The sequence below is a fragment of the Falco rusticolus genome, chromosome 7 (assembly GCF_015220075.1).
Source record: "Falco rusticolus isolate bFalRus1 chromosome 7, bFalRus1.pri, whole genome shotgun sequence".
Lineage (NCBI taxonomy): Eukaryota > Metazoa > Chordata > Aves > Falconiformes > Falconidae > Falco > Falco rusticolus.
In genome coordinates, this window is record NC_051193.1 from 66,763,131 (window position 1) to 66,980,241 (window position 217,111).

The 217,111-nt window shown below is 38.1% G+C and overlaps 1 protein-coding gene across 1 annotated transcript; it reads right to left on the minus strand.

Moving 5' to 3' along the window:
• Positions 1–61,172: 61,172 nt before the first annotated feature.
• Positions 61,173–185,791, minus strand: CEP128 (centrosomal protein 128). Its single transcript, XM_037395231.1, has 24 exons — positions 185,676–185,791; positions 180,705–180,865; positions 179,179–179,265; positions 175,993–176,119; positions 174,928–175,049; positions 172,388–172,479; positions 171,582–171,654; positions 164,008–164,124; positions 154,601–154,687; positions 153,056–153,130; positions 151,712–151,844; positions 149,809–149,969; positions 139,925–140,275; positions 136,786–137,436; positions 132,509–132,673; positions 128,398–128,574; positions 125,179–125,238; positions 123,384–123,576; positions 93,464–93,513; positions 87,244–87,267; positions 72,946–73,023; positions 70,827–70,940; positions 67,100–67,208; positions 61,173–62,221 (listed from the first exon to the last, which is right to left on the minus strand). Exons 2-24 carry the CDS (start codon positions 180,849–180,851, stop codon positions 62,115–62,117), a joined length of 3,300 nt encoding a protein of 1,099 aa, XP_037251128.1. The 5' UTR covers positions 180,852–180,865; positions 185,676–185,791; the 3' UTR covers positions 61,173–62,114.
• Between the last annotated feature and the right edge of the window lie 31,320 nt (positions 185,792–217,111).

Sequence of the window (217,111 nt, forward strand, 5' to 3'; positions counted from 1 at the left end):
AAGACTTTAAGGCACATTTTGAGATGAAGAGGGTTGTTGCAGTGATTTAGCCAATGAATCTGGAACTGGTTTTCTATTAAGATACAGTTCATACCTCTCAGGGCTGTTTGTTTTTTTCAAACACTGCTTCCTCAGTTACACAGTAGCTGTAGTTTTAAAGTCTTGCCCCTCCCCCCCCGAACAAAAGACAGAAGATCGAATTCTGTGATAATCACAGGACTCTAGCAGCTGGGGCCCTTGACCCCGATGTTTGTGGCTTAATCCACCTCTGCATGGTGAGTTTTATGGGAACTGTCTTCACGGCTAGCACCCCATCTTCAGTAAAATGGACAGAACATTTTCTCATTAAAGCACATTCCTTCAGAGAAATCGTGGGAGGAAAGACATTAACAGAAGATTGTGTAACCGGAGCCAATTAAAGGCAATATCCTAAATTATTTAAAACATAGGGCTTTTTGCCATTAACGTGAATGGGGCTGGGCTACCAGTCCAACTTCCCATTGTATTTTTCCTCTTCCATCCCCTTAGAGCAAGCATCTCCATCTGAATATCCTTCTAGAGGTGCACTGGACTTTTTATGTTGAAACTGATCCAAAGAGCTATGCAGGCCATGTAAGTTGTGGGCTTGACACAGTTCTGAGTGTCTTTGCTTCCATATTGCAGTTTATACGTATATATATATACGCACATATAATTGACGTGTATCTCGTTGGTAAGCACCTAAAAAATTTGCAACGTCAGTCCCTGCTTTACTCACCATGAAGCTGGAACTTTGCAGCTGTTTACATGCACAAAGCACAAGCTAAGGGTTTCTGGTCCATGAGCACATTGTACAGGACTGAAAGAGCACTGAGGCTTTTCAGGTCAGCAGAACGTGCTGACACCCCCCCCCCCCCCCAACACCAACCCGCTGGTGCCAACACTCCTACTCACACAAGAAGTGCCGTGAAAACATCGGTAACCACAAGCGGTCAGGGCTCTAGTTTTGGATTTCATTCCAAGCTCACCAGAATCTCAGAGCTTCCTACATAGCAACTTTTTCTGTGGGTGGCGAAAGTAGAAATTGTGGTGTTTGCCCCACCTGCTGATTGTTTATATGGTTATAAAAAGTTGGCAGATAGAAAAATGTCAGCAGGCGTGTCTGCCATTCAGACCTCATCATCCATGACTGTTTTGGTCCATTTGAGCTGTTCTTCCTATGCTGGGAGTACTTTTGAAGTTAGGACCACTCCCAAATGACCCCATTTGTGTTCTACACTAGAACTGTGTTGTCTCAGGTAATTTGTGCTCTTCCATTCTGTCATGACAACTGTGCCTTTCTTCAGTTATAAGCTCTGTAAATAGTTTTGATTTATTCTTCATAAAAATATTTTCCTACCACGGACACGCTTTAGCAAGGAATTAGTATTTTCCCCTTCAGGCTCAGTAATGGCATACATCACTTTCTCAGCATCTACTTGCCTGTTCTGCTACTGAGCCACACACCAGAATTTGCATTAGGGCCCTTATGATAAAATTGTATTCTGTATTGGTTTATGTAATCACTTAATATTTTTTTAACATATGCACTGCTTTTTAACAACACAAAGCCCCTAAAACTATAGGGGTTTATAAATACAGACTTCATAATTGGTTTCTTCTGATTTTTCTATTACCTGTTTTATTAGCGAGTTACCTAACATCTGGGGATTAAGTGATCTGCAGATATGAGCGGCAATATTTGGATGTTCCTCAAAAGACATATTTACATTGGCTTAGGTTATTATGGGGTGGCAAGGCAACTTTTCCAAAATAATGTGTCCTTTCAAGATGTCTCAAGATAAAAGATCCACACATGCGATAAATAATGACAACACTGTGAAAACTGGTGCTTCATTCAACACCTGAACTACATGCAGAAGAACAGGAAAGCTCTGGCAAAGACAGACAAACCTACCTCTGCTACTGCCATGCCATAGCTTTTTAGCTGCAGTGAATTTCTGTTCAGGAGAAATCAAATTTGGGCTGGTAAGTACCGCAGAATTCACTGTGAGAGGCGTTAGTAGAATAAAACACCTTGAAAAGGAAACAAGATTTACCCTGAGGTCTGTTATATTCTCTTCATAGTCCTGTTGTTGCTTCCCTTTGTATTGATTTAATCACATTTCTTCAAGGTTACCCAAGGAACCTGATACATGGCACAAAAACCAGACTTCAGCTGGTACGATGTAACTGTTATTTCTGACATTGCAATGGAATATCTTCCATTTGATTAATCTATTCATAGTAAAGCCTTGTTCAGAAATCACAGTAGTTTTCAGCATCAGAACAGTTAAGGAATGTCAAAACAACATTTCTTCTCCTTTTAGGTGGGCCAAAAGCATACTTGATGAGTTTTCTGCCTTTAGATTTAAAAAATAAAATCTTGGATGTTACATTTTACCCATGTTTGCATTTTGTTAGACGTAAAACAACAGCAAAATAGAAACAAACCCTCTAACTTTCCATCTGCAATCTCAAAATAAACACAAGAAACCCAAAATACTATGTCTTCTTTGGCTGCCATAAGGTAGTAAATAATGGGTCAGCCTTGCTCTCACACAGAGTAGCGGTGGTGTTTCCCTTTACTCCAGTGGGAGCAGACCAGGGCTAATATACTCCAGGAATTCTGAGAAATTACTTGGAATAAGACCTCCCATGTCAGGAGCTCATTAACTGTTCTTAGTCTTAAACGAGTTAGGCATTTCAGTAACATCCCTGCCTTCCACCCTTGGTAAATCTAGTAACAGTGTTGAGAATATTTCTTTCAGAGCTGATGAACCCCATTTAAAATGGCTTACTAAATCATGTGCCACCTTCGAGGCTAAGAAGATAACGTTTGTTGTTTTCCAGTGGTTGGAAAACTGGCTTTCCATCAAAGACGTTTCCTAAAATGTATGTGTATTTTTAAAACTTGTCCCTGGATTGTCATTATACATTTCATTAAGGAAGTGTTTGATTGGCTCCAGATGCATGGGATAAAACTCCATGTGTGTATATAAACATTTTTATTTAACTTCTGAGAGGTTTAAAAGCTTGACTCCAAGAGAATGTATTTGACATAGTTGAATCTAGTTACTTTAGATGAGCGCTGCTTTAATTGCCTTTCACAGGCTACGGGGTGGCATCGGACCCCCTCACTTCCCCAGCAGAGTAACTTTTTTCAGTTTTAGGAGAAGAACGGTCTAACAGATGAAGCCACTACATTTAGGGCCCCACTGAAGTTTAATGCCAGGTCAGCCATGTGTTCCATGCACTGCAGTTGTTGTTCTTTTTACATTTATCTGTACTCCAGCAGTATAAATGATAAGAGAATACTGCTGAACCTGCCGCCAAGAAGAAAGCACAAGGGCTGCACAAGACAGGGGCTGAACTAATCACATGATCCTGTTTTTATCAGCATCAGCCTGCAGTTACAAAACGGGTCCAAGAGGGAAGGCAAAGCTCACGCGTCCTGAGGGTCTGGGACACCATTCCAGGGAGCTTGGTTTCCATCCAGGGGTGGGCTCCCCTTCATGTTCTCTGCTTGGAGATTGCTTAGAAGTGGTCCAGGCTAAACTAACAAAGTGCTGCTGAGCAGACAGCACCCAATTGATTTAAAATTGAACCTAAGAGAACTGGGGTGGCCGAGACCTGATTTCACCATGCCCAACCACAGGATGAAAGCACAGAGCTAAACTTCATAGTCAGTGGGACGCCAGACTCTGGAGCTCCTCATCCAATGATGTCTGTCTGCAGGGCTTGGGAAGAGTCGTGTAGGCAATCGCACCCCTGTGGCCATCACTTTTTTTAAACCTGTCCGGACTTACAGGTGGATTTTGAGAGGTTCAGAGTTACTCTGACAGCTTTCAGCTTCATTTCAGATAGCTGCAGCTGGGAACACTGAAGCTGGCCAAATTTCCAGTGCAATCATTTGCTAGTTTTGAGTTTATTGCACAGATGATATATGTGGTTATCATGTTTCTTGCGGGGTTTTCTGTTCCTTCCCACTCCATAAAAATATTTTATCATTTCATGTTCTAAAAGATGCCTGAATGTTTGCCAGTTGAGAAGAGTAATTTTCAAAACGTGACATAAGAACTTATACTTTTATTTCTTTGACTCAGAAAAAAAGAATATAGCTCTGGCTCGTGCTCAAACCATAAAAGTTTCTTTTAAGAAAGGATTTATAGGACTTGAACCCAATGCTTTTTGCCGCTGCGAACACCTACAGAAGCCTACACGCAGCTCTTGCAGGACACATTATTTAACAGTGTTTTATGATTTCTGACTTGGCATGCTGTCTTTTGTATATTTTACTTTTTAAATAAATGAAAGCATAGGGATTACAGGAAGCGGCACTAGGGATGTGAATAGAACCCAGAACCTTCATGAACAGGGGAACAGAAATACCAGGGTCCCAGCCTAGGTGGGCAGTATGACAGATGAGGTCTCACCTGCCCAGAGACTGTAAGAGGTGATAGGGCATGTGGGAAATGTAGCAGGAAGCAGAATGCCAAACTGGTCCTGGGATACAGAGCAGCAAAAGGTAAAGAAAAGGCTACGCTCAAGTCTGGGTTGTAATACAGGCTTTGGGAACTGGCTGCAATCTAAACGGTCAGTTCAAGAGAATCAAGCTGAACTGGTTCAAGCACAGATCACAGAGCACAAAGCCACAAAGAAACAGTGCTTGGTGCTTTGCAAAGACACAACTAACCTGCCAACAGAGAAATTAAGACAGAAAACAATGTTCAGGCCTATCTGGCAGATGATGATAATTTCAACTATAAATAAATGAAGTAGAGCTCGTAGAGAAAATGTTTCAGAAAAGAACTAGGAAAAAATAACACTGCAGTTGTATACATTATTTACACATATGAAGCTTTTGGGCTGGTCTTATCACAGTTGTAACCCATGTCAGAGGAGCACATGCATTATGACTATTTGCATTCGCATTCCTAGTAAATTCCAAATTCCTGTTCAGATCGAGGGTGATCTGGACATGGGAGAAACACAGGACTGGATCAATGTTTGCAAAATATACACTTAACAGCAACATAGCCCTGCATTAATTCACCAAATGGTGAGAGAGTAAATAATGCAGAGCATAGAGTTGAATCATCTTTCTTTGTTCCCTTCAAAATCAAGTTTGCTCTAATTTGGATACCTTTCTGCAATGTACAGCAATAAAGGAGACCTCTGAGCCATTTCACACCAATGTATTTCTCCTTCTCAGCTAAATCAGCCGTTATGAGCATCTGTCTGTAGGATAGGTAATGATGTAGAAAGAGTCAAAAGTAATATCAAAAGAAGGGGAAAAACTGTCAGCTGTAGCATGGCTGATAAAGTTACATTCAGGAAACCTTTTCAGGAGCTTAGAAGAGCCAAGGATGTGCTCTGATGCATTTTAACACATAGCAGAGACTTATTTTATAACCTAATCAAATTTAATGGAGTTATTCAGCTTAGTTTGGGCCAGGGACAATAGCATATCTCATGGAAAGCAGCATCTGGCTCAATATGATAGAACTCCCACCATAACAAATAACCTAACGAATGCCCACCACTCCCAGAGGTGCTTAAATTACATAAGCGGATTAAAGCACATTTAAATCTGTTAGCGTGCCAGTCCTGAAAGACTGTTACCAACAGGCTGGAAATTCTGCAAAAGTACAGCTTCTCAGATGCTAGACTTCTGATTGTGGTGCTTTTTCATGATTTCCGCATCCCATTTGCTGCTTGGAGCACTGGGTACTTCTAGCAGGAAGAGCTTGTGCTGAAAGGACTGAGCAATGGCCAGCAATAAGAGGACAGCCAGAGGCAGACGTCTTGTATGTTACTTTTTCATCCATTTGTGAAATGCTCTTCAAAAAGAGTGGGCCAGACTCTCAGCTGATGCACAGATCAGCACAGATCCACTGACATCAGCTGGAGCCTTTCCAGGTCACGCCACGTGAGAACATGATGCTCCGTTTCTTCACATACTTTGAAAATACTTTGTTCTCTGCCGCAGTTCAATGAATCTCTAGCAATTTTTGCCTCACCGCTGTAAATTTCGAAGCATTTTTAAGTAAAAAAAAAGTAAATAAAAAAACCCCATAAACTGCCACCTCCTTCATGGAAAAGTAGCCTGAGGCATAGGTAGATCAGGTGGCTTGATCTAACAGACGTCACCCTCACATCTGAGGACAGACCTCACAATAAAATTGTAGTGACAATGTAACTAGACTTTCACTATGCTAGATTGCTGTCTCTGGCTAGATCTATGCTGGTTTTTGAGCGTACCCCTCACAAGGGCTATAAGCTACATACATCCAAGTTTCCTTTGCCACATCTGGCAGCTGTTGCATACTTCACTCTTGCCCTAAACATGACTGGATTTAGGAGCACATAAATGCTTTCCTAGGCTTCCTCTTTAGACTTCGGTGACCAACTTCCCAATGATCCTTTCTGCCTTGCTGACTTTTATTGCTTGTTTACATCACATAAATACTGCACTTCTTCCCAGCCCCAGCTTTAGCTCTAAAAGTACATTACAACCCGTGGAGGCTAATCCTATCTCACTTCTGGCTGGACACATAAAGGAGATGCCAATAGAGAATGTCTGATATGAACAGCTTACCTAAATACATTTAACAAAAGGACTCGAAGAGAGAAACAAAACACACCTTCCTGCAAAAGAAGTGTTTCCTTCTGGGATAGGACAACATGAAGAAAAGTATAAATGTGCCATAGGAAGAAGATGAGGAAGGTGAACAGTTTCATAGAACACACTATTGCCATTGCTCCTGCTATGAAATAGCTACCACTTTCTCACTGGCTTTGCTTTCTCCCGTAGCACTTTCCTGCAATCAACAGGAAATCAGGAGTCACAGAAAGCACTCGGAATGCTGATTCAGCTTGGGCTACCCCTGCACATTTCTAAAAGTGTATTAACACCATTTATCTGGAGTTCAAGTTAACAACTCTTGCTGAGTCATATGGCCAAATAAAAAGTCAAAAGGAAAAGTGTATTGTCTCCAATCACTCCTTTTATGTTGCGGCTGGGTTTGGCAAACTGGCCGAGGCAGAAAATATCTGAGGGACAGAAATTTTCAAGAAACCTTTCAAACATGTAATTCTAGTACCCTTAAGATCACTAAGGGTAAAGGTAAATTGTATAGATTCTCATTCCTGCGCTGCTTTGCATCAAAAATAGTTACATTAAGGGAACAGAAATCAAGAAATTTAACGCAAAGTAAAGAAGATATTTCCCTCCTCAGTATGTCCCTGGAGCGTGCGATTTCATGTCTCATACAGGGTAGGAAAAGAATTTTGTGACAAGTTGTCTCAACTTAAATAACGTCTATGGAGCTCAGGCTATAACAGATCACGAGATCTGTAGAATTTAGAACTGTGTGAAAGGCACACGTGACTAAGGAGGACATCCTGATCTACATAAAAAAAAATATTAGAGCAGGAGCATAAAACTGGAACATCCCTTATATGAAAGAGGGTTAAAAGTTCTGTTGGACCCCTGTAGGCCATCTCAGTAGGTCACATATTTGGCCCTCGGATTGCATCCCTGATGGAACAAGTCTCCAAAGCAGGTGTTCAGATGGAGAGAATCGAAGGTCATTTTGTAACGTCCTGTCTCCCACCCACACCTCTGCCCAGGCACTGCAACCACTGGTGTTCACAAAGCCTTATTATGGCCCATCTATGCCTCCTCCTACCCAAACTCTGAGGCACATGGGGATGAATTGGACAGGAGCAGTAGTATTGCATTAGGAATGTGAGTTTTGCAAGTTGTCTATTAAGAAATCTAAATGGGAATGACTCTCACCACATAGCATCTCTTACTCCTGGCTCTCTGTAAAACTGTTAGCTTATAGCCTTCCTTGCTGAAAAGCATATGTGAAATACTGAGGGGGATGCAGAGAAACATTTCCCAATAGATAACACACCCAATTGCTCAATATGTTGTTTCAGACACATATTGGAAAGTACCTGAGATATATTACTGTGAGGACTGGGAAGAAAACACTCATGTCACGAGCTTCTATAGTTCTACACTTTAAGAGAGGGTTAATAACATCTCACATATTGTTGCTTAAGCAAATCACCAAAGATCAGGGATGAAATCCAGTTCTGTGTTCCTAAGAAGCCACTGTACTGAACCATGGACCAAAGGCACGCAGATGTGACACGCATGCTGCCTTTCTCTGAAGCCTCAGGCATTCAGAATGAACTTGATGGGTCATTGTTTGAAATTTCACAATCATTGGTATTGAGTAAGGTGCAAAACTACTGAGTGGGATGGGAAAAGAGAGATGGCATTAATTCTTTATTTGTACCTTTGTCACAAACAAGCAGACATATGGAAAGAAAACATGGAAAGATGATACTGAGCTAATGAGAGGTAAACAGATATCATATAAATCTCTGAATCGCTGGTCACTCCAAGGAGAAAGGATTAAGTCAGAACAGTTCATTTTTCTGAGTCCACTATAAGAAGCCAGACTAACAACTACCAAATATAGCCACCAGCAGGAGTTCAGTGCCTTGAACTTTGGGTATTTCATCACCCTAACAACTCATCATGAACTCTGATATAATCTTGTAATAGGGAGACTAAAAAGTGAAGACATTTACTTCCTAATCCTTCTAGACACTCAATTTTCAGGCTTTCACCCAAGGCCTAATTTAAAAAGATGAGAAGAAAACTACAATTTTTCCCAGTTCTTTCTTGGATGTGAGTTTTCTTTTCATTCTGATGTACCTTTGCTTGCTTGCTAGATGGAAATCCCTCTATACGTTCCCCAACACTAGGCCAGTTAAGCCAGAATTTTTCTAGATCTTCAGCAGACTGAGGATGGACCTTTTGTGAATCCTTTCCAGCATGAAATCTGCAGCATAATTCAAGTCTTTGCTGCCGTTTCAAAATAGCCACCCAGACGGGCAGGTTTAGATCCCCCGAAAAGCATCTGCAAGCAGTTTTTAGATGCAGCGTAGTCTCTGCCAAAAGTAGGTGCACATAGGTTAATAAAAGCACAGCGAAGGTTGCTGCATTGCCACTTCTACATTAAGCAGTTTTCCTTTTACAGCCTTTTGAATAGCAAGACTCAGCATTTCTGCCCCGTGAGAATAAAGCTGTGTCATGCTGAGACTGCTACCTCTTTGCAGCTGCTCAACCACGGGTACTTAAGCTGTGGGTAAGAGCATTTCCTGGGGAGAAAAAAAAAAGGGCGGGGGGGGGGGGGGAAAGTATCTTAAGAAACATTAACATTTCTGCTCATATGGATAGACACAGTCTTAGAAATGGGTGTGAAAATGGGCAAAATGGGTCCCCTTATTTGGGCTTCCTGATGACGATGTATCTTGAAACAAATGTGTGCTGTGTTAGAGCTCTGGGCTCAGCTCTCCCCACTGCACATGAATGTGTTCCTGAGGTACAAGGAAGATGTAAGAGGATGAAACCAGTCTGTGTCATGTTTCTCCTCTACTGTTAACATGCTGTTGCAGAGGGAGGGGGCTTACCCCTTACACCCGCTTGTGTTACCTGCTGCAGAACACTGGAAGCAAGCAAATATTTCCATAGGCTGCTTTTCTACACCTTTGCTTTTAAAATGGGTTATAACCAATTCTTACAGCACCGGGAAGAACAACCTAAAGGCTGCCAGAAGCCCCTAGTTACGGCGGTTCACCTTGCATTTGCAGTGTACTTGTGGTGGCAGTTCTGCAGAGCGCTCTAGGTTTTTCCAGCCGGCACCTGCAGTGGGATCCCATTTCCCATATGCTTGTTTTCTGTAAATCTCATCATCACATGTAGTATTGCACATGCTCTTGGCTGTCATCAGACATACAGAGGACCCTTACTAGACCCAAATTTCCCAACTCAAGGAATCATAAAAGCATTTTCTTTTTTACTGTTACCTTATCTGTAAGTTACATCTGTCCATATAACTCAGGGCTTCACAGGATTCTTTCTGACCCTTAGGAAGTCATTTTTCTAGATACTAACTTCAGTTCCACATGACTTGCTTGTGATTCATGAATCTTTTGATCTGGTGAAATGTTCTTGCTTGGATGTCATTCTTCAGGGCTGAATTCAGCTTAGAATCTGCAGTATATATAAACCTGAGACCGAAAAGACGCATTTTGTCCCATCTGCTTATCTTACTACTGAGGCTGAGTCACACTCCATGGGAGATTTACTATTAACCACTCATCTCGTATTAGTGCCAAAGAGTCTCTCTTGGAACTGGGGTTTTACTGTGCTGTGCACCTACGCAAGCAGACAGGCAGCCCTTGTCCAGCAAGGATAACAAAGCAACAACCAGTGAGCTCCAGTGCTGTCCTTGTCTTTATCTGTCAATACTAATGAAAAGCACTGCTGGTTCAGCTCAGGAATCTCTCTCCCCTGCCTTCCCAGAAACCAGTTCAGAAATTTGTCATGGCTAGAGGGCAGATTCTAGAACAACAGGCTGTTGTTGCAAAAGCAGAGGCTATACAGGCCTCCACATGACAAGCACGAAAGGGCCTCATCTGCAAGAAAAAGGTATCAAAAGGACAATTAAGAAAAAAAAGTCATGTGCACATAGAATAGTTTGTACCTAAAGAAGAGCCACAGTGCAGTAAAGGTCCTTACAATCTTAAGATCCCTCTTAAAGGTGTAGCTTTGAGAACATCACAAATGGTAAGTAACAATGCTATTGCCATTGAGCATCAGTTCCAGTATTTTCCATGAGCTGCATCTTTAAGACTTGGTTTCAAATCATACACGCTGTGCTTGTATCCTGCACGGTATGTTTAACTTTGAGGATTTTATATCCTAGTCAGCTATCAGAGAAATACTAGCTGAAGTCAGAGCTCTTTACACAAAGAGAGCTTTTGCAAGCACGCTGTTTTCCAAGGGAAACAGCTACTGGAAAGAAGAACTAACTAAAGAACCAGATTAAGAGAGAGAATGCAGGGAAAAGATCAAATTTCTGACTTGAATTTGGCATGCTACTTCATACTAAAAGTTTATTCATTCTCATTTTCCTAGCCAATGTTCTTACCAGCTACATCTAAAAAGTCCTTCCCTGACCCATTCCTATCAGGAACACATGTAAAGCTGTGCTTTCTACGCCAGTGTTGAAAGGCAGTTAATTTGGAGCCTGTTATAAGCCCTGCAGTCTGGCAAAGCCATTGCCGAGGTCCCTTCCAGCAGAGGTAACTAGTTAAACTGCAAAAGATGACTGTGAAGCTGGGGAAAAAGCAAAAGCAAGTGTCTTCATTCCCCTCTTGTGCATACAGCTTCCTTCTCACTGTCACACTACTGGGTGAGAGAAGGACAGATGAGGTGTAATTATTTTTTTTTTTTTAAGGATTAAGAAGGAGCAAAAACATGAGAGAAAAATAAAGAGAGGAAAAGTTTGTAACATGGGAAGACACACATGGGAAAGGGACACAGTAGAAACAGATGTTGATATATAACATGGTCTCATCGTGATGCAACTGACTAAACCTCACCAGAGGTCATGCAGCGTAGGAAGAGTTTTCATTTTCATTTGGAGAAAGATAAAGGTCACCACTCAAACAAACTAGCTGCAGGAAACTTCCCTGTCTGTGTTTCTTTTGCCAAATAATCTTTAAAATGAGGCCTGGCTCTGCTAGTGAGGCCTGGATCTTGTTTAAGGGTGGGACCTGAAACTCTCGTCTTCTTTTTTGTAGAGACTTAAAAGAAGCAAACGGCTGTTTGAGATTCCCCACCCACCCCCACCCCTACCCCCCCACATTTTCATGCTAAGCCTTTCCCTGAGTTTGCTAGAGCTTTTCAGGCATATGGCACTGCTGAGGTAACCAAGTAGACCCTCCGCATGCAGGAAGATCAAAAAGGCTGAACTGAGGGACAGATGAGAGGCAGCGGGTATCACAGCCGCATCCAGGAGTAGTGGGAGATGTACCCATGGGGCAGCTCTCCCTGGGGGTAGACAGAAAACCAGGTGCCTTAACAAGTGAGGCACTTCTTTAACAAGGGAAAAATTTCCCAGCTTTAACTGGCTCCAGAGATTTTCACTGATGGTTATAAGCAAACCTTCCTGCCACGTAATCCTCACTGCTGCAGATTTGTCCGCCTCCTTAAGGTGTGCCCTGCAGAGATAACAGCAACTCTTTTTGCTATAGGATGCCTTTTGGCACTGGCGCCTACAACATCTCCATAACGTAACTGACGGGGGGAGGATCATGCTGTGTGTCTTTTGAAAAGGGGTCTGAACAGTAGAATTTTACTTCATGGTAAAAAGTTTCAAAATCAACTTATTTTAATTACAAAAAAGTGAAATTATGCAACAATTCTGCACTGTGACCTTAGACAAATACTAAATTTAAAAGTATCAGACTGCACTAAAAAGCCAGTGATTGTGAACTGCAGCACTTATGCTAGTCTGAGGAAGGCTAAGTAAAACAAACTACAAAAATATCATATTTGCTGTTTATTTTCACCTTTTGGTCTTCTGTAAGTACTTTAGGACAAGTTTTATTTCCTTTATCACACTGCAAAAACATATTAGGTGCAAACATGATGACCCAGGCCCAGAGACTATAATGTGAGCGATGATGTTGTTTCACCATTAAAATAATTTACTCTTTACTGCTACTGTTTGAGGGGCACGGTAGATAAGTGATATTATAGACCTACTCTCAGAATATTTCCAAATGATAACAACCCAGCTTTCCCCTTAAGTCCCTTCTTAGAAGTCCAGTGCAATTGGCTTCAGCTTAGTTATATGGAGTATGTGCTGGAAAACTGAACTTGCCTTCACATGTTCAGTGCCACGGCTCAAGTCTGGAAGCATTTCCAAGGAATTCTAGGGACACGTAATTGAGGTACACTCTTCTCCCCCTCAGCGTACCTAGTACAAAGACATACATCCCCTAAATAGGTGCACATTTCTGACCCAGCATTTACAAACCAAACAAAGTCCTGAGCAGAGACGGAGTTCATGACACAGTAACACAGCACCTGCGTGCCCGGCAGTGTCAGCAGGCTGACCTCTTGTCTGCCCTCGTCAGCCTGTGGCAACACATCGAGTGCAGCCCACTTATTGAGCTGCAGTTAGTGGTACTCATTTAGCATTGAGAGAGAATCCAAAGGAGACATCAGAAGACTTCAGAGGGTATTACTTAAAAATTGTCCATTCCTCGTTCAGCTTTATACATCCTCCAAGCACCTTTCCAGATAAAGTGTTAATTCAGATTCTGTTATGAACCGTTCATAACTTCTGTTATGAAGTACTGCAAGGGCATCGAACAACACACAGGCATTCCTTGCCTACCCCAAGTTACATCACATCTTTAAAGACCTTTCTTTCCAACAGTAGCATGCACCATTGCAAAATGAAAGCAAAGACAAGGAGAAAATACTATGCAACTGCAGGGCTATTAACACCTGCATGATTAGGAGCAGATGCAGGTAATCAGTCTCTGCTAGTTGATTAGAGAAAGTGTTCTACCTTGGGAGGAAGGTTGAGGCCATAAAAATACGTTTAGACCATGCTGTTTCAGAGGTTATTGGTATCTCAGGAGGAAGACTTTGCTCTCCTGTACAAGTTATTTTTGCGCCACAGATGTCCCTGCTCAGTGGCGAGTATATATTACAAAATATAAAAAAGGAAGTTAAAAATATGTGTGAGACAAATTTCAAGGAAAAACTCTAATGTTGAAGGATGTGCTGTGTATTTGCTGAGGATGTGGGGATTGGAAGTTACACAGAAATGGACTAAGGAAGAAGTATCAAAAAGAACACAAGATGCTGGTTTTTCTGAGCTGTTAAGTTTCCCATTCATACTCAATGTAAGAAAAATAATAATTATTTTATTTGTTGTTAAATCAGGTCAATGACAAAAGAAAATAGTTTCTGTGAGAATGTACAGTGTGTGTCAGTTCTGCAGCCATTAGCAGCAAAATGGGAAACAAAATGACATAATTCCTTGGAATTTCCAAGTGTATTCCATGAAAAATAGAAGTAACACTATTAGATTAGACAATGTGAAAGACAGTCCAGTGGGATGATAAAATGGTTTCTGTAATTTTTTTCTTCAGAAGAGGGTCCTTGTCCCAAATTAAAAAGCAAAAAGACACAAACAGAGTGCCATCCATGTTTGTGAGGAAAAGTCATTTAGACAACAGATGGCAATGACTGAGGAAAGCAGAGCATCGTCAGGATGACTTTCAAGAAGTCATTTGTTTCTTCCTTGGTAGTTTCATCTGTCAGAAGATTTTCTTTAAAAGAAAGGAATTACCTTGCTGGAATCTGAGAAATAAGGGTGCTAATCCCCTACAATTCTTTTTCTTGCTTTCTTACTTTCAGATTAAATATTAATAGATTACTACACAGAACAGAAATCCTAAACAGAATACTCATATTGTGGTAGCTATTTGTTGTTCAGCTATTGGCAATTAAAGTATTAATATTAAATATAAAAATGAGGAAGCTCTGCATGGCTAAGAAGAAACATGAATAAAGTTAACAAGCCCCAACAAGAGCCACAAGTCAAAATTAAAGCCAGATTTCTTACTGAGCTTTCTAAATGAAAAAGTATCTAGGGTTATATAACTACAGAATTTGTTTTTTTACTTGGTTCTGAACTCAATTTTGATATTGTCTGCAATTTTTTTTTAATTATTTCACAGCATTACGAGCATGTATGAGTTAATATCTAAAAGATCTAGTGACAAAAGTCACTGTAACATACCAAGTACATTTTTTTCTGAATTAAACCCATGAAAATCAGAAACAAAAGCAGTTCTGAGAGGGTAATTTGAGCTGAATTATAACAATAGAATAATAAAGCAGAATGTGTCCAAGAACAAAGCCCAACCAGAAAAAAAAATGTAGAGGAAGAAACCAGATTAAAAAATCCATACAATAATTGCCTATAGCATGATGAGCCAAATTAACCTCTGGAGTTTCACGAGCATTGAACTTGGCCTTAAGCGAGATTCTTATGTACAAGGAATTCAGACAATGGGGAAAAAAACCTATAACACAGTACCATTTTCAATGAAAGCCAACATAATTAAAAAATCAGAGTGGGAGTTCAGAATGTTATCATCTGAATCATACAAGTTGTCCTCATCCAAATGTTCATTTTTGTTGGATTCAAGCAGCAGAAGAATCTACTACTTTTCATAATGATGAACATGTACATGAACATGACTACTGGACTGTTTGTTCATGTAAAAGCACAAACAAGTCACCTGGAGGAGATTTCTATACGCCAGGTATTCACGTGCCTCCTAGATACAGTACTGCATGGGGCACAGAGGTGTTTTCTAGGTTATTTGGTGCCGTTACACTGTTATACTTCCAAAGTACTGGTCTATCAAGGTACATGAATATTTATCCCTATATGTGTATGGATGTGCACATGTGTTTTTCTGTCTCTCTTTCACCCCTCACAAAAGAGACCAATGCTCTTTTGTTGGTTGATGCTTCTATTTTAATACAAAGCTACTTCTTGATCTGAGACAGAATACAAAGTTACTATAAACATATAAATAGCTACAAGGCTTGTAAATATCTAAGCACTCGGATCCTCTCTTTTGTGTTGGCACAGTACCTCAGCCAACAAGACCTGGCACTACTAGGTGACACCAGAAGTAGAGAGACATGTCACACACACTCATTTACCTGAAAATCTACAAGGAAAGTTTACAGCCTTTGCATAGTTCGCATTTTCACCTGTAGGGGGACAAAAACAGTGCTAGAAATCCAGACATTACAGCGTAACCACTGTTGGTTATAGAGAACGTACAGTGGATGAAGGTGAAGACCAGAGACTTACACATTTAACAATGTTTTATTAAGTTTCATGGCAACTTTTAAGTCACTCTAACCTTCTAGGCAAAGGAACTTCACCCAGCACTTAGGCAAGGGCAGCTTTTACGCTGAGGAAGGTGGGATCCATCCACACCAGGACATAACTCTTGGTAAAACTCTGTGTTTAAGCTCCCCCCCGCTAAGGGCAGGCGGCACACACGCCAGCAGCCAGCCCCGTGTCACGGGGGAAGGAAGGACACGGCGCCCAGCCGCAGGAGCTTTCAGTGGGCATCCCCACCACCTCACAAGGATTAGAGCCACCATCACATCTAAGTAGGTCCACATTTTGCTCACTTAATCAACGAGTTGGAAGAGCAGCAATGGGAAAACACAATGGGAAAGAAACCCTCTTTCTCTTAGAGAAGATTCCCTGTTTGGATGTGCAGAAGATGACTGCAGACAGGCCCTTTCAGCAGCCGCTTGTGTGTCCTGACCCAAACTTCCAATAAGCTGGCCCCTCATCCCTTGCCTGGAAGCATTCCCAGCCCAGAGACAGACATCCCCATATCACATGGTCACTTTTATTCCCACTAGGAAGTATGCTTCAGTCTTGGTGGAGTCAGTTTTTCCTCAGAATTTCCACTCAGATGAGAGAGAGCAAACTCAGAGCCACCACAATACTCACAGCCGTTAGTCCTGGCCAGCTGCAGTAAATCCTGCCCTATTCAGTCAACTTATTACTGGAATTTTTTATTTAAAAAAAAACAAAACAAAACTCAGCTTCACTCTCTTTGCTTCTCAAGTGTGTAATTACAAGTCAACCGTGGGTCACATCGTTACCATAACGTCAAAGAGCAGAGAGCCTGATAAGAGCCAGCAGAACGGCTCAAGCCGATTTTAATGGGATTTGCCTCAAACTTTCAACGACTCTCACAACAGAAAAGCAGATGCAGGCCACAAGGTTAAATCACAGGGGAAGAAGACGGGACAGTGTCTGCATCTCAGGCATCCTCTAGGAAGCCATTTGCTCCCCAGTGTTTCAGCCTTCATCAGAAATGTGGAGGTAACTGTACTGCGTGCTTCATGGAGCTGTTGAAAGTCTTTATTAATTTATACTGAAGATGCATTTTGTGGGGCTCAGAGGGATGGCACTGATGAGTATTAAGAACAGCAAGAGAAGAATAAAGCTTCCTGAGGGCCTTCTTTAGCTTTTCACTCAGGTATGATATTAACTGCTAACACAGCCATGCAGTCACACTTAATCTTTATTAAAGGCCTCGGTATGGACATCAGGACATCTTTTTGGTGACCAGCAACTTTAAAACAGCTCTAATACAATCATAAGCAAGGGAGAGGCTGCCATCCCTGTCCCATCATATAAAAACATCTGAGAAGGACGCCTCAGTCACCCAACAACAGTTAGGTAACTAGCATGTCAGCAACAGAACACCTTACAGCACGTGCGATTTATTTGAGGCTAGGGGTTGGTATGGGATAAATTTTTACCACATGTATAAGAATTTTAAGCCACAGTGGTGATTGCTTTTGCCCAGCAACAGATTTAAGACTAGATAACAGCAAACTGCAGCAGTAGTAAATTAGGGTCTAAAATGAGTCGCTTCATTGAAGTTCATGCTTTCTGTTAGTGCCTATGGACATATCTACAAATGAACCAGGTAATCGTTTTTAATTATCTGGTACTCCCTCGTGGCTCCTGAAACCAGTATTTCATGTACACATTGTGTTCCTGGTATCCAGTATGGTTTTCAAGTTCTTGAGAAAAAGTTCTCTACTTCAGTTCTCCACATTACATCACCTTCCAAACATTTTAAAATAATAATTTTAAAACAGGAAGTTGAAGGTGCAATCTTTCTGCTGGCCTGACCACAAATAAAAAGGAGAAAGTATTGGAAAAATCATGCTTTTCACCAAGCCATGGAAAACAGATGAAGGTCAAATCACAGCTATCATAGCTGGAAATTCTTTCAGACATCCTGCAAAGGCATTACATTAATAAATGTTGTGGTTTCTGGCTGTTTTTTCACTCTGGAAAGAGATGTGACCAGACCTGGATATACACGGACAGGAAAAGGGATACAGCTCTGCACTGGCATTCGGTTGCCTGAGATGTGTTCACATGCTCTTACTTGAGCTTTCAATAGCTATTTCAGCAGCTCTGATGGAGCACTGATGCTGAAAGAAGCGATCCCACCTTTTACTCCCCCCTGCCACCTGCACGGTGCCACCCACCTCTCTTTGCCTCTTCTCTGGAGCTTGTCTGCCATTTTGCAGAGGTGTTCCATTCTGTGGACTTAAAAAATGAATGTGTGTGTGTGTAATCACTTTCCCGCCCCCCTCTTTTGCTCAGGGTCCTTCTCATGAAGCCTCACACTTTTTGCATCCATCTTTTTTTCAGACACATCCATCCTGTGATTTTCTTTAACGATTTCTGCTCCATAACCCTACTGCTGGTTATGGACAGGTTGCATAAAACCCACGTGTGCCAGTTTGACAGAGGGAAAACTATAACATATAAAGCTGAAGAGCCTTTAAGCAAAGCTGAGAGCCAACCCCATAGATCCTTATGCTTAACCTCTCTACACATTTTATACCCAAATCTCTGTTTTCCTCTTTTCCTCCTCTTATTTACTAATGGCATTTTATTTGACTAGAGTAGCATTCATGACTACAAAAGACAGAGTTATGTTTGGCACTATTCACATTTAGTAAATACTCAACACACTGTATTTGTTCTTTTGTGAATGTGCTCTGGAGACATGTATTTTCTCACTCCTAGAAGTGGGGGCATGCAATTCTATACTATACACACTAAAGGAAATACTACATTTGTATTGCCAGACCAGCTGGCAAAGTAATTCTAAACAGAGAAAATTAAGGGATGAACACCAAATGAAATTATCATAGATTCTTGCTAATACAAAAAAAAAAAAAAAAACCACACCAAAAAAACCAACCAAAAAACCCTCCATAAACAAACAAAACCAAAACAACAACAACAAAAACCCACTTGCTATGCCTGAACAAGGTGTAATAATCAAGTTATACCATTTGTCAGTGTCACTTCAATATTGCACAACTGGCCTATCCAGCTCAGAAAAACTGCGGGAAACATGCTGAGCAATTGCAGTTATTGTGGGCAATCTGTGGTACACAGCTGGTAACCTCCTGAAGACGGAATCCATGAAGCACTAAGCTCTGATGGTCAAATTCCTATTAATCCAACAAAAATAAAATAATGTAAAACAAATACAAAAAAAATCTCATCTTCAATGTATGTTTTTATTCCTGATAGCCGACACTTGACTGGAAGCACCACACCTGAACAGGCTCAGATACCATCAGGGTATCTGTTACACGGCCCTCTAGAAGGGAGCGATGCCTCTGGGATACCACCAAGCAGGGGAATCAAATTCATTTCACCGTGTCAGAAACATTCCAGCTGCAAGACTAGGTTTGTTTGTTTATTTTCACAACTCTCACAAAGAGAATCCATGAAATTCTGTATTGGAGGGAAATCTTTCCCAAGGTCTAGTTACGAAAAGCAACTCTGCAGACTGTGTGTGGCCTCATTCTCAGCTGTGCCATTGTTCATTAGAGGGAATGAAGGAGGAGGCTGAGATGAGGTCCATAAAAAGCCAGTGCAGTTCTCTTATCCTGAGGCCAGTTTCTTGCCAGCCCAGCCCTTCCAGAGATGAAAGCAATCCAAGAACTGCTCTAATCTAGACCAGCTGCTTTGCCAAAGCCCGATGTTGGTTGGGAATTGCTGCAGCACAACGCAGGCAGGTTCCCTTCTCTCTCTTCCCTGCCATAACCTCCATGCATACGGCTGTGAGAGCACGTGATGTGGGACGATGACACATAACAGGGAGCTGTTGATGGAAAGGATCACTCTGCCGGGGAAACCCGGTCGCCTCCCACCCTCCGCTTAATGCATCAGTGAAAAGGGAATGAAAGGGAGACCAGTCCCAAGTCTCTGTGCATATCAGAGGGATTTATTGCTGCCCATGGCTCCAGCTCACGGCCTCCTTCCTCAGAAGACTGCAGAAATGGCCTCCTCAAGGTTAACGAGAGCATGTCCCATGGAAAGTTAGCATAAATCTTAGGGCACCACTGTCCTCCAGGGATTCTAGTCGCTAAGGACATCAGGATTTATGAGTGTCGTGAGTTCACAACGCGAGTTAAAATTTTTAAAATCCATGTGCTAGCTTAGCACAACTTAACAAACGTAAGTGGTTGAACACATTTCGAAGCTGGTTTTGGAATGTGACGATGAGGTACTCCAACTCAGCAAACCAAAGATCACCTTGGAAGGGGAGGACAGGGAGGGACGGCACAGCCCGGCTCTGCTAGCCAGGTTTTGCAAGCCCACTGACAGCAAAGCCGTCGTCGCCTGCTTCCAGATCAGCGCCTGCAAAACCACATAGCATCCAGCACTTCCATCTCACTGTCCCTGCAACCTACAACATCAATTCAGCAGCATACTTGTTAAAAGAAATAAAAAGAAAAAAAAAAAAAAAAAAGGAAAATGCCACCAAGGTTGCTGAATTTCCAGTCAGAAAGAAATATTTCTGTGCAGAAAGTTTCTGAAGATGAAAGACACCATGAGTGGGAGCAAAACACACTGGCTCCTTGCATGCCAGTAAGTGATTTATCATCAAATGGTCACAACTGTTTCTTCTAAGTAGTAATCAAAAGCTGTGAACATTACAAGGGCATAAAAAAAAAGGCTGCAGTTCATTGTGAGATCTTCTTTAGAACTCAACCATATAAACTCCAACTCCAACAGAAAAGTTGGCATTCATGGTAGATGGGCAAAGAAAGGGAAGAAAAAAAAAAAAAAAAAAAAAAGGTAGGAGAAGGTTAAGATTAAGGTCATTCAACAACTGTGATTTTACTGCTTTTTTTTGCTGTCTGCTCCTGCACTGGATATGCTGTTAGTCTCTAGTACAGCCTGATATTCTTCTATTGCATAGTTCAGTAAAAGAATGTTGTTGTTTTTTAAAAAAGCAGGAAAGTCCCAAACACTATATGGTAGAAGAAAACAGCTTGCTTTTATTTGATATTTTATATCTAGGGGGGAAAAACCATCCAAAAGTAGTAAATTTATGCTTACAGCAAACCCCAATTAAAAGAGAAACAGCAACATTCTTAATGAAAAATTATTTTTGCCACTGAAACTAAATTTTCACAAGAAGTAGTCTTTTGTGTCAGCATTTTCTATGTGTTGCTCAAAAAAAAAAATATTAAAAAACCTCAAAACACAGTGACTTAAAAATTTCCATAAAACTTTCTGGTGAAAAATTGTCCATTATCTAACCTTTAAAAAATTATCAAGATGATCTTAAAACTCAAGGTTTACTTTTTCAATTTCTTTAGTTTTGTTGTTAAAAACCCATGGTCATAGAAAATTAAAAAGTAACATGTTTTTAAAATTATTATGAAATTGCAGTTTATAAACTTCCTTAAGTGCAAATCGCCTCCCCTTCCCTTTACAGGGTGAGAAATGGAAACTGGGAAATGCAGCAACTTCCAGCATTTCCATGTGTTAAAGCTGTAGCAGAGTCCGGACAGGAACCCCTATGCCCGGTATTGCTTCCCACATCAGCCCTTCCCACTTGGGGTGATGTATAGGGCAGGAACTATTTGGTACTTAAATAAATATCAGTTCTGCACATCACCTATGTGCATCCGTGGGTACCTTACAGTCCTGCCTCTTCAGCTCAATTTTTCTTCTGTGACGCTTACTCTACGTTAGGAGTGGCATTGAAGTGAACTACCTGTTTTAAAATATATTCACAACCTGCTCCGCTGTTTTCCCTAGCCAAACAGTGCATCGATGGGCTTTGTGTGCTTGGCCACATTGGGAAACACGCTGGCAAACGTGGGAACAGTGGGAGAACCTCCCCGTGCCCGTTCCCAGGGCAAAGCCCTGCACCAGGAGCACAAGCAGCACCCCACGGCATTGGTATTACCACATTTCTGGCACGTTTGATATATAGCATTAAGATGTGTTTTGCTCTGTTATTACAGCATCGCCAGCGTAAGCTCACCTAAATACTCATCAGCAGTATTTTATTGCCAGTGCCTTGCCTACAAAGTGCAGCAGCATTCCTGGAATTACGTCTGCGGACTCTCCGCCAGATGGGTTTGAATCACACAGAAGCACTTTAAGTTCCATTACACACAGGACAAATGTGAGGCAGGAGCTGAAAAACTTACTACTCAGCTTTCTCTAAACACCCTGAGAAAACCTGTACAGAACTTGAAAACCCTCTGACTAGGTTTAATACATGGCTTTAGATTTTAAGGTTAGAAACGTAATGCACTGTCACCGGGCAACTATTTTAGGGCGTTTTCTGAGTTTGGTCACAAAGGGAATGCATCCGCTGCTACTCCGTGTATGCAGTAGCTCCTTAGAGCAGCAGCAGATTGTTATCAGATTCCTAGGCTGATATTTAGAAATCTTACAGGGTAAGAGTATCCAGCACTGGCTGTCTCATGGCCCACCTCAAAGGTTAGGCTCCACAGTGACAGTTCTTCTAGAAGGTTCATCTCAGAGGTAGAAGAGGCAAGCCCAGACTTTCATGTTTAAAATTGATCATTCTGTCAGAAGACCTAATGCCAGAGCCCAGAAATAAGTCAAACGACAATCACTGTAGGATGGAGTGTAAGAGACATCCCTTGGTACCTCTATGAGAAAGCAAAAAATGCTGGATGGCCAAATACAGGTACTAAATTCTGATTATCTAAGGGCAGACAGCGGAATCAAGTAGGAAGGTACCGAAAGTATGATGAAATATACCAAAATTTGGATGAATTATTTTTTAAATAGCTGCGTACTAACTACCAAGGCAACGACAGTGAGTGAAAAATAAGTCACAACTTTGAAAGAGTGCCCCAGCAAGTCCCATTTCACCCAAATTATGCTGAAAAGGCACAAATACAGATTGATTATAGAAGTATGAGGGTGGCTTTATTTTTTTAATAGCCTTAAAGAAACTTAATTAAAAGAGAAAAATAAACCATTCCTTGTTCATTATTGGCAATACCCTGAAGCAAACGTACACCATGACTCCTGGCCGAGATCCCTAACTGGTAACACAAACTCCATTCATACATTTGAAAAAATCAGTGCAAGGGGAAAGCACGATAAAGCCTGACATGCGGAACATCAAACTTCCTGCTTTAATTATTCAGATCTGGCTCTTGGGCTGTGGCCAAGCAGCATTTTGTACTGCTGGGCACGGGGGACCGGAGCGAATGCACACATATGGCTTTAGAACCCCAGCTTGTCCCTAGAGAGCATCAGAGCAGCCAAGAGATTGTTCCAATTAACACCTGCTACTAATGGCTCCAAAGGGTCATTCTGAACACCTGAGGATCCCAGAGCAAGGAACAAGGTGGTTTTTCTTGCTTCAGCAGTAAGTTGTAAGGGAAGGGGACTGGATTTTCCTATGCTGCTCACGCTGTGAGGGGAAAAGAGATCTTCCAAGGCATGGACAAACTTGGTTAAAGGAAGTTTTGAGACAAGGGAGTGTCAAAAGATACATTTTGCAGTACTGGAAAAGTTGGACCTGTGATACACTTTGCTACACATAATGAAAATAACTGTAAAACATTTCAGTTCTAGTCAGCTTCTTCAAATGATCCCATCTTTGCCAGAGGGATTTCTTTGTGGAGGCAGGAGAGGGACTAACTTTTCCCCAAAGCTTATTCTTAGCCAAAAAGATAAAAGGGTTTACTTGATTTTTAATTTAAATGAACTTGATAAGCCCATTTGAGAAAAGCTACTTGAATTTTGCTGTCCTCAGAAGAGGAGCAAAGAGTATCCCTTTCCCAAGCAATCCAGGTCTCCCAGTTACGCTAGAACGAGCTTTTCGTCTTCCCGTGCTACACTAAATCTTTCCATGCTGTACAGCCACCAAGGCATGGACAAACATATTTTCTTTTAACACTTTAAATGCCTCAGGTCCTTCTCTCCCCTTACAACATTCTTTCTGTGGGCTCTTAGTCTCCCACGTCCCGCTACTCAGTGCCTGGCCAGAAATCCTGGGTGAGGGGCAAGGGAAGAGCAGGACAGTCAGATGCCATCATTCCATGGCATTTTTGGGGCTCCTAATGATTAATGGGTCTCAGGGAAGCTCCCACCTACTGATCTCCCTCACCCTTGGCAATAGTACTTGGAGTATTTTTATGAGAACTTTCAAACACTTCTTAAGAAAAAAAAAAAGGAATCTTGAAAATTAAATGAAAAAATAAAGTGAACACGCTGTTATGTTCCTGCAGACATTTATCTAATGACTAATGTTATCCATGTATATACAAAGTTATACAGAGGCATAAATGTTTCAAAATCTGATCCAAGTCTGGTAAACCACTTTCAAAATCAGGAAATTCCAATGGAAAGGTTAGTTACATTTGCATCTGTATTATTTTCTGCTCTTGCTTCCATTTTTGGTGAAAATTTTAATATAATCCTGGTCACTTAGCTGACAGTAAAAAATAAATAAAGGGTTTAAGCTTTCATTGAGTCTAAAGCTGATTATGCCACTCAAGCAAGTAAGAGACCATGGAGAGGAATTTCATTTGTTCACATTCAGAGTCTCTCAAAAAAGCCAAAGGGATACAAAAAATGTTTCATTGTACAAGGAAATCAGACCCAAGTTTTGCAGAATGGCTGTGGTAAAGACCTCAGATCTGGGAAATTTCTGACTAAAAGCCTTTCATCTCAAAAGCCCGTTTTTTAGCATTGGACAAGTCTGCCTCTTTGAGCCAACATCAGCATAGATGAGTTTGAGCACAATAAAAAAAACAAACAAAAAACCCTGAGGAAAATCAGAATGCAATGAGCTATTCTGCAAAAATAACTAGTCCTTAGAGTACATCCAGAAACCTGTCAGAACTGAACACCACTGGCTTACACGTTGTACGAGCAAGACACGTTTACAGACATAATTATTAACATATTATCAATGCTGAGATTTATCGGAGTACTTACTGAAATTTGGATTTGGCTTAAATACTACGCAACATATGAGAAGGGGAAAGAAGAAAAGGACAAAGGTGAACGAGAAGGAAGAAATACCGTGAAGCAGTTTGCACTTCGCTATACCTACTCCACGCTTATTGTTCAAAGCCAGTTCCCTGCTACAGATGCACGTGTGCCTGCACGCAGGAGGGACTTTTCTGGTAGGCACGGGTGCACCAGACTGGTTCCTCCTGCTGCTACACATGTAGCAACAGCCAAACCATAAACAAGACCGAGATAAATTAAAATTGTACCACATTCAGTATTCTTAAACCACCAGTAATTTGAGTTAGCCCCTAGTATTTTTTAAAGGGTTATTAAGGAAGAAATAATATCTATATATTCAAGAAGTTTCTTGCATTTCATACCTCAGCTGGTACGTGAATCAGTGTCATCACAACTCGATGTTTTTCCCCAGGATCAATTTTCTCAGCTGATAAAAGAAAACCACCCTTTCCTTCCACTAGCAATGTACTCCATTTTCTATCAAAGCATATGCAGAGCTAAAGAATGAGAGTGATAAAATAAAGACAACTTGAAAGATTAACAGCATTCAGCTGTACTGCCAGAGGGGGGATTATCTGCTTAGTGCCACACCCCAGCTGTGCTAATTGAAGTGAGGATAAGGTGGGAAGGACCAACCCTCACAAGATGAGTTCAGATTCCGTTTCATAATGCTTCCCTCCAACATCATCTGCTATACAGATTTGGGGGGCGGGGGGGAACAAACAAACAAACCAATAACCCCAGACACTAGGAGTAGTTTCAAATAAATTCAGCCAGTGAAAGTTGTCTGCCTAAAGGAGTGGATTCTTATTTACAGAACAGGTACGGCATGGGAAGCTGAACTGAAAGCTTCCTCTGCAGCCTCTTGCCTGCTCCCTGCCCTGGAAGAGTGCTGGGTATTTTGAGAAATAAAAACAATGACAATTAGAAACATAAGGAAAATATAGGCATTCAGCATGTATCTTCACCACCAACTTTCAAAACTGAGCAAGAATCATCAACATGTGGCCTGGAGTGGTTGCATATTTTTTTTTTGCAGCGCTGGTATTGTTTCCTCTCTTTAAGGCAAGACAGGTGGAACAGGGGTCTGGGCCTTCTGCCTTTTGACTCTGCTGACCCAGCAGTAATTGTACTGTGATCTGGAAAGATGGATTGCTACCAACCAGGAATCCACTATAGTCACCATTCGGTTTCCCACCATCTTCAGATGATGGTTGAACTTGTGGCCACTCACAGCCAATGCACAGAAGAGAATGACTGTCAACAAGTTCACAGTCACTCAGATGGTATGTAGCTCCAAGCTACTCTTTCACTTGGAATTACTTCTCTGATGGATTAACCATACAGCGCCCTGATAAAGTTTACCAGAATCTGACCACAAAACTATCCATTCTGTTGTGCTTTTATCTCTAATTATCACATTCGTTTTGCCTTCTTCCAAATTCTAAAGTCTTTAGAGAAGGGACCACTGTTTACATGTCTGTAGAGCATCTGTAGTTTTTCTTATTTAGAACGCATATTTTTATAATTTGAATTTTCCGGCATTTAATCAAACTGTCTCTTTTGTATAATAAATTAAAAAAAATATTACTGATTAAGTGAAATTGGAAAGGAAATAAAAACACTCTTTTAGTGTGGGAGAAGAATAAAAACTGAAAGTAATGGAATAAAATCAAACACAAACTATTCACAGACATGCACAGCTTTTCTAAAGTTGTCATAGTGTGTCCTTTTGCTGTCAAAATTTTCTAGGCTATGAACTTCAGTGCATGTGAGACATTGGTGCCTATATCCCCTCTGGGGTCTTTCAACAGTGTAATAGCTTTATCTAACCAGCAATCAGGTGGACTGGAATAAAATTTTCCATTTAGAAATAACGAAGCTTGAGATATTCTCATTTCCAACACTCATTTCTAGACAGTGGTGTAGTATCCCTTCACCGCTGTTGGCCCAGCTATTTGTGGTATCATATTTTAAACTGAATTAAGGAAATGACCCAGCTTCAAAATAACCCAGCAGAAAAGGAGGGTGTTTTTCAGCCCTTGATCCAGTTTACTTTGTGGTCCCACAAAGACTTGTGCCAGCAAAACTGAGAGGGAAGTGCCAGTGACAGTGACACAGTTGGGCAGTGGGTGCCTTGGTTCTTGTCCCACAGGGCATGGCCTTCTAGAATGAACCGAGCTTTTTAGAGACTTATTTTAACATTTGGACAGCACTCAAGTTTCAGTGGGAACAACCACTGAGCTTTTTTAAGCACCTGGAAGCAGCAGGCAAATGATGCAACACATTTTCCTGATAGATAGCCATAGACAAGACTAAATATTAGGTTTTTTTCTGTCGGGAGCTCATCCAAAATGCCAGCAGCAGCACCCCTTTCAACTCATGGTCATTATATTAGATGTTTTATTCTACATCTTCATTTTTTTCAGCAGCATCACTATTCCTCCATTTAAGAGTTTCTCTATTACAGTAGGTCCACTGTCTCTTTAATCTGAGAGACTTGACTTGTGTCAGAAGCTTTGGAAAAAAAACACCACCCTCGTGTGTTCTGCCTGGCAGAAGCAGTAGGTACTGTCCCAGAGTTTTAAGGCCACACAACTGTCTCTCCGCTGCCTCCAACCCCCGCATTATCAGCAGTCTTCAGCATGTGGAACAGCACCGTCCCTAGTGTGGCAGGTGAAAGGAGAATAGGGAAAGGGATCTACTCCATTCCATTCAGAACATTATATCAGTTCCTGCTAATCTTTTCACTGGAAATTCACGACACAGGAAAGCCTTTACAAGGGTGGAAAGATTTCACACAGAGGAAGCTTATCTTATCTCCACTGCTCTTCCAAACTTTGTACTATATTCCAGGAAGCATTGATTTTTTATTTATTTTTACATTACTGGAATAGATTCAAGAGACTCTCATTCTAAACACTGAAAGAGGTGAAGGTCTTATATTTTAACTGGGAAAAGCTGGAACGTCCCAACATTTCACAGTACTCGCTTATCACTTTCACGAGGCCAGGGACGTTATTTAACAAATGTGGGGCCTGGCATGAAATCGCCACACACCAAGCAGGGGAGAAAAACACTGGCAAGGTTTAGGGCAAGGAAATGATGGAAACTAAACCAAATATATAATCTTATGTTGCTGGGTACTGTAAAATTATTTTCTGTGCTTCCGATGGCTTGAAGATGGGTAACTTTGAAAGGGTATTACAAATACAAATTCATAATACTCAAGTTGGTAGCGCATAAAATGGTGTAATCAGTCTACAAACTCAGGAACAAACTAATAACAAGACAAGAAAGAGCTTCTGAAATCTGTATTCAAAGTTGCAAACAGAAAACCAGAACCAGCTCAGCTGGCCTCATTACAAAATAAACCACATTTCACAACTGAACCGATCATTGTAAAGTTACTGTATCAATTAAAAAGCAATATTCAGAAGGGTAGTTCAGAAGTGCCATATACTTTAGGTCTAAAACTGGAAAAAAGAAATAAATCTTCAATATCCTCCACTCTACCTGAAGTACCTTCTTTTTCTCTCTTCCATCTTCCTTTCTCCACTACAGAGTCCTGTGCAGAGGCACAGATGGCACAGCAGCAAGGGTTTGAAGATAATTCTGTATATCAGAGTTGTATCAAAGTTTTGTATTCATTCCTATACTGAAGTCTGCTCCGAGGAGATCCAAAACTGAACAATGGATCCAAGGCATTTTTAAATGTTCTGTACTAAACCTAAAAGTTTAATGTCTTTAACTTCACAACATTTATATTAGCACACAACTCTAAATCTCTTTATTTATTTTTATTGAAATATTTTAAAAAGCAGACACACATCCCATTTATGCCAGAATGAACAGAAATGTACATAAACCCCCCCACTGTGAATCTAAAACAATAATTGGTGGTTTCCACTTCCCGGAGGAATAGACCATGGAAGTCAAAGTGGGTCCAGATAGTTTTTTCTCATATAAAGAATAACTTCTGAAAAGGCAGGAACTAAAAATAAAAAGAAACAACATATACTGAAAGCTGAATATGTTGAGGACTTATAACACCAACAATCTAAAGGTCAGCTTGTTACAAGCACTTACTGTAAAAATATTTCAGGTTGTATTATAACTTCCAATTATTTCTACGGCTGGGACATGCGAAGTGACATGCAAAGGTTACAAACAAATCAGTGCCAGAACTAAGAACAGAAGCAAAGTATTCAGTTGTGTCCCTCTTTTTAATCAGTAGGTAGCGTAGCCATATTTAAGAATCAGGTCTGTACAAATACTTCTCTCAATAAACATTTTTCATTGGTTGACTTTGTATAAGGTACCATAATTTAATATATAAAAGTAGTGTTTTTCAGTTCCATTACAAAAAAAAAAAAAAAAAAGTCATTCATGAGGTGAGCATATTGATATTTTCTTCCCTTCATTCTACACCTGTCTTTCTACTATCTCCATCTAGCAAAATTAAATCCTCAGAATAAAGAAAAATATTGACATGGGTCTTTTAACACCTTAAGCTAACAGAACAAAGTACTGTTTCTTCCCCATAGACTTCCACACTTTACTGTTTTCTTTCTCAAGAGAAGCCATACACACCCCAGTTGCATCTCCTGTATTTCCCATATTTAATCCTCTTTTCCCACAACTGCCTCTTGAAGCAACCAGTCAACTGTTTGAGAAGGAAGCATGCTCCTTGAAAGCTTTTGGCACTGGTCTCCCTGGTTTTACTTTCCCTTCTTTATAGTTCATTTGTAATATTATTTAAGCCACTGTGCTAGTGAAAATGCTGACTTGCTAATGGGATTAAGATCACCCTAGCAATGGCACTTTGTAAGAGTAAGACAGATCCATCTGGTGCTTTGGCTGTGTGACAGTCCCCAACTCTAAAGATCTGAGTTCAATTTTCTGCTCTACAGTAAACATCCTGTATGCCTTTTAGCGAAATCCCATGACCGTTAGTCCATCCCAACTGCACTGGTGAAGTGTAGGTAACATGCTCTTGCTCTCCTATAGAGCCACATCAAGTGGCCTGGTCACTAGAAGCACACTCCCGTCCTCTGCACCCCTTTTTAATTTTTACCTCGTTCTGCTTCACAGCCACCCTCCCTATCAGCAGCTTCCTCCTCCAGCTTGGAATGGCCACCATTTCTTGGATCCTCAGGACAAAGTAGTACCACACATAAAGAAAGACTTAAGAAGGAGCAGAAGAAAGACAGCACGACTAAAAAGCAAGATAAAGTCAGCTTCTAAAGTGAGAAAGCACCCTTCAGAAAACTCAAGTGCTGGCATGTTAAGTGAAAAAAGCATAGGAAGGCAAGCCAAAAAGAAAAGGGGAAGGGAAGAAAAAAAAAAAAAAAAAAGGCATGGGAAGAAACTTGCAAAAGACATAAGAAACTAATAATAAGCCATCAGCAACTTCTGTTCACCCCAAAGCTCTAAGGGAACTCAAGATGAAATAGGGAAGCACTAATTGTGGTGCACTACTTCTTGCACAAAAATTGCTTTGGTACTAGAAGATGGACAATATGCCAATTTTTTTTCAGAAGTTCCAGAGAGACTCAAGGAAGACATAACCAATGAGCTGCACAACCCTCTGGGCAAGTTAGTGGAAGTTATTCTACATAATAAAGTTAATGGACATATGGATAAATATGAATAGGGAACAATCAACATGGTTTGTTTCTTGGGTTTTTTTTTAAAGAAAAATTGTGCCTCAAAAATTGATTTAATTTCTCTGAAGTTGCAATTAAGAATGTGGACAAGGAGTATCCCTTTGATATGGTCTACTTGTATTTCCAGAAGGCATTCAGTAATGTTCCTCACCCAAAGACTCTTAAATAATCTAAACAACATGGCAAAACGTCCTTGGATGGATAAAGAGCTGTTTAGAAGATCAGAAACAGAGCCTAAGAATAAAAAGCCACTGGAGTCCAATAGGGTTCTGTGCTGGGACCTGAGGTCCTCAGTGTATTCATAAATTAATTAAAGGGGAGAGAATACTGAGGTGACAAAGAATGGTGATGACACTAAACTATTCAAAGAAGTGAGACAGTTTCAGAGAAGCCCCATAATAATGAGTGACTTGGCAAAGAAATGGCAGCTGAAATTCAGCTTAGATATAAATGCATATGGGGAAAACCAACCTGTGCTTTACAGGTAAACTCTTGCTCTGGGCTGACTATTACCGGGCAGGATGAAAAACCTGAGGTTTTAGTAAATGATGAAAACAATCTCAATACTTTGTAACAGTCAAAAAAAAAAAAGACCATAGAATATTAGGAATCATGAGGACAGGATTGTTCCACTGTATAACCCCCCTGACACATTGGGATCATGAGAATTGTAAGTGGGTTTGATTCCTCTTTCCCAAAAGAAATAAGGTAGAATTGGAAAAGATACCAAAACAGGACAAGTAGTATTACTGGAGGTAGAGAAAGCAAACCAGAAGAACGAAGATTCTTCAATCTGGAACAGAGACCATTTATTCTGAAATATACTAGTGGTTTAAAAGATAAAGAGTGGAATGCGATTGTTCAGTGTCTTTTCTGATATAACAATGAGCAAACAGCCAGCAAGATGATCAGGGCTAGGATTCAAAGTAACAGAAGGAAACACTTCTTGACCGCTGTGCTGTTTAAGCTACGGAACTCCTGGCGACGGGAAGTTGTGGACATAAATTTCATGCAGACTCAAAAAGGGAATGAACAAACCCAAGGAGGAAAATCCATCCAAGTCTTCAAGGCATGTGGAGATTCCTGACTGCTGGGAGAAGAGACCATTCTGGGGAAATATTCCTATGCACTTGCCACCTGCTACAGGTCACTATTTCTGGTTTGGTTTGGAGACATCCACTGGTGCAGCCATGCTACAAATGTAGAACTGCAGATTCTGGAAGAACTGCTTCTTCTTACCATCCTCAAATTTTACCTCAGCTTCATACTCGGCTTTGCATATTAGTACTTGATGCCCGAATGCACCCTTACTGACAGCAGCTTGGTACAAGGGAATGTCAACAGAATAGCTGTGGGCATCAGGTAGTTGTAGTTATAAATCTTCACTGAATACTTGATCTGGAACCTTCTCTACCTTCTCCTGCCCATTGCAGCTGCTTGCTTCCATGGGTAGCAATCAATACGTGTCACCTTGGTGTCTATGTTCTTCGCTACTGTGGTCCTATGGAGGGAGCAGCTGGTTCGATGATCATCCCTTCCTCAGAGATCCTGGTGTAATAAGGCTCAGGCCATGTGAGGCCACCACTGCCCCACTGCCCATTTACCCTGTGACTCCACTACATAACTTCTGCTTCTTTTCCTGATACGAGTCCTGCTGCTGTGAGGACACCGGGTTAGATGGATCTTTGGTCTGGCTTGGCATGACTTTTTTTACATTTATCACTATCTGCATCCCTAACTCCAGCCTCCTGCTCACCTTCTTCCCCTATGCTCTACTTATCACTGCCTCCTCGAGCTGATGCTGTGCTTGCCACTAATAGCCAATGCTTCTGCAAGTAGGAGTAGCTAAAAGTAGCTGAAGAAGGTTGTGAGTAGAAGTGGGAGGACACTGTGCACTTTTCTCAGCTTACTGTCTGGGCAGCAGCAGCAGTAATGGTGACTTTCCATCTCTTTCCAAAGAGACAGAAAGGACCAAACTCCTGGTTTTTCCTTATTCCACCTTGACAGCTTCTTCTGTTTAAACTATCAATTCTTTGCATCATACTGTCTCTCAGAAGTCTGTACCACTACTAGCACAAAAGGGCCTTGACATTTGCAAGTGTTGTTGCAATAAAAATGAAGTCTGGTAGTCATGGCCATTCTTAGCCTTGACCTTCTGTTCTTCTACTAACTGGATCTGGGTAGGATTCTTCAGTTCCTGTTCTTCACAGCATTCCAGGCTGGGGAAGTAAAACTTGTGATCTGGCAGCAGGTTTAAGGCAAAAACAAGAAAGAATTTTTCACTCAACGCACTATTAACATGGGGAATTCATTGCTACATCATGTGAGCACTAAATAAACAACAAGTGTTCAGGAAACAGGCTAATGGGAAGTAGCTCTATTATCGTGGCTAAAAGCGCTCTGGGTGCTATTTCTAAACCACCACTTAAGGGAAACTGAACACCGAGTTCACTCGATCCATTCCTCTCTAAGATTCCCCTGCTGGGCAGTATCACAGCAGGCTGGTAGGCTACATGGATCACTGGTCAGACAAGGAATGGCTGTTCACATGTCCTGACACCAGCATTTCTGTAACTGATTGATGTCTTTAACTCCTTGTCAATGGGAAAAGGAGATGAAGGATGGATTGGCTAGTAAAGTAACCTTTGGTAGAACACAGTTTGAAATTCTTGGATGCCATCATAAATGTCGCTCATTAATGTTTTATTGGACTGGGCACTCCTTGCACACAGAGCAGTTAAGCTCACAGATTCATACTGAACCTACTAACAGGTAAAGGTGAAAGCAGGGAAGCTAAGGTTACTTTAGCAACCCACCTTACTACATTAGTAAGTAAAGCTGCTTCCTAGTTAAAAGACCAAAAAGTTCCAAATGGGGACACGTTATCTATACTTTTCCTTCTAATGTTAAAAAACACACTAACCTTCCCCCCTCCCCCTCCCCACTTTGGCTAAATATGAGGAAAAATAATGAATAGCTATTAATACATTAGCATATGGACTGCAATATCCTCCTGAGGTCTCTGCCAGTACCAGGACTCACTGTATTCACAACAAGACACAGGTCTTTGCAAGGACAGCAACGCACTGCAGTTACAGCCTAGGAAGGCACGTAGTGTACGGAAGATGAGAAGACAGAGCAGCAGCCAGACAAAATATTTTTGTGAACTTCATATTTAAACAGTCAAATTACTCCCACTGGGGCAGCTGTGCACTATTGCTCCCTGTGAATACTGAGGAAGAAATGAACAGCGATAGTCAAGAATGGATGATGAGCAGCCCTGTCAAGGTCTGGATAAAAATCAAGAGCATTTTAGGCAACCGATATTAAAGGCATGTGCTAAATCTGAGATGTTCAGCACATGCTCTTCTTCAGAATGGACCCTGATCACTCCTGTCAAGGTCTGGATAAACACCAAGAGCACCTTAGGTAACTGATATTAAAGGCATGTACTAAGCCTGAGATATTCAGCATAGGTTCTTTCTTCCCTCAACAGGAGCGTATCAGTGAGCACATAGTCGTATATGTGAAACTCGCATGTTACCGGAGAGATCCTACACCATGTCTTAAATGAGAGTGAAAATTTCAAACAGGGGCAATTTGAAGATTTTTGTCAGCATCAGAAGATGGTTCTCCATTAAGGAAAGCCAAAGGAAACCCAGAAAAAGGACCCAGAGGAAACTGGCGCCTTGCCTTTTTAGATGGAAGGCATTAAAAAATAAACTTCAGACAATGGCTCTAACACCTCCCTAGTGATTTTTACCAGCCAAATAACAATTTGCAGTCACAGCTCAAAACGGTGCCTGCAGCTCTAAAATGTCATTAGGAGCACTGGCTAATACTAAAGCAAAGATGACAGCTGCGTTTGCCTCTGCAGGACAGAGTTCTGCAACAATGGAAGCAAACACTGTGGTCCAGATTCCAGGATCTTATGGACTCCTTTCCATTACAGGGTGTAAAACAATGCAAATTAAACACAATGCTCATAAGCAGGATGTGTCCTACCAGCTACGCAGTAAAAGCTATTTTCAGATTCAGGGTTTCATTTCAACTATTGTTTCAGTTGTGAGCTTAGGTAGTACATAAGGTAACGGAGGTTGGCCTACAAGTTACAGAAACCAAGCTTTTATTTTATTTATTTCGTTTAAAATGGTAAAGCTTCTCCACACAAAGCAAGCAAAGAGGAAAGACTGGGCTCCAGACTCTTGCAGCTTAAAAAGAATATAGCTGGAGACCAAAAACTGTAAAATCGGTTTCTTCTGTAGAATGCAAACAAACGTACCCAGATTCTGCCACACTGGTGTTAGTCTCCTTAAATCTCTGATTTTTCAGTGTTGCTGTTACAAAGTTATGTAGTAATCTTTTTCCTACTTTAGAGTGTACTGTTGTAATACCACCTGAAGTACATAGGGCAAGTCCTCTACAGAATATGAAACAACAAGTACCTTTGCACCCTACCAATAACTCTCCACCATTTTTTTCAGGTCTCAGCTATGATTTTTCATGCTATGAATAAAAGTTTTATTTCACTGTCCTATTCAGCCTACAGTCTTGATTGTGGAAGAGTCAGCAAAATCTCAGATTTGTTAGTAGCTATACTGATAGCAAACTTGGGGTCCTTGAGTATAACTTGCTCAGGCACGGCCACTGGCCACAACGGCAGCTCCAGTTCCCAAATTTGTTCTGAAAGGTACATACGAACAGTGGAAACCAGAGCTGGTGAGAAGTTCTAACAGTTCCATAAACTTTTGGTAGACTCCTGCTAAAGAAAGAAAATGCAATTAAGAAAAAAGGTACACATACTATGAGTGACATGTACCTTATTTGCATATATTAACCAATAAAAGAATTACAATCATGGGAAAGGAATGCTTGCTTCTTAACTTAAAACCTTTTCATATTCAGCATTGTCTTGGTAATTTTTAGAAGGTAGCCTGATTTCAACAGCAATCCATAGGAATAATTTTAATAGCAAAGCTGGTAGAGTACTAGAGCTTCCAAAGGTGGGCTGGGAATAGAAACTATAAGTGCTCACCAAAATCTAAAGTGTTTTAATCTTTTTTCTCAACTACAAGTTGTTGAATTCCACTTAAAAATCTCCAACTCGTGACAGCGCTGTCAAGTGCTTTCTCTCCCTGGAAGCAGGGCTAACTCACTGAAGAACTAAAGAAAAAGTTTCCTTTATCTTTTTCCAGTTTTCATAAACTACATATTGCGCAAAGTATTCAAAAGCATTACAAACCAATTCATGTTTGATATTAGACATCAGCAGTAAAGTTAGAATGGATTTTTAATTCATGTTGAATGAAGAAATTGTTCAAGATTAAAGAAATATTGGAAGTCTATCTTTTCTGTAGCTATAGCTACAAAGCAAAGCTTTTTATGTTTTCTATGAACTTGAAGTGGCATCACTATGAACTGTAAGTGACAGTAAGCCATTACACTGAAAGAAGTAAAAGTGTCAGCTGCTCCCCCACCAGTAACCACTGATGGTGTGTGCAAGGGCCAGCCATAGCCTTCAGCACTCTCCATGTTCATAGAATGGGTACCACACTGGGTTCTGACACTGGTCCTACATTTTGACATACAGTCAACAAATGGTTAACGGGGTGGGTGATTAGGGATCCCATGACAGAAGCAGTCCTTGGGCTGTTGCTCGGTAGTGCTCAGGACCAGGTTTAAAATCTTTACCATTAAAGAATTGCATCATCAGCCTTAACATGCTTAGATTCAGTATCCATAAATGAGAAGAAAAAAAGACTACACATCTGTGTTCACCTTCGAAAAAGAGAAACAGATAAGACCAAGAATGTTTTTTTTTTAAACACAGCTAAAGGGAACATCTAAGAGAGTTAAATCCTTTCAAGGATCATGGTGTCCATCTAAAGGTGCCCTACTAGATGCACACGGTAAGTGCATACTACCTGTTAGGAAATCTTATGAAGAAGCAAAATTATACCAACACAGCTAAGTAGGAAGATGACAAACATAATTAGTTAATGCAGAAAACTAAAATGTTATCCAAACCAAACCACCACCAACAGCAAAATAATTAACTCTTATGAATTAACTTCAAAAATACCAGGCTGCAGACATAAACTTTGGAAACAACTTTTAAACAACTAAAAAAATTTGGAGTAAAATAGCTACACGCTCTTGTGCATCCTCTGGCTTAATATGATCTAGGTACCTAAGAATGGGAAGGTGATGCCAATTCTTAACTGGTATTCCAGTGGATAACTGGGCGGTTAGAGATCAGTAAAGGACAAGTTGATAGGGTCTGTCATGGAGAATAGAACTGATAAACACATGGATATATCTTATACCCTGGGGAAATATTAGGATGACTTTGGTAAAGGAAGTCACGGCTCACAACCATGCTGGAGTTCTTTGGGGAAATCAGGAAGCATGTAGGTGGAAGAGATCTGACTGGAGTCCATTTGGATTTCCAAAAGACTTTCAGGAAGGTTCTGCACCAAAGGCTCTCAAGGAAAATGAGTAGTCAGTGGTTTTTTTGAGTAATAAAATGTTTGGAATATAGGAAGCAGAGGTATGAGTAAATACAAAGTTTTCATTACAAACAAAGACCATTTACCAAGCTATACAGAGATCTGTACTGGTCAACATATTAATAAATTACCCAGGAAAGTAAAATAATTAATTTACAAAGTTTGTTCATTAAATTAGTCAGGTGCTGAAGAGGACTTGCAGAAGGACTTCATAACTTACATGTATTAAAGAAACAGAAGACGATACACAATCTATATAAATGTAAAGTGCCACAGGTGGAAAAAAAGATTAATTCCAACTTCACAAATAAAGTGATGTGACCTGAGCTAGCTATTGCCATCCAGGAAAGATCTTGTAATCTGCCAATACTGCTGAGAGACTGTCTTAAAATTCACTTGTGGCTAAAGAGCAGTTGATATACAAAGAATTATTAGAGAAGTGTCTTTACACTATTATGTGAATCAGTGATGTGGTTCTGGTTTCCCCATCTCCAAAAGGATGCACTAACAGTGTTGCCAGAGAAGGACAATAGTACTGATCCACAAAGCATCCATACGAGTAGGGTCCTCTTGACTCTTCAGTTTGGAAGATGACAACTGGGATGGTGGAGGAAGGAGGATAGGAGCAATTTGTCGAATCACTGGTATTAAAGACAGGTTGGAGAGAGACTGGTTGCTCACTGAAATCCCAGGTGTACATATGTACAAACAGGGACAGTGAGAACACATGTGGGATTTCTCCATTGAGGCTCTACCCTAAATCATCAGTATGGGGTAGGTGAGCTTTGTTTGACAGATTCAACTTGGACTACCTGGCCATGTCCTGCTACTGTTGCTGCTTTCCCTGGGCCATCTAGGCAGTTCTCCAGCCTCTATCAGTAGAAATTCCTTGAGACAGTTTCTCAGTTGCCACACTTTAACCCTGTATTTTATCATATGTAGACATTAAGTTTGGACTTAGATTCCATTCTCTTCACCAGATCTTGACTCACAAAGGCAAAGTATGTCAGATATTTCCATGGCAATAAATGCAAAACTCCTATTCCTGATTCACATACATTCAGAAGTTCCAGGATTCCTCCCTCTCAGATGGCACGTGGAATGACAAAAAAACATATCAAGTGTTGCCTGCCCCAAGGAAGCTCTGGTTTGCTCTTCACAAGGAATAGGACTGGCAGAATCCGCCATTAAAAATCTGTCTGGGAAAGAGTTAATATCTCATTAACACACAGTTTCTAACCCAGGATCATTTAAGGAAGACTAAGGATCCGAAAACAATCCAGCTTCACAGAGAGAGGCTTTCAATTTTCACTCTGAAGGCTCTGGTGTTCTGTTCTAATACCAAAACCATAGTTCTGTTTCTCATCAAAACCAGTAAAACTACATTTACCAGACACTGTATTCATCTGGATGGTCTCAGACTTAAGATGATTGAAAAGTTTTTTGCATTCAAGTGCAATTCTGACCATTAAAGACCAGGTATCCTCAGTTGGCATGGTCTGAGCACAGGCAGGATGCTCTCACCATCTGTCAGGCTTTGAATGCCATACTCATTTCCCAGATGCTTTGGGGCACTGGGAGGGCACTTCTGTGCCAAAGACTTAGCAGGAATTGTATTCTGTTGTTTAGCTGGCTGGCTGATTTGCTTATTACTTCTCCCTTCAGATGGCTGTTTCTGATTTAAACCATATGTAGCCATTTTTTCAGCCACCTTCAAGTTCCTCCTCAAAGCTTACTACTTCATAATGCAAGAATATCCTGCCATTTATACTACAGTACAAATGTGAAAAACAATTGATAACAATATTCAGAATATCTCAAGCTATAAATAACAAAATTTTGCCACTTTTACATGAAGGCATCTAAAGTCAACTACACCAATTCTGCTGAGTCACTCATCCTAATGAATTATCCACTCCACTATAGATATTAGCTCCTTAGAGCTATGATTTTTTTTACAGGGCTTTATTTTATAAAAAAGTAAGCCAAATATGTATATTGATATTATAAAACAACTTGCAAGAATTGAAACTGTGATATGTCTGAATTGAAGAAGATTTCAAGTTCAAGCATTATGAAGTTTTTAAGATGGCCAGAATTTGAAAAGAGCTTAAAGTCCCGTAATTTGACTACACCTTGACTATACCTCAACTTCATCTGTTTCTCACAAAGCTTTCCATGAACAGCTGGCAAACTGTTTTGACCCGTTACTCATAAACCTGCATTATCACTTACCTGTTTGCCAGTAAACAAAATTATGTTTGCAGTGTTTCTTTATATCTTAACCTATTTGTCCTTTTACCCTTTTTAGGAAGGCAAATAAGAAACTAATTGTTCTTTTCCTCTTCCTAATAAAACCAGTATTTCTTCCTTAGGTCATCTCAGTGTTTTCAGGATGCTCTGTTTGGTCTTTGAGACATGTTGTCTTGGATCATATATTATAGGTTGAACCTCCTGCTTCTCTTTGCATCTTATTTGACTTCAGTTTTCACTGATATTTTTCTTAGCTCTGATACTCCCTCCTCGCATCACTGATAATGTGAAATTTTTCCTACCTGTTGTTTCACATCTTTGTTCTTGGCATTAGCCAAGACTTCTTACTATGATATCATTCTTTCCATCTCTAAATTTCTCTCCTAGAACTGCCAGCTGGCTATTATTTCCTTAGCAAGCAGCACAGCTACTAGAACTGCTGCACACGCAAAATGTACGTATACAGAGCAGACACTGCTCTTAGGTGACCAAGGTGAATTTCTGCAATGGCAACTCTATCCTCCCACATTCTCCGTCTTCTCCCACTTAGCACCATTTTCTCACTCTGCCTTTGATGAATTCTGATTTCATGTCTCCTCAACCAGTCCTTTTGCTGCCATCTCTCTTACAGTTCTGCTACAAACAAGCCTCTGACTTGTTGTTTCTGTTCTGTTTCATACAGGTTCCTATATGCATCCCTCAGTATTTGATAGTTTTATCTTGTTTGCTGGACTTCCATCCACCACCCACCCACCCATCCATCCTTCCTGTTGTCAGTTTTTGCTCACACTTTACCAGCAATGGCTCGAGGATGGCAGCTGCCCTTGGTTTTGGCAGCAGTCCTCTAGCCTCTCCGTACAGAGACAGAAAAGCAGATGAGAACGACTGCATTAAGGCAGGACGAGAACACATTTCAGCCAAAACCAGTGACACTGTGCTTAAAAAGCTGTCTCTTGAACTTATTTTAGGGTCAACTAAACTACAAGGCAGAAATCTCAGAAATATGTGGTACTGATCTTTTTTCTTCTGTATATTGTTTGATTTGTTATAAGATTCAAATGATCTTATGCTGTAAAACAATCTGAAACTTTAATGGGAAGTACTGGGCTCAATGCTAGCTGTGATAATGGAAACTGAACGTGAATCTCTGATGCAAGACAAGAAGTATGATCACGGAATTGCAACAAGCAGATCAGGAATATAGGAACTGGTTTGTATTATGGTCTTTACACACTCGGCATCAAATTTCTGATGCTCACTATTTTCATTCAGATAGTTTGCAATCAAACAGTACCACATTATCTGTGAAGGTGAAAAGTGGTGTTCAAGGAAAAGGCAAATATTGCCAACTACTTCAAATGAAGAACTGCTCACAGACAGAGTAGCTGAAACTTCCCAAAGTCACAAAGGCTGTGTCTACGTTAGCAAGCGATGCAAGAGGATCTGTAGGCAAAGCAGTTGGTTCTGAGACTTGGCATCTCAGCTGTCTGCTTTTCAGGGGGTTTTATGCCAGACTAGGTTAATTTTGGTCACCTGGAATGAAAGTGGCCATGAACAGGGTTTGAAGCTGTCTGAAGGCCCAGCTCTTGGTGCTGGGGTCTCTTAGGGAATGCTGTGCATTTGGCATGCTGGAGCGAAACTTCCAAAATTTAATTTCCACTGAATGCAGCCTTGTTCTTATGCACCAAAACTGCTAACTGAATTAATATTTCATAAAATTTAATCTCTAGTAAATTGTGCTCACTTTACCTTGAGCAATGGAGTTTTGATATAAGTTGTGGTCACATACAACTATCTTAATGTCCACCTGTCAAGGTCAGTATCTAGCTCCTCAAACAAGAACACCTGGAACAAAATACTAAAAGAATCATTTGCAATTCTGATAACTATGCTGAAATTCTGGGTTTTTTATTTTTAAAGACCAGTGCAAATCAGCTGGCCATGCATCTAAGAGGTATTTAAGGTGTCTAAAACTTATTTTACTTTAATGACCCTCAGAAAACCAAGGCAGGTCATAATGCTCGCTAGCATCTTGCTAAATCCTCACCTCTTAGCTCTGATGCTGTTTGTCTTTCATACACTGCAAAGCCTTGTGTTTCTGAGTAGCGTGGAGTATTTATCCTCATTCATTCACAGGTGATAGTCCACTCTGAGGCACACGAGGCAACCCATAGATGAAGGCAGAAAAAGTCAAAGTGACACTTAACAGCAATAGCTCCACTCACACAGTCCCTGTGGAAACAAAGTTCAGTTGGAAGCAGTGTGGAAAAGGCAATGCAATCATCATGGTATTTTAAATTACTCACAATATTGTGTAACCCAATTAGGTTACACTGTATTGGAAAAGAAATGTCTTTACAAGGCACTGTTTTAGACAAAGGTGGATAGAAAGGTTTTATGCAAGATAAAGATCATAACTGGAACTATCAGTGAGTCTCTGCTTTTGTGGTTTTGAACCAGCATAAATTGTATTCCTCCTTGCAGCTTTTTTTTTTTTTTTTTTTTTTTTTTTTTTGCCAGGATACGTGCCAATGGAAAGTCTGATCAACTCTAAAAAACAAATAGCTTTGTGTGGCTGTTAGTGATATTCACTGGCCAATTTTTAGGAAAGGTTTTTGAAATTTTGGGAGCCGAAAGGTAATCATTATTTTTTAAAAGTTCTAATTAAGATGTCAGACTGGGCAGTGGAATGTATTTAGAATCCCATGTAATTTGATTGTGTTGGCCTATTTAGATAAATTGCTTTGGAAAGACAAATAAACCAGCTACTTAAAATGTCCAAGAGGCTCAGGCTTCATTCCAGTGTTTCAAGCAATGACTGAAACAACAGCCATTTGCAACCAGCAGCCAACCCAACCGTAGACATCCAAGTGTCAAAGTCTGATACGAAGAATGATACAAGTGCCTGGATAACCATCACTAATAGAATAAACAGACACAGCCTTTTTCAAGCACAAATGCTCAGCCTTTTTTCCCCCTTTGAACTGCAGACCTTTGGAGACTAGCATTAAAGGAAATAAACACCCAACGTTCGAAACAGCTGAAGCTGAGAGAACGTCCTACCTAAACCCCCGGGGTTATGTGAGTTTGTTTAGCCACCGCGACTTCTGTTCAGTAAATGTACTAAATCTCCATGGCAAACCCAGTATTTGGAGCATATTAATATTGTGCTGTCAGTAACCTGAGACTCTAAAATCCATAGTACTATTCGTGAAAATTCATATATATATATATATATTTAATATATGTATATAGCTAGTTTATCAGTTTGCACTGCAATAAACTTTACACTCCTGCCTTTCCCTTTTATCAGCAGGGAGCGTCAAGAGTGGAAAGGGTTGGAAAGCATGTTTGATTTCCAGAGGAAGTAGTCTAGTACTTTCTTGTCCTTGCATGCACGGTCACAGGGTAAATTTAGGCACAGACAGCTCTCCCAAGAGGGGGCAGGTGACCTTCTTAGCCATCTATCCCAATGGCACTCTTTTGATGCTCCCGGAACACCTTTTCTTCCCTGATCACTGATTTTCTCTCCCACTCCTATGCCAAGGGCAGCATTTACGTGCTCAATAGTGCTTTAGCTTCACTTGTGTTTTGAGATTTTCATGCCGTTGATTCCAAGCCAGTTTTTCTCCCACCACGCATGCCACGTGACACAACCACGGCTCCATTTCAGGGGCTTAGAACGGGAATTGTGAGGTTGCCAGAACAGATGAAGCCAAACTTTCTCCTTGAGCCAGGGGCACGGCAAACACAGAGGGGCTCTGTGGTGCTTTGGCAGAGCAGCAGAAGGGTGTCCTGCGCCCCCAGGTCCCCATCCTGTGCCCAGGTTGTACCGTGGGTGATACTCTGAGCTCCCCCCAGGGCAGTGGGACACCAGGCAGCACCAGAGAAGGTAAGAAAGGTATTTGCTCTTACTCGGGCAGACCTTGGCCATTCCCCTGATTTTGTTTGTTTGTTTTGTTGTCACTGCTGTTAAGGGGAGAGAGAACATCCTCCTAGCCAGAAGGTGAACAAAACTTAGAAGCAATTTTGCATGTCTCTGCAGCTAATGTACCTGCTCTCACACCACCTGCAGACTTCACTGGGAGGGAGGGCTTACACCCAGCTCCCAACCCCCTCACGTGCATCTAAGTTTCCGCAGTTTAATGACACAAAGTTATATTGACATTTAGCCTACTGTTCTTCTCCACATTTCTTCAAAGATAACAGGGAGAACAAGGCAATAGGATCTGAAAAAGTTATTACAACCATTAATTTTATGCTGGTACCCCAAGTGCTAAATCAATCCAGCTTCCGATTCATTAAACAGGTTTAAAGCAATGGGAACAGAGTGTTATGGCACAAAACCAGAATAATCCCAAAGCCTTGGGGAACTGCCGTTCACATGACAGGCATGTATAGAAACTCCCAGCCAGGGCAGCAGGCAAATTATGTGAAACATTAGATACAGGGTAGGCCCTGGCATGTTCAACTTCCCCAGCGTGTTATTATATGTAATTAAAATTAAATTCTTCAAATTTCTTTTCTTTCCTTAAATAGCAAAGAAGATTGGGAGCAGGACTGATGTTTCCTGACAGCTGTAACCAGTCACAGACTCTTGCCTTTTGAAGTATTTTTTTTTTCCTTCCATGACTTGTGCATTTTCTTTCAAGGTCTTCCCATGTTGATTTGCTCCCAATTCCCCTAACTGATACCTAATTCTTCTCTGTGCTTGGCATGGCCATGCCCCCCAGTTGCTCACTTACGTGGACTTAAAATTAGCAATGCAAAATCTACAGAAGTAACTCAAGTCTCTTGCCAGTTCTCTTTCAAAAATTTCAGAATTGGACAGCAGAAAAATATCTTACATTTTCTGATGAAAAAAGTGCCACTGCGCTCTTGCTTTCTGCTTAGCCTCCTAACAAAGGCAACTTGTTAGACTGTTTAATGTCACTTTTAGTGCAGATAAAGAACTTTACCCATAAAGACCTTAAGTAGATTACTGCAGAGTCTTACAGTTAAAGCAAGGAGATGTGGGACCAGGACTCTTCCTGGTTTAGCCCCAGGCTTGCAGCTCTGCTTTGGCTAAGGCACTGCACATACCTGGAAATTAAGACAGCAGTTAAAAGTGTCTCTCTCTCTCCTTACCTGCCATGAGAAACAAGAGGGCAGATCTAATTACAGGTTTGGCATGTGAGAAGAAAAGCTACAGAAACAATGTGAATAGCAAAACATTTTGCAGAAGTACCAGCTCACTGAGGTTACTCGCTAAGCGAGAGGCCGATTTTTACAAAATTATTCTCGTGCATAATACTGATTATTTTATTTATTGGCCATCTTCTTTGCACCCACAGTATTTGGCATGCAGCATTAAAAATATAATAAATAAAAATTAAAACTTCATGAAATACACAATGGAGAAGGCAAGCAAACACTAAACAGGGTAATGGAGCATTGAAAAGCAGTCTTTTACATCTCATCCCCCGTATAGCTTCCAGCATCCTGCTGGGGCATTGTTTCGGTACTGCAACAGATGGAAGAACAATCCCTTTCGAGTCACCCACATGGGTCCTTCTGACACAGCGGCGGACACTGCTGTCAGCACGGACTGTGGCGAAGAACAGCCCCTCCCTGCAATACCCCCTCCCCTGCCTGTGGCACAGACACTGTTAGCAGTCGGCCAAGACTCCAGTGGCCACAGAATTGTTAAGGAAAAACACTCCTATATTCCACAAAACAATGGACTTCCCCCCAAACTGCTAAGTTTGAAAAAACTGGGACCCTTCAGGATCAGACCAGGAGGAAAATGCTTCCAGAGAGAGATGAGTGCCGGTTTAAGAGCCCAGTTGTGTGCAGCAGTGGCTGGTGTTCTGCAGATTCCACTTTGTGTATGCCTGAACAAAACGATGGGTGCATTGTAGGCTCACCTGCACGCTGGGGTATCTCACAAAGGGTAACGCCTTCCACGTTAGGGCAGTCCATTGAGATCCAGCAAAGATTACATGGGCTTCGAATTCCAGTATAAAACAACAATCCACTATGAAATAGCAATCTCCCACTGTTCCGTAAAAAGGTCACAGTTGCAGTGACGTACTTGATTAGCCTGGGCTGCTGGAGGGAACGTCATTCGTCCCCAACCTCATTCAGACACTCCACCTTGAAGAAAGCAGTTTTGCCAGGCCCCGGGTGTCTCCTGTCCGTTCCTTCCCTTTGAGCATCTAAATGAGCTAGTCACACTATTTTATTCGCTGATCTTATCTGCCCAGCAGAACAGTCCTGGTTCCTCAGGAAAAAAAATGGTGTTCTCCTGAGACTAGGATGTGTCTAAGGGACAGATCCTCCTTGATGAGGGTGATGGGGTCTCTGGTTCACAAATTGTCTTCCAAGAGCCTCAGAATAAAGCCAGAAGGGTCCAACCTCTCTCCAGTAACTAACAACTCCCACACATCTTTCTTCCTTGTTAAAAAATTCCCATCTAGATGGGCACCTTGCTGTTGAAGCACTTGCAGCCTATCAGGCAGCCACAGCAGAGACTGACCAGGAAAGAAACAACTTGGACCTTTTATTTTCTGCATTCATTTTGGAAAAGCACATTTTAATGATAACAGAAATGTCTTCAGGTGACAAATTTGCTTTTACTATAGTAAAAATAAGGTCACTTGAATTAGAAATTTACAGGAGGCATATTCAAAAGGGTGACTACACCCACACTGCATGGTTAAGTAGCAGAACTCTTTGCTGAAGGATCTTATGGATGCTCTAAGTTCATACAGATTCAGAAAGTGTTAGCACACTTCATGGAAGCAAAAAGAAACCTTAAAGCTATTATCGAATACAAGGCTTTCACCACAGGTTCAGGAACTCCGTGAAACAAAAACTGTTAGAAGCTAGGAGAACACCCCTAAAACTACATGATATATTTGCAAAGATCTCAATACTGTTCCTTGACACAGGGAGGCAGGAGTCTAGATTAGATGAAGTTTTTGTTTGAAATGGTGCCGCTGTTCTTGGGGTTTACGTTCCCCAAAGAATATTGCTTTACTTTGCACCCAGGTACTTTTTCTCTATAACAGAGCACTTAAACCTTGGGTGGTTTGCTCTGAGCTCAGTTCTTGCCAATAAATGTATAATGAAAGTTGGCTAAATCAGGGGTTACTGCCAGTCAGTGCCAGCTGACATGGCCATGGCATGAAGATACTTCAAGCTAGCAGTGGTGGAACATGTGGAACAGCTGGAATTGAGCAAGAAAGGTTTCCTTTGTGAACCTAACCAGAAAGATTCCAAAGGAGCTGGAGTATATAACTTTCTCTGGATTATCAAGAAGCTTCCTTACTAGAGGGATTATGTGCATGTTAAGTAATGATGTGATATCCAGAAGAAAAAAAAAATCTCTAACGAACTTGTGACTAGTTAATTGTCTTGTGGTGAAAGAGGCAGCTGGCTTCTCCAAGGACAGAGGCTAAGAACAGGACGCTGGAAGGAGAATTAGGGGACAGATGAGAATGGCTGGGAGAGAACAAACAGGAACAAGTAAAGGAATTAAGATGGACAGGTGCATGTACATAATCCTGCTGGGCAGGAGGCTTCTGTACTGCTCCAGGATTTGGCCTGCCCTGAAAAAAGATGGAATTCTGAAAAAAAAAAAGAGCTTGAAAACACAGAAATATGAGGCCTTGAATCAACCAGGGATGGAAAGCGGATCACCAGAAACAACCAACCTAGAGCAAATTCCCCCTCCAAGTTTACAAAGATTTTAAGCAGGAAAAAGGAGGCATTGTCAGAACACAGGTTAGAATAATTATCTTTTCTAAAAAAAGAGAAATCTTCAAATGTTTAAGTAAAACAGAGTAAGATTAAAAGATCTCTAAATAAATTTCCTCCTGCCCACAAATAAGTCCTTTCTTCCAGGCTTGGTCTCAGACCAGCGACATGGTGGTTTTCTGAGATGCAGCAAACGATGCACAGTCCCTCCTAAGTCCCCAGGAATGTTTATTTCCATCACCTCTCAGGCTTGGCTCGGTGTCTTGTTCCCTCCTTCTCTCAGCAATGTCCTATTTTCGCCTCTTGCTGAGCTCCCCGAGAGCCCCACCCCACATACTGAAAACTTCTCTGCCCAGGCTCGTTCAGTTACTCCTTCGGGAGTCATCTTCCTGCCTTTCCCCAAAGGTCCCTGACCCCACTGATCTCTCTTTGTTAAGAAAAACCCATGTTATATTAACTCAAACAAATAAAGCAAATGCGACCCACTGCATGACTATTACAAGACAAAAGGATTTGGGAAATGGAAAGTTACATGTGCCCTGAGGGTAAGATCAGCAGATGAGATGCCAAGACAGCAACTCTCAGGAACTCTGAAAAAGTGACCAAAAACCTGGCCACAAAATCTGAAAACCTATTCTAACTTTGACTTATGCTGGTAAATTTTATGTCTGTATTCAGTGAGTGCCTCGAAGGTTGAGACATTTCTATCTCTTTTTATTCTATTTCTACCACAAAACAGAGTTTACAATAAATTAAGAGAAACAGCACTGCTTTTCTAGAGAGGGTAGGTGTGGGGAGAATTTTTGGAACCGTCCCTTCACAAAGTCATAGAAGAGTTTGGTCCAAGGGAGTGTAAGGAAATCACAAGCAGCATGCACCTCAGTCACTGCTGCTGCTTGCGTCAGCCTATGCCAGATTCAGTGTTACACAGATCATCGCCTGTTTGCAAGTTATGACAAAATTTGCTGTAGACAGACTTTCAGAATTCTCAGCTCCTGGGATAGAATCCAAATTTCAGTTTTCAGCATTCCCTATCATTATTATTCCACAGTTCTCAGAAGTCTTCCATAGACACCATCTTGTACTCCGGGTTAGTTCCTATCTGAGTTCGAGGTACCCGGGGCCAGGCCAAGCAGAAACACCACTTCATAGTTCAGTGGGTCCCTGGCTTATAAAACCAGCTTAAGGTGGGGCCCACACCACTGACCTAGGGCCAGCTGGAGCTTCTGTCTGAGGACACAACAAATGTGCTGTCCTGAGACCACCACCAAAATCCTCGTTAAACCAATTTGCCCACTCATTATACAACAACCTACCTTCCTCACTCATTGAAAAATGCTGTTTGAGCAGTAAGCCATATAGCTGAATGCATCAAAGATGTCAATTAACTTGTCCTCATAGTCATCCTGTCTTCTGGAGAACCATTAGTGCTTCCAGTCATTTTCAAGCAGCCTTTTCCAGACAGTATCTGCTGATTTTCCAATGTTACTTAAGGATCACATATTCTTAAGGTAGCCATAAGGAGACTGGAATAAACTTCTTGTTTTCACTTGTAAAGGCGCCTGTAGGGTATTTGTCTGCCATCACGAGAGCTCTGCTGTCGGGGGATGCTGAAGTCTCCATCAGCAGCTGTAGACTGGTACCTCCTTCAGAAGCAATGACGAGATGCCCCATTATTATAGCCCAGAACACCAATGACCAATGACCAGCTGAAGCCACCGGTCCATGACTGCCCCAATTAACACTGATTCCCATCCCAAATCTCCCGGAGTATTGAAATACCTTTCTTCCATATCTATTGACTCCTGGGAGAATTCTAGAACCTGTTCTTTAGGAAAGATGAGTTGAACCATACTAATACAAAATTTGCGCATACATTTCTACTTTTAAAAGATTTTAAAGGCACCTGTAGTAAGATTGCTTCTTTTTGTGGTATTTCATGCAGTGGGATCCCAGTTCTTGAGTGGTTGAGTAATGCAAACCCCATATACTAGGATGCTCCCAGCAATTTTTTTTCATTACAGATTCTTAAGACTATTTATTATTCTTTTTTCTTTCTTTTTATAAAGTGCCAGCAAAATGCCATCGTGTTGTCTCTAGCAGTACCTGCGACTTCAACTAAGCACTAACCTTAAAAAACATTTTAAAATGTAATGTAACTGCCTTGCTTTCACCGTGTCCATTGCAAGCTGCAGATGGAAATAAGAAGCATGGGAACTAAATATCACTAAGAAATCGATAAAAGCAAGGTAAATGTACAGTATTTTAGAAGTTACAGTGCATTCAGGGGACTCCTATATTTTTTTAAAAAAATCTTTACTTCTTTAAAAAAATCTGGCAAAACCGAGTATCTTAGAATTGAAGCTGTTCTTTATTCCACTGCAAGGTAAAAATACCAGCCAACATACATTACATCAAACAAAAAAAATTCCAAACCAAAACAAAATGGATTTGTACTTGAAATTTGACCTTCAGAAGCAGTGGGAAGACTTTGCAAATAATAGCTTGTTTGGATAGTGGTTTTCCCCCCTCTCTTTCGAACCACTTGAAAACATATTCATATTCACACATTACCAACTACAAATTAATCTTAGGGCAAATGGTGTAAGAAATCCAAGCGGTTCTGGAATTAATGCAGCCAGGTTTCCTATGGCTCTGTGCCTTACAGCGGAACTGCAATACTGTGTGGCTGACGTCACCGCCAGAATTTGGGGTTTTTTTTCGGTAACGGGATGGTCTACACAGCACCAGGCCTGCTGGAGTCAGATGGGATTTGTCGTTCCCAAAGCGGGAAGGAGGTCTTTGCTCACAAGCTAGCAGGGCTGATCGACAGAGCTTTAAACTTGACCTGAAGGTGGAAAGGGGGATAATACCAGGCTCGCCCGTCACAAGCCATGGGACAACACGCCAAGGTCTGACGGCAGATTCAGGCTAGATATAAGGAAGACAATTTTTACAGTGAGGGTGGTGGGACACTAGCAGAGGTTGCCCAGAGAGGTGACAGATGCCCTGTCCCTGGTCATATCCAAGGTCAGGCTGGACGGGGCTCTGAGCAACCTGAGCAGTGGAAGATGTCCCTGCCTGTTGCAGGGGGTTGGACTAGATGGCCTTTAAAGGTCCCTTCCAACCCAAACTGTTCTATGATTCTGAGAAGCTCCTTCTCTACATTGTTTACGACTGATAAGACCATATAACTCATATATAAGCAATGTGACTTAAAACCATGGATCAACGGATATAATTATAGATTTTATTTTAGATTGGGTATATTATATAGTTATATTAAAATTACAGATTTATAGCCACATCAGTGGCCCTACGCTTCAGAAATCAGGTCCAAAAGAGATGGGACAGTTACATACCTACGTCAGGTGTGGAGAGCAGGACAGTTCATATCGCTCGGGTTCTCCGTCGCATTTCCCTGGCCTGATCTATCCTTCCTCTCACAGAGAACAGCAGTGCAAAACAGGCCACACGGATATGAAGAAAGCATTCCATATTGCCACAGAATGCCAGAGGGTAGAAAAAGTGTATGTAACAAATTAAATTGGAATTTGGCCAGAACTTCCAGTTTAAATCACAGAAGCTGGCAAAAACTGTCGAGAAGTCTATCAAGAAAAATGATGGTTAAAATCCTTATGTATTTTTTTAAATAATAACTGCTGAGAGCTATTACAACTTAGTATGTTTTAGGCCAACTTACCCCTAAACCTCCAGAAAATGGGATTAGCAGTGGGCTAGCAGCAGCTGGAGCCAAAGAACACTTTTTTTACATGCAATGAAAAGATGCAATTAGTGACTAAATGTTCCTTTCAACTTTTTTTTTTTAATGCAAGAATACATTCAAAATATACTTCCGTGAAATATCCGCTCCAATCAAATATAAAACATTCACAGTAAAACCTGCCCTCGATGCTGATTCTGTGGCATCAGTGACTACTCCTATTCACGTACTGCTCGTGTGTATGAAAACTTTTAAGTTCATGATTTCTTTTGACTTCGCTACAGGGTGCTGTCAAGCATCAGCTGCTTGTTCAACCTTACTGAACTTAGCTTTACAGGTAAAATTAGAGCCAACATACTAATGTGCATTGGGTTTGCTGGGCCAGGTGTTGGTAGCAGGGGGCTACGGGGGAGGCTTCTGCGAGGAGCTGCCAGAAGCCGCCCCCGTGCCTGATGGAGCCCAGGCCAGTGGCTCCCAGATGGACCCACCACTGGCCACGGCCCAGCCCGGCAGCAATAGCAGTAGTGCCTCTGGGATAACATATTTAAGGAGAAAAAACTGTTGTGCAGCAACAGCAGCTGGAGAGAGGAGTGAGAATATGTGAAAGGAACAACTCTGCAGGCACCAAGGTCAGTGAAAAAAATGGTAAAAAGATGTTTGCCATAACACAACTGCAGATCACAAAACTATGCAAAAGACATGCAAAACCCCTTAACTCCAAAAGGCAAGAGAATATATAATTGAGAACTGAATTAGCAAAATAGTTACAGGCTTTCAATGAGCGATTTCTCAGGATATAAGCTCTAGTTTGGCCATCTCATCGTGAGAAAACAGAATAAGAAAACTTCTTTATATGGAATGATGCAACACATATTTTATTTTGGGGTTTACTTTGTGTTTTGAAATATAACACAAGGCTTTGCTTTTCCATTAAACGCTTCCATAGAAATTTAGCTCTGTGGAACTTTCCAGCAACAAGGATTTTTGTTCCATTAAATACTGCAATGGCTCAATCCCTTTTGCATGTTTAACTGCATCCTGTTCAACTGACTCCAGTGTTGTCTTTTATTTAAGGTAATAAAGCCCTTACCTGGGAATCCAGATGAAGCACACATGGACAGACCCCACCCTGCAGGTGGACGTGGTGAATCCCACCTGACTCGTGCCCATAATGCCAGGTAGCTGCCTGCCTTCCCTTTTTCCTAAACAGAGACCTAGTCAATATAGTTAGAGCAGTTCGCCACAATTCATTTGATCTTAGCCTGGGTGTTTACTTTGGGATGAGATGAACGATGCCAAAGATCCCAGGTACTCTGCTGACTACAACAGCAGGTTCATTGAGACGGACGCATGTGTTCTGTCCCACCCCAAGCTCAGTCAAACGAATCTCGATCCCACTCCGTAATGTCACAGGCACAGCAGCCTTGGCCCATGCAAGGATATCTCTGGAAGCACCCAGTGACTCATGGCCGATGTAAAGACCCAGCCCTACTGTAACGCTATGATACGTTGCCAGGTTTATTTTTTTGGTCCATAATGGTAAACAAATGTTTTACCTAAACAAGTGTTTTAAACACACACTTTTGTAGAAAACTAGTGATTCTCACTGTGAAACTACCATCTTAAGTTTGGAAACAAATATTATAGTAGGAGAAAGAAAATAAAGAAAAAATCTGAAAGCATATTGTTGTGTTAAAAAGGAAAAGAAAAAAGATTTTAAAAAAAGGGGGAAATTATAGAGGAGGAAAGACCAGAAGACAGCAGAGGGACTGGCACAAAGAGTATGTTGGTATGAGATGGTAAAAGACCTTATTGCAGCCGGTAGTTTGGAGAGTGCTGCGACATTGTTGTTCTTAGAGGCAAGTTAAAAAGCAAAATCAGACAACATAAATTCACATCACACAACTATATTTCAGACAAAAAACATCAATTACATAAAACAGGTCTTTACAAAAGCTTGGCAGTGTTAGGCAAATGATTACAGATGCTGTGCACTGCTTGGAAAAATAATTTATTTTGTTAGCTTACAAAAATGATAACAATTCATGTTATAATTTAAATTACGACTACAACTAGCAACTTTGATCCTGCAAAGGTACTATCTCCTAAGATGCAATAAAGACTTGAAACCTTGCTTTCAGGAATAGCTTGGAGTAAGTCCCAAGTCAGCAAAAAGTAATTAAGTTTGATGGTTTTATTAGTGCCTTGTTGGCTAACATTTTATATTCTGACTGCAGAAAGTAGGTACCAATATTGACATTAAATTAACCTAAGAACTTTCCAGGTAGAGCCTTAACCAAATTTAAGCATACCTGCAGACTCTGTGGCAAGCTATCAGGTTGATGAGGGCTGCGTTTTGGAATAACATGGTAACAAGCTTCTCATTTTACACTTGTACAATGCTTTATTCCTAAACCTGCAAGAGGTGTTCTGAAAAATGCAAATCGTAGATGTAGCGTTATGTGCATCCATGTGATTCACGCAAAATAATAGTCAAGCAGTAGTTTGGTTGGACTTGATGCTCTATAGGGGTCTTCTCCAACCTAAATGATTCCATGATTAAATATTTTTTTAATTCATTACATACATTTTAGTAAGTTCCATTTTATCCTCCCTGAAGATGGCAGATAATGGAAACACTAGAATGCAAACACATTGGGAAGCTATCTTGGAACAAAAATATCATAGGACAAAAAAACCCCAACATTAGAGAATGTCCAACAAACAGTTAAACTTGGTTTCATTTTGTGAGTCTTTTGTTAAAATGTCTATCAATAGTGCTGGTATTTAAATTTATTATATAATTAGCTTCTCCCTACACATGAAAATTCCCATTTTAGGTACTCAACAAATTACTGGATTTTGTTGAAAAACTGATGTGTAACAACACATTTAGCAGTGAACGTGAAATACAGTCGACACACCTTAACAGATGAACTGGGTCTCCTTTAAGAGGTTTCATTACATTGAAAAAGCTGTATTAGCCCACATCAGAGTGGAATAAAGAGCTGCAACATTTCCAAATTTTGCATATTTCATAAGCTTGTATTGTCAGCATTTAGAAGTACAGTGGTTTTCATTATATAACTAAGTTTGGTTTAGTCTTCTTGAAAAAAACAAAAGTACTTATACAAGAGCCCAAATGAACTCAAAACCCCATTTCTCAGATTCTGAAAAAATAACTAAAATAGAAAAATGAGATAGTGCCAAATTATTCCAAATGTTTACAGTTTTCTATGAAATTATTTTTATAAGATCATGGATTGTTCAGTAAATATTTGTTGCTCACCAGACCACCGCATATTGTAGACTTGCCAACCTCCAAATTGCAATAAAAAAGTAGGCTGAGAAAATACTTCACCCCTTTTTGTCAAATCCAGCCTGAAATCATCACTCCACTGGTACTAGAGATGAGGTCTCTGCCAGCTTCCACCTAGACAGGATTCCCAAGTACAAAGGACTAATTTTCTCTTTGACCGGTAAAGATTTACAGTGTATGAACATGGGTACGCGTGTCCGTAAGGAAGATACGTAAATATATGAACGGAACTAGAGATGATGTCTACATGGCTAGAAGAAGGCTGAACACACCTGTACACGTCAGCAACCAAGTCTGAAGGAAACGGCACTAGTCCTGGGTACTACAGTGACGTCTGCTTCAGCGTGCTGCCTTCTCTGGTGTGTTTTACAGGAATGAAAAGCAGCAGCACGTTTATACAACCACACAAAATCAAACTGCTAAGATCAAAATTTAAGGAAGATAAATAAGATGAAAATTTAACAAAGACAAGACAGATACTTGTTTTTCCACACAGACGTCCCTATGGATGTCCCCTAAGTTGAGCTTCCATGGGAACGTGGTCAGGCAGCCTGTTGTATTACATCAGGAGCAGGATTCCCTGCTTAAACTACTGGCAAAGGTCTTTCAAGGACTTTATGTCAAGAAATAATTGCATGTTGAGGAATTCCATTCCAGTATGTCTATCTCCATTACATTAACAGGTAAAACAACAAGGTTTAGAGGAATTAAACTGACCTTTCTGACTTCACACCAGTATAGAGACATCCTCATCTATGTAAGTCACTGAAATTGTGTAGATTCTTTAAGGTCACTTGACAGCGTATTGCACTGGCAATAGGTGACCAGGAAAAGTTCAGTGTCACGTGTGTAAGATGCCTGGGCAATCTGAATTTTAGAATTTCCCAACCTAAATGCTAGATTACAAGAGTAATTTTGCAGCAGTTTTAGAATACTTAATGCAAGAAACACTGTATTTTTATTCAAATTAAATGAAAACAAAAGATCTGGAGAAAAAATTACTCTTGCATCAACTGACTTAATTAGAAGTGCTTGTAATGAGGTATCAGAATTAGCTGCTTTTTTAGTTATCCCCAAATTAAATAGAAACTGGCAACACAAAATGACAAAATGCGTTCCAGAACTCAAAAGTGATTACCATTTTTTTTTCTACACTCTCCAAGGAAAAGTAAAAATTAAAAAATCAGAATTTGTGAATAAGCCCATGCAGAAATTCCCGCTTCAAAAGCAATTAACCTTCAAAACCACAGTAATACATGGCATGGATACTCTTATCTACAGTCTAAATATTTATTTATTTGTCATTTTCTTCTGGTAATGTAATACCAAGGCTGAAATTCGAACATCTGATCTATTTGTTAAAACACATCACCCCATCCAGCACTCCATATGTAGCACATCAGCCACCTCCAATGGAATTATTTCAAGCCTGGCATTCAGTGCATAGCGCACATAAGAGAATTTCCCAAAGTGTGGGACATAATTAAGTCTAAATCAAACCGAGCAAGTCTCTCATAATAAGAGATGACATGAAGTGGGACTGATGTCTGTCGATTAATATATTCAAGAGTTTCAAAGACAGTCTATCAAAGGCTGTCACTCTAAGGGGTTTTTTTAAGAAAAATATTCTTTTAAGTTTTTGGCTGGGTTTTTTTGTTTATTTTTTTGGTGGGGTTTGGTTTGGGTTTTTTGTTTGTTTGGGTTTTTTTTAGTTTAAGAAATTACTCACATTCCGGAAAAATGAAGCATTTCTTGACTTTGACACTTGATTTTTCTGCTTTCACAAAGCATTTTTAGCTACCAAATAAGAATAATTTGTCCCACTGTTTTTTAAACTTTGTTGATCTGTCTATTGTTAATTTACGGACCTCTAATCAACCAATGGACAACATGCTACCAGATTCACATTCTGTGGCTAGTGAGCCTCACTGCTGATGTACCTCACACTAAGGTTTCTGCATTTTCTAGCTTTCAGACTGCACTGGAGACGTCTCCAGCAGAAACAAAACAGGTCCGTGGTTTCTGATGGACTCATTGACGTTCTGTTAGTATAAACATGTACCAATTTTTTTTTCCAGCTACACTATGTCTTCATGGTCGCAGCTGTTTGGATAAAAATGGGCATTCCCCGAGCTCCACGCACCAACTAGCTTATGCCACAGATGCAAACTGTTCTCTTGGCCAGCGGTAAAACGCAGCTCATCTTCATCGTTCTCCACACTAAGTACAAAACTGGGTCACTGGTGGTTTCTGTGAAAAGCCTAGTGCCAAAACATACATTGGGCTGACTTCCCAGTTCAATGCTTGTTCAACAACGAGAATGGCACAGAAATCCACATTTGTAGAATGATACTGTGTGATCATCTTTAGAAAATTTCAGCATCGCTTCTCAGCAATATTTTAGATGCCAGCAACTGTTTCTACTAAGGGCAATTTGATATTGACACACTGAAGAAATATACTTTGTAATATGAGGGATCTGAGGTTCCAAACTAAGCTCTCAGGCAGATCTCCTAAATTACTTGTAGCCTCTTCTTCTGCCTGGAATCAGTAATGTTTCAGGGTTATTGCAGCAAAGTCTATCCTTTGCTATTTTCCTCTACAAACTGATAGTAGAATGAATGGTAGCATTTAGAAAACGTAGACAAACATAGTAAGACACATTTACTTTTGCCTGTGAGATAATCTTTAAAAACAGGCAGCATGTGATCGGATGCTAGTCAGTTTACCAAGTACGTTTTATTTTCGTAAACAAGTAAAAGTGGCAGAATTCATATGGAAGGAGCTTGTTTTATAAGAAATAACTGCCTTCAAAATTAATGACATTCCCTGGGCATATCAACTACCAGAATTATTAATGTGGAGTGTAAGTGAAGAAATGATGGTGTGCCTTCTGACATACTAGTGCATAGATGGCAAATGGGAAAAGCAGTTTAAGATCAAATAAATTCTGGTCTAAATTGAGATGAAAATAATGGACAACTCAGGAACAATTGCTGTACTTATTCAAGCAAAACACCTACTAAGAAGCCAAGTCCCTAAATAAAGAGAGAATTATCCTAAAAGAGAGTTCTTTATGCAGCTCTTGTATTTAAATGTGTTACTTTAATGAAAACATGTTCACAATTGGGTTCCAAAAATATTTAGTTCAAAATAGCACCAAGTAGGTACCTAAATTAAATGACTGGAAATTTTAAAAATATCACTGCTGCATACAAGGCTCATGACATTGCAGATTTTGCCACTATGAAGGCAAGAGAAAACAAAATCTCATTCTTGCAGCCTAAAAAATGGCAGATGTGCAACTTTAGCTTTAGAAACATGAGAGCTATTGTAGTTAGCACAAATTATAAATGCTGGATGTTGTTGTACTTTAACCACAGCAATCTCTTTCATTTTTGTTGTCAACATTCCCGGAGGCATTAGTTTACAGACTTTTTGAGACCAAAGCTATCAGATTCTGCTCTGCTGTGCTTCTGTATACAGCACTAAAATGTTCTTCAGATTTAAATCTAATTTAGTCCTTTACATAGAAAAGCAAAACAGCCTAGACATGCTCACAGTAAAGCGTTGAGATGAGTTGTGCTAGAGTAGAAAGTATTTCAGTATGTAAAAACAAAAATATATCCAAGATGGAATCTTATTTAGGGATCACTTATTTAGATGTAAATACCAGCCTTAAAGCAGTTTTTAAATTAAGGCACCAAGAATAAAAGTGTTCTGAAATTTTAGCTTAATCATGAGCTTTTTCCCACTCCTTCTACAACTAGTTTTCCTCTACATCTGCTTCTAAATTTTACAATTATATCAAAAACACAGGAATTTGTGTGACGTTCTCATGCACATCCATTTCTGACAAGGCTGCATCCCCCGATATTGGCTTGCAGCTCACATTAACTTCGCTATCAGTTACGTCTGCGAGTTGAAGACAGGGCTTACAGAGATAAATATATTACTAACCCACTTTGAACATGAAGAGTTTAACAGAGGCAGAGTAAAATTTGACTGTAACTAGCAGCTCCACACAAATTCATGAATAAATTCCGCATGTTGTAGATAGGAGAACGTTATTCACTACTCATTTTTAGCCTTAAAAGTGCTATCAGTGTTACAAAAATACCTACTTGCTCCCTTTCAGGGTAATATTGGCATTTTCATTCATGAAAAATCCATTCAGTGTTACACACTGCAGAGATTATGTTTTGTAAGCCAGGGATGAACTGACATGCAGATTCCTTAGCTCAAAAGTGGATTTTAGAATAGTATTTTCTTTGTTTTAAGGAATTTTAATATATCTTCTTTATTTACTTTGGTGGGACAGCTAGTAAAAATGTGGCAGAGGTTTGAATATTCAAGGAATACTTTAACCAATCACCAAAGACTAGCTTCCATCAAATAACTGAGAAGTGTAAGAAAATGGCTTTGTTTTCACACTGTAAAATTTTATTTTTATCCTAAACTAAGATTTATTTTTGACATTTCTTCTCAGGATGACATTATTACATAATAAAAATAAATTATTTCAAATACTTAGTAAATACCAGCTCAAAAGTAATTAAAAATAAGTACTCTTAAGTCTACTGTAAAACATTAGGGAACTGAAGGGCACAATATTTAAAGGTTATTCAAGTGACAGATATTTGATGCTGAAATACAGGGGCAGTGCGGATCAGAACATGCAATATAGAACCACTGTATTTCAGGACAGAATTAAAAGAAACGGACACCTGATATTAGCTTGTTAAATCTGTATGTACTTAGTACATACATATAAAGTTGCCTGATTTACCAAATGCTGAACAGAATAAAGAAATTAACTACCATTTTTAGTGTGATATCACATTTTTTGATTATTTAAAACTACTGCTTTGGACAAAAAATAAGGAACACATCATCAAAGGGTTAAAGTATTAAAAAAAATAAATATCTGATTACCAGAAGGAACAGCAGTTTTAAAGAACTGAAATACACAAAATGTTTTACTAAAAAATTATCTGGTTTTCTACTTTAAAAACTGAAACTGGTCAGAAGAACAATATTTCAGACCAATATGGAAAAAATATTATTTCTTAAACCACAAAGGGACAGTTTCACATAATGTCATGAACGGAACTTTAGCCTTCAGTAAAAAGGAAACAAAATTCACTTTGTAATATGAACCTCTATCAAAGGTGGAAGCGAGACAAATATTACATGCTATCTGGACTACCATGCCAAGAGGGTAAATTTAAGAAAGAATTTCCTGACTTTGGAGTCCAGAAGTCTACGTATTAAAATTTTTTTTTTCCTTTTTTTTTTTTGTTTGTTTGTTTTGTTGTTTGACTTCTTCCCTTCTGTTCCCCCAGCCCTTGTATAAAATTTCAAAAAAGGATATAAAACTCTGCTGAAAACCCAGTCACATGGCCAAAGCCAAATATACTAAGCACTGAGCATATTTAAAGTCCTAAAGCCAAATTATTCATCTAGTAGGCATTTCTGTCCTGCAAATGGATTCAGTATTTGATGTTATAATAACAAAGGAGTTCAGGCTGCTTATCCTTAGTTTTCTAACACCGTAAAGCAGCAGTGATACTGTTCTAAGGAAACATACTTCAGATTTGTGATTTACAAGTGAGGAAAAAACATATAAATACATAAAATGGTAAAAGCAATCCACAACCAGATTTTTACAAATTCCTTAGGAGGAAGAGGGGACGTTATTTTTCTGTGTTATTTTTCTCGGCTGAGACTCTTAAAGCCCCATTCATTTACCAAGAGGTGCTTCACCTCAAAAATAATTTCAGCTTCAGTAAAGTGGGTTGGGCAGACATGAATCCATCAGCAATCCATGCATCAGACCTCATTACAACATGAGGTGTTTTGGGAACATGATTTAATGGTTCATAATCTATTTTAAAATGACCTTTCTATATTTTTAGCCATAATTTGTAGGTACCATAAAGTCTGCAAGCTGGTGACATTTTATTTTGCAATTTTTTAATGTTTCAACTCGACAAACCAGCTAAAATGTTTTAAACGCCATATTTCCAGCTGTGCTCTGATCTAATTAAAAAAATAAATTACAAGTGTTGGATATACTTAAAGTAAGTTTAGTTTATGGGAACTGGGGCTGGAGCTAAACACTGCTTTATGACATCCACACTCTTTGCCGACCAGGCCACAAGCAGGTTTCTATTTGTCCTGCCTTCTCCAGCATGGAAGTTTATTTGTTGGTGTTTTTGCCTTGGCCCTGCCATTGCCGTTGAGGTCGGCAGCGATGGATGGCACTGTTTTGCTTTCTTGACCTTCTGAACGAGCAGATGTGCCAGATGTCTGTGAAAAGCCAATGCCAGCCCTACAACGCATAGCATTATACACATAAAAAAGGTAAAGAAAATGGGCCAGCCATATCCTGGGGTGCATCAAGCACAACTGTGCGCGGCTCAGGGAGCCCCAATGTAAGGAGGACACCAAGCTGTTAGCGGGTGTCCAGAGGAGGGTGACCAAGCTGGTGAAAGGTCTCAAGGGAAGGATGCATGAGGAGCAGCTGAGGTCATTGGTTTGTTCAGCTGGGAGAAGAAAAGACTGAGGGGTGACCTCAGGGCACTCTGCAACCTCCTCAAGGGGGGCAGCAGCAAGGGAGCGGCTGGTCTCCTCTCTCTGGTGACCAGCGATAGGGCATGTGGAAATGGCATGAAGCCACGTCAAGGGAAGATCAGATTGGACATCAGGAAAAGGTTCTTCACCGAACAACGGGTGGTCGTTGACTGGAACAGGCTCCCCAGGGAAGCTGCCATGGCACCAACCTGGCAGAGTTCAAGGAGCGTCCAGACAACACTCTCAATCACACGGTTTAGCTTTAGGCAGTCCTGCAAGGACCAGGGGGCTCGACTCGATGATCCTTGTGGGTCCCTTCCAACCTGAGATACTCTTATGATTCTATGTCTGAGACACCTACAGTGCTAAAAAAAGATAATATTTCAGAGAAGATGTAAGCTTCCTAAGTATGAAAGAAGTCTACAAACCAAAATGTTTTCCATGGTGTTCGTGTTGCTACAGTGCTCTGACAGATTTGGCAAAATTTAAGGCACTTTGGTAGTGATCGAACAGAAGCACTAGAGAAGAGAGCAAAACAAGGACTATCTGAAACGTTTGCATTTCTTTTGACAACAGAAAATTCTCCTGTGATGTGCACTTTGCAACCACAGTAACGCAGCACTGTATCCAATTTGTTTTGAATTAAGATATCTGAACAAATACAACTGTGCAATATTGTATTTCCATAACATTTTAAAATCAGTGTGACACATCTCTTCTAATAGAGATGAAACAGAATAAGTAAGTGGTCATTAAACCCTGTTATTAAAAGTTTTCACAGCCATACAGCAGTGTCCTTCAACATGCTTAATACAGAGCATGGGTGAGATTCAGGTGCTGTTAAACACCTTAACCAGATGTCACCCGATAAAACTGTTTAGAAGAATAATTCTAAACAGCTTATAACAGATATATGCTGAACCTGAAGTCATCATACAAATTTCCACTAATCTTGAGGAAATTTGGGTTTGTTTAATATTTTTCACAGCTTAAATGATTGCTGCAAACCGAAGATCACAAACGCGTAGGCACAACACTGTATAATAAATTTCATAATAAATATTAGGACCAAGGTAGTTTCTGAATATTTTTTCATTGGTAATAGTATTATTAAATTTTATAAAAAAACAAATGTAAGAACAATTCCTGTACAGTGGTAAATAAGCTCATAGCAAAGATTAATGTCATGGGTCTTTCATTTCATAATATTTCAGGAATAAAATAAATTTAGTTTAGGACAACTGCAGAAACAAATACAAGAGAACAGCATAATCCCAGAAAACCTTTGGTGTACAAGATGCATAAATTATCTCAAGAGTTCATTAGACTCACTCTTGGTGCTCTTTCATTCAAGTGTTTGGCAATAGCTGAATCATTCAGGGTGCATCACTCCCGTATCAGATGGAATTACTGCTGTTCAAAACCAAAAAAAGAGCAGAATGGAATTTACCACAGAGAAAGCTGGCATGTTTTTTGAAAAATGTTCTACTGCTTCCCTCTTTCTGCTTGCAGCTTAATTTCACTGACAGCAACGTTAATGGAATCGTCCTTGGTGGCACTCGTATCAAAAGGAGCCATTCTTTTCATAACTGCTAGAAAAAAACAAAACAAGTAATTACACATCTGCAGAGAAACACCTATCCTTTGCTGACTGACCATCAATGTTTATACAAAGTGTGTATTTCATTATACAATATAATTTAAACAAGTAAAATTATATTCATAAACATTCAATATTGCTAATGCTATGAATTGAAAAACTTATTTTTCTAGAAAAATAGATTTTAATACTATATAATACAGGCATGGCCAAGAGCTTTCTTATACAGAATAAATGTAAGCTGCATTTTTTTTAAAGTTGATAATTTCACTAACTTTTAGTTTCCATTTAATTTTCCAGCATTTTTGTTTAATTAAGACTAAAGAAACCACTCGGAAAATTCCCAAAGGAATTTCTTTCTCAATAGCATGGACTAAAGCCAACAAGTGTCACTGAACAGGGAGGTGTTCTCAGGATGCCATACTGCGTATACACCTTCACAGCAGGCGGCATACATAATGCTTATTTCTAAATACATCTTATCGCATCAAAATCTAGACAATATTAATTGACATAATCTTATGATAAAGTGCAGGAGGAAAAAAATCCAAATATCCAGACATCTAGCAATTATCTAACATGAGGCAGAAATTAAGGGGAAGAAAGTGGGTATCGGCTTATAAAACAGACCGTTCTTCTAATGGCCGTCCTTATATCATAAGCATGTAAGAAAGGCAGTTGTTCCTGATTGTTTGTAATAAGTACTCAGAGTGCAATTTTTTAATAGTCTATTAAAACTGTAGCAGTATATAACTGAAAGTTATTTAATAGGGAGCAAGTCATCACAGTTTGATTAGGAGGAGTGAGGTGTTTTCACTTTTAGAAGGAGAATGACATCACTGTGTTTGGGACATTTTACAGCATAAAATTTTCAGTATTGGTCCAAAACTATGCTACTGGATGCTACTTCAACAGTACCTCCTGTAGTCAGTATTCAAAGAAAAGTGAAAAATCATAAAAGAAAATTCATTGCTGAATTAATCCATTTGCATTTTTCAAAGTGATGCTGTCAAGTTTCCAATCATTCCACGTTTTTATCCTTGGGCAGCATTGGAAGGTTCCGTTCTAGAATGGTGTCCCACAGCATCATGATGTTACAATATCATTTTAATTAATTTACTTACTTCTAAATGTCAATACAAATTGTCTTAAGAACTTATGAAAAAGTATACATGGAGGGATAAAATCAGATACATCGCAAAAGTTAATTCTTACACCAATAAAACCAACATTCAGGACAATTTGGTTTTCTTCAACCATGACATCAATCATACTATATACCACGTATAGTATGTATATGTGACATATGTATATGTGACACAAGAGTGCTGTGTGTCACCAAAGCCAAAGGGTCAGAAAAGACTGTGATCTACATAAGTTGGGAAAACTGGTGGCTTTTTTCTTCTCCGTAAAGTCACAGCTTATGAAGCCCTGGAACATAAATTCCCAACAACAATAGAAAGCCTGAAAGCCATATAGCTTCTGGGAAACCATCCAGGTTAAAACCTTGAAGTGATGAACTGTACAAAGAGAAAGACGGGACGCAATTCACACAGCTAATGCAGAGCATGTGTAACTCTAGGGACTTTTGTAATATAACATTTAAGAAAAATACAGTGGCCATGAAAAACAATTTCTGAGGATTATTCTTTAGATAGCAATTAGTAGTGACTTTTCATACCATGCATTTGGGTCTGATAATAATACAGACTGCAAACCATGTCTAATGAACCCTCCTTTGTATAAATTATTTTTTCAGTTAAACTTCTTCCTTTCTAAGAAAATGGGTATAGAAATAAAAGCTTGTTCCCACAGCAACTTTAAAATAGTTTGTTATGGAAAAGCTGTTACAATTGTAGAAATTATACCAGAAACATGAAGGCCAGACATAAAACAGAATGTTAATGTTCATTACTTTTCCTTTTAACGGCCTGCTGCATTGGTAATTTTTTACCGAATATGTGTATGGAAGCAGATTGTTGTTCCCGTATTTATTTTTTCATACTTTTTGTCCCTCTTTCTTCAACCAATTTTAAACTTAAATCCCAGGATCCGCCTTGACAGATAAATTATATCAAACTCATCCACTCTCCTCCCTGGTGCTTTCTATGAGTCCTAAGAGACCCACAGGGGGAAGGGAGCTTCTAGTACTACTTACTGACTACAACCTGTAAGGTTTCATGAATTTAAGAGGGATGCAGTGGGAAATGTTACTGTCACAAAGGCTTGCAAACTGCTCCAAAAGGTAACTGGGGGGTGGGGGGGGTGGGGGGGTGGTGGGGGGGGAGGGGAGGGAAGTCCATTCTTCTGTTTCTGGAGAAGTAAGGAGATAAATTAATCACAGAAACTAGTTGATGACATTTATTGGTAGATTTATTAAAAGCTACAGAGGTTTGGGAGCAAAAGACCTCAAATTATACTTCACTGTCAAAGTCTCAAATTATAACTAATTAATATCATTACTGAAATTAAAAGTTCATGGCGTTTATGTGACTAACATGACTGAAGTAGCTGCTTGTATCATTTGCCAGTTACTGGCAATTACAAGAAAAGCTCCTTAACATTAATAGTTACCACTGCAGAATTGTCACTATCCTCAAGAGCTATAGACACACCTTCAAACTACACATTCGACTGGTGGAGACCAGGTGCAGCGCAAAGGTAAAACATTTACTCGCTCACCAAGGTCTGTGGAGTAATTCACATATCTTAGTGCTCTAAGCTACCACAGATATCCACAAAGGGCTGCACAAGATTTGATGGGAATTCCGGGAAACCTATGACTTCCCGGGATGACAGCTAGAAACATACTCTAGGACATCTGAAATGACATCAGGCATCTTCACCGGGGACCTGACTTGCTCTCATCCTTACTTACTAAGCATAAAGAACATATAATAGCATTAACTCTTCGGAGAAAAGAATCAGCAAAGTGAGAAATTAAGAATGCCACCTTCACTCTATCACAGTCAAATTAAATCAGGGATAGGAAAAATATTCTATGCCTGCTTCTCTTTTTAGCCTTTAGAAAATTTGACTAATAGATTTTTATAGAATACAAGTAAGAAACTAAAACTCGAAAGAGTTCAGTTCCTTTCCCTTAAAAACAAATAGGAAAAAGCGAAACACAATCACTGTCTTTATTTTTTTTTTTTTTACAAAAGCAAAAAAATACAAATCATTATTTTTAAAAATAGTTCTGTAGCATCTGGGCAAAACAACAAAACTGAAAACACTCTCAGCACCATTCTGGGATTTGGAAAATATGAAATATGAAGATCATGGAAAATATCTTCCTAAAAGTTTTAGGCAAGGAAAAAAAAAAAAAAAAAAAAAAAAGTCCTTCAGCCATGCCTGAACACAGTTTCAAAAGGAGTCTTCCTCAAATGCTGAAGATTCTGCAGCTATTTCATAACAATCAACACTGAATCACTAGAGTAGTCTTTCATTTATCACTTACTTATTTACCTCCAGAAAGCTTGGTGCTGATAAAAAACAGCTGAATTGGAGAATAAATACCCAGAACTGGTTCATCAGATTGATATTCAGATTGTATGGATCCTATTTCTCTGACAACTGTCTAAAATTGATTAAAACACACTGAAGTAACAATAAAAAGCAATATAAAGATACTGTAATATTTTAGAAGTATGCTGCACCCTTTACATTTCAGCAGGTTTTTGCAGCAGAATGCTGAGCTGTTGAGGCTGACAGGGCTGCTGGGGCCACCTATGCAACATGCCTGCGAGGTGCGCGGGATTCCCTTTCTGTGCCCCAACCAAGCTGAGCTGTACTTGGACTTGCAAGACTGACGGGGCTGAAGTTAGGGAAAATAACAACTCTGAGTCAGGGGAAACTGTTCCTGAAGTACAGAGGAGGTGGAGGCATTTCCACATATGCTTTATTCCCACTAGTGCTGTTCAGTATGGTCTGCAAAGAGATATTCATCACAACTCACAGATTCTGAAAGGAAAAGAAACCAATTATCTTTAACCTCTCAGATCAACTCAGGACTATTTACTGAGGAGTGGTAACGTACTGCAGCACTCACTGTGAGATGCAAAGGTTTGAACGTGCGCTGAAGCCTGAAATAGGACTTTCCATTACATAAAATGCAACTTACTGAATAGGTTCCGGGTACACAAACTGGTTATATTGAAGAGAAATGGAAGGTGATATCCTTTCTGATATCCATATGCTGATATGCTCAAAAAACCACCAAACCTTAAACCCTCCCCCCGCCCCCCCCCTTTTTTTTTTTTTACACTCATGCAAACGTGTGCCTGTACCTGCTAAAGATCTAACACATCCTATCCTGTGCTGAGCATTCCTAGCTGCGTCAGAGATCCTGTGGCCTTGCATGACACCACGCGTATACACACTAGGGGACAGAAAGGATAGCTGAAAACAACTACTGAATACAAGCAGAATTACCGATTCAACTTTCAGTGTTAAATGGCTACACAAGCACGAGACTAAATGGTACAAATGAAAGATCTGGGAAAGAATCCTTGGCTGAGGATGTCTCTTGTGCCTGAAAAAGATGCACAGCTTACACAGGTATGACTCTTCATGCAGAGATTCAGAATCCAAGTGCACCCCTTTTTTTTGGGCATAGATTTGGATAGCAAACAGAATATATTGCATGCTCCAATTTAAAAACCCAAAAGTATCAGTGGGATGTAACAAAGTACTTCCTAGACAAAGGCATCCATCCACTATCTACAGCTAAAACACAGGAGGACTCAAGATGGTTCTAGCACTTTTTTGTCAAAAAGTAGAGTGTAGTAGTACTCTCTCAAGTAAAACAGCTTAAAAAGAGGAATATATATTACTTTTTTTTTTTTTTTTTCTGTGAAACAATACTTACAACCTGAATCTGAGAGCACTGAGCTGGACAAAAAGCTGGTTTGCGTTCGCCAACTAGAAGCAGGAGCAGCCATTTCTAAATCAGAAATTTCAGCATCCATTTTCATATCCTGTGGCAGCCAAATAAAATAATTTTTATCTGTTAATATCAAGCAGCTTTAAACTTTAACAAAAGCCATACAATAGGACACATACAGGTATGTGCTGTGAATTCACACATGATTGATTCTTAGAACTCTCAATATTGTTAGGTTCAAATTAATTTGCTTCTGAATTTCCTGTCCATTTCATCACCACAAAATCTCTGCAATAAACTGCTTTGCCTTGAGAAAAGCGTTGAGAGCATTGCAAGTTTTTGTCACTACAAAAAACTGTAAAAAATCTCCCTTTCCTACTGACATCACATTCAGAGTCCAGGACTAAGCCCAGCAGCAGGGCAGACATCAGTGAATGATGAATTCCTCATCAATGAATGGTCCACGTTAACTCACTGAAGTTCCACAAGTAATAATAAAAATTGAATCAATTTTCCCTGCCACTGAGGAAACTCAAACTTCATTGATTTCTCATATCAAAATACCTGAAGTTGCTTTCCCATTATTTTTTTTTTTTGTTAAACCGTTTAATAAAGCCTGAAGTACAGTGTTACTATTTATGGATAGACCCATACAGCATAGCTTTTTGGTGAGTAAAGTCATTTGATCTATAAGCTAAAAAAAGAAGATAATTTTGAAAAGGCCATTTAAACAAAAACCTCCCTAAATCTTTACCAGCACTGCAGCAAGTAGTCCCCAGTTGCAATACCCTCCAAAATAAGATTAAAAGCTTGGCTTGGTATCCAAATTACTCAGTTTCTTGAAATGAGAAGAGATAATAATGCACAAATGCATCAGTTCATAAAACACTCAATTTTGCTACTGAATTCTTATCATAAACAGCCTCAGGGAATTTTGTTAAAACATCTTGCAATTTATCTTTCACGCTGATACTAAGATTTGAAAACTAAACAGAAAACAAAATGAAATTCAACATTAATTTAGAGATACAATGGGCTTTTGTCCCATCACTGAAGAGGGATTTAGTCCTATTAAGACTAATGGGAATTATACATATTAATCCCCTTATGTGCTGATGAGACTTAATACCTAAAGTGTACACAGCACAATAACAGCTTTTAAAGAATAAAAGATGGTTTTGTTTTTTCATTCTGCTTTGAGAAACGCTATCTCTAGAACAGCACTTTTAAACAAGCAAGGTGTTCCTACCAGCATCTGCAATACAGGATGGCTCTCCTTCATAGCCATTGTACCCTGCAGAACGTGCCTTTTCTCACGTGCTTCATTTACAATTACATCCATGTGCTGGGATGACTAGATGGTCAGTTGTTCATGGCAGGGAAACTGTCCTAAAATATTTGCATCTATCCATCATAACATTTATCTTTAGTTTTACTCTAGCTTTTTTGCTTCAGTTGGTATTCCCTATTATTTATTCTTATAAGTTATATTTACCTTCTTCCCCCCCCTTCCCCAGCTTCTTCTTTATCTACTATCACTCAGCGCTTTCTTAGTTGAAAAATCACGATTGTTGTACTGGAAGGTATTCTGCCAGCCTCTGGCCTCCATTATGACTGGAAATCTTACATTTTAACACATACAAAACGGCAATTATGATTTTCCTGGGCTCCTAAGCAACAGGTATTTTGCAGCCATCTGACAAGACTACAGAGGAGTAGGAAGACTGAGTAGGGAAGAACGAAATCATAAGAAAGGATGGAAAATAACCGCTTTTAGGGGAACATTTAACTTCAGTTTCATTTTAGCTCCTTAAAATGAAGAGGCTGGGGGACAGGATTAGATAATGCCTGTCTGAGATAAATGTTGGCAAGCAAGCTGAAAGAAAGGTATTACGAGAAAGGCTAGAAAGAATATCATAACAGAGAAGAAAAATTAATTGCCTAAGTAGTTTTATCTAAAATAGTCAATGTAAAAATTTTACAAGAACCCTTTTTTTTAAAACACGTGTTTTCTTATCAACTACCAGATATCAGCAGAAGCACCACACTGCGTACAGAGCATGAATCAAAACTATCAGAAAGAACGAAACTTGGTGTCCTCAAGCCTACACTCTTCCACCGATCAGTTTTAGAGACTCCCAAATGACAAATAGTAAAATAAAAAAAAATTAAACAACGCATTTGACTTAGTTCCAAAGGCAGGTAAGAAAGGCGAGCATTAAAAAGGTTTTTTTAAACTAAGCTAGCCTGATAACCAAAATCAGATTAGAACCCGTCTGTTACTTGGGTTTGAACATTCTATTCTATTTGTAACAACCGTGACAGCAGACAGTACCATATGTCAAGCAAAAACCCAATTAGGCCTGACTAAATGGAAGCTGTTAAATGCTCTCTGTTGTCTAAAGAAAGAGGAAATATTGTTTTGGAATCAGCTTTATATTGGATTCTGAATATAGAGTTCAAATCCTGTGAGCTCAGTAAGTTCAGTCAGCTTAGTGCGATTTTCTATTCTACCGTCAGCTGATCACATTCCACTTGGCTTTTCAATGTTATCCAAGTTTCAACAGCTACTGAATTAGTAACTCTTGTGTGAAGGCAAGAGAAATTTAAGAACCGAAGATTACCATTAGGAATAGACTGAAAGTGAATCTACCCCGTTTCTTCCTTTCAGTTCTTTCTTACCGAAGAGCAAGACGGCTTTTTCAAGTAGTTTAGTACCTTCTTCTTACAACAGCAACTTACTAAGATAAAATACTCTATTTATTTCACCTTTTCCACTTTTTAAAAGACCTACTGGCAAGTATGCCCTCATTTTACAGAAGAAAGACCACTATGGAGGAGGTGGGGAACACAAACAGCTGAAAGTTTTTTTAATACATGCTGTGTGATCCCAGATGTTGGGCTCAGCTGCTTAGAGCCACTGGGGAGACTGACTGCCAAAGAACCTCGACTGGGTTGTGATAAGAAGCAGAAATACCAGCACTATTCTTCAGCTCCGATCACTTATTTCAATGACGTCTATCGGAACCTGCAGCTCTGCCAAAGCAAGCTGCTATCGCACCAGCATGCGGTGGGAAGCCACAGGACCACAAACAAGCTTAATACGAAGAGAAAGGAAGCGTGATAACAGCTGGAAAGGTGAACTCATTACAGGCAATATTTCTAAACAAGAGCACTGGATTTGTGTTGCAGGGAGTTAGGAAATTATGCTCAGCCCCGCTATCAGTCCACTGAGTGACCTTTAGCAAATCGCTTCCCCTCTGCCTGGATTTCATTTATGCATGAGATAGCCATCATACAGTATCTTTTGTAAATAATGCAAAGATCAGCTACTGAAAAAATCACTATACCCAATCTACTAATTAATCATCCTCTTAACTGAGGAAACAGGTTTCTATATTTATCTTTTACATGAAAAGACAAGAGGGAATTGAACAAACCAATAAAACCGCTGCAGCCAGCAATTTGCCAGAGCAGTAATAAGACACTTTCCTGTGAAATTTTGAAGATTTTTGGAAAGTATCCATGGCACTTCACAATGAAGGCAAGATTTCTGTCATCGAATTTTACATCAGCCATGACAGCTACATAAAACAGAAACATTCATGTGTGATTTTAGTCTGTGTTTTCACTAGGAATTAACATACATCAAATAAGCTTACATTGCTAATAGAAAGCAATCAAGAAACAAAAGTGGAGTACACACACATACCTTGAATTGTTGGACTCTTTGTTTTGAATCTTCCAGCTGTTGCTGTAGAGAACTCACTATTTCTTTATACTTTGTATACCTTTCTTCAATCATCTCCCTTCGGCAATGGGCCTCCTAGAAATGCATCGAAAAATCTGAATTATTTTTTTAATATGAAAAGCAGTTAACAGATGTTGGCTGGCTATTGTAAACACAGGTATCACCAAGGAATTTCAATATAGCAAGAATGAATTAATTGCTAACTTTCAGAGGTTGAAATACAGGGGCCATATGAATGCACAATGTTCTGTAAAGAAAAGTAATGTTAAAACAAAAATAAGTTAAAACATGAACAGCCTCATCCTCAGCTGGTGAACAATTTATTCTAGCTCATTCCAAAATTCAGTAATATCATATCTTCTAACAAATAAATTCTGTAATGGTGAAAAATTAATGACAATACTGTAGAAACAAGCACTTGACAAAAAGAAAAAATTGTTCTAAGGATATGGACGAAACAGTATTTTTAAATAGGAAAACATAACGCTTCTCACTGAACCAGCTAATGATTCACTTGAATGACTACAACTACCAGACAGCTTGTGAAGCATTATCAAAGATTTACCTCCTCTTTCCTTCTCCCTTCCTATGAAAACATTGAGGAAAGAACTTGTTAGCAGTGGAAAGCAATGAATGGCTTTGAAATACTTCATTCATGCATACCACTTGAGATTAAAGTATGCTATTGTACAAAAACCCCAAATGTATTATTTTCAGATAGAAGAATAAATGAAACTCCAAACTGACATCATTCTCACAGCTAAGGTATAAAACTCAGGTTTCCTGAATAATAAATTTATTATTAAACAATACACAGCTATTGGTAGGGACTCATCTTAAGAAGTCAGTCTTTTAACAACTAAGCATCAGAGAGGAGGGCAGAGTTCAAATTAAACTGAAGAATTCGGGTTCCAATCTCATGAATGCTGACTAAGTGATAATTACAGCAAACCAGAAGATGACAATGTCATTTCCTGGGAAGCAAGAGGGTGCAAGCATGAAGCAGATTGTAGAAACCCTGCATTCAAGCTTCTGCTTTGCCTAGCTGAGAACAGAATCTTTCCCTTCAGCAGTGCCGAACCATTGGAAGCAGAAGGCAAATGTTAACCTCTGTCAGAGCAAAAAGGTTTTTTGGGGATACCTAAAAGGTGAGGTTAAAACTATACATCCCAACAATGTTTATCTTAAAACAACCCAAACATTTCAATCAGCATCTGTTTTCCTCTGTTGATGATGACCACAGTAAAATAGGGTACAATTATTAACACAAGACCTCGTGCAAGAACACTTAGAATGAACAATCTTCCAAACAAGTATATTTTGAAATGTTCATGACTGCCTTAGGATGAAAAATTCTATATAGCAAATAAAGCTGCAAATCTTTATGCATTTATTGATCTGTAATTTAATACCGATTTAAAATTTATATGGTGCAATGAAGTCCCAAATTCTTTTTTGGTAAGCCACAAACGTCATGTAGGGAAAGTAAAAACAATACAGTGGTTTAGCCATTTAGCCGTGACGATCTAATTTCAGACATTACTCTTGATAGTACTCCACAACTACTGTCAGTATGTCCCACTCTGTCCAAAGAAACACACCTTGATTTGACAGTGATACTGGGAAAATAAGTGACAAGGACTAGCGTTATGTCAAAGCAACAACAACAAAAAGGCTGTAAAGTTCACCTATTTTCACTCATTACTTTAAATACTTAAATAACTAGCATAATTTGATTACAAGATTATCATTTTTTAACAAGTAATATCAGAATTCATCGCTCAATACAAATATTCTGAACCAGTCGTTAGGATATAATAAATTATATAACCCATTATATCCAGTTATCAATGTTTGCTTACATTATAGAGCACTTCAGTAGCGTTACTGATTAGGACTAATTTTATAACCTCAAAAAATCTGTATAAACAGGAAAATAAATTTCTGTATGGTTTTGTCTATATAATATGTACATCATTTAAAATACATTATTAACTGATTTATCTACCTATATGGAGAGGACATTAATTAACTAAAGCAGTTTAAAACTACTGAAAGAGTCAAATGAAAACTTTCTCACTCCAGTATCTTTCAAATCTTCTAACAGGCTCAGTTTCTCAGGAACAGACTCCAGATGGTCTAGAGCTACTCGAGTACTCTAAAGAACAGAACACAAGAAAAAACATAAAAAACTGATCAATTTTTTCAGCCATCTCAACCATTAAAAACCTATTACACCTATGGAAACAGGTTTACAGGTATGTATGCGCCTGTAAATTAAACAGGTCAACAGTAAACAGGCTGTTAAGGGAAAAGGACAAAATAAAACACACAGTACAGTTTCTTTCATTTGAATCTCCAAGAACAGTTACCAGTTTGTTGAGCAAAACAATACTTTTTTACACTTTTGGAGTTCATGTAGTCTTCAAAATGAAATTTTCTTTTATTGCACTTCAGGGAGTAAAGTATGTTTACCATAAATATGGATCTATACTCATGTTTATCTATTTGTACTTGAACACATAGTAGAGACATCCTTTTTTTTTCTAAATACAAATATGTGCAGTTAGCAGTCAGCTAAATATAGAAAAATCAAATTTCATATTTTTTGGTTTAGGCATACAGTAAGTACTGCTGCAAATGAGCTGCCATTCTAGTGAGAGTTGAGGTTGGATTCAATAACAAGATTTCACATCCACACCCGTGATACAAAAACACTGGTCTATAGCCAGATGCAAAGAACCAAAGAAAATGAAGATCATGTTTTGGGGTTTCTGCACAGGAGAAAGATGGTTGGTCACGCATAAAGAGTAAACATCAGCCAGATGCCTCTGGAGCTTCTCTCAAAGGCTGCCCCTTCTACTGTTTGCTGAAGAGCAAGCAGAAACCCCACTGTTTGTACGTTCTGACCAACCATTGGTACTTCCTCCACAATTCTATAAATCACGCTTCTTGGGATAAAGTTCTGTTACCCTGGTATGCAATCTACCAATACCAGATTTCATTAGCCATATTACTGCCCTGGCAATTTAAAGCAAAAATCCATAAAAGAAATAAAACTAATCAGTCCTGAAGTAAAATATCATTGTGCTGTAAATTCTGTGCAAACTGAATAAACATGCCCTTAACTAGAAAAGCTCTGTGTCTTTTCAGTCCCAGCGTACTTAGTTGTTCCTCACCTGGAAGAAGTTTCATACCTTTGATCATTCTTATGTCTTGTGTGGCCTCTCTAGTTCTATTCTAGTTCGATTTAGACCACCAATTTTAACACCATCAATTTAGAAGCAATGATCTCTGTCTTATCTGCTTCTTTCCTAACAGTTCCAAACATTCAGTTTTTAAAATCCTAAGAAATATAGTTTCCATAACAAATGAAGGTCTAGTTTCATAAACAATGAGACACACTTGCATCTCACAGGACTGAACTTGTAACCAATATTCAGTCCCAATAAACTAAATTAGGTAGTGGATGTGAGACTGGTTTTTCTGTTTCTGTAATTACATGTAAGCCAAAATATGTATGTAAAAGTATTTCTCTGATTTTTTGTAATTAGGAAAAATTTGTACTGGCAGTTAATATGCTGATGATATTAGGACCTATTTCTATAAAACAACCACCTGGTAAAATAATTTCTCCAGATGTTTGGATTCTTTTTCCTTCTGAGGCCAACGAGGTTCAAACAATACAACCCACCTTCCAGGAATAAACTTCTACCCTTAGACTGTGTGCTTAGCTAAGAAAGGGCTCTCATCCCACTGCTACATTCTGCAGTAGCAATGCAAGATGCAGTAGGAGAAAAATGTTCAGGAATTCCCAAATCTGGCCCTTCTTTCACGGGTAATTTCTACTCTTCACACAGCACAGAAGAGAACAAGAATACAAAGCAGTCAAAGGTGCTAGAACAGTAACACCACCATCAGGGCAGGTAAGGGGAAAGAATTTTACAAGAGGGTTGGATGAATTATTGCTTCAAGAACAATAGGAAGAGTGAGATGCCTACAAAACGGTGAAAGGATTGACCAGTAAGGAAGGATATTTTAGATTTCAAGAAGTACTGGAAGAACTGTCAAAAGGGAAACAGAGTAAAAACTAAGATTCTTCAGTCATTTAGTGAGAACAAGAAAACAGAAATGAGACAGGAAAAAAAGGTGGAGAAAACTTAGGTATGAATCCAAAAGAAAATAAGGCTTTTTTGCTTTTATTTTATACAAAACCACACTAATTTTTTAGATTTAAAAAAAAATGTACAGGACTTAGAGAAGATTAAATATAGGAAGTTATGCCTGAAAGATAGATAAATCACTTCCTGAACTGGGCAGCACTGAGAACACTCAGTACGAAAAGGTCCTTAATTGCAATGTTGACCACTGACCATGGCAAATGCTGGAAAAAGCCTGGAAGGACAGAAAAGCGCATACTTGTGCTGACTTCCACTGAACAAAGTAAGGCAAATCACTTGCAAAACTCAGTCAGAATTAATAAAAGGTTATTTCTTCTAACAAAGAAAACAGTACTTTCTTCTTTCGCACCTGCTGCATGAGAAAGGAAGGAGATTTCACGTTCCACTAGCTGTGTTTAGAGCAAAACTAATTTATTGTGTTATCTTCATAAGAATTCTTGTATTTTAATGTGTAATTTAATTTGCAATCACATTTTTTTTACTTGCAAAAATCCCCCAGGAAGATTTTTTATAAGGAGGAAAAAAAAAAAATATTACTTTTCCTGTAACTTATCTGGTTCTTTACCAGAAAGAATTACAGAACTTACAGTTACATATTAATAATGTGTAAAATGGGTTCTTCTTCATACTTTTAGGATGCAATTAGGCCGGAGGCCTAGATATTGCATTTAAAGTGTTTTTCACAGATTATAGGGTAGAAATGATTTTATAGCTATAATATACTTCTTTTTTTTTTTTTTTAAATGCTACTATACATCTCTCCTTGGAAGCAAAATTGCCTAGAGGTATCTATCAATCTCTAATGTTTTCCTCTCATAAGTATCAGCCTTTTCACTTTTACCACAGTAAAGAGGTATTCATTCATATTTCATGCTTCATTTCCAATGGCCTTATGTTCATCAAAGCATTGATTTTCCACTCCATTAATTTATGGTGAGATGCAATGTTTGCTGCTGCTTTCAGAGTAGCCCCTGGTACTGGTCTGCACGTGTGTTTCTAAGGCTGGGAAAGAGAGACAACAGACCAAAGCAATCCAGTCTTAACTATATGTGAAACAAAATCCCAAATCCTAATGTTCGGCAGTCATCCTAGGATCACACAGATCTGGTGGACACATGCCCACAATGTTTCTTTTACTTTGAACACCAACAACTCCCCTATCCCTTCAGAAATAAAATCCTTTCTTCCAGGAAAGAACACCAAAATCAAAACACCCCTCAATCGCTCTTCTTGGTCCAGCAATAAATTAAACCATAAACATTTTAAGCTTATGGTATATATGACCTAACAGATATTGCTGAAGTATTTTACTTACAAACTGCAGAAAAACACACATTTGAGATGTCACACAGAGTTGAAATGAAATTGCCTGGGACACAGGACACATTTAATGGTGTGGCTCCCCAGCATCCTATAAAGCATATTCAATTTACAGCAAACTTTTTTCCCAACTACAAAGATTTTTGCTTCCCCCCTGCCCCGTTTTAATAAAAATGACCTGTGATCTGTTTTCAGCACAAAAGGAACTCAGGCCCCAAGTGTAAGCCCATGCCTTAAGCCATCCCATTTTTCAATTCTTTCTCTAAATTCTAATGCCAAGACCTCATGTCAACACTGTCTGTAAATGGAGTTAAGATGCTCATCATCTGTTGTCCCCAAGTATTTCCTACATATATATACACACACCCTCTCTATATACATATACATACACACCTCCTACATATAATATACTCTTCTTTTTGGTGTTTTTTTTGGGGGGTGGGGGGGTGGGGTGGCAATATCAGCTGTGCCTCAGTTTGCCCTCATTAGTCACATTATTAAATGTAATCTTGAAAGCAGACGACCAGCCTTTGGGCTATATGCATACTCAGCCCTTGGTTTTTTGGTTTCATCAAGAATCCAGTGGATAAAGGATGATACAGGTTACTTGAATTTCTGAAAGGTTTTTCTAGATTCCTAAATTTAAACTTAAATTCATACACAAAATGATGGGCTCTAAGTTAACCGTTACTGCTCAGGAAGTAGATCATGGGGTAATGATAGGTATTTCCAAGAACTTGCTAACTCAAGTGCTCAACATCCACGAGAAAAGCAAAATAAACACTGGATATAATTTGGAAAGGAAAAAAAAAAGCCAAACAGCATAATTATTCCTGAACATGAATCTACAGTGTGCTTACATCTTGAGTACTGAGTGCAGCTGTGGACCTCTATTTCAGAATAGGAACAAGGAAAGGTCAGAGAAGAGCAATAGGAACGATCAAAGCCATGGAGCACTGTTTCCATCTAAGAAATTATTAAATACAATGATTCAAAACACCAGGACTCTTCAGCCAGGAAGACAGATGCCTGAGGGGAAAAATGACCAATTTGCCTAAAACCAGAAGTCACAGAACGATAGAAAATTTTATATGGGTTTAAGCAGAAAACTGGGTGAGTTCATGAATGATAAAGACCATGGAAGGGTTCCAAATTCACAGAAACTACATCTAAATTTGGAAGTCTCTGAGCTTGGAATGGTTGGAATCAGAATGAATGAGTGGGAAACAATATATACATCAGTCCTGTTCATACACCCTTCCCCAAGCATTTCATTTTGGCCATTGTTGCAATGACTATAGCTGGGCTAGATTGACCTTTGGTCTTAACCCAGAACGGTTCCTTTTATATTCTAAAATTCTCCCAGTCTTCTGAGCAGTTTGTGAAGATCTGAATAAGATAACTCACATACTAACATTTTCAGGGACAGAAATGTGTGCCTTCTCATAAAGCCAATGAAAAGAATGGTACTGATGTGAAAATAAAAACAGAAAAATAAAAAAAAAAACCAAGTTCATTAGAGGAAATTCAATAAAGAAGACTGCAACAAAAGAATATGTTGAAGAATGGGAGGGAAAGGTGATGAAAGAGCTTTTAGTTGGCCCACAGAATTAGTCTGGTAATTTAATGAAATGCACAGCAACCTTCTCAATGTGGATCAAATGCCATACTTGTATCATTAATGACTACACTCCATTATATTAAAAGAGGTGGATTTAGCTGCACAGATAAAATGCGAAAAAGGATGCTAGAAGCACCTGACATCGAGGGCAATTAAGTACTGTTAATTTCTTTCCCAGAAATTGGAAAGCTGTGTGCCATAATGCATACAAATAATCCTAAAGAGAGCAATCACATCTGCCTGCTCATTGTTTAACAGGGAACAGGAGGTACTGACACAGGGCACTGATGGTACCGATAAGAGGACGAAACCCCGACTGCACTGACTGGAGCAGTATTAATGGTATTTTACTTAACAGAAGTCTCTTCCATAGAGTGAGTGCTATTAACCTTTCTGTTTTTAAAATAAAGGTTATTTACTTTGAAAAGGGGTGTTTCTGTTTTCACAGAGCACGATAAAACAAATTACTCATTTTCCATGACTTCACACGAACACTTTGATGTTTAAACTGCCTGTGAGCAGTTAATCCTCCTATACTGATGTTTTCTTGGTGATAGACAGTTTCACGCTGTCTCAAGAGACAGATCCAAATCAAAATCAGACACACATTTTATTTTTAGTCTCAAAGCTGCAATGCTAAATGCAAATAAATCAAAGCAGGTTTGTATATAGTTCTCCTAAAGTTTGCCTTTATAGAGGATATACTGAAAACATATAAACCAGAAAACAAACTCCATTGACTTTCAAGTACAGTGCTTTTCTGAGGCAGGTGAAATCAAATGGCTATCTGTGTTACACAGATATTCTTGAAAATCGGAGCTGACTTAAGTACCAGTTAGCTAATCCCCAAAGAATAACCCTGAAAAGATTAAATGCAACTGTAATTTTAACTGACTGCAATGCATGTCAGCAGGCAGTTACTCACAATTCAGATGAAGGATGTAATGTTAAAGGTGACCTACCACGACTTCTGTTTTAAATGGCCTTAGCATGTAGAAACACTTAAACAGCAAGAATGGGATGCACCCAGCATGTCTAAAGGTATCCCCCTTGCTTTCCCTGTCAACATCTGTAAATCTAGGCATCGTCAGCTTCCGTCTCCAGCACTAGGCTCACAGAGCATACGCTCTTCATTTACACACGGTGTAGTTCTACTTCAGAGCCCTGAGGTTCTCTGCTGACTTTCACATGCCAGGCAAATTCCATGATAGCTGGGACATTCTGTGGCATACATCACATGTACGGAAGGAAAAGAAAACAAAATTATATTTTGGATCTTTAGGTTCCGTGTATACTGGTACTTCAATTAAACCTGTGTTTTGATGATTTCAGCATATCAAGAAATCAATTTACCCTTACAAAGACAGGAAACACATAGGAACTTACCAAGTTACACAACATGCAGGTCAATTGGCATTTTCTCCTATACTACCTTGTTTCAAAGTTTTAACCAGTACAATTTTTGGTTTTAAGCAAAACCTACACTTACACTAATGAAAACGAAAGACCTTTGTTAAGCATTGCAAACGTCAAACTAACTGAACTTTAACTTTAACAGACCCCAGCTGTTTTTGCGTGGGGCGGACCACACTTTCATTAAGAGAGCTTCATGGATGCTTCCTTCCCAGTTTGCAATGACATGGGCCATCTCTTCTCTCAGTCATGAGCACATAACATCCCTGTAGTGGTAACTACAGGAATTGTTTACATGGGAAAATATTAGGGAAATGTCTCATGAATTTTTAGTTGTTTGATGCATACTAGCAGCTGGAAATGTGGAGGAGGCAGTGCTGTCTTTTGGCAAGCCAGCTCTCCGTGAATCACCAGCTAGTAGTGCTCTGAATACTACTGGGGGTCCACAGGACCAGTTTTTGAAAATCTATTCTTCATCGTCTACTAAGCTTTGGATCAAAGACATCCAGACATAATTACAGGAAACTAAAAGAAATATAACACAAGAGGCAGAGTCTGTAAAGTAAAGCAATGTTAGTGGACACACATTCTTAAATTAAAGGTATAAAGACTTCCTTGTCATTATTCATGAATGACATCTTCAACTTTATGAAGCTTTGCAGGCTAAAAATCTTTACATATACTTTTTGCTAATGGTTGGTATGCTAGTAGTTCCTTGACCCTTCCAGAAAGCATTACAAAAATACAATTGATGCAGCCTTCATGGGAAAATGGAAATATCTTTCAGTTTTACAACTGACAAAAATAGAAATACAAAGAGAAGTGATTGAACCAAGGATTCACAGCAAACCAGCCTCAGAGTAGGAAAAAAATTTTCATAATTTGTCTTATAAATTTCCCCATTTTAATCAAAAGATGCACAACAATGACAGAAAAAAATCAATAGCATCAATAGGTGCAATTGATGCCTGTGTTCCTAAGGTTATAATTTGATCAAATATAAACCACTTAAATGTAAAATGAAGGACCTGGCAGGACATTAGGAACATTCTGGCCAATAGTCCACTGTCAAACAAATTTTTAACTTGTTTTGTGATATATAAAACAAAAAAGCATGCTTTATCACATATATCTATGTCTTATTTGTCAAGTTCTAAGCATCCTGTATTCTGCGGAAGAATTCATAGACACACATGCCACAGATGAAAGATGAGAATCCTACAGATGGAACACATAGGATCACTCCTTAAATATATTTACATACATATACATACTATGCTGAAAAAAATGAATGTGAAGACCGCTGTATATTACTACTCCTAGTCAAACTAAGAGAAATAACTTCAGATATATAAAGAACTAGTTTTTGTAATAAAGATTTATCCTGAGTTTTTAACTTTCTCTAATGGATAACTGAGAGGATTTTGGTTTATTAAAATCTGGAAAAAATGTTCAGTATTTGCAACATGTGGAACACATCTTCACATGTTGAAAGGAGCTTTCTACTTAAGAGAACGTAAGGGCAGCCTTAGGAGGAGCGTTGCCAGCAGGTCAAGGGAGGTGATCCTTCTCCTCTAGTCAGCCGTGGTGAGACACATCTGGAGCGCTGGGTCCAGTTTTGGGTTCTCCACGATGAGACACATATACTAGAGACAGCCCAGCAAAGGGCAGCGAACATTCCTTAAGGGACTGGAGCATCTCTCCCATGAGGAAAGGCTGAGACAGGTGGGGATTGTTTAGCCAGGGGAAGAGAAGGCTCAGGGAGATCTCACCCACATGTACAAATATCTTAAGGGAGGGGTGTGAAGAGGAAGCGAGGCTCTTCTCAGCGGTGCCCAGTGCCAGGACAAGAGGCAATGCACAAACTAAAACACCGGAGGTTCCATCTGAACATAGGAAAAACCTTTTCACTGTGAGGGTGAACAAGCACTGGCACAGGCTGCCCAGGAAGGTTGTGGAATCTCTGACCTTGGAAATATCCAAAACCCACTTGGGCACAGTCCTGGGCAACTGGCCCTGGGCAACCCTGCTTGAGCCTGGGGGGGGGGGGCTTCCAACCTCAACCACTTTGTGATTCTGTAATGTATTATATTACTGATATCACTGTTGGAGAAACTATAAAGTTATTAGACCAAGTTGTTAGACATGCACCGTTTTATGTATAAAACGGCCATCCTGACAGCCAAGCAACAAGCAGTTTAACACAATTTACAGAGTAACCTACATCTTGTAACCTGCCTCTTACAAGCAATTTAGCAATAAATTCTTAGGCCAATATTTTAAATATTCTTTAATAAATACACAGTGAGATATTATTGATTAAGCTTATCTGTAAATTTAGTATTCAAAGCCTCAACGCAATATATATATATTTGTAACAATATGTTACTACTTACATTAATTCAGTAATTCGTTTTTGCAAAATAGTGAAAAAAATTTTTAATAGAGAGTAATTTAAACATAATGCTATAAATCAGGGTTTGATGGAAGGGGAATTAGAGTGGCGACATTAGAAATATACATAGATATGTTTAGTTTGTGGACCTTGTGCAAGTACGCAGCCTTAAATGAAATCCATGAATCAGAACAGTTGTGCAGAATATTATAAAGCTATTTTAGCATTTTTGTTTCCCACTCTAAATCTCAGGATTAGCCAGAAAGTGAGAAATAAGCATGAATGGGAAAGAAACGCAATTATTACAGATCCATACTCTTAAGAGCTAAATAAATCCTTTCACAGCAAAAAAATACCATAATGTTGGTGGAAGAAAACTAGAGGTGGCTGTATTAGCAAAAAGCTAAAAGAACAAGTAAAGCACTAAACAGCTGGGGGCAGAGGATGGATAAGCGGCGGAGTGTATTCAGCAAGAGCCAGAGGTATGTGGGGGAGAAGGCAACATCAAGGAGGAAGGGAAGGCGAAGGTGAGCATCGGGAGAAAGGAAACAGCTGGCTGCAAGCACCAGGCAGCAGAAGTCGCTGGGTGGGAGTGAGCGAAGGAAGGACTCTGGGAACCTTGGGAAAGTTCTCCACCCCCAGCGAAGGGAAGGGACACACTGGCTCGCTGATGAAAGGAAAGGAAAGGGCGAGGCAGGCAGGACAGAGGATCTCAGGCTGCTGCTCCTCTCCCGGTCATTTTTATAAGATCAAAGAATGGCTGTGTTCTAGGAGCACCAGAAGGCCTTTGATGTAATGGTAGTTTTGGCAAGACACTACAGAAGCAAACCAAGGGGAGAAGAAAGCATTAACCCCTAGATTCAAGATTTCCTAAACATTCATACATACAAAGTATCACAAAGGGATCTCAAGAGCTACCAGCAAGATTTCCTTATTGATGGAAGGCACACCGAGCACCGCGGGCGAGCACCCTAGGATGTATGGTGTCAGGCAGTCGCGTAATCTTTCTGTGAAATGTGCTGGGCATTGCCACCCTTCCAATTCTTTTAAATTGGGTGATAAATCAGAAAAGCAATGCAAATTTGAGCCTGCTACCGGAGTAGAAGAATCTCATCGATTTTATATTGCTGAGTATGTGCAGACAGAAATTTGTTTGACTGGTATTCATAACCTTACTTTCATGAATATAAAATATGAGTTACAATAAAATACAGAAGTGTTCATAGTGAAAAGGAAATTCATATTAAATAACAATTTTGCAGAATACTTACAGCTTTACTGGAGTTAACCTAGATTTATGACATTGTAACAAAAAGTTGAATCATGTCCAGATAAGTCTGATCCAAGTATTCTAAGGAAGTGGTAACTTCACTCCTGGGTTCTCTACTGAAAGCAGCAAGCTGTCTCATTGATCAAAGGATGCAGAATGCATGCATTCACTGGAATAGCTTCAGGACATGGTTATTTCAAGTTAAATTTCCCAGTCTTTTATGTCAGACTAATACTACTAAGGCAGAGGAATCCAACTGGCAGCTTATGCTCACAAACACAATGTAGTTTACAGAAACCCACAAAAGTCACAGGCATGGCACAGCAGCAGCTTGCACCTACACAACGCACCCTGAGCTCTTCATGAGAACTAGATACACTTCCCTTTGCAGCTGCAGCTGAGAGTACGATACAGACTTTGTCCCAAGAAAACCATACAACTTTGTCGACAAATAACATAGAGCCAAATCATTTATGTAAGAATTAAGCCACACTCAAGAATACAATGAATCACCTAATTTAAAGATCAATCATATTCATTCTGGCAAAATATCAGACTACATAATTGATTACTATGTAATCAGGAAAATTACTTGTTAGCAGCTATGTAGTAATTAAATTCAATTTATTAAACAGCATTAAACCAAAAAGAGCCAAACAAAACACGTAATCTCTACGTACTCAAAACCTCAGATTTGCCTGTACTTGTTACTCCCCTGGCACTTCTCACAAGTTGAAGGATTATTCTAGAACACACTTTGGTTCTTCAGATCCTTTTATACCCACTAGTGAGTCTAAGTTTTCCTGTTCTTCCTTCTTACCTTCCAGCTTCTACTCCTGTCCTTTCAGGAGCAAGAAGTGGCGTACCTATCTACTGACTCATACTGCAGAACTGATCCAACTGAAGATGAGCCAAAAATTACAAAAGCTTCATGTGACAGGTACACTACTTGTTCTTGGGTTCCTTAAGGGAGTGACCAGACCAGGTGCCACGTCCTAAGGGAGGATGGTAACACAGCACTTTCCTTGGGAATCAAGCGAGTTGGGTAAGGAAAAAGAAGATCCAAGAAACTGTCGGGTATAGCAGACAGGATGAGTCATGGGCAGGAGATGGAGCTTCCAGCTCAGGCTGCTGGGAGGAGAAGGAGCTGGCAGTGCTCAGAGATGATGCAAGGGAACCCCCTAGTTTGTGCAACTCACAAAACCACTGAGATTAAGTTAGGCCTGGAAAGTTTATTCACCCAGAGCTCTGAAAAGAATCTGCTGGGTTCCTTTGCATTTCTTTCCCAATTTTTTTTCTTTTCTGAAGTTGCCAAGTTCATCATGTGGCTACTACAACAATTTTACTGGCAAGTGCAGGAAGCAGAAATGAGTAGATTGTAGAGAACGGGAGGAGAGTGGGCTGCCAAATATACCTCTCAAAATCCCTACATGTACACAGTTTTCAGGTCACTGCCTAAACCAGTTTGTTTAGGTTAAAATCTTAATCTAAAGGTTTTTAAAAAAATGCACTTATTCTTAGATGTATGTCTTTTCTGTTGCATAAAAAGGCGTGTGCAAGGTAGAAACAATTTGAAAAGTGGCTGCAAGAGGCTTCACACTTGTGGCAAATCTCAGAGTTCTGCACTGAACATCTATTCCTGTGCAGAGCAAGTTCCTCCCAGTATTAGGCAGGATAAGAATACCGTAGAGGAAAATGCAGATGAGATTCCTAATCCAGCCATCCTGTGGTCTCAGTTTAAAAACAGCTCTGGAGAGTTGATGCTTTCTTATGCAATTTTTACAGCCTCTGTGTGTGTGTGTTCCAGCTTTTCCCCTCTTGCCCCTTTTTGTATTTTAATTTAGTGAATCTCACAAACTGCCACCTTTCTGTCAAAACTCCCCTAAGAAAATGCTTTTTCCACACAACAAACTTTTTTTTTTCACTAAGTATTCTGTTTGAATTTAATATTTTATGTTTTTATTACATTTCCATCCTCTATAGCCTGAATCAAGTCACAAAATGTGTGACCGGTTGTACTTTTTTGATGTTGCACTCTGAGCACTCAAATAAGACATAAGAAAATTATACAAATATATGAGTAGCATAACTGTTACATACTCATTGTTATAAATGCTGCAGAAATATACAGCCATGTTGACATACACACTATAAATGTAAGGATTCTTAGGGATCCTTTAAATGGCAAGCCTCATTAATTCTTTTGCTTAAGGGCTTTTCTGTCATAGCTCATCCTGACACATTCAGACTGTGCATTACTCTGTGTATTTTCTTTTTAAGATCAGTGAAGGGGGGAAGGGAGGAGAGAGAGAGAGAGAACGTTATTATTTTCAGAACTGAAACAGAGATATAAAGGTCAGAATCACTAAAAGTATTCGCTGTCAAGTATCTAACATCCAACTTTTGAGTTTACTTAGTAATACACACAGCTGGAGCTCCCACTGAATACAGCTATTACTAAAACTCCGCATTTCTGAAAATCAGGCCTCAAAAGTCACAAAGTCAGATACCCAGAAAATGAGGAACACAAAGCGATTAACAGTCTGTGAATAATTTAAGTGACTTGCCTGATATCAGAGAGGAACTTTATGGCAAAAGTAAAACTAGTGCCTTGGGAGCATTCAACAGCCTCAGCGATGACCATACTTTTCTTGCCTGCAATCTCAGGGCTTAACATTACACCTTCTCCAACGGCAGCAATAACAAAAGCAGTGATTGATTTCAAGCTCTAGGATTTAGCACCACAGATTCATTCAGGTGTTACCTCTCAACTTGCATTAAGAAAGAAAATCATATTTTACTGATGAAGATGATCCGCTTCCTCTTCTATCTGAACAATAACTTACAAATCTTCTTTCTTCAAGTAGGAGACATTAAAAGTAGAAAAAGTGGAAAGGCTCCAGAAAAAATAGAGGCAAACATCGCCACAAAATATGGATTGAATTTGCATGATGTTGTGCTGTTTGCAAGCAATTACCCTCTGCCTGTGTCAAAACGACTCTGGGAGCAGAACGGACAGGGCATTTGCAGGGAGTTTAACTCATGGTTCGTGAGAAACAGAAGGCAGTGGATGCATGCCTGACTGGTTGTCATGTAAGCAAACCATGAATAAGAGATGTTCCTGAAGAGAACCAATGTCCTGGCAACACTTTACACCCACAGAGCACTCTGTGAAGTGCCAGGACACTGAATTTCAGCATTAGCTCCCTACTCCCACAGGGCAGGACTTCCAGCACTGCGCTCTGATTTACAAAGGGCCTTTTATGTGTGAATGCAAGCATTTTTTTAACATATTGAATGTATTTTAAATATATTTTTGAAATTGGAAGCTGTTTTCAGAGATGCACAGACAACCAGGAAGGATAAAATAATAATTTGCACAAGCACATTTAAAAAGCTTATATTTGCAGCCTTCGTACTGTCTCGGTACTGTTTTCTTTAGATGAAATTTTCTGGACTTCCAATAAAAAGAAACAATGGACCTGATACATATTACCATGTGATGTCTTACTGAACATTCCTACATAAGAGGAAAGAAGCATGGTACAGAAATGCTACGGCAAGCTCATACCCATCCCAGCTATTCCACCCGACAGGCTTACTAGCTTGGGACATCTGGATAATCCAGCTGCGTTCATGGCATGTATATGCACAAAGGCTTTTGTCCTTCCAAATTAATATCTCATTAAATTATAGCAATTAATCATCAAAATGGTATTCCTTCATGCTTTTATTTGCGGTGTTGACGTGGGCAGATTGTGTCTCTACATCCCAGCACAAATATGTAAAAAGCACACTTAACAGTCACTGAAATGATTAGACCTATTACACAAACCCCAACCATCAGAGGTGTTCGCAGTAGGAAAATAGCATCCTTTGTATGGCTCAAATCTACAACATTTCTCTTCCCAGGGATGGGATGAGGATTAAACTGTATAGAAAACCTGCCACATTACACTGTATTTCATTTAATTGGTGCTCAAATACTGTAGTAAAAACCTACACAGAAAGGTGCAGCGTAAAATTATAACATCTTCTCTTAGAAGTAAAATGACAGTTAAAACCCCATAACCGCAATCTTTCTTTTTAAAGTACATAAAAATAATATTTTCCATCATTTAGAACAATAATCAGCAATGTCATTGTGATTGGTTTGGAAATTAATTTAAGAAACTTACCACTTCTAAGGCCATAATACGTTCCTAAAAATAAAGTACAAGATCCCATTAGAAAGTAAATAATATAAATGCAACTGAAGTTGAACAATGATGAAAAGGATTAATTTTGGTTTTTTGCTGGTCAGATGCATGGTATTTTGCAAAAAAACTCACTGAATAGGAACTGCTGTACTTAATCAGACCTTTGACTCATTTATCATACTATCTTACTTAGAAATTTGTTCCAAAGAAAAGTCCCAGAAACAAGAAAAGAAAGAATTTGAAAAAAAATATTCCATGATATTTTTTTTTATTTGAATTGATTTTTTTTCAAATAGTACCTTTAGATTTTCAGTATCATTGATTTTACTCTCATGTATCCCAAAGTTTGATTTCTTTTTTTTATCATCCGTGACTGTAATTCTAGCATGTTTTGGAGTTCATGTCATGTTAGCATCTGGTTTAGTTTTCTTTTAGGCATTTCCTTAGAAAACTAAAAAGTAAATTCCATATCATTATTCTGTTATCCAGAAATAGCTCTGAAGAATGTTTTATTAATAACAAGATGACGTTAGTCAAAGCCTAATGTCAGGCAAAAATAAAATGCAGATAAAATAAACTTGTGCAGTTTTAATCCAGCACAAAATCCAAAGCACCCAGAATTTATGTTTACTGTGTATACTTTAACATTCTGTTTCCATCTAGAGTATCTTCGAGGAAAATATTAAGCTAGTAAAAATCCAGATCATGTACTCTGGCACTAGGTCCTAACGAGTTATGATATTTTAAGTAATCTGCAAAAACACACATTCAACTGTTTAGGTGAGCCCACATTTAGAGTGTTGACCATTAAGACATTACAGGGACTCTTACCTTGCTCAAATATTATCTTTTTGAAAGTATGGGAGAGTATTTTTATTTTTTTCCTTTCTGTTTGATTAGGCTAAGAACCCTTACAGGTTTTCCTGTTCTATCCTTCCCTAACAGGTAAAAATGATTGCAGTAATCTGGATTTATTCCTGCAGCATCCAAAGACCATCAGACAAGTCTGAACTGACTTCACTATTTTGGTAGCAACAGGTACATTAAAAATTTCTTACACTAGAAAAGAGTTCTTGCCATTTGCAAGAATGTGAAAGTCTTTTTCAACTTTTTTTAAGACTAGGTGGAAATGAGTTACAGACACTTGTAGAATTATTACTTCTTAGAAAAACTTTAAAATAATGGTTATGTTTACTAACTGAATGAATGTACGTATTTGTGTAAAAAACAGTATTTACATATTGTGTACTTAAATATTTTTGTGAACCCATTGTCTTTTGTATTACTAGAGTGCTAACTTTTACTCATATAATTTGAAGAGGACACAGTTTAGCTGAGTGAAATACTTAAAGCCTATTCTCCCAAAGGTGTTTGGGGTACAAATGAGGTTAGTTTTCATCAGCTGCCTGCAATACTTGCAACTGACTAAAATTCTAAACCATAGGCAGAAGTGAGACAATATACTCTAAGAAAAATAACTGCATCAAGTGAGGCTGAAAAAAGATAAAGAAATAAAATAGTGGCTGGAAAAGACTGATTGATTCTGAAGACGTACAAAAAGCAAGCAGACCATTCAGGAAAGTATGCACAAGGAAATATCTAAAGGGAAAACAGGAATGTACACAAAATAAGTTGAACAGAAATCTAATACACTACCAAAATACAACTGTTGAAAGAAAAAAAGCTAACATTTTGCCTGTAGTGGATGCAACTAAACTGGTTGATGTTAGAACTGCATACACAGTGGTTCGAAACTCCCTGTGCATAAACCAATGATAAATAATAAAACAAATGTACAGAGAGGGGAAAAAAATGTACCCCTCTAATCACATTCAGTTATAGGACTCTGAATCAAAGTAGAGAGTTTTTCAAAAAATAAGACAAAATTTAAACTTGCAATTTTTAAAGTTTTTTTTTTAAAAAAAAAAAACAACAAAATGGGGAATCATAGAATAGATTCATAGAATCATTTAGGTTGGAAAAGATCTTTAAGATCGTCAAGTCCAACTGTTAGATGATCATACTGTTAATGGTAGGAATCAAAAAACCCAGATATATGTCTCAGATTTCCTATAGACTTATTTCACGTATGTTTTAGTTTTTTATTAGTAAACCCAGGATAATATGAAGCTCTAGAATACTAAACTTTGACATGTCTGCAAAAAAAAAAAAGTTTGCTTAGTACTCGTCACAATGCATGGTAGTTGGGGATTCCAACTACAGTGTTGCATAGGCAAAAGCTTTCTGACAAAAAAATGTTTGTGAAATTCAGTAAAGGTAGTGTATTAAATATTAAAGATTTTATTCTTTCTTGGAAGCAGGTCTGAGATACAAACTGAGTATTTCAGCACATTAGAACAAACTTATGGTAGAAAAAAAACCGTGAAAAACTCAAAAATATTTATTTTGAGATGCTCGGTCCTCCATAAAATTGCAGTGGCTGTTACACAACCTCTTGTTTATTTAAAGATTCTGCAACAAACCCCAAACTCATGACTATAAAAAATGGTGTGTACAGATCCCATAAATATGTGGCGATGGTGAACAGCAGTTCAGATATAAATTTCTTCAGTTAAAAATAAATACTTTGCAAACAAATGTCGTAGAGTGAATGTATTAGTAGGATGAATGGTAGAATAAGTGTTTTCAACATGACTCATTAAAATAAAGGCACATGATCTAGCAGCCAAATTCTAAAAACTGAATAAACTCTTACAATCTCAGCAGATAACTTTCTGAAGACCAGCATGTGACCAATTAGGAAATTTACCATGGATAATTTATACATTATCAATATATTTTCAAAATAAGATTCAGTATTTTAATATTTTTTAATTTACATTAGCATGCCACTAATTCCAAAGCAAATGAAAATGGCTTCTAAACGTTTTCCCAGAGAACATCCATACAGTTGAATATTGCAATTATCTATACATATTGTTTTCACGAATGCATTTTTTTGTACCATGGAACAGTTTTCACAAAAAAGAAAGATTAAAACCTTCTAATTAGAGCCTTTTTTCTTCCAACTAAGTAAGAAGTGAGGTTATATTCTTGAAGTGCCTATCAAAGGGAATGTAGAAAGTGATCTAGGCTCTTCACAAGCTAAAAATTGTATTATGATGAGTGCACGTGTTAACAGCAGAGAACAAGCATATGTTCTATGTCCTTATAAACAATATTTAGAACATATATGAACTCTCATATATAACCGCATAAACTCATATAAATTTAGGTATAACATAGAAACTTTAGTCAAAAGTATGCAAAAAGTTCAAAATGAAAAACAAGAATACAGTGATGTCACCCAAAGCGTCAGCCTCCTAGCTCTCAAAATACCCTGTCCTGTATCAACCAACCACGTATACTACATATAGTTTTCATCTTGACACATAATATAAGATGAGTCAGGCTCACATAAAAAGATGTGGCTATTAAGATTCTTACCCTCTACCTAATGAAGTATTATTTTATCTTCATCATGCCAGTTGCAGTCCAACATATTCCCTGACTAGAGGAAGACGTGAAAATTACTAGCCCAATATTTCCAGAAGTAATCGTCATAAAACATTTTTTGTCTGTCATTTGTGGTTTTCAACTGATGGCGTTGTAGAAGCACTAGTTGTACTTGATTCCAATGATTACTAACAAGAGGTGCTCTTTGTGGCCCCTCAAAAACCGAACAAACTACAAAGCATAAAAAACCATACACCCTTAGCACTGGGGAATGTTATTCTTACTTGCTTCAAAGACATGGCAAAGAAACTCTGGGATCCCCAGTCATCATTTCCCCACTAATCTCCAACAGATTTCCTCATGTGTCTGGCTTTTCTAAGACTACGGTCAGCATTCACGGCTCCAGTAACGAGTCCTACAGCCACGATAACCTGACTGCTTACAACTGTCTGTCCATCATCCAAACCGCACAGCCCTTCTGTCTGCCTGTTCCCTGAACATGGTTTACACATGGGGTTTGCTTAGACTGCAAACAAAATGCATCAAGTATTAGCTTACTACATATAATACTACATATAATACTCTGTGTACATTAAGATAGATACCAAAACATGTAGACAAAAAAACCAACAACAATCAACATAGTCCTTGGTTCAGCAGAAACCAGGTCGTCTGGGTAGGACTAACGCCACAGGAAACCTATCCAAGGACTGTAGGCCTTGGGGGCAAAGAATACTATTTTATTTGCTACTGGTCCTTAATTTGACAATCACCTTCTAGCAATCTGCTTCAATGAAAGCATTAATACGCTATAACCAACTATACACATGCTTTGCTGAACTGGGGCTCAGAAGAAACAAATATTCCATACCACCTGGTTAACAAAAGGGTCAGTGTGCCAGGAAATTCCATATTCAAAGAAACTCACTTTCCTCTTGCTTCCTGTGCTTTATATATCGAGATGCAACAGGTTGGGGAGATTCAGTCAGGAGGACACGCAGTTGGTTTTCACAACTATTTGCTAGCAAAGCTGTACATATTCAGCCACCGCACTTTAGAACACAGCATCACAAGGACAGAGGATCCCAGACCCGGGTACATTTTGAGACATATTGGCTAAGCAGGACATAATACTATCTAGAAAAATAATAGATGGTTTTGCCGAATACTTTGACGGTGAAAGCACTGGCATCTGAAGGAGCAAAAAACTGCTACCAAGCGTTTGAATACAAAAATAGCAGCCAGAGCAGTACGAGTCACACACTGAAACCAGAACTGCCAGTTAGGGAAGGGCATAAAGCAACTTGATCAGGAACTTGACAGACCATCACTAATACAGGCAAGCACATATATGCCCACAACACACTCTTATGATGCAACTTTCTGCAATATAAAATTACTCCTCATTCAATCAGAAGTAACATCATTAGAACAATTTGTCAACTACAGAGCTTCACATGAAAGCAGATGCAGAATTGCTTCACATGAAAGGAGATCTTTTTACACTGATGTAACTAGATATGCACCTGTGTAAACTGCTTGCGCAGACGAGCGCTCAGCCTTGTTGAACTCGAGCTGCCAGAAAGCCAGGCCAAGATTTTTGTTTGAACAGGAAACAGCTGGATTGGTGTGTTGTGTAACTTGTGGGACTTGCAACTTGTCTCTTCTTACTGGATCAAACTGTTTCTACACTAACTCTTTTGATACCTCTAGCCTGCAAAATGCCTTCTATTTATTATAACAGAAGGGAAGGCTTATCTTCAAACAAACTGCACCAGTCAAAACATAATTTGATTTTCCTTAACAGCTTTATCTTTATTAATTTCCACATAAATGTCCTGCTTCCAGCACACTTCCAGAATGCTGCTTCATTGATACACTCTTCATACTGTACCTAAACTTTGTTTATATTCATGTTGGGTATTGTTTGCTGTAATTTCTTGTTAAAAATTTCTTTTTTGCTTTCTGCGTTCTGAAGAATACATACACTATTCTCCCTAAAAATCTCCCAAGCCTCATAATTTAAACATTCCAGCTTGGTTTTGCTTTCCTAGCCATTTTCATTTCAAAAGAGTATGTTTTCTTTGACTGTAATGCTTAAATAATATTCCAAAGCTAATTCTTACTTTCTAAGTGCAAATTTAAAGCGCTTAGCACAAGCAGCTTTAGTGCTAGATGACATACAATGAGGATTTACCATATTGTATCAAGTCCTATCATATATCAGCTGGTCCCTTCTTCCTCAGGAAGGTGATTATGGACATTTAATGTTTCAGAAATTTAAAATACTTAAAGTCTTTTACCTTCAGTTTTATTCAGATATACAGAATAAAGCAACACACCCAGAAAATCTCTATTTTACTTCATTGGTTGAGTTAAAGCATTTTTGCAGGTCTGAATGCAGATTTGCACTGCTCTTACTCGCATACAGTTTCAGTGAAGCCGGCAGCATAACACAACAGAATACCTTCGATATACAGTGTGACTTTAAAAGCAGCATTCTTTTCATTGATGGACTAGATTTAATGACTCATAGGAGAAGGCTGACTAATCTTCTCTAATGTGCAGCTTAATTGGCGGGCAGAAACTCAGCAGTGAGTACTAGCTATCAGGGCTGTATTTCGCTGATTATATTTCCAAAGCTGAATTTACGATACAAGGGAGAAATCATAGTGTTGTAATGCAACTTAGTAATTTTAAGGGTGACAAAAAGCGTAGCAAGTTAATTAAATAGAAAGTATACCTGGAGAGCTCCCATTTCTTCCTCTCTTCTGAGGGTCTTCTCTAGTAGCTCTGTAAAATGAAAAATGGAACTTGTAAATTCAACTTTCTGTCAGGCCACAAGATAGCAAAAGTACTGTGTAAAACAGCCAGTGAGTTTTTTGGTTTACAGCTTTCACAACATTCCTTTATAGCTGATTAATTGATGAAGCATGTTAGTAATAGGATTTTTTCAAATCATGGGCTGTTGAGATGACTAAAACCCAGCCATAAGACGACAGTCTGACTTGGGGGGCGGGGGAGGGGGAAGCGTTCGAGTGCATTCAAATTCACAGAAAAATTGCCTATGCTTAAATCAATTCTTTTGGTGTATTTTTAGAATTGAATGAGGAAAAAAAAAAAGAAGAGAGATTCACTCTGAAAATAGATTAAAACAGAAGTATATAATCAAAACTATGCAATTATATATGAGAAATTACTCCAGGTTACTTTTTTATCAGCCAAGTAACATTCCCCTATGGAAATGAGTGTAGACAATTTTGACTATTATCACAATAATTACCTTCCCTCACTAAACCAGAACGATTTCAATAACAGAAATAGCCAGTTCACTGTAATAAAAATATTAGAAAATTTTCTTATGGTCTTTACACCATGAAAAGCTAATATCTTGCATTCACTTGTGTGACAATTATATGCATTGGCACATACATGCACTTATGCAACATTTCATGTTAGAAATGAATTTCTGTTAGAGTTCCGTGGGATATATCACATGAGTTGCTTTTCTATTTTATTTCAATCACATATTTTTATGATTAAAATTATGGTTTTGATCAACTGCATCATATTTAGAATTCTGGGAAACCTTTAAAGTTATAACCTCACGGAGAGCAGGGAAAACAAAAAACATGCTGCAGGCTTAGTATTATTTTAACTATCAGAAGCTCACTCGTGAGTTTTGCATGAGAAGAACTAAGCCAGAGACCAACTCTGAATCAAGATATGCTCCAGTTTGCTAGCAATTAGGAAAATTATGAAATTGCCTTGACAAGCTCACAGGACTGAATTCTGACTGTTAATTCCCTCAGCATCCAAGTACAGAACAGCTAACTGAAAGTACCTGTGTATAGTTCCTTAAGAAATAAAGATTACTGATAAATGCAGTTTGGTTATTAAAGAGTAGCTTCAATGATTTACAACAGAAACCACTTAAAATATTCCACTGACATGAATTTCCCTTCTTGCTGTAATTTCTCTCACCTTTTCTTTCTCCTTTCTCTCATTATGAAGCCTCCTTGTGAGCACCTTAAGCTGTTACCTCTTTTATCATAGTTCATTATCCATTTCTGACAGCACACAGATTATTTGAGACTTATTTTCAGGCACCAGTCCTTTAAAAAGTGACGTAGAGAACACGTACAAAAACTTCAGTTATTTCTCTCACAAGCAGAGAGATTGACTTGCTGTTCTTTCTCCCTAGCGCCTATGCAGTATTTTCAAATCCTTTTTAAAAATTAATAAAATGACTGTTTCTTCACTTTCTTTTGGCACATCCATATTTTTCTGGATTATTCTTTGGTATGCTTTTCAGTACAGTCATTCAACTGCCACAAATTACTGGAGTTAAATATGCTGCCATCAACACTAGTTAGTGCAAGAATTTGGGTTTGGAAAGTGGCTGCTCTATATGTTTTCTTTGGTTATATTCCAGTATTGTAACTGAGTCGGTAAAAATGTGTATTGTAATATTAGCTTTTAACAAAAATGAGAAGGGAGGAATAAGTCTATGAGAAAGGGATGGAAAAGAAAGACTCTTCCTCAATCTCCATCTGACGAAAAAAAGATTCTTATGCTTCATTTTGCTTTCCATTCTAAAGCAGTATTTGAGATTCTGTAGTACAGACATGATTGTTCTAAGTGAAAAGAATGTTATTACAAGGTTCTTTTCAAAGACCTTTTATAAATGTAAGGTAAATTGAGCTTATTTCTGCTAATGGCCTCACATTTGAAAGTTCTGCATCTGAAATTAGGGATAGCTAGAATCCATTTACTTTATATCGTACCACTGCCTAAACTGACTGTCCTGCAGGATGTTCATAAAAACGTCCCCAGAAGGGCAGGTAGGTATTGAAGTGGTGTTATTGAACTGGCAGTATATACCTGCTTTACCGAGCCACCCTTTACAACCATATATTTAAGAACCAAGTTCTGCACTTGAACTGATGATTCCACTTAGTACCCCATCTAAAAAAATAGCATGTTTTCTCCAAAGCTAAAGCGAAAAAAAATAAAAAAATTAAAGCAACATGTATTAAACAGCTATACAAGAAGTCCCAATAAAACCCAGTATATTGTATCATTCTTTTAAACATTGCTAAGGTCAGAATATCTTTGCTTTTAAACAGAACTGAAAAGTTCTGTTTAATGGGTTTATAATTTGTAAAATACTTCCCATATTTAAGTTCTTGTGTAAACATGTTTTACATATTCAGTGCCGGAAAACAATGTTTCAATAAATTTCAGAGAGAGAATGCCTTGTGTCTGTAATATAGCAATGATGGTCACTAGCTCTAGTGGAGGCTCCATTCATTCATCCTGTGAACAGCCCGAGTTTCTCAAATTATAACATTCTTTCCTAAAGGAAGTTGCACAACGGCATGAGTTTTTGCATTTGTGAACAATCCTGCTACAATCATCTTTCAAAGCTTAATGTAACCACAGGGTTCTTGGGTTTTTTTCAAAGCAACGTATCATTATTCTCATGGGGCGCAGAACACATCAATTTATAGATTGTCTAGAAGAATCAGCATTAATCAAAAAGCATTACAAAGCCACCTTCAGGCATCGATGGATCCTCCCAAAAGAAAAATACATGGAAAAAGACAACATGAGACATTACTTTTAGAAATCAACAACTTCCTCTTTTATTTTTACCTCAATATGAAGCTCACAATGGTACAATGAGCTATAAGCTGAAACTATTAAAAAACCCCACAAGTACGTTTCAGTTGTTTAATAATGCTCAAAATCAACAGGAAGTTCAGCATATAGTCTGCAAAATTAGGGTCATACTTCTGTGTAGGTTTTTTTCAAAAAAATTATTTACTGTGGTTAAACTCCAAATCATCTAAGGTTTTATCTCATTTAGCTATGCATCAGTGAACACCAACTCAGTGTCCTTGCCGTTATACAACAGTGGCTTAGATTTATCTGATCAAACTTCCAGGAATAGAGCGGTTATGATTTAAAACATTCCATAAGAGTCATTATCTTTTGCAGTTTGCCTGATACTGAAACAACATAGCACGTTGCAAAATAGCGCAAATATTAACCTGGAGATGAAGATATTATATTCCATCATAACTTTCACATAAGTCAGGGGGGGAAAAAATATGCAGTTATTCAGGCAGAATTATCGCGCACACACACATCAGTTGTAATTTTCACTGCCAGTGAAAAATATCAGAAAATAGATTTAGAAGCAGATATGACTTGATTAGAATGAGTAAAATACAGCTGTACTATCTTATTTATCTTAGCTAATCCATTAATCTGCCAATAACCAACTAAAATGTTAAAAAAGCAGTTCAACTCCTCCTTTACCTCTGTGCTGGGAGTAACAAAGCTGGGAAGCAGGACATTGATGTTGTATTACTAGGAGCAAGCAACTTCCCGAGAACTTAAATTAAAAATCACAGATTTGAGAAAGAACACTGAATAGCCTTCATTCATTAATAAGTAGGAACTGGATTTTAAATACTGCTTGACCTCCCATTTTAAAAAACAAAAGATAGTGATAGACCACACTCTGCTCCACATTCTGTGAAGACTGATGTGCCAGCAAAAATTCAACACATTGGATCAATACCAGATTTGTATGTTCACCACTAAGAATTTAAATTTGGTACCTGCTAATTCACAAAATTTTCTAGCAAAGGGGAACACACAAATACAGAACTGTACACAAAAGCAGTTGTTATGGTTACAGATATCTAGTCATACAGCCAAAAACCCTAAAAGGTGATTCAGATGACTCTGAAGTTGGCATTTGGAGTTCAATCCAGTTCTGTGTACATAGCTAATGCACTGCAAATATATCCAAGATATCTGCAACCTGCTGGCAGATCTGACTTAAGACTCTGACCCTTCTGAAGCAGCGGCAGATGACACAGGAAACTATATAGCAACTCAAACAGCACACAAAATACTGCTACTGTGTGGCATTAAAACAAGAAATCCAGGTTATTGTCAGAAAAGAATGGATGTTTGGAGAAAATTGCCAATGTTTTTTTGCATCGAGCTAAGAACAGTTCTCCAAAACACGAGCCAGAGCTTTCAGTTATACAGTAGCAAAACTATTTCAGATTTCCCAAAGTTTGCGCCCTAGAAATATAGGTTTTGTGTTACACAAGCATATGGCAAACTCTTAAGAAATCACGTAGACATCCTGATCATATTATCTTTACAGTTGTTTTGATCAAAAGTTGCAGCGTATTTATTTCAAGCCTTTCCTATCGTTCTCACTTCAAATACTCATCCCATGGTTTTCAGTCATCGTTTGGGTAAGTTTCCCACGAAGCTGCTGAACAGATACTGCAGCATTCCTGTAGATGCACAAGGCAGCCAAGCAGGTTTCCTTCAAGTCTGAAGGAATTTTTGAGCAGCTGAGTAAACCAGTTTCTCTCAGCTAGAAATCACTTGCACCGCACTTGCATAGCAAAGTTGAATTACATATTATACCACTTACAATTTTCCCTTCATACAATGAATTGGACATTTTTGAGCAGTGAATTAAGCTGTTTCTAACTGAACCAGTTTAAGGAAAACATTTTAGAATAAATATATTCATGGCTAGTAGTGACAGAACACCCACAAGTTCACGCTGTACCTGTGTTGGTAGGATTCTGGTGGCTGGCCTCACAGTACCATGCCAACAGTCATGGTCCAGAAACACTCAATACTACAAGATGTTTCAATGAGGCTGGACCTTTGTACCATCAGGCCAGACACCACAAATCACCCTGGCACTAGAACAACTGAGATACAGCAGTCCCAGGACTTGCTTCAAACTAATTGAAACAATACTTGCCATGCGTGCAAGCCGTTGAAGGCAATTTCTACATAAACACATTATTACCCTAAAAGACCTCTAGAAAAACAGGTGTTTCTTAGAACCTTAATTTTTTGCTAGTGTAGAACAAGGCCCATAAATAAGGAGCATTTCAGAATGTGTTTATGTAATCCCAAGCAAGATTTAACAAAATAAATAAATCTCTGAAGTCAAAGGTGATACTGTTTGGATTAAATACCACATACGGAATCTGTAAGATATAGAATACTTCTATCCTGCTCATTTATCCCCACTGCATTCATAGGTTTAGTGAATGAAGATAAAGCATGCGAAATTTCAAAAGTTGGGGGGGGTGTCCTAGAATTATGTTCAAGTTTTTTAAAGTTTTTAATAGTTTTTACCTCCAGACTCTACAGTCACTGCATTTTTATTTTATTTGTAGCTTCTGCTAAACATAAGAAGCCTTAAGTGATTTTTAAAGCTGATTAGTTTTCCAATCCATTAGTAAACTGTTATATTAAAATTGAACACATTCCACTATCTTTAAAGATTATAATTCAGTTACCACCACTGCAATCAATGCAAGTGCACATCATCACCACAACTAAAACAGCTGTTTATCTAAATCAATAATTTTCTCATCCACCTGTAAAAAGACCTTCAAACTCAAAGGAACAAGGGATTCCCTTTTCCCATACTCTTTGCCTTCATAAGTTCTAGCAATTTACTAGCTACTGTAGTCTTTAGTAACATGGTCAATATTTCAAAAGAATATACTTTACACAAAACCTTGAAGTTCTTTTTAATGAATTCATTCTTTCAACACCCTTTAGGTATACACTTATTTTTGCTGTGGAACTTCAAAGCAGATTTTTAAATCTACAGTGGTGCATTTGTTTGCAGTAAGCTGAAGCAGTACCCACAATTGTAACAGAGAACGGAAAAAAGGCATCTGAAGCTAAGGGAGAAGGAAACAGTTCACTGCTCAGATCCCCAAAGACTTACCACTACGCAGGAAACATAACATACCGTATTTTCTTACTATCCCCAGAGGCTTAAGCAAGTTTGGTATTTTGTAGCACAACTTTCAAATGTTCACATCTCCAGTGCTGGCCTGGTCTAGCTAATTGCTTTTGGGAAAAGGATAACATATAGAAGGGAAATGTAATCATTTGGGGGGGGGGGGGGGGGGGGCGGGCGGGCGGGTTAGGGACAACAGAGAAGTGCAGCTTAAGAGTCTCCGATAATTTTCTTTTAAAGTCATACTCATGCTTGTGACTTTTACGACACTTTTAGGAATTAGTGGTATCTTACTGGATCAGGCCTAAAATCATGCAGCCTAGGTCCCACTTCAGACAGTAAGCACAAGTGGATATTAAGAGGCAGGACAGGAAAAAGGTAATATTATTTACTTTAATGGCAACTTCCTGCAATGAGCAGCTGAGAGAATTCTTAAGAAAAAGGGCTGCATCTGGACCATCCACAACCTAGCTGACCTCCATGAACTACACTATTTCTTCATTGAACCTATTTCTTATTTTGGATGCCAGAACATTTTGCAACTAGTTCTATAATTAAAGCACGTACTGTGTAAAAACCCCATGCTTCCTTTGTTTTAAACATGATGCCTGGACTATCAAAGACTTCTTTACATGTATAAATCTTTCTTCTAATTTACTTCCTTAGTTTCACAATGTTATTTCTCTTTGTTTCCTTTTCATCTTGTTTCGTATTTGATGTAGGTAGTTTAATTTTGAGTATCTCCCACATTTTATTTAGAAAACCTCTTCCAACTTTTCATTTTGTCCCAAGATGTTCTAAATTCTCCTCATTAGTTCTACACTCTCTCTGTACCTACCATTAGCCGAACTACTAATGATGCACTTCCGAATTCAGTGTAAGGAAGACAAGAGTGGATATACGTATATTTTTCACATAAAATGTTTAAGTATACAAGAAACTATGCCCAGCTGCTATAACCCCTTCTCCTGTCTAAATATGCTTGTGTTAGAATAGTTTGTCTGAATACGAGATTCAATACATTCAGAAAACTATATTACAATATTATCAAACAAAAAATTATAGGTTCCACTGTGCTGCTTAAGCATTTTTCTGCTTAAGCGTTTTTAAGAGGCCTTTACCAAAACAATGAGGTTTTGGGGTTTTTTTTAATGCTTACACAAGACTTTTTAGTTCTATTTCTGGCTTTACCACTCATGTTAGTACCTTCCTGGGAAATGTTCTGTGCTTCATTTAAAAATGCTAAAGACAGTACTTTCCTATCTTCACAGAGCTGATGCAAGGTTTAAAAAGTGCACAGAAATCCACACAAAAGACATTCTTATGAACGCAAAAGGGTGATAGCACAAAATTTCATTAAGTCTTAAAAACTGCCTGACTTACTCGCTGGGAGAGAGATGATGTTAGACTATGCTTACCATATTTATTTTGGACTACATTGATTCTCACTTGAAAGCTACTGCAGGAAGAGTAGAGAGAGGGTTGTGAATATATGTATAGTTAACGTATCTTGAAGAACAACTGCAAGTAATCAACCCATTGTCTTCCTTTGAATGACTCCTGCGCACCAGCAGACATGCTGCAGCAGATTCCAAACAGCTCCTGAGGGACCTTAGGGTTAACCTCTAGTTAATTAATGACCAAAGAACAACATCTAGGAAGTGATGCTTCCTTTGGGATACTTTAGCAAGTTCTAGTAAGTTTCAGTAAGAAACACTTAGTGACACGGACATACCAGAAGACTAACATTGAAGTAATAAAATGTCTTATTCTGAATCAAAGATGATCACATTTTCATAATGGAACCAAGTCTCAGAATAACAGTCATCTAGCTCAGTGGTGTTACACTGTCAAAGGTGTGTACATTTCTTTATTACCAATATATATGTATATTTATTATATGTGTATTCATTATCAATAAATATACATATATTAGTGGTGTGTGCTTAAAAACATTTTACTGATAGGGGTATGCAATCAAAAAGGTTTGGAGACCAGTGCTCTGTACTGCAGAACAATCTCACTCCTGGAGTGAGCAGACCTATGGCTGACAGTCAGCATTCAGTATTTGAATTTTTTCAATACAGGCCTTCAATTTTCCTAAATCTGGAATGTTTTCTTGGCCTCTTACTCCAAAATTCTTTCTTGTTTTATGTCAAGCTGCATACGTCATGTAACATGAATTAAGTGGAAAAAACCCAAAGTTCAAGCAAAAGCAAGGTCTAATGAGAATGTCTATAAGAAGAGAAAAGGGTGGGAAGAACGGGGAAGAGAGAGAGGAAAAAATGAATTTACAGTAGAGGGACCAAACAAGTATGTGTGGCATATTATTCAAAGAGCAGCTCTCCTACAAGCAGTGGATCATACCTAGAGACCTTACTATGGCTCTTGAGTCATTAGTGATGTGTACCAACTAATCTTTATGAGGAACGCCAAACACATCTTTCTATCTGGAAGAGAAACTGTCCGTATGGCAATGTAATTCTTTATAGAGATTTGCCATCTAGAGCTATGAATATCTTCTCTAAACAGCTGCCACTATTATAAATTCAGAGGTGCTGTCCCAAGTAATGTTTGTTTTCTGAAGTAGTGTCCAAATAAGCAAGTTCAATTCCAGCCACAATAGAATGCAGGGTCTCCTCTAGAATCTAGCGAGATGGTACACCAAAATCAACACAGCTGGGGCAGCAGCACGGAGCAGTTAACTCTCCGAAGCACTGAGAAATCAGCAAGCCACATCCGCAGAGCTATAGAAAACCTGTTTGCAGTAGAGCTATAGAAAATCTGTTTGCAAAACATTAGGGAAGATTTGAGTAAATACAAAGATGTAAAAACATATAAAGTCAGACCACCTGTATTTCAGTTTTTGGCAGCCCCAGTAATCAACCAACTCCTCTTAATCCTAAGCAGCCACTTTTCTGCGGCAGAAAGTATTAGATCTGCAGTGTGATTTGTGCTATGGACTTTAATCTGGTTCCTCTGCTGCAGGATAACACCACCATCTTATTTGGTAACTTTAATTGAAGCCTTTACTATACCATAATTCTACTGACAGAGAAAACCACTAAGGGCTAAATTTCTCTTTATGCCTCTATCTAATGATTTCTTAGACTTTTATTTTATATATATATTTCACAATAAAGTAATAATGTAAACAGAACTTTCTTGCCTGAAAACAAGAACTACAGATGTCAAAAATGGTACAGTAAAATAAAAAAAAACTGAACAAAAACATGGAAAATTGATCCAGTAAAGCAAAAGTTTATCTGAAAGGCATGGTTTCTGCCACAAAAATTAAAATGGAACACATCAGATACCAAGAATGTACTTGCCAAAATTTTATTTTTCCAGTTCTTTTTAATTAATATCTTGGTTGGCTGTACAAGAACAGTTTGGAGTTTCAGGATGCTGCCATTTCCTGATTACACATTAAATATCTGCTTAAAAAACCTATATCCATAAATCTGCAGGAACCAGAAGGCAATGTTTAAGATGAAAATCTATCCTCAAATCAATATGAAAACACCCCTAATAATTGTGATCCACTCTCGTAACATTCTTTATGTCCTGGGTAAAAATTTACCTGTCAACATTCATCATAAAAATCTTAATAAAGATACCAGTGATTAAACAAACCAGAAGGCTAAAGTGTCAATATCACATTTTTTTCCATTCAATACACTCAAGGATGAAAACCCAACAGAATATAGCAGGAGAACCCAGCATTGCTACTGCCTGCGCCCTTCTCTTATGTGAGCTAAGGAACATTGTCCTGTTAACTGCACTTCAACACTTCCAATCAACGTGAAATCCAAACCTCGAACTGTAACAACCGTGGAATTCTTCTGGTCATTGTAGCTTCAGGGTTATGTCTTCTACTCAGAGGTAACAAGACAGAAATTTTAAGTGCAAGATGAACTTCCTTCATGGCAAACAAAATGCTTAATACCATTAAATGTAATAATTAAAACATATAAGTTAAGAGAAAGCAGTTTCAAACTTCATCTTACTAAAAGATACATATCCCAAAGAAAACTCATTAACACACACACACACACTTAGTATTTGTCTTGAGGAAAAAATAAGATGAAAAACCCTACAAATAAAGATAATATAGATCATTGAGATCCACTGAATTTAGGCATTAACCTGACACTCAAGAAACTCAAAGATAACACAAGTCACAATGAAAATGTTAATGTGAATGAGAAACAACCTACTTCATTGGCCTTTTGCAACCGTCTACTCAGTTAGTTGCAGTTACCAACAGACTGAACTCCACCAGTCATTGGCTCGAGTAATTGAACAAAAAGCCAAACCAAACACGTTGTGCTAAAAGAGAGCCCTCTGACACCAGTCCACCACGCTTACTGTATAGGAGAGAAGAACAGTAGCTTGCAACAGTAACCACCAGTTACTGCTTACTTTTGCGTTCTGTGACTTTTTCAGGATTTTTTTAAAGATAACATTCTTTGGGTCAGTACGCGTTTGCTTCATGTAAGTCTGTTCTCACAATTTCTGTTCCTGCAGAGGTTTAAAATGGGTATTTTCATTGTTTCAAAAGTGTGCTAGCTGAAGACACTGTAAATCCAGTCAGTAAATACTTGTTAGAAACCATATCGACATCATCTCTAAAATAGTCTGATAAGTAACTACTTTTTCTTCAACAAATTTGCATGAATGTGAATTTGACAGTATGTGAGAAGCAGAATCTCCTCTAGATGAAAAAGTCTTACAGTCAAGATAAACAACAGCACTTCAAAGAAAGTCTGTATCTTGTGCTTGGTACTATCTTGAAGAGCATCAGTCACAATAATTTCAAGCTTCGCCTTGAGTAGGTGTAGCCACTCTTCTTTTAAATAGATTTAAACACAGCTTGTACAGAATTAAGGATTTTGTGACTATTATTAGTGCTCCTAAGGCCTAAAATGCCATTTCAATAATGACTTGATCTACTATGAGATGCAACTGTTACCATGCATGTAGGTGTCGATTACTCATGCAGCAGTACCACTGCCAACTAGTACTGGAATGGAGGCAAAAGCGTTTCAATTATAAATAGATCTTGAGAAGAGATTTTATTATTATTTTTAGAAAATATAACCTACAATGCTAGTGAATAAACACTTCATATTTTACAAAAGGCTGCTGAGAAGCCAGCAAATGTTTACCCTAGCAGTCTAATACTACATTTATACTACAGTGAAGTTCTTTACTTACAGGAGTTAGCTTTAAATAAGCTACTAAGGGTACTAACGACCACGTGATTACTCCTACTTCATATCCAACAGAAGCTAGCGCAACCCCAGCTGAAATGGTGCTGGCACTAAGTGCTCCAGTTCCACCAGATGTGGTCAGTTCACCTCAGAGATGGCATTTGCAAAAAAGGCATGGAAGTCTCTTTGCTTCCTGCCTTTGGATGTGCATTGCTCTTGCTTACTGTGTCCTGAGAAAAATGTGGGACCTGGACCTTCACAAGGGTCAATTTTGGTCATTACAATGAGAACAGAGCATACTGGCAAAACCCACAGATAGTCCTAGGTGGCTAACAGTGAGTAAAATATGGTTATAGAGGGGTCCAATGAGGAGCAGGCGTGAAACATGGGAAGGAACAGCTAGCACAGATGGGAGTGAGAGAAATGAAGCAAGAATTTTGTCTCCAGTGACATTAAATGGCTCCGTTGAATGGGAAACTACAGTCTGACCCACTAACTCATGATTATTTTGGATTTGTGTGAGCTGTAATCACACCTCTGTCCATAGCACAGATCTACCCAAGCTAACTGACCAATGGCTTTTTCTCCCATCGTTTCGATTAGACACCCTATTAAATAACCCGGAAGGAGGGAGGAATCAGCAATATGTAAAAAAAAATATAGTAAGAAATCTTCTCAAAGTGAGGTCTTCAGAATAGTTGACACTTTAAGCAGAAAATACAGTTGATGATTCTGTTTTGTCACTGCATACAATATTTAATTGTTACAATTCACTCCCGAATGGAGAAACATTTCCCTTCTGACTATGAATAAAATCTTCCAGCAATACACAGAAAGAAATTGCAACTTAATTTGTTTTCATTCACCAAGTGCAAGCTTGAGAAGATAATTTGTCATTTCTTGTTTTAGAAAATTATGTTGATATGTTTATGGGCAGAGCAGCTACATTAAAATTATGGTATGGCATATAGAAATGACAAACCAGGAAATTGAATGCCACTTTCTTCAGTGAGTTCTCTGTCTTAATATCCTAGGCTTTTCTGGTTTTGATGTTTATCATCCTAACCGTATTTATGCATATCAGCAAATTTCCTTTTGGCTGCATCTGGAAGGCAGCTGCAAATCTTAATGCAAAAGTACACAGAACTGATCTTGGACCTAACAGCTAAGGAAGGGTCAAAGATTGAGGGTATCAAGGTTTTTGAAGCAGCTAGTACAAGTCAGTTAAAGGGAATTAACTGGGCACACCAAAGGAGGCTGGCAGCTGCAAAACAGAAAGCTTTTCTAGCCAAGGACACTTGTTACTTGAGATGAGTAATTCTTTGGAGCTTAGAAGCGTATTTCCTAATTGGGTTGTTTGAAGTTCAGAGCTAAACAGTCTATTTGCAACATTCGCAGCAAAGGACAGCAGATAACATAGGAAGTTGTAAGATACTGGTCCTGAAACTGAGTTTCCCTACCAGTCTCAGAAAAAAACAAAAGGAAAAAAAAAAAAAAAAAGAGATCTTTTAGCAGCTTAGGCATTTTAATAAACTGTCAGAAGAGTAAAGCACACAAAAGTTATAGCTCTGTGGGATTCAGTCCTTGATAAGTGCTGCAAGAAAGCTTTTAATTCTACCAGGTGGCCCTAAGACCCAAACAGCTTCTAAGAAAACATTTCCTTCAGTCCAGCACACACACACACACACACACACACAGAGGTCGGCGTGTCTTGCTGCAAAACAGAGTACCTCCCCAAATGTACGGAAGGTCCTCCTTTGTAATTAGGCAGGTGTTAGAAACCACAATATAATGCAACTAGCAGTTATAGAACACCCCAGCTCCCCACAGGTGCTTTAGAGGGAGATACAAGAAACCGTATTCTGGCAATTACGAAGAAAGCCGTAATGGTAACTCGTTACTGATTTTCTCCGCTATAGACTCCAAGCTTCTTCCTTGGTGGGACAATCCTGTGTATTGGCCCCTGGTAACTGATGATAGACAAATGAGAATTACCAACTCATGCTGGTAAACATTTTAACTCTCAGTGACTGGAAACATTTCACTTAATATCTAAAACCCTATTTTGAAAATTCTAGTATCTAAATGCAATAAATTATTATTCCCTCCATGTAGCCATGTGCAGGAAATATAACAATTCCAGTAAATTTTTCAGGGAAAAACGTTTAATACATAGATTTGGAGGGAAAAAATCTCCTATACTTTAAAAGAGAAAAGAATATTAAGAAAATAATTAAACATTTAAGTTAGCCATTGCTTCTCATGCGCAAGGCATATAAACATAAATTTTGTTTCCCGGTTTAACAAACTGAATAGCAACACCAGAGCTTTGTTTTTCTTGTGTGCATTGGAGTATATGCCATTTTCAACTGACACTTGACTTTTTATTTCTGATCAATCTCATTTCTAGAGACTGATCACAACAAAACTTAATTTACAAGGCTGTTTTCACTGAGTAAAAAGGTAAGCAGCTATTAGTCTCAGAACAGAGATTACATGGAGAAATGAATATCCAGTACGAGCAGTATAATAAACATTATAAACTTGTTACACAGACATTGTAAACACTATTATGACGTTGACAAGAGCTGCACATGAGTTATGTTTCTTATAGAATTGCTTATCCCACTCTCTTAACACTACATAATTCTGCAGGTAGAGACATTCAATTAACATTTAGCAAAGTAGAGGCAAAATGACTGTCAGAATCCCACAAAAATGCCACTATAAATGGGAGCACACATTGCATATCCTACACTTAATTCTTGTATCTATTTACATCATAGTTGCATGTCTGTTTAGTCTCAACAAAATGCTAGGAACAAACAGAAGTTTATAAAGCTTATAAAATGTTTTATATGATTTATGATAAATGTCTCTTGTAGCATAATTTATAAAAAATACATTGACAAGCAGAAACCTCAAAAGTGCTTTTGATAGCTGGGGCATCGTCTCCTAGGTTAGGAATAAATTCTCAACAGAGTCAGGAATGGAGAGGTACCAAGCAAACAGCAAACCGGATATGCCTCTGAAGGGTGTAACTGTCGTGAGACATAGCTTAAAGTGTGCATTGATCTGCTCACGCCCTTTAGGAAGTCTGTACAGAAAACTGGTGTCTCGGAATGTATGCTCAGTGTTGAAAATTCAGACTACTTACGTAAGATTTTATATCCTTTAGCAATCTTGCCTAAAATATGGCTCTATTTCTCTACCCTTGTGTTTTTCATGTTGCATAAGTCAAAACACAGTGACAGCAAATTAAAGCTCCTGAGCCTGAAAGTAAAGGTTTAAGCCCTAGCTCTAAAATAGTACTTTGCACTGTGAAAATATGGTTCCTTACCTTTTTCAGAAAGCCAGAAAGTAAGCAAAACCAACTTTTCAATCTGGTTTCCAGAAACTGTTTTATTTCTTTTAGCCAAAAGTCTGTATCCTTTTCTGTGGATTCTATTTTTTTCCCCTTTGTCCAGCATAATTTCATTTTGCTGCAATATTACATTTTTACTACCAGTATATTTATTTCAAAAGGTCTTTTAGTCAACATAAGGACCAGATATTTTTTTCCTGCATGACAATCTACAGAATAATGAAAATAAAATACAAATCACAGGGAACTTTTAGTTTCAAAATATTCTTTGAAATTAACCACGCTAAGTTTCTCCGAGTATATCAAGCTTTCTGACAGCATCTTTTCCAGCCCTATTCTTTACCCAAAGCATGTTACAATGTAACACACAACTCTGCTTCTATACACATTTGATCCTCAAAGTTCATTTCTCCCAAAGGACTAACTTTATCAGTATTGAGATTTTTTCCCCATTGCATAAGAACTTTTATTGTGCCTTGAAATGTCTGTCCTGCTGCTGTCATGATACATATTTTACATACTAGCAAACTGGTATACTTCGACTGAAGGACAATGGTATTAGAACTACTTCTGGAATAAATTCGGTTCCTGTTGGATCCTGTTTGCTCTGCTGAAACAGTGCAAACAAAGTCTTTAAAACAATGTCCTTAAGAAAACAGAACTGTCTCTTGCAGGCCCCAGATTATTCCTTTTCCTAAGCCTTGCTCTTAAAGTCCCATGTGCAACCTGCAGCCAGTCTACACATGCACTACATCAGAACAGAACGGACCATACACAACAAAGTTTAAGGTACTAGAGAGCTGACACTGCTTTGCCTTGACCTGGAGACACAACTGTGCAGTCATAGTGATGATTCAGATGGAGGAAGCAGCTACACAGCTTCTGATGACCACACACTACTTACACAGCTCTGTCAAGATGCCCTGGTTACAGCTGGTACCGCTGTCAATGAACGGACACTGGTTACCAACATCTCTTCCAAACCCAGATACAGGATGGTTCCTGCATCTGTCCAATACTGTAACGGCACTACTCATACAGTTAGATTATTACAAGCTAGCAAATCATGATCAACTTTGAGTATTTAACTCCCAAGCAACAAAAAGAGAAATTAAGAAAACCTTTAAAAGATGAGTAGCAACAAATAAAATGCTTAAATTAAATCATACTTATTCTGCACAGCACCATTTAAGGAAATAAGAAATTCTACTCTGTCAACTAAAAGTGTTTTACATTAACTCACATCCTTTTGATAATAACAGGTTGGCACATGAAAAAATGCATAATCTATAGCTGAATGACCTGTAGAGTCATACCATTGATTCTCAATCACAGTAAGGATGAAAATTTTCATCATTTAGTAGTAATAATAGCAGTTTCATTGTGAATAATTATTTTGAAACCAAAATTTCCTTCCATATAAAAAGCATAATCCATTGATTACATTAGACTGCAAAATAATTATTTTTGTTTAATCAAGCTCTTTTAGAAATCAGAAACTGAAGTGTTTCAAGTCCAGATCAAAACAGGAGTTCCAGTTGTATGGTAAACATCAGATTTTAAAATACAGTCATTTTTAAAACAGCCAAAAAAGAAAAATCTTAGGAGACTTCCAGTTTTTATTCACTCACACAATGAAATCTTCCACAATATCAGGAGTCAGCCAGGAGGTGTTACGCTACACACATACTACACGTACAATACATATATCGGGAAGAATAGAAAACTGATTTTTTTTCAAATTTGAAATATTTTTACAATGAGTTAGAAACATTCCAACCTTAAAGGTCAGATCTTAATCCCACTCTATTGCTTGATTCCTAGCAGCATGTGTTTCACAGTAATACATGAAAAGTCCATGGTACAACATCATTAAACTCAGCTGTGTACATAAGTCTTATGGTCCAAGAATGAAGTATTAATATTTCTCCAGCTTTTAAGAAAAATGAGCATGCATATAGTAGAATTCTTACATTCTATTCTTACTTAAGAAGCCATTTTAATAATAAAACATAGCTCCTCCTTCCCTGAACACAAGGCTGACATGAAGCTATGCAATGCAAACTTCCTCCAACTCCCATCACACATCTCATGCCTTGACAGAAGCAAGGCATCTGAAAAACTAAGTTTTCAGTTTAAATTTATCAATTTAAATATGTTCCTGGTAAAAACAGCAATTTATAATGTTCATTAAGGATTTGATAGGGAAACTGTGGATCAGCAAACAGCTATAAGATCATGACAGAACCCACTTTCTCCCTTAGTCCTATCTGGGCATGTATTCAAGGACTTGAAAGGCAAAAGACTTCTGCAGCCTCTGACAGTCTCAGTTACATAGACTTTTACCATTTCTCCTCTTGATAAGTTTTAAAACTGGTAACTATGATAAAGCTTCTTTCTTTAAAGCCATGAGATTAACTTTTGAAAGGAATGTCATTTTTTCCTACTTATCTCAAAATATCCCAGATCTCCTCTTAACTAATACTATTGCTGTCGCCACTATTCCTCTCTTTGGATTCTATATATGCAATTGCTAATGTACCCTTAGTTGTGTTCAACAACTCAAAATAGGACTCAGTTTAACAGTACTTCATGCAATTAAATGCTTGTGTTGATTGACAGCAGGCTGATATAGACTCCATTACTGAATTTGTATAAATTCTGAAGTATTACCTACATTTTTTCCTGTAAACTGAGTATTAAGCTTGCTTCGCTGCTCTGTAAGCAAAAAAAATATTTAGATTTTTTTCCTTCAAAATTTCTTGAATTTTAAGATTACTCTTTTTAGATTATTACCAGTCCTTTAGAATCTCTTAATAGAAGAAGTTAATATGTAATGAGATTGTAAAGGGGTGATAAAGCCAGGCACAAAATCTTTACGTTTATATTCTCACTTTTCAGCATGGATTACATCTTTGAACGCCTCAAAAGAAAAAGAATAATCAGCTTAAGAGAAAAAGATAGATGGGCAAAATTCAGAATAATTATTCTTTTCCATTGAATTCTATTCAGACTAAGCAGTACAGTCTTTGGATCTTAAGGTTTCGCTTATTTGATACTACTTCAGACATCTCACCACTAAGTATTAGCTAAAAATTAGAAAGCATACTTTTACTGACAGCATCATAGGAGTGGAGTTCTTTGTGGGAGGGTGGTTCCACTCAAGATCTCAGGAAACTATCATTGCTTGAGCTCAAAGCCACCACAGTGCCCTCCTTGAGATGTGAACCAAAATTCAGCTTTTATGTTATTTGCAGACTACATGCTTGACTGTCCACGATCCTGCCTCCTTGGCATCATACCTCCTCAAGATAAAAGAAACATTCTAAACTCAGCTCCCTTGAAAGTCACAGCATTTGTTAATAAGGTAACGGGAGCCAAAGTACTGTGCTGAAGAATACGTGTCATAGGCATAACTACAACAACTGTACAAAAAGCGCTACAGCTCTTCGTAGCAAACATTACTACTACTGAGGGACAAAAAGGTTCTATTATATCTCTTAAAACCGTAACTTCTTCAGTTTCCAATTCTGAAATTATAAAACAATATTTTGGCAATTTTATAATCTTTGCATTATACTCAAGATTGTGCTCAGTTAATTCTGTCCTTCGAACTCTTCCTTTATAAAAATATGTGCCGTGGAATCTAAGCTCATTGCATTAGAATAAAATGCTTTCATTGGGATTTTTCATTTGATATAGCTTCTTGCAAGAAACAGCACACTGTCTGGTCATCTCACTTTGCCAATTAAAGTTTTTCCATACTTAGAACATTCAAACATTCTTTTCAGAAAATGCTGTTCCTAGAGCTTCAAACTAAGCAAGAAAGTAACGTTTTAGGGCCAAGTTGTCAACTGTAATTAAAATCAGGACAAACTTTTTGTCTAGGCAGCTGAAGTACGTACAACATACACTGATGCAGTATGACTGTATGCATGAAGTACATATATATTTCTAATAAATGCATTTCCTAATGTTTTGAACTTTGTTTCTTTCTCTAGGGGTAGGCATCTCAATTTACAAGATATACTAAAAACAAACAAAAAACCCCACAACAAAATTATACTTAGAAGTGTTAGAATGATGAAACAAGAATTAACATAATACATTTTACATTTAAATATTTCTGCTCAACAGATTTATATATGTATATAATGTTGAACAAAGGTGTTTGTCAAATACTGGAAAATAAATACTGCAATATGAATGTCTAGTGTTCAAAAAAATTTTTCTCAGAGTAGAAAGGTGGTCTAGAATTAGAAAATTACACTGAGAAATAGGAAACCAAATCCAGCTTTATCCTCAATGCACTCTTATTTTTGTTTTAAATAACCAGGAGGAAGCACATTATCTCTATAACTCAACTATTGTTTCTGTCTAGCAATAAACCAATATTTTACATCAGCAATGTTTAATAACAGTGCTTAATAACCTGCAACTGGATTCCTTTATAAAATAGTCTTGGGCATGATTTGCATACTTTTGCCTATTTTATGACCTTATCCTAAAGAAATAAAAGATCCAGACAAGAAAAATACTGTGACCCTTTTTGCCCACAATAAAGAAGATTGAAATGTGTGTCCATTATTACAAGTGGGTTTTTAATAAATTACAGACAGAGACTTGTTATTTGGAAAAAAACACTTTACAGCTTATTGTTCTAATCACTGATACTGTATGAACTATACAGTTAATTTGCTTGCCTTGCTTGACTCAAAAGGCAAAAATCCTTTAAAAATGTTTTCAATTACAAAAGCCATCAAGCATTTAATAATACCAGAGTTCCCATTCTGTAAAACCAAAACCAAGAGACCACGTCAAAAAGTAATGAAAAGCTGAATTTCAGATACAGCCAGTTGTTACCTTGAAGATGCTAATCAGAGTAATAAGTTCATTAAATTGATTAGAACCTAGCAGTTTGTCATACTTAAACCACTACAAGGAAAAAATGCACAGATTAATTAACCACCTAATTTAATCCGCTGATTTAATCTTTATATAAGATAAAAAACAGCTTGTTTTCCTTTTTTCAAGGATTCATTTGTAATGCCTATTCTGTAATTAAAACTATTTTGTTGTATACAGTCAAGATTAAGAGTTGATTTTACTGGAGACTGAAGTTTTTCTCAAGTGAGAAACTTTTTGGTAGTGAAACAGAACTTTACTTCAAATCCTCCAAATACACAATATTCAATAGCTCTCACTTTTGGGGGGGTGGGGGGTGGGAAAAGGTTTTAAAATCACCTGTCAGCTGAAAAGATATAAAAAGCTGTTAACATACCAATGAACTACACTGAAATGCATATTCTAATACAGTCTGACAAACCCGAGGCAAAAACATAACGTTAGCTCTAATTTTAAAAGATGCTGAATACATAATATAGCAATGTGCAAGATTTCAAATACTTCTTAAAATTTCAACAGCTTTGTTATATCAAAAAATCTTAGATAGTAATTTTCTATTCATTTCTGCTCAAACTTCCAACATGATTCATTAGTATTTTAGACTAAAGTGACTTTGACTATGGCAATAGGTGGGAGGACCATAAAGCCCTTTGCTCAGTTTCATTTCCTGTAAGACAGAATATTATTTAATTAAACAGGCATCTCTAACAGATATTAAAAGAGTTTCCTGGGAATGCTATTTATGCCTAATGAAGACTGAGTGACAGACAGCATGTTTCTGTTATGCACTTCTCAGGAAAGCATTACATTCAAGACACAAGCTTGAAAGTGCCTGCGTTGGTTGGGTTCTTTTGTTTGGTTTTTTTCAAAAACAGTTGTAAATCAGTGATGCTGATTTAGTATGGAAACACTATATAACCTGAAAGCATGACAATGCCTTCCATGCTGAGTCAAGGAGTTCTGATAAAGTTGTACAAATGCTTAAAAGGTTCTCTTTTATTATGTAGTGTTAAAGCACTGTCCAGGTATAACTGTGATTATATACACTCCTGTGCCATCATTTCAACAGCTGTAAAGAAAACCGAAAACCCAATAGTTCTTAGAACATCAGCTCTTTAGCTTGGTTTAAAGAAAAGAAATTCATAATTCACAACAGCAAGAAAACACTAAATAATATATTCAAACTATTTAATATATATTAAATCCCCATCCTCCAGGTTACTTCTGTAATTCTGATTTTTGTTTCCAGTAAGTGTAGGTAAACCAAGACGTAAAACTAATAAATTTAGTCTCTTACTGTTAGTGTGCATTACAAACTCTGCAGTTTAATGTTTAAAGGACACATCATGCTTACTAAACTATACATCTGTACATAAGTTTCAGATAAGCATTTAAAGTAGGTGATTCAGAAAGAAAAACTAATAATCAAAGGTAGTCTTACAAACATCTTAGCTACAATTTGATCCTGTCTCTTACCTTCATTTTTTCCACAATGGCAGCCATATTTTTATAAGTGCATAAAAAGATAATGGCAAATGAAAACAGATGCATAAAATACTAGATAATTAGAGCAGTGCATGTCCAGACTGATATTTCCAGTTTTCCAATAAAAAAACAAACTCCACAAGGTAAGATTTCCAAATGATTTGGGCTTATTTCCATTCCTCTAAGACTCTGAATGCAGGTTCATTTTGGCAAAGTTTAAAATAACTCAGAAGTCCTCCCTCCTCCTTCCCCCATCACATTAAAAAAACCAAACATTATTTAAAGGGCAAGAACACTATTAAGAAGAAATTAATTATCTGAATAGTAATTCTATTTCAACTTCATGCATTTTGAAACTTGTCATCAAAAACAAGTATTATGGAGAAGTTTCTCTCAAACCCTTCAGATTCCTTCCTTTACGTAAGAAAAATCTTCTCTACTTGACGTTCCAATTCACTGCTCAATAAGAGATGACCTTAAAATACCTTGTGATGTTTCTTGCTGTCTGGAAAGGACTGTGTTGTCATACAAGGACAGTATGAGGTAATATATGAAAAAAGAAAACAAACAGGAAGATAACAAACAAAGCTGAAAGGGCAGAACAAGGCTTAAAGTTATATTCACAACAGTACATGCACTTCACTATTAAACTAAACATAAGAGTTTATAATAGAAAGATATTGCAATATTTTGATTTTCACTGGTTCCTACTTTTCTTTTTCTCAGTTTAAGCAACAAAGATTTCTCAATTTCAGTGCAGTACATGGAGTGCAAATACACTGTCTATGTATTTTGAACTTTTACACTTTCTGTTTTAGTGTTACTGGCTCAAACAAAAATTGGACTTAGTTGCTTTAACAAAAAAAAAAAAGTAATTTGGAAGATAAGGTTTTGTCAAAACAAAGTCTTTCATTTCAAATTACATTTCAAATCTACTTTAATGTAACAGATCTTTGAATCTACATTTTCCACAGCAGTCAAATAAACAATCCTGACTGAATGAGGAAAAAAAATTAAATCTCCCAAAATTAAAATAAATTGATGTCTGGCTTCAGAGATCACTTACCAAATATCTGTAAAATATACTTTCTTTACCTTCACAAGTGATGAAACTAGTAGCCAGCTGTATGATTAACAGATGACAATATCACTGAAAACAGCTAAACATGTAAGGCTTCTAAAATTCGATTTTCTATCCTCAAATCTAAGACAGTGCACAAAAAATATTTTTTCTTCCGATGCTTGATGACAATGAATGTAATTAGAATGAGAACAGAATGAATGATAAATATAATGCATAAAGCATACCACCACAGACTTGCCTGGTAGATTTGTGCTTGTGACAACAGCATTTAACATAAGTCTACTGTAGCTCAGGACTAGAATAACTACCTTCTTAAGCCTTACTTAGCAGTATAATATGTATTATATATATATATAATCTACAAATCTAAAAATTTAGTAATTTAAATATGATTACAGAGGATGGTTGCTGAGAAGTGGTACAGAATATAGCTTGCATCACCTGGGACTTTATCTAAAATAGTGTTTGCAGTTATATCTGAGGTAAAATCAGTGTAAGGTCTGTATATCAGAGCAACGCACCTGCTCTTCTTACATCACTATATAAAAACTTACTAACATTACTTTACTAAAAAAAAAGAATGTGGCCTTGCAAAATACGTCAGGTCTTATTTGGCTAGCCAATATTTCTTTGCTGACTCTCCATGTCTTCTCTGAAGTAGAAGTATATTATCCTGAAATAAAAGAACTGTGCAGACTCCACCTCCCACTGCTATATGACACCATGTCTAGCTTCTATACATTTCAATATTACAAGAAAGATTTTCTTGGAAGAGTTATGTTCCAGAATCTATTTATACTAAGTTTCCTCTCTGTACTCATTCAAGGGTATAAGTGAGCCTTAATGTAACAGAAAAATATGTACTTTTACATATAAGGTAAATATTAAAGCATTTAATATCTGTTACATAAAACCACATACTCTTAACACTTTCAATTAAAAAATGATGACAAAATTACAATGCCTGTAATATTTTAGATGGATTTAAGCAATAACAAACAAAGATTGCTACAGCTTAATGTTGCTTTTTATTTTAATCAGTTACCCTAACTACACTATATATACACAGAATTAGCTGTTTTCAGAACTAAATTCAAGATTATAAATATTCTGACACACGGACAGAGGTGGTCAAAGCTAATGAAATCTTACAAACACAAAGATGGAAAGATCAAGAAAGGATCCACACATTTTTACCACGTATTGGTAAATAAGGTCAGGGCCTAAGCGCAATAGTCAATGCTATTCACTTAGTCAACATACGTTTTTGAAATTAACATGGTATGTTCCAACAGCTCCCAAGCGGTTGACTCTATCCTGCTGAGCTAAGGCTGGTAAAACAAAATGCTAAAATCATTCTTGATCAGAAATGAAGAATTCAGACATACAGCAAAGAGAAAATAACTATACACAAGACAGTTTGATTACAAAATTCAGAGGGAGTGGATATAGCAAAAAAAAATTAAGGGGTTTTACTACTAATGATTTTTTTTTCCTTATGGAAAATAAAATTGTAGCAAAACTCTTGACTATGTTTTCTAAAAATTATGTTCTGCTCTTGATGAAGAGACAGAGCTGAAACTTTCTTTTGACTAAACCAATCAGCATCTAGAGCAAATCTAAGTCTGTGAGACCAATGGATGCTTCCAGGATCACGTATAGAATTCCACCGACTTGTGTAAGTTTTTCAGACTACTCAATCTGGCTAGACCACACAAAATTGGATAAATGAAAGAACTTTGACCAGGTGTTGAGCACAAATCAGGAAGACAGTATTTTTCCTACCTTCAAACATTTCTTTATCATCATATCATTCTAGTGATCTGAACTAATTTTGAAACAGATTTGTAAGAACACTTCAGCATGCTCAGTGATTCCAGAATACAAATGAAACTTGGTTAAGAAATTGGACTATACCTCTTATTCCCTCAGACCTTTGTCTACTTTGTTAAAATATTGAATGCTTAGTGCAGTGCTATTAAAATGAGTTTGATTATGAGATCAAAATCACCTCAGGAGAAGAAATCTAAGAAATCTTTATTTTTACGTAAGTTCGTACTTAACTGAAACATCCCATTGGGTGGTGTGCTAGATAAATAATTTGTTTAGCAGTAAACTGTACCCAAAGTACAGATCTGCAAACCTGAAATCAGAACCCTTCAGTTCTTAGGTATTTATAAATATTGCTAGACTGCTGGATTTCTTAAAGTCTCCAGGATGGCATGCTTATCAAGACAGAGAACATTACTGTGTGTTCCTTCATTCACTATTCTCAAATTCCTAAATCTCTATGTTAGCTTACTTGTAATTCTGACAAATACACCTTGTAGACAGCCCGTCTACCACCCACAGGTAGGACTGTGATCATATTAACACTTCTACAGAAATTCCTAAGGAGGATTCAAAAGCCTAGATATTTACAAATGCTTCATTGAAGAAGGGAAAAGAAACAAAATTCCTGAAACATCCATCAATAGAGCAGTTTGAATATTCATCCTACCTACTTTTGGTATGTCCACCATAAATCTCTATTTTTATCCTTTCCCCCACAAAAACCATCAATAAACTATAATAACCAATCTGTTGAAGGCAAATCAACAAATTAATTTCTTGGGAACATGGTTTCTCTGTCTTGCTTTTATAATTTCTGATTTACGTAAACTTAAATTAATGAAGTATTTTTAGACTATATTAATTACTCAGGCAAGTGGTTTGTATTGGTGGGAACAGTCAAACATATGCATGGGTATTCACAGAATCAGTCTTCTGATCAAATGTTCCATCTAAAATCTGCATCATTCCAAATGCAGCAGAAAAGTATTTTCATCCATTTGACCAAATTTGACTGAAAATCCATTTTATTAAATACCATCATCAAGTATACTTTGGTGTTAAAAAAAATAAGTAAAGGGTCTTTTTATCAACCAGAGTAAATCCACTCTGCCTACATTTGCTTTATTCCTGCACCTGGGTTTTCCCCATTTCATTATTGAGTGTCTTAGCATTCTGTAAGTACTTCTTCCATTTTCCATGTTTAAGCAACAAAAGCCAACCATCATTCTGTCTTCTTAATTTAAATTTTCTATCATTTTGATACATTACTTTCTCCTTTCAGCTTAACTTTTTTTTTTTTAATGCTATTAGCAATAGTTTTTTTTTTCCCCTTTTGGAAAGCAGCTTTTCCAATTTTCATGTTCAAGTCATTTATACATTAAACACTTCCCATGTTTACATTATACTAGTTGCATCATAATTAAATCTGGGGTTTTCATTCAGCACATAAGAGTATTTGCCCAATAAATTTAAATGGCCATATTTTTTCCAGCAAATTCCTTTTTTAAATAAAACAATATATCTTTATAAACATTTTCATGTATCAATTCATGAATAACAGTACTCAAAACTCACATTAACGTCTGTTATGCATTCTAATATTCCTCTACCTTCCACCAACTTACGAAACAGAACCGATTTGGTGTAATGAAGGCCAGAGTTTTCAAATTAAAAAGACCATCTATGTTGACATGACTGAAAAAAGTAATTGAAATCACATGTAGATTGTAAGTCTGTTATTGCACACTGTCATATGCACTATCATTTAATACAGTGGCACGAGAAAATGGTATTGAATACCAAGTCAACCTGCCTATTTCTTACTGCATTAATAAAAAAGATCTCAAACCTTTGTTCAATCTTTGTGAACAATATTATGAATTTCTTCATAATTTTTATAAAGCAATGTTAGTTAGTTTTTATATAGTGATGTAAAAAAAGCAGGTGCATTGGTCAGCTCCCCCCAGTTTATATACTGGGCATGAGGCTTTATGGTATGGAATGCCCCTCTGGCCAGTTGGGGTCAGCTGTCCCAGCTGTGCCCCCTTCCCAGTTCCTTGTGCCCCTCCAGCCTTCGCTGGCAGGGCCCGAGAAGCTGGAAAGTCCTTAACTTAGTAACACTGCTCAACAACAACTGAAGACATCACTGTTATCAGCATTATTCTCATCCTAAACCCAAAACAGAGCATTGCACCAGCTACCAGGAAGAATATTGACTCTGTCCCAGCTGAAACCAGGACAAACCTCAGGATGCACATGTATCCTGGCCCCAGGCCTTAAACCTAACACTGTCCTGTGCTGTCAGCATCCTCTCATCTTTTTATTAGTCTTATCTCTCATCCTCAGTTTGGTGGAATTTTAAAGCATGTTTATTATTTTGTGTTGCATAGAAAACTTTAACAACTATGTAATTTATTTTCTTTTCCTTACCTACTTTTAACCAGCATTCACCGCTAGAAGTAGACAGAAGAGAGCAATTTACTTAGAATTGCAGAAATTGTATTATGTCAAGTAACAAATGGAACTGAGCATATTTGTAGGGAACAAAGGAATGGCTCTTATAAAAAGAAGGTATAAGATTACATACTATTATTTCTGCTCAGTGAATAGCACTACTTCTTCCCACTCTTTTCAGTTTAATAATTCCCATGATAACTTTGCCTATAGCTTGAAATTCAAATGCAGGCTGCGAATTTTTCCACAAAGCCTAAACCAAATTAGCTACAATGACATTAAAAACTGAATAAGGTTTGCTTTATTTCCTATGCACTTAAATTAAAAAAGGCATCTCTCAGGGAGATCATCTTAGTAGATAATTATTCAAATATAAGAGCACTAATACATTATTAATATTATACCAGGGTCTTGGCAGTATCATTTTAAACAAATGAAGGCTAACAATAGAAACATTCAAATTTGAAACTTCAGAGCATGTTCTCTTTCGAAGTTCTTTGTAAGTGGAAGAAGAAAATCTTGACAGGATCTTACTATTCTTGTAAACCAAATAACCTGCATTGTTCTACAAAATACAAAAATGCTTTTGTTATGGCTGTTGTTGTTCTGCTATTGTTTTGGTTTTGTTACTATATTTCACAAAATATTTTCAACAATAATTGTCAGCTACCAGAAGCTATAACTACACTTAAGTTTACTCTCATCTGAGTCTACATCAATCTAAATACAAAATAACTACTAAACAAAATTATTGAAGAGTACTCATTCTGTCTGACAAAAAAAAATAATTATGAGCACCAAGTCCTGAATAAAGACAAGAAAAGAGTTTTTTAAAAACAACACAAGAAAAGAAAACCTGAGAGGTGACACCTTCCTTTGGAAATTGAGGTAACAGAATACAAAAAAAGATCATACCACGACACAGTGCGATATGTAAAGAGTAGTCCAGCATACTACATAAAAAGATACAGACCAGATGACAGTCAGCCCTATTTATAGACTGTATCAACCCATAAGGCATATTAATAGTTGTCAAGGTTTAGCTACATGCAAACTTTCAGTACAAGTACTTTATTCTCCTCCATAGCTCTTATAGATATCAGTATACAATTTCCTCACCATGCAGCCTTCCATTTTTTCAGGCTTAACTAGATCCTCCAACAAAATTTTATGTGAAAGAAGTGAAACCAAAGACACTATTTCAAATGGAAATTCTGATCCCTGGACCCTGTGTCAATTAGCTTGCTTTCTCAGTGATCATTTTCATGCATTCACTTATCTCTTTTTCCTTTGATGTCATATTCCTTCTAGCTCTACCTAAGATTCCCAGCTATCCACACTTTCCTGAAGTATTAAAAAATTTGCTCTTCTGCTGAGACAGTAACTTCAAGGAACAGTATGAGCAAGCATACACATGGCGTGCACGCACTAGAGAATTAAAATTCCCAAAAACGCTTAGTGCAGGTCTTGAGATAACATTGAGCCTTAAAATCAAGAATTAACCTCATACAACATTTCCTCCCTCCTCTGTTCTCGTATAAAAACTTCCGACTCTATTTCCTTTGGTTACTTAATTCTTGACACTAGCTGTGTTATCCTTTTTATTCGACCTCTTTTTGACACTAGCTATGTTATCCTTTTTATTCGACCTATATTCTAAAAGCTATATTATCCTTTTAAACAATAATAACTAGAAAGTTACCACTAATTATTACTGTTATGGGAATATTGTAGAATCATGGAATGGTTCGGGTTGGAAGGGACCTTTAAAGGTCACCTAGTCCAAGGCCCCTGCAATGAGCAGGGACACCTTCAGCTCAGAATCCTGTCTCACCTGGCCTTCAACACTTCCAGGGATGGGGCATCCACAGCTTCTCTGGGCAACCTGTTCCAGTGTCTCACCACCCTCACAGTCAAGAATTTCTTCCTAATATATAATCTAAAACTGCTCTCTTTCAGATTAAAGCCATTACCCCTTGTCCTATTGCTACAGCTCTACTAAAGTCTGTCCCCATCTTTCTTACAAGCCCCCTTTAAGTATCGAAGGGCTGCTGTAAGGTCTCCCGGAGCCTTCCCTTCTCCAGGCTGAGCAACCCCAACTCTCTCAGCCCGTCTGCATAGATGAGGCTCTTCAGCCCTCTGAGCATTTCTGTGGCCCTCCTCTTGGAAACTAAAGAAAGCTTCTAAACATCAGAAAGGTAAAGGTGCAGAGTTGTCTTCCGCAAGTAGTAATGACAGTAAATAAGATACACCTTTGAAGATAACACTTCACAAATAAATTATGAACATACTGTAAATGCTAGTGACTCGACTCAAACAACATGCACAGATTCTGCCTGACCAGTATCAAGTCTCCAAGCCAACACTTCAAAATTTTACACTTCACCTAAGTTTGGATTTAACAAGATCCACTCCAACATTGTTTATAGCAACAAAAGTATTGATTTCAGACAGCAGAAAAAAATATATCTGGTTTTAAGGGTGAAAATAAAGATGCACTGTAAATTGTTTATGTTCCAAGTTTGCTGTAATGCTCTGGGTTTACTATATACTCTCAATTGAAATAATGTGTTAATTTAAGCTACAAGTAACAATATAAATGAGCTTGTACACAGGCAAAAAGCAGAATAATGAAAGACTAAGATCTTCCTTTCTTCCTGAGACTCCAGAATAATAAGCTTATGATGAAAGCATGTTTCTCTACTCCTAAAAGCACTCTGCTCAAAGCTGATCTTCAAGAAACTATGAAATACTAAACTACAAGTACCTGAACTGAAACTACAAGATTGCTCTTGGCTGGGGACAGCAAGGTCCACCCCTATGAGAACAATTACACCACCCAGTAAAATCTGATTAGTATTTCCCCTTCATGACAAGCATGGATGGTATGTATGCTAGCACCAAGTCTGGCACACACCAGCTCAGAGTGAAAATCACATGTCAAAAGAGGGAGAGAATTATGCATATGTGGTATTCCAGATACAATGCCATTCATTTGAGTTAGAACCAAAGCTTGTCTGTCTTCATTTTTGCAACACAGAAGGGATGAGAAGAAAATTTGCCAAAGTTCTTTGTACATAAAATTGAAGCAAAAGGGAGTAACTGCACAGGACTTGGCACTGCTTTGGGCTCTTTCTTTTTGACAGATAAAAGCAGCATTACCAATGCTGCCTCAGACTCTTATATAATTCCTCTTTGCCCGGCTTGTGGAATGCCTCAGATGGTACAGTTGAAAAATAACTTCCATATACTTCGTCCGTGTTGCAAACTCATGTGTTACTCAGCCATTGTACTGGGTTGAACTGTAGTTGATTCCATTTGCCTTTTTTGTCAGCAAGAGAAAACAAAAAACCTGTTTTCTTCTTTATCATTAGCATGTTACCAAATTAAGAGTTTGTTACCAAATAACGAGTTGATAAAACACATCTGAATACGCCACAGGAATTATAAGTAGAATTTTAAAATTCATTCTCCCTTTTATTAACAAAAATGGAACCAGCAACATACCTCTTTTTTCTCTGTGAACTTCTTCCAGAAGTTTTTCTTGCTTTTTTATCTGTTTAAAGAGAGACTGATGTTCAGCCTCCTTCATCTGTGTAAACTGCTTGAGCTGTTCTCGGCTCTGCAGTAAGTAGCATCGCAGCTTTTTTTCCTTACTTTCTCTCTCCTTTACCTCCTCACACAGCCACTGAAGCTTAGTCTACATTAAAAAGAATGGGACAATAAAAAGTAAAGAATTCTAATCAAAATAAGAGGACAAATGTTAAATGATCAAATTATCTTTGGAGTCACAGATTACTCATTTGTACCTATTACTGAATGATACTACTGATAAAAGGGGACATTTAGATATATTAAGAGAACACACATTGACCTTCAAGGAGTCTCAAAAGACAGATACGCTTTAGTTGATAACGGTATGTGAAGAAGCTATACACAGATTTATTTTGTTTTTACCCAGGAGCATGAATTTCCTAGGGTAGGTATGGAAATTCACATTGAATTAGTGCATACATCGACACCAAGAGATACTCTTTCCTTTCAGAATACCTTTCTCTCTTCTATGTTGACAGAATTTAAAGCATTTATCCATGTAAAAAAAAAAAGTGACATCGATCCTTTCTGGTTAGCAAAAGTTAATATTTAAGGTTTGTGCAGAGGAAAACAGGGAAGAGAGCTCATAAGATATGTCACGGTCAGTATAGTAAATCTAGAAGTGGTAAAAGAAAATGCTTTCACACAACCCATTTAAAACAGAAGGGAAAAAAGTGGGGGGTGGCAACACACGTGATTTTAAGTAGTTGTTCATATTAGACTTTCCTCGAGTAACTAAAGACACTTAAGTGAGAAAAGTGAGAAATGTATGCAAATGGTTATTAGGTGCTCTTTGAAAGGTTTTTTTAATAATGTCAGTGTCACTTTTTTAAATAAAGAAAATACTTCCTGCATAACATTTCTGCTTTAATTCAGATCTTATCTCTGCTATCTATAGTGTCAGTCTTTCTTAGTCTACAAGTCTTACATAGATCATACATCATCAATAACCTTATATTATCTTGCATGCACACAGCTGCATTTTTTCCTTAAGTCAATTCTCTTGTGGCTTTGACCTTTTTACATGAAGAAAAAAAAATATTCATGTCTTCTACAGTTTCTTGTGATCTCCTTTGATCACGAGAGACTTACTCCTTGTCAAAGATATTGGATGAGAAATGTGTTTATGCATGTGAGTTGGGGGAGCTGGAGGAAAGCTGAAAAATGGAAGGGAGGGTTTATAAGTTACCAGTCATCACTTTGAAGAAGTTTTCATGTATGTGTGCACCCACATTACAGAATTCAAAAACTTAAAACAAAGGGGGAAGGGAAATAGTTCATTTTCTGAGAATCCAACCTAATATCCTTTAAATTTCATAAATAACAGCCTTACTTAAATCAATTTCTTGCCTTGTTATAAACTTGTAAGAGAAACTTAACCTGCTAACTACGTTCCCATGTTTTTCTCATCTCAGAAGAATTGAACCAGATTTAAAGGCTATCACTGCAGTTACTTCAATGCATTTTTTGTAAAAAACAGAATTGCTATTTATTTTGCTATAGACACAACTATTTCTTGTCGATAGCAAAGTTTGAAAAATTATTCCATCACTTGAAATAAAAGTCTGGGAATACCAGAATTATTGCCAAAGAAATGCTTTTATATTTTTCTTTTTTCCCTTGAAGTGCCTTTTCAAACACACTTTCAACCGAATGATTATAAATGTTTGACATTAGCTTATTCAGTACATTTCAGTTTGACTATTACCTTTGTTTCTGCTAACCAGCGATGAGGATCATTCAGCACCATTGGTGTAAGTGATATTGCCTATGGAATAGTAAAGGAGAAAGAAATAGGCATAAAAATGGGGAGTAGACACAAAGGAGAGATCATCTTTCCTGCTTACTGGAAATTCATCAAATAATTATTCTTTTCTAAAAATCCAGCTTGGAAATTGCATCTGTAAATGGTTTAATAGAACTATTAACTGTGAATTAGTCACATTTGAAAGCAAATTATTGAAACTCACCAATACAAATTTTGTTTAAAGATACAGCTTCAGTTGCAACAATAATAATCTGCAGTCTTCTCCCAAAAATCACTACGATTATGTGTTTCAAACACTCCCAGAACACATCTCTGCATCCAAGGTGTGTACTCTGTTTGAAACTATATCCTTTTTTGCAAATATCATAATATTTCCAAACAATGCAACCAGACTCTAATTTAAAATTTCTATTTCTTAAGACAAACTTCAAAGTCATTCAACTGTTTTTCCTCCATGCAGCAGAACAGTAGCTGCACGTAAACCAGAACTAGAAGAATCAATTGTTGTTAGTCATTAAAATCATTACCACTATATCCACAGAAATGCAACATGTTTTATGTTTTATCAAAAAGTTAAAAAGGACAAACTCCCAAAATCTTTACATTATGCCTCATGATGATGGCCTTAGTGTTTTCATGAAAAAGACAAAGCACTTGCTTTGAATATCTGATAGGCATAAAAAGAAAATTATCATCTTCGTTAAGTGGATAAAAAGAAGATAAATGTGCTGAAATGCTTCATTAGTACTTCAGTGTCTTTCCTGTATTCAAACGGAATTATGTTAAACTTGTTTTACAGGTACTTCTACACATGCTTTTCACATTACTTATTTAAAAAGTTGGTGATAATGGATTTTTCTTTTCCACTGTATGAGTTGATACACAAGGGGGAAAAAAAAGTCTCAAACAGTTCTCAACTCTTTTTTTTTTAAAATAGAGTAAACTATTAACCTTATGTCCAGCTCATCCTTTAACTCCTGCAATCCTATCGCATGATCATTACATTGTGCCTTTCTCCAATTTAAAGGTTTGGGGGTGGGGGGTGTTTTTAATTTACCACATTTTGCAATTCAGTGAGTCTTCATATACTTTTAGTCCTGGTCCAATAATTTTTGTGACTAGAGTATTTCTTTAAGAGGTATTTCTATGGGCTTTATTAAGTGTCATTGGTTCAGTGTAGTTAACAGCACCATCTAATTACGTACATACACGTTTTAAGTGGCAGTTATCACCACATAAGGACACAGCTGAAAAGAAAGGCTTTAGTAGGCATGTTGACCATGAGTTCACCAAGCACTGCCTACCTGAAAGTTGAGACTTCCATGGCAGCAAACCTCATTCTGTGCAACCACATTCAAAGAAGGCAGTATTCAGGTGATAGCTTAAGCATGAATAGTGTAGTTATTGAAAGCGTAAGATTTCTTGTAAGAAAAGACTAATTGGAAAAATAAATTTGAAGAATACATGTGGAATTCTTTGCTTAGAACACCAGGATGCAGTGGTTATAAAAAAATCCAGTACATTGCCATCTGGGAAGATTAAGCCTGGTGTTTAAGTTGTCTGAACACAGCTATTTATCCATCAAATTCCCCACTGCTCCACCTCAGCTGCAGTGGCAACTTCTTGAAGTAAAAGAGCTTGTCTGAAAACTTCTAGAAACCTTGGCAATACCTAAAGTACTGGGCAGAGGAACAATATAACAAAGGAAACACCTTACCTTTAAAAAAAAAAATATTCAGATCACAAACCACAAAAATGTATAACATTTGTTTTCACGTTAGCTGTCTAGTCAAAAAAATCAGATTCAAATTTGTTTTAACTTTGCCAGTGATAAACAGCTAAAGGGGATAAATAAAGAGAATTGTGAAAGCAGAGATCAGCAAAACTTTATCCAGAAGACAAGAACTCTGCAGGAGGTGGGAAGGAAGTCCAAGAAGGCATGGTTTGATGACCAAATACCTGGCAACTATAGCAGATCACAAAGACTTAATAAAAAAAGACTTATCTGTTAGGATAGAGAGGAGGAAGCTTGTTTGTCAGATATATTTCCTTAGAATTCTCAGCTTTTTGTGGGCTGCAACATACCAACCCCATAGATAAGTGAAGAAAAAGACACAACCATACTACAAGGTTGAAATGAAGTGACTTCTCTCCCCACCTTTAAACAAAACAGATGAGGAGATAAAAGAGAAACTAAAACAAAGAGAAAATATTAAAAATATAACAGATTTACAGTGTCAATGTGGAAAATTTTCTATTTCAAAAGCAGCACAGCCTAATCAAGTAACCAAGAACCGCAGAGCGGAAAGCACTCTGTTTAAATAGCAAGACAAAAAAGGCAAAATCTTAGCGTGCTCTATGGTCACAGCTAAGGCTAAAAGCCACCACATCAGGCACTTTTAAGTGCCCATAAAGCCAGTGAGTACGGCCACAAGCTCAGTCAGACTGTTTGTGTTCCTTATTCTCAGCTGCGTACAATGTCGGTTTAAGAGGTTTAGTCATGTAGAATCATATGGAGGGAGGAAGAGAGGGTTCTGCCCCTGGGGAGCAAATGAGAGGGCTCAGGAAAAAGGCTAATGAGAGACAAGGGTTGCAGAAGTAGTAGTAAAAGAATGAAAAAAAGTTACAGCAAGCAAGCTACAAGTTTCTTGAAACTTTGAGTCTGAGTTTTCTGGATATAAGGACCCGCTCCACAAAAGAGGGCATTATAAACTCTTTTCGCTTCAAGCATTTACTTTAAAAACAAAGCATTTAAGTGAATTTTAATAAAACCTTTCTTCTATTTTTCCCCAATTTTAAGAGCCTTTTAGGTCTTTCTTGAGGACTTCCCACCTCTAAGAGGTGGCCTAGGAAAACCTGCTTCAAAATTCTGGCTGATGTAAGGTCCTTTCATACAAGTAAACAAAAGAAGATCTATTTCTCACAAAAAAAAAAATGGCAAAAGAAAGCAGTAACGATTAACATGTGAGGAGATCTTCAGAGTATCCCATTCTAATACTTAGCAATATACATCTGTACCAGCTAAATATCCATAATCCTGTTGTCCATAAGTTGTTTATACCAATTAAGTGACAGGAGACAACAATACATACAAGTTCTCCCACAAACACTCATTAACAAAATAACAAAATCTACAGAATACTTAGAAGTTAGAATTACTTTGAATTTCTCCATGGAGTCCCGAGAAAAAGTCTCACAAGCAGCATCAATTTCACCTCCTATCATGGTGAGAATGGATTCCTGTTCTATTTCTAAGTGACGCAGCTGGTCCTTAAACTGTAGTCTGGCCTCATCCAGCCTTCTCAAATGATCTTCTTCGTTACTGATCTGCTTATCCTGGAGTGAGTGAAAATAACACAAAAAAATTATTGCATTAATGATATAACATACATCATTAGTAATATCTCTTTCAAACACACTATACTCACTCATGCACTGAGTTCAGTTCCTTGCCATGGAAAATAATACCTCCTAAACACTATTCGTAAGTTCCTCTCTTGATTCTCCTTACTCTCCTGTATATCAGTTATGAAGAAACTGCTACCAATTGCAAACCCAACAATCACAGAGACTATTTTCAGAGTCAAAACCAGACATTCTATTAGAAATCTCTGTTTCACGAATAGGAGGAGGTCCCACCACAAATACTCCCCTTAGTATCTTTTACCCTGAACCGTTACAGGCATCTAATCTCTGCCATCACAAAGAGACCCCTGTAGGAAACCTGTATTGCCAGCCAGTGTGTTTGCAAAGGTGAAGTATTCAAAGAATATCTGAGCAACTGGCACTGAGAAAAGCATTTATTTCCAATGTCAGAAAGATCATTAAATGTTACAGATCTTTTTAAAATTCAGATTCTCTTCTGTTATATCTGTAATAGAGCCACCACATAAAACTGAACTCAGCAGAAGTTTTGTTATACAATATATTGAATTATGCATTTTAATTAATATAACAAAACTATCTTGTGAGAAGAAGTGAAATTGGTTCACACCTGTTTGCTGCTGAGATCAGAGGATGTAATGCAGCAAAAGGTAGACACTTTACAGGCATACTTCAGTATCTGCAAGTACACTCAGAATGATGAGAAAAGGAAGAATAATAATTTTGAAAGTTTATTAATTATGAACCTGCAATGACAAGGTGCAACTGTTTAAACTGTATTTATTGTAAATCTTTATATACTGCTCTCATGAGCCACCACTGTGGTGCCAGGTAATTTCTAACATACGAGTTCTGTCAATGGGACATATGGAATCGTAGAATGAATCATTTAGGTTGGCAAAGATCAAGTCCAACTGTAAACCTATCACTGCCAAGTCCACCACTAAACCACGTCTGTAAGCGCCACATCTACACATCTTTTAAACACCCCCAGGGATAGTGACCCCACCACCGCCTTGGGCAGCCTGTCCCAGTGCTTGACCACCCTTTCAGTGAAGGATTTTTTCCCCACTATCTCATCTAAACTGCCCCGATACAACCTGAGGCCGTTTCCTCTTGTCCTGTCACTTGCTACTTGGGAGAAGAGAGTGACACCCACTTTGCTACAGCCACCTTTAAGTCTAGGTGTTATGTCTATTAGCAAAATGGGTGGGTTTTTTAATATAGGTGACCCTTCAAATGTGAAAAAGCCATACCTCAAACAGCCCGATTTTTTTCTTTTAATTCATAAAAAATACTTGAGTTAGACAGTAGCTACTTCAAACTGAAGGAATCACCAGAATTTTTAATATGCACAGGTTCTAGTATTTCTGCATTACCCATATGGGAGTTGAAATAGCAGTTCTGATCTAGATCAGTATTCTGAAGGTAATGAGATTGCATTATATATGCTTCCCGTGTCAGTATTCTATTCTGTCTTATTATTCACTGAATGCGTCCATCACATGCCAAAGTTCACTCCCAAAGACCATGACTAAAACAGTATATAACTCAGTATTTTTTCCTTTATTTTTCATCTGCTTGATTTTCTGAGCGTGCCAACATTCCTCAACATTCTACTTTCAGAGCCTACAGGAGAAATGAAGTCACTAATGACTCAGAAGTGCACAGAAAGAAAGGAAAAGAAACAGAAAATTTTACCACTATTGGCTGTCCCTTTATCTTCGATTAAAAAAAAATATTAAAAACCAAGCTTTCTGTAATACCTTTGTTTCTCTGAATTATAATTCTCCGTAAGGACAGAATGACATTAGATGTATACAAAGAGTGGAAAAGGAAAAGAGAGAATTCTTTTGTAACACAATAGGCTTCTGCAATACCACAATATGACAGCTAATAGGAGATTTCTCAAGAGGTAATATCATGATTTCTCCCATCCTAGCACCCCTTCTGATAATTCACAATAAAACCACAATAGTAAGAATTCTCTTAACTGATTAACGCAATCAAGTAGAACTCTCCATCTGCATTTACCTTCAAAGGTTGAGACCACAAGATCATGCACTTAAAAGCTTCTTTCAGCTTAGAGACAAAAGATCATCTCAGCTTTAAAACTGTATCTTCCCAGTATTAGGTAAGGTTGGAGCTAGTTTACAACTGATTACAGAAGACTATGTACACTCCTACAACCACATTTCCTTAATAACAGATATAGTGCTAAAATCCCAACCTAAGAAAAAACCCCACAGTTTGAATCTTCGTTTAAGCTATTTTTTATTAGTATGACAATTAAAGCACTTCATGTTAGCTTAAGCTAGGAAAAATGTCAGGTTTAACACTTTTTTTACTCCATACTTGGGAAACAAACAAACAAACAAAACACAAAAACACCCCACCCCAGCATTTTTCTCTGACCACTAGTAGTCACAGCATACTGACTGGCAGTCGGTATATGCTGAAAACAAAAGCAGTATGACAAAAGGAGCTAATAGCATTTCCAGTCACTTTACCTACATTCAAAATGAGCCTGATGGATTTTAAGCTCAACACCTAAATGATGTTGTACACTTCATTTATAGCAACAAAATACAAATTGAAAATTAAATTGAAAAACTTGAAAAGCCGCAAAAGATCTACAACATCGATGGGCTTCTTACTGGATTTAAATAGTTTGAAACTATTGAGCTCATGAAGAATTATCTGACAAGTATTCAGCAGTCCATGTGAAATGAATGAACAAACCTCTTATCTCATGTTAATATAAATGCCTATATTAAAAATTTCTTTTCACAAGAATAAGAAATTACTAAATTGACATAGAAGAGCAAGAATCTTCCAGCTAGAGGCTAAAATATCTATTTTTTAAAGACAAGGCTAGCACAAAAAAATGTATAAGCAATTTACTGTAGGATGTACAATTTTTTGTTTTCTTCAATTTTAATCTAGGAAATCACACTTGTCAAAGATTGGAGGCAATCATTTTCAATGTTCTCTTAATATCAATTAGTCAAATACTGACAGGTATGTGCTTTACACTGCAGAAGGTAAAAATTCTCCATATACAGAAATACTTATCTAAATTCACAGTGTTGCAGGAAGAGAAATTTAAGATATAAAACCAGCACAATGTAAAACACATTCATGTTAAGAAAAACATCAAAAAGCAATGCTGTGGAATCAGTCACGGAAAAAAAGTAGAACTCGAGAAAACATACAAAATAAAATTATTTAGCAACTTTGCATTTATCACTATTTTTTTTTTTTAAAAGAAAGGTTGACAATTCCAGGTTGTGAGACTGCAAATTAGTATTGATACTAAATAGCAATAACCAGAACACTAGGGAATAAGAATGGGGCTGGCAGACAATGTCCATCTCTAGAAATACAATGCCAGAACAAGAAAGGGATGTGAACATCTTAAAAAAAGCTGCTGCATTTTAAACATTCAAGCAGAAAATAATTGTCATCAAGTTATTTAGAATTTCTTTTACCATGCATACATTCTTTATCTACTTCAAATTAGCTCTAAATTATGAATAATTACACTGCAACTGTAAGAAAATGTGAAGGAAACTAGAAGTGTTTCGTTAAACATTTGTTGGTTACCTACATTAGAAAGAGGGCAGGCAACAGGACTTTATTTCTACTCCTAAATAGTATTAACAAATCTTTGGAGGGCTACAAGTCATGTCCCAGCCAAAGCACTTTTGCTGCCTTTGATTTATATAGAAACTGTGTACTAGAGTATGACTGTGTATATTCTTTAATATGCACATGTATTTTTTTGTATTTTAAGTTTACCATCTATTTCTATAATTTATCACTTATTTTAGGTATTTATCAGCAGAAAGTCTGACGAATCATGGCTAAAAGCAGACAAGTTTACCTTTTTCTCCAGTTCTTCTTTTACAAACTCACATTTCTGCCTGAGTTTTATATTTTCTTCTTCACTTTGGGTTAATTCTTCTGTCAATTTATCACACTCAATTTTTATCTTCTCCAGTTGTCGACACTGAGTCTTGACTATGTTTTTCTCTTCTAAAAGTTCCATCTGATGGTAATGGGAAAATAGATTACAAAATCACTATATGGATTATTTGAAAACATTCCCAGACTGTAGTTTCAAATCCGTAAAACACCATACGGAAGGATAATTCTATTTGATTTTTTACATTTAAGTTACATTAAGTGCAATCACTTATCTGAACATGGAAAACACGTATCAGAGTTGTAGAACCATACAGTATTTTAAAAGCAGTAAATAGAAGTCTCAGATTCTGCATTTCCACTCTGCTACACTCATCAGCTTACATCACCTTAAGAAGCCCAGTACTTATGCAACTTTTCCATTACTGAAATAATTTGGAATCAGAAAGCCCAAAACTATCATTTCATTTCAGGACCTAATACTAAATTCATATCTGCAAAGATTTGGTAATTTTGATTTCTAGAATTGTGTGGGGTTTATGCTATTCATCAAAACATAGCAGAGAAAAATGAAGAAAATAGTTAAGGGCCTTGAAAGCCCTAATAAATAGGTGACTGCATAAAGTACACTGGTTTCCAGCAGAAAAGATGACTGAAACAGCCAGATTTTAGAAATTCTCTAGAATATCTAGAAAATTTTAAAAAACTAAATACATAAAGCAAAGAAGGAAACTACACACACAATACTAAAAACCAGCTTCATATCCGATGAATTGCAAGATGCAGTTACACACAAAAATAAACCTGCAGAGTAAATTCCTTCCCGAGGAAAAGCAAAAATTCTATTTGCCCAATTACACTATAAATATAACTTTTATGGGGAAGAACGGTAAGAAGAGAAGTTTTATGAGTTAATTTAGACATCAGAGCTAACCAGAGTACAAAATCTCCTCCAAAGGACAACCCTGAGAAATAACTTTGGTGTCCTACATCCACAAAGACTTACGGACACAAAAAACAAGCCTGCGATGCCTATTTTTTGTGAATATGCTTGTAAAAATCAACTTTTCAGCTCCTATTAAAGGTAATTGTATTATAATGCCTGTGCAGATGGAGACAATCCAAGAGCCAAATTCCTCACTTATATTACCTTTGAGACACAATGGAGAAAGTTAATTTTTATTTATTTCAGTATGGATAAGGCAGATGTGACCATAATTTTATTGATCTGGACTGAACCCATTTTCCACATCTGATAATCTTCAGGAAAAAAAGAACTACAACCACTTGGTATATGCATAGAAAATAATTAAGAAAGAAACACACATATATACACAATTTTATATGTATAGATACATTTCTCCAAGTAATTTTACATTAATGATTAATACTTGAAAGTGCTGTCAGGCATGAAGACATTATGTATTTTATTATTCTAAGAGAACAAGGATGTTTTTAAAGCAAATGAGGGCATGTAGTAAAATTAGGGGACAGATTTAGAGGTTCTGAACACGTAGCTGACTGGGGACCACTAAGCAAACTACTTAATTTCCTATGTCTAATTTATCTATCATTTTAAATAATGAAAAAAAGACATTATAGGGATATTAGTTGGCAATCCTTTAGGATGTTCTAGCATAAACAGAATTAAAAGCTTAAGCACCAGAATCTCAGTATTGAAACAGTAAGATCCTTCTCAGTACTGACATCTCATATAAAATTCTGTTCTTCTCCAGTTCGGCTGCAACATACAAGATTCCTAAGGTACCTTCCCTGCTACCCCAAAAAATCCTGAACTACCTCATAATTTTTCAATTCAGTGCAGCACTACAGAAAGCCAGACAAAAATGAAGCAGAAAGTATCACAGAGAGGAGGCAAGAGAGGGAAGAACAATAAGGATCAAAAGTCACTTCTTACAATCTTTGCCGCAGTTGCTTCTGTAAAACACATTGCTCTACACCCTCGATGTCCTGAAAGTAACTCAGAATTCCTCCTCTAGTTAAGTGTAAGCCTTTGGTTCCTAATAAACGTGTTGAAATTTCCTTTTACTCCCCAAGTCTCTCCCAACTGATCTTTATTTTTAAGACTTTAACATTAACAACCCTTGAACAGTGTTGCACATATTCTTTCCCAAAAGCAGTTACAAAGGTTGGACAAGGCTGAGGCATAAACAACATCAAGATTACTACCCTAAACAGTAAAAGACAATTGGTTACTGAGCGCAAAAACTTACCAGCCTGGGAAAAAAAAAAAAAAAATACGTAAAAACACACATTTATGTTGGATTTCCCTAAACCCAAAATATTTCAATACAATTTGATAAAACGCTTTATTTTACCTTAATTCGAAAGAAAAGTATGTGCATAACAGTGAAACCCCATTGCAATGTAATGATGAGTTCAGACAAAAAGTAACCAAATCACCTGCACAATGACGTGTTCTCATCATATCTTCCTACAGATTGATACGATTATCTGTTTTGTTGCACTTACAGTCTTTGAATCAAAGGAATGTTTTGCATTATCATTTTGTGTACTCCTAAAAAAAGCTGCCTACCCTAATACCTTACAAAACTCATCTCCCTCAAGCCCTCTCTGTGTTTCAGACACACAAAGCTGTAAAAAATAGAAGTATGTATATCAAAGGTTCTGGGAAAGTCATGGCACTGGAAATGAAAGTAGTAAAAGATTTTTGTAAATATTCTCTTTAGATACGACAACCAGTACCAATATCAAGGCCGTTACTGTAAGATTGACCTTTCCATATAAAAGCAACACATTCACAATCTACCCATTTTTTGTTTACTACCATACAAAATATACTTTCCTTCTTTCCCCTTGATATTAAATGCACAGTCTTCATTTTAATGTCATTGTCAAAAGAACAATATGTATCTGGCCAGATCATTTAAATAACACTGACACATTACAACTTAAATCTCCCCCAGTGTTAAGCACTGCTGTCAAAACATTTTGATCTTAGTGATCCTTCCACCAACAACCATCTAGATTCTTTTTAATTGCTATCTTCATTAAATACCTTTGTTACCAAGTGCTTCAGAATTATTGTCAATTATTATGTCATGACTGATCTATTAAATTACTTAGAAAAGGATGGTTAGTTATGTCAATTCATAACTGCAAAAAAGTGGAAAATATGCATTTTTAACTGGTTGCATATTAGTGAGAAAAGAAAGAAAGTGAACATGCTTATATTACTTACAATGAAGTAGATCATCAATTACTACAGCTTTGATTAAGGATTTTATAGCTTTTTATGGTTGAATTGGTAGAATTTTGACATGAGCAAATTTTTAATTTGATGGGGCTGGGGTGGAAAGCATATTTATAGTGCTTCAGAAATGCATTCAAGTTATGTTAGTGATTTACAACCTATCTGGAAAACTACTGCCTCTATACTCAAATTATTATTAGGATATAAAAAATACCATCTTAAATATATATATTTAATTATGTAATCAAAATTGCTTCAATAAAAGTGCAATGTATAGCTTATACAACTGTTGACAATTGTGCAGTTTAGATCACTTCAACTGAACTTTTCAATTGTATTTAGACTTTTATAAAGCCACTAAAATGCTCATTTTCATTCCAATGCCATAACCTTGAATCAGGAGCAAATAATGTAAACTAAGGACATTAACTTGTTTCTTCATAAATAAAATGCTGCATTTCATCACTTACTATATAAACATAGTCACTTTTCTGAGAAATTGTACAGAAATTAGAAATTCTAAAAACTCTTTGAAATAAAAAGAACTATTAAAATTAATCTTAACAAGTGGTATCATTATTCACCTTCTGAACATGCTTCCAGATAGAATGATAGTATTTCTGCATCATGTAATTTAAACATTTAGAAAAACACATCATCCTCAAAATACTGCAAGTTCTTTAATAGGGCCATGACAATAATTATAAAAATAACAGTTGAAGAAGAAAGTATCAAGTCAAATTAATGCTACAGCCTCATATTGCTCCTTCTGTTCTGGTCACAGACTTACCTATTTTCTCTGCTTTTGAAGAAAAGCTTTTGACCTAAGTCTGTTACTGTTAACATTTTTTACCCTGAACGTTAGATTTTTATGATGACCTGCAATAAAACATGTCCGAAATGTTTTAAAGCCCATGCTTTATTACCTTCATCATTCAATAGAGGCAAAAAAAACCCCAAAATATAACCAATCTGACATTGGAATTCTTCAGAATAAGTACCTTTAGCACTGTAATCTGAGCCTCTGCATCATCCTTTTCTTGTTTAAGGAGTTTCATGAGCTCTTGAACATTTTGTTCATGTTTCATTTTAACGTTCTGTAACTCTGATCTAAGATCTGCCAACTCCTGTTGGTGAACTTCTCTTTCCATCTTCAGCTGCCTTGTAGCCGAAGTCATCTCTTCATGCTTAGATTCCTGCTGTTTCTGGAGATCTGAGAGGCTCTTATGTAATTCCTTTTTGACTTTCTCCTCTTCTGCTATTCTGTTTGTTAGTTCCACACGTACTGAGCTTAAGTTCTTTACATCTGCTTGCATTTCTAAGAGTCTTTCTTGGTCTTTTTTATGGATTAAGTTACTAGTTGCAAGTTCTGTCTCCAAGTACTCCTTTTCAGCTTGCATTTGATTTTGTATAAAGACTTGCTTTTTTAACTCATTCTCCAATTTATTTACAGTAGCTTGAACTTCTTTCATTTCTTCTTCAAGAGATACCTGGTGAGACTTCATTTCACTCAGTTTTACCTCTTTGCAGTGGAGGAGTTCTTCCTGCTGGGCTCTCTTTGTAAGCACATCATTCAGCTCTTTTCGAAGGTTTTCTATTTGGTGTATAGCAGAGAGAAGTTGACTTCTGAGGTCATCCTTTTCTTTGAGCACCTAGGAAAGGAGAAAAGTGCAACCTAAAGTAATTAAAGAAAATTGTTCGAAGGATATTCATTAAGAATGTCTAAAGAATCATTAGCACACTTTGTTCTGTGAAAATAAAAAAGTTTTAGTTGTTATGAACTCAGCTGAAATTTATTCAGTGTTTCTTTAGACACAGAACATTTGTGATCTCAAATGTATACTTGTCCTTCAATGATCTAGCCTCCAAAGCAGGGACAGTTCTGGTTAATCCCCTGCTTTTCTCACCCTGTTTGCAGATTGAGATGGGTCTCTGCTGGTTCCTTGAAACAGGGAGATGGAGGAAATGAGGCAATACAATAAGGCAACAGAATACAGGTAGGACTGTTGGTCACACACCCCTTACCTACAGGCTCATTTCATAGGCTGACTTATTTTGCTTATTTTCTAAAATACTATATATGAAATATATAAACTTTAAACTATTTTGAAACTGCACACAGTAGATGAATGGATAGCAGTTAAAAGCCTCTTTCACGCATGCATCAAAGCCAAGAATCGAAGACTTCATCTTCAACATAAAAAAGCAGCCACATATAATAAATTTTCACTGTTTTCCTAAGGAGCTTAAGGGTTGTGTTGGTTTTGGGTTTTTTTTTCAACACAGATACATTTCAGGTTAAAAAAATCCTAGAAAATGTGCTAAATGACAGGAAAAATTAGTACTGCGAGTACACGTATGTTACAAAATACTGCATTTCATTCAAATCATGTTACACACACCACTCCTAATACCTACTTATCTGAAGTTATAATTTATTTTTAACATTCTGTTTAAAATAAGAAGGAATTTACAGTACATCTATCATGAGTCACACAACTTACACCACAGGAAAAAGGGTGATATAAAGTGACAACATGAGATTTTCCTGATGTATCACAAACTACTGGATTCTTTAAACTGGGTTAAATAAATTTTACACTGAATTTTACTGACTACTTCCACTAATTCCACAAACAGTACACATTTCTTATAGATATAGCAAAACTACCTGGAATAAGCCAGAACAAAAAGGCAATTAAGGTTAACAGATTGAAGATTAAAAATAATGAAATAATTTGTAATTACATGAAGAATAAGCATGGCAAAACAAAATACAAAATAAATCAAGAATATGGGGTAATGACCATCACGCTTTTTTTCTGAGAAAATAAATAAATAAATCAGTATTTCAACCTTCCTAAAACTGTCTTGCAATTCTAGTTCCATGATTTGGCTAAAATAACACCAGTAAAATTTCATTAAAACACCCCATAAGTAACTTGCTTACAGTGTAAGTATGTTCTCTACATTCCATACTTTGAAGAAAATACATTGCCAACAACATGAGATTCCACGGTCAACAAATATCAAGGATAACCACATAGGCAAGACTGACCAAATTATCCCAATAATTCCAAAAGAATGAAACCTAAACAATCTTTCTATAGCCCACCCGTTGTCCGCAAACATTTGGAACATCTCATAGAATTGCAAGCTGATTGTAATCCAGTTTTGAAAGTTTGCCATCAGCCCTTTGAAGTCCTATAATAGAAAGCAAAGACAACAGACTGCCATTTCTCCTCTTTCTTTATTATTTATTTTTATAGGGTTTTGTCTCAGATGTTAATTGTCTGTATATTTCAAAGCTGTTAAATGTTCTTCTGGTTCCCTGAAGCTTATCACAAATGCTGCATCTAGATTGATTATATCCTCATATAGAAGCTGTTTACAACTTTGTATTGAAAATATGAAACACTGTTTTTTTTTCTCCTCCACAATGATGCACAGTTTATTTGACATTATGTATCCTCCAATAAAGAGATTTTCTTCAGGAGTGACACCTCAAACTTGTTGGCGAGATGCTGATGATTTTAAAAATAAGAACGAATAGCGACAACATTTCTTAAGTGGAGCTTAAACCAAAGTGACTGCATTTTTATGCATTTGTCACACAAAAAGAGGTAAAAGCCATGTCAAGGAGTCTTATGTAACAAAGAGGACATTACTGTGGACAGTGCTACCAATTGTCACTGCCCAGACCTGTCCACACCTTGAAATGAACAGCAATCTCAGCACCTTTTGGCACTCCTCTCCCGCTTGTTACTCACAACTGTCCTCTACTTTTTGCTTCTCGTTTGTCTGTTATGAGACACACAGAATTTCTAGATGACTCAGGTTTTCTTCCTTTCCTTAACACATCCATTTACCCAGGCGAGAGATGACCAGCTTCTTACAGGCTTGTAAACCTTATTGCCTCAGACAACTGCCAGGATTAATCAATACAAGATGATCACTATGGAATGAATTGTTGGAGTGCTGGTAGAACACAGTTCTGGAGAGAAACAGCAATCCCAGAAAATTTCATCCCAAACTTAAAGCAGAAAGTAGTTTGTCACAGCTTGCATAAATGAAGATAAGGAGTTCATTTCTAAAAAAATTGGAAAGGGTACAACACACACGCACCCCAGTCAATCTTACCTGACTGTTCTTGTCCATCAGTTGGCTGATAGTTTCATTTTGTTTTTCCACCTCACAACCCAGTTTCTTACATTTCAGCTTCCACTGGCGGATGGTTTCCTGTGCTCTCACCTTCAGATCTTCTCTTTTTTTCTCAGTCTCCAGCCTGAGTGCCTCTGAATGCTTGAATTCAGCGAGGTACCGTTCCGCTTCCTTGGTGCTCTCTTCAACCTGTTGAGCTAACTCAGCAGACTGGAGTTCAGTTTGTCTACGTCCACTCTCACAAGCCTTGTAGCAACTCTCTATCTCCTTCAGCTGGTCCAGCATTTTTTCCTGCTGCTTCTCCCTGTTTTCCAGGTCTGATGTTAACACCTGGAATCATCATAGGAAAATATGAAAATTTCAACTCTAAAAAGATAAGATATGAAAACTTAGCAAACAGCATACAGTGATGTTAAATCAAATTTCTAAAATATGAATACCATAAGAGATGTCCTTGACTAGCAGGGAAACGCCCTGTTAGCCCATAGAATGTCCTCTGCAATGGTAAAGGATTTCAACCCAAGATATAAAATACATGGTTACTCCATGCCATATTTTACTTTCTGCATCTGTTCCTCTTCTGCTTGTTCTTGTTATTTTAAGTTTGAGAAGGAATCATTGACCTGGATCCTCATATGTCACAGGCTAGACAAATATGGAATAGAGCAAATAGTAAGATCTAAGATTAATATAAATAGATGACAGATGAAAAAGAAAATTGTCAAGCAAAGAGTAGTATTCACCACAACCTATACTATATGAGCTAAGTTTTACCCAGTTTTATGCTGGTTGCTTTTATGGAAACAGCATGATTAATAAGGGCATTTCGGAAAGCACTGATGAATACAAAGAGAACACAAAAGTTTGGTAGATATTTCTAGAAGAAAGTGCAAAGATGTTTGAAAATGTAGCAAGCGTATTAGAGCCAACGTGAGTTGGCCTTTCAATACTGAATGCAATTGAAACCACATATTTTAAAGATAACAAGCGACGTCTATCTCGAATCTGATATTTCTCAGGACAGCCTCATCAGCAAGTCAGGAAAAAAGTCCTCCATGTACCTTCTGCAAGGGCATATTCAGAAACCAGTTATTGAAGCTTCAGTAGCTAAACTGAATTTTATTGAGATCATCACACAGAATTTCAAATTAGTATTCTGCATTTTGGGCCTATTTAGACTGCTTTCATACCATTCAGTATTTTCATTAATGACTTAAATGAATTCAATAGGCTTGCTCTATAGTCAGTCAAAGATACTATCAAGCTTCAAGGGATGGAAGTACTTTAGAGAAGAGGATTAGATTTCAGACCAACTGAAACAAATTAGAGACGTAGCCTGAAATAAACAGGGTGCAATTCAGAATGGACGAGAGAAAAATACTTTCCCTAGGCAAAAAAGTGACTTCACAGATGCACATGGAATGACTATTTAGAAAAAGCTCCTTCCTCAAGGTGGGGGTGGGAGGAGTGGCTTCAGTTTGTTGGTTGAGTTTTTCTTTGTGGGTTTGCTGCAGTTTTTTTCTCCCTCCAAACCCGACCATTGCCTCCTGGGAGGCAATAAATTTTCACAGTCTTTTGAGAATAGCATTAGTTGTTCAGAAAAGACGACTGCATGTGCACCCTTGCATGTGACAGACTGCAATACTGCCAGAACACACAGACTGATGCTAGACTTGAACAGACAGTCCAGCTTGCTGCTCCGACCCATGACGCAAAACAGGAGTAGGATTATCCACTGGACAATCAGTTGCTTCCCTGTAGGATGAATATTCCTGCTTAGACACAAGTGCTATATAGATGACAAAACAATAAATACATTACAGGATAGTCAGGAGTAAATTTTACACAGGTGGCAAAATAGAAACAGGAAAGTCTTTCTAGATTTACAATTCTATACATTAGAAAACACCCACATATACTCTGCCTCAGTATTATTGAAGCATGCCTTTTCAAGCTCATCAGGCAAAACAGCCAGGCCTAACCTCATAAAAAACTCTTGATTCATAAGACAAAACCAGCCAAAAAAAACTTTGCAAGCTACAAGTAGCAACATTTTATCAAAATGAGCTTAATTTCAAAAGAAAACAGATTATAATACTACTTTACAGATAAGGATTTAAATTCTGAATGTAGCAGAAATTAAAAATATCCTGATAAGGTACAGTCAGCATTACATTTACCCTTCCACAGATTTTTCTAAAATGGATCATTATTTCTTCAGTCATATCATTATACATCCTATTATCATTTCCCATTTCATGTCTTTCTGGAGACACCACAGAGGATGTCAGCCTAAATTGATGCACTATTCAACTCTGCATCATTAAAAATAAAATAGTTATTTCTGTATAATTCCACCAGAGAACACACTCCATTAATACAACTACAGTTCCCACAGACTTTTTAATGAAATGAGTCTAAGCTTAAACAAAGAAAGCAATGTTCAATTAATTGTAAACATTTATTTCACTATGTAGAAGCAAAACTTACTCTCCAATTTATTGATTTACAGTAAAATGAAAAAATAGGAACATTTGTTTATCTTGAAGCACAACTAATTTATCAACACGAGCTATTTGCATGAGGAGGAAAAAATAACTTTGACATGTATGTGCCAATATAAACGTGAATTCTAATGTTTTACTTTTACAATTTGTGAAAGATATGTCTTTGCAAATAGTTTGTGCTTTGCTTAGAAAAGTTAAGCAAGCACAGACCCAAAACAGTTGGATTCAGGTGGAAAACAGCAGCATAGCGCATCAACATTTCATACAGCTTTCCCTATGGAGCAAGGGGATAGAGAAACAGTGGGTCTCCTCTCTCCATTTTTATAACATTATAACAGGGCACCCAAATGTACTGTATGCAGTTGTCAAAATTCTGTCTGACCTGTAAGGGCTCACCCTATCGGTATCTACAACATTAAATAAGCAGCTTTTCAGACACAGGCTATCATAAAAATAAGTAAAGAGTCAGGTATGAAATCATAGTTATTATCTATACACATAAAGAGGTAGGTTTCACAGAAAGTAAATGCCTCTTCCCAGGTATGGCATATACATACATTCACACGAGGAGGACAGACATACACAAGCACTATTTGTTAGAGATTTTTATTGCTTCAGTATCTGTAAGAGCACACCTCAAACCTCACTGTCCACGTGTCTATAAGAAACAAAGATTATGGACCTGCTTTTTGGTTCCTTGGAAAATCCCAACACACAATCCCAATTTCTAGGCATTCTGTGGACAAAGTAGGATGAGTGATCGTTTACAATTTGTAAAATAACATTTCTAACAGAGCAGTTACAGGCAAGTAATCTCTTTGCCATTTGTCATTACCTGCCTGCATACATGTCAACATTGTGGTTGATCTGAAGCAACCCTTCACAACAACGAACATGTGGAGGTTATCAGAACAATCGTAACAGTCATGGCTGTCATTTAATGATTAGAAATAACAATCAACAGGGTCAGCAGGGTATATCTTGTTAAACACGATACCCCATTCAGACAAACACTGCTCAGAAAATAACCGATTACTAGTTTTCATGGAACTGTACTATCAGCAGATAGTAAAGAGTTAATACAACACAGCTCCATTAAGCAAGTTACACTACCATGTACTTTTAATGCCTAATTTTGATTTAATTAGAATTAAGATTGTTTTGATAGTAAGAAATAATTATGCAAATTACTGTTGTTATTGGAAGAACATTGTACTTGGCAGTGGTGTGCTGTTATGACCTTGTGGCTTCATTTCATACTGATGATCTTACAAACTTATGCATCTAGCTTAATTATCAGTTATTTTTGGTTGTAAAGATTGTTTAGAAAGAAATTAAAAGCTTAACATCACAGTTTTCAACTTTAGTGTATTTTCAAAAAACTTCAGGTTTAATATGTAAAATTTTAATAAATACCATGTTTAATGTTCCTAAGTTTGTCAAGGCCTTCAGTCTTGAGAGCCACCTATTTTCTCTTAAAATAACAAAGTATCTTGCATAGAATGTTTATACCTGCATCCTACTATGGATGTACATATGCTTATTCTTGAATATTAAAATAACACCTGGAGTGTGTAGGTACCCTTATTTCACCATCATGTTTTACATCCTCTGTATACAGACGTCTGTCGGAGTCTCAATCCTGTTTCCCTTCAGCCTTTTAAGTCCTCATTTTCCCCTCAGCCACAGAATCTCAGTTGCAAAGGACACTAAATATGCATGCAGACAATACATCATAAAATGTTATCATTAAGGTAAGGCATATAGCTTGACTGTTCCCTTTGCAGAGCTGTTTGTACGCACACTCTACCGCAGCTGTGGCCAGAGCAGTACAGAATACTAAATTCAGCACAGGCTGAAACTCAGATAGGGGCTAGGTCAGACACTGGGAGGACCTATTCTGGTATTATAATCAAATGTTGTACCACAGGGGGTTTATGTGATTTTTTGGTTGGGGTTTTTTTTTTGTTTGTTTGTTTGGGAGGTTGGTGGTTTGTTGTTTTTTTCATTTGTATTAAGGGTGAAATACTGTGTTACCTGTGGGGAAGCAGCTACCCTCCATTAGGATGCCACAGCACACAGAAGATAAAGAAAGTGCCACTAAAAGAAAAATAAATCAAAAATTTAACATAACTAATGTAAGTTTGATCTCAGCCTTCAGAGTTGGGGCATTTGAAGGAACTGATCAAAGAGAAACATCAGTCCTTACCACTGACTAAACCTTAATCCAGCTCCCAGGCCTGTTTAGATTTACAGTGCTCAGAGCCCTGTTAGTGCTTGAAAAGTTGGAATTAATCGCAGATGTCAGTCTCCATCTTTGTCTGGGGAACATGTTTAAACTCGGTCCTTGAAGTCACCAGCAGGCCCATATCCAACGGAATGTGTCTGAGGAGATGCTCTTCAGTTCTGTATCCCTGAAGCCTGGACCACAAGCTCAATGTCCAACCACGTCAGTACATGTACTGATGGGTTCCACCACGTACAGCTGCCTCCTGACCTTGCAGGCTGCCCTCTTGCTAGGGCAGGAGAATTTGGCAGTGATGCTTACTTTAGACCTTGCAGAATATACCCCAGTTTTCACATCCCTACCCTGGAATTATCCTTCTAGGTATCTTGCTAGGGCAGGAGAATTTGGCAGTGATGCTTACTTTAGACCTTGCAGAATATACCCCAGTTTTCACATCCCTACCCTGGAATTATCCTTCTAGGTAATTCAGAATTTAAATATTTTAAGGATTTCTATGAGACAGGAACATAGAGATGTGGGAGGTTTTGGTTTGGGTGTTTTTGGTTGGTTTTTTTTGTTGTTTTGTTTTTTTTGTGGAGAGTGGGTGTGTGTTTTATTTTGGTTGTTTGGGTGATTTTTTTTAAATATTCATCCAATTTTCTCCTTCTCAATTGTGACTGTAGTAAACAAGAGTGAGAAGACAAAGGAAAACAATATCAGGAGGTTACACTTCTAGGAAAAAAAATAAAATCACATTCCTTGAACATCTGAGTTTCTCTTCCAAGTAGCAAATCACTAAGCACCTGTCATTCCAAAAAAATTTCCATGCAGATGAGATTAAGACTCCAGATTCCAAGGAGCACCTGGTGTTTTTGCAGGCTGAAGATCCATCACACAGAGAACGCAGTGAGCTGCTCTGGAGGCAATAGAAGCATGACAATATACTGCAATATATGTTACAACAGTATGGAGGTTCTGACAGGAGCAACCCAGGATATGCAGAATAGTTCATTGTTGAAATGTATTGTTCATACATGTACAGCAATTGTTAGCATGTTTTGCACTGTTGTTACTATAGAAAAACCTGATTGTGGCACATTTTCTCTTCGTCTTCACAGAAGACAAGTCTGGGTCTCAATTTTTCTAACCTGATTAATTTTATTGCTGCATTTTCATAGTTCCACTGCTAACAAAACCAAGGGCAAGTTATTAGAATACTTGTGCCAACTATTCACCACCAACAAAACATCAAACACCTCCTGGCCTTAATAACTGAAGACTTTTATAAAAGAGAATTACGTTTGTGGAACACTTCAAAAACATCATTAAGATTAGTTACTAAATCCTGGGTTACAGCATACTAATGTTCCAGAGATATGAATGCAAATATTTTCAGAACCGATTAGTTTGTATCAGCCCTCAGACTGCAACAGCACTGCAGACATTTCAATTGACAGGCTCTGGTGAGAGATGACACAGAACAGAGGGGTTTAACAAACTCAAAACCAGATGCAGCATTTGCCCCAAGTAAAACAGTTGTGCATCTAGTGTTTTACATATCCAACATCCCAACACGTAATCTAGTTTTCAACTTTTATTATAAACTGGAGGCAGAGAAAGAGGACAACATTCTCCAGTTAGAGCCCGGTTACTTATCTGAAGTGTAAATTAATCACCACATGCACCTCTGCCACCATTCAAGCAACTCATGTAGCTCGGACTTCAAAAGTCCCTAGCTTGACTACCTATCAGAGTTGTGACCTGCATTTTCAACACCTAACTTAAAGTAAATCACCACAAAGCGCAAAACAAAATTCTTTCTAGGTATAGAAAACATAACACAGTGTATTCAGTGCAACTTTCCTTAAAACTTATATGAACATTAAAAGGCAAGTGAGGATCTCTCATTTGCTACAATTTACAGAACTCATGCCTTATATCAGTTATGTGCAAACAGTCTATACTGATAAGAATACAGAAAGCCACATTTTACCCCACCACACTAACTGTCACCAAAATTAGGGGTCAACTGAAGTGGATCTATACGTACTTTTCTCCATCCTTTTTTCTTCTGCCCTACGTCTCAGCAACGCAGTCACCAGATTCTAATGCTACGTCATCATAGTCCTTGTCACTGAGTTTTCAACAATGCCATCCAAACCATGTACCCAATTATTTCTTACTCATTTTTCCTGAATGTAGACCTCAAATATTTATTTATTACAATCTGATCTGCATCTCTTGCCAATCATATTGTACCTAACTATCAAGAACCATTAATCCAGAAGGTTTAGATTTTTCACGCAAGCATAAATTCTGTGAACTGAATAATCAAAGATGCATACATTCAATCAGTCAGGAAGTGTATTCATTCAGTAAAAGGTACATTGCAAAAAAAATAAATTTATTAAAGTGATGCTTTCTCCATATTTTTCCAAAGCTTGAACCATTACTCGTTCTAACAGGTAATTCTTTACGCAAATAAAGACAGACGTAGAACACCTTCCCCGCACCCCAAAGCTGATATGTGATTTTAAATACAAACTTTATCAAAGTGAATAGCATCCGTACATTTTAAATCTATCTGTAGCACTATTTTGGCATTTGAACTCCACAGAGGCTGGTCTGCAGAGGTATTGATTCCTCCTATTTTGTAAGAGTCTCTCTTTAAATTTAGAAATGTGTTACCTATTGATTTTCAGATATCTTAATTGGCTCATATATTGAAAATAATTGGATACGAGTTTCATCTTTAGAGGATGAAAAAGCCATAAAATAAATTTTAATGAGAATAAGATCTTCATCAATCTTCATAAGACTGAAAGACCTACATTAGTGATGAATTCTGATCTTAAATAAACAAATCAATAACTTTCCTTCAGAAAATTTGAAATATTTTAACAAACAGACCACTGTTACACTCTACTGTACAATACTATAAGACTACTTTGACCTAATTAGTATGAGAAGTCATTAGTAAATCAAACAATTTCACAAGAGTCTAAACATGCTTACAGAGAAACCAGGGTACTGCATCTTTATAATTTCCATACTTTGTTTATTTCTTAGCCATCATAGTCAGCTATTATAGCCCCATATCTATATAGTTCCATGCAGAAAAATATTTTTTAAATAGTTGTATACATTTGCAAGATTTTATAGAAGCATCCTCAGGTAAAATATAGCAACCAAAATAAATTAATTTCTAAATTTAATAGAAAAAAATTTAAGATTGAACTCACTTCTAAACATTAGTTTAAGAATGTGATTATAATCTTTTTCATCCTCTCAGTTTTACATCATACTGTGATCTTATGGCAGCTGTCAGGGACTAAATGTAAAACACAACTCAAATTGTTGAAAACAATGACATTAAAATAATTCAAAAGAAATTTCTAATATCACATGTACACCAGAAGCAAGTGCAATTACATCCTCCCAACTAACCAAAGATAAATTACACTCAAGCCAAACATGACTCGTCACTTCCAACTGAGAATCAGACTATCTGATAGGAGCAGCTGTTAGAACAGGCTTCACAAAATGCTTTGTTAGTACATAAGTTTAGAAATTCACATCCTTACATTCCTTGATGTCTCATTAAAGGAAAAACACACAAGCTATTTTCCTGTTACTGCCTCTGTAGGAGAATGGCAGTGGGAAGCAGATAAGAAGTACAAAGTATTTTTTGTTGAGATAATCAGGGAAGTCAAAGATTTCTAACTCAGAGCAATGCAATGACGCCAGCTGAGCACTCTTCCATCAGTATTTTCATAGAGCAGGAAATCAGTATTTTAACATCATTCTGACCCTCAAGAAAGCATGTTCTACAAGCAGAAGTTCAAAAATATTTTGTTTTCTATGGGGTTGTATCCCATTAACTCCTGTCAAAGTAATTCCATTTCTCAGGCCCCACAGAACAAAAGAACAGGTTTTTCTGGAGTTGTATTGGCCAGCTAGAACACAAATGCTGATGGGCATCAGGAAATGAGTTCTGCTTGCCTTACCCTCTATAGAAGCACTCTAGGTCTTTTTAAACCTCTTCAATAATCAGTTTTTATAAAGCATGTAAGAACTTTTTTGAGACTCAATTTTTTCCAAATGTAATTTGATATATTAGTTTGATTTAAATAGGCACTGAAGCTGACAAGGGAAAAGAGTAGCAGAAGTAAACTGAACAGCATAGTCCTGTAAATCTATGAAAAGACAAAAAAAGTAATTCCTACTTTTGAGTTTCAAAAGTGATGCAACACCATTTCAATGAAAAGTACCTTCATTAGAAAAACTAAACACAACATACAAAACCAGACTTACCGAATGCTTTAATAAATGTACAACAAATGTTAAGTACTTGACTACTGAAATCCCACATAGGGTTTTGAAAATATCCCCTTTTCTTCTGACAGTCATGAAAGACAGAAGAAAACAGCTACTGTTCAGGAATCATTCTACCAATGACAAATCTAAACAAGATCCAAAAATACAGAAGTCTCCTGTCTTAAATAAAAAGGTTACTGCCTCCTTATATCTTATTTCATCTTCAAGTCTTTTAATTAAAATTCCAGTGTCAAAGACTGCTGCTATTCTTTTCACAGAGAATCCCTTTAAATAGTTTACCATAAATAAGAATACTAATACTTATTATATTGCATCTAATTGTTAAAAAAAAAAAAAGAGTAGTTATGATCTATTTTTGTTACTCTTCTGCACTTTCTCATAGAACAAGGTATCCCAGTTTGTTTGAAGTTAAACTTTAGTTCTGAGGTATGATATAAGGGGGAATAAGGAAGTAAATACTAACTTATAAAAGTAGTTCCAGAAACAACTATTAATGCTAAATGCTGATAAAAATCAGATCACCTTTTCATTGCACATGTGAAAAAGGAGTAATCTAAACCACGAATTCATGGGCAATAGCAATTACCTTTTTTGGTTTATTAACAAGATGGGGGAGGAAAACCTCTGCAAACTTGGATCACCTTTCAAAGTTATTTACAGAATAAACCAATAAGACTATGATAGTTACTCTTAGTGTTAAAGGTTACTCCTTAATCCAGCATGTCACCTACCTTAAACATATGGGAAATTAAAACCCAAACAAACAAAAGAAAAACAAAAAACCAAGTTACCTGTATGTGCATTACAAGCTGTGCTTTCTCCTTGTCCTTACGCTCTACGCATCTCTTTAGTTCTTCTACTTCTGACATTACAGCATCATGACTCAGCTTTGCTTTAAGCTCCAAAATATGTTTCTCCAATTCTTGCTTCTCTCTCTCATATCTTTCAGCTACTATAAGATAGTGAGAACAGAACAATAAGCCCAGTAGAAGCACCAACTTGTGATGAATTATTTTTTTCTCATTTTTCTTTCAGCAATTTTCTTCTCTACTTGAAAATATTCTGTAACTATTGATTTTGATTTAATTATCTGTGAAAAATGGCTATACCTATATCATAACCTTTTACTGATTGAGACAGTATTTCTGTTTATTCGATCATTTTATAAGGGTTTTCCTCTCTTCCCCCTCCAAAAAAAACCGACAACACCACCCCAAAACAAGCCAAATTCCCCCAACAAAACCCAATAAAATAAAATAGGATGGAAGAAACAATGGGGAAAGACTGGTGTAAATAAAACTTGGCCACAAACTTTAAAGCCAACAGGATTTTATCCCACCAGAGTAATACCTCCTGATTTGGAAGTTACACACTGTGTGACTTTTATGTCTGAATCCTGCCACTACAGCAGTTCTGGATGAGAGTAAGCCTAAATTTCCTCAACCAGAAATTCAAAGGCCTTTAGTCATAAACAACTACTAGAGGCAAAGAAAATTTCCATTTGCATTCTTCCCGCGCATCTTTGAAGAAACAGAAATAACACAGTAAGGAGAAACACAACTGCATAAGTGATATAATGATATGTGTATATATCTTAACAGCTCCAGTACATTTTTTTTATTTTCTTCATAATTTTACAACAGTTTTGATTCATAATTGTATAACAAATGAAAAAATTAAAATATGCTTTCATTAACATGAAAAGCATATTGTTGCAAATAAACTCATCTTTAAGCAGATACATTAACATGACTAGAGAAAAACTATTAAAATTATTCTTTTGAGTTACATTTCTGAAGCTAAGCCACGTACAAAACCCAGCCATTTTCCAGTGTCCTCTCTGAGTTTTGTAAAACAGAGTCAGAGTCCTATTTTAATAAGCAAGATAATTCAGTAGGTGAAGTATGAAAATCTAAAAATAAGTCATTTACCAAACCAATTAAACATTCACAGACACACTGGACTTGGAGTCACTGTTCCTCTATTATCTTGACTAATACATTTCCATGTTAATAAGGAGAAAGATAAAGACTTTCTTTAATGCCTTTTTGATTAAGTCTGAAAAGTTTAAATACAGATGGATAACTAACAATGCAGTGAAGACCTTGCTAAAGTGGTAACTTAATATGCAATTACATCTTGAAATTGTTTAAAGTATTTTCCTTCTAAATATCATTATTCCATCTCTGAAATTCTAACACACTGCAACCAGAAGCCCTGCCTGCATCATACTGGAAAATTTTCTTAACCTCTCTGGAACGTGTTGTTACCCCATAGAAATACTACCAGAGATTCATCAGTCTATTAAACAGCTGTATAAATGACTTTTGATATGATTTTCAAGATGGCAGAATTTAAACTGCACATGGACTGAAATGTGAGGTTTTAAAATAATTTTTCTGAAACATTTCAAATGTTTTTCTTCTGTAAAAACACTATCCACTTTGCTGAAATAGTGTCTAATAATCTTTTTTTTTTTAACTCATGCAAATCATGGTATTTTATCCTAAATTTTAACTCTCATTGCTACTTATTATTTAAAATTCAGGTACCAGTACTTATTAACTTACAGCTGAGCAGTTAAATGGCTGGTTTTTTTGAAAAAATAGAAGGATTAGACTGAAACTCAAAGACAGAATTAGTGTCCAGGCTAACTAATTTGCAGGCCTCTAGTGCAAAATATGAGAGTTGTACCTGTTCTAATACTCCTGTCATCGCCTTGTACATCCTGGTAGCTCTGGCGGTGCACAGCAACCTGAGAAATTTGATGTTGCAACTCTACACGGTCTTCTTCTGCTCTCAGAAGTTGGGAACGAAGATCCTCAACCTAAAACACATGTATAAGTATCAAATGATTAATGAAAAACAGAACGAAAGAGTAAATAGGATACTTACTTAACATTACATAAAACAAGAAAGACTATAGACAAGTATATTTATAAATCAATCTCTAGAGTACTGCAGATGTTAAACAAAAAGACAAATTACTCCCTAATTGCAGACCACAAAGTGATTATTCAAAATTAAAGAAAACATTTTCATTTGTTATGTTGACCACAGATGAGCATAAATTTCTCTGGATCAAACGAAATGTTACCATTTTATATATTGCAATTGTCTTTTTACATTGCTAGTGAAAAAATATAAAATATATTGCTTATTTGTATATTTAAATTATACTAAATAAAAATACAATGTACTTGTTCTTAAGAAACATACAGCTTTTACATTTTTCCTTTCTACCATGTACAGTCTAGCATTTAGAGATGATATTGCATACAGGAAAATAAAATATGACACGCTAAAACTGAATTGAAGGAATGTTGCTCTAACTCATATTATCAGTATGTGACATTAAAAAAAATTCAAAAGTTAAATTCAATTTAACTTGCTGTATATGGAATATAATGCTAAGTAATACAGCAACTCAGACTTCCACTAGATACAGAAGTCAAACAACTAATGCTAACATTAATATGCCAATTGCCCCCTCCCTATTTATTTAAACCTTTTTCTCCAGCTCCTCTGAAAGGAGGAAGGATTAGAAATGTTTAGGAGAAACAACACTTTTCTAAAGCTATGGTTCAGGTTCCTGCAACTTCTAGATTTAATCAATGTGCATCAACCGGTATTGTTTAGAGCACACTTTAAATAGTTTTTCAGGTGTTGGTTTTTCACATGTTTTTATAACATGTTAGTAACCAATACAGCAAATACTTCTAGGTATCTGAATTCACCGATTATAGCATGTGCTTTGCATAACAATAATTGCTAAGATAGCCATTGTTCTAATGCATACTATGAAAAGCAGTTACAATAACGTGTTTATGTACATAAAAAGTACCATAACTAATACCACTACTATAATTATTGTACATGAACACATATATATATATAAAAGCTTGGAAAACAGAAAAAGTAAGATGACAGCTCCATCCACAAATTTTAGACTCTTAAAGATAAGAAGATTAAGCAAAAAAGACTCAGACACAGCCTAATATGAAAATTTTAGGATTTTCACCACGTCAAAGCAGTTACCTGACGCAAAAGAACTTCTCTACTGCCTTCTGATTGATTCAGCTTTTTCCGGGACTGCTCCAATTCTTGCTCAAGCTTTCATTACAGAAAATGATGAAAAGCAAAGTACACAACATATTACAAAAGTGGTTTTTATCTCTTTAATTCTAGCACAAACTAATAGATATGAACATCTATTTAAGACGAAGTACAATATACAGAATATTCTTATTTGTCCAAAATTTTAAAGCAAACTTTCATTTATATTAAATCCCTGATGTATTTAAGTTACAGAAAAAGAATTTAACTTACAGTCTGCAAATTTTGTACAATGTTCTATATCACAGATGTTCTATATACAAAGTGGTGTGTATAAACCAAAAAAAAAGTACAAAAGCAAATTTTAACTGGATTAAAAATAAAAGAAAGGAAGAAAAAAATATTCAAAAACATTGTCCCTGGATTTGAAACATATCTTCAAACTCAAATTAAAATTAACAATGATTTAACATTTGAAGTCACCTTTATTACACAGTTCATTCATAAAAGTGTTAAAGATTACATGCATTGGTACAACTGGCAATTGCTAAATTCTGTGGTTTTGCTGTGTTGTGCAAGAAGATATATTTGAATTTTTCTGGAAACAAGATGACTGAAAAACTGATGTGCCCATGATTTCCTACAGTTAGAATTTTTCCTTAAAAAAATAATATTAAGTGAATTTTAAAATATTTAATCAGAAATAGCCAGCAAACTGATGAACATTTAAAAAAAAAAAACACACAGAAAATAAAAGCTACAAAATATTTTCAGAGCTCTACCATAAATAGTTCAAAAATCACAAAGATCTACATTAAAATAAATATCATTTTTGACAGTGGAAACTGTTATTGCAAAGATAGCAATCTCAAAGAGGATGTTGAGAGGCTGGCAAATGGGCAAAGTAAACAGGACCAGCATTAATGGAATGGAGAAAGTAACATAACACATTACATAGATGGTTTAGCATAAAGGAGTATGACTTGGAAAGTATTGACAAAAAGGCTAAACTTGATGTAAGAGGAAAAAAGCTAGAAAAAGTATGTGCCAGAACAGAAATAAAAGAAATCTGGTTTTCTATGAACAGGAAAAGAGCAATATGGAAACAGATAACTCAATAAGAATAATTAATAGTAACCATTGTGCAACATAACTAGCCTGCGTTAGTTGCAGGGATGGAGAAAAGCTGCATTTTTGAGCTGCTGCAAATAAGCAACAGCAGACTATTTATAAATTCAGAGACAAATCAGAGAAAGAAATCAAGGATAATCCCCAAGTTATAAACTGGTCTGCCTGGCAGGATGTAAGAGTTGTTAGAAGTAACACTATAACTAAAGAATTTGAAGGAAAGACAGAAGTTCAGCATAGCTATATTTACAGTGCCTCTGATGCAATAAACCCCCTTGTTACCTTGAAGAGTAAAGAAAATATTATCCTGCTGGTTTCTTGAAAAAGGAAGCATATACTGTAACATGACACTACACACTTATTTAAAACCAAACAAGAAAGGATAAAATTAAGTCTTACTTGAATCTTTTCACTTTCATATTTCACAAGTTTATTTTTCATGAGTTCTTCTGTTTCATCTGCTTTAGCATCTTGCTTCCTTAAAGCCTTTAGAGGGGAAAAATACATTGTGAACTTCATTATAAAAGTTACAGAGGTCTTCTTCGTAAGTCTGTTAAAATGAAAGAATCTGCTGAAATATTTAAGAAAGAAGATCTAGACAAATGCTTTCTGTCTGTCTAGTATTTCCATGTGGAGCCAATGTATATTGTTATGAAAAAATAAATATAAGTCCATGCATATGTAAACACACCCATGCACAGAACAGGGCCAAATACAAAGTCAAAGCTAGCACTAACATCCTTCCGATGTATAGAGCTCCAGCCGCCCAAGGCTGACCCCAAGCACTTTGAGATGATGGTCTAAGAGGCTCAAGAGATCCCCTACAGATAAGCTGTGAAAGCATCAGGTGAAAAGAATATACTCTCTAATATAAAATATGCATGATATGAAATACAATGCACTGTATTAAGGAACACACTACCATAAGGTGGTGCTGGAAGGCAAAAGAGTGAGAAAGGTATTTTTATCTGAATCTGTACAAATGCTTAGAATAACAGTATTAAGATAGAATCAGCTCAAAAATTCCTGATCAAAAGTTACAACATGCATGTGCTCTACTTTGAAAAAAAATATATATATATTTTTAAATAAATCCATGTGGACTTCTCCTGTGACAACTCCCCACCCAACCCCCAAACTGAAGTATCCAAAAACACTTACATACATTTTCTAAAGCATCTTACAAAAATGCAATTGCTTTGACTATCAATTCCAAAAATCTTTTCCCTCTTCAAACCGACACTATTTGGGGAACACAGCCAACCACTAGCAAAGGAATGCATTAGACACGGCAGTCATTAATAGCGTACAATTTGCAACATACATAACACAAATTTGGATATCTCAAGCCATAACAGTGTCATTGGCTCATCTTAAATATCACTTAGAAACACCAGCTGAGAGCGCTCACTAGCCATACTGACAGAATTTGCCATGAATCTGAGCAACTGTTAACAAATCTTGTTTCTTTGCTGTGCCACATGACCCAGCAGTTCTCATACCAGCCACAAATCAATGAGAGACCTTAGCATACACCTTTTACTTTCATCCAATATAATGAAGCATAAGCACATCTATTCCTTCCATTACCTGCTAAAACTACCACAGAACAATTAACACATAGCCGGTCCAGAAAAAAAATGTCTTTTTCCCCAATCTGTTCTTCTTGAGCGGTATTTTTATTTTACATTTAAAAGAATATCTCCTTAGACAAGTATCCCTGAATTTTGCCCCTATAATTAGTGAATTTCATTCAGGTTTGGAACATTTTCTTTTCACTGTATATTGGGAAATAATTTCACTGTATGAAAACAAAAGGCAAGATATTAATCAAGCTCAGCAAAGCCAGGCATTCAGCTTTAGAAGTTTTGCTTTTAAAAGTAGTTTTGCGGAGAAAATAAATGGATTTATATACTTATCTCAGTCTTACACCCTCGCAACAGGAAACATAAGGGTTTCAGTATAGTTTGGACTACTCTCCAGCTTAAACAGTTTACACTAAAAACTGAGATTGTGGAAGACATTTATCATAACTATGCCACTGAAAATATTATGTTACATAAAGAATTAAGCTTTTAATCTTACTGATTCATAATCAGATACTGTAAGACTGTAATATATTTAAGATATTTCTTTAAGTATTCAGTACAGTTTCAAAGCTATCATTCCAGCCAACTGTAAAACTCAACACCACACACAGACCTGACACTCCCATTTTACTCAAAAAGACTGTAGAGAGCTCCCAAAAAGCAACATAAACAAAAAATCAAAGATCATCACTTCCACTAATGCCATTATTGCATAAGTTTTGTTGTTGTTGTTGGGGGTGGGGGGGAATGACTAGGAGTACCAGTTCAGAACAGTCTACTAGGTATACATGATGTGTACTAACTGCAACAGAGCTTCATTTTTGCCAGCAAAATTAGAAGCTCTGTTATATGCAGTCAACTGTATGTGAACCTTATTTTTTGAATTAATTAATAATTAATTAATAATTAATATAGGACCAAAAATGCATGTTTTAATGTGCAGATTTTGTTAGAGGTATCAGCATCATAAGGAAAATATTAAAGCTAGGTTGGAATTAAACAAACTAAGAAAATTTTCAAAGGTTTTCCTTATTGAAGGCATACAGTACGTCTCTGCATCAGTAGTGCTTCCTAGTCCCTAGAAGAAACCACAGAAATTAATATGCCATTTCAACTTATCAGGATTACCGAATAATATTTAGGCTATTAAACAGCAATAATTTCAAATAAAAATGCAGTATTTCCTATCACTGATACTACAACTATGGTCAGGTTTATTTTCTGTATATTATAAAAATAGCCTCTGTTTCATTTTTAAGAATGAAAACAGTTCATATATATATCTCAGAGTTAAATTACTACAAAAAGAATATGATGTTACAACAAATTAAACATACCACGTGCACACTGCTTCAAATGTGGAACATACATTTTTCCAGGTGCTAGGCAGGCAATCAGTTAACCAGCCAAGACATCATTAAGAAATGGAAGCATCTGGTCACCCACAGCCAAACATCAGCTGTTAGTGACCGTTCAGAAACTGCATAGGTAAAAGCTAATTCTAGGCTTCCCCTCCTTTTTGTACTCCTTTTTTAATACCTTTCTCTCACTGGTTTATATGGTTTATACCACTTGTTTCTTCCTCCACTAAGGGTTTCTCTATGTAAGATTTCTCTAACAAAAGGGAGGATTAAAGAAAAAAAAATTGAAATACCATGTAAAGATTCAATTAATTCTTTGATTTCATGTATCTCCGAAGAAGGGGTTGGGGGAGTCAAATATCAAAAATGGGAATTAGGAAGGGGATGCCAAGGACAAGGGTTCCAACACACACTCCTCCCTGCTGGCTACCAAGCAGTGGGCAGATCCTGCCCAGGAGTGCTCTGCCTGGCAATGCTGAAGGATCAAGGACCAGGAACAGCCCTACAGTCAACAGGATTCCCACACCAGGATCCTCCTTTTGAAAGCATTAATGTCCAGGTTGGCCAGGAGGAGGCTGGTGACTCCTTGGAGGAGGCAGGCACGGAGGAGGCCACAAGAAAACATGTAACTTCCATGTAAAGAGGTCTTCACAGCATGGCTTCGAGATGGACCAGCTGGATGTTACGCTGCCTGCCTACGCGGGCAGAAACAGGCCCTTGCTCCTGACAGCCTAGATTAACTTTTGATTTGACTCAGCAGAGCAGTTCTTACAGGTGTTTTTAAAGAGTTCACTACCATAAGACAGTATTAGAATACTAACATACCTGGTATATCTCAGCCCAACATATCTCATCCATCCATAGTATATCAAACCCCAAAACTTCAAACAAACTAATTTACTCCCTGCTAGCCAGGTATTTTTTTCCTTATATATAGAGGGAAAACTATGTGGAGGCCTCTAACATTAGGTCTCAATCCTTCCAACTTCTGAAAAACTTCCAGTATCAAATCATAACTCCCACTGTAATTTAAGCCTACTAACTCTTCTTAGGGTTTAGGTATTGACTTTTGTTTGGTTTTGTTTTTTTAAGTAAAACCAAGTTATTTGAAAGCAGCGCACAGACAACAATCTGAAATTTGCTGTTTCAAAGTGAGACTGATCAGTGATTTATCCATACTAGCACAAATACACAAAAGCAGACCAGTCACATACTGTATTTTAAAATAAGGCAAAAATGTACTACATCCTAATCGGAGTGAAAATTCTTTCCCTAACTTGCTACATTAGCAGCTAGAATGGGTCTGAGCATGTTACCTAGACATATCCATCAGGTGTTTATAGACAGACTACCTAGATATTACAGTGATAGGTTTGAGACTTGCTCATTCAAACTAGAATCTAAACAGAAACCGTTAGCCACAGGTGGCACAGCACAGAGCCAAGGAGCAAGTATCAAGCATGCATTAAAACATCCAGATGGCTCAAAACATAGATCAGGTTTAAGTTTGTCTAAAAGGATCAGAGATAAAGACATGCAAAAAGAGAATTTTCAATAATGCTTTTGACTGTCAATCTACCCCACTCTCTCTTGAATGTCCACCAGCCTCTTGCACTTCACAGTATGTGCAGTGGGAGGCAAATGGAATCCAAATATCCAGTTGCATGTATATATAAAAAAAAAAGCTTCCTGGCCTATTTAAGTTATCAACTTAAGACATAATTATAGTCATTACCTTACCACAGTCAGTGGGTTCAAAATATTCTACAAAGATGATTCTGTTCACCTAAAGTGTGCAAAGCATGAACACACAGACTCATTTCACCGAAATCCAGGAAGCCAAGCACAGGAATTAGTAAAGCCATCCAGGAGATCAAATGCATTCAAACGCTGTTTAAAGCCCATCTTTTAAGAATGACACTTGATCTTGTCTTAGGAAATGGATGCATAAATGAAAACAAACAGTATAATGTGATGGTGTCTTCATGTTCAAAATAAAGTATTGAAGAATCTCAACATGGTTTTAGTTGACACAACAAATTCAGTTTGTTAAAGGAACCCATGTATACATGTCAGTTGCACTGGCCAGATGAGCATATTTACTCTCCTTTCTAATCAGAAATGCATTTGTATCAGGAATACAGAAAAAAGTGAAGATGTATGATATGAATGAATTTTTTTGCTACTGCAAATTAAACAGCAGTTAATTGCAATTTTCTAAACAGAGTTTAAACACACCAATACATACTAAGTCAGAAGATACATAAAAATGTAGAGAAAATAATTTTTATCCACCTACATGCAGCACATACACACTAAAGATTCAAAAAAATAATGCAAATTTAGATGTTAAAGGTGCAAAATTTTATATGTCAAGCTTTCTTTATGGTCAGTATACAACTAGGTATCATCTTGTTTAATAATCAGTCTATGACCATACTAATAGCGCAATACAAATAGAAAGTCTGCACATCATACAAAAGAAAGATAAGACAGACAAGAGAAAGACTGAAGCAAATGTATTATGTTCAGTTAGACCCTGAAAACATAAAATTTAAAAGCTGAGATTTAGGAAGATGATTCTCAAGGTGGTAAAATACTGACGATTAGCGGTCAGTTATGGGCACTGCACCTTCCTTTAAAAATAGTAACTATTAACATTAAAACCTCACAAGATTTCCTCAATACAGCAAGTACTGATAAAATCCAAAAGTCAAATTTGATTTTTCTTGGTGTGAAACGTATACCAGGCAAACTAATGAAGAAATTGTCTCATTAAATAGCCACAAATGCTTTAAATAGCATTTCTTCGTAAATCATTCAGGCTGTACTAAATAATGGTATTTCAGAATGCTGTCAAAACCTTCCCCTCCCTTCCAGTAATGTTACTTAGGAAGTATCTTGGAGACATAAAAGAGGACATAAAAAGGCTTTAATAGAACATTACAACCACGCAATGATCACCACAAAACCCAAGGCCACTGACAGAGCTAACAGTCAATCTAACTCACAATTCAAGTTACAAAGGATAAGAAACAGAACGGCAAAGTAAAAAACCCGTCTTAGAAATTACACAGAAACATTCTTCATTAAAATAACTAAATATTTTGGTGCAATTGTTATTTGGATCTCACCAGGCAATGCAAAAGTACACAAAGTCATTCAAGTACATTCTTTCTAGCATACAGCAGCTTAAGCTACACGTCATTTATTGGAAAGCAGCTTGGCTGCTTCTTCTGATACTTCAGGCCAAATATAAGCCACCACAAGAGGAACAGCTGATTAAAAAGACAAGCTATAGAAAAAGGCAACAAGCCTCTCCCTTATATTGATTGTGTTCAATCAAGAGTACTTTCATCTACAACGTCCCCTAAGAATCTCCATGAGTGCACACTTGTATGGATGTACTGAATGAAGAGATCCACCTTTTTCAGCATCATTCTGTATATCCCATGAGAGATCAAAGGAGTGCACTGACGAGACTCTTGCAGACTTGAGAATAGTATCTGCAATAGCCGAGTATCAAAGCAGCATGAAAGAACGTATTCACAATAAGAAAGAAAACCAGCAGTGTCTTATATTGTGTTAAGAAGTTGCTGTTCTTAATGCACACGGTAGTCATACTTAACTGTAAGGCAGTCAAGTAATAAGTAAGCTTTCACACAGGACTGTCTGAGAATCTCCATTCTTAAAAATTCTCTCACCTATCAAGCAATCTGTGGCAAATGCCACCAAGTGATGGGTGATCAGTAAGAAAAAAGTAAAATTACATCAGATATTTTACACAAAATCTAATTATTCTTATCAGGGTTTGTTGGGTTTTTTTAATATAATCACCTTGTATGCTTTGCTGAAATGGCCTACTCAAAATATAGGAGATAAAAACACACATTAAAAGTTGTGCAAACTATTGAGGTTTTCTTACAACTTTGCTTACAGATCTTTAAAGCCAAATTTAATTGTCTATCACACAGGAAAATGAAAAATACATCAATTACATCGACACAAGTAATGAAGAAATTAACAAGAAGCCACCTACTACTCAGCTTGAAAATACATTGTCGAAATAAGAACCTTTTTAAACTGTTCATATTCAGAAATTTTAAAGACTTCATAGTCATAAATTACACTATACATTCAACTTGGTTTGCCATACTGAATCTATTCATCTGCAACACCACATACAAGAAAAAAAGAATTGAAAGCAGCTCAAACTCAAATCTCGTACACCCAAATCTCATACTGTTTTGGCATTGGCATTTTTTCCTGGTTTTAAATTTAAAATTAGGTCAGTTCTAAACTTTTTGCCTCCTTAGATATTTTCATATTCCTATTTCTTTTATATCCTGTATTCCATAACAAAATAATTTTCTTCAAAAAGCTTTTCCACACCTCTCAGGACAATAGTACACTGAAAGGCAGCGTGTACAGGATCCAGACTATTTTGCTCTCAAAAGTGTTTTTCAAAAGGCACAAGGTGGTCCAGTTTGCCAACGTGAGAGCTAAAGAGCTTAGCAAACTGTTCAAGAGACATTGAACCATTCCTGATAATAAAAACACTATCCAGAAGTGAGACCATTTTCCACCTCGAAAAGGACAAATTAATATGAACATTCAATGGGGAAAGAAGATGGGACAGCTGGATGAAAGCTTGTAAATAAGGGTCTGAGATCCAAGGACCTTAGCAACATTGGAGTCTAAAGACATCTGGCACGCAGGAAGTTGCAACTCTGTCACAAAGATGTTCTCCAAGCCGTTAAGACATCTATGAGAGAAGATACAGCCAGAAAAGGACACACTGTTTGTTGCTGCTGGGAATGTAATCAAGATCTGTTTCAAGGGCAATACTGTTTCCATATTCCTGTGCAATCTGTCAAAGAAAGATTGCCTAATACCTATTGAAAGAAGCTCCTTTCTATACTTGTCATCTGACACCACCAGGTTCTATTATGCATGCTAGACATTAGAAGTTTCTGAAAAATCCATAATTCATTGCAACAGGGGTAATTATGTTTTATTAGGATTTCCAAACACAGTGACAAGAGCCCAGTCCAAACAATCCAGTCATAACTGGTATCAGACACCCAGAAGGACAATTTGAAAATATGACCCCCTGCTTTAAAAAGTGAAGATAATCACCAGGAATGTGATTCTCCTCCAAGTAGCAAAAGCTATGAATGTATGCCGTGTGGAATAAGCCTGTTCCAGTCAGGATTGGCTCTGAATCTTGACTTGGCAAAATTCCCAATAATAAAAGTTTACCAAGCAGACTAATAGGTGTTAAGCTTTCCAGCAAACTGAGAATGAGGACTATATATTGAAGTTTGGAACAGTGGTGTCAAAAAAACCTTGTAAATAGAAAAGGGCTCATCAGGAAAAATAATTTCCAAAAACGTGCACAGAACAAAATAGAATTTTCTGGAGAAAGAATTAAAACACCTTCATCTACAGCTGGAAAGCTATGGGGAATGGGAGGTTGGGGATGTGCTTAGTATTTCATACTCATTTCGTATGAACTTCAAAAGATGAGCTACTAGGCAAAAAGGTATCCAGCTTGAGGGCTCACGATCACATAACCAATCATACAAAACTCTTTGAAAAACATTTTAATTCGTTCACTTGAATTGGCATAAAGGAGATGCAGTGGGATGGCTCATACAATGGGAGTGTTGGGATAGAAGGATACAGGCTCTTTAGGAAGGATAGGCTGGAGAGATGAGGAAGGTGTGCCGCCCTTTGTGTCAACGACAAGCTGGAATGCATGGAGCCCCACCTGGGGATGCATGAGGAGCCAACCGAGAGCTTATGGGTCAGTATTAAAGGTAGAGCAGGGGTAGGTAACATTATGAAAAAAAAAAAAAAAAAAATTGTTCCAATCTGCAGATAACACTATCAGATAACACCAACTCATTTCACTAAGCATCCCTCTACCAGACTGATGGCACAACCAAAGAATCTAGAAATTCACGCAAATATATTAAAGAGCAATGAAAGCTGTAATAAAGCACTCTAGTTCTTTTCACCCATTAGGACATCAATAGGGGGACAAATGAGACAGTAACTCTTTCTGCAAGACCAGCAGAAGCACTACAAGCATTTTACTAAACCTGACCTGTATCAGAAAAGCATCTTCTTAAATATGACCTCTTTGAAAAAGTCTCTAGCCTTACATCAAATACAAAGTGTCCCTCTAAACTAAGGTTCCTCAACATCAGTGCACAGTATAAAAAAACTGCCTTCCAAAAAAGCAGGTATATGGTCACTTATGTTAAATTCAAAAAAGAGAGATGTGTTTTTCATACATTTCCTAAAACATAAGCAAAACAAAGCTACTAGCTGCCTCCAATTTTAATTCATAATATAAACATGTGTATTTGTCTCCTAAACAAATTTTATACTTCATCAGCTGCTGTCGAATGAAACTGCTTAAAAAGCAATGAAAAGCTGTCTGGCCACTACGGTGCATTTGACTGCTTCTTGAAATAAATTAAAAATAAACTGCTCACTGGAAGCAAGAAGTTTACATTTTAGAAAACAAAATGTTTTAATTGAGACAACCCGGCTAACAGCTTTCTTTCATTTGTTTTGGGTTTGAGGAAGGGCATAGGGGGTGGGTTCTTTTAAAGAATGTTTGTGCCGTTTACCAAAGAGGCCTAAACATAGACAAGACAGTATCATGAAGAACAGAGATTGTACTTGTTATCACCTAGTCACCAAAACAAGCAGACCTGGACTGGTAAGAGTTAAAAGACTGTGCTAAAGGTATCAGCACTTTTGCCAATTTGACAGGTACAGGCTCACAAACGCAGCAGCACAGGTTCCTTACTCAATACACAGGAAGTTTTCATTTGCATACCTCTTGTAATTGAAGGGACATACGTCCCAGTTGGTCCTGGCGCCTTTCTACAAGTTGTCTTTCAGCACGCATTTCTTGTTCTAGCTCCTGAAGTCTTCTCTCCACTCGATCCGATACCTTCAAAAGGAAAAAAAACCACCCTGCGGGAAATTAGCATGTCTTTTAACACATATTAAGAAAACAATGGCAAAAGACATAAACAGAGTATGGGGTAGAAAGAAAAGAGAACACAACTTCTACTTAATAAGATTTAGAATGGCACAAAAAAATAACTCGTTATAGTAGCAAGTACCTGAGAAGTACTGAAGCAGGGAACTGAACTGCTACCCAGCTAGCAATATCCTCCTTGAGGTTTATGCCTATTTTTCTCTACAGTAGTTGTCCTACTCAAGTGCTAAATACCTCAGTGTCAAGTTTGGTGCTGACTGGAAGCTGCAATACAAAAATCTGTTAGCTTCTCTGCCACAGGCCTGATTAACCTCTGGAGAGTCATTTCTCTCACATCTCCAGCCAGTGAATCTTTCATTCCAGTGAAACAGACCAATGCTTGACTCACACTATGAAATCTGCAAGTGAAAAGCAGTAAACGAGAGCTACATACATAAGAATGACTATAGTAGCACAAAATTACATCCCTTTAAGACTATTTCCTAATATTTTGTGAATCCATGTAAAAACCAATACAGTAACACCCGTTATTTATTAAAGCAGTTTGGATTATAGACACAGCAATTCAGTCTTAAACTACAATACCAGCACTACTTCATTTTTGCGTTTTAAGATGCTAGCAGACAGCACCCTCTCGTGGGCAGCAAATTAAATTTATAAAACTAAAGTTGAAGATTAGCAAGGAAAATATTTATGTATCATTTCCTCACTACCCTAAAACTATTTTAAACAATCACTAGAAAGCAATATATCTATTACCAAATGGTATTTAGATAGAAAGAAAAAAACATATCAGGAACTAGTAGTTGAATGGTGTTTTATGTGAAGAGGAACAAGTTTTCATCTGTACTTTCACCATTAAGCACTCTGCTAGCACTAGGCATATGTCTGGATAGAAAATTTGAACATTAACACCACAGTTGTGTAGCAACAGAAACATAATTGAAGTTAAACTTATATTCTGAGTTTCACAAGTATATATATCAGGTTTAAAGAATGAAAGAGTCTTTCTTTAAAACAGAATACATCAGTTTGAAAACATTCCTTGCTTGCACAGCCAGATGAAGTCAGCTCACAATTTGTAATTCTGGATTTTCTCTTAAAACCATCAGGAGGATGCTCAAAAAGTACTGCCAAAGCATGCTCTTTCATGTAAGCTATGAAATCTCTGCAGTCACAATCCAGAATAATTACTTCCTAAAAACTAACATATAAAACAACAAAACCCACCACATCAGGTTTGTATTTGTTTTGACTACTAATTCACAAAATACTCTGGCTAACAGAAACAACGATACTATGTAGCAGGAACAGAAAATAACAGTTTGTCATTAAACTTGTTATATCTTTGCTGAAAACTGCAAAACAGCTGTCATCCTTTTCTCCAGATATATCTGAAGTACACAAATGATACAAAATCATGTTTTTACATTTTAAAAAAAATAATCTCGGCTACATGTTTTTGAAGGCAGAAGCTTTCTCAGTGCTCTCACACATCTTTTTCAAGCAGACTTATGCAAGAGAGCATTACAACTATCCAGAAAAAAAAATGTGTAACCAGAGAAAAAAAAAATAATTGTGTAACAGACTTGATGAAAGATCCCAAAGTAACATCACCCCCAAAGCAGACATTCAAAAGGTCAGTGACTTCCTCACTGACACGGGTCTAGTTCACCGCATGTACTGCAGATGACGTGACAAGGCAGCACTAGGCAAGCTTCAGATCCCTGCTTCAGATTTCACTGCGTATTATCACTAATGCAGAAAGAGTAACAAAGTAACTTTTTACTAACTACAAGATAACAAGTGATTTGCTGAGCATCTTCTTTCAGCTCCCTCCAGAATACAACTGTTACCTGATTTCTAACAAGGTACTGAAAAAGACACGTTCATCATCATACTTGTCAGGTGCACAAAAATTTCAGAGTTACTGATGCAACCCTCTTCAAAATAAACCAACCAACCAACACAAGCCACCAAAGATTTTAATGCAACTTATAACTCACTGGGAAAAAAAAAAAAAAAAACTTCTATCAAAAAAGCTATAGTTAGCATATATAGCAAATCATTAGCTCATATTCTCGGTCCACAGAGCAGAGAGAGAAAAGGCTGGAATGGGCTTCAAAGGGTAACAAACTTACTGCCTGGCTAAACACATGACCTTTTATATCTATATCGTTCTACAAGTTTATCCAGCCTGCTCAAAAGCATTCCCAGAAAACTTACAGACTCCCTAGACAATTGATTCCATTACCTCTAAAATTACTTTTTTTCCTGAAGTACAATTTTAGTCCTCCTTGCTGAATTTTACAATTGTTAACCCTGTTCTATCCTCTAAGCCATATTCAAGACTGGATACTGGATTTCAGGTCTGTTTTCCAACATACCTGAAGTCCATCTGCAAGCATAGCAAGCGTCTCTATATTGCATCATCTAGACAATTAATGAAACCTTCAAAGAAAATCAGATCAAGAATATCAACATGTAAAATTCACTTCATTAACTAATTTTAACAGTGAACAGTTTATTAGCTAAACAGCTATCTGGACAGTTGTGCGTGTATTCTAGACTATATTCAGATTACCATATTTTACTGAAAAGCTTATTAGAACAGTATATGAAATTCTGTTAAAAAAACTCAAAAAAATTGCACCAAGATACAGATAACTATGGCTTCATTCTTGTTTGCAACAAATAACTGGGTTTTCTTCTTCTGGAATGTTTCTGCTTATTTGCTCCACAAGACAGTTAATGCACCACCTAAAAACGTTCCCCCCAACATAACATTTACCCAGTCTATACTGGTGTAGACATTATCTCCCACAAGAATTGTGTTCCCTGTTTTGTAGCCTCTCTGACCTTCCCCAGTTTGTCACAGAGGCTGTGACACACAATGGGGATTAAGAAAAATTAGACGCAGTTAAGTGTTAACTCATTAATCCGTGCATGTAGAAGAAACTCTAAAACTCACTTCTCTTCCTTCATTCCAAATGACTCTGACTCAGGACAACATTTCTACCATAAGAATACGTATCTTGTCCTCCAGATCTTACCAGAAGCCTTTGTGGAGACAAGTGATTCACTGAAGACCAATATAAAGAATACAGATGGTCTACATAATGACATGAAATGCTAACACTAAATTATTGCATTCACAACATATTGGAATGTGATTTCAAGGATGCATTTTTAGCAACACAGACTACCTGAATGATACTTATGACACTTAAGAGCTGTGTCTCTGCGTAAGGCTTTCAGGTAGCAGCAAAATGTATGCAAATGGATTAGGCTATCAGGAAGTTCCCTCACCACCAATTAAACACAAAGAATAGAATGTCCTGTTTGAAACCAGGGTGGTGTTTAAATCACACAGCTAAATATAATCTTGCTGAAGATGCTGGATGCTTAAACTGTAAAAACCAGCATCCTACTTCTTTAATTTCCCTCCTGTTTTTCATCTTTCCACTGTTATTTCTAGTGCACAAGTCCGGTTGACTGAAATCTATTTCCACAGATTTTTGTTGCCTTCCTGGTTATGACCTGTTTTATCATCGATGTGGACTTGAAATAGAAGTATTGAAACCACAAAAATAGCAAACTTTCCACCGATGTCACTTTAAATATTGTTAAACTTTTCCCTCACAGCAAATGATAGGTGTGATATACACTTTATAAGTCACCTGTGCAGTACCATAAATCCCTATCTGGGAGTAATACTGGCTGTCTGAGATATCGTAACCACATTAACGCCACATAAGAGTTTTCACTTGACACTGCTGTCTTTTTCCACAGACATAGCCTACACTAACCTTCTAATGGCACAATCTCAATTAAGCATCTACATAATTTGAACAAATCTGTGCTTTAGTACAGTAGCTTTTTATGCATTAAGATATTAAGATTCTTGTGCTATTTGGGATGCACTTCTATACCAGGAGACTGCAAAAGAATATCCAAGAGGGTTATCTTATATAACCATGAAGTAAGTAAACATTCTTTCAGTTGTTTATAGGCCTGTTTGAACATTCCTTTAGCAACCATCCCAACTCTTTTCAAGAAAAAAGGAATTTCACAATATGTCTAGCTAAGAGGTTTTGATATAGAAATAGTTGTAGAACTGTGGTCTTTATACCAAAACTGCACGAGTCTCAAGTACAAGGCCACAGAGAGTGATTGATTTGAAAAAGGCATCCAACTATGCCTGTGTCACCACCTCAGATGTCCTCTGTTTTTTATACTAGGGTGGGAAAGGTTCACTTTAAAGGTAAACTTAACATGCATTGATCGTATTGTGTGGCTTTTAGAAATGTATTCAGATTCAGCATCAAAAAGGCTCTAAGAACCAGAATCTCTAATAAAAATTAATTCTGAACTACTGACTCAGAACTGTAATGGCTAGGCCTTTATCACCACACATCTATATACAGGCAATTTTCAAACAGCACTGAACATACTGAACAGTACAGACGTAAGAATTTAGATATATGTCCTTACATAAAAGAAGGCTTAAGGATACTGAGCTAAAAAGAATGTTTCTATCATGAACTCATCCTGTCAAATTATCAAGACTTCAAGTTGTCAGTTTGTCACCAAGAATCATACAGTAGAATATAAATACAAGGATGGCAACATTGGAAGTGATAAACACACGCTCCAAAGCAAAAAGGCACTAAGAACAGAAGTTCCCAACACAACTGTGCATAAGGCAGTTGTGAGGAATAAAGTATTCCCACCTACCCAACTCACTTAAACCAATTAGAAATGAATTCTGAATTCAATCTCATTAGAAGAATTCCAAAACAGACAGGTACTAAAGGATCTCAGAAATCTACAGTTACAGACCACAGCTTCTACATGCACTCTAATCTCATGCTTTGCTATGCTCACCATTAGAGCTCTTTTTTTTAATCAACATCCATACTAAACATCCCCTCTTCTGCATTTACCTCACCTCACCCATTCTGCCAGCCTCATCAGTGTAACAGTAGATCATTAGGCTTTGAAAAAGGGCAAAAGATCCACACTTAGTATCAGAAAGCACAGGTAAAGAAGCAGAGCAGAACGTAGCTACCACTATGTTTTTTCAGTGGTGTGGAATTGCCTGGATATGATGAGTGATTAAGCCTGGAAAGAAAGGGAATCCTCTTGAAAAGCCTCTGAAGAAACTGAACAACCTCCTCCAATGAAAATTAGGGATGAAAAAGCAGTTAAGTTAGAAAAAACACCAAACAAACCCTACAACAACAACAACCCAATCCAAACACACCAACAAAAACATATTAAAAACACACAAAAAACAACCAAAAAAAAAAACCCGAACTGCCACAGAAATGGCAGCTCCTCTCACCATATGTAATCTATCCAGAGAACCCCTTGCTGTAGGACAAGTAAGATGATAGAGATCTGAAATTTGTAACAGACCACACAAGTTCCAGAAAAGAAACCTACAGAGAGATTATCAAGTACAGAAATCAACTCCAGACCCAAGAAGCTGCCAAACCAGAAGTAATTAGACTAGTATTGTGCAGAATTATTGATAGATGCCTTCCTATTCCAGAATCGTTCGCTAAACCACCACTTTTTGACCATTCCTCATCCATGCCTAGATCTTCCCTAACTATATAATTCTTCTGTAAATTGAGCCCCAGCAGTAAGTGGCCTTCTTTATTTTTCCCCTTTTCTGTTTTTTTCCCCTCCTTTCTCCAGTCTTCTCTGTTTGGCCTATGTTCTTCCTAAAGATAAATTCAGCAGTGAGCAGAATATTCCAGATGAAGTCTTTACTAGTCCTGCACATGAAAACCATCTCACTACAGCATTTGTGTCTTCATTAAAAGAATGCCATTAAACACTTCATCTTTCATAATTTTATTGGATGGTAATGTTCTATCCCAACTAAGAGAATTATTCTTCTGGTATTCCACTTAGCATTAACAAAGCATAGAAGGCTTCCTTTTTACACCTTGCATCTCTCATTTTTTGCTTCTCTCAGGTCAAAAGTTGTATCATTCAATTTCAAATCTTGAAATTCTGCTATATAGGAGGTCACAAGAGCTAGTTTGTTCTTTCACTAATGAAAAGACAGTGGCTGCCAGCCTTCCCATTTGTTAAAGAGGAAGGTTTGTTTCTCTCATTCATAGGCACTGAACAGTTATAGCGCAGCCAGTAGTAGCAGTTATTTTCATAAGAAACATCTTGTTTAAAACTTAGTGAATTTGCTAATTTCCTGGTACATGAAAGAGAAAAAGAATAAATATACTGACAAGTAGGCCACAACAAGAAAAACCCAGAGTTTTGCAGGTATCAAGAATTATTTATTAGATAAATTTATTTCATCCTACCAGGCTATTAGGAGAAAGCAGAGCTAACATTCTAACAAAGGAAGTCTGTCATATTTTTCTTTGAAGGCTGACAAGGCAAGTCTTTCTCCACTGACAGATTCTATTATATCAAATGTATAACTGATACTGATAGATTATAGCCTCTTGAATCCCTGCCTGACTTCATCTAAAGTCAGGAACTCACACAAGTACATTTATTAAATCTGCTGCTGCCAACAAGTGGTCTGTGCCCACAATATTGTTACTAGTGACAAACACATCACTAAAGCTCTTGACAGAGCACTTAGTACCAATTCATGCAATTCTAGGGCAACATGAATCATGTACGGGAAAATAAGGATGCACAACATTTGCTCTGAGAAGTCAGTACTGCTCCTGATACCACATTAATAGTTACATAAAGCATACTCTTAGTCTTATGCATCAAGAACTACCTACACAATTCTCCTTTTCTTGTTCCTGCAGCAATACACTGTTTGCCTTCCATCAACACATCTCTTTCGTATGTAAGTGATATAGACTGCAGTTAGTCTGTTTCCAGCAGACACAAGAAGCAAAAAAGAAGAGACTATCATGGCTGACCTGCCTCCCTCGTTACATTTGTCACAAAGCCTTCAGAGAAGAGTGCAGCCCAAAGAGACTCTTCTCCTTATGCTGCACAGACGATAAGGATTGAAAAAGACAGAGAGGAAGGAAGAGGAAACAGTATTATTGATCATCACAACGTGGGAAATCTTGTATCTTTCAAAAGGTATCTTCAACAGCATTCAAATCAATGTTCAAAGTTAAAAAGCAGCTTTGTCCAAGACTGAATTTTGAAAAAGAAAAATTCACTACATACTTGTAACACACTCTTACCTTAAACAAGTCCCTGAAATATAAAAACTCATTTTGCTGATTTCATTATGGAAGGGTAACATTATAACAACCTACAGCAGCCTAGATATTAGTATGCGTATCTGAACATGATCTTATGTGGTACTGACTACCAACACACATTAAATTAGAAGCCCACATCCTGCTTAGAATGCTAAATATAAATCATCCTTTCATGTTAGTCATACTCACCGTTTCTTGTCTTTGGGACTCTGTGAGCTTTTCAGACAACTCTTCTAGAGTTTTTCTTAATTCAGCATCAGTCCTTCATAGAAAACATATAGGTAAGACAACATTCTACAATGCAAAAAAAAAAGTATCAATTGTGATAATTATAAGCAGTAACAATCTGCTGGATTTTTAATGCTCCTTCAGTCTGTTCTACAACCTTAAATTCCTAGTATAATTAGAGACAGGCCTCAAGTGGAAAATTAATGATAAAAAGCATTTCCATTCCTCAAGAGAAAATAACAGAGTATCTAGTTTGAAAAACTAGGTATCAGGTCAACAAGTTCAAATTGCAAACACATCCACACAGTCTTTCTACACAGTACCAGTTCCTACTAGGAATTAGCAGACTAATTCCCGTTATTGTTGTTAGACAAAGAACCATATGTTGAGACAGTACATACTTAAAAAAAAAAAACATTATGACCTGCATGAGAGCTTGCCCTCAAGAGACTCCAGCACCAAGAACAAGTAAGGAGCAAAGTTGTAATAAAAGAAATTCCCAAGCCTTTGTCCATACATAAAAAAGGGGGACAGACACATACACCATACAAATCAGAACTTATGAGTGTTATTTATATTTTAACTACTGCACAAGATGGCATGGAACAAGCAGATTGTAATACTGCTTTCATCTACTTGTGTAATCCCCCACTCCCCCTAAAATATTTCTTTTAAATACCAAAGAACAAAGGGGCTTAAGAATTATTTAGAAGTATAACAATTATTTTCCACACTATTCTTCAGGTGGAGTTATATTCTGTTTATACCGATTTCTTCTTGAAAGCTCCCGACTGATGTCATCTCCTAGGCGAACCTGTTCACTACTGAGATCTCGAAGAGACTGGTGGAAAGAATGCAGCTGTAAATTAAAGTACACAAATTAAGCCAAGAATTACAAACCCTTTATGATATTCAAAAAATAAGTACATACATATAAACACATTTTAAAATAAATAAAAAATAACCTACAAAATATCAAAATTCCATGAACTGCAGATGAGCCCGGATAAGTAGATGAGGCTTGCAGGCTTCAATTTCAACCACCACTTCACAGCACTTGCTCATTGAAGTTTAATTATCAGTACATTATTTGCTAAACCAAGTTTCCCAGCTATGATTTTTTTTTAGTGTGTTTCAGAGCTTGGTCATTGTGGTTACCTGACACAGCACCATCTTCTTAACTAATGCAAAACAAGTTGAAAGATCTGATCAGGTAAAACATTTCCTGCTAATAAAGGCTAGTATAAGTAAAAAAAATTATGTTCTGCCCAACTATATATATTACTATAAAAAGATGACATATGAAATTGGAAGTGACCAAGCAGAACACTAATGTACTCAGGCACTACCAAAGCACTAAGCAAAGGTATTTTATGTTGCCCAAGACTCTACATACTCTACTAGAATGCTTTTTTCAGAGATCAAAAGAAAAAAACACCAAAGGACAAAAAAACCCTGCACATTATTTTCCTCTGTAAAACCTCCCATTTTCCCCCATTCAGCAGGCCCCCACTTTATAGTCAAAGTTTTTAAGAGAAAAAAATAAAAATATTAATAGGTCATCCATCCTTCAGGTGGATAAAAAGCAACAGTTAATCCATCTTAATCAAACCTACAGCTGTCAACAGCTCAGTGGCCAGGACCATCATTATGAAAAAAAAAAACTGGTTTATAATATCCCCTTCTTCTATGTCCAAGACTAAAACCTGGATCTTGCACAGCCCAGCTGACTGCCCTCAACATTCAGACACAGGCACTACCATCTCCCTGCTGTGAGACTAACCAGAAATTTCAACCTGACCCAGAAGACTTCAAAAAAATATAGATATTTTCAGAATCAGCCTAAGAAGGAGAAAGACTCAAATGTGTTAAAAGCCCATTCAGCTTGAAAATAACATTAGCTAAAAGCAATCAAAATGGGAATAAAGACACTGTGGTTACAGAGAGAAGAAAATGCCAAAGCTTCAGTTAAGCAGTAGTGCTTTATCTCTGCACCAATTTCTACCTACGGACATGATCAACGGCTGCTTTAGTTCATCATTCCTCAAAGCACTATATTCTTCTTACAAAATAGTGATGGAGTAAAGCCACATTCTCTCCCTTAAAAGCAAGAATAAGGAATAAACTAGCAGTTATCATCAAAACAGGAAAAAAGCTACTTGCTTACATAGTTACTTAAACTATGAATTTTGTATGCATTGCAGGGACTCATAAAATTTCTGAGATATTTATATAATATGTAGAAGTAGTTTAAGATAGTTCCAAGCCTTTTGGAAGCTTAGGAGGTAAGATTTCCATATAACATGATTTCCTTCCAGGGATTATGTCCCACACTAACCCTGAGGGAGGAACTGGGGGAGAAGCAGACTGAAAAGACAATGGAACAGGGTTAAATAGAAGTCTAGGAATTTCTGTAGCACTCAAGACTTCCCAAAAAGTCAACTGAGAGAACGTATGGTGGTTAAGTTTAAAATTAATTATTTGGAAGTTGAGACTGATTTAATAAAGTCAATATGAACACCTTACAGTCAGCTGCTTTAATATCAGTCATAGTACATTTCTCCTGGACATATTAGTACACACAGAGGGATTCACTCAAGCAGGTTTAGCCACTATATCTAAAAGAGCAAAACCAGATACTGAAATCTCCTCCTCTATCTGTAGGACGTAGAAAGCTTTTAATCTTATCCATTAAAGTAATTTATTTTTTCTGAAGAGTCTGTAAGTAGACAGAAGTTGAGGGGTATGAAAATTACTACTGCCATACCCATCATCTCCTTGCATCATCTGCCTGAAGTACAGGGTCAAATTATCCCACTCGCAGGTCAGACCCAGAATTAAGATGGAAGGAAAAGAAAAAAAGATGGAAAACTAGCTGGCTCAAAAGCAGTCCCGGCCACAATGAAGAAAACAGCAGGCACACCAAGATCATCTGCCATTAAATAAAGAACCACCCCCTTTATAGCCACACTGGATTTCAGCATATAGGTGAATATTAGCTAAATCATCTCTGAATATGTGTTTTCTCATATACGGCCTAAAAAGTACAGATTGTTTTCATATATTTCTTTTGATATCGCTACCATCTGCATCTTTTTCTCTCTAGTGATAGATTTGCATGAAACTTCATGACACAGAGAAACAAGAGGTGACTGCCTAATGAAGAATGGCACATAACATTGAAAGCACGCTTCGTAGCTGAAACATTCTTAGCTTCATCAGAATAACCTCATCTGACGTAAAAGCAAGGGGTCTGGTGACCACATATTGGCTGTTTGGGGAAGCAGTTTCCATTAGTGCTCTGTACCTGGTCTGAATGATCTGCCTCATTGACAAACCGAACACTTGCAGATCTAGACCTTCGGTGTTTATCGCCTTGTGAGTCTCCGTAATCCCTGAGAGGAGAAGTAGGCAGGAAGTGGCGGTTCCCTTTATGAGATAAATATATTAAAAAAAAGTAGGAAGACAAAACTAAATATAGAAAATTTTCATTTTGCTGAACAAAAAACATGTTTCACCTTACCAATGTCCTTATAGGCCACATGACAGGCAAAACAACTACTAAAGTTACATAAAATGCACAGCCATACTTCTTGTTTAGCCCTTCCCAGGATTCTTCAACTTAAATATTTCGGGAATACATTTATGTGATGAGTATGAAATAAGTTTCCTTTGTTCCTCCAAGGACTAAGCAAGTTTTTTCCCTCAAATTTTATTTGTCCAAGCAACAACTTTTCTTCCACCTGGATCCATTATAGCTTCAAACTACAGTATTTAACAGCTTTTACATTAGAAAAATGAAAGTTTTGGAGTCTTGTACTAAAATACATTAAATGTTACTTCTAGGAGGATTACTCCTCTCAAATATACCTTTTCCTGAAATACAATGAATTTGCAGACACATAAACAGTAGTTTTCAGTAGGTTATGCATTGGTTCAGTTTTTCCTTTTCCACTGAGCCTTACATAAGTTCATCCACACATGCACTTAAATTTTAACTTTCTGTTTTGCTGTGAAGTAAGCTTCAGAAGCTGCTATGTCTTTTGGATTTAGCATTAACTCATATGTACCTACAACTCATGCAGTGGACAAGGAATTTTCTCTACTAAATGAAACATTGGTTCTTTCAGATCTCTTGGGATACTAGTAGAAAAGACTACATAACAAAGTTATAATACTTCACCAAATAAACAACTGCATAACCTAATGCAGGTCTCCCAAATATCTAAACTTCTAAACCGAATTTCTTTGAAGTAATCAATGAAGACTATTCACACCATTATCTTTACACGCTTTTCTTCTTAATTTCCTCTTCCCATACAAGAGCCATAAGACATAATTTAAGTTCACTCAAGCACCTTAAGTATTTTACCTGACACTCCTTCTCCATCCAGGTCACTAGGGTATAAGCTTGAGAGAGAAGCACTTCTTATTCCAGAGTTTCGGGTTAATCGTTGCCTCCTTAATTGACCTATAGATTGTTCCAATGTCTCTTTTAACTGCAGAGAAATTACAATTTACTGAAATATGATCACATACTGATTTAAAAAAAGGACGTAAAATAACATTTTTCCAAAAAGTCATTAAGAGAATCAAAACTATTTTTAAGCAAAGTATAGGTATGAATTAATAACAGCTTTTCTTAGCCACTTGCTTTTGCCACACCTTTATTTGACAATCCACAAAACATCAGTTTCTAAAGGTTCGCCTTTCCTCTCGCTAACAGAGGCTTGTACACAGTGGTTAAACTGCTGCTTAATTCTTGCAGAATTATACACACTGTGTAGTATCTCCCTCTGGACAATATTTTTTTCTCCAGAGTGTAACACACTATTTTAAATCTTTTTTGAATCTTTCAATGCTTGCTTAGGATCTTTATAAAGTATTGTTTTCATTATATGGTATTATTAAAACAACTTTGTTATTGCCAACAAACTCTCAAACCAAAAACTTTACAGATTTTCTAATGCTTTCTCAAAAAGACAGAGGCTATGGCAGGGGAAAAGATACAACAATGCATGCATGTAACAAAAGATCGCTTTTGTATTCAAAAGGCTAAAACTTAAAAAAAATAATGAAAATGCCAGACAATCAAAGAAAGAACAGCAACAACTCAATTTTCAAATCTCACTTGACTTTGTCAAAGACTTATCTTGCATCTTTAATAGAGCAATAAAAACCTGAATTAAGCTACAGGTTCTCAGTTTGCATGCTTTAGCTTAACAACACTCATTTTCATCCTTACTACATGAAACCAGACAGCTGGGGGTTTTTTTATTTTTATTTTTTTAAACAAAGAACCATGACAGTTTCCAAAATTAACCACCTTACTCTTAAGTCTATTTCTTTAGAACAGAACCGTGGCCAAAAAGTTGTTTCAAAATCTTGAGTTGTAATTTACATCAACATCATTTTTCTAAGGTATTTGTGTTTTCTTAAAAAAAAACCAAACTTGATTATTAAAAGAGTGAAGAGACTAGTGACAGAAGAACAGAGAAATTAAAAAAACACCAAATTTGAATAAAATATCCTCAGTATTCACCAGTCTTAATTCCATTCCTTGATGTTTCATGTATAAGCTCTTTAAATCCCATCAAAACAGTGCCTAACATTTTTGCCTTTTCCTATTTCTTTTTTAAATTATTTATTTGAAAAGACAATCAGTGCCATCAGAAAAAATAAAAAGCACCCACCCCCAAACAAAAGACTTCTCTCAAAGGCTAATTGCTTTTAAACCTTTCCAAAACCTCACATAAGCAAAAAACTCCACCCCAAAACATCCTGTCCTCCCTCTCTCTCCCTCCTCCCCACCCCAATGAGCAGAAGGGAACCTTCTTCTCTACCATTCTTGTCCTCCAGGACCATAATGAAATCACATGGCAACTTCAAGGCCAGCAAGGAGAGTAACATTGCTCTGGAAACATATGGAGAGTACAATGTTCCCACCACTAGAGAATCAACAATAGCAACAATGAAATAAAGTTCTGAGCAGCAAACCTTCCTGACCCTGTAAATTATGTAGCAAGCTTTGCATTCACTCACACACACACAGGCAGACACCAGGCACCTCAAAGTGGGGTAGTGAGACTAGTTTATAAATTAGACAGAAAATAACCCCTCAGCAGCCCAACAGTCTCCAATTCATAAATGCAAATATGCTATACAATGGTCTGAGGAGTGTCTTTAAGGAAAAGATCAGAAAGAATTCAAGGGTCAGACATTACAATATGCAACATAACTGACAGAACCTAAACACATAGCCCACTTGGAGCGAAATATTCTTAGATAAGCAATCTTGCCTAATGTGGTAGAAAAGCTTGACTATCCTTACGGAAAAAAAAAATCACCATCCAAATAAGAAATTTATTCAAGTTTTTAGTAAATATTTATTCTAGAAGAAAAACAGATTCACTACTTCCTGATCCCAGCCACTTCTTCCCACATGCCAAATACACACATTATTCTATGCAAGTGGAAACTTCCGCTTCAGAAAGGGAACAGGAACTCAGAGGAACAGTTTATTATTTAAAGCTCAAGTAGGAGATTGTTAGAGTCTCTAGACTTCTCCTACACTTGAGCCATAATCAAAAGCCACCTAGCACAACTAAGAATGGACAGTAAGTCAAAATTAAATTTGAGTGTTTTCTCACTCACCTTGATGTTTCACAATAGAAAACCTTTTCAGAATAATGAAGTTTAACTACATTTAGTATCAGCACTTGTTAAAAACAGACAACCTTAAATGGTTCCAGTGCCCACCAGAAATTCCACAAATTCAATACCTAAGTACAGCTTAAAGACACAAACAGCATTCAAGCAGAATGAAAAAAATTATGGGGCATATAATATCCCCAATTGCTATACACAGAGCTTGTGCACTGATCTAGAAAGCAAGCTGTCTAAAGAAAATACACTTTTTCTACATATTTACTACTTCTCTCTTTTACTCTACCCTCACATGCAAAAATTTTCCTATTCCTACATTTCATGTATATCTTTTTCAAGGCAACACCTGCTGCAGTTTGTTTGTTACCAAGTTATAAACCTTGCCCTATCAGCACTAATTTCTTTTCTTTGTCTAGAAACCTGATATCAAAGTTGTAGAAGACTGATATTTTTAAGAATTTCACCCCTTCTGCAATTTAGAGAAAGCCAGTCAACAGATTTCAGAACCTGTTGTAGAATGACAGGAAAAAATCCTACACTAGTAGAATGACAATCTCATTGCCTGTCATAATTTAGCTTTTATCTTATCACTTATGCAAAAGAAACATGTTCCCTAATACTCTATTTCACCAACACACCTTATATTTGGATAGTATCACAATATAGCAATCTATTTGGGGCTTATAAACCAGAAAAGTATTGAACCTACAAGACCTCCCAGTTTCATTATATAACATATTACTACAGTTTGATTTAGATTGCTCAAATAAATATGGAAAGTTTCCATTTACTTAACTCTTGATACATTCTCCCCACTACTACCAAGTTTTCAGCTAAGAATGCTATTAGCACAAAAGATTTAAAAAGTTAAGATAAACTGGAATTTGCTTACAGTTGCTATTGCTTCAGTTTGTTCCTTGTTGTATTCTCTGTATTGTCCTAGCAAATGGTCAACATGTCTTAGATTTCTGTTGGTATCCTTAAAGAAAAAGTTTGAGGAAGAAAAGTCAAAACAGAAACCTCCCCTAATCAAACATCACTGCTGTCTTTATTATTCCTGGTTTAGAAGAGTAAATTGATAATACCATCACTTTTTAAAGGGTCTAAGTATTCAAAATCCTACTCAACTAACCAGAACCTGAACAGGTACAGCATGGCTAAAAGTAAGGAGGGGAAAAAAAAAAACCAAAAGAAACCCACACCACCACCAAACACTGCAATCATTTACAGTATAATAGGAAGGCTTCAGCTTCAAATAAAAAGTTTTATAAGTTTCAGCCACTTTGTAGAAAAAAACCTTTTTAATCCAAAGACCTTAACATTACCTGCCTGTAAAACAGAATTAAATTAAGAAATAACTAATTTCTGAAGATCAATAAACAGATTAGTTAAGGTCTCTGCATGAGCAGCTTCTGACCAGATAGAAGATCTGCTGAAAAGCAGTCCATAAAAAGCAATTATCTTAAGATCAGAATTTCAGAAGAGCAGCTGGAAAGGGATTAGATAGAAACAGGACAATACCGAAGAGTTCCTTTAAAAAAAAAAAACAAAACAACAAACAGTCAGATTACATACTTATTAACTCATCTCTCCTAGTTTATGATTATTTTCCAGCTAAGAAGTTCTGAAGTTTAAATTCAGTGTTTTGTGTAGATTTTTCTCTTCTCGCATATTAAAAAGAATAATAATACTGCCAGCCAAACAATACTTCAACACCAATGGTAATGCAACAGCCCACCCACTCTAGGTATTCAGAACCATCAGCTAGATAAGAATGAAAATTGACTTGTCAAACAATAAATGGTGTCAACACAGCTAAATGTCTCCTCCCACTTGCAAAACAAATGCAGAGATTTCCTCTGCTGCTCCCACTAAAGAAGCAGGAATTAGATGGACGCTTTTTCCTGTGCAGGTATTGGTCTCTTACAAGTTTACAAATACTGCTTCTCACTGTGCTGTTCCACATTTAGGAAATATTTGAATTGCAAGCTCTATCATGAGGGAATTGACTGCCTACATATTGACTATCAGGAATTGGGAAATTTTACATAGTACATGACAACAAAGATGGGGCTGCAACTTTACTGCTACAAAACGTAATGCCTCTTGTGAGAATCTGACAAAAATTATTTGGCATTACTCAGTTTGCTAAGTTTATAAACAGTATTACCAAACAGGTCATCGTTTCTGACAACATTCTGTTACTGTCTGAAATAACAGCTGTAGAAAAGTGTAACAAGCGGCACACTTTCAGCTCAAAGCCAATGTGATAAATTTCCCAAAACCTTTTCAGTTTGCACAGAAAGCAGCGTTTCACATCAGTACAGTATTTTCCACAACTTCAGAAATGAAAATTTAACCCTATGTTACAAAACTGCAGACTCTATAAATACTTTAAAACCATATTTTGTAAACAACCTGTAAAGTGCTTGCTAAAGTATGGATCTTCTCTGTAACTTCTTCAGCACCATAGTTCCGAGCTTTGTTGTGGGATGCTCTCAAAGGCGGCCGCCTTCCTATTCGACCCCTAAAAAAGCTGTCTGAATCACTGGATGAATCTGCCATTAGTATCTTGAAACCTAGGCAGGAAGACCAGAAAAAGTAACAAATGTTAAACCCTGATTGTAACTGCACAGTCCCTAACCGGCACAAAGCAATTTCATAGATTTAGGCTACATTTACATTAGCCTTTCTGGTTCAGGTCAGCAGGATGTAACTTTGAAGCTGATCTTCCAACTGCTCCTCAGTTATTATATTTGTTCACACCACGAAGCAGTGCCAAGACACAAGAGGCAGAGCCCATTAGGAGAGAACTAAATCAAAAGATGCAGGCGGTCTCATTGCTTCTAAGAGTTCAGCACCCGGGACAAGGTCAGAGCAAATTCTCTCTCCAAAACATCCAGTAGATGAAGCATCAGGGCTTCATCAGTTGTTCTGGTCTGCAGAACCATTGCCCCTAAGCTATACTCAGATGGGCCAGCGCCAGCTAAGACAACTCCAAGTATTAATCTGAGGCAAGTCTAAGAACCAGTAGCTTAATGACTCAAGGAGAATTGGAGATCTTATGGAAGGCAGCAAATGCAGTGTCTTAAAAAGAAGGGAAAGGAAAGAAAACTGTGGCCAAAAAGTTAAACACTAATCAACTTAATTTAAATATGTGGAAAAAATAAAACAAGACTATTTTAAGCTTCAAACAAAAGATCTGTTTCCAAAAAAAATAAAACGTAACGTATGATTGATTTGATACCAACAGAATCTAGTAATGAGTAACTATATTTATTAAACAGGGAAGAAATAGTAGAGGTCACTTTTTTTATATATAAATCTTGGACACACATGACATTCACAAAAACAAGCTAAAGAAACATGAACTAAATTAAGCTTTCCTAAAATAGAAGCAAAACTAGGTATCAGAACTCATAGACCAATTAACAGAAATCATCAAATTGGAGAGCAGTATCAAGGGAGACCCTAGAATGAATCCATTATACATTTTCATTAAATGCCCTGATAATGCAATGTAATGTGTCTAAGTTTTCAGCTGACACTTTGTCCAACTGTACAAATACAGCAAGGAAAACAGAAGTTGGTAGGACAAAGAAGAGAGAGGAAAAGGCTGTTCAAGAACTTTAGTATTTCAAATTGAGTATGCATCAACAATATCATGTTTTAGAAAGAAAAACAATGGATTTACAGGATGTAAAAATAAGGGTAATTTTGTAAATTGTGAAATATTTCTTTTATTCAATGTTACTTCAACATAACCCAGACTACCTGTTTGTTACGTTGATGTTGGGGCAATTCACTTGACTAGAATTCAAAAATTACTCCAGGCAGAAGAAACACAGCTTGTGAGGAAAGAATGGGAATTACTGAGTCTTAAGAGCAGCAGGGTAGAGGTGGTAAAATAGGATAACAATCACCAGACAGGGGAAAATTATTAAAAGCTACAGACAGCTATGACTGGTATGGTAAAATTATATAGTAACTGATTAAAATTATAACCTTCAAAAGGTAGGTTAAATAGAAATTTTTTCTTTAGACTATTACACAGAACAACAGTTTGCCCAAAGGTCATGGAATCACCATTGTAAGATCTGTTTTAACAGTATCTGTTGGGAGACAGTCTAAGCCTACTTTGAGGAAGGGGAAATAGATTGGCAAACTCTTGAGCATACTTTGGTCTCCTAGTCAACATAAGAAAAGGCACAGTAAAGGTGTCATTTTTCTAGCCATTACAGCTGAAGTTTCCCAAAGAAACCACAGATGAGATTCAATTCTTATATTGTATTTTATATAGAGGCAACTTGATGCTTTTCCAAAGCCTAATATTTCATTTTTAAAAGGTTGTAAATTTGCGTCCCCCAGACTTAGATAGAAATATTTCAAACATGAAAGAAGAGTAAATCAACATACTCTGTCTGTGCTCAGGTACACCACTATTTCTTACATTTTCTGAAATGATGAATTTATCTCATCTTCCCTCCCCTTATGTCACTAAAGCACATTTTTATTGCCAGTATCAGGATTCACTATTCCAGTGCCTCTCATTCTAGTCAGCTGAAATGAAGTTTAAATGAGGCTGAGAAAGCACAAACACTAAGCACTGGGAAACAGGAAATATGGGGTATTTTCAAAGACAGATTAAAAGAAATAAAACATCAATAGAAATAACAACATGGAATAACATTCATTTTTACCATAAATCAGTAAAAAAAAAAAAACCAGACACACACAAACAACTTACTCTGTCCTGCACACTACTACATCAAGCTGTACTTGTCCTTCCATCTTTACTAGAGCCTCATGCAGACACCAGCAAGATCCATATTCCAGCACATAGACCACAGGTGTCACCAATAAGCATGAAATGAGACTTCTATCAAACAAGTTTGACATCACCTGTTGTAGAGCAATTCTGATTTCTTTCTATAACTGCAGTGTCAGTTCTCTGGGGTAAAACATCTATTTCTGATCTTACCAAGAACGACAAGCAGCACAATCACTCAAAACCTAATAAGCAACCGATTCAGTGATCGATTTCTTCCAAGCTTAACAAAAGTTTTCAGTTTCAAAGCATTTTGTGAAAATATCTTTAAGACATCAAGTGAAGGGGAGACCCCATTAAATGCCATACTAAGAATTAAACATAAGATCAGCCTTATTAGGAATCAAAAACTCAACCCTGAGACATTAATCCACCGGAATCTACTCTTCATCTATTCATGGACCTATACACCAGCACATTTTTCCTGACTTATCATCCTTACAGTTCTAACACATTTAATTTTAATGATCATAGCAAATAGCTGATGGTCTGTATCTGTCATATTATCTCAACTACAAAGTCAAGGTAAATGTCGTTTTGGTAATTTAGACTCTTCAGAACTCCAGTAACAGTTTCACAGGAAGAAAATTATCTTTTCCCCCCAAACTGGGAAGAAAAGCATGTGTTGGATTTCCTCTGTATGGAAAATACTGCAAAGTAGCATCCCATGAGCACTAGAAAACTAACCTTACGTTATGCAATTCACATAGCTTGTCTGCAAGTCAAACAAGCTATATGTTTGTGCAAAAGATTGTGAAAGTGAAAGATTAGACTTAACTATGAATTCCACCACGTCACATTTTTTTCTGGAAGATGAGAGCCTAAAAATAGCATCACTTAGGGCATTACCAGTTTCACAGTAGTGAAAGAGGGCTTTTTAAGGATACTTGAGTAGACAGAGAAATTAAGAACAATGAGACACATAACATTCAATTGACAGAAACTGTTTTAACTCTTTCCCAGATGAAATGGTATAAGCCAGCAAAATTCCAAAGGTTAGTTATTTCACCTCAGCTGACGGAAGCTAAAATCTCAAAAATTTCTCAAACTCTTTTGAGAGTGGTCCTCTGAACACAGCCCTACACATACCCCTAGTTGGGCAAGCATGGCAACTTGTAATGTCAGAAAGAGACAGGCACTGACAGAAATCAACGAAAAACAGTAGCTAGCATATCTGCTGAAAACATTTTGAGAAGTAAATCAATCACAAGAGCCCCCACTACTGAAAAGCTATGGCACTGGAGAAAACAAAAGGGAAACTAAGATCTACAGCAGAAAAGATTAATGGGTTTGTTTCCAACTGTCTAAAAATAGGCTCATTAAGATACTTACTGGCCAAATCACTGAAAGGCTAGTAAACAAGGCAATCGTAACAGAAAATGCTAGACACAGGAGAGCATTTTTTCTGAAGAAAACTTTCTATTTATGATTAAGTAACATTCCTTTCTGCTCTCATGAGCAACCTAAGAGGAACCATAAGTACTTTTAAGTTGAAGAAGTTTTGTTTCATGTAAAGCAACATCCTCATTTTTAAAGGAATTACAGAAGTTTCATCTTCGACTAAAATAATAGTAAAGTAGGAATTTGTACAAATATTCTGTATGCCTGTCTGCCCATTAATTTAAGACAAAAAAAAGCGCCTATTATCACTTTTTCCAAAAATCTAGACCAATTGCAGTACATGACCATACAACCTACCTGACAGTGAGAATAATTTGTCTTTTACTGGTTCTTTAGTTTAGCCAACCTTTCTTGCACTGAGGAAGAACATCAGTACTCAGTATTTTCCCTCCCCGTGGAAAACAGGGCATTTCAGTTTCACCAAGGGCCCTCTCATTCAGAGATCTGCAGGGCAAAGCAAACATGAAGGACAGCTGACAGTCTCAACAAGTTCTCCAGCTCAACTAAACAAAAGATGAACTCAGTATACACAACCTGATTACTCCTCCGGTGGTTTTATTTGTTTAGCTCTGCACTAGGTAACTACCTTAGTGCTAAAGGCGTGTTTGAAACCTTATAGTTAAGGCTGAGCACGACAAAAAAACTTCGATAGCCATTCCAGAAAGGGACAACACGACACCTGAAAGGCCCTTTCCCTCCGTGCTTGTAACTGAGACAGGAGAGGTTTGCCAAAAGCCAGGAAGGGATCCAACAGGGTGACATTTCACCACCACGCTTCCAGGCACCGGTGCTACATTTTATCGCCAGCCCATGACAGCTCCCGGCGCCTTCAGCACCACGGCACAGCAAACGGGTCCGTCGTGGCGCCCGCAGCAGGGGAGCAAACCCCCTTCTGCCTGCACGTACCGCACTCGGCTAACACGGAGCGCACCCCGGGGCCTCCGGGCCTCCTGGGTCCCCTGCCCCGAGCAGGGCGGCGAAAGCCCCGGAGGGGGCAGCAAGGCAGCCCCAGAGAAGCGCCAGGTACACCGACTGCCGGGCCTCCGCCAGGAGCCCCGCAGCTCCCCACCTCTCACCTCAGCGCCCGCCCTTCCCGCAGCCCCGCACGCCGCTCCGGCCGCAGCCCCCGACCCTGCACTTCCCGCGCCCCAGGCCCTCACCGCACAGCAGCTACCGGAGGCCCCCCCGCCTCCCGGAGGCGAGGCCGAGCCCTTCCCCGGGCACACCTAACCGCCCCGCACAGCTCCTCACCCCGCCGCTATGGCAACTTGAACTAGCCGCCCTCCAGGGCCGCCAGGGCCGCCTTCCGGGCGCCGGCCCCCCCGCCAGGAGCCCTGGGACCGGTAGTTCACCAGCGGCCGGCCCGCCGAGGGAGGGCAGGCGCGGCGGACTTCAACTCCCGAGAGGCTTTGCGGCGGCGGGCGCGCAGGCGCGGAGCGTGCAGGCCGGCCCCGCCCCGCGGGGAGGCCGTTGGAGCCTCACGGGGCGCGGGTGAGCAGGGCGGGATGTGAGCGGTTTTAAAAAGTAAATCTTTACAAAAGCCATGTCGGTGTTTACAGACGCCGCGGATAAATAGATGTGAAGAGCAGAAACAAAATATGTTGCCCTGGCAAAGCAGTTTTGAGGAGACTGGGCACCTGGCTGCTCTGCTGGTTAGAGGAGTGTGCGAGCTGCTTGAAGCAGTTGTTTCGTACGAGGGAGGCGCCTCCGTTCTTGTCTCTTGACTTTGCTTCTTTCTTTAAGCCAGGCATCCCCTGTAGCTATCATCCTTGTCTGCAGTAAAAGTGACCAAGTACTACAGGCCACCACCCCAGCCTTGAAGAGAGAAAAAGGGTATGAGCGCTGCGAGCGATCACAGGAAGCATCACCTAGGCCTCTGACACTTGGGCAGAACTTGCAAAAGTCCTAAAATCGCTGGAATATTTGTCTGCAAACCCCCTGTAGGTGAGCGCTGGAGTCCAAGGTAAACGCAGTGGGTTGGTTTTTTTAATGCCAATATGCCTGTATTGCCTCTGGGATCTGCTCCAGGGGGTGACTGTTGGCCTTTAGGGACAATAACAAGGCATGGCTGACAATCCGTACTGCCGGCCTTTGTTCCTGTCCCACAGGACTGTTTCATTCACCTTCCCACAAGTCCCTAACGCAGCAAGCGTGCTCATGCGCCATACAGCCACAACGCTTTTTGGGAGTGAGCCACCCCCCTTCCCCACTGGCAGCATCGACCAGCAGCCCACGCACTGGCTGCTGATCCCTGCTGCTGTGTCTGTGATCTGTGGTTGTGCTTGAGAGGCATTATCCTCATCTCTAAAGGCAGGTGAGACACAGAACAGGAATCCAATGACATCATTTACCTCACTGTGAGCTGAAGCATTAGTGAAGAAATAAGTCTTCCCTGGCTTCCAATGCATGGCCGTTGCCCTGGCCTTTCCTCTTGCAAGCTGCAGCATGCTCAGGTTGTGCAGCGCAGCCTTGTGGTGTATCAGCCACTCCTCCCCGTCCTGTACCACCCGCAGCCCTGCTGAGGGGTCTCTGCCCCTTCAGCCAGGACACTGCCGGGTAAGGTGAACTGGACCAGACCTAGCACTGACCCGGGGATCACCGCTGGCTGCAGGGCTCCGACTGGACTCTGTGCTCTGATGACAGCCCTCTGGGCTCTGCCGTCCAGGCAACTGTCGATCCACCTCCCTGTGTGCTCATCTAACCCACCACTCCTGAGCTCACGTATGGGGATGTTATGGGAGACAGTGTCAGAAGCCTTGCTGAGGTCAAGGTAGACAGCATCCACCACTGGATTTATACATGCATCCGTTAATTTTATTTTTTATTATAGTTTCTACTAATGTACCCTCTACAGTTGCCAGAGCTGAAACTGTATTTTTGACTCTGGATTTTGTCATTCTGGGTTCTGTAATATAAATCTAAAATTCCTTTATTTTCCTTAAAATCTCTGGTAAATATTAGCATAATATTAATTGGTCCTCTGAGTAATTAATCAGTTAATTGTTTAATTAATTAATTGAGAAGTACACCACAGTCACTAGTCCTGCTGTTTAAGTCACCAAATAAATAAGATTTTGACTGGTTATTTTTCTCCAGTTGAATTTATCTGTCCACAAATAAATATCAGTCTGAGAATCTCTCCAAGCTCTTCTACAGTAACCATAGAAAAAAAAAAACAGCATTCCTTTTTGGGTTATGGCTTTATCTCCTCAACATGCTCCTTTTATATGCTAATTCATCCACTAGTCTTATAGAGTCTGGCAGCATTCCTTGTTTTGTTGAATTTGAAAAAGGATTATTAGGTTTTGGGTTTTGTAAGTTGTTCCTCAACCTCAACTGCTTATAAGCTCATTTTACCGTATTTTATATTTAGCCTGCTAGCATTTGAAAGAACATTTTGTGTTCTACCCTAAAACAAGACATTAACTTTTTGAAGGATAATTTATTGCTTTCAATAACTGACCTTATCCTAGTGTTAACAATGCTGGCTTCCTTCGCAAAGCCTTGTTTACTAGGTATGCGCTTGCAATTTGGTGTCCTTAAAGGTTCACCATCAGACATGTAAGGTAACTCCCTTGTCTGCCCCTTTTAGTATTTTTAACAAGTATCTTCATATTTCTGTAATTCTCTTTTCTTTGACATTGAACAGTACTGTCATTAATTTTCTTGGTTTACTTTTGTCATAAGGATGTTAAATGTAAGTGCATAGGATTGCTACAAAACACCTCTTCAGTTTGGAATGAGTATGGATGAGAAATCAATGATTGAACTATGCATAATAAACTAATAGACATACTTCTAAAGAAGTTGTTTAACTTTACAAGCATAGAATGCTTTCATGTTATTATATGAAATCAAAAATATATATCCCGGCATTCTGTTATCTAAATTTCTGTGTTGAGACAATTACTTGACATTGCCTGCATTTAGAGGGGCCCATGTAGCCTTGCTACTTAAGGCTAGTGCTGCTTGATTAATGCTATTGTGCCTTTGACTCATACACTTAAGGAGGATCATTTTTTTTTTTAAAAAAGGAAAGATTATTATGAACCATTACTTTATATAAATAAATATATAGGGAGCCTGAGGACACAGACCCAGAGGGTGGAAAATGCAGAAAGACTATAAAATTTTTTAATTTTTTTTTTGTTTAGGCTTAAATTGAAAATTTTAAATCCTTGGCTTTATCACTAGTGGTATCTTTTCATGCTATACTACTTGTCATCCATGACAAGCCACTATTCTTGCAGATTTCAGGAGATTGTTTAGGTACTTCTTTCAGAGGGCTATCAAAAAGAAAAGACAAGACAACCCTAAATAGATAACTGGCTTAAAAATTCATCTTTTACTGGGCTCAGAAAAAGAGTTCTTTTATGAACAAGTATTGCTGATGCACAAGAAGGAGGAGCACTGTGGGCTAGATGAATTGTCACCTAAGTCAGTGGGCTTAAAAGCCAGTTTTGATTTATGATCATTGTAATAAACAGCCAAGCTCCTCTATTAAACATGCTGGTCTCCATATCAAAGCAGGGATGTGCCATGACCCAAGTCAAAGAAAAGTGCAAGATCTGTCTGAAATCTGAATTATGAGGGCAGATAAGCTTTTGCTTATGTTATTTCTGAGCTTAGATGCCTATGCAAGAGACGCAGGCAGAGCAGAATTAAATCAGACAAAGATGACTAGAAATCTGACTTTACATGAAGAGGCACAGGCAATATAAGCCTGAGGGAAAAAAAAAACAACTGAGAGCTCTTTTTTTAGGATAGATGTAGACAGGAAGAAAAGGTCTTGTAATTGTAAATAAAGCAACTATCTTCTATTTTGTGCCTCAGCCTGACAAGCAATGTCAAGAAGGACTTCTGTAAGCACATAAGGAAAAGGAAGACTGGGGAAAATGTGGTGCTTACTGCTAAATGGAAGCAGGGACTCTGGTGACAGGGGACACATGCAAAAGGCTGAGGTACTGAATGCCTTCTTTGCCTCAGTCTTTGCTTGTGAGAGTGGCCTTTAGGACACCAAGTCCTCAGAGACCAGTGGGAGAGTCTGGAGCAAGAAAACCCCAGGGGAAAGTCTGAAGAAAGGAAGAATTACCCTTGGTGGAATACTTAAGAGAATACTTAAATAAACTGAACATACATAAGTCCACGGGCTGTGGTGGGATGTACCCAGCCATGCTGAGGTAGTTACTGACATACTGAGGGCTGCTCGGATGATTAAGGGGCTGGCACATCTCTCCTGTGAGGAAAAGCTGAGACAGCTGGGGCTGTTGAACTTGGAGAAGAGAAGGCTTGGGGGATCTCATCAATGTGTATAAATACCTGAAGGGAAGGTGTAATGAAGATGGTGTTCAGTGACAGGACAAGAGGCAATGGGCATAAGCTGAACAGGAACTTCTGTCTTAACACAAGAAAATGCTTTGTGAGGGTAACAGAACACTGACACAGGTTGCACAAAGAAGTTGTGGAATCTCCATCTCTGGAAATATTCAAAAGTCATCTGGACGCAGTCCTAGGCAACTGGCTGTGGTGACCCTGCCTGGTCAGGGGTTTGGGCCAGATAACCTCCAGAGGTCCCTTCCAATCTTGATGATTCTGTGACTCTGATTCTGTAATCCTTTCTGGGTACAAACATACCTGTCTGAAAACAGTTTTCATGGTTCTTAGCTTAACTAGTTGTTTAAGTCCAAAGGATAGTTTTATCTTACTGTTCTCTCTGAGCACTCTTACAATTGACAACCTCAGGTTGTACAAGGCTTTACACATTCAGTACCTCCTATGTAGTCTTCAGACAACTGAAGAAGAATGGAATATTTCAATCTTCACAGCTTTTTCATGGCTTTTTCATGAAATACAGCAAAAGGAGAAGCACATAGACATAAAACTCCATAACTACTTGTTCATGAACTTGAATTGGTTATATAGACATGAATCTTCAAGAACCTAGAATAGCATTCTTTTGTGTAGCTATTTGAACATTTGGTTTGTAATGGTACTGTGTCAAAGCAGTATGTCTAATGTAGTTTTTTCTGATAGACCAGAAATTATTTCAGAAGCTGAAACAGAAACAGGTAGGAGCTGGCATATCTTACAAGTGTCTAGAATGGCTGAACATGTTGATTAATCAGAAAAAAACCCCAAGTCTTTATTCTACTCTTTACTGAATTATTTTCCCAGTTTGAACACTTCCTCATACAGATATTACAAGATTTAACTGTTGATACCTAGTAAGTCCTCAAGGAGTTTATGTGGAACACCAATTAGAGCTAATTGCTTCTTTGTTAGAACCTGTTGTGGTTTATCTGATTTGTGTATAAACCATATAAGCAGTGCAAAGATACCCAAGATAGCATACCAGATCTGGCAGATAGGAATAAAGTTACTTTTTAAAAATCACCCCAAAACCAATGAAATTCTGAGCCTTGCAGTGCTTGAGAAGATAGGTACTAAATGAGCAACCGTGGCTGTCACTAGAGGGAGTGTCTGTAACAGTGGAAAAATATGCTTGTCAATTTTTGCTGTGTTTAAATTAATAGGAACCTGCAGGGGTGTTTGAAAAAGCACCTGGAAAAAATAGTCTGCATTATACTGCGGATTTACAAGTGATTTATCTTTCCTATATGCTTATTGGGATCAGAGCATGAGCCATGTTGATTGATTAAAACTGCCTCTTTTCTCTATCCTCAAGGCATACAGTATTTTGAACGTCTGTGCTTAGGATTATGTTTATAATTGTGGATGTACACACGTTAATGATACTTTTAATACATTAATATTGTTTAGTATATGAAAAAGGAACATGTATTAATATACTGCACAGAGTGGAAAGCTGCCAGTCACTCTGAACTGCTAGATGCCATCACTTTTCAGAACTGATATGGTCAGAACTACTGATCATTGTTCTTTTTTACAGCCCACCTTCCATTTACACTTTCTGGATTACTACTGCTGCCAAAGAGCAGTTCCCATGCCAAAGCTTCTAATACCAATATCTACATGCATGCTTTTTTTCCTACTAAATAAAAGGTAATTCAAGATACTTTGTCCTCAGTGAAAGAGCAGCAAAACAAATTACCCTTCCTCTAGTTTAAGAGCCTGAAACTCAGTTACTATGGAGTAGCTAATGCAAGGTAGCCTATCAGTAAAGGTAAATAGCATAAGGATACCTTCAGTACACCAAATGAATGAGTATGACTTGGTTTATGAAAACCCACTGAAATTACTCAAATCTTGGGACTGCTGATCTGCCCACCAATAAAATTATTATTCCTTTGCTTAGTCCATACACAGGGATACACAAAAAACAATGCTGGAGTTGGAATAAAAGCAGAGGAGAGGACATTTGCAAGAGAGTATGCACAACAGATTGCAACATATCACCCCAGCAGTACTACCAATAAAGAGGGGATATCCCTACAGAGATATCCCTACAGAGAGAGGGGATACGCATCCCTAGTCTCTTTCTTGCTAACGAGGCCATGTCGTGAAAAGTAAAGAATCCCCTGTTGTGCTCCGAGCTCTATTAGGTCATCAAGATTGGTTGTGAGAAAACAGAGAATAAGCTGCAAGAGAATTTTATTCCTGCTGCTCAGAGTTGACCAGCTGCCTCTGGACAGTGTAAGGCAGTGTCGTTTGCTGGATGAAACAACTATGGCTTGTACCCACTGCCTGGAAGTCAGGTGTAGAAGAGACTCCTTACAGCGAAGAGACTTGGTCCAAAAGAAAACTGAGATTCCATCGGTGATAGATTTGTTTTGCTAGATGGCTTTGTACACCACTGTGTTAGCCTGTGTCAATCACAGCCAAAAGGAACTGAGATTTTAATGTCCAATTTTTAATACAGCATACACTGTCCCCAGGACAAGCTGGGTGCTTTGGCAGTAAGGACAAGAAAATCAGCGAAGAATTTTGATATCCTGGGAAAACCCTGTAGGCAGCTGTACCAGCATCTGAATTTTGTAACGTGTAGCACATTAGGTGAAGTTCATTAAGTGGCTGATTACTCCCTTTGTGTAGAGGACCGAAGGCAAGCCTAACTCCACTAAACTTTTATTTTTGTTTAGTCCCTGATGTATCTGCATTTAATTTTTAAAAATTATGGCTATGTGGCTACAGCAGTATAAATCATGGAAACCACAACAGCATGAGAGGAAATAAGGAGGCAAGTCCTGCAGATCCTGGCAAGTGCCTCCCTGCAGGATGGGTGGGCACTGAGGTGGTGTTTCCAGATCTGGGAAGGATCAGTGGGATTTTATGGAGCACACAGTAAAGAATCCTGAGCCTTCACCACGACCTTGGCCCCCATTCTTATGAGTTGCCCTCAGATGTTAGTAAGACGTTGGAGTATTATGAAATGATACACTTGTGTCCCACAACTGGTACGATAGATGGATGAGACTGTGTATCTCGGTCTGTGGTCCCCAGGATGTCTTGGGCAGCAATGAGGGGGCAGACTAACCAGTAAGTTGGTTTGTGGATGGTAGCAACTGTAGTAACGTTGCAGTTGCGGACCCTGAATTACTATTTACACAGAATATGGTGTGGCTAGTTTCCACAGGGGACAGGATGGGATTGGACTGGATGGGATGGGATAGCAGCCCAGAAATAGGTGTGCTTCCACCCTGAGAACCTGCACTAGCTTGTGACTTCCTTCTTCATGAAATTTGTCATTAGCTCTTGTCTGGGAAAGAGCATGATCCCACCGCTCAGAGATGGCAAGCCTGAACATACTGGTAGCAGCCTCCAGCAAATTGGCCTGGCTTACGCTGTACTGGGGACCTCCTTTAGTGCTGACCAACGCGATGAACAATTACAGAGCTCTGTGCCTGACTTGACAGCACTGAGTCACACCTTGTCCCTTGCCTGTGCCTCGGTGGAGTGTGCAGCTCCTGTGTTCATCCGCCTTGAAATCCAGTGACCTGCCCGTGGCTTCGTTTCTATTTACTCACTTTAGTATGGACACCAAAAAGTGATGGTGGGTGGTGGCTCTTAGGGCTGCAGGGGGAGTTACAGATAGGAGCAGCGTGTCGCAGGGACATAACTGAGGGGGGTGTGGAACAGCCAGCATTCCCAAGGGAATTCCGTGCAATGCAGTGTGAAGTCGTCTAGGGCACTCTGTGGTAGGTGCTTTCAGCTTGTCCCCTCAGTGGGACACCGCTAAGGATACCCCTATCCTAAACAGGATAAATGTGTCTGATGGGATTCCTCACACAAGATCTAAGCACTAACATATGTCTGCAAGATCAGGACTTATATTGTATTTCTTTATGGGCAATAGTATTATTTGCTCACCTTAGAAATATATGTTGCAGGCATTAATTATATTTAGGAAGCACATGCTAATGAACCGACATATTACTTTTAAGGAGTTAGATCAAAATAATATCTGATGTGTTGTACTCTTAACTTCTGGGTAACTGATCTAGCTGGAGGGGAGCTATCTATCCAAGAAGATTGCGGTCTAATTTTCTACTGTGAGTAGGTTACTTTTCTAAGTTTCCCACTCCCAAGGTTACAAACATTTTTGTTGACACTTTGTTGACCTTTTTCTTGTTGTGTACCTATACATGCACAAAATCTACATGAAGGAGAACACATTGGCATTTAGTTGGGAAAAAAAAATAAAGGAATTGAGGCAAAGTATTAAAGAAACGTCTTTACTGCCTCACTGAATTAAACAATAATATCTCATTTTTCTCTCACTACTTTTAAATATTTGTTTATAGCAAGAGATACTCTTGTTTGTGAAGAAAACCAGAATTAAATTATTATTAACCCGATCTTTTTCAGCTTTTAGTATGTCTGTCAGACATGGATCTGACTGCTTCGGTGTGGGAACCTCTGTGCCATGTCCATTGTAAACCTCTGTCTCTAACAGTAACTGGAGTAGGTTGCTTGAAGTAGCAACAATAATTCCACCTTGTTTCTCTCAAGGTTAGATTTCTTTTTTCTTTGGTGAAAGGATTTTATCTTTTCTGATAATGTGGAAAGCATTGCTTTCTCCTCTTCATGTTGCTCTCATTTTCAAAACAACTCTTTTTGAAGTTTCAGTGGCTTTTTTAAATTGCTTTACGTTTAGCGCGTGTCTGCTTTGCAGTTAGTCAGTTTTTCCTCGGTGTTTTAACTTCCCTGCTTTTTCCAGGTGATTTAGCATTGCGCTTACATAGCCTCCTCCTTTCTGCAAAGATGCTGGAAGAAACGGTCGGGGCAAGCCGTTGCGCCTCCGCCTCTGAGGGCGCCCGGCGGCTCGCCCCGCGGCCGCCCGCAGCCCGAGCCCAGCTCCTCGCCGGGCCGCTGCCGCCCGGCTTGGCCCGCCCGGTCCCGGCCCCGGCGCCCCGCGGCTGCGCTGGGAGGGAGCGGCGTTGTGCAGGGGTGCCGGACTACCGGGGTGCCTGGCGAGCGGCGGGGTGCCGAGGTACCGGGCGAGCGGCGTTGTGCAGGGGTGCCGGACTACCGGGGTGCCGGGCGAGCGGCGGGGTGCAGGGGTGCCGGGGTAACGGGGTGCCTGGCGAGCGGCGGGGTGCTGGGGTGCCAGGGTGCCGGTTGGCGGGGTGCCGGGCGGCACGGCGCTGCCCGCGGTGAGCGCTGGGGCCCGGTGGCTGGCAGGGGCCGGGCCGCGAGGGGTGCCCGGGAGCAGCCGGGGCGGGGAGCGGCGGGGCGGGATGGCCGCGCCGGGGGCGCTGCGAGCCCCGCTCCCCCGCGGAGGAGGGGGCGGCGCTGGCCGGCGACGGAGCCGCCTCTTCCCCAGCAGCTTCTCCCGGCGGGGCAGCGCCGGCCGCCCCTGCAGCTCGGCCGTGCCACCCTTTCCCCCCGGAGGTCGCGGGGCAGAAGATGCTGTGCCTCCCAGTAGCCTTCCAGTTGCTGCTGGTGCTAGTGTTGTGCAGCCAGGGCACGGAGAGGTGTCCTTCGTCCTTCTGCGAGTGTTCCGACTGGGATGACTACAAAATCACTTGCAGGGACATCCACTTCATTCCCAACCTTCCCGAGGACACCCAGACCCTGTGAGTACATTGGGATGGTTTAGGACAGACGCTAGCCCGCTGTGAGTATTCGGATTTTGCAAACAGGAGATGCTCTGAGCGAACGCGCTGTGGGACGAGGGAGGGAAGCAGGGAGTGCTGTAGCTCTCCTGGGCACTACAGCCATGGGGGGGACTCTCTGCGGGTCAGGGGGACATAGGTAGGAAAAGGGACTGTGAAGCTTTAGGGAGATATGAGGAGGTGATTGTCCATTGGGCCTTAAAAGTTTGGGGAGGATAGGGGAAAATTACTTACTGCGCTGTCTGTGGGCAAACCGAGTGGAAGGCTGGATTCTGTGTGGCATGCCCATAGGGGTTGAGGGGAGCAAAGGATAGATCAAAAATAGTATTGTAATTAAATAAAGAACAGATATTGCATGTGCTTTCTCACAAACAATTCCACGAAAGCTTCTGTGCGCTTTCAGCTTCTTTGCCAAAGCCCGACAAAAAGAATCTGTGGGAACTGAGAATCCCAATATACTGTCTGGGAGACAAAGTACTTCAGATAAACAAAAGTGTGGAGTATGGGATAAAGCAACAAATTAGGAGCTTGCCAAAGTGATAGAGCAATCCAAGTACCTAAACCTAAGTGTTTAGTACCAGTACAGGCAGCACAGAACATCTTGTCTGGGTTCCTACAGCCAGCCCTTAAGGCTGTCCTGTGTCCTGTCTGTCAGCCCCATAGAGATGGATCAGATAAATAAATACTGCAGGGAAAGCGAAATGGCACCAGTCAGCTGTAACCAAGCAGCTGAATTGCTCCTGGCTTTTACTTTGTCTTGTCAGGCACAGAAGGTTTCTACTCTCCAAGAGAAGGTTCACTTTTAACTAGATTACTTTGTGATAAAACAAACTCATGCTCAGTTAATTGCAAGATAAAATGGTAACAGGTTGATTTGTTTATGTCTTGGTAATGATTCTCAGGACTTCGTTTGAAAATATGAGCCATAAGTTATTTAAACTTATTTGAATGGACTTCTCAAGATTTTTTTAACACCTGAAAGTAAAGGCTTAGCAAATTGATCACTTACCTAAAAAGACAGGAAAAATTATTTCTGTTGTTTCCATTATTTACTCATGCTCTTAATTTTTTGTATTATTAGATTACAGTATTTCGGTTGATAATATTTTAAATTATATGGGGTTTGGTTATTATACTTACTAATATGTGGTTTATTTGGTTTGAAATTTCAGTAATGTTACTATATGTAACACATAGTATGTTCTCTGAAATCTACCATGACAAGCTAGAAAACAAAGCAGCTTCAGTTCATAGGAGAAATACACCTTTGCACAGACATTTAAAATAGTTAATGTAAATGAGTTCACAAAATGGTATTGCATACTTTCCTTGAAAAATGCTGGCATGATGGCTGAGAAGTACCTCTCTACATACAGCTTCACAAATAAAGCACGTTGGCTGCTGGAGTTTTAGTGTTTTAAACACCTGTTGTAATGGGGACTCTAAGATCATAAGCCACTGTTTCTAAAATACAAAAACAGGCATGGAAAATCTTATTTCCGTGGAAAAAGAAATTAACCAAAAAATGGATGAATATTTTTCTGTTTATTTTGGGTGTATTTTAATCATCTGTACCAACTGAGGTGACAGTTGCAAACTTCTCAAGGAGTATACTCCCTAGCATAGTCATTAGAAGACAAGGAAAAAAATTCCAGGTAATGACAATTTTGATTTTATTGTGTATAGTAGAAAAGGTAGAACGTATGCTGTATAGTCTGTTTGATCTGCAGATCAATGGAAATATTCTCTAAGGAAATAAGGGAAACAGATTTTTTTTTAAAAAAGGCAATTTTTACTTGTTTGCAGTTTTCTGTCTGGATAAGGTATATATTTTCTTTCTGTGCTATTATGTGAATTGCTGAAGTCTGGTGGGCTGTATCTAATTTTGTAGTCCCTTGCTCTTGGCAAATGACTTAATCCTTCTGTCCCTCCGTATGTTAAACAGGAGTCATAACAGGTACTTGTATCTGGTTTTCATTTTGAGTGCTTTCACATGCTTCAGACTGACTGACTTGCACATAGAGAATAAAATAACACAAAGAGTTTTCCTTAGAAACTGTAAGGTGTGTGTCCCTGTTTCTGTCATGTTTTGTATCCTTCTGCCTTACAACAGGCAACTGTTCTGAATTCAAGACAAAAGATTCCAAAATAATTGAAGTTTCTGTTAACCTTAAAGAACAAATGAACACTTCTTTAAAGTATGTAGCTGTGCATATCTGCACATTCTATGTTGAAACTCTACAATTTCCCCCGAATCCAGCAACTTTGTTGCTTTAGGTAAAGTAACTTTGCTTCTTGGTGGTTATGCGTGATCCTCAAGACTGCTGGTTTTAAAACTTTCTTAGGTGGCTATTCAGTTTTACAGGGTTTGTAAAGCTAAGAGTCTGGTGAGTTTAGGAACACTTTGCCAGCATTTGGAGATGATGAGCTCTTTTCAGTGCACAGGATCTTGAAACTCCAATTAAAGTTTCATTCTGCTTATTCAGTCGACACTGTTCTCATTTCTCTACCCTACTTTAAGAGGGTGGTGTAAGCCTTTTTCTAACAAGCCATGCTTATAAGAAATTGCAAAAAGTGTTTATTTCCAAACTCTTAGTGGAAAAGTGTCATGAACGTCAGCCAGGAAAGTGCGTTTGTTTTAAACTGGTTTTAATGTATTTGTCCAAATATAGCTAATTCAGGTGCTTATCCAGAATGCCTGAGTGCACAGATACTGTTCTTGAGATGCTTTCTTTTTTTCAGTACAAGATTTTTCTTTTTCAGTGTAATAAACAAAGTAAGTAGAAAGAAAAAGGTTTTTTGTATTACAGGCAAGTCTTGTCTTGTTGCCTGAAGTTAAGGATTATATACTCATATGATACTATGGTAGGAAAGCAGTTCCGAGTGGTATTGAAATACATTACTAAAAATATGAAATTAGATATCAATAATTTTGTCACATCTATGATATTTTTCATGCCTCTCTCTGCACAGCTGACACCCTGGCCTGGTCTGCCACCATCTTACCCCTGCCTGGCCCTCCTTTGCTTCTGGCTTTGCCTCTCCCTGACTCCACTCCTCCTTCCTGCTGCGGCAGTGGCACTACATGCACAGTACTGAAGGGATCCCTGTCCCAGCCCTGCAGCTGGTGGTGCTTTTCTCTTTCACCAGCACAGTGCTGGAGCAGGGCAACAGTTGGTGCTACAACCTCCTCCCTGTTTGGTGGACTATGCTAGTGGAGATCCTGGGCTCTCAGTGCAAGCAGATCCACTAGGAAGTGGAGGGTAATGACTGTGAAAAATTGCTTACGCTTACAGATCACCAAAACCCCAAGGAACCTTTGTCCAAAGACATAATTGCATCACAATGCTTGATTTATTGAAATACCTTTCTTGGCATCATTATGATGAAATATTTAGATGGTATCACTATCCCAGCATCAATTTAGTGCAGTTCCCAATGCTTTTCTTTTTATGAATCTATTATTAGTTGCTTTTAATTATTTTTCCTGTGGCGATAAAACTAATAAAGTTTTGCTTCCTATTTATTTGTGCTCTACATCACCTGCATTCACTTACTAAAGTAATTTCAGCTCCACTTCCCATCCCCAATACCTTCACTTAAGTTTTCCACCACTTAAGAACAGTCATAGCAAATCAGTCCAATGGCTCTCATCTAATGCAGTATCCTGTCTCCAGCATTTCCCTTCTTTTTATTTTCCTTAGGGATCTGCATGTAGAAGTCATACGAGGTACTCTCCATGAACAGTGCCTCAGCTTTCCATTATTTTTACCTGCAGGAAGTTTCTAAACTTGGTGTGGTTTTGTCATTGTAGTAACCCTCAAAGGACTGCTCTTCTGTGTCTCTTGAGTTTCATGTTTTGCCTTGTTCCGTTGCCAGTTGAGCCCATTTTAACATCCATAATAATATCCTTTGGTGGCAAGGTCCACAAGTTTAATACAAGCTGCAAGAACTCTTTTTTTTGTTGTTGTTGTTGAAAATGCCACATTATCTGTATCACCCATCAGCAGCTGCATATGCAACATTTTCAGGTCCATGTTATATCCCTTAAGTCTGCTGACAATATTCTCATCTCCTCCCTATATCTTCTATAGCAAGTCAATAGCAGTGTCCTGCGTTTATTCCTATAAATGTTGCTCAAAGGAATCTCCTCTGCTGCCTAAAATCTATATACATATATGACTGGATGGAAGGCAGCTTCTCCTGAGTTCAGAGCTGTGTGAGTGCTGAATGATTACTCCCCACAGAATGGGTAAGGGTTGAGCCCTCCCTGGTTTTTTGTTTTTTGGTTTTTGGTTTTTGTTTTTTTTTTAAGGGATGCTAATAAGGTTTCTATCCTGTATCCAGGTGCTATTTTCCCATGACCGTTAACAAACTTGGGTGAAATTGGACAAAAGTGGTGGGGTGGGGAGGGGTGCAGTGGAACTGGCAGGTAAATAAACACAAAACCAGTACTGTCTTTAAGAATATGCTCGCTGCATGAGGTATTAAGCTGTGATTCTGCATCTGCTCCAGGATATTGGCCATAGATAGGATACTGCTTTCTGAAAAATGCTCACCCTTCAGGGGCAAGGAGCCCTGATGCATGTCATGTTTACTATGTTGGTAAGGGTGAGCACGTGGATATCAGGATAACAAGGTGTCATGAGTCACCTGGTCTGTTTAGTTCCCCATGCTGTTGTCAGCTTTTGATAGAAGAGAGATGGAAACTGTGTAACATATTTTACACATTTACAATGTGATATTTAGAACTTGCAATGATATGTCCAATATTTGTAAGTACTTATTGAGAAAATTTTTTGAACTGGAGAACAAAATACGTAGGGACTTGGCAGTTTTACCTGTCAACTGCATCACTGGCATCCACATTTTTTATATGCTTAATGAGTAGTTTAGAGCATTTTGAGTTCACAGAAGCTACAAGTAAAATTGAAGGAGATAACGTCTCTACTGTATATTGAAAATACATTAAACTGATATTAAAAATTTCCCCCAAAATCCTACTCTTAGGAATTGTCTGAAATTCAGAGATATTGTGACTTCAGGTAATTCTATCGTGATCCTTTTGTACACTTAATTACTTCAGAATGAAGTATGGAGCCTCATAAATACATCTTCATAAATAACCTTGCAATATAAGCACATAATAATTATCCCTATTTTAATGATGAAGTACCGAGAGTCTAAAAGAACAGGGAAAACACTGACATGGTTAAACAGACAACTGAAGGAAGCTATTAAGGCATCTTTTAGAAAATGCAAGTCATACCCAGATGAGGAAATCTTTGGAAACTTGAAGTAATAATGTACAAAAATATTTTTAAAAGAAACTTGTAGTATCATAAAAACTCAGTATAGTCTTTAAAACGCAAGAGAGTAACCTTGTTAAACTTCTATCAAACTGAAGTGTCAGTATGACACTTGCTTGAAACAAAACAAAAAAATTTAATAGAATTAAATTCCCTGAGCCAGGTAATAGTTGTGTAAGAGTTCCAAAGACATTAAAAGACAAAATTGATGCATTACCTACTGTAGTATGTAAATTACTGTTTAAACCAGCTGTGGTGACAGAGGAATGGAAGGTCACAAGTATATCATAATTCTTTTTAAAAAGTTCTTTCGGGAATACCTTAGGAACTAAATGCTGGTACATCTGTCTTCTTTAGAAGAAGAAACTATTTTGTTTTTAAAAGCTTTCAGAGATAGAAGTCTTCACAAGCTCCCCTCAGCAGTCTGTTCCACTGCTTCGCTCTACTCCTGATGCTATTCTTTGGGTTCTTTCCAACTAATCCGCAATTTTCTTGAGATGTGCTGATCCAAAATGCATCAATATCGGTGCTGATCAGGTACTACAAGAAGAATCAGTGTTCCTAAATGTAAAAGGACACATATAGTGAGGTCAGAAAAAGATGGGGATTTTCCCCTGAAAAAAATTAAACTATTTCTAGCTGCTGAAGGATGGAATTAGCAAAAATTCCACCACTTAATTCAATAGATTTAATAGAAGTGAAGTGGGTTTTCATCTAAATAAGAAACAATTGTTTTGTTAGGGTACAGCAGTGACATTAAGACTATAAGAATAGCTGTGCTGATCGATGTGAAGGACCCGTTTTTGCCACGTACTCTATATCTGAGGGGTCCACAGACAGACTGGAAGGGTAAGAACAGGCCAAGCACATGGCCTTCCTTAATACTTGGCCAGCTTCTCACCTTTTTCAACTGAAGAAACTTCCTGAGCCTGTTCATGAATATATTTTTTGCCTATTTTTTCTCAGTGGATCTCTCTTTCAGTTGCACATCCAACTTTGCCTTGAGCTTGTATCAGCTTGTATCCACAATGTCTTTCAACAAGGAATTTCACAGGTCTTCTTGTTGCGTGAAGCAACGCTTCCCTTTTGACTTTGATAGTTTTGTGTGGGGGTTGTTTTTAACTTCCTTGTTTTTATAGCTTCACCTATATGACATTTCATTCTTGTTTTTGAAGGAGGAGTAAACAGTCAATCTCATCTTCTCCCTGCCCTTCCTGATGTCTCCTGATGCCCTTCCTGATGTCATCTATTATGTCTCCAGCCATTCCTCAGCCAGAGCAAAGGGTCCCAGGCCACCCCGTATCTTCTGTGGAAACCATTTTATATCTCTGCTCGTGCTTCTTGCTTTCTTTGTATTTCTTCTATTTCTTAGTAAATATGCTACTCCAAATGACAATATCAGTGCTTTACAAAGTATTCAAGGTACAGACAAACCCTAAGTTTGTACAGTGGCAGAAGTATGTTACCTGTTCCTTTCCCAGTATTTTCTAATATTTGATTTGGGTTGGTTTTTTTACTGTTCCTAAGCACTGAATCCATGTTTTATTGGAACTGATGCCAAGATCTAACATAATTGCCAAGATCTGCTCCTGAGTGAAAATTATAAACTCATAATCCATCATTTTTAATATACATATTTATGTATGGTTTTCCCCCTGTGTATCATTTACATCTATTTACACCAAATTTTCTTTACCATTTTATTTTCTACCACTCAGTCCTATAAGAACCTTCTGAAATTCTTCACAGTCAGCTCTCAGCATTACTAGCTTAATAACTTCCTAGCATGAGTAAATATTGTTACCTTACTCTTCACCCCCTTTTTCTAAGCCATTTATGAATAAACATTAAACAGCCTAAGGAAGTTGGAAGTTCTTACCCATATCTCTGTGGAACTCTTTTTTACTCTTCTCTTTTGTTTCCTATTTTTAACCAATAATTTATTTGGAGTTTATTTATCCAAACTGTCACAATCTTGGAAATTAACTAGACTTTTTTTTTTGCCTTAAGGGAGAGTAGGTTTTCCCCATGTATTGAAGTGTCTCCTTTGGGATGAGAAAATGGCATAAACTTCTTTTTAACATGTAAAATGCTTACATAGCATTTATGCATGCTAGAAAATAACAGTGAAAACTAATTGTTAAGGAAGATCTAAGTAAAGACACAAATGAACATACTACCTTAGAAACTGTTGAATGTGCTCTCTTTGATCAGCCTCAAAACTTAGATGTATGTAGTTGTATATTATCTGCCTTATCACAGTACTGCAGTACCATGTTCACTGTCTTTGGTGGTTTATCTAAGATTCTAAGCCTGTAGCATTGTACAGTCTGAAACAGCATTGCTTTTGTTACCGTTAATAAAAATGTCATGGATGCTGACCAGCATCTGAACCAGCATTTGTTGGTTTCCCTCATCCTTCACTGAGGATTTTAGACAATCTGACAGGCAGAAAAAAAGTCTTTGAAAGGCTGCCACTAGATTGTGAGTACTCTTCTGGATCCTCTTTTAAAAGAGGTTACATTTTGAATGTCCATTTGCATTCCAGTTGCACTTCTCATGCTGTATTTAGCTTGCATGGTCATCACCCCAAGTCAACTCCAGCTCATTCCTTACATTCCTCAAATAGGAAAAATCAAGCAAGTTACATTCCTTATTTCATTTATTGTCTATATTACTGTCATTTGTGGACCAAAACCCTGTGGGCATTGTAGAAGGACGGGACAGGGATGGTTCTTGCCTCCAAAAGTAATGTAGGACTGCAGGCTGATATAGAGAACCATGGGCATCTGGAAGGCTGTAGAAAGCTGTATATTTATGTATATAATATGTGCACATTTCTGGTTACGGTTTTTTTGCCTAAGGTAGAGCTCTGCCACAACAGTAATTTATAAATGACAGTCATTTAAGCTAAGCAAATATGAAACCAAAATTACTGTTTGTGTGTGTTTTCAGTAGAAATTCAAGCAGTTTTGAAGTTCCTGTGTAATTTTATTTTTAAAAGTCCTTTGCTGAATCTTAAGAGTATTATGATGAATGTTTCTTTACATTTCCCTATGTGCTTCTAATGTCTGTCATATGTACAAAGAATTAGGTTTCAGAGATCTTTCTGAATGTTAAAGTATCTCTGACTGTTTATAAAGGCCTCTGAGTTTTTAAGGCCTGGGTTTTTTTCTGTCACATATGATCTCAGACTTTCTTTGTCTCACAAAACCAGATGTCACTTTTTTTCTCTAATGAAATAGCAGGAAATTTCTTAATTTACATTTGAAATGTAAAGAAATTTATTAACTAAAGCATGCTGTTCTATAATTCCTGCTCAGCTAGACAGATCCCCATCAAACTCCCTCCTTATTCCCAGATAAACATACAAAGATTTCTTTAAAGGGACATGGTTCAAGTGGTCTGTAGTGCAAACAGGACATACTGAACCATTTTCACAGTGCGGGAGAATAGCCTCTGTACTGCAACAACTTTTTAATCCATGTCTGACTCATGCAGAAATCAAGAAAATGAACAAAAAGAAGTTGAAAAAATGCTGTAATCGTATAAACATGGCAAGAAAGAAAGGCTAGGTAGAAAAAGAGGACGTAATTTTGGTGGAAATGGTGAAAGTTCTCCTTTTGTGGATCTACGATACCAATTTTTCTTCCTGACCATCAGAAAAAAGGTAAAGCTGTTGCTCGGAGTTGTGATTTCGCAACCAATATAGGTACATTTGTTGAGAATTATACTGGGAGCAAACCTTTTCTTCTGGGCTAGACAAATTTCAAAATTGCCGCCAGGACCATCTCAGCCTCAGCTGAATGTCCAGGTATGACAAAACACTGTAATGGAGGTAGCTTCTGAAGAAGTCCTTGAATAATTTTTTTTCTTTGTAACTGAATTTACCCACCAAGAAGGAATAGAATTATTTTTCTAATAGCTATGTTAAGCTCTAGACTTCTGGGTATTTAACTTTTGTTCACTCTGGTTGTGACAGAGATTTCCCCTTTGCCCAGCTTGCATCAGTCCTGGTGGAGGAAGGGAGAGGAGTTTAACCACTCAGAGACATTCTGCAGGAAAAATACATTTCATATAGTCCTAGTTTATGTTACCATTTGTGGAAAATCCCCAATTAAATGGGTAAGGAGAAAACTGCATTTTAAACATGGAGTCTATTTTGATGAGCATTTCCTTTCTGACTAACAGCTCTGAGTTGAAAGCAGCTTGCTTCGTTAGTTCCTGGGGGACAAGTGTGTGTACTAACTCTTTGGAGTGTCATGGAGCATAAAAACTTAATGTATTGTACTGGGTCATCAAGAAATCTCCATCTCACCAAGATGCTGTCCTGAAAGTTGACCAAAAGCAGATACCTAGGGCACAGGGTGTGAATAGTCTTATATACAGGGATCAAATTAGGAGAGCCAAAGCTCTGCTGGAGCTGAGACTAGCAAGGGATGTGAAGGGTGACAAGAGGGACTTCTGTAAGTGCATGGTCAGCAAAAGGAAAAACAAGGAAACTGTGGGTCCACTGCGCAGGGGGGCGAGGGACCTATTGACAAAGGACATGGAGAAGGCTTCAGTGCCTTCTTGTCATGGTTTAACCTCAGTCGGGAACTCAGCCCTATGTAGCCGCTTGCTCACTCCCCACCTCCCCAGCGGGTTGGGGAAGAGGATCAGAAGGGTAAAGTGAAGGTTAAGATAAAGACAGTTTAATAGATAAAGCAAAGGCCGTGCAAACAAGCAAAGCAAACCAAGGAATTCATTCACCACTTCCCATGGGCAAGGGGGTGCTCAGCCATCCCCAGGGCAGCAGGGCTCCAGCACATGTGATGGGGACTGGGGAAGACCAACGCCATCGCCCCGAACATCCCCCTTCCCTCTCCTCCCCCCCGCTGTATGTGCTGAGCGTGAGGCCACAGGGTGTGGGACACCCCTGGGCTCAGCGGGGGCGGCTGTCCCGGCTGTGCCCCCTCCCAGCTCCTGGTGCCCCCTAGCCTGCTCGCCGGTGGGGAGGGGGGAGGGGCAGAGCAGCCCCTGGCGCTGTGTCACCCTGCTCAGCAGGCACCACAGCATCCCAGGGACCAGCGCTGTCCTCAGCACAAATCCAAACCATGGCCCCATGCTGTTACTGTGAAGAAAACTAGCTCTGTCCCAGCCAAAACCAGCACGCTTTGCACTGTCGTGTAGGGTTTCTTTTCATCTGATCCCAGACCGCCTAGGTCCCTTCACCTAGTAGCACAGCCGGAGGAAATGAGACATTACCTGCAGTAGAAGATAAAGAGCAGAAGTAGACTGGACATAGAGAGATCTGTGGGACCAGATAGATCCCATATATCACAAGATCCATCACAAGATCATTCTATGCTCTTTGAAAGATCATGGTGATCAAGCGAAGTTGATGATGTCTGTAAAAGGCAAACATCATGCACATCTTCCAGTAAGGCAAAAAGGAGGATCTGGGAAAACACAGAGTGGTGGCCACTATGGTTATTTTTTGTATACAAGTCATTCTGTACCTTTGAACCTCCTTTTGCAGGTGATATATATATATATATATATATGACCAGTGGCAAAACAATTTTCTTTGTGGTGTTCTATATGTCTGTTTAATACTTCCTAACATTCAGTTTCCCTTTTGGACCTCTGCTGAGCAGCAAGCAGCAATTACAGGCACTTAGTGGTCCTCTGATTAGAAACAGCAGTAGCTGGCAATTACAGCCTGTTCTTACTCTTTTTCCCTGTAGGAAGTGAACCCCTTCTGACTGCTGTTTTCTGAAATTTCATGGTCCCATTTGAACTTTCTTTGCAGCTATTTATAGCTTGATAATTCAGAAACACAGCTCTTCTCTATCATATTTGGAGTGTATGCTCCTGCCGTGCAGACAGAACCAGGTAATGGTGCATTTGGAAGGGTGGCAGTGGAGGGACCACATTCTGCCAGGTAGATCTTGTGCCCAGAATTAGTTAACCAGAATAATTAATTGTGGTCTTCATAAAGAACATTTAGGTACAAGCTGAGACTTGTAAGACCTTTAGAATCGATCGTACTGAAAGTATGCCAGTGTTTTAGGAAAGTATTATTTTTATTAGTAGTCATCAGAAAAAAGATTTAGGCATGAAATATTCTTTCACCATGGCTAAGAGGCAAAACCAGAAGAGAAATCTGCACTATTTCTACAGAAAAATACAAAATTTCAATCTTCAGTAGTCACGAGTCCAGAAATTTTTGCCATTATGTAAAGACATAAAGCATAGAAAGCTGGGGATCCAGTGAAAGGTATAGAAGAAAGAAAAAATATGAGTAATAGGCATAAGAGGTTGGAGCAGAGACAATCTCTTTACGATCTGTCTTACTACTTGTGACTGACAGGTAGGGTTAAAAGAGTTTTCATATTGTGCCATCAAGGTAGTTTAACTCTTTTGAACTATACGTAATTGTACAGTTAACATGCTGTCTCTAAGGATAGCCACGAGCAGGTTGAAGGGTTATGAGTAAGCACTAGACACCAAGGCAACAAAGGGAACCTTGTGGCTGGTGTCTACTACAGGCCACCCGATCAAGGGCAGCTGCTGACAAAGCCTCCTGACTCCAGCTGCAGGAGGCACCACGCTCGCAGGCTCTCATCCTGCTGGGGGGCTTCAGCCACCCCAGCTTCTGCTGGAAAAGTGGCACAGAGAGCTGCAGGCAACCCAGGAGGATCCTGGAGCATGTTGAGGCCAACTTCTTAAGCCAGGTAATAGAGAGCCCCGCCAGAGGGGACGCGATACCAGACCCGTTGGTGGCCAACGCAAGTGAGCTAATCAGAGGTGTCAGGAGTGGAGGCAGCCTGGGCTGCAGTGACTGTGCACGGGTGGCGTTCGCAGTCCTGAGGGACATGGGTCAGGCAAAGAGCCGAGTCAGCAGCTTGAACTTTAGGAAGCAAACTTCCAGCTGTTCCAGGAGTTAGTCAATAGGACCCCCTGGAAAACTGCCCTCAGGGACAAGGGAGCAGAAAGCCAACTGTATCGTGGGCTGCATCAAAAAAGGCATGGCCAGCAGGGCGAGGGAGGTGACTCAGGTTTTTGAGGACCTGAGACTGTACGTCACAATTCTCACCCCTGCTTTGGCAGGTCAGCATTTGACAGTAGTCTATCTGAACTGCATGTGGGAATGTTCCATCACAGCCGGTGATGAAGGCAGATAACTTAGATTATTTTTTTAAAACCACTTCCTGAGGCAGTCCAATGTTCAAAATATAGTCACTTTTTTTATACTGTTTTGAGGTTTTGTAAACCCGTGTTATGGAAAAAACCAAATACTTACCAATTTTGCAAATATATAAAAAAATCTGTATGAGTCAGATTTGTGACAAGTTGCCTTCTTAACTGATACTATCAGAAAACATACTATTATTAGCTTTTTGCAAAACACTCTAAACAATTGCTCAGTAGTTACAGTATTGTGTAAAATTTAAGCTTTTTATTGCCTTTTACAGCTATATCAATAAGCTGTGTTTCTCAATTCAAGAGAAAGCTGTTGTGTGCTTCTGAAGTGTAATGGGTTGGAAATTTAATGTCAAAAGAAAACAATGTAATGAAAACTGACTGCAGTAGCAATTCAAGATTCAGTGGAGTGTAACACTTACAGAATCAGTCTGTTAAACAACTGTCGAAATCTTCTCCAAAAATAGTGTTTTCTAACTCGCCCCTTTTTTTGCTATTAAGTTGATCAAAAGTCATCATCTCTACAGACAAGGAAAAGATAAAAGTGAGTTTCTACTGCCATATCACCAGTGCCTTTTGTGACAACGTGTGGTATTCTTATTTAAGTTAATCTCTTCTTAGAGTCTACAAAAGAACTATTTGAAATCCCTCTGTTTTTCTGTTGAGCAAGCTATGTGTGTAGTTAAAGAATACTGAAGTAGTGCTTGTTTCCACTGGGAATGGTGCTCGTACGGTTCCCAGCACTTGCTGGATTTCTGTGCCATGACACGGGAAATTGAAATGTTACAAATGTACAAAAAATGCTACTGATACACTGACTGATGGGCGATGAAAAAAAATATTTATATTCAATGTTCAAAAATATTATTTTGGTCTTCAGTGGTCTCTCTTGTCCCCTACTGTCACTCGTTCCTGTTCTTCATCTGGTCACTTCTTTGGGTTGTTGGGTGTATGTACAGTAAAGCAGTGCATAGTTTGTAAATAACTTCAAGACCCCTTAAAACAGTTTTTTCTATGCTTCACCATGTGTTTATAAACAAATCATTTCACTTTAACTGAGAGGATAATACATTCTAATTTTTTGGACCTACTGTATGTCAACATGCAGGAATTTTGTATGTCAACAGCAGGATTACAGAAGTAATAGCATGCCTTTTCAAGCAAAATATGTAGGTAAATATAATAACATCAAATTTGAAAGGAAACATTAAAAGTAAAGACTTTTCAAAATGAAGTATTTTGGAATCATTTTATCTTGCAGCATGTACATAAAACTGTTTCAGTCATAAACCTGAAAGATAATCGATAAGATATTTTAACAGATTTGATAAGTATAATGGTGTTTGGTAGAAAAGTAATTCATTATTTTAAGAAAACTGAAATCTGGTTTTGGATTCAGAAATAGTTAAATACTTTTACGAATGAAACCAACCCAGTGTTGTTTGGAAAATGAACCAATTACAATGAAAAAATTACTTCAGAAAGTATAACCATTTCATATTATTACCTACAGAATATCCAGACATTACCAAAGGCCAAGGAAAAATCTTCCAGTGGTGAGAAATGTGCCCAATGAGTAGGCTGCAAGTCTGTGTTTCGATATTTAAGTGTGACATCTCACCACGAACTTAAGTTGACTTCTCCTCTCCTTATTGGATACGGGAACAGCAGTTACATACTGGGTTTACAGGTATTCTGTGTACCATGAAATGTCTTAACAATTTTCTTTGAGGAATATGAGCAATATCTTAAACTGATGTGAACTGAAAACTTCAAAGGTAGCTCCCAATTTTGTTCAGAAATCATTTTACAGGTATGTTTGTAGGGCTTGCAAACATATTTGCCCCCCAAAAAAAGCAGTTACTTCACTTACTTTTAGAGGTTGGGGTTTTTTAAGGTCAATATTACATAGTAATATTTAGTATTAATATTAGTAGTATTGTTAATTAGTAAAATTACACAGTAATTTATTGTCTTATCAACATTATTCTCTATTCAACTTTACCTTGAATAAGGAGAAAATATTTAAAACAACTTTAAAATGAGGACAGTTCACCAATAGTCCCAATGCTTCTACATAAAGACAAATATCAATGGAGAGAATAATTTGTATCAAATTCATATGTTAAACACAATGGCCTTACAAAGACCTTACAAATGCAAGGCAGTTGTGTATGGTTTTTATAAAGACCAGTTTTGGTGTGGCATAAGTTGAAGTATGACTTGTCACCATTAAAAAAACCAATACCCCAACACTTCCCTTTAAAACTTTTAAATTTTGTTGGCCTTTGCTTCTTTCTCTGAGCTAATATTTGGTATTTGAAAAATAAATTTGGAAAATTGAGGGCAAGTGATTTCATGATATATCAAGTTCAGGATTTTACTGAGTCACATATTTAAAATACAACTTTAAAATTAGCATTTATCTCGTGCCATTTCTTAGGATATACAACTGTGTCATTGCAAGGGTATTATTTTCATTAAATCTTTCACAGAAATTTGTGAATGCATATTGAAGTGTTATCTTCACTGTGATTGTCTTAGTGTGACACCCAAAAAATACTTCTGTTGTTTGCATTTTGTATGGCCACCTTCATTTAGCACTGAAATGTATATTAGGCAAAACATTAAGCCACTACTGAGTTTTCTGTTTGTTTTTTCTTCAAATTTTAGTGGTACTGTTATGGTTTTGCCTGGTAGGCCGGTGTCTTTCAGCAGTTCTCTGTGTTAGCACAGTTCGTCACAGGATTCTTCCTTACCACGTTTTTTGCAATTCTCAGTATCTCATGTAATCTTAGAATCGTAGAATCATTTAGGCTGGAAAAGATCTTCAAGTCCAACTGTTAACCCAGCACTGCCAAGCCCACCGCTAAACCATGTCCCTGAACACCACGTCTACACTGTCTGTTAAACACCTCCAGGGATGGTGACTCCACCGCATCCCTGGGCAGCCTGTCCCAGTGCCTGACCACCCTTCCCACGAAGAAATTTCCCCCCTACCCAATCTAAACCCGCCCTGGCGCACCTTGACGCCATTTCCCCTTGCCCTGTCGCTTGTTCCCTGGGAGCAGAGACCGACCCCCCCTGCCCACAGCCCCTGTCAGGCCCCCCCAGCCCCCTCCTCTCCAGGCTGAGCCCCCCCAGCCCCCGCCCGGCTCTGGACACGCTCCAGCCCCTCAGTGTCCCTCTGGCCGTGAGGGGCCCAGAGCTGAGCCCAGGGCTCGAGGGGCGGCCTCACCCGTGCCGAGCGCAGGGGGACGGGCACTGCCCCGGCCCCGCTGGCCGCGCCGTGTGGGACACCAGCCGGGGCGCTGCTGGCCTCCTGGGCCACCCGGGCACGCGGGGGGCTCCTGCCCATGGCTGTGGCCCAGCGCCCCCAGCCCCTTCCCGCCGGGCCCTTCCCAGCCCCCTGCCCCCAGCCCGCAGCTGCCTGGGGCTGGTGTGACCCCGGCGCGGGGCCCGGCACCCAGCCCTGTCCCACCCCACACGGTGGCCTCGGCCCCCCGGCCCGGCCTGCCCAGAGCCCCCGCAGAGCCCCCTGCCCCCCAGCAGCTCAACGCTCCCACCCAGCCTGGTGGCACCTGCAAAGGGGCTGAGGGAGCACTCGGTCCCCTCGCCCAGATCATCGATACAGACACTGAACGGGGTGGCCCCAGCACGGAGCCCTGGGGACACCCCGTGTGCCCGGCACCAGCGGGATGTGACCCCGTTCCTCACCGCCCCAGGGTTGGCACCAGCTTCTCACCCAGCGCAGAGCACACCGGCCCAGCCGTGAGCAGCCAAGCCACCTCAGCTATTTAGGATTAAATACCTCTGCCTTGTAGGCATCTAAAGGGCATGCTTTCTCCAGCACTGGCAGTTCACAAATCTATTAGACAACTGTAGCAACCTACTGTTTTGCTGGTAAATGGAAGGTGAGATCCAGCAGGGCCAGTTCAGCCTGTCAAGTCTTTGGTTTTGACTCAAATCCTGGGTGATGACAAATGGAGCAAGAACAAGCTCCACCATTGTGGATTGCTGTTCTCTGTTTGCTATAAACAAGCAAGTGACCAACCTGAATTCTTGCCTGACAGTGTCCACATGCACCTCAGTTTGTACCAAGAGGACGTGTTAGTGCTAAGGCCTTATTTTGTCCCAAATGCCGACCTGCATACTTTTCACATTGAAAGGATCGAGTATTTCTTGAATTTCTTAGGGCTGGGCCAGTTTTGATGTTATTCTTTTGGATTCGGTATACTTTATGTTGTCCTTTTGGGTTGCTGGTTAATTGTAGCAAAGTAGCTATGCAGTTTTCTAGCACGTTCCGCAGTCATTTCCTACTTTTAGAGTGACTCTGCTTTGTGAGCCTTCCCCTCGCTCCTGCCTCGCCGGTAATGCTAGCATCAGACACTAGGTGGTAATCGTCTTCTGGTAAGCTCAGCATGCGTGTCGCTATGTGAAAATGCGTTTTTACAGCTGTTTTTGCACCAGTGAAAGGCTGTGAGGTGTTTATTTCCGAATAATAACCTACAAAAGTAATATTTTGAAGTTAGTTTAGTTTGTGTTGGGTTTAGTTGGATATAAACCCCTAGGAGTTAATGTGTCAATAATTGTTTTTCTACCCATTATCTTAACTGGTCGTGGTTATTTCTCCTATATAAAAGCTGAAAGGTCATTGCTTGTTATAATTTTCTCAGAAAGATGAAATTCATATGTAAAATTTCTCACTTTGCTTCACAGATGGTCAATTATTTTTTTCCTCTGTGGACAATGGTTCATTAAAATACTTGCAGGTATCATTGCCATGATTCAGATTATAAATCATGTTCCTTTAATCCGAAATTCTTTGGGTAGCCCCTATTTATGTACTGCGTTTTGTAGACAGAAATTTAAAGCATGTTATAAAATGAAGAGGCTAAGTACATAAACTATATATATTTGCTTCCCTAATACATCTTTGCTGAAGTAATATCACAAATACTGCTGAGGATGTTGTTTAAATCATGTGTATATGGTTAGACATAAGTTTATATATTTCTTAACATAGGAAATGTGAAGCCATTTATATTTGAGGAGAATGTTTGTTTCATGTGGATTTTTCACTGACTGTTTGCCTCCCGGTCCAGCTAAAAGGTAATGAATGACCTGTCAGTGCTGGTATGGCCTACTAGATGCTTTTTCCTTCCTTATTTAAGGCTTCGAAGCAGCTACAGGGATTGCTGCAGTCAGGCTGCAACGGAGCAAGGTTTCCTTCTCTGCTGTTTGCTGGAGCAGGAGGTCAGGTCCCTGGTTACTGACGATGCCAGTGGGTCTGGGTGCAGCAGTGATCCCTAAGAAGGGAGGCTGGAAGCACTGGGATCGAGTGAGTACATTTGAAGTCCAAGAGGCAATAAAGGGGAAATAAAAATCATCAAGCCTTGTACTCATCCAAGACAAGTGACTTGTTTTCTGAATTTGTAGGTAAGGTGGAGTTCTTTCGTAGGCTGTTGTGCAGTGAAACAATCAAGTGTAAAGAAGTGTGAGACACTGGGCTAAAATCTAGGATATATAATAAATGGAACTTTAAGTGCTACATATTTGTACAGCTTGAAGAAAGCTTTGGGAAAATTTGGGCAGATTTGGGAAATCTAATGCATCATGAATGCTGAATTAATCTAATAGGCATTAGAATAAATAGTTTAAGTGAATAGTTTCTTAGTTGTAGTTAGACAAATATTTCCATTTGCATTGCAATGTGTATTTTCTGATGGGGGAGGTATTTGGTGAGTTTTCATTGCTTGATTAAATGAAGTAGGTTGAAGAACTCTGTGTGTGTGTGGTGTTTTGAGGAATTCGGACATGCAAAATGTAAAAGTATTAAAAAGCATTCTGTGTCATATTATGCAGAGCAATCACACAACTTATCTTGTAAGGGTATGTGGAAGGAGACAGTGTCTGCTTCCCTAACGTTATCTGATCAAGGACCTTGTCAAATGGGAAGCTAAGGAAAAGGGCAACAATAAACAAAACATAGAGACACGGACCTCACAGAGAAACAATAATGACAAGAATGACAAAATAATGACAAGAAAGCAGCCTGCTCAGTCACGCTAATTGATGGGCTACCAAGAAACTGCAGGCATCACTTCAAAGAGAGGCCAACCTGGACTTCACAAGGGATGGGGATGCAGACCTGGGGGTCCTGGATACTGCGGTGGGGAGGTGGGAGGGGTCTTGTTGAAACTATGCAAACTGATAAGGCATTGTGCAGGGGAAGGGGATCAGGGGAACAAAGGAGGAATAGACAGAAAGAGGTATAAAAAAGATCAGATCTGTGTGAAATGGAGCTGCTCAACACGTTTGACCGAGCCGTGTGCCTGGTCGCTGCAGTCTGTCCTATCTTCTTGCTAAATCCTCATAGAATTGTCTGTTGTGTGTAGTCACAGCTGGAGTTTTCTTAGATTTTGCTGAAATGTAATATTTACATAGAATATGAAGGTCATATTTATATACAGTATGAACCTTAATGAAAAGCAAGTATAGGTGAGACCAGAGGAGGGAGAACTAAGAAATGAACACTCAAACTGTCCAGCCGCTTCTGCCAGCATCCAGCAGAGGAATAAGTTTTGACTATAGCAGTTAAATCTACCTGCTAATGTGCACCAGAGCCCTTGTGCAATTGCTCCCATCTCTTACTCCGAGGCTAAGTGTTTAACTTCTTCATTTACCCTCTGTTCTGTACATTTTTTCTGCTCTGTGAACTCAGGCGATAGGCATGGCAGTTCAGCCTGATCCGGGCTTGGTATAGGGTACTGGAGACTGAGGGGAAGAGGTTGTGATGCTCGGTGTTGTTCAAAGAAGGAATGCTCCCTCCCGCCAATCTCTCACAGGTGGCAGGGAAGAAGGACACCATCTGCCGCTGCCCTGTCTTGATGAACAGAATCTCATACTTGGGAAACAAATAAACTCCCTCAAACCCCACAACAAACCCCAAACACTTGAGAGGTGTGTAGCTAAATGCAATAGTAAAACTCTTTTTAAAAGACCAGTGCTTTTTATAAATGGGTTTAGTTTAGACAATATATTACCTATACCTTCATGCTATTCTAAGAACTTCAGCACTGAGTCAGGATTCATCAGCAATGAGAAATAAAGCTTTCAAGTGATTACCAAATAAACCAGAGCAATAGAAATGCTTTCTCTTTAGATTTTCATGTATTCTATCACGTATATCTATGTCTGTAAGTTGTCGCTCTAGTAGTATTTTGGCTACATAGTGCATATTGTTAGTGCTAGTTGTCAGATGAATAGATGTGGTTGAAGGGCATGTATACCTTTCCTACATTTTCCCCTGGATTTTTTTTTTTTTTTGCTCTAACACAAGACAATAATAGAAAATAATTAGTCAAGCATAGGTAGGCAAAGGCTGTGGCAGTTACATGTGCACGCAGATTGCCTGTACGTCTCAAATGGAAAATCCCTTGATGTTTCTCTGGTCGGTTCCTAAGTAGTTCTTATATTCAGCAATTTCAGATGTTTGAAAATGGTCACCTGTAAGAAATGAAACACCTGTCAACATTTTCAGTTTAACCTCCTTATATGCTTAACACTGACTTTTTAAAGTCATAAACCAGGTTCTATTCTTGTGCAGATTATAAGCAGTGTCACTTGAATTTTGCTGTAACTCCTTGGTACTAGTCTTTCCCTAATTGTATTTAACATTCAGTGAAAAAAATAAGCTGTGCTGCAATTGTGACTTAAATGTGCAGATGGAAGTGAGGAACTCCTGGCTTCTGAGATGTAATTATGGCTTTGCTTGACATTAGAGAGCTGTTAAATGGATAGTCAAGAAGTACAATCTCTATGAAAAGTTAGTAGTCTATAAGGGCAAAGCTTTTCTCCTATTTTTCTAATCTGGATTTATTGATGGATTTTTATGAAATGGGGGTTTATTTCTATTATTATTACTTTTGCTCTGTTTTAAGCCAGCTGTAAATTGCATATTTTAATGGATTTCTAGTTATAGGGCTTTTTAGAGTGCAGTCTAAAATAAGAAAAAGTGAATGTAATACAACAGCATATACTGAAGGCAATTAACGTCACTACTTACATGGCAATTAATGCTACTTGCTTAGTTTACAGGGCTGATTCTAGTTTCATTGAACTATGCCTGGCTTAAGCTACCTACTCTTAACGGCTCTTAAGTGATAGGACTAATTAATACTGAAGCCATGAAAATGTTCCTTCATAGTTAAGTAGCTCCTAACTGATGGGAGCATAAGCACCAGCCACCCCAAGACCAGAGTTCCGTGGTGCATCATTAAATAGGCCACTAGATTAACTGTCACAGAACAGCAAAGCACAAATACAAATCGTGGATCAGTGCCTAGCAGTGCTAGAAATACAGCACTTAAGGGAGAGATGACATTATTATATACTAGATGCTTGGGCAATGCTCTGTGCATTGATACTGTATGGTCATTAAAATAAAGCAAACATGTTTAAGTCCGAACCCTTCCCAATCTCCACTTATGTATACCTGTATTTCCAAGCCAGTCAAAACCAGGGTTGTTTCTATGCAGATATAAAATATTTTGAAGTCTTTGTTGTCCTATACTTTTTAAAAAAGCTTCTTTTTCTCATTAATGAAAATAACTAGGCTAATTTTGAGAAACAGCCTTTGCTAAAGGTTGTTTGGGAAGACAGAAGGGACTCAAAGTGATAGTTTTTTCAGCTGTTAGATGAGTATCTGTAGTACTTGATTTTTGACCAAGAAACTCTTTACGTTCCAGGTTGACAGAAGTTTGGGGCAGAGGAAAACAGAAATGCAAAGTTCTGCACAAGCAGTCTAATATATTCCTTATCAGCTGGTCAGGTTTCATTTCCCTGATATATGCAATGTAGAGTCTTTCATGACCATACAGGCTAAACTTCTGTGTAAATACCAAAGCAGAAAGAAAAATTAAAAAACTTCAAACTTACATTCTGTCCTATCAGACTAAGAAATGCAAACTAGATGTCGTCCTATAAAACTTAAAATGTTTTTTGAAAACATTTTCTTGCTACTTTTAAAACAACTCATTTAACAAAGATGTGATTTGTATC

Excerpts from the sequence above, each read along its gene's own strand:
- CEP128 (XM_037395231.1), bottom strand. The coding sequence starts at position 180,851 with ATGGCAGATTCATCCAGTGATTCAGACAGCTTTTTTAGGGGTCGAATA. Across the intron at positions 123,577-125,178 it reads GCTGGTTAGCAGAAACAAAG|ACTAAGCTTCAGTGGCTGTG; the intron begins GTAATAGTCAAA and ends TTTTTAATGTAG. Across the intron at positions 67,209-70,826 it reads AAAGAGTCCAACAATTCAAG|GATATGAAAATGGATGCTGA; the intron begins GTATGTGTGTGT and ends TGGCTGCCACAG.